We start from the raw sequence: 243793 nt of genomic DNA, 5'->3' as shown, positions 1-243793 counted from the left end.
GTGGCTCAGTGGCTAAGATGCTGAGCTTGTTGATAAGAAAGGTCAGCAGTTTGGTGGTTCAAATCCTTAGTGCCACATAATAGAGAGAACTCCTGTTACTTGTCCCAACTTCTGCCAACCTAGCAGTTCGAAAGCATGTAAAAATGCAAGTAGAAAAATAGGAATCACTTTTGGTGGGAAGGTAACAGCATTCTGTGGGCCTTCAGCATTTAGTCATGCCAGCAACATGACCACCGAGATGTCTTCGGACAGTGCTGGCTCTTCAGCTTTGAAACAGAGATGAGCACCGCCCCCTAGAGTCGGGAAGGATATATGTATGTGCTATTTACCTTTAGTCATTTATATATGTACCTGTTCCCTCGTCTCGGTCTCTGTGTACCTTTCTCTGTCTCTGTGTCTCATAGGCATTACTGCCATCAGAAATTCTAGTACAAAAATATCTAAATATATACCTACAATTTTTTCTGAACAATAATGTTCTAAAGGGTATAAATGCTCATGTAAAACCACTTTTTACAGGCAGAAATTAACTTATGACCAATGGAGTTGTGCTTTTAGCAACTTTTTAACAACTGAATTGCATTCATTATGGCAACAAAAACAAATGCACAGGTACAGTATAGATGGTACCTTGCTCAACAGTAGTAACTGTGAAAGGGATCTTGGAGTCCTAGTGGGCAACCATTTAAATATGAGCCAGCAGTGTGCAGCAGCTGCAAAAAAAAGCCAACACAATTCTAGCTGCATAAACAGAGGGATAGAATCAAGATCACATGAAGTGTTAATACCACTTTTAATGCCTTGGTAAGGCCACACTTGGAATACTGCATTCAGTTTTGGTCGCCACGATGTAGAAAAGATGTGAAGATTCTAGAAAGAGTGCAGAGAAGAGCAACAAAGAGAATAGGGGACTGGAAACTAAAACATATGAAGAACGGTTGCAGGAACTGAGTATGTCTAGTTTAATAGAAAGAACTAGGGGAGACATGATAGCAGTGTTCCAATATCTCAGGGGTTGCCACAAAGAAGAGGGAGTCAAACTATTCTCCAAGGCACCTGAGGGTAGAACAAGAAGCAATGGGTGGAAACTAATCAAGGAGAGAAGCAACTTAGAACTGAGGAGAAATTTCCTGACAGTTAGAACAATTAATCAATGGAACAGCTTGCCTCCAGAAGTTGTGAATGTCACTGGAAGTCTTTAAGAAGATGTTGGATAGCCATTTGTCTGGAACGTATAAGGTTTCCTGCCTAGGCAGTGGGTTGGATTAGAAGACCTCCAAGGTCCCTTCCAACTCTGCTATTGTATTGTATTGTATGGCAATTGCTTTGACTTTTAATGTCCACACATAAAATTCTTTGATTGCTGCTATTAACCCAGAATAAAGACCTCAATTTTCCTACAATGCTTAAATTCAGATAAAGCTGAATTCTTTATTTGGGTATAAATGAGCTTCTAGCAACTATTTCATTTATGTCTATCTATTTAGTTTATAAGTTTGAGACTTCCACATAGATTGCTTGCTGAAGCACACAGCAGGTGTGATAAGTGAATTGGAAGAGACAAATGACTGAAATGCATGTTAAAAATCTATGAGGAAGTGGGTTTGCCTGGAGTAACAGAAATTATCTCTCTGTAGACAGGCCAATTTCAAGGCCTGAATGTAAGCTTCTTTTAATCAGCCTTGTAGGGTAGTGCTTTCACAAAATGAGACGTAATGAGGTTCAAAGCACTTTTTCGGAATCATATCTCAAGAATGTATAACCCTAGTGGTTACCACAGACTTGGATTGATACTGTGCTCTCAATCTTGGAAGCTTTAAGACATATGGACCAGTGGTGGGATTCAAATTTTTTACTAATGGTTCTGTGGGCATAGCTTGGTGGGCGCGGCATAGTTTGGTGGGCATGGCATGGTGGACGTGGCAGGGGAAGGATACTGTAAAATCTCCAAAATCCCCATTTCCTCCCAATTCAGCTAGGACTTGGGAGCCAGAGGATAGATGGGGGCGTGGCCAGTCAGGGTGATATTACCGGTTCTCCGAACTACTCAAAATTTCCACTACCAGTTGCAGAACTGGTCAGAACCTGCTGAATACCACCTCTGATATGGACTTCAACTCCCAGAATTGGGAGCTGATGCCCATACATCTTTAAATTGCCAAGATTGAGAAAACACTGCATTCAGGTATGTTTAAAAAAATCAAAAACAAGTGCCACCGGTATTAGTTCCAGTTATTTAATAAGAGGAAAGGTTTTGTCAAAGTATTTCCATTGGTCAGGCAACACTCATAAACATAATCTCCAAGTAATTTCATTACTTGATGGAAGAACAGCCAGTCCCTGGCAAAAGTTCAATGTCCTCCTTAGGAAAATCAAATTTTCACATGAACCGCCAAATACATCCTTGGAGGAATCAATGCTGTTTGACTGCATATGGTAAAGATGAAAGCAATGGCCATCACTCCCTTGTTGATGGTGTTATACATTGTGCTGACTGAAATACAGGATAAAACCTACAGGCTTCAACATTAAAAGATCAAAACCCTTCCTTGAAAAAAGATCTGTTTGATACTTCTGTTCAAAAGAACAACATTCTGAGAAGCAGCGGTTTTAATCATGGTTTTAATAAAGCACAAAATTGTAATTGCCCAGTAAGCTAAACCAACCAATTGCACAATGATTTAAATGCATGTGGGAGCTCAGCCAATCCAGGTGCGAATGTTTTGAGATCCAAATGGGGTTAAAAGCTGTATATAATCTTTGAACTCCGTAGAGGACAAAGAAATCAATCAATCAATGCTTTGCAAAAACCACTCCCTATAATATTTCCACAACTGGCATGCTACATCCCGTCATGAGATTTTCTTAGCAGTACTGAGTTGTGAAAAAAACAGGTTTATGAAAAGGGCATAAACACCAGTCTTACACAAATATTTTAAAAACATGCTTAGTCACGTACATTGCCCCACTAAGCTGCAACATAGGCTGAATTAGCGTTGGTTTATAGTGTTGAACACTCATATTCTGAGTGCTTGAAATATAAACAGTAGATTAGTGAATAACAATTTGTTGGAGATTTGAACCCGAGGTTGACAGTGATTAATCAGGCGAGGATGAAATAGTGAATGTTTTAAGAGGTTTTAGGGAGGGCTCCACCATTGTTTGTTACCATCTATTTTGCTTTGCTTAATGACTGTCTACAGTGCAACCCCTAATTTTTCTATGTGTATCTTGTGCACAAGGATTGAAAAAGTATTATTCTGAAGCTGAGAATCAGTAAGCCCTTGAGAATCACCAAAACTAGCAGAGATGGATTGATGGTTTAAGAAAGTACTGCTTCCAGAACAGTTTTTATTTAATTATTTAAAGCATTTATATGTCCACCCATCTTGTGTGCAACCCAGGGCAGGTTGTAACCAATAGGTAAAATCACAGCCATGTAGAATAAAAGTATTAAAATCCAATAACCTACCACCATAACCAAACTGAACTCACCCTATCTCAGTGGAATGGAACAACTCGCCATGGTCAATTCACCGTGGGACAACTTACCATAACCAAGTTGCCATGCAGCAGATCACTGTAGGACAATTCAACAATTCAATTTAATTACTTAGAATAATTTTTAAATATTTTATTTTTTGTCATTCACATTTTATTTTATCCCTCCTTTAGCATCCTTTCTTTAACAACACTATTTCATTATTTCTTTAACATTAGTGTAACTCTTGTCCCCCAGCAAGTTGTTCTGTGGTGAGTTGGCCTTAGTGAGTTGGCCAAAACAAGTTGGAACAGTTATTGCCAAGAAGAAGGTGGAAAGCGGGTCATTTGATTTCTTGATGTATGAGACCACATTGGCTATAAATTGTCTTTTAGTAATGCCAGGAAACAAATCCATGGAGAACATTGTCCACTTAAGATCTTTGACTGTATGGAGAACCAGATAGGTACTGAATGGGATAGGCTAGCTGCCATGTCAGCTGTTATATTCATGAAACAATCTTGAGTACAATTTTCACTGCTAAGTCAATAACTTGAGAAATCCACAATGAAACCTAGAACAGTTTTTTTTAATGAGCCATTTCGCGTGACATGTAAAAATGAATCAGAGAGCTCACCGAGTCCACACTTATCAGGAATCTGAATTGGAAAAAAATACATCATGCTCTTTTGATAAATGAAATTCCATTACAAATATCCAGAAAACTTTATCTCTAAGTTCAGTGTGAAAAGAAGGAAGTCTTGGATTCTCCCTGGCAAGAATGGAGGCACTGGAATTTAATTAAAGGGGCATCTTTATTTCAACTTATATAAAAGTACTCCATTCCCTTACTGAGTAACTGAGTGCCCTATTGATAGGGCAATCTATGTTGTCTGTCTGCAGACCCTTGAAAGTTTTATTAAGGTGATCTATCTCAAACTTCTAGAAACTTTGATCATCTTATTAAGCCAACTCAATGCAAAAATAGTTCCAAAGCTCCAATACTTCTCCTGTTGCAAAAGTTATCTTGTGGCCAGTAAGGAAGAGTGGAGTCAAGTCACAGTGCTGGCTGGAAGCTAACACTTCATCCTAAGAATCTGAAAGAAGTCACCTAAGGGAATTTCGCCTCTTATATCAAGGGTAAGCAGATATGGCAAGTTTACAACTTATGGACTTCAAGTCCCAGAATTCCATGCTGTCTCAGGAATTCTGGGAATTGCAGTCCACAGGTCCACAGAAGTTGCCATAGTTGCCCACCTCTGTCCTATATAAACCTTCAGCTCCTAAGGAGTAGCAACATCCACCAAGTATTTTAAAGGAGATTCAGGTTAATGTCAGGGTTCCAAATATCATCCAAAAGTAAATCAGAGTCCAAAGCAAAGTATTGGTCAAAGTTCCAATTTATTAGGAGAGCCATGTTGGCACATCTGGGAAAACCTGAATCTGAAAGCGTCCCAGTTTTCCCCACCTAATTGAAAGTTCAAAATCTTGCCCCCACACCCACAAGTCCATCACATGGTCTAATCTTTCACTGCCATGCTGGCAATTCCACCCATCCAGTTCCAGTCAGGTGCAGAGGTGCGAAGACAAAGGATGACCTTGGCTTTCTAGAAAGAATTTTGTTATGGCTACATAGCATCTCACTCCTTACAATCCCCCCCCCCATTTTCCCACAATAGAAAATGCATAGTAGAATAATAGAAAGTGTGGCAGGCCAAATTTCCAAAAGAAAGATGGCTGCAGGCCTGACACATATACACACACAGAGATAAAGAGGAACCTATAAAAATAATACACCATTTTATTCCTCCTTTTCCCCCTACCAGCCAATCAGCATTTAATAAGCAGTAAATAGAGCCAGGTCTTGTAAACGCCTTTCAAATTCTGACAGATAAATACTTGGCATTTCTAAAAAGTTGGGATTTCCCCTGTTCCTGTTGATATCTCACTTTTCTATCTGGATGATGCATTGATTTGGAGTCACCAGCTGCTCAGTTTCATCATCTCTTGTTCTTCACTGGCAATATTCCCCTTGCAAAGCAATTATTTTGATATGCAAAGTTTATTTATAAGCCAGTTTCTGCCCTAAGAAATATTAGGCTTATTTCTTTCTTCTGCATTTGTTTTCCTTTCCTTTCCCATCATCTGACAGACTGTTCCTAGTTTACATCTTATTAACTATTGACATATAGGCTTTTTTAATTGTGTGAACTTATCTATTATGGCTTTGTCAGGGTCAGCTAATTATGGCTTCTTCAACAAACCTGATTTTTAAAATAGTTGCTTTTATATTATATTTCTGTATCCCTGCTTTTGGAGCTCAAAAAGATCCAGCTACCTAAGGCTTGTTTTCAGCATGAGTGTTGTTGATCTATGAGAAAATTGTTGGAAAGTGTTTCTATAGGACAGGGGAAGAAAGGGGAAAAAATAGAAAGCCAAGGAAGGTTAAGCATGTCCTGCTGATGATCGTTTTTCTATCTCTATCCAACAGCAGAATTTGGAGGGTTAAGAATTCTAGGCTTGTGTTTGAGTATGAAGTTCTGTCCTTAAAAGGTTTGCTAATCAAAGAGTCTGAATACTAAGTGAGTTTATGTTCCAGCTTTTTTTTTTTTAAGAAAAAGCACTTTTGCTTTATCTTTACAACTCAGCTATTATGTTATATCTTCTTTTAACTGACATTCCTACTGCGGGAGAAATAGATGCTTAATCCTATAGACTGCAGACTGGAATAAGGCATTTCTCCACTCTCATCACTAAAAGCTCTCTTCCGTTGGTAGGCTTATTGCTCTTGGGAATTTAGCATTTTCTAAGGTCCTCAACAATGAGACAGCATGGTATTCTGTCACTGTTTTAGTAAAGAGAGGGGGAGGGAGGGAGGGAGGGAGGGAGGGAGGGAGAGGGGGGAGGGAGAGACGGACGACAGTGGTGAAGTCAGTCCAGGCAGAACTAGAAATAGTTGGTATTACAGGTCATGATGTCACTGGCAGTTGGGTGGTATTGTTCTTGTCTTTCATTGCCCTTGATTCCTTCTGAAGTGTCTCATAAAGCAGATAATATATGCTTTCCGGGTGGTTTACACAAGGAGGACTACATAGTAAAATATCTCCATTGGAGTGATTCCAGTTCAAGGATCTATAAAGGCAACCCCAGGTACAAATTGCAATGGAAAGCATAGAAGGTGTTGGTTACATTGCGTGTGCAACTATAGCAGAAATGAGATAATTCGTTGCAAGGACAAGATCTTGTTACAGAAGGGTGATTTCAGATAAGATTATGTGATGCTCCTATCCTGTTTCCATCTTGGATATTATAAAGATGGTGATTTTATGCGGAATCTACTTATTATTATTATTATAAGATTCAATGGTTGTGCAATGCCTTTTGCTTGATAATTGTAGAAACGATCACCTGAGAACATGAGAAATGTTTCTTCTTCTCTTTGTCCTTTGCCATGATTTCTAGCCAAATTTCATTTATGCTTGATACCCTAAAAGGTGCTGTGGGAATTAATGGAAAGATCTCCCTCTACAGCAAACTGGCCCTGCATTTAAGCTGCACTACAAATACATCAAGATGCAGCTTGCATAATGGTGGAACTGCTTATCAGCCTCAGGACTGATGCTGAATATGTTAAAATAAGAAAGGACTAATCAAAGACAGTCTAAATAGCTCCGACTTGCAAATCAATACATATAACCAAAGACAAACAGTTAATCTTTCTTGTCCATTTGAACAGAGCATTAAGGTTCACATGTTGTTGGGTTTTTTTAAAACTTATTTTTAATAAGTCAAGAATCACTTTATACCTTTGGAACAAAGGAAGGAAGTGGAAGGAGCCTGAGAAGATAGGGCAGCAAGGGTTTGCTGAGTTTATGTTGGCAATTAAACAATACAGGAAGTATTTTTGTCTCTTCTTTGGCAGTGTTTTGATTATAAATTAATCTCCTGAGATACTATGACTGCTTACAATGGTTAATGGATACCTTAACACGTGTCCAAAGGACAATCAGTCTCTGATCATATAAAATCTGTGCAGGAGAAGAAGAAATTGTTCAACCAGAGCATGATGAGATTAAGAGCAAGGATGTCCACAAACCTCTTCTCATTTGTCCGTTGTTTGTGCTGTTACTTGGCTTTGTAACTATTTGTTTGGGAGCCTTTTGCATCTCTACAAGCGCCTCTGGGTGTAAGTGCAACAGTTTGCCGCTTGCGTATTTTCTTCTACCAGTAGGATTCTTTTTCTCATTGCTGGGATCTCCTGGAGCACCTATCATGAAGCCAGCAAGCACAACAGCTTGTTCCACAGCATTATACATGGGATTCCTAGACTTCAAGAAAGTCACATCACCACCATCGACAGGTATGTGTTGACTATCAGGCCATCAGCTGGCTCTGGTGTATACTCCTTTTCCATCTTAATTCCATGCTCTGAATTTGCTTCATTTAAGTTCTTCATTTTTTTCTCTCCCTGGTAATGACTCACTAATTATACATGCTATAAACACAGTTATTTCTTAAATGGTATCCCATCAATTTAATTGTCTCAAGATATGTGTGTTTCAATTCTAGCTGCTTTTTGATAACATCCAGTAATTGTTTATTATTTTTCCCCATTCAGTTGTAAAGGGAATTCTCTTTACATATAGTTGTCCAACATCATAGTTTAAATGCCCTCAGTTTCCACTCATTTACTTTTATCTCATAATCTAGTAAAAAAAAAGCTTATCAAATTTTATAACCATACGGAGAGCCAGTTGGTGTCGTATTAAGGCACCACGCTATAAATGTAGAGACCATGAGTTGGAGTGGAATACATATATACGTGAATTGTTGGTTTCCTACCTAACATTTAAGGTTTGCACTTTGTTCTCCCTAAGTACCGAGGCCCATAGCAATCTAGGAAAACTCTCCCCACCCCGTCCTCTAAGGGAGACTCGGAAAATTCGTTTTTGTTAAGTCCTACTGAAATAAACTAAGCTATTTGAAACTTAAATCCCATTGATTTAGTAGGTACTTAGTAGGATAGGTGATTTAGTTTGAATCTAACCAAAAAGGTTCCACAACTTTTTTCCTGTCTGACAAATAGCATTTTCATTTCCTTGGTTCCCTCATTATCTCTTCCTTTTTCTATATTATAAATCTCTACTCTTCCTTCTATATGTGAAAGCAGATGATAGTAATGTACAGCTATCATACTCAAGTTTTCCTCAGCCTTAAATTCTCTAAATTTGTCAGTGCCATGATCCAACCCATCTAGAGAGAACTAGATTAAGAATGGGTGATTTATTCTGCTTTTTATATTTCCTAAAACTAATTTGATCCTTAATGAACTGCTTACTAGACTTTATTGACCATTCTAGATCATGTGCAGTGGTCTGTCATGCAAAAATCCAATTCAGTGCTAGACATGGATGTCACAAAACTAGATTCACTTTTCTGCTTAACCACTAGAGGGCCTCGATTGAATAATCTGTTCTCAACCTAGACCAGTGTTTCTCAACCTTGGCAACTTTAGGATGTGTGGACTTCAACTCCCAGAATTCCTGAGTCAGAATTCTTGGAGTTGAAGTTCACACATCCTAAAGTTGCCAAGGTTGAGAAACATTGACATAAGCTATTCCTTCCAGTGGTTTTGACCATGCTCAGTTATAAACTTTTAGGGAAGAGCAGCATAATAATACTTCTAAAGCAGGTAATTTGTATATTTGTCCATTTTTTTGTGGGGGGTTACTTGAAATCATGTAAGAAACATGCACTGTCATGAATTGATCACTTATCTTGAGAACTCATAACAAGTCTTGGACATTATACATTCTGAATTCAAATAAGAGCCTTTAAGAATACAGAGCATCCCTCAGTTCTATAGGTATTTATGGCTCTACAATATTTTCCCCAAAAGTCAAGAACCCATTCTTTTTTTAAATCAGCTGACAGTTTCAACTACGTTCAGTACGTGTTGAAGTGGTATGCAGTTGCCTGCTTATTTTCAGTTTAAAATCCTCACAGTCATATTCTGGGCCATTCTGCAACAAGACAGAGACATTCACAATATTTCTCTTAAAGTCAGGCCTTCAGACTGGCAAGCCTTGTTAAAGGGCTACAGATACAAAGTCAGTTCTTATTCTGTTATGGTAACAGTGCCATAAACACTCACAATCGGCAAAGCAACAGCTCTATAAATATGACAGAGTGCGAACCTTGCTTAGATAACCAGAAAAATGTCCCACTTTGGAAGACACCATAGCCTCATTAGGAAGTAAACTTAGCAACACTTTTAGACAGAATACACGTATGCAATTTTTATTCACATACCAAGGGAATTAATGGAAGACTGCCACAAACTATTCGGTATTAATCAAGTTCACTTTTCCCTGGAGGTGCCTCATAATATTGCCATTACAGAATACAAGTAGGGTAGTTCTTGACTTACGACCACAATTGAACCCAAAATCTATGTTACTAAATGAAACAGTTAAGGAGTTTTGCTCCATTTTACAACCTTTCTTGCCACAATTGTTAAGTGAATCACTGCAATTTTTAAGTTAGTGACATGGTTGTTAAGTGAGTCTGCGATCCCCCATTAATTTTGCTTGTCAGAAAGGGACTCTGGGACACTGGCACACTGTAACGGTCATAAATACGAGTCAGTTGCCAAGCACATGAATTTTGATCATGGGACTATGAGGATGCTGCAACGGTCATACGTGTGAAAAATGGTCATAAGTCACTTTTTGAAGTGCTGTTGTAACCTTGAACAGTCACTAAATGAATTGCTATATGTTGAGGATGGCACCAGCATCCTGAGAGGAAAAATGTTGTTAAAAAGGAAGAGCTTACCCCACCCCCAATTCCTTACTTTTCATAAGAGCCTTAAGACCTGGCACTTGGGGACCCAATGGGGGAGCTTCTTATTGGAAGGTTGACTAATTAAAACAATCCTACATCTCCACGCCCCCCTCCCAACCCGGTGTGTCTGGCTCCCTCCTTTCCCATCTGGTGTTAATGCTTTTATTTTTAATTGTTTTATTTGTGTGTCTCTATGATTGTTGATTTTAATGTTTTTTTTTAAATTCTTTAAGCCATCTTTAAGCCACTAACTACAAGATGGCTGGCAAATAATAAATAAACAAGCAAACAAATAAATAAAGAGCTATGATGCTTGTAAGGAAAAATAAGCATCCAAAACTTTCTCCCAATTTTCTCAGAACGTCGCTATCTCAAAGCTTTTTTTGTTCTTGAGGTAACAAAATGATTCAGAGGGTCAATTCCCCCCCCCCGAAGTAGAAAGAGAAGGCTCATTGTCAAGAGTTTTTTTTAAAAAGCTCAGGATTGTATAATTTATAAACCAATATAGGATCCTTTTAACACTGCCCTAACTAATGTGTTTCTTGTCTTGGCTGTCTTTTGCAGGCCTGATTTCTACCCACCCGCATACGATGACAGCACTGCTCTTGGAAAGCAGACTTTTTCATTGCCGGACTGCTCACTGGAGCCAAAGAGCTATGCTTACAACATACCTCCACCTTTGTACACAGAAAGCCATTTCGAATTCATTGAAGAAACTGGTGATCAGGAACAGCAACCACCTTCCTATGAAGTCTCTGTGCAGCAACGACACAGGGAACGACCCAACATTTGGAGAGGCTTCTCATGCACCTCAACCATAGAGCAACTGCTAAGAAGATGGGCTGTCCAGGGACTGGAGAAGATAAGCCATATCTGTTCTTCTGAGACACAGACAATGTTTAGCCATAGTATGTAAAGCCTCGGTGAGGAGGTGCAGAAAGGACAGTGCGGTTCCATCACTGGGCACTGGGCACAGATGAGGGACTATTCAGTGGCTGGCAACCACTGGGCACTGGGCACAGATAAGAGAACATTCAGTGGCATTCAGAAAGGTTGTGTCAGAAATAACATGGTCTTTGTGACCAGGAATAAGCCATTGTGTTGCTGGTTTTAGGAATGATGATGAATTCAGCCCAACATTGTTGGTTGATGGATGGAAACAGCTGGGTCTTCTTGAAGATCATAACAGTAGTTGTATTTTGCCTCTATTTAGCAATGCTTGCAATAGCCCGAACTATCTTCTGAATAGCAGCAGGCATGGCAAGAGGCCATCAGTAAATGAAGAAATTTCAAGCTTCAACTTAGTGATAAAAATGGGAAATATAAATAAAGCAAAGCAAGGTCAGTTACATTAGCTTTCGTCAACTCAATGCGTTTCACGTGTGTTTGACTTCAACTTCCATACTCTGTCAGACGTGCACAATCTTTTGGGAACTGAAGTTCAACACATCAGAAGAGCACCAGACTGGAGAAGGTTATGTTACTGTAAATATCCTATTCTTGGCATTCATAAGGGAGATGAAAGGCACTTTCCAAAATTAAACTCCTAAGCTCTTTTAGTGTTCTGCAAGCTTTCCTCTGTAGCAAGAGTTGAACGGGTCCAGCTAAATGACCAAAGACCAGGAGTTGATTTACCAGCTCCTATGCTACAGTTTGAGTTTTTAAAAAAACTCCTTTGATTCAAACTTTTACCATTTCATTGGAATTGGATTTAAACAACTTATCAGAGTTGTAGTTGGCCTTGCTTTGTTTTTTTCCATGTTTGAATAATTGTGGTACTATTGTGCAGTATCTGGGATACAGGAAACTAAGTTACAATGGAGCCCTCAGTCACACCAACATATGAAGACAAAGCATACCCTGGATAAAATAAATTGTGTTCTTAATTCAATATTTATTCTTTCTAAAAAGAGTAATTGTATCAATATTGCAATAAATTATTTTCATTATGTATTTAATCAACTTCCTCTCATTAATGTTGAGGGGAGGGAGTCTCTTAGTACAATACAAATAGCCCATTGAAAAAATAGCCAACTCAATGTTAGGAGCTTTAGACAATTGCAGTAAGATAATTAGCATTGGAATGTCTTCCATACATATATTTTTAAAAAAATATCTTGGAATTTTAGCATCAATTCTTTTTGTTATCCATTAGCATTACAGGTTGAAATCTAATGAATTACTTGATAGTTGACATTTCTTGGTTATAGCAACTTTCTTTTACTGTGTTCTGGGGCTAACCAGTTTACATTGTTTAATGCTGCATTGTAGTTTTCTTGTAATAAAGTTTTGTAATGAAATACATTTTGAGAAACAATTAGCAATTATTGGTGGGGAGAATAAATGTACGTTTCCATCACGCAAAACAAGGAAGGCTCTTGGTAACCTTTTTTCTATCAATTTTTCAGAGTATAAGACACAACTTTTTTCCTCAAAAAGAGGCTGAAAATCTGGGTCCGTCTTATACACCGAATACATTTTTTTTTGCCTCCTGAAGCTCCGCCCCTTCACCAAAATGGCCACGTATACCCTTAGGGAGGCTTTCAGAGAGCTCCTGGGGGCTGGGGAGGGCAGAAATGAGCAAAAAACGGGCCATTTTTTGCCCTCCCAACCCCAGCAACACTCTATAAGCCTCCTTAAGGCTATGCATGAAATTTTTTTTGACACAACCTGCATTTGTGAAAAACGGGCTGTTTTTTGTTCGTTTTGAGCCCCCACCGCCCAGGAGCACTCTGCAAGCCCCCCCATTGCTCTTTTGTACTGTACAACAATCAAGTCTTGAGCTTGTTTTATGACAAGGTGAACCCACTATTCTGTACTGAATTCCAAAATGGGGACATTTCCCCCCCCCCCATTTCTGTAGGTCAGAAAACAAAATCCAAATTTTCATTCATGGTAAATACAAAAGTATCTGCCTATCAAGATGTAAAAGAAAAACCTAATACCCTAGGACACTGTCTTATGTTTAAGGTAATCCACATGAGCAAAGCAATTTGGTGAATCAGTATTCAATATTAATTTAGCTCCTATTTTCATGGCAAGTTTAAGATGGTACAGTACTTCTTTTAATGAAGTGATTTATCACATGTGAAGGATAGTAATCAAATATTATTTCTGCAATAGTGAACTCACTTCCAATTGAAATTTTGTTCTGTGATCTAAACCAGCGGTCTTAACCTTTTTGAAAGAATCGCCCTTGAGGCATGAGGAAGAGTCATTCCGCCACATCGCCCCCTCCCCAACAAAACTGAAGATATATATATATATATATATATATATATATATATATATAATATATATATATACACATACATACATACATACAACATATATACATACATACATATACACAAAAAGTTTACATGAAGAGCACAACAACAAAAATTGACATCATAAAACTGAGAAAATATATCGAACTGGAGTGCACACTAAAAAAGTACAAACGAAGAAACACACAAAATGTTTTACAGAACACAACAAGAATTTGAAAATGAAGCCGAAAACACAAACTGGAACGTGAAATCCAATGCAAGCAAATACAACGATAAAAGCTGAGACATTATTAACAAGAAAATGTAGTACACAAAAAGAAAAAAAGAACATCAATGGCTGCCTTGTGTTTGGTGAGCTGATGCCAATTTCTTGATGTCTGGAACCATTTTGTTAATCTCATTCGCCGCGCAGTGATCTTCAACATGTTCCTTGACTTAGAAAGGATCTGTTGGATGGCGCTGAAGCCCCTCTCCACTAAGTAAGTGGAAGGATAGGCTAAAAGAAGCAACTTAACTTCCTCCACAATATTGGGTAAGTGTTCCTCATTTTCACCCAAAAGCTTTGCAGTCGTAACTCTGAAATGTGATTGGGCTTCACAGTCATATTTCAGATCTGTCAATGGCTTTTGCAGTTTGGGATGAAGTTGTGCAAAGTCTGCTGTGAAAGGATTTAGCACCCAAGTGGGCACTTCCAGATTTATCAGATCACAGACTCTGGTTTTCATATCTTCTTTAGTTGCTTCAAGTGGTAGCAAATACGTCCAAATCTTCTGTTTGGAGTTGACGTTCATATCAAGGCTTGGGAACTGATACAGCTCCTGGCGACTCATATTGCTTGCAAGGAGGTCCAATTTGGAAATAAATGAGCAGATTACTCCTTTGGCCTTAAGAAAATTGATTTTATCTCCTGGCAGCTTTACGTTCACTTCATTCAGCTTGTCAAATACATCAGCGAGATAAGCTACATCCAAACGTCAAAGTTTAAGAGAACTGCTTAGACTTGGATCAATGGATTCAAGAAATTTGACAACTGTGTCAGAAAGTTTGTGGAATTGCCGCAAACACTTTCCTTTTGAAAGCCACTTTACTTCAGTGTGCAAAAGGAGACGTTCAAACTCCTCGTCATTTTCTTCACAAAGCTTATGAAAAGGTCGGTTGTTCAAAGCATTCAACTTAATTTATTCACAGTGTTAATGACATAACATATAGACTCGTGCAAACGGCCACTCAATTTTTTTGAGACAAGGTGCTGTCTATGAACAATGCAATGGACAGTCATAACTCCAGATACAACCGATTTAAGATGAGTTTGAAATCCACAATATCGTCCAACCATGGATGCAGCTCCGTCGGTTGCACATGCCACAACGTTCGTCAAAGAGATGTTTTTCTTATTAAAAAACTCTTCAACCTTTATAAATATGAAGAACCTTTTGTGTCAGTGTTAAATTTCGAGCAAATAACAGTTCTTCCCCGATCTTCATTTCCGTTGATGAAACGGACATAAGCCAATAACAAGGCTTCACAAATCGTTGACTCATCAATCTGCATCACAAATTCTGTACTTTTCAAGGTGTCAATAAGCCTTTCTTCCACATCAGCAGCCATTTCATCCATTCTTTTGATACGGTGTCATTGCTCAAAGAAATTGATTGCGTGACAGTGCTTGCACTGGGCCCCAACATGGTGGCAACAATCTGTTTCACTGCTGGTAAGATCAGTGTTTCTCCGATAGTGTGCCACATTTTGCTGTCAACAAAGATACTTCATAGGAACAAATGAGCCCCTTGTCGGCATTGAGTGATGATTTTCCAAATAAGTTCTCAACAGTGCTGCGACCCTCAAACTTGGCCTTTCAGAATTGGAAAAACGATATCGGTTTGTCGGCTTTATCCGAATGAATTCTTACCAAATTGTATTTCAGTCGGGAAGGCTTCATCGCTTCATTTGAAAATGTTTTCTCACAAAGAAGACAAAACGGAAGCTGTACGTTGGAAGGAGATAGAATGAATCCCAATTTAGGTATTCCGTCGAATATTGGAGACACTCCTCTCTTGGCAATGTTGAGAGGTCTTCTAAATGAAAGGCACTAACTGCAAATTAAATTTTCGACTGTACTGGAACACTATAAAACACACGTGGACGTTGATAAACCTAGTTTCAAGTTACGTTGACATTACAGTTGACATCACAGGGAGCAGCCATTCAGCATGCAATGTTTCAAAAGAAGCGCTCACCCCTCCATCAATGCCCCTTCTGGCCAATGGCCCGCCACTGTATGGGTAGAGTGATAGAGGCTGCTGCGCAACGTGCATGAAGATGAGCGATGTGTATTCACATATGTACGGCGTTCTGTACTGAAGCTAGCTGGAGGAACATTTTAAAACACAGTTCAATTCACTAATAGTGAGCAATCTGATGTTTTTGTATGACAGATATACAGCAGTTCACTGTATGAAAAAAGTCTCAAAAGTGTCCCCAAAAGTCTCGCTCCATCCCCCATATCACCCCCCTTCCGTTCCTTCACCTCCGCATTGTCCCTTTTCGTTCCATCACCCCCCTGAAAAACAAAATTGCCCCCGGGGTTAGGAACCACTGATCTAAACTATCAGTTTGGAACTAATTCAGAGGACAACAAATACAACTAGGGAGCTGGAAATGATGTCGTGGAGAGAGAAACTAAGGAAACTGGATATGGTTAACTTCAGAATGGAAAAGAAACTGAATTGAGCTTAACATAACAATAGAGTTGGAAGGGACCTTGGAGGTCTTCTAATCCAACTTCCTGCTCAAGCAGGAGACCCTATAACATTCTGGACAAATAGCTGTCAATCTTTTTTTTCCAAAAAAACTCCAGTGATGGAGCACCCACAACTTCTGAAGGCACGCTGTTTCACTGATTAATTGTTGTCACTGTCACAAAATGTCTCATTTCTAGATTGGTTCTCATCTTTATTAGTTTCCATCATTTGCTCCTTGCCCTGCCTTCAGGTGGTTTGGAGAATACGTTGACGCCTCCTGCCTTCTTTTTGGCAGCCCCTTAAATATTGAAATGATGCTATCATGTCACTCAATCCTTCTTTTCATGAAACTAGACATTCCCAATTCCTGCAACCGCTCCTAATCATCATTGTTCTCTCTTCTGCACTCTTTCTAGAGTCTCAACACCTTATTTATATCATAGCAACCAAACTTGACTCATGGACAAGTCTTTGTAGCTTTCTTGGCAGCAAATCAGAAGCAGTTTTCTTTTGCCTTCCAGATGTTTTGCAATTTCTCAATCTAGTCCAAGCCTTGCGATTTCCCTGACTGCTGAAACTGCTGCCATCTGCTGATATGGAGACCATGTGTTTGTAACAAAATAAAAATAAAAGTTAACACATCTCCAATCCTTTTCCAAGGATTGGCTCAAATTAGTATCAGTTACTTCAAAACCCAAGACAATATGTATGCATTTTAATTCAGAAGTTGTATTTCAATTTACAAAGATCTCTTAAATTGGGCTCAGCTTTTAGCTCGCTCCATATACAGTAAACCCTCCAGCAAATTTTTAGACCTCTTATGAAAGGCCAGCACGAAATAAACCAAACTAGTGACTTGTTGCTGTAGCCAAAGGATTATATACTGTGCAAAATTATATAAAACAGAACAAAAGTTTTTGACTTACAAAAAAAAAATCTGTTTAATAATATTGCAATAAAACACTGTGCAAAGATAAATCAGTGCCTCATTTACCTACACACAGCTTTTAAAAAAACACCTTTTGCATTGGAGCAAGCTGTGTTCCATCAGCGATTTCATGCAAGGCAAATTGGACATAGCAGTTGATTTAATGTCATAGTAAGTTTTGACAAATATCAAAAGAATCCAAGTCAGCTACTTAAAACACCGCAGCATTCAAGATTGCATTAGAAATGAAAGTTTGCCACTGCAGTGTTACCAGGCTATGAACATTTCAGATTTCACAAAAGCCATTGTAACGATACAGTCACACCTCTGCTTCCCACTAATATTTGAATTAGTGACATTTAGAAGTTTTTTTCAATGGATGGAGCCATGTTCATATTTTATAGCTGGGTTATCCAAACTTGGCAACTTTAAAGACGTTTGGACTTCAACTGAATTCCTCAGTCAGCATTGAGGGAGTTGAAGTCCACAAATCTTAAAGTTGCCATCATCAAAGTTGGACACCCTTATTTTACAAACTCAAAAACATTTTCTATATCCCAGCATTCACTGAGCAAGCCTCCTTCCTCTGACATATTTCCCACTTTCAGTAAGACATTGGGCAAGCTTTCATTAAACGAATTAGGCAAATATTTCTAAAACTTCTATTACAGTTCTGCTAACAATCTAGATGGCGTTTTAGTTGGGAAATTTTGTCTCTTCAGCTCCATACACTTTCATGCACCCCGGAAGCCTTGTGTCTTGGTTAAATTATTTGGAAAATGGAATTGTAATTCCTTTGTTCAGAGTTATGCAAAACAGTACATTTTAATTCTAATGTTTCCACTGTCTTCCTGCTTTCCTTTTTTTAGCTCTCTTCTACCATTTGAGGTTTTAGAGCAGGAGTGCCCAACTTTGGCTACTTCAAGACGTGTGGACTTCAACTCATAGAATTCCCTAGCCAGCATGGGAAATTCTGGGAATTGAAGTCTACAAGGCTTAAAGTTGCCACAGTTGGGCACCCTTGTTTTAGATTTAAAAAACAACAACAACCCAGATTTTCTTCTGCTTTAGCTTGAAAAGATCCAAAATACTATTTTCAAAGTTGAGGAAATCATCTGCTGTAAAGGAGGAATGGTTCTTTAAAAATTGTTTGTGATGTAATGTTTCAGATATATTGATAAGAAGTATATAGAAGCAAGAATCTTAAACTTCCAACATAGCACAACATTTAAATATTTGATGTTATGGGAGGATGGATTGAGTAGCAGAATCCTAGTTGTCGAGTCATATTCTCAAACAAAAGAATTAAACCACTATGGATCCCCAACTATGGTATGTAAGGCATACAGTCCTTAAAAGACAGATTATGTCACCTATGTCACTAAATGTATCACACATTTGCAGTAACCAAAAACTTTTCCAACTTTTGAATTATTATAATCAGTGCATGACAATGAAACACACCACATAGACCCATTCCCTTCACCTTATCCAAATTCATACATTTGTGGAGTTCTTGGTCATCTCTGCTTGCAGACATTTCATTAGCCAAATAGATAACATTATCATCACCATCATCATTAGTGAGTGGGTTTTCTGCCTGTTCATATAGTAACTTGCCCAGCAAGGGTTGGTGGGGATCAGTGGTGGGTTGCCAATTTTTTTACTATCGGTTTGGGCACACTCGCGTGCAATGTTTCTGCGCAGAAGTGTCCAGGTGGGTGGGCAGAGCCTCCCGTCGCCGCTACTACCGATTCTCCCAATGTAGCCCGAACCGGGAACAACCCACCTCTGGTGGGGATGTGGTTTTCTGCTTGGTATTTACTTGATTAGGATATTGTTTTCTGCTGGATTGTTTGTCTGATGTTAATGCCTGCTTATCTGGGTACTGGGTGGGAGAGGAATGGCTTCCTTTTTTGCTTTTTTACTGCCTCTTCCACTGTCTCTAGTGTTTGGTGTTTCTTTTTAAAAATCAGCTGATCATCTGTATAAAAGTTACAATTCTACTATGATTATTAGCCCTTTTCAAAAGTGGAACTTAAATGTATCTTGAAAGCTATTTTTAAAAGATTTTGAATTAAATTAATTTTAATTAAAGTGTTTATGTATGAGAGAGTGGTAGTGAACATGCACAGGAGAGTGAGAGGGAAATAAATTTACTTCTAAAAAAACAAAAGGAGAGAGATCATTGTCAAGAGAGCCCCACAGCAGGAGATAAATACAAAATACAAATCTAACAGCAAAAAGGTATTTTCCTTAAACTGAAGCTGCATAGAGCTGAATCTGAATAGAAGGTGGTTGAGGAAATAAATAGAAAAACACTCCCATTTTTAAGATACAAGCAGAGAGACCACACACAAACCAGTTATGCTGGTGATGGTATTTATGAGTAACAGGAGACATGAACAAAACATGAAAGCTGTTTGCCAAACAGATTGCTGCAAGGTAACTTTTTGTTTTTCCATTTAAATATGTAGGATTTAGTTACATAAAGTGTGATAAATGTAACAGCTGGTGCATACAAATGTAGTCATTAGTCTTAAAACTTGAGCTGAGAAATTAGGAGTGGCAGTTGCCAATATGCTTTGAAAAAGATAATCAGCTAACTAAAATTTCAGGATAAAGCTGCAGAATTAGGCATATTTAACATTTACATTTTTTTTTGGCACTCAGGGGGACCTAATTCCAAATATACCTGCTGGGCTACATATTTGTAACCTCATTGATTAAAATAGCCCCACCTGCAGATTCTGCTGGTGAGCTGCACTGGATTCAATGGCAATGGTCACACAACATGAACCTACTCATCATTAACTCATAGTTTACTTAATAAATCCAAATTTGTAGAAATCACTGAATTAACCACACAGACAAGTGTCACAAAGTCACTAGGCTAAAATGTGATTGCCTAGTTTGTGGTTCATTGTATTACACAAATGCTTTCTAACAGCCCAAAGAAAGGACAAAGTAACTGATATTCTAGTTCACGGATGTCAAACTTGCAGCGTCATGTTGCCGTCACGTGACATTTTTCCCATTCACAGAGCTGAGGTGGACGTGACCTGCGCGTGACATATCCGGCCTGTGGACTGCAAGTTTGACACCCCTGTTCTAGGTTGTTCCACCCTCTGGGACTTCAACTATCTAAAATAAGAGATCTATTACATTTTAATTCAAAATCAATCCATCATAACTCCCAGATGGATTTAGAAAATAAGGCAAAAAAAGAATAATAAATTGGTTTTGGACTCTTAAAAATGTTCTTGACTATCGTAAGAGTGCTTTCTTTTTAAATTATGATGAGAGAGTCATAAAACACTATCATCAAAAATCTATGTTTTGCAGCCAGCTCTAGCCTAAGAAAACATGTAGCCTATTTTTGCCTTGCAAATGCAAAACACAGGAATCTTTTTAAAAAAATCTCTTATAAATAAATCTTGGTATTATTCAGAGAAAGCCCTGGTTTTGCTTATCTGCATCACAAGAAGATGCTGAAGCTATAAGAGACAAGTGCACATTTTTCTTAATAAGGAAACTCAAAATAAATTTTGTCCATTCACTTCCCTCCCAACTGACCCCAAGCCCTTAAACTAAAATAAGGCACAAAGAACTGGTGTATTTGAGCAATGTCTTCATTCTTCCTTGTCCTCCCGGGTTTGGCCCTGAGTCAGCAATTATCCTTCAGGTGATGACAGTAGGACCCTTACGACCTGTCCTCCTCATGAATCTGAGATATTTCAGTGCAATGGCGATGAGTGGACTCAAAACCGCCTAGAGAAAAGAGAAAGAAAAGATGCTTTCAAGAAAATAAATTTAAATATCTAAATCAGTGGTTTATGTATCAAAAAGGAGGAAGTACTTAAGGTCCATCAATATATGCTATGTTAAGTATTCCGACTCCACCAATATGTTCCATACAGTAAACATGTTTCAAAATTCATGTTTAAAGTAGAAAAGGAATTGGATATTAAAAATGCAAAAAAATAGTATATGACTAAAACATGCATGACGTTAATTGGAAAGAAGGTAGCCGAATGATTTGTTCCCGTTGAATATTTTGTCTCCCAGGCTTCACATGGAAGATAACACAAAGATTTGGATAACATTTCAAAATGCCAGTTTGACAGAAAGGGTATGCATGTATGTTAGATATGAAAAAAATTATGTAATTAAGCTAGCAAGGTGGGAGACTAGATGTAAGATACAGCTTGGCTTTATGATGCTTGACTCCTGTTTTTTTTATATATTATGTATTTTATTTGTCTTATGCATTTTATTATAAGTCTTCCAGAAACATCTAAGTCAGATGGGAGGCTATATAAGTATAATAATAATAATAATAATAATAATAACAACAACAACAACAACAACAACAACCACAAACTGCATGAAGGCAAAAATTCAACATGTTACCACCACAGCAAATGTCGCCTCTGTAATGAGAAAGACGAGACAGTCGACCACTTGATCAGTGGGTGCCAGCAAAATTTCACAAACTGACTACCTACAATGCCATGATTGCGTTGCTAAGATGATTCACTGGAAATTGTGCCAAAAGTTTGGATTTGAGTACAGCAAAAACCACTGGGAACATCAGGTTCAGAAGGTTTTAGAGAATGAGAAAGTCAAGATCTTGTGGGACTTCAGAATTCAGACTGACACTTGACCCACAACACACCTGACATAACAATAGTTGAAAAGAAAAAAGTATGGTTCATTTACATTGCAATACCTGGAGATGCACGAACTGAAGATAAACAGCAAGAAAAAAATGACAAAGACTTGCAAATTGAAGTTGAGCGACTGTGAAAAAAGAAATCATGTGTTGTCCCGATTGTAATTGGAACCCTGGGGCAATACCTAAAGGGCTACCTCGCTATTTGGAAATTTTAAATTTATCAGACTTGAACATTCTGATTCTACAAAAAACCACCCTACTTGGAACAGCTTATATCCTCCGACGTTACCTTAACAGTTCCTAGGTCCTTGGTTAGGACTTGAGCTGTTGAGCTACCAACCAGTCCCAAAGGCTGTGCATCTCACCAAAGATTAACCCATAATAGAATAATAATAACAACAACAATAATAATTTAAATAAGTATTTAATTAAACTAGATCCTTCGGAAAGACTCGACAGAGGAACAACAATGCTAAATCCAAACAACTGACTGACTGTGTGACCAACAACAACAACAATAATAATATAGAAATTTGCATTTACTTGGGATCTCATGTTAGCAGTAAGTCTTTATTTGTGTAAATATAGGATACTTTAAGTTTTTTCAGTGAGGAAAAATGGATATTTTCAAGAATAAGGGTAGAAATTTGAACTAATTTTAAACATTTAGAATTATTTACAGATAGAAAATCATTTTGTACATTTATTTATGAGTTGATGGGTTCAGCAACTGCTGGTCAAGAAAAGATCAGAACAGTCAGACCAGATGAAAGCTGCTCAAAATTCTCTTTGCCACAGCCTCCACCCAGGGGTTGGGATTCAGCCGGTTCGGGCAAGCATTAGTTCCAGCGCCCGCCCCTGCACTAGTCTGTCCTATATTCCTTTGTTTGAAGCCCGCTGATAGGCGCGCAGACCGGATTGCCAGCCCTCAGCTTGTTTTACTCACCAGGGCTGCAATAGCAGGTAAGTTTTAGAGCTGTTTTCCACCATGTACTTGCACACGTGCAAAGTGTGTGCTCAGCGAAACGGTTGTTACACCAGTTGAGTCCCACCACTGCCTCCATCCACTGATCCAGAGAGACTCCATATTTGTATTTACTCCTTTAAAGAAGTAAATTTTGTATATGCTCCATATTTGTATTTATTCCTTCAAAGAACACAGGAATCAAGAGCAAATTCAGGTGCTACTTTGCATCTGAAAGCCTAGTAGAAAAATAATTCTTCTTGCTAGGATACAATCTGTTCTATCCCCACCCCTCATTTGTAGATCCATGCACTGTCAAGAAGTCCACTACATCTCCACTGACCTTGGATGAAAGATATGTCCACTGTTATCATCAGTGTATTAAAGTTTTGGGGGGGCCTTGGAGTCAGTGTGACTCTGGCAACTGCATGGACAACTCCTACAATTTTTTTTTTTTTGCAAAGATTTGAGATGCTGATTTGCCATTGCCTCCTTCCAAGAATTGAGAAAAAGAGAAGGATTGGCGCAAAGTCCCCCAGTTGGGTTCACTACCTTAAGGCAGAACTACGATTCCTGGTGTCCTGGCTACCACCCTGATCCTTAACCACTACAACAAATTTACTTTCTAAATTGAATCACCCCAAATCCAGGGTTGTAGATGTAGATGTTAAAGAAACTGAAGTGTCCAAAGGCTCAAACTCTCCCATGAATACCTAATTTAAAAGTTTTACTAACCAGCGAGAATGACTTAAAAATAGAGTACAATTTTTCAGTATTCCTCAGACAACTCAAATACAGTGCCTTTTGCTTCTATAACTTACTTAATGAATATTATCTTGGAAAATTCTGCTTTTATGACTTTGGTGAACCTTAATATGGATGGGGAAATGATATACAGAGGAAGTGTTTACTTAATGTCTAATGTCAAAGGTAATATTTCACTCTTATCCATTAATTTAAAAAAATCAATACTGTACTAATACCAAGTCTAACCCAACAAACAAAGCCACAAATTCTATATCAAAACTTTGATATGATTTTAATGTTCCTGTACTAACTAGCTGAACTTTTTATGTGGGAGAAAATCACATAATGGTTTTTAGAAACGTCCCCCTTAAACTCAAAACCCAGAAAGGTTTTTGGCTGAAATAACATCAGCTATCATAAATAAGACAGGAATCACTTATATTAGCCTAAACAGTGCTCTGTAACACTGTACATTATGAAAAATAGGAACTTGTTTAATTATTGCATTTTTAATAGTATGCAATTCAAGTAATTCCAAGATCTGTTTCACCAAACAGTGACAATCATTTAAGGGTGGAAGACACGTCATTTTAATATATATCTGAAATGTTATTGTCTTCTGTTTCCAGCAAAGCTCTGCATACCTTTTTCTGAAAAATGAAAAACATCTTCTAAAAAACAGACATGTGATGGGCTAGAGAGAAGTTAACTAGATATTTCTTCCAGCCTATCATATATCTGTTTAATAGATAAATATCTATTTATCTTTCTTTCTTTATAACTTGCTTTTTTTCCAATACTCTTATACCTGTAACTTAATATTACAAATACAATGGGCTTTCTAAGGTATCTCAGAACCTCAGGACAGGTAATCTTTCTTATAAGGGATGAAATGGGATTTGATCCTTAAAATAGAGTCGAGTAGAGTAGTTATTATATATTCATTAGGGGAAAAAATAATGCTGAGCACGAATGGGTTGGTCTTCCACTTTTGAGGAATTATTGAGGATTCTATCTTAAAATAACCTGCTTAGTCTCTAAACATCATCTCATGCAAGAAGAAGGGGAAACTGATAATAGATAAGTAGATGATAGATAAGATAGAGGACAGACAGACAGAACTATGTACAATGCAAAATGATGACCATAGCCCAAATGCAATTCTGTTTTTTGCTTCAACAAAGTACTTGTTTAAATGAGTCAGTTAATTTTCTCTAAAATTACTGTTCTTCAGTTGAATCACTTGTAAAAGATCCTGCCCTCAGTATATTTCTGCTAATTTCTCTTCTGCTAATCATCTCGTTCCCTAATTTCTACCCATTAACCTAGGGATACCTCTCCAGTCATTATGCCAGCCATTTCATTCATGTTTCACCTGCTCTCTCCAGTCACCCAATCTTCCTTCTCTCTAATTTACTCAGCACTTTAGAAAAACAAAATTGTCATCCAATTTTACATCTTCCTATAGCTGCTTCAGGTCTGAACAATGCTCAACTAGTGTGCCATCAAAGCTGACAGCAGCCAGTGCATAGGAAAACTCAAAGAAGTAATGCAAGATCTGTAGATGTGGAGAGACCAGGCCCATAGAAGAGTCGGACAACACTGAATGGATTATATCATCAACCATTAGTTAATGTAATGTAAAATAGTGGTTTCTCCTGCATTTATGGAGGTTTCTAGCTAAGATGCGGCAGGAGGACAGCCACTGCCAGAGAACATTTCATTAAAAAGAACCAAACTAAAAACTAAAAAAAACTTTTAAAACATAAAAAGAAAAAGATAGCAAATGCAAAGAATAAAAGTAAAAAAGAAATAATAAGAACACAGTAAAAGAAAAGAAAAGAAAAATATAAAGAAATGACTTCTACCTTCCTTGGAACAAGTATAAACAATTTGTTAACTTATCACCCTCTCTTAAAGTACAACACATTACCTCTTCTTGCCATATCTCATCTTATCTATAAATAAAGGACGGAAATATATGGTGCAGTTTGTAAATATATAATCCAGTAAAGTACAATAAATTATATCTAAAAATAGTTCAGATATTGGTTCAAAATGTGCAATAATTATTTTATTATTCTGTTCACCTTTTCATCTGCAGCTAGTTGGGAACCACACGATACAAATGAATTTAGCACAGTCACAGTTTCACTTGATAAAGAAATAAAATTAAATTATAAGAGTATATGGAAGTTCAAGGTTCAATTTATTATAACTATCTAATAAAAGCCATGCAAAGGTTATGGCTGATGAATAATACTATGAACAAGCAGGGTACTTTTTCAACTAATTATCAAGAATGATACACATGACTTCCTGTTCTGTAGTACTCAAACTGCTTGTTATTCCAGTTAAAAAAGTGAAATAAAGCAACTTCCAGAGTAGCCAATATTTTACTTTGTTTCATCGATATGTTAAACGATGGCCTGATTTGAAGAAACCTTTGTTCCATATTGGATCACATTTTCTGCCTCTCAGGATCAAAAATACCCAGGGGATCAGCCTATCTGGGTTCCACTTAAGATTCCTGAGTTTGTGTAAAAAGGCCAGAAGGAGTATAATTACAAGGCCAAGTTATGTATCTGGAGACAGATATTAACAAGACCGGATGAAATAAGTAAATTAACTTACATGTAACCTTGGGGAAGAACTATGGGCAAAGCATTTTGCCTAAGTGCTTTGAACTATGTTCTTCCTTCAGATGACACATTAATAATCTATTAATATTACTAGTTATATAATAAGCGTGGAGATAAATATATATATTTCTATCTCCACCCTAATTTAGCATGTAATTGGAGAGACATAAAACTCAAGCATGTAGGCCATGATAGATTGGGAGTCTGAAGCCTTTGAAATGATGTTCAGTAACAATTATATTATATAGATAGTCCTCAGTGTACAATTGTAATTGAGTCTGGAATGATAGTCATAAGTTCTTGCAATCATTAAAATGCTCATCTTGTGTTTGTGTCTGATTTTACAACCTTTTTTGCATTGATTGTTAAGTGAGTCCAATGGTTGTTAGGTAAATTCCTTTTATTCAGAGGATTTGGGGAGGGGGGGGGGCAAAACTAGAAGTAAACACTGGAAACTGGTTAAAAAAAACACCATTAAAAATCATAGTCATTTGACCCTGGGATACTGCAAGTAGTTGTAAATGCAACAGCTACCAAGCACCCAAAATGTAATCATATGAGCCAGAGGTGGGTGGGTTTGTAAGCCATTGGAACTTCAAAATCAGATTGTAAGTATTTTGGAGTGGGAGGCCTGTAACTTTGAATGGTCACTAAGCGACCTATCATTAAGCAACAGCTACTGCATAACATGAACATCTAAGAGTTATAGTTCAACAACATCAGAAGACTACAACTCCTAGCATCCTGGAGAGCCCTACCAATGGCCATAGGATTGTCATCCAATATATCACCAAATACCTTAAAGTCATCTAATGTTAAGGTTTTAGCTTATTCTCCATAACATTTCTGTGGTAAAACAGTTGCCTTGTCTACTGCGTCAAACAGTTACTTCTACCAAATCTGTAATTGAAAACTGAGCAAAAATTTCCAAAAAGTAAAATGTATTTTTTGCTTTTGTGATATAAGGCACTTTTAAATCACGTGTTTCAAACTCGCGGCGTCACATGATGTTTCACGTTTTCCCCCTTCGCAGAGCTGGGGCGGGAGTGGCCTACACGTGACACATACGGCCTATGGGCCGCCAGTTTGACACCCCTGCACAGTGACTGTGAATTTCACAAAGACCGTGGATTAAAGAGAAAATAAAACCTTATTAGAATAATATACTCTGTATATTAATGCTTTCCCTTTTAACCATGTTCAAATTGGAGAAGTGAATTTGCTGTTCTGATTAAATTGTTTGATCTTTCACACTGCAAAATCATCTTTTAATTTACATAACGATCCTATATGTTCACCATAAACTTAACTACGGTCACTATAAATCGTGTTAGTTCAAAAGCAGCTGTAGACACCAACCATCCCATGAGGTCAGATGAATTTGGCAGCTAAACTCATTTATTTATGACTCAACTGCGATGTTATCCAAATACTTTTGGCGGGGAAAGCAGAATTTCATTTTGTAGTAGTGAAACTCGGCTGAGGTTGAGAACCATCTGTTTCCCCACTGGAAAGAACGCCCGCCTCGTTTTTCTTCCAGACTTCTGAATGTTAAACGCAGAACTTTTAAGGTAGAGTTTTCAAGCATTTTCAGCTCTGCCTTTTTCAACTTCAGATCCACAGAATAAAAAATGCCATGGCATTTTTTTTTTTTTTTTGCAGGAGACTAAATCAGCCCTACCCTTTTCATTGCATCTTTAAAAAACTAGCATAGTTACGGTCAAATTAATTTGGCTTCTCAGTTTCACCTTCTCTTCTAAGTGTAGGAGATGAACAGTTTCTTGAAGTTCATAAATTTTATTTTATTTTCTTCCTCACTAATTAATTTTACTTCCTTTTTGCGGAGAAAGGTTTTTCGCTCCAGGAGGAAGAATACCTTAGACAAGGTACTGGCTAACCAACAGCTTTTTGAACGAAAGCACTGATTGTCCTCAGCTTTCAAAAATTGGAAGGAATAAAGCACAACGGCTCTAACTGAAGTTGAGAATCAGAATTTGGTGGTGCTTCTTCCTCTTCTTTTAGTTAATCCCCTGTCCAAAATTTCTTCACAATGCAAATCAATCAGAATTTTTTTTACATTACTATAATTAGTCACATGAAAGGTTTTTTTTTTTGTTGAAAAAATATGTTTTAAATTAAAAAGAAGAAGTAATATATGAGCTTGGTTTGTCCATGACAATTAATACTGGTAGTTGTAAAAGAGATTTCTGGGGGGGAAATGTATTATTTGGGATGGTTGAATTATTTGTATTCAGGTAGTAGTGAATCCAGAGAATAAACATCAAACATTTGAAATATTTGTTTTGTACATGTTGCATTCATGATGCTTAAGGTTTCTCATGTAGATGCATTGCGTTTCTGAGTGTAATTCAAAACTAATTTCAGAGACTGTTCTCTATGTAGGTAATATAAATTACCTTTGCATTTTGACCAGGTTTTGTTTATCTCATTGAATATTTCCCCACTCTTGATATAACTGTAGTTGTGTGGACTGCATCGATAATAAAATATACCTAATAACTTTTTTACTATGCTGGAAAGGATCACTGTTCTTGCTCCCATTGATAAAACAGTGCAATTTGTCTTCTTTTTAAATGCTGCTTAAGCAACTAAGAGGGCAATGGAAAATAAAGAGGAAGCAAAAAAAGCTATATTACAAAGGGAAATCGATTAATAATTGTAATTACTATGCTACAATGCTTTCAAATGTCACTGAGATTTTGTTGTATAATTCTATTTTTTAACAGAACACAGAGTTGTAAGGGGCCTTGGAGGTCTTCTAGTTCAACCCCCTGCTCAGGCAGGAAGCCCTATATCATTTCAGACAAATGGTAGTCCAATCTCTTCTTTAAAACTTCCAGGGTTGGAGCACCCACAACTTCTGGAGGCAAGTCATTCCACTGATAAATTGTTCTGTCAGAAAATGTCTCCTTAATTCTAGGTTGGTTTTCTCTCCTTGATTAGTTTCCACCCATTGTTTCTTGTCCTTTTGAAACAAATATTTCTAAAAACACTTATTATTTTTAAAACCTCTCCATTGTAATTTAATTTCGAATCTATATGTACATAGGTGTACCTCAAAGTTACAACACATAGGGACCTATGTAGTCTTTCTTTGGGTTCCCCCCCTCAAAATGATTCTATAGGATCTATCTTTATCAATACTGCTCTGCTGAGTAAAAGTTAAATATCTTGAGATATGAACCATATTTTATGGAAAGCAAATATTCTGTACATTAATTTCAAATTATTCATTGAAAATGGCAACTGAAACACGATTATTGCTCAGTAATCTCTATGACAGAGTTACTACTAACAATACCTGCTCTTACTCTTCATATTTAACAGAAGCTAATTCAAAACTGTCATAGATGAAGCATTTGCTATCAAAGAGGAAATGATAGGGGGAAAACAATTTTTAATAAAGTTCCTGCATAGGCGATGCTGCCAAAATCCTAGACACAGAATTATTTGACAAAGTTGGCAGCTTTAATGGCACAGTGTTTTTGGACACGGTAAAATCATGGTGCTCTCCACTTTTTACCTCATAACTTCTATTTATTCTGGTTTGAGTGATTACAAGTATCCAATCTTTTTTGCAGAAGGGCTTCCCTTTAGTCTGAATAGTGTGGTCAAAATACCTCAAATAATTAGGTATTTTATTGGCAGAACATTCTCTATTGTTTTCCAGGTTATCTCAAAATACTTAGAAAAATAAAACTTGTAAAATACATAGTCTCAGTTGCCAATGTACAGGAAGTATGACTCCTGCATGTGTTTCAGAAGCTGAAAAGGCTATTAGAATTGCACTGCAGGTTCCCTCAGATGTGTCCGGAAAGGAAATCACTACATAAAGCCCTACTTCTTTCCATGATGCATCTCCAACTGACTTATACCCTGCCCACACTGAAAAATAACTCTTTAATATCACAATGTTCAAGTACAAGGTATGGTAATGAATGGTAAATTTACAGAAATATTGATGACAGGGAAATGAAGGAGTAAAGAAGATTAATAATAAATGAAATAAAGTAATAAATTTCATATACAGTCTAAATTCACACATGATGGTAAGCAAAGATTTTTAACTACAGATTGCTGGGGGGGGGACCTAATCTACACAGTTCAGGGATGAGCAACCTCTTTGTGGCTAGGAGATACACGTTGTAAAACACTTTCTCAGCTTTTAAGGGTTGTAGAGCTTGTGATGAGGAAATCAAGACTTTCTACTGGAGGCTAACACAACTCCTGTACTTACTTACTCTTTCTTTCTTTCTTTCTTTCTTTCTTTCTTTCTTTCTTTCTTTCTTTCTTTCTTTCTTTCTTTTCTTTCTTTTTAATGAAAAATGTTCCTGCTACAATTGGCATGCTTCTGCCAACTCAATGTTGGGGGATCCTGGATGCCACGAAAAATGGTCTGCAGATCACTTATGACTCACTGATAACTTTTTTCTGCAACCATTGGTGAATTTGGGTAAAGCAAAAACAATAAATCCCATTATGAATTAATGCAACATTTAAGAATCACTTGTAGTCCGATTGCACTGCCTATTCTAGTAGATTATCTGGGTATCAGCTGGAGATTAATTTTTCTCCAAAGAGTATATCCATTATTGCACTGGCTGGGCACAAAATAATTCAAGTCATTCCACACAAAGGGAAATACTGGTTATTCTAGCAACTCCAGCAAAACATTACATGGGAAAGATTTCCAACCTCACTATTCCTAGTTATGGACCAAAAATTGGAACAGATATCCACAACCTCTATGGGAAGTAGTTGTTACTTGTTTGCTTTTTTTAAAATCTGTTTCAAGATGCTAGATGTAATAGTAAATGAGAATGATCTTGGGGGTCAAGGGAAAGAGATGCTCGCTAGGAAACAATGGGACAAGAGAGTGGGAAGCCCCCAATGGCTTAACTGTCAGAGAAAAGAACTTAGAAAGGACCCACTTCCTAAGTTATCTCCTGATAACTAAGCATCCTAACAGTATTCCTGATATTGAAATATGTTCTTCTTTTCTGTTTTTTATGCACTCGCTGTTTCCCCAATTTATTGTTCCTATGGATAAGAACAGCAGTAAAGGGTTGTTTTTTTTTCCAAATCGAAAAGAGGGAAAAAAGAAAAGAAAACTATTGCCACTTTGCTCTTAATGGATTTCTAGCAAAACATCCCTAAATCTTCTCCCAGATACATTTTTCCTCCGGTAAAAGGCTGTATTGGATAACTTGATAATTTTAACAATCTCAAATATTTTTTCTACTCAGAGGCAAGGTTATTCTGCAACTGTGATAGCCATTCTTAACACAAGGCTGAACCCTAATTTTTAATTTCACATGTTGGTCTCATCCCTCTGATAATTAAGATACTGCACTTCATTCTTCTCTGTTGGGAAAGCCCATCTAGCGAACATTTCCAATCAGCCAAAATTGACAGCAAGTATGAATCTGGAGATGTTGGCTGTATTCTGCTGAAGCACTCCTTTAGCCTTTAACTCCTCTTTAGTACAGAACAGTTTTTGTTTATAAATACAGAACTCTCCAGCAGCTTCGCATTTCTTCCTTACAAGGAATCTAAAAGTTCCTTGGATGTATTTCCCAACTGGAGTATTACTGCAGCAAATTACTGGAATACATTAAGAAAGTAATTCTCCAGACAAATTAGCTTAACAGCAAGCTATGTTAAAAATGTTGAATTTTAATTTAGATGTATGAAAGTAAAGTAAAAGAGAAAGGGAGAAATAAGGTCTCTGATCATAAATCTTCATAGATTTATGTTTCCTTCTTTTCTTCTATGAGGAAATTTTATGTTAAGATCCCATAGCCATGTATGGTACACATAAAAATAGTTTTATAGAAACACACAAACACACACACAAGATACACTCTCATTACAAACAATTTGATCTTGCCTTTTGAGTGGCAATCTTTTTAGGCATGGCAAGACAAGCTTTCTTAACCTCTGCATTAAGGAACAGGAAAAGCAGATGAAATCTATTCTTTTTAAATCAGGATTTCTTAGCCTGATTTATTTATTTGGAAATGCAACTCTTGCACTTCAAATAAATGTGCTTAGACCTGCAATCTTATTTAGGTGATTTAAAGAAATGCATGGATTACTGAATTTCAACCATGGAAAGCTCTGTACTTGCCAATGCTTATCCTTGAACCATGAGATAGATAGCATAATAAGAGTTACAGAGCCTGTAAATATATAAAGACTCAAAATGAAGCCCTAAGAAAGTTTGGAGTCACTTGTTTGTGGGGTGGGTGGTCATAACAATATGATGAAATAAAATAAATAAATAAATTATTAGATTTATGGTTTAAATTCATGGTTTAAAACCTTGGCATAGCATTGGTGATCTCAGCCAAGGAGAGATGTCATGTGAGATGCGATGGTAGTAAACAGGGCATTTTGAAATAAAAAAGAACAAGGGACAGAGGTAAAAGTGGAAGCAGCAACAAAACGTAGAATTCTCAATACAGGTTCTCTTTGTGATCTTCCTGGAATCTCTCTTTCCAATGAGGATTTTTTTGAGGAGGAGGGACAGCACTTTTAGAGTTTTAAAAAAAAAACATTTGAAAAACTTCTCCCACCTTTATCGATTCTGCTTTGCTACCTATGATTAATTCCAAATTTATACACCCTGTAAAGCAGTCTATTACTTAAAACACAATTGCCAAGGGTATATGCATTGTACAGTTTATATCATTACAATATCTGACCATGTGAATCCTCACTATATAGTTAAGAGTGAAACTGTACCAATCTACAAAAGTGTAACTATTCAGGTTTTTCCACCAGTTTGAAGTGATTTCAGTTAATACATGTAAGAGTTAATTCAGGTAATACATGAAAGGCATGATGTCTCTGGTCAGAACTAGCTGTATCCCTGGCCTGTCCCCCTTCCCAAGAACAGAAGTGGTCTCCAGATATAAATGAAGGCCAACCAGTGGGTGAAGTCTTTAGCTCTCCCCACACTCCAAGCAGGGCTGCAAAGCCACAAAAGTTGGGGACCTCTGATATACAGAATATCTTTTTCTTGCAAGTGTAAAAGTAATTTATCTCTGTTTACCTGTGGCTCCCTCTCATGTTTGCTGGGATCTTTTTCATAGCTCTCCGCATAGATTCTAAGGGTGGCTTGCACATGGCTTGAAGCACTTAATCTAAAGATGAGTCTGGAAGCATCAGTGAATATAATCCTCAACCCCTGTAGAGCAAGTAAATATTGTAAAAGCATGGACACAGAATTCTTGAGAACAATAATTTGCTAATGTAAATGTTACTATACTGTAGCATTTAAGAATTGATTTGCAACAATAACTAATTTTATTATTCAACAGAAGAACATAATTTTCATACTTATTCTATATATCTGTACAATTGGAATTGTTTGACTTGTCTGCTAATTAAAATAGAAATGATTCGTGTTATGCTTACTGTTTGGGTCTTGGAGATATTTTCCATTAATAAAATTGTCACATTTATAATTGCAAAAGTTAAAAATAATGCACATTTCTATTTCCCTTCCCATGTTTGGAATCCAAGCAAATCTCCTTGTTGCTGCTGGCAGTGAAGAATAAAGCAAAAGATTATGCAAATTCTCAATTATCTTCCTTAGTGTTGTCCTGGTTTTTACCAATTATTTCTCTTTCAATGATGTCATGTTATGTGGAAAAAAAAATCTTCTGGACATACCTGTCTTTTGGTCACAGTGCCATCTACGGGATCCACATATTCAAAGTTAGTTGCTTTCTGCACAGTGTAAACATGGCTTCCAACAGCAAACTGTTGATTAGTGAAAGATTTGTCAGTGATCAAGGCTTCCAGGTCTCTCATTATGTAGTATGCCATTCTAGGATCCAGTGCTTCATAATCAAATCTTACATTGCAAAAAAGAGAAGAAATATGTGAAAAGTTCATATGTATTATTTATTTATGAACTCTATTACGGCTGCATTTATATGACTTGGCAGCTGACAGTTAATATGGGATAGAAACAGAATAAAAACAAAACCTGTAATTAAACATGAAAACATAAGAAGTATCAACCAGGTTTTCCACAATAGCTGAGAAACAGCTCACCCACACTATCAAGTCTCCAATTTGATGGGGGGAGGGTGGACTAGATGGCCTGCAAGGTCCCTCCCAACTCTTGTTAAATCTGTTAAATTTTGTTGGCAAAGCTAAATTTTAGTATTTTGTGGACAGCCAGAGGTTTGGAGAAATCTTAGGGAGGTGGAAGGATGTTCTGAAGAGTGGGTGCCATGTCAAAAAATTAGAAATGTAATACAAACAAGTCAATTTTATATCTAGCCAAACACTTAGGTCTGAATCTGGTTCTGTGGGACACCTGCTGTAGTCCTTATCTACAGTGGTGGGTTTCAATTTATTTTACTACCAGTTGGTGCATGCTCGTGCGATGTTTCTGCACCGGGTGGCCGGAGCCTCCCACCGCTGCCACTACTGGTTCATCCAATCCGGGGCAAACCGGCAGAAACCCATCTCTGCTTATCTAGCTGGGAACAGATGAATGAAAGTTTTGCTAGTTTGGAAAATAGTGGGAAATCCATAGCTATATATTATATTTATATTGCCAGCTGATGCATCCCACCGATTTTACCAGACCTATGGTTCCAGGTATGATGACATAAACCAGGGATGTCCAATCTTAGCAAGTTTAAGACTTGTGGACTTCATCTCCCAGAATTCCTCAGCCAGCCATATAATTATGGGAGTTGAAGTCCAGTTTTAAAGTTGCCAAAATTGGACACCTTGGTATAAATGACACAACTACAACTTTAATGTCATAATTATGGGACAATTTAGTTTGTTTTTTTTTGGTTTTATTTGTCATTTATAGGCCGCCCTTTTCCCTGAGGGGACTCAGGGCGGCTTACAATTCGTGGGAAGGAGTGCAAGACAAAACATAAAATATGTGAATAAAATAAAATAAAACAGTAAAACACAACATTCATTCAACATTTGGGTGGGGCGGATTAGGATCTTATCCCCAGGCCTGACGGGATAGCCAGATCTTAAGGGCTGTGCGGAAGGTCTGGACGGTGGTGAGGGTACGAATCTCCATGGGGAGATCGTTCCAAAGGGTCGGAGCTGCTACTGAGAAGGCTCTCCTCCGCGTAGTCGCCAGTCGGCACTGACTGGCGGATGGAATTCGGAGGAGGCCTAATCTGTGCGATCTGATGGGTCGAAGGGAGGTAATCGGCAGAAGGCGGTCTCTCAAGTACTCAGATCCACTACCATGGAGGGTTTTATGGATGGTAAGTAGCACCTTGAAGCGCACCCGGAGATCAACAGGTAGCCAGCGCAGCTCACGGAGGATAGGTGTTATGTGGGCGAACCGCGGTGCGCCCACAATCACTCGCGCGGCCGCATTCTGGACTAGCTGAAGTCGCCGGATGCTCTTCAAGGGCAGCCCCATGTAGAGCACATTGCAGTATTCCAGCCTAGAGATCACAAGGGCTCGAGTGACTGTTGTGAGGGCCTCCCGATTCAGGTAGGGCCGCAACTGGCGCACCAGGCGAACCTGGGCAAATGCCCCCCTGGTCACAGCTGACAAATGATGGTCGAAAGTCAGCTGTGGGTCCAGGAGGACTCCCAAGTTGCAAACCCTGTCTGAGGGGTGTAAAATTTGACCCCCCAGCCTGAGTGATGGAACATTGGCCAAATTATTGGGAGGAAAACACAACAGCCACTCGGTCTTGTCTGGGTTGAGTACCAGTTTGTTAGCTCTCATCCAGTTCTTAACGGCCTCAAGACCCCGGCTCATCACGTCCACCGCTTCATTGAGTTGACACGGGGCGGACAGATACAACTGTGTGTCGTCCACGTATTGATGGTATTTTATCCCGTGCCTCCGAATGATCTCGCCCAGCGGTTTCATGTATATGTTAAATAGTAGGGGGGATAAAACCGAGCCCTGCGGCACCCCATAAGTTAGGGGCCTCGGGGACGATCTCTGCCCCCCAACCAACACCGACTGCGACCTGTCCGAGAGGTAGGAGGAGATCCACTGCAAAACAGTGCCTCCCACCCCCACCTCCCGCAGTCGTTGCAGAAGGATACCATGGTCGATGGTATCGAAAGCCGCTGAGAGGTCAAGGAGAACCAGGATGGAGGCGTGGCCTCCATCCCTGGCTCTCCAGAGATCATCGGTCAATGCGACCAAAGCGGTTTCTGTGCTGTAACCAGGTCTGAAGCCGGACTGGAAGGGGTCAAGGTAACTAGCTTCCTCCAAGGACCGTTGAAGCTGGAAGGCCACCACCTTCTCAACAACCTTCCCAACAAAGGGGAGGTTGGAGACTGGACGGTAGTTGTTAAGAACGGCTGGATCCAAGGATGGTTTCTTCAGGAGGGGTCTCACCACCACCGCTTTAAGTGCGGCGGGGAAGTGCCCCTCCCAAAGGGAGGCGGTAACGACCGCCTGGATCCAGCCTCGTGTCACCTCACTGCTGTTGGCAACCAGCCAGGAGGGACACAGGTCCAGTATACAGGTGGAGGCACTCACAGCTCGTATGGCCTTGTCCACATCCCCTGAGGCAACATCCTGGAACTCAACCCAGAGATGGTCTGCCAAGTTATCCCCCTGTGTCTCGGCTGGATCTGCAGAGGTGGAGTCCAAGTCCGACCGAAACCGAGCAACCTTGTCCGCTAAGAACTGGACATACTCCTCAGCCTTACCCTGTAGGGGGTCCCCCGCATCCCTCCTATTTAGGAGGGAGCGGGTTATCCTAAACAGGGCGGCTGGGCGGGACTCAGCGGACGCAACCAAGGTGGCAATATATGTTCTTTTAGCTGTCCTCAATGCACTGATATATTCCTTGGTGCATGTTGTCAAAAGTGCTCAGTTCGATTCGGACTTATCGGACCTCCACAAGTGCTCTAGGCGTCTCCTCTGGCGCTTCTTCTCCCGGCGCTCCTCGGTGAACCAAGGAGGCCTCCGGGATCCGCCGACCCGGAGGGGCCGTAGTGGCACAATCCGGTCAAGAGACTCTGATGCCGCCAAGTGCCAGGCAGCAACCAGAGTCTCTGCCGAACTGTGAGCGAGAGTATCAGGAATAACCCCAAGCTCCGTCTGGAACCTCAAGGGGTCCATAAGTCGCCTGGGGCGGAACCACCTGGTCGGTTCCTCCTCCCTATGGTGGGGGTTTGGCCTCCGGAAGTCAAGCCTCAGTAGGCAGTGGTCTGACCACGACAGTGGTATGATCTCATTACCCCTCAGACCAAGATCACAAGTCCACTGCTCCGAGAGGAATACGAGGTCGAGCATGTGACCCACTGAATGGGTTGGGCCCCGAATTACCTGGGTCAAGCCCATGGCTGTCATGGAAGCCATGAGCTCCTGCGCTCCATCAGAGTGTTCACCGAGCGAAGGCAAATTGAAGTCCCCCAGAACCATAAGCTTGGGGAACTCAATTGCTAGCTCGGCTACCGACTCGAGGAGCGAGGGGAGGGCTGCTGCAACGCAGTTGGGAGGCAGGTACGTTAGCAGCAGACCCGCTTGACCCTTGAGGTCCAACTTCACCAGCAGGGACTCACACCCGACAAGCTCCGGAGCAGGGATCCTACGAGGTGCTAAAGATTCCCGGATAACGATAGCCACACCGCCACCCCTTCCCTGGGCTCTCGGCTGATGAAGCACCTTACATCCGTCTGGGCACATCTCTACGAGGGGGACTCCTCCTTCCGTGCCCAGCCATGTCTCAGTAATACATGCCAGGTCTGCCCTCTCGTCTAAAATTAAGTCCCGGACGAGGGGAGCCTTGTGAACAACAGACCTGGCATTTAGCGACAACAGCCTGAGACCAGGGTCCTGATTACTCACGCCATCTGACCTCGGAGTGGGACTCATAGGGCCGGAAGGAGGGATCAAGATCAACAATGTTTATCTATTTCATGATTTTCCTTTTATAATAAAATGCAAAAAAAAGTTCAATGACATTAAATAATACATGGAAAAAACATCAACATTCTCAATATTTTTTTAGCTTTAGAATCCCAATGTTGTCTGGGTTTGATTTTTTGGGAATATGCTGTTATTCATTTTTAAAATGTCTGAAAGTAAAACTCCATATGTGGGCTATAAATTAATAGCACACAAATTCCATCTGAATGCAGTTCACTTTACAATGATTACCACTTTTCCATGCTGCAGTAGAAACCAATATTGTAGTTTTTGCAAAAATTGAAATGATGGTTTGTGGTTCGACACACCCACACTCATAATTGTAATTACTTTCATCATTATTTCTAAAGGTATAAAATAGACGTTGTAAAAACTTGAATTAAAATAGCTATTATTCTGCTGATAACTCTTCACCTGCAATAATAGTGACGGCCAAATTTTGTCCAGTGATCTCTAACAATTTCCTCCACGCCCTGCTTTCGAGCTGCCATAATTGAGAGCCAAATTAAAACAGCCCAAAGTCCATCTTTCTCTCGGATGTGGTCAGATCCTATGGAAAAAAGAGTAAACATATTAAATGATAAGAGATAATATCATTTGGATTGGAAACAGAGATGCTGCTATTCAGTGAATTGCTCAACTTCCCAAATATGTGAGAATATTTTTACTATATTAAAAGTACAGTAGGATTTGGAAAATTTGAGTTTTTTCTTATGCAGCATACATAAAACAACAAACTCAACTTCTTCAGACTGGTCCCTTTCCTAATCCTTTATTACACTTATTGATTGCATTTTAAAAATTCCATGCATTTTTTTACAAAAAAGAACAGTTTATCAATTAATTAGTATACAACCAGGTATATACCTCGTATGGTATGGAATCCCACAACATCCTCCCCAGGTGAGCTAACCACTTTATTTGCTGTTTTTGTATGTATTTGTATTTGTATGCATAATGTTCTTCCCAACCTCCAAAATGTTTCATATAGAATTTAGCAAGTTTTTATTGTTTGGGGTAAATGCCAATATATTGCTAATATAGAAACAAAATCTTTTTCTGTTGTATCAAAAAAATCTTCTAGACATCTTGTATTTGCTTTTGCTCAAAAAGTTCAGAATTAACAAAGGCTAATCTGATGTGGATATGGTGGCTCAGTGGCTAAGATGCTGAGAAAGATCGGCAGTTTGGCAGTTCGAATCCCTAGTACTGCGTAACGGAGTGAGCTCGCATTACTTGTCCCAGCTTCTGCCAACCTAGCAGTTCAAAACATGTAAAAAATGCAAGTTGAAAAATGGGAACCATTTTTGGTGGGAGGTTAACAGTGTTCGACATTTAGTCATGCCCACATGAACATAGAGAGGTTTTGGACAGTGCTGGCTCTTCGCCTTTGAAACGGAGATGAGCACCGCCTCCTAGAGTCGGGAACGACTAGCACATGTGTGTGAAGGGAACCTTTACCTTTACCTAAACTGATGTACAGAGATTTCATTAACATATGAGACCGGATAAGGGTGAAGGTAGATATTCGCCACTATTGCAAATATGAGACTTGAGTCTATGTTTAATACATTCAACAGAAATTTATTTGATAGTGTTTTTAGAGTTGTGAAATGGAGTAGGTGCTGTAGTTTAACAATGCAGGAAGTCCTCAACTTACAACAGTTCATTTAGTGGTCGTTCAAAGTTAAAATGGCTCTGAAAAAAGTGACATGACCCCTTTTCACAGTTACAACTTTGTAGCATCCCCATGATCAGATGATCAAAATTCAGAATCTTGACAACTGGTTCATATTTATGACCATTGCTGTGTCCCAAGGTCATGTAATCCCCTTTTGCGACCTTCTGACCAGCAAACCCATTGGGGAAGCACGATTCACTTAACAGCCGGGTTACTAACTTATCAATTGCAATGATTCACTTCACAACTGTGGCAAGACAAGTTGTAGAATGGGGCAAAGTTCACTTAACAAATATCTAAATTAGCAATAGAAATTTTGGGCTCAATTGTGGTTGTAAGTCAAGGACTACCTGCATTCAGAAATGCTTTCAGACTATTAATCTTACCAGTGCCAAAACTTTCTTCTCCACAGAGAGAGCATCGACCAGAATCCATCAGATTTGAGAAGAACCTCCAACCTGCCGGTGTTTCATATACAGGTACTTTCATTGATTTTGCAACCCTAAAAAAAAATACAACATATTTTATTGATATACTATAGTTTTTTGAATATATGGATATAGAATTATGTAAATGCATTCATTTTAAGTAAAGCCATGGATTAAAAACTGGATTCAGGTTCTGTACTAAGTGCCACTTAGTACAGTTGTTTAAAAGAAGTATTTCTTAGAAGAACAAAATGCTATATTCCCCTGAAATTTTTTCCCCTTCAAACATTTTTTCCCAAATAATTTGAAGTTTACAAATATTGTAAAGTAGCAGATGTTGTAAAAAGGGACAAGTTAGATTTTCAGTAATTCCCTTTTTAAAATTTTCTGTTCTTTTTTTCTTTTTCAGGTATTTTAATCTTTATTAAATTTTCTTTATTTATCTAATTATTTTCTTTATAATGTCTCTCTGTGTGTGTTGGTGATTTCCAGGCTTTCAATTGCATTAAATGAGAATAATCAAACACAATTAAATTTTACTTAGTTATTCCCCCCTCTCTTCCTTTGTCTCTCTCACACACACAACTTTAACATACAGATACACAGATTAACTGAAATGCCAGTCAGCCTCATGTGCCTTTTTGTTATAATCAATATCTCTAGTATATTTTTCTCATTCTTTCAATGTAAGAATCCTTGAAATAATTTCAGCTATCGTGCTTGACTATACAATTCATTTCCAACTTACACAATTTATGATTTACAATGTTTACAACATCAGCAAACCAGGTTGTGACACTGCCAGTACTAGCATTTCAAAGAGCAAGGTTTTATTTTAAATCATGACCTAGGATTTCAATGGAAAGTAATTGAAAAACGCTGCTCTATTTCCTAGAAATCAGGATATAATAATGTCCACAAAATTAAATTATAGATTACATATATATTAGCTGAGGAATTATTTGGAATAAGTACAAATATTTTAACTTTAAATAAGATACTTTAATTTATGTGTAATTAGCTCTGGTACAAGATTTGTATTGTGAGAGAAAATTATGATCATTGATTTAGTGCAACTTGAAATTCAAAATGTTAGCTAGCTATTTCCATCCAGGAAGCTTGTTTTCAAATTAATCTAAGATGAAGTGTGCAGTCCTTTTTGTACCATTTTTAATGCCAATAATACCCAATAATTGCAACTTTCAGATGTTTTTCATACACCAAAATAGCTATAATTGCTTGTTACTTATGTACATAAAAATGCACATATTTCCAGAAGAATATGTTTTGATCTTGATGAATAAAGCAAATAGTTTTTTGTATCTTTAGAAAATTTAATTTAATTTACTTTGTTATTTTCACAGCGTGTTTACAATATAAAACAAAAACATTAGCATAAATTTCACAAGTGCTACCATATCTGGGTTGCAATAAGCCAGATGACCGCTAAATAGCGCCAAACCAGTTTACAATAACTTTGCTGCCTTAATAATGATTGTTAAAGATTTGCAGCCCTACAGTAATAAGGAAGTCATAAGCCTATCGTAGCCCTACAGTAATAAGGAAAATATTGTAGAATGAATTTGCTTTATTCTCTTCCCACAGACATAAATTTTCAAACTGTTGCAGCTTTCCACAGTCTTGGCATTTAATTCCCTAAATCTGAAATGGAGAAGGCAGTCACAGAGAATCCCCAAGCAAACCAGCTAAAATAAATATCCTCTGCCCCCCCAAAAAAAACAAATTCAAAAAGTCAGTACAAAAGACATTAGGAGTGAAACATGAAAGTAGTATCTATTCAAAATAAATATTATAAACTTGACATACAATGCCTTGCCAGCTTTAAAATCTCTTGTTTGTTGAGTATTACTATATGGTTGACACATTAACAAACAAAATTAACTTAAGGTCAGTGGTGGGTTGCAGGCGGTACGCCCCAGTACGGGTGTACCGGAGCCAGCCCGGAGCACCGGATATCGTTCCAGTATGGTGCTCCGGAAAGCCCACCCAGCCACCCACCCTCACTACTTACCTGTGCTTTAAGCCTTTGCCGCTTCCATGCACGGTGCATATGGCGCCTGCGCGATGTTCCACCCAACAGTTGGAGAGTCGCAGAGGCTTGCAGAAGCATCGCAGGCAAGTACGACGCATGTGTGCGCTGCACGTGTGTGCACGCAAGCCATGTGCGTGCATGTGGGTGACGCCGGGGCAATTCCAACCGTACCAGTTGGAACAGAATCCGGAACCCACCACTGCTTCAGGTAGTCCTCAACCTATGACCACAACTGAGCCCAAAATTTATGTTGCTAAATGAGAAATTTGTTAAGTGAATTTTGCCCATTTTTTATTCTTCTTGCCACAGTGGTTAAATTAGTAACATGGTTGTTATGTGAATCTGGCTTCCCCATTGACTTTGTTTGTTGGAAGGCTGCAAAAGTTGATCACAGGACCTGCAATGGTCATAAATATGACTCAGTTGCCAAGATATGAATTTTGTTCAGGTGACAATGGGGATGCTGCAATGGTTGTAAGTGTGAAAAACAGTCATAAGCCACTTTTTCAGTGCCTTTGTAACTTCAAACAGTCACTAAATGAACTGTTGTAAGTCAAGGACTACCTATACATTATGTTCTAGGGGACCAAGCCAGTGTGGCATTCAAAAATTGTGACAGAAAACATCCAACATTCCTATTCCTTACAATATCATAGATTATCCTTCTGAACAGATGGGAATACATTTTTAATAGATAAGATCTCTGGAACTACAGAGAGAAATATATTGTCTGAGTTTTTTCATAGTTAGAACGTGATGGTTCATCTAATTAACTATGATTTGTTAAACTATTCACCCCAGATAAGTTGCCGTTACAATATAAAATATCAAATTAAAATCATTACAGGATAATATTATTCTCTTTCATGGCATATTAGGCAACCTGTGGCCTATTAGGTCATCCTTTCAGAGATATTTTCTAGATAGAGAAATAAAATGCAGTGGGCATAGAAACAATGTCCAACTTCTTGAAGGCTTCCCCACTGAGGTTCCCAAAAGGAAACTCAGCGAGAAGCCTGCAAGAAGTTGGGCATTGCTTCCATTTCTGATGCTCTTTTGAACCTTCATGGTTATTAGAAATCCTTCTTTAGAAGATCAGCAATCTTCTTCCCTCCCTTCCTTATCCCTCTTATCTTCCTCCCTCCCTCCCTCCCTCTCGCTCTCTTTCTCTTCCTCCTTAGAATTCCTGCCATCTTTTTCCATTTACTTTGTCTATGGTAAGCTTCTAGGGAGAAAATCAATGGGAAAAATCAGCAAAATGTTGCAGGCTGAAGGCCAGCAGTCAGGTAAGTCACTGCTGCTTTGTGGGGAAGGGAGAAAGGAGGTGCATTGGGGTGTGATCCAGCAATTGTACATGGGACTATATAAGGAGTGGTGAGGGTCAGGGAGGATATGCAAGGATGTACAAGGTGTACCACATGGTTGAGGAAGGTGCAGGGGGCGGGAGGAGCATGAATTGGGGAAATGTACAGGGCTGTTATAGGCCAGAAAAGGTACACTGGGTTCCTTTCCCCCTGTTTCTCCTTTCTTCTCTATTCTTCCTTTCCTTTTTTTATTTCTTACCCTTTTCCTCCCTCCCCATTCTGTACATTAGCCCATTTGAGGTACCTTGTTCCCCCTATGATACATTATTTTGCCCTGTTAAATGACATGGCAATGAGAGTTTTAGTAGTATACAGATAAATCAGTGATGGGTTGCTAATTTTTTTACTACCAGTTTGGGCATGCTCGCTCGTGCAAGAAGCATGCGCAGAAGCATCTGGGCCGGGCCTCCCGCCGCCACTACTGCTGGTTCTCCTGATCCAGGCTGAACCAGGAGCCACCCACCTCTGAGATAAATGTGTAAAGAGACCTATGAAATTAAAAAAAAATGATTTGAAAGAAGAAGCCAGCTAATTTTACTGGGCCAAGAAATGGAAAATGTTAAAAACAGTTTAGTCAAAGAAATGTACTTATCTTCAAATGTACTTAACCCTCGAAGTTTCAACTGTTTGATCTTAGGTCAAAAGGAGTGTAATACAGAAGATTTAAGAGAGTTTTATGTGATATGTTCCAGAACAGAATGGGAGTATAACCAAGAACATATGTGAGAGCAGTACAGAACCATGATAAGGCATTTGACAATTTTTGCAGCCTGCATATTTTTTAAATACTTCAAAAGTTACTGACGTTACTATAGAATTCAGTGAAGGTTTTACCTCAAAGTATATGCAAAGACAGCAGTTTATTTTGTCAAACTTTGCAATAATGTGTAAGCCAAGACACAAACCACAAAAATGCTATCTTGTATGAAGAACTTGGATGGTAATTTTCTCTGTTGTTCTGGAGATCTTATCTAAGATTTCTCAACTTAAAAAAAACCCAACTCTTTTCCTTTCTATTTGAAGCATTAATCCCCGGACCTTGTACTTTTCATATGATCCTAACAGTAAAAAAGTGGCAGGTCTATGAAATACATGTTTGGTTTCTGGATATTTTCACTCTGCAGGCACTGACTTCCCTTAAAAGGCATCAAGTATATATACCAAGAGTAGAACCAAGCAACTGCCAATATCCCATATATGGTAAGCACTGCAGCTGCTACTCCCATTATTTTGGATTTATGTGCAAAAAATAAAATAAAATAAAATAAATAAAACTCTGGAACTGCAGCTTTGACCTAGCAAACAGATAAAAAGGATGCTTCAGAAAGATAAGAAACAAAATGACTAAATGGCCTTCTTGGATAAAATATCACAGAACTGGAAGAGAGTTCAGTAAATCAGTGTTTTTCCAATTGCTTTCTTACATGTCTACTGATGGCTCAGCTAATTCAGACTTGTAAACAAAGCCACATGCTAGAAACTAGTTGTTTAAGAGAACCAGATATAGGCTGCAGAAATCTGAATGATTGTTAGAAGACAAGGGAGGGCTCATTTCTTTCTGTATATTTTTGTTGCCATTTAATATTTGGCTGGATTTTCAGAGCCCAGACCAAATAATCTGCACATTTTAAATGCAGCATATCCATTATTTCAATTAAAGAAATCTTACTTTATTTTATAAATTGCATCCACGACACTGCAAATAAATCTATTTGTTCAGTTAAAATATTCACTATTTTGAAAGATTCCCTGACTTCAAATGCAGGGGTCCGCATCCTCCAATCCGTGGACTGGCACAAGTCCAGGGCATGCCAGAAACTGGGCCAAACAAACAAGTGAAGCCCCAGACACAGAATGCAATTGGCACACAAAACTACGTCCCCTCCAGTCCTTAGAAAAACATCTCTCCACAGAACCAGTCCCAGGTGTCCAAAAGGTTGGGGGCCACTGTTCTAGTATATTTCTATAAGCATTTCTCTATTTTATTTCATGCATATGACCCATCTGTCTCACCAAAGCAACTCTGGGTGGCAAAATACTTCAAAATTTAAAACAGTGACATCAACAATTATAAGAACACGCATCACATAATCAAAACTAAAACCTCAGAATAATAACAAATCCCAGGGGCTGCACATACTTTCCAACCTCCATACCAGAGCACTGCCAAGTCCTGAAAGCTTTCTGAAGGCCAGCAGATAAGGGGCCGTTCTGATCTTGGGTGGAAAGGTGTTCCAGAGGGCAGATGTCATAACAGAAAAGAAACACTTCCTGTATCCTGCAATATGTCATTTAATTTAATTGAGGGAACTGAAGCACACCACTGCTGCCAGATATAATAGGGCAGGTAATGGCAATTGGACAGAGACAGTCCTTCAAGTATTTTGGCCCCATGCCTTTATAGGTAACCACCAGTGCCTTTTGTTTGTTTCAACACAAACCCATTATGGTTGAATAAAGTGAACCCCTGCATAGTAAAAAAAAATTGTAACTATTCACAAGCAGTTTGAAACCAATCTATTACAATTTTGCTACCTGCAGATCTTTCTTCACATCTGAGTTTTGTTGATTGCTTGTAAATCTAGTGATCACAAGAGAATTTCATGAGCACATTGATTCTTTCACTTTCTAGATGACCAACCAAGAATGCAACATGGAACATACAAGCAGTGTCCCACATCCTGAGATGTCATCAGTCATGGAAGATGAGAAGAATGAGAAGCTCCTTACTCCTGGGAATTAATAAATCACTTCTCTCTCCCAGTGCTATGCAGAAAAAACGAACAGATCTTTTAGAAAGAAATGATGCACCTTCCTTTTTCCAGGTATTTTTTCCCAGTTGTAAGAAATTTCCAACAGCAGAAGTGAAACAAAAGCATTTGGGGGAAGGGACTGCAAGGAAGTCTATTGCCTCTTCCAAGGCCCATCTACTTTTAAAACTGAATTCAACACCCTTGTGGTTCTTTTTTATAGCCAATTAAATCTGTGTTAACAATGAACTATTACAATTTATACCAGCTTTCCTGGAGATTCCCTGAAGTATTTATTGCTTGTTAATAGTGTATTTTCAGAATACTTCATTTGGCTAGTTCCTGGAATATTTTCAGACATATTTTTCTTCAATTTAGTCCCTGAAGTCACGGAAAATTACAATTGTGCCAAGGCAGCATTCATACAGTGTATTCTCTCTAATTCAAGTCAGATTGTTTTTGTACATGAAATGTTTAAGCAAAAACATATACCCATCACATGACTTTCTTTTGGAATAAATAACATGCAAAGTAAAGTAATGGAGTACAAAATAATAAGCAAAAGAAACTAAAGACATGCAAATACAAAAAAATGCATTGCTGAATCTAGTTATGCCAACATAGTTATTATACCTCTCCATATATTCGTTCTACCCACATTTGCATATATTAATTATAAATTCACTTTTTCATCTTTGGTAGTGGACATTCTAACAAGGTTAGGTTTAGTTTTTTTGCCACTTATGTATAACTCACAATCCTTCATACCATTTTTCCTATCAAATGTAACTACCTTGGTCTTTGTTATATTATTTTTCAAAGGATTAGTCTTTGGCTAAGTCTTTGGCACCACAACCATTCTTATATATTTTCCATAAATATTTTAATAACCAAGGGATGTTATATAACTACTCACTGCTCAAGACTGTTCATTAAACATTTTGTTTAGCATCTTGAGTGCTTTACTTTCATCATATATTGCTCTTACCACATTCAACAAGCACCTTCAATTCTATATTTGTGTGCAACATTCCATAATTCAAGACTATCACCATTTCAAACACTTTCTCTTTAAAAAAAGAGAACTATTCTTCACATTTAAACGTTTTTTAATGACTTGCTGAAGTTCAAAAAAACAGATCTGCACGCTCTCTGCAAAGCATAAAGTTGCACTGTACTTTCCAAATTTTGCTCATATCCATATGTGCACAGCGCACTTCTGGCACTTGCACGAACAGACCATGATCAGCGTACAAGTAGCGACGGTAAGAGCAACTCACCACTGGTTTAATGTAATTATCTGATTCACAAACCACCCAATCAATAAATTCTTCCAACCTGCTGAACACACATAATTTATCCAACCCACCCTATCCTTAGCCTAATTTAGTTTGTTGCATAAACCATACTAAAAAATTATAAACTTAGGCTTAATATAGTGGCCAGGTTTGTATAATCATTAAACTAAAATTAAGCTATTATCCATTATAATATTTGAACTGTGTATCTTTAGGGGATTAAAAACAGTATTTTCAGATCATGGCCCTTCATTAGAATTCCTACCATGGGAAGTGGATTAAAGAAATCCCTTCCTTCCTTCCTTCCTTCCCTCCCTCCCTCCCTCCCTCCCTCCCTCCTTCTGCTTTTCGGTATCAAAGGTTCAGTCTAGGACATGAAGGAAATGAAAAGAGGCCCAGGTCTCAGAGGAAGGCTACTGAATTAAAACTGCTCTAAATTCCCTGGAATTAATAACAAAATGGACCCCGCTGTTTACGAAGCCATTTGATTAGTTTTTGAGAAAAGTCATTAAAAATATTCATTTCACAACAGTCTTGTCATATCCAAACAAAAAGAAAGGATACTGGGAGGAAAAAAGCAGTGCCAAGTTAGACATGTCTGTGTAAATAATGATAACATGGAAACTTTCTTTTTGGTGGTGGAAGGAAAATATTTTACCCTTAGAAGAAAGGAGAAAAATAACTTTGAGTTCCTCAGAAATTCTGACGACTGAGCTCAATAGTACAATTTGTAAATGAGTTTTACCAAAGTCACTTCAGCAGAGCTAGTCATCTCAAAACAAAAGGGGAGGGCCATTTTGAATGTTTTCCTCAACCCCTCTGGCATACAAAAGTCCCAGTTAGTGACACAATTATATAATTGGAGTTAGTGTTTGATTTCTGGATAAGTTTAAAATACAAACTAAGCCCATCAAGCCCATTAGGGAATAAATAGCCCCAGTGTGCATGCTCTTTAAGGAAAAATGCAAAATCCATGCCTCACTGAGGATCAAAAGTTTGGTCAACAAATATTGTTCTGAGCTTATTCTAAGTCTTGAAAAATGGAGGTTGCAGAGAGTTTACTAGCCAGGGATAGTCCATCCCTGCCATAAAGTCAAACAAGCTAAAAGCATCGGGCACTGAAGAAAGGGTTGAATAGACTACAGTGGGCCCTCGACTTACAACCATTCATTTAATGACGATGCAAAGTTACAACTGCATTGAAAAAAGTGACTTAGGATCGTTTTTTAGACATGGCCTTTGCAGCATTCCCCTGTTCACTGGATCAAAAATTGGGGGCTTGGCAACCTGTTTATGACAATTGCAGGGTTCTAGGGGTCATGTAATCACCATTTGTAACCTTCCTTTTTAAAAAAAAGCTTTTTATTTTGTTTATGCAAACTTCACATCTTTGCAACACATTACACTTCTTTTACATATTTGTTGTGATTATTTTATCTGTACATATAGGTCTTGTAGAACTATAACTTTATATATATGTACATTTATATTATTTCATACATCTTTTTTCTTCATTCTATATTAAGGTGACCAGACGTCCCGATTTCAGCGGGACAGTCACACTTTATAATAATTTGTCACGTGTCCCGGGGCGTTTTTAAAAAGTCCCAATTTTTCGGGAGGGCGAGCTCTGATGTGGGCAAAAGAAAAGTCCTTTCCTTTGCCTGCATCCCGCCCGAGCTCTGATGCGGGCAAAAGAAGGCACTTTAATCGGTGGGATGCGTGCAGGGAGGAGAGGAGATATTCCTCCCTGCGCACAGCCCACTGATTAAAGTGCTTGCTTTCGCTCGCCCGAGCTCTGATGCGGGCAAAAGAAAAGTCCTTTCCTTCGCCTGCATCCCACCCGAGCTCTGATGCGGGGAAAAGAAGGCACTTTAATCAGTGGGGTGCATGCAGGGAGGAGAGGATATATTCCTCCCTGTGCGCAGCCCACTGATTAAAATGCTTGCTTTCGCTCGCCCGAGCTCTGATGCGGGCATCAGTGGGGTGCGTGCAGGGAGGAGAGGAGAGATTCCTTTCTGCACAAGCCCCCCCAACCCCCTTCTTTAGAAGAGCCGGAAGCATTAGGGGAGGGGGCTTTGTGCATCCCCCCTCCCCCGAAGCCCCGCGCCTGCTTACAGCAGCCCCAGATCGCCAGTGGCATCAGACTCCAGCTCCCATCCCAGCCCTCTGCACAGGGTGACGCTTGCAAAGGAGAGATGCGAGAGGCACTGGGATTGGTTAGAATCGGATGAAGCTTGGCTTTGGAAAGGTTGGGGGGACAAGCGAAAGTGAAAGCCCCATAGAGTGACGCCACCAAGAAGAGTTTTGCAGTATTCCACGGCCCTCCCCCTTCGGGAAAGGAGGGTTGGGATCACAGGCACCTGACTCTATTCGCTTTGGGTGTGCATCATAATGTTGTAAACCGCCCGGCGTTACCTGTGTGTGAGGTGGGCTGCCCTATGCATTTGCGTGTGTGCGTGGGAGAGAGAGAGAGAGTGAAAAAGAGAGGAAGAAATAATTATATTAATTAAATAGATCAGTGTTTCTCCACCTTGAAGACTTGAAAGTGTGTGGACTTCAACTCCCAGAATTCTGGGAGTTGAAGTCCACATACTTTCAAGTCTTCAAGGTGGAGAAACACTGAGATAGATGATAATGAGATGAGGGAGGGAGAGGGAGAGAGGGAGAGAGAGAGAGAGAGATACCATAATTAGATAGACACATAGGTAGGCAGATAGATGGATGGATAGAGAGAAAGAAAGAGAGATAGGTAGGCAGGCAGATAGACGGACGGAGAGAGAGAGGGAGAGAGGGATACCATAACTAGATAGACAGATAGGCAGGCAGATAGACAGACAGAAGGAGAGAGAGAGACAGAGAGATACCATAACTAGATAGACAGATAGGCAGGCAGATAGACAGACAGACGGATGGATGGATAGAGAGAGAGGATATGTATAATTAAGGTGACCAGACGTCCCTAGCGAGGCCGCAGGCTGGCACTAACCGCCGCGGCCTAGCTTCCTCTCCCCCCCCCCCGGTCAATGGTGTCCCTCTTTACCAATCTGAAAATCTGGTCACCTTATTCTATATATAACATTCTATATATTCTAACAACCTTTATTACATTTGACTTGTTCTGTATCCATTTCCTATTATTTATTTGCTACAGTGTATTTTGTATTTCTATCTTTTAATCATTTTCTGGTTTTGTAGTTGTTTTTTAATTTGTTGATCTTTCTTCCTTTCTTTTTTGCTTTCATGCTTTTCTCCCTCTTTCCTCTAGCCAAGGAGTCGGCAAACTTAAACACTCAAAGAGTCATTTGGACCCGTTTCCCACAGAAAACACCAGGAGCCACAAAGGTCCTAACTGGAAGCCCCCTGATCAATTCTGGAGCTGATCGGAAGTTCAGTTTTCCCACCACCTCCTCCTAACATAGCATACCTTTTCCTCTAGCTGTCATAACGGAAAGCCCTATAAATTGTGGAGACAACTGGAAAACCATCCCCTTGCTGTAGAGTCTTCTCCTGGCACACCGTGCTTCTCTCCACCCACCACCGGAAGCTCCTCTTAAAATTGTGGCACCGACCGGTGATGGAGCCGCAGCAGAGGGAGGAAAGAGCCACATGCGGCTCCAGAGTTTGCCAACCCCTGCTCTAGCCAATTATACCATAAATCCCATTCAGAGTAATATCCAGATTCTTCTTTCTCTTTTAATTCTTTCATGAGCCTATCCATCTCTGCACATTCCAATACTTTTTATTACATTTTCTTCTGTAGGTGTGGAATTATTTGACAGTTTTGTGCAAATGTAATTCTCGCTGCCGTGATTATGTGTAGAATTAAGTATCTAATATTTTTTTCATAATTTCCTTTTATAATTCTTTACAGAAATAATTCCGGTTTTAGTTCAATTTGTTGCGTGGTAATCTCCTCCAGCCAATCTTTTAATTTTTCCAATATTTTTTCGCAGATGCGCATGTCAACCACATATGGTAGTATGTTCCATGTTGTTGGTTGCATTTCCAACAGATAGGTGAGCACTCTGGAAACGTTTTCGCAATTCTCCCTGGTGGGAGATGCCATCTGTAGAACATCTTGTACATGTTCTCTCTATATGCCGTTGCCATTGTTAATTTGTAATTTATTTCCCAAATTTTTTCCCATTTTGCCAATTCTATAGTATACTCAAAATTTGTCGCCTATGTTATCATTGTTTCTTTCACCTTTTCTTCTTCCATTTTAAATTTTAATAATGATATATTTTAATCAATTTTTATTTAGTTCTCTTTGGAATTTTATCCAGTTCTTGTGGCGCAGTGGTTAAATGCAGCACTGCAGGCTACTGCTAGATCAGCAGTTCAGCGGTTCAAATCTCACCGGCTCAGGGTTGACTCAGCCTTCCATCCTTCCGAGGTGGGTAAAATGAGGACCCAGATTGTTGGGGGCAATATGCTGACTCTCTGTAAACCGCTTAGAGAGGGCTGAAAGCCCTATGAAGCGGTATATAAGTCTAACTGCTATTGCTATTGCTCCTTATAAAATCCATCCCTTTCTCTGTCTTTTTTATACCTTGTCTGTATTTGTAAATACAGTCACCAGCCTATGTCTATTCCCTCGTCTTTCAATTCTTGCCTTGTTTTTAGTCTTTCTTGGTTATCTAATATGTCTTCATATCTTATTATCTTGTTTATGTCTAATATATACGGGTATATCAGAACTTCCATGATGGATAGCCAGATTGGGATTTTGTTGTAATGTTTTGTTTTGATTTTTAACCATATTTGAAGTAGAGCTTTTCTAATTAAATGTTTTTGGAAATAGCTATGGGTTTTGTCTTTCCCATCCCAGATAAAGGCATGCCAACCCAGTTCCAAATTGTAACCTTCTATTGTTAGTAATCTTCTGATCCAGTCCCTTATTCAGATGAGACCTGCTGCTTGATAATAAAGGCCCCAATCAGGAAGTCCAAATCCTCCTTTTTCTCAACTGTTCTGTAACAATTTTAATTTAATGTGTGGGTTTTTTCCTGACCAAATAAATTGTGAAATTAATTTGTTTAAATCTATGAAAAAGTTTTTCCCTAAGCTAATAGGGACCACTTGAAATAAAAATAATTTTTGGTAAGATATTCATTTTAACAATGGCAATTCTTCCCATTAATGATACTTGGAGTTTCTTCCAATTTTCCAAATCTTTCTTAATTTCTGAATCATTATGTCATAATTGTCTTCCTTAATTGTTGAGCATTTCCCTGTCAGCCAAATTCCTAAATATTTTACCTTTTTTACTATCTGCATTCCCATGTTTTCCTCTAATTCTTGCTCTTGTTTTTTTGGTGAAATTCTTCGTAATGACCTTTGTTTTGTTCTTGTTAATTTTAAGTCCCGCTACCGAATTCCTACCGAATTCCTCTATTTTTTGGATTAATTTAATTTCTGATTTTAATGGTTCCTCTAATATAAATACCATATCGTCCGCGAATGCCTGTGTTTTATATTCCCCTTTTTTAATTTTTACCATTTGTAACCTTCCTAAATGTCTTCTGACAAGCAAAGTCAGTGGGGAAGCTAGATCCATTTAATGACAGCATGATTCACATAACAATCGCAGTGATTCATTTTACAATCAGGGCAAAAAAGAGTCATAAAATGGGGTTCTGATTTGGTCATAAGTCAAGTACCACCTGTATATAACAAAGAGGATTCTTTAAACACTCATGTTTATCAACAGATCAGATGTTTGTGTCTATTTAGACTTGAGTTCACACATCATGTAGTTATGATTTGGTTTAACTATGCTTTGCTTACAAGAGCCCTGGTGGAGCAGTGGTTAGAATGCAGTACAGATAGTCCTTGACTTACAACAGTTCATTTAATGACCGTTCAAAGTTACAAAGGCACTGAAAAAAGTGACATGAACATTTTTCACATGTTGCAGCATCCCCATGGTCATGTGATCAAAATTAAAATGCTTGGCAACTGACTCATATTTATGAAGGTTACAGTGTCCCAGGGTAATGTGAACACCTTTTGTGACTTTCTGACTAGCAAAGCCAGTGGGGGAACCAGATTCCTTTAACAACCATGTTATTAACTTAAGAACTGCAGGAGTTCAGTGAACAACTGTGGCAAAAAAGTTCATTAAATGGGGCAAGACTCATTTAACAAATGTCTCGCTGAGCAACATAAATTTTGGGCTCAATTGTGATCGTAAGTTGAGGACTACCTACATTATATTGCCAAAAGTATCCGTTCACCCATCCACATAATCAGACTCAGTTGTGAGCGAATACTTTTGGCAATATAGTGTATATTGCAGGGCTAACTTACTGCTCGTTCCCAGGATTTCGATCCTGACTGGCTCAAAGTTGTTTCAGCCTTCTATCCTTCCAAGGTAAGTAAAATGAGGACCCAGGTTGTTGTAGGCAATATGCTGACCCTGTAAACCACTTAGAGAGGGCTGCAAAGCACTATGAAGCAGTATATAAGTCTAAGTGCTATTGCTATTGTTGCCTACTAGTTAAAATTGGTTGGTTTAATGTAATAGGTTAAGCAAATAGTGAAAGCTTATACTGGCTCACACTACATGCTTGGCCAGAAGTGACAATATTTTTCCAGCTGAGAGCTATGCTTGGCCTTTGAATGATCTGTCAAGGACTGCATTCCAAAAAGGTACAGGTAGTCCTCAATTTACAGCAGTTCATTTAGTTAACGTTCAAAGTTACAAAGTGAAAAAGTGACCTACGACCATTTTTCACATGACTATTGCAACATCCCCATGACCACATGATTAAAATTAAGATATTTGGCAACTAACTCACATTTATGACGGTTGCAGTGTCCCAGGGTCATGGGATCCCCTTCTGTGACCTTTGGACAAGCAAAGTCAATGGGGAAGCCAATTTCACTTAAAAACAGTATTACTAACTTAACAACTACAGTGATTCACTGAACAACTGTGACAAGAATGGTCGTAAAGTGGGGCAAAACTCAGTTAACAAATGTCTTGCTTAATAACAGAAAATTTGGGCTCAAATGTGGTTGTAGGTCGAGGGCTATCTGTAGTCAACAATTCAAAGTCACACACTAAATTCAATTTTATTTCATTTATATTAATTACTGGTATTAATATTTTTTTTAAATTAAAGTATCAAAAGCAGTAATCAGTATTTGAAACATCATTCTCTTCAAATCAGGAAGAGTGAGTGATGGGGGAAAACAGCTAGAAAATTCAAGCATTTAAACAAAGATTTGTAATTTGGTAGCAATTTTCCTGAAACAAAGATGTTTTGCTCATAGCTTCTACTTTCTATTATGTGGAAGTGCACACACATGCACTACACAACAACAATAGCTTTGAATTATATAGCTCCTCTGGAAAATATTTTCTGAAATACACAAGGGTTTAATAGAGATTATTCTGGTTCATGAGGTCAGTGTCTCTGTAATTAACTCTATACTTAACTCAGAAATGGTCAATTTGTGGTCCTCCACATATCATGATGAAATATAACACCTAGCAGTCCTGATCAGAAAACTTAATAGTGTGAGAAGCTGAAGCTGAATTTCAGAGATACATATCTGAAAAAATAAAAACATCTAGCAAGCCAGTAACATCCCACCCTAAATGAATGGGGCTATTTTGAGACATACCATAGATTGGAAAAAAATATTTTGCTATATTTTGGTTGCGTTTAGACAACTGTTTTATGAGTGCCCTAAACTAGCGGAAAATAAAACAGGAGAAAAACCATTTCTTGGTGGTTTGCTGATGAAATTTAGTTGCAGAATTTCTGAACTGCAACCAAGGAATTGGGAGTTGAATACAGCAGTAAATTCCTTATGCAGGTCAAGATATAATGATACCAGTGAAATTTGTCTCCTACCTGTCCAAGGCAGTGCTGGTAGGCATACTCCTACCAAACCCTCTCACAGCCATTTGATGAAAATATGGAATGCAATGGAGATTTGCTGCAATAATGGCCAGGGAATCAGAAGGGTTAACAAAAAATCCATTTTGACCCAGAATCATGTAACGATCCTGAAAGAGAAAATAAAATATATTGAGTAGGGAAAGGGGAAATGAATCAGTAAAGAAGAACATCTGAAGTGCTTGTGCAAAAAGAGCTGGATTGTCCCTTTTTTCAATTTGCACTCTAGCAAGAGGGAAACCCAAAATTGCTATTTGGCTTTAGTCTGTTTCATATGGTAGTACTCAGCTACATGGCTTGATCTAAACCCCATGGAGCAGTTTAATTTAGTTGAATAAATTATGAAAAAAAAATAGCTTGTGATTCCAAAGTTTCATATTCTTTTTTCCTGGAAACACACTCTCTTAAAGAATAGTAACATTTCCCCCTTACATTAAGCTTTATTAAAAAGGAAGGACGGAAGAAAGGAGGAGGGAGGACAGAAGGAGGAAGGAGATATCTTTTATCAGTCCTCCTTCATTGGGAACTGCAAAATCAATTTTGAACTTTTAATTCTTATTTGTATCTTATAACAAAGCATAATGTTATCAACTGTTTTCTTTAATTGAACTGTGAAGATTTCCAATAATTATGCTCTATAAATCTTTCATTATTAGGCAGGAATTGTTCTCCAACAATCTTTTCAGCAAATGAAGGATAAACAACTAAAAGTTAGAAAGAGATAAAGAATTGAATTTAACTGGAAATATCAAGTCCAGCATTACATTTGCTAAAATGGTCACACAATACTTGGTAGAAAGTGCTTCATGTCCTAAACAAAGGAGTTAAAAATGTGACTCCAAAGTATCATTTACACTGATTAAATCAGGAAAAAAACGTTTCATTGTTTTACCAAGAACTGGAGATTATTTTGGTAGTAACTATGAATAATGCAAAATGAAAAAAAAAAAAAAAACCCAGAAGTGAGGTGGGATGGAGGTCCCATGGCTAGGTTCAGCTGTATACACAATTTATTTACCTGACACTTCAATCAGTTTTCCAATTCTAACTGCCAAGCATTTCTAATACTATCAAAAAGATGCATGTTTGTCTGGAAAATCCATGAGATACATTACGAACTTGAAATGTACATTCCAATACATGTTATGAACTTGAAAAATCTACAATTGATCCCATGTAAGAAACTAAACGATATATTTTGGAACTTTAAATATTTTAGCACTGAACAACGTTGAGCTACTGAATTGTTCATAATAGTGAGGGAAGTGCATAACTGATCAACTAAATTGTTAATTTCTTCTGTGCTTAAATGAAAGCCTAATAGCTATGTGAAAGATAGAAATCTTTTTGTTGTTAGTTCACTTTGTTGTTAGGTCACTTTCAGCTATGAAGTTAGTTTCCCCAAACCTACCCCATCAGCATCAAATGCAGCTCCAAATCCATACTCTCCTCCTTTCATTGCTTCCAACAAGGAAGTGGCATATGTTAAGTTTGGATCAGGGTACTGGCCACCAAAATCTTCCAGAGGGACACAATCAACTGCAGAATTAGCAGGAGCTCCCAATTCCTCACACAGGATTCTCCGGACATAGGGACCCATCACTGCAAAAGGGATTTGCCTCCAATTTAAAGACCATTTTCAAATAAATATTCAGAATGAACACCTTCATGCATTTAAAAGAATGGAATCGATTTTCATTAAAGAGGGTCCCAAAGGTGCTTTTTCTAGAGGCAACTGAACTTTCTTGGGTTTTTTTTTTTTTGAAGATATTTCACTTCTCATGCAAGAAACCAGAAAGTCCAGTTGCCTCTTGGAAAAAACACTTTTGGGACAACTATAACCTGGATGATTGAGAATCTCTGTAGACATTAAACAGGGTATTACATCAATCTCTGTTAAACAAGGTAACCTGCAATTCTCTACAAAAATTGCCTCTGTATTTATATGCAGTGACCAAGGTAATCTCCTTTAAAAATATGAAGGCTATGAAAGATCTGTTTATTACCAAATAATTTAGGAAACAAATGAAAGTAAAAACAATAGTAAATCCAAACTATAATCAATAAATCAATAAAAATAGAAGAGGTTCAGCATTAAGCACATGGAATGCACCTCTTTTTTTTTCCTCCTACAACTACTGCAGAAGGAATGCAGAAATTTCACTGAGTGTCTGGTTCAGTTTTAGGGCACTTTGGGAAAGTGAAACAAATGTATGAGGTTTCAGTCATTTATTGCACTTATTTTGTTCTTTATGCTGCTATAGAAGTACAGATAGTCGTCAACTTACAATCGTTCATTTAGTGATGGTACTGAAAAAAGTGACTTAGGACCAGTTTTCACAATTACAACTGTCACACATGATTAAAATTTGGGCACTTGGCAAGTATTTATTTATGACAGTTACACTGTCCTGGAATTCATGTGATCATCACTTGTAACTTTTTCAGCTGGGTTCCGACAAGCAAAGTCAATGGAGAAAGCCAGTGTCATTTAACGACATCAAGATTCTGCTTAACAATCCTGGCAAAAAAAGTTGTAAAATGGGGCAAAAGTCACTTAACAATTGCCTTGCTTAGCAACAAATTTTTGACTTGGTTGTATAAGTTGAGGACTACCTGTAGAATATCTAAATTGGCAGTTCAGCTGCTTATGTCATTTGTACAATAAAAAGCTGGTATCAAAACCAAACGTATTAGTGTGGTGATTAATTTAAAGGCAGTTTGATTCTGGATTAATTTGTATTCTGGAAATTCCTAAGTGAAAGTCCAGCTATTTTATAAAAGGCATGAGAACACAGGGCAGCAACATATAACACCTGGTATATATTAATAAATAACAAACTTTATTGGGGGGGGGGAACCCATGAGAGTGCTTAAGAAATAGCTGTATAATACCAGATACAAGTCAAATATTCTACTAGTGGACATTTTGGACACTGAAAGAGTTTTATATATGAGCAGTAGAAAGAATGGCCTCAGGAAATGAAAGGAAACTGCTTTTAAAAAAAGAATGTTGTTCTACTTAAACATCAACATCAGACATAATTAAAGGAAGAGACAGATTTTCTTCACTTCTGCAAAGAATTTTGTGGCTCTTTGAAAATATCTCCTTAGCCAATTGTTGAGGGAAATAGCTGGTATGAGGTCATATATCAAAACTGAATTATAGTATCTGCGGTTTGTGGGAGAAGAAAAATTTAATAGCATTTTTAAAAAAATACAAATGGAAAACAGGCAGTGGTTGAAATGCGATATCACTTTGCGTATAGGAATGTCATAGAAAGATGCATTTCAACAATTTATTTGTGGCATAAACACTCTTGCCATATTTAACTTTTCTAAAGATGATAGTAATTAATTATTATTAATTAACTATTATTGAAGGTTTTAATAAACTGAAGAAACCCGTTTGTGGGCAAAAATATATACACTTACAAAAATATAATCACATATTTTTTTTATCTGTCATCTTTGTCCCAGTTATTTTTGCCACATTTGAAGAACTTCGGTTTCTACGAATTCTTCAACATATAACCCATGTATGTATGTATGTATGTATGTATGTATGTATGTATATGTTTTCGTAGATTTTCACGGGTGTAGGTATGCTGGTCTTGTTGTATTCGGGTCTTTTCCCGTGTAAGATCAATCATACACATATACATATATATATACATATACATACATACATACATACATACATACATACATACATACATATGAATGATGTCCTTTCAATTCAAAAAGAACAATGCTATAAATACTTTTAACTGAAGTTAATTTAAACAAAAAGTGTCCTGTACATTCAAAAACTGCTTTTTCCCAGAGCCAATTACCATATTTTTGGAGTAGAAGACCCACCTGAATATAAGATGCACCAAGGTTTTGAAGAGGCAAATTAAAAAAAAACCTTTGCACTCTGCAAACCTCCCCAAAACAGCCCTTTTTCGCCAAAATGGACCCGTTTTTTTCTTCTTCAAAAAAAGGGCATGAATACCTTTAGAAGGCTTGGGGAGGGGGAAATGAGCAAAAAACGGCCTGTTTTTCCATGAAAACAGCCCTGTTTTTTTGTCAAAAAAAGGCATTAGGAAGCTTATAGAGTGCTTCTGGGGGTTCGGGGGGGGGGGGAATTGAGCAAAAACCAGACTGTTTTTTGCTCATTTCTGCCCTCCCCAACCCCCAGAGAGCTCTCTGAAAGCTTCCTGCAAGCTATGCACGGCCATTTTGGTGAAGGGGCGGGGTTTCAGGAGGCAAAAAATGCTGTATTCAGTGTATAAGATGCACTCAGATTTTCAGCCTCTTTTTTGAGGGAAAGGGGTGCGTCTTATACTTCAAAAATATGGTAATATTTTAGTTTTCAGCTGAAGAATGGGGTTTTTCCCTTTCACTCTCATCTCCAAAATTAAGTCAGTAGGAAATTTAAGGCATCTCTCTGACTCTGTCCCACTCTCACCTTATACATAACTCCCTTAAGAACATGAGATCGGGCAGACATTTTGAATATTATACTTAACAGCAAAATCATGTGCATTCTCTGCATTCATTAAGGATGACTCGCTAGCAAATGTATTTAGAATGATAGCCTGGTATAAAGCAATAATAATTATTGTACGAGTTTTAAATCTTATTTTCGGCATTTTAAAAAATCAGTAGTTTACATACTGCATTAAAAATGGTGCTCTTTACCTCCGTTCATGGCATCAATTCTGATCTTAAGTTGATTTGGCCCTGTTAGCAAGCCTCTAATAGAACTGAAATCAAAGATGGTCCTCAGAAGATTAAGGTAAACCTCCACAGAGTCCACTATCTCAACTGTGCACAAAAGATCAAACAAAGGATGTAAGTCAGGAGAGCGTGCTTAGTTGTAAGTACACAACAAATGAAAATTATTACTACAAAAACTTTTATCACTGAGTTAAGTGAAAATCTTCGCCATAAATGCTTTGGGAACTAACCCAGCACCTTTATCAAAGATCACCTCTCAATTTGGCAATTCAAAGTAGTAGAATTCTTGTCAGGGTTGCCTGAACCATTCGTAAGGGCAAAGTTGCTTAAAACTTCAGCAGCAGAATTGGCAGAAGTATATTCTGTTCATGTACACGTACATGCATATTCAGGCAACCTAGAAAGGTCCTTGTAGTGTTTCACTTTCAAGAATACAGTCCCTCAATCAGCAGTGGGATTCACTTACCTTCCCTACTGCTTCGTAAATGTGAGCACATGTGCACACTTGCTTCGCTCGCACATGCTGCATCTGTGCATGCACACCACCTTCTGTGCATGCGCAGTGCTCGTGCATTACATCGGGGTGGGTGGGCGGAGCCTTCCACAGCCACGGCTACCGATTCGCACAAACTGGAGAGAGCCGGCTGAATATCATCTCTGTCCTCAATGCTTTACTATACCTCAGACGGTTACCTTTTTTCTACTTAAAGGGTTACTTCACAAAATGTCCACTGAATGTTTTTGCTCAGCAATAATTTCTACCTGATCCTGTCAACTATGAATATTCTACTACTGTTAGCTTTTTGGATATTCTATGAATAAGCAAGAGAATAACTTAGGACATGCTTACTTTATTTATTTATATTTCTTATTTCTTAACTGCCTATCTCCCTCAGACAGGGGCTCAGGGCAGTACTAATCATGTCGGACCGATAAAGGCAGAAGCAAAGATAAAGTTATAAGTTCTAAAACTCACTGTATTGCTTCCAGAATTGTGGGCATGCAATGGAATAAAACAGAATATCAACAAGTTATCCAAAAGTCTAGAATAAAACCATGTATTAAAAAAACCTCTATAAAATGACTATGTGGCTTAGTAACACAATGACCACAAAAATCCATAATCAATTTAGTAATGTAATACAAAGGCTGTAGAATGAGAAACTGAAATTTCAACTTGTGCTTTAAGTTTAGAAGTAAAATGCCTGAAGAAAAATATCTAGAATGGGAATGCTAAGCTAACAAGAATCAGGGGAACAGAAAATTAGATATTGGTTTGAATTTTAGTCACAGCCAGAATAAGATTATTATCAATATAGTATTCCCTTTATAGTACTAAAATTTATGTGAAACTTAAACAGTTGGGTAACAAGGGAAAAGACACATTCCCATTGTGGATTTCCTATTTCCGTTCTAAAATACTACCATGCCAATAACTTTTTAAAGGACTAACTTTTCACACTATGGAAAAGAATTCAATACCCCGGAAAGGCTTGAATTTATTCTCCAGATCAAACTCCTGTCTTCCCAACCGAGACAAATCAATTCTCAAATCAGGGCAAATGGCATATTCTTCAAGGGTTTTGCTGATCTGATAAATTTTATCAGAAACAACATCTGGAGCTGGACCTGAAAATATAAGACAAACATAAGCTGTATCAATTCTTGAATATCACCACAAAACAGAGATTAAATGCTCTTAAATACGAAATACATTTTATATATTATTACAAGATACACAATAGTTTAAATTAACATAGTATTTTAGTAGTGCATGCATTTTTATTAGAGCTTTTTATGGTCTCTGAAATCTTCAGATTAAAACTGAGCTGCATGTCTGACGTTGGATCTTCTGAAAAATCAAATTAAACTTCTTGGGTTTAATGTCTCAGCAAATATTAATTAGTAGGATTTTTTTTAAATCTAGTTCAATTATTTATTTTTATTTATTTGACCCAGATTGTTGGGGGTAACTTTGTAAACTGCTTAGAAAGGTCTCTAAAGTACCGTGAAACGATGTATAAGTCTAAGTTGGCAATATGTATAAAATTTTGTAACCAATGGGATATTAGAATTTTGAGAGCTTGCAATGTTCTCACAAAATCGCTACACTGTTCTATGTGGAGAGTAGCATATTTAGTTTACCATAGGAAAAAATGGTGAGAATATTCCTTGTCACTCTGTTTTTTCCCCATACAGGATGCATTCTGCCAGTTATCTTCTATTAACCTTAAGAAGAGAAGATGGGTACATTTCCAAATGGAGCTGCAGTAATAAATCAGATTCCTATTTATTTATAATTAAAATAATATTTTAGATATTCTAAATAATATTTCAGAAATCTAATTGGACAGGATGATGTGGCGATGTCAGCAGAGGTGTCTGTGGCTACTACATCAGACAGACTTCTTGTCACTGATCTTATGCCTGGAACCAAGAGAGATGAAAACATGTCTATTCAAAGATTTCAGTTCCGCAAAAAAACTAATAGTTGGAAAAGTCTACAAGCCTTTTCAATATTTAAATATTCTGTATTTAAATCTAAGATGTATTAAGATAGATAGCTGGCTGGTTGGCTGGTTAGACAGATATAGACAGACATTATTTTTTATTTTTTATATGATTATAGATGGGGAAAGTAAGAGGCAATAGGCAATGTAATAGGCAAATGTCTTTTCGGACCTTAGTTTTTTTCTAAAAACAAAAACAAATCAGAGTTTGTAATAAGTTGCATCACAACAACTCTTACCTCCATTGGCAATGTTAAACTTTACTCCAAATTCTCCTCCAGGTCCTCCAGGACAGTGACTAGCTGTGAGAATAATCCCGCCAGCAGCTTTGACCTTTCTGATAATGCAGGACACAGCAGGAGTGGATAAAATGCCATTCTGCCCAATAATCAATCTTCCAATCTAAATGCCAGAAAAAAACAATGCCAGATATGGTTGATGGTACGTGATGCATTGATTAAAGATGATCTCTATTATTAAAAGGGGAGAGCTTAGTTCCAAACATAATCATACTGGTTGACATCCAAGCTGCACAGCAAATATTTTGAGTCATTGATCACAATAAAATAGCAAGGATTTTCAACTCTGATTGTACTGATGAATAAAGAACACATACAAGTAGATTTTATCCATGAATTCCTGATGTACATCCAGGGGTGGGTTGCTACAGGTTCACCCGTAGCTAATGTTATGGCTAGTTCGGAGAACCTTCAAATCCCACCCCTGGCTTGAGGAAAGCCTCTGGAGCCTGGGGAAGATAAAACACACCCTCCGCCATGGTGCAGGAGGCCAACTAGGCCAAACAAGGCCACTCCCACCCAACAACTGGCAGGGAACCCGTTGCTGAAATTTTTGAAGCCCACCCTTGTGTACATCTGCTTCTATTTTATAGTGTTCACCTGCCTTCTTGCTCCATTATATCTTAGTCTACAGCAAGATTACAGCCAGTGGCCGAAAACTCTACATGCCATCAAATGGTGCCATAAATGAAAATCTAATAAACAAAATTAACTTATAGAAATATGAGAAACCTTTCATTATAACCTATATCCATAATCCACATGAATTATGTCACACATAATACAGAAATATTATACAATATAGATTGCTGTCTAAGAATTTGTCTCTACTAAAAAGAAGTTATCTTAATAAAGACAGTGGTATAACTTCACGAAACTTTGGGAAAAAAAGAATCAGTCTCACTTGAGAATCAAAGCTGTAATTTTGTCAATGGAAGTCATTAGAAATCAACTAGGCTTCATCAATATGCAGGAATCTGAAACATGTGGATTCAACTGTACACTTAGACCTTTAATAGGCATGAGAAAAGACAGCAACTGTCATTCATGGGAGCCTTTAGCAGGATCAAAGAATGATTGATAGCTAGGACCTGTAGCTTTCCCCAGAGTCAGATTTCTGTGTTAAAAATAAAGGCCAAGAATACAGTGCATTTCCGAACACTTTGGCTTGCTGTGTTGTACTTGCCAAAATTAGTGTGAATCAAGAAGTACGGTAAGCCCATTCCATTCTTACAGAATGACATAATTTTGGGTATGCAGTTACTAATAATTTGCTTACTCTCTTTAACATAACAAGCAGCCATTAATTGAACCATATTTTTCCCCTTTTAATTGTGTCCAATTTTCAGAGACCCCCTGGACAAGCCCCTGCACTTTTTTGGCAAGGTTTTTCAGAAGTGGTTTGCCATTGCCTCCTTCCTAGAGCTGACAGAGGCTGACTGGCCCATAGTCATCCAGCCAGCTTTATGCCTAAGGTAGGACTAGAACTCACAGTCTCATGATTTTTAGCCTGATGCCTTCCTGAATACATGAAATTGGCTTTCTGTACTTCCATAGTGTTATTCTAATATTATTTGAGTTTAATATAGGAGTAACTTCAGAGGCAAATAACCTATTTCCCATTTGGAACTATAATATAAATTGATAAGAGCAGAAGTTAGTAGAAGTACTTTATTACAATTAAAGACCAGCTCAAAAGCAGAAGGAAAAGAATTGTGAGACGGGAAATAAAAATGCAGTAAAACCCAATAATTATATTGAAATTGGTTGAAGTGTGCTAACTTAATAAATAGTAAAACCTTGTTAAAAGAAATAAAATTACAGTGATGAGATAATAACAATTGTAAATAAAATAGAGCTAGGTGAATTGGAAGTCTGTTTGAATGTGGTATTATTAGCTTCAGCTAGGCATCTTTACCATGAGAGCAATAATAATTATAAATATAATAAAATGTGGGTTAATAGGTCAAGGTCTCTTTCATCATAGGGACAAAGTTTTTGTTCAAATAGGATACTCCAAATTTTACGCTGGAGAACAACTGTTGGAAGAGCAATAACTCTTGTCACGTTAAAGCTCTTCTGACTTTAGGAACCATATTTGACTTAAGTATTTAGTTGGCTTGAAAATGGAAAACATCTTTGAGAGTCAGTTCCTTGGCACACTGTTTAAAGACTGTCACTCCATATCTCAGGATTGCTTTAAGGGAGAAACCACGGCACTTCGCTTTCATGTGCACTTTCGTAGATGAAACCAAGTAATAACTTAAAGTCAAAATCGAAAATCAGAGGCATCAATTCCTTGATGTAAAATGTGGGGAAAAAAATGTAATTTCAACCAGTAAAAAAGATACATGGCCAAATATTAGCTTCAATTTTGCTCACAACAGCCTCTTGATTTAAGTCCATGTTGGGAACATAAACCCATCAAAGGATCTGTAATATATTTAAAGTTTTATTTTTCATCCTCTCTAAAGGGAATGAAGGACCTATATGGTCCCAACTGGGCTCAGAACAAAAGTGGTGGTGTTGCATACTACCTAAAAATAGGAGTGAATAATGCATTGCTGGAGTAATACAAGGATTGCAGAGTTATTGCTGATTTTTGTTGCTAGAGACAACATACTTCAAGTGTGCCATGCATGAAATATTATTCCATATATGTGAAGGTCTAAACTTCTTAAATTGGGTAAGCATGAATTTTAGGGCGCTTAGCAAATATATGAGTGTGTAACTATATAAAACGTATATTATGTTATTTTTTATTACTATTATATTATATTCTGTATATGCATATACCAATATCTTAGGTTTTCATAATTAATGTTGCGTGCATCTATATTTCAATATGCAACTAAAGTATATAAAGTTTGCTTTAGACCAACTGGCATTTAAGATAATAGCACATCATCCACCTAATTTTTAAATTAGAGTTCTCATAAAGTGTTATACAAGAAAATTCAGGCATCCTTTATTTTTTAAGTTTGCACTATGTGTAGCAATAAGTACAAAAGTGATTCTGAAATTGATAAAATTGCATATTGTGTGGATTGGACTTAAAAGTATATTTTCATTTATTGTAGACGTTGCAAAATAAGAAAGTGATCTAATACTGAACGTCCACCTGTAAAGCCTGTTTGTTCTTCAACAAAAAATATTTTCTGATTTGATCCATTCCAAGGATCAACTTTAAAACAGAACTGCCTAGCAGTCTGAAAATTGAGAAACTTAAATTTAAATCATTTATTTTTTGAAAGAGGAAAGTATATTATTGGGAGATTATTGAAGAATAGAACACGTTTTCATATTGAAGAGACCACCATGGATTTTCTTTTTCAGTTACTAAAATCCAAGTAATCTACTATATTGAATATCAAACCAGCTAAGAAATTCGGCTTACAACTCTCCCTGATTTCCAAAGCCAGCTCCTGGATTCTTTTTGCCCCTAGTTGGTATGTAATCAAGTCTTCCGAGATAATAATTTTGTCATGATACCAGTCTTCGTATGGTATGCAAAACAACAGCATTGCCGTATATGGAGTTCAAGAATGTGGCTTAGTGCCCTTAACATAGTGAGAACTTAGCAGATTTTGATGAGTGATGTGAGCCTGAGGCTTCCTCCCAGCTCTACAGCTGAAAAAGAAGAGTGAACTTTATTCTCTCTACATATCCAAATGTGTATGAAGATGGGGTGCCTATAATTAATTTTAAATTGATGTTAGTTGGGTACAAACTGAGTACGTTTTTTTGAAGGAAGACAGGTGATGCTCATCTCTGTGCTTATGTAATATTTTATCCACCAAAAAATATAGAAAGGAGCCGCTCATCAATTAGAAATTCAAAAGAGGTTTATGAGAGAAATTGTGGTGCATTTCCTTCATGTAGCATGACAAAACACTGAACCATGTTACCTAAAATTCATCAATAAATCCAGGCTATAAAAACTTTCATTTAGACATTAACCTCACTGAGTGATTTTGCATAAATGTTCATCTACTGTACCTCACAAAATTGTTAGATGAAAAAGGGCTTCAAAATTCTTCGGAAAATATTATACCAAAAATATTAGGGAAAGTAAGGTCATCACCAATGGCAGAAACTCCAAAAGCAAAAAGGCAATTTTTCCCGCACCTCCTCTCTCTTTCCTTCTTTTAAAAAATTACCAGAATGCAACGTAAATAGATTGTTTTCAAGCTCACTCAGAAAAAAGGACCAGTCAAACAGTCTTAATATACTGGATAAGAACAGGAGGTTTTCAAGTGATTACCGATAAGAAACATAAAAATAAAAGAAAGAAAAATAATTAGGTAGAAACATTTATATTTAATTGAGAATAAATGTATCACTTATTGGGTAGATTGTTTTTCAAAGCCTGATGCCTCTCAAATGTGTTGAAGCACAATTTCAAATGCAAGGAGGGATGGCTGAGGATATGAATAGCATGTGTGTTTGTGTGTGTGCACACACACACACACACATATATATATATACACAGTTAGTCTTTGACTTTCAAACATTTGTTTAGCAAACGTTCAACGTTACAACAACACTGGAAAACATGAGTTATGACCAGTCCTTGCACTTATGACCAGTGGTGAAATTCAATTTTTTTTACTATTGGTCCTGTGGGCCATGCCTAGGTGGAAGGATACTGCAAAATCTCCAATCCCTCCCCACTCTGGGGCCAGCCAGAGGTGGTATATGCCGGTTCTCCGAATTACTCAAAATTTCCACTACTGGTTCTTCAGAACCTGTCAGAACCTGCTGAATTTCACCCTTGCTTATGACCATCCTAGCATCTTCATGGTCATGTGATCAGAATTTGGTACTTGGCAACCAGCATGTATTTGCGACTGCTGCAGCACCATGAGGTCATGTGATCACCATTTGTGGCCTTCCCAGCTGGTTTCTGACAAGCAGTCAATGGAAAAAGCTGGATTCACTTAATTACCCTCATTCACTTAACAACTGTGCATAAACGTTGCAAAATTGTTTACAACTCCCCTTTAACCTTGATTAGCAATGGAAACTTTGATTCTACTAGTGAACGTAAGTTGAGGAACATCTGTAGTATATATAGGACTACGGTGGGGACACCAGATTGAGGAAGACTACCATAATCAAGCTGAAATGGGTTAAGGAAGTGCTGAGAAACCATAATAAACTGTATGAATATTTTGAAATGAAATACAAAGCAAGCACGGCTCCAGATTCTTTTCTCTGTAAAGTGTATTCATTCCCCCCCCCCTTGCTTAAATGGTCATGCATAAAATGAAAATCATTCATCTCCTTGGGAAAGAGCTAAACTAAAAACAACCATATTTCTTTTTTAAAAGATGGTATTAATGTAACAATAAATATTTATAGGTTTTAGTGAGGGATAAGCCCCTTATGACTTAGCAGCAAGCTTCGCAAATAAGATTTGTTATTTCTACCTTATTAGAAACATCTGAGGTTTTCCAAATTCCCTTTAAGTCACCTTGTTCTTCCAAATTTTCCCTTTTAGAATTTACTTAGTAGAAAATGTGGAACTATTCCAGCTCGACGGAACCGAGAAGCAAAATTCCATTGGGGCTTCCATTACTAGCAATTTAAGGAAGGAAGGAAATTGTATTTCTTGTCTTAATGAGGCTGCCATCACCTCTGCTACCGTTTAAATGGAATTGAAATGGATAAGGAAATGGATTGGGATGATTAACAGAACATTCTTTTACTTTGGCCGAGATTCTAACTCTAACCAGAGAACAGGGAAAAAACTCTTTCTCTGATACAAACATTTTCAAATCTCTAGAAGTCTGCACGAGAAGGCCAGATTAGTAGATCTTTTAAAAGTTTCAAGTTTCAAGTTTATTAGAATTTGTATGCCGCCCACTCCCATAGGGACTCTGGGCGGCTCAAAACAGACAAGAAACATTTAATTTTAAAAAATAGAGATAAAAAAAATAAAAATACAGTATTAAAATTCATGTCACCCATTCCATCTAAGCGGGGCTGGATATCAATCAACAGCCCCAGGCCTGCCAGAACAGCCAGGTCTTGACAGCTTTATGGAAGGCCAGGAGAGTGGTAAGGGTCCGGATCTCTGCAGGTAGATCATTCCACAGGGCCGGCGCAGCAACAGAGAAGGCCCTCCCTCGGGGAGTCGCCAGCCGGCATTGTCTGGCTGACAGCACCTGGAGGAGGCCCAACCTGTGTGATCTTGTTGGTCATTGGGAGGTAAGTGGCAGGAGGCGGTCTCTCAGGTAGCCAGGTCCTAAACCATTAAGGGCTTTAAAAGTAATGACTAGCACCTTGAAGCGCGTCCGGAGACCAATAGGAAGCCAGTGCAGCTCGCGGAGGATTGGTGTAATATGGGTGTATCTAGATGCACTCCATATCGCTCGCGCGGCTGCGTTCTGGACCAACTGTAGTCTTCAAACACTCTTCAGGGGCAGCCCCATGTAGAGCGCGTTACAGTAATCCAGTCTTGAGGTGACAAGGGCATGAGTGACTATTCGAAGTGCCTCCCGGTCCAGGTAGGGCCGCAACTGGTGCACCAGGTGAACCTGGGCGAAAGCCCCCCTGGTCACAGCTGACCAATGGTGCTCTAACGTCAGCTGTGGGTCCAGGAGGACACCCAAATTGCGGGCCCTCTCTGAGGGGTGTATAATTTCACCCCCCAGGCTAAGAGATGGAATGTCTGGATTAACCTTGGGAGGTAGCATTAATAGCCACTCGGTCTTGTCTGGATTGAGTGCAAGCTTGTTCGCTCCCATCCAGTCCCTGACAGCCTCCAGGCATGGCACATCACTTCCACTGCTTCGCTGAGTTGGCACGGGGCAGACAGATACATTTGAGTATCGTCTGCATATTGATGATATTTAATTCCGTGCCGCCGGATGATCTCACCCAGCGGCTTCATTAAATTAAATAGGAGGGGGGACACGACCGAACCCTGTGGCACGCCACACTCAAGGGGCCTAGGGGTAGACCTCTGTCCTCTAACCAACACCGACTGCGACCTGTCCAAGAGGTAGGAGGAGAACCACCTTAAGATGGTGCCTCCCACTCCCACCTCCCGTAACCGTCGCAGAAGGATACCATGGTCGATGGTATCGAAGGCCGCTGAGAGGTCAAGGAGCACTAGGATAGAATGTCCTCTATCCCTGGTCCGCCAGAGATCATCGATCAGCGCGACCAAAGCAGTTTCTGTGCCGTAACCAGGCCTGAAACCCGACTGAAAGGGATCCAGATAATCTGCTTTATCCAAGGTCCGCCGGAGTTGAAAGGCCACCACCTTCTTGACAACCTTCCCTATGAACGGGAGGTTGGAGACTGGGCGATAATTGTTTAAAATGGCTGGATCCAGGAATGGTTTCTTGAGGAGGGGTCTCACCACCGCATCCTTTAGAGAATGTGGGAAGGATCCCTCCAGAAGAGAGGTGTTAACAATCCTCTGGAGCCAGCCACGTGTCATCTCCCTGCTGGTCGAGACCAGCCAGGAGGGACACGGATCCAGTAAACAGGTGGAGGCACTCACTGCTCCCATGGCCTTGTCTGCTTCCTCAGGAGCGACAAGTTGAAACTCGCTTCATAAAATCTGATCAGGACCTTCCCCAGGCGCTTCAGCTGGTACCGTCCAAGTGGAGTCCAGGTCTGTCTGGATCCGAGCAATTTTATCCGACAGAAACCGAACAAATTCCTCAGCTCTACCCTGTAAGGGTTCGTCCGCATCCCTCCCTTTCAAGAGGGAGCGGGCTATCCCAAACAGGCGGCTGGGCGAGATTCTGCGGATGTGATAAGAGCGGAAAAATGCACACATTTTGCCGCCCGTATCGCCACTAGATAAGTCCTAATAAAGGCTCTTAATTGTGTTCGGTCGGATTCGGAGTTACTAGCCCTCCAACGTCGCTCCAGGCATTTCTTTTGGTTTAAAAGTAAACCTTTTCAGGCAATTCTAAGTCTTTTCATATTTGACCTAGAATAAAATAATATCCAGAATCATTTTGGAGTATTTTTCATCCTTTTAAAGACTTCTTTCTGTTTGTGAAAGTGTGCCCCTTATTTCTATATCATACTGTAGACTTGTCTTCACTCAGCTTTTTCTGTCAAGGGGAGGTACCAATGCTAGAAAGATAGCAATAGCACTTAGCACATATATCACTTCATAGTGCTTTTACAGCCTTCTCTAAGTGGTTTACAGAGTCAGCATATTGCCCTCACAATCTGGGTCCTCATTTTACCCACCTTGAGCCTGGTGGGATTTGAACTGCCGAACTGCAGGTAGCAGTCAGCTGAAGTAACCTGCAGTGCTGCACTCTAACCATTGCACCACCTCAGCTCTAAAAAGATGGGAACAGATTATTGCAAACTCTGGGATAATTTTTCCAGTTTTTTGTTTATATACATGTCTTGTAAAACAATGCATATTTAGATTGCACATATTTACAAAGTCAACTTTTGATCCAATCTGCTTAAAAACATTCAAGCAATTCCTAAAATGACAGGTCATATATTTTTGTTAAGTTAATAAAAAAGTAAGACTTGAAAAGAATAGAGAATCAGACAAAGTCAATCATCTTGGCTTCAATTTTGTTAAGGAAGGGTGGAATAAAAATATAAAATAAATATTGAATAACCATTCGAATCAGTCAGTATCACATATTTTTTACTGAAAATTGCAAATACATTTGTAAGTTAGATTTGTTATTTAAAATACACTGTGGCATAGCTTTTGGCATTTATACAAAGCACAGAAAATCATAACATGGCAATGTGTGACATGTTCTACACATAACCACAGTCAACAATCCAGCTCAGACCTTAAAAAACTAGGAAGCAATGCAGATTGTTAAAATTCACACTATAGAGATGTTGCCAAATGATAGGCACAGAAATCATGTAATGGATACATCAACATTTTGTACAGATTTTATGTGGTTTGTTCTTATACCACTTTTCAAATACACTACTGATAATCTATACATAACAAATGAATAACAATCAGCCAGTTTTGTCTAAGGTTAAGGCACTAGGTACAAACGGGCAACCATGAATTCTAGTCTAGCCTTAGCCATGAAAGCCATCTGGATATTCTTTGCACAATCACTTAATCTCAGCACCTGTCACAGAATTGTTGTGGGCAAAATAGGAGGAGAAAGGTATGTTGGCTATTGAGTTATCTGTAAAAATAATGAAGGAAGTATATACTGTATCTGTAAGAGTGTGTGTGTCAGTGGTGGGTTGTAGGCGGTACGCCCCGGTATGGGTGTACCGGTGCCTGCGGGGAGCACCAGCTACCGTTCCAGTACGGTGTTCTGGAGGGCCCACCATCCTTTACTGTATTTGAGCTCTTCAGTGCTTCCGTGTACATGCACGGAGTGTACGGCGCCTGAATGACGCTCCGCTGAGGAGCTGGAGCATTGCAGAGGCATCAAGGAGCATCGCAGGAGGTAAGGACGCATGCGTGCACTGCACATGTGTGCACACGTTCATGTGATGGTCGCCAGCCCCGTTGCACTATACCGGTTGCAACAGGATCCGGAAGTCACCACTGGTGTGTGTGTGTGTGTGTGTGTGTGTGTGTGTGTGTGTGTAATAAATAAATATATAAAATGCCTGGATGAGAATGACAAAACCATAGAAAATGTATCCTTTAATATAAGAATGTATCAACATAATATTAGTGCTGTTTCAAGCTTTGTGCAGCAAATCAAAAGTCATAATCCAAAAGAGAATAGAATCAACATCCAACGGGCATGGAGACATAGTTAATACTTTTATTTTAAATTAAGCTAATAATTTTGTTTTTGTTTTGTTTTGGTAGTGGTGAGTTTGGAATACCAACACTACACTACCAACATTGCAGCTAATAGAATATTATGAGACCAAGACTCGAATCACCTTGATGCCACTGTTTTCGGTCCTGGGCTAGGGTTGTCAGGTGGTGCAGCGAGTCGCTATTATATGATTTTCGGCTAAGATTGAATGGGCGCATGACTATATCTTCGGCTTTCCGTTTGAAGTGACGCAGAGTGGTTAGACGAACACCTCCTTTTGGCCGTTTCCAGGTCGGACCAGGCTCTGCAAGCAGGGAAATTTTTGGGATTCGATTATCTGGCATTCTCAATGTATGGCCTAGCCAGCGCCAGCGTCTAAGTTCTATAATGGCAGATACATTTTCATTGATATCACATCTTCGGCGGATTTCAGCATTGGATATTCTTTCAGAGTACTTGATTTTCGTAAGTCTACGCAAGCAACGGTTTTGAAATAAGTCCAGTTTGTGTTGATGAGCAACTTTTATTGGCCAGGTTTCACAACCGTATAATAACGTTGGTATGATAGCAGCCTTGTATATACGAACTTTGGTTTTCAGGCGAATGTCTTTCCTAGCCCAGAGTTTCTTGAGTGAGCTCCAGGCATTTGTTGCTTTTTGAATTCTAGCACTTATTTCTGAAGAAACATCTCCATTTCCCGTAATGTTGCTGCCAAGGTAGGTGAAATGATCAACAGCTTCAACTGTGGTGCAGTGGTTAGGGTGCAGTACTGCAGGCCACTTCAGCTGACTGTTATCTGCAGTTCAGCGGTTCAAATCTCACTGGCTCAAGGTTGACTCAGCCTTCCATCCTTCCGAGGTGGGTGAAATGAGGACCCAGACTGTGGGGGCGATATGCTGACTCTGTAAACCGCTTAGAGAGGGCTGAAAGCCCTATGAAGCGGTATATAAGTCTAACTGCTATTGCTATTGCTAATTGGTTCATTTTGAATGTGGATGGTTTGGTCGTCTATGTGGTTGCAGCACATCATAAGCTTGGACTTGTTGCCACTAAGGACTAAGCCTAGACTTGCAGCTTCTTTTGCCACTCTATCCACCATGTCTTGTAGTGAATCCAACGAATCTGCGATCAGGGCAATGTCATCGGCGAATGTTAAGTCGGTCAGTATAAAGTTATTTGGGTAGATAATGACTCCTCCCGGTTGATTATCAAGCGCTTTTGACAATATGGCATCCATTCCGATGTATAATAAAGTTGGTGACAAGATACCACCTTGCCTGACTCCAGAGTTTACAGTGAAAGCGTCACTTTCTTCATTATAGGCTTTTACTTTGCAGGATGTATGGCGATAAAGGGCTGTTATTATGCCACACAGCTTGTTTGGAATTCCGTCTTGATGTAATAACTTCCACAGACTTTCTCTATGAATGCTATCAAAAGCAGCAGTAAAGTCGAGAAAGGCAATGTAGGTTGGCTGCCTGTACTCGTGGCGCAGTTCTAGTAGGTGTCATAGGGCACTAATTTGGTCAATACACCCCCTCCCTGACCTAAAACCCGCCTGATTTTCCCGGGTTCTTTGTTGTCATCCATCTTTTATACGATTCAGTATTATGGCCTCAAGAATCTTATATGCCAAATTAATTAGTGAAATTCCTCGGTAGTTTTTGCACTCGGTTTTAGTACCTTTTTTGTATAAAGGTAGTAGCAATGCAGTTTCCCAATCTTTTGGAATTTGTTCTTCCTTCCAGATAAGACTGAAAACACTTTCCATTGCACTAATCACATGGATACCACCGGCTTTAAAAATTTCGGCGCTGAGACAGTCATCTCCAGGGGTCTTGTTATTTTTTAGCTTTTGAATGACTGCCGCAATTTCTAATCCTGATGGCAGCAAATCGTTGATATCATACGGCTGGTGATTTGGAGCATCTGTATTATCTGTTTCAGCCGTAATCGGTTCTGGTCGGTTCAGCAGGTCTTCAAAATATTCACACCACCTAGTCAATCTAGCTTCTACGTCGGTAATCTTGTGGCCAGTTTTATCTGTGATACACTGACTGACTGGGGTTGAATATTTCCCAGCAGTAACTCTGACCAATCTGAAGAACTTTCTGTAATCGCCATGATGTTGAGCTGTTTCCAGTTCTGTGGCTAGCTGATTATAAAAGGTCTCTTTATCCTGCCTAGCACTTCTTTTAACTTCACGGGCAAGTTGGGCAGCTAATGGATGATTATTATTTGCAAGAGCTAGCTTCCTTTGTTGGGAAAGCTGGATGGTGGCATGTGAAATCCAGTCATTTTTCTGATGTTCATATGGTGGAATGCATTGGCTAACCGTAGCTTGCAATTGTTTTCGAAGGAGCGACCATGATTCATCGACTGATTGTGGCATTTTATCCGATTTTGATACTTCTTCCTCAAGAGATTTCATAAAGTGGTCTCTTATCTTGGGATCTTGGAGGCTGTGAATATTCAGTCGTTTTGGAGCTGGTTTATGCATTCTGTTTTGGAATTTAAGATGGAATTTGGCAGCCACTAAGGCATGATCGGTTGCAACATCGAGTCCCCAAAAGGACCTGCAGTCAGTAACTGATTTGCTCCATTTCTGCTTGATTAAAATATAGTCTATTTGGTTTCTAGTTGCTCCGTCAGGGCTTACCCACGTTTGAAGATGCCGCTTCTTATGGCAAAAGAACGTGTTAGTAAGCATGAGCCCGTGGTGACTTGCTAGCTCAATGAGACGTTCGCCATTTTGACAGGTGTTGGTATGTGGAATGTAACAGCCAGTTATTTTACCTTGTCTTCTGCTTCCACCAACTTGGGCGTTAAAGTCACCCACTACGATCAGGAAATCCTTTCTAGGAATTAGTGATAGTTCGTCTTCCAGCTGATGATAGAATTCTTCAATTGTCGCCTGATCATTAGCATTCGTAGGTGCATAGACCGATAATAATGATACATTGAATGGACGGCTTTTGATACGAAGGTAGGCTAATCGTGAATTTATCGGCTTCCAGGCTATGACTGCTTTTGCGGCTTTTTGACTGAGGGCAAAGCCGACACCAGCGAGCCCAGAACCGTTTGTTGGGCCGCTATAGAATAGTTGTATAGATCCCTTTTTGTGTGGGACTGATATTGTAGCAGTTCCATCGTTTGGCAATCTCAATTCTGACACACAACATATATCAACGTCTCTATCGTAAATACTTTTAGCGAGAAGGGCCTGCTTCCCTGTTTGTACCAATGTTTGCACATTGAGGCAACTGATATTGTTTAGCCCTAAAAAGGAATGGATACGGCGATCCATGGAAGATCCGTATACTAATAGATGGAGGAAAAAAATTGGCCAAATCTTGAAGGCTTAACATCCGAGGTGCTATGCTACCACTTCCGACGAACTGGTAGTGGCAGCGGCGCAAGGCTCTGCCCACCCACCCAGATGTCATCAAGGACCTTCTGCGCATGCCCAGACGTGTGCGCTCCCACTACCAAACCAGTAGTGAAGAAAACAGAATACCATCTCTGCTTAGCATGCAGTAGAAGTTAATTAACTGTTCTATCATACTGTACTATTAACTTTACAACTGCTATATAATCAGTTGTTTTATTCTAAAAAAAACCTGTAAGAGTTTATCCCTTGAGAATGTGACTACTCAAATGTTTTGTACTTCCAAGTATTAGAAGCATTTAACTGGTAGCCATGAACGTGTTCCAATTTTCTTCGCACGAATCCCTTTGACTATTAAAATAACTATGCCTTACTTTATGTACTGTATGATCTGGACGGTATTCTCAATTTTAAGAAAAGTGTCTTGCTGATTTATGGGCTTTGAACATAGACAGGATCTATATAGACAGACTAGTCATCTGTTGAAAGACCTGAGAAGAGTGTATATTTGGCTTGGACAATTCTGTAGAATATCATGAAGCACAACCTGTTCTTAGATGTTGTTCTACTAGTTTCAAAATTTGAAACATTCTTAGAATAACAAAAATGTATAGATTTGAAACCAGAGGTGGTATTCAGCAGGTTCTGAACAGTTCTGGAGAACCGGTAGCTGAAATTTTGAGCAGTTCGGAGAACAGGTAAATACCACCTCGGACTGGGCCTGCCCCCATCTATTCTCTGCCTCCCGAGTCCCAACTGATCAGGAGAGAATGGGGATTTTGCAGTAACCTTCTCTTGGAGTGGGGAGGGAATGGAGATTTTACAATATCCTTCCCCTGAAGTGGAGAGGGAATGGAGATTTTACAGTATCCTTCCCTTGGAGTGTGAAGGGAATGAAGATTATACAGTATCCTTCCCCTGCCATGCCCACCAAGCCATGCCCACAAAACTGGTAATAGAAAAATTTGAATCCTACCACTCTTTGAAACATACTGGTGAACAGACATTTACAGTCTAGTTGTGGGGGGGGGGAGGCGTTGTGTGCAAAGGAGCTCTTAATCATGCAACTCCTTTTTGTAAACAGTGGAAGAATATTTCTCAAAAGGCTGTTTTTTTTCTTTTAATAAAAATAAAAACAAGCTGAAGAAACTGGGACACATGGGTGAAATTGTTTAAAGCATACTTGGCCAGAGTGTCTAGAATGTTTGAGCTCGCAAATCCTATACATTCAAAGAATGGATTGTTCTAAATTATCTGTGCCTTGCCTTAAAATTAAAATGACATAGTTTATTTAAAAAAGCTAACTCTTAAAATGCCTTGACTTTTAATACATTTCAGTGGAATGTAAAACTATTTCTGTCTATTTCAGTCAAGGCACTATTATCAGAATTCTAATGTCCCATACATAGTTTGAAAAATATAGAACACTTGGTCACATAAAATTCTATTTGAGTGACTTGTTAAGGAAAAGTCTTAAGAATTGCTACGCCGACCAATCTCTTTCACAATTGTCATACATTTAAAGCAATAAATTAACTTTGAAATATGCATAGACAAAGATTACATCTCAGATGCTGCCAAGTTTTTGTTTTTGTATTCCTTATATGTTCTTTGTAACGGCCAAATTCACATCACTTAAAGTAACTTGTTTGAAGAAGCTTCTTGGATGAGGAGCAAAATGTTTTCAAAGAAAAAAAAAACCAAGAAAGTCCAGTTGCCTTTCAGAAAAGCACTTTTAGGACGACCATGATCTGGATGACTGAGAATCTCCATACTGTCCATTTTGGTTTCTCAACCAGTTTTCATGGCTTAACTTACTGTGTGATACTGGCCAACTGTAATTTAGTCAATAAACCATAATTAATAAAAACACTGCTTAATGCACTGTATGAACCAGCTAATGTTTTCCCATTTTAATCAAACGTAGTAGTGCACTGAAACTGAAAGTAAAGCTGTCTTATAGAAAGTAATACTGCTTTTTAATGCTTCTGGCTCTTAACTGTCATTACTGGCAAACAGTCAAATAAGAGGCATGTTTTTAAGATTCTGGATCAAACATGGAATTTTTTCCCCACACAAAGCATGTTCTTCGGCTCTTTCCCACATTCCATACCGAAGAACAGATTGTTTCCTTCACTTATATTTTTTCCTCAACAAATTTAACAAGATTGGATTAAAAGAAGAAAGTCTTAGCATTCATGACAAGACATATTTTTCAAGAATATAATGAACATTTAACTAATTCTAAACTAATTCTAAATTATGATGGCATTTGATAAGGAAATGGTTGTGAAGCCAAGTCAATACGATATCAAAATAGCAGCACTATTGCCTGCAGTTTTGAGAAAATAATCAGAAATAAATTATTATTGCAATACAGTCGTCTGATCTGTCCTTCTGACATATCTTGTGGGGAAGGTCAAGCCTGATGTGATATAATAGAGAAAAAGGTTAGATTTTTTTTAATGTCAACAATTTGGAATATTTAACCAGGGGGCTCCAAAATGCACAGCAAAGGGGGAAAAATAAAGTGCTGATACTGTACAGTATGGACAAAATATCCAAGTAATGGGAGGGGATAAAGAAAGAATCTACTGGAACAAGTATATACTGTGTGGGTGATCAATTATATCCACGCTAGTTAAACTATTTTCCAGGAACTATTCTAATCAGAATTCATAGGGCTCTTCCTCACTGCTGAATTAATATGCTCTCCAGCAGTTATTTAGTCAGCAAAACAATATGTCAGCACAATGTTGACTGGCCCCATTCAGATCCCCATTCTACCATAAACCAATGTCACCGGATTGCATTATCCTTATTTATTGTGTACCAGGTTAAGGCAAGGGACTGATGGATTCTCTTTCCTTCAGGTCGGTGGTGGGTTCCTACCAGTTCGGCTGAACCGGTAGTGGTATGGAGACCTGGATCACTGGAACCAGCAGCGACCCAGGCCTGCCACACCCCCGAACCAGTTCCCCGATCTCTTCTGCCATCACCGTTTTCAGTCAACTGCGCATGTGCAATGTGCGGCACGTGCGTGCAAAACACCCTCTCAGCGAACCAGTAGCAAACTGGTTAGGAACCCACCACTGCTCCAGGTGTTACCTGTGGGCCATCAATCACTCTAAGTGGGCAAAGTGAGTATTGACAGTAACTTAGACCAATGGGTTTTAACTCTTCTGTGCAACAAGGATTTGTTCTCCATTTACTGTCTGAGGAATCCATGCAAGACCTGAAAAGTCCTATGCAAAGCACGAATCAGGCATTATCAAGCAGATGTCTCTCAAGTCCAAGTCAAATTGGACACAGAGGACCAAACCCAGCAACCAGCCAGAAAGGAGTATAACTACAGCAATCTATAAAATAACAATAATAACTGGGGAAATCCTAAACCTTGACCACACCAGCAACCGAATGTCAGTGAAGGGTAACAAACTTTAGCCATTAAAATTATATCAGAACAAAAAACAAAATATAAAATTTAGACCTGAAAAAGGAAAGGATCCCTTTTAGAGACTGGAGCTGGGAAGGAGGCTGGCGGTGAAAAACTAACATGACAGGAAAAAAAAAACATTACTGGGCCATGTTTATGCTTAAGCAGGAGCAAAAGAAGAAGAGACATTTCCAACTCATCTGATAAAATCCTACAGGTAAAATCGATTTAAGCTTGGAAATCATGCTAATTAGCAGCCTGTTTGGTCTTTCTTATTCTAGCTTTTAATCTCCTTTATCTCCAATTTGTGCTTTGCTCTTTACAATCCTAGCTTCAGATTAGGTCTATTCAAGTTTATAACTGGTTTATATAGGCTATTCATAAACTTTTTTGTGTGTAGTTTTGGAAGTGAACAATCCACCAAGGTGGCAAGAGGTGCGCCATCAAATCCAGTTTCTTAATATCAGTAGAAAATACAAATGGTGGGCACTCCTTTTTAGATTATCTCTCTCTTTGTTAAGAGCATAACAAAGACCATGTCAAAATTCTTCAGTAAAAGTATGAAAGACATTTGTAGAGGATTTGGCTGAATGTTTGAATTTCCTTCCAAGGCAGATTTGTCTCCAATACTTTCCCACAGCAAATCTACTATTGTCTCTTCAGAGGGAGATTCCTTATTCTCTGCAAGCCAATAAAAAGGTCAGGCAGATGTCACTGACTCAGAAATACACTGTATGGCCTTCAAAAGTATAAAAATGTGATACGTATAGCTTGGATATTAAACATATCCTTGTTATATTGAAATTATTATGGATTTTAAATTTGTAAACCGGCCTTAATTATGTCTAAGTGCACATTTTTCTTCCTAAATAGATTTACTGGCGTGATGGAACTACTTTTAAACTAAAGTAATGTAGATAACCATGCTCGAGAAACTGTAACCTTTCACTTCACAGATTTCAAATCCATCTTATTCTATGAAATTATAGAAATATAAATAGATTACAAGAGTGATTACCAGCTGAATTCACACAATACATTTACATGTATTTCACCATATACTCTGCTTAGTTAACACAACTTCCTGGCTTCATACAGCACACTGAACTAACCATACAGACTGAGTTTGCATTATACGGTAGGCTAAATTTTTGATGGTTTATATTGTAGTTCTATTAGGTCATGAAAAGGCAGGAACAGCTGAAAGCATGCCATATGTAAACTATATGATCAGGCAGATTGAGTGAATAACAAAAAGAACGTGACACTATACTAAAAGGGGGGAAATTGACAAAGACTTCAGAACAATTTGGTAGATATGGTGGAAGACAAGAAAGACAACACAATGCAAAATCACTTCATTATTTCCATACACTATTGGAGTAAATATGTCAAACTCAAACTCAGTATGTCAAAAACAGAAATTTAATGAGCTTCCGAAATAGACCCCAGTAAACTGTAAACTATCAATAGCTCTTCTCTAACACTCACAACAAACCAATCAGTACACCAAGTCCTGTAGCACACTTCGATCATTACAACAGTTAGGAACTTACACAGATGGGGCAATGAAGGGCAGGCTAACAAACAGATCTACAAAGGAAAGCATGAGCCGTTATAGATATAAATGAATTGAATGGAAGCCATAGATAACAGAAAGATGGTGCATGACAGAATATATATCCTGCACATTTGTAATAAGATGTGATAAATAAATCATGGGCTGGAGATCCATTACCCTATGGATCCAATCCATTATCCACTAGAATAATGGCAACTTGAATCAAAAGGAGATCGGATCCAATTGACCTTTTATAAATTGGTTTTTACAAGATCAACTGGATCCAAACTTTTTTGGAATCCAGAATTCCCCAAAATGGATAAGGACAAATTGCCCTAATAGCCTCATCCACATTCTTGGTTACAAGTGCTGGGGGATGGGAGAAATCCCCTAATATCCTGCTGGAGAAAGTCCTCCTTCAACGAAGCTCCGGCGGAGCCAAGGGAGGAGGCGCCGCCCTTACCCCGTTAGCTGCCGCCATCTGCACCACCACCTCGGTGGCCGTCCTGCTGAAGTACCTGCCGTCGCTGCCCACCACCATGGTGCAGCCCTGGCGGTCGCGCAGGTCGATGGAGGAGAGCAGGCTCTGGATGAAGTTGGGCAAGTAATTGCGCTGGCCCTCGAAGACCGCGGTGGGCCTCCTGAGCCCGCCGCCGCCCGTCGGCTTCTGGTCCTCGTACGGGACCGTTTGCATGGTCAGCACCGGGATCGGGCTCCCTTCCATGGCGCTCGGCTTCTAACCTGCACAGGATCCCGGCGAGGAGCTTCTTTCGGTCGGCGCGGCGATGCCCCTTGCCTGGGGCGCTCCCGTTAGGAGAAGGATGAGCTCCCAGCGCCGCCCCGCCCTGCCCAGCCACTCCACCGCGCCTCTTTTCCCGCCTTAATCCTCGTTCTGCCTCGGCGTCCCTTGGCTATGCATGATGCCGAAGGCAAGTTCGCTTCAGGAAAGCAAAGAGCAAGAGGTTTCTTCCCGCCCGGGGCGCTCGCAGCCGCTTTGCCCACGCTCTCCCTCTCTGCAGTGTCCTCCGGGACGAGCCAGCTGCCCTTTTCGAAGAAGGACACGAGGGGGCTGCCAAAGCCTCTTTTGCAGGCGGCAGCCTCGGCCAGTAATAACCCTGGTAAGCGAAGCTGAGGATTGTTGTTCGCTGCCAGAGATGTAACTAGAAGCTGGGGCGTCTCTCTCTCTCTCTCTCTCTCTCTCTCTCTCTCTTCTCTCTCTCTCTCTCTCTCTGTGAAAGACATTTGTTCCAGAGGATCACATCCTGTCAGTCCTCCAGCTTTCTATTTTGCACAAAGCCGCCCAGCCCCTTTATAGATCAGCCTGGCCCGCTTCTCGACTTGCTGGTTGGGAATGCTCTTTTGGATCAGCTAAAAGAGAGTTCTGGGCTGGAATCGCAGCCCATAAGGGTGCAAGGCCCACAATGCTAAAAGCATTAGGATAATGTTCTGTTAGGACAATGGGATCAACCAGGATGAAAGGTTATGTATTTCCAAGCAATCCGCATGACACACCAGCATTGACAGTGCAGTTGGGTTCCTTTTATAACTTGGATTTGGTTTAGTAACCTTCCCCCCCACCTCCTGTTACTTTGGGCCTTGGTATCAGGTGAGTTCTCAAGTCACCATTTTTGAAAATGCAAGGTTAAGGTTTCCTTTGTCTAATACCAGAAGCAGCTGGTATGCATTAGAAAACAAAAAAGGCTCCTCCAAATGGTAATTAATTGAACATTATCTGTTTAGTTCTTCAGCTAAATAAAGTTGTTACAACTTTAAATCAGTAATTTTATAGGCCCCACCCTCAGGTTTTCACTCTGTAAGACACAAAGAAAGGAGAGGACATTGGAAGGGAAAAAAAGATTGATAGCGGTGATGCAAAATATACTCAATTTTCACATAATTTTGTGCTGCATCTCTTGTTTTTATGTTTGTCCTGTTCTGTCACCCACACGTCCCCATTCTTATTGTTCTTACTGTCCTTTTTGCCTTTTTTTAATGAATTTCCTCTTTCTCCCCTGGGTCAGAAATCCAGCCAGAGAAAAAAGAAACACAATTGGTGGTTAAATGGAAACCATTCCATAATGGCTTATTTCAGAAGAAGGAATCACTTTTTCCTCTTTCTCCTTTGAGATTAAATCCTAGGTCTCCATCCACCAGATTAACAGGATTGAACTACATTATTATCATATTTTCAAGCCCTTTAATAAGGACTTTTTATTCTATGCCAGCAGACTATAGCCCCAAATTGGGATAGCCCTAGCTAACCTAGAACGTATTCTAATCTTAACACAATTTACCATCCAAAGACCATTAAGTCCAGAATCTAAAGTTACCCAATAAATAATATACTGTTTCCTCACTGTGCTATTTTGGATCCATTACTCTGATGATGCCAGAGATAGTTTGGTACAAGACTGGCTGGAAAAGAATATGGAAGAAAAAATATGTCACAATAAGAACACATTGACTGACATAAAACAATTCAGTTTCTCATCATGTTAAGGGAAGATAAACATATTCTATATTATGTTCCTAAATACTGTATTTTTCCTGTATGTTTAAATGGGATAAATTTATATCTCAGGAATTCCAACCATCAAGCTATTGATTGTAGCTGAAGAAGGAATTCATCAGGCATATTTCATACAAAGTCACAGGCTGGGTGATATTTGCACACCATGCTTACCCACAGTTTAGTCTACCCCAGTTTCATATTATATGCTAGTTTATGGATCAGGGAGTAGGGTGGACACCGTCATTATGAAGTATGTCTTTGGGAAGGTGTCTATTAGGACATGGATGTACACAAAGGAAGAAAATAATGGAAATGTTGTAATCTCCCCACACAAACTACTCCTTTTGTATATATCTCATATTTTGTATGCAACTATGTAAATAAACTTTATGTACCTTGTGATATACATTTAATCACTGATGTAACCTCTCTGGACTCAGTTGGTGGCATTGATTACAGGAAGGGGAATGGATAAAGGACCTTAAAAAACTATGTGCTATAAAGACCAGTTTGAAATTTTTAATTGTTAGTCAAGAAATAGGAAATTTTGATTTCAGCTTTCTTAACAGCTTTGTTTAGCTGAAATACTTGATCTTAAACTCATCTACAAGACTATGCTTATAGGAAGTCCTCATTTAGTGACCACCATTAGATCAGTAAGTCAGAGTTAAGTGAAGCAGCCACTAAGTGAAACTGCAGCTGTGCTTACGATGTTATTTCAGCTTTCCTTTGCTTTACAGACCTGTCAAGGTAGTAAATGATAGTAAAATTACTTTTTCATCACATTTGTAACTGCAGTCACTAAAGGAGGCAGTTCAGTTAATGAGGACCAGCAGTATTTAGAGAAAAACACCGAAGGGAAATTACAAGTAAGTATATGCTATAAGTGTGAGGACAAAATACGAAAAAATGCATTGTCTTCTGGAAACCAGCAATTCATCACTTTCAGATAAATGATGAAATGCTTTAAGCACCAACACTAAATTCAGCAAAGGGTGGGGCGGGGAGGTACCATGTTTATAATGGAAGTCTTGCACATTGGAAAACACTGAAACAAATTCTAGGATATTTAGTCAGTTCATATGGAGCATTGGAACAGCCACAATGCATAAATCATGTTTGAAAAGTAAGGTATCAGATTGCTCAATTTATACTCTTGGCAGGTTTACCAAATGCTTTTAGTTTAAGCTTACTTTTCACTATATTTATGCAAGTGGGGATACACAGCAAAAGATTACTGTGCATTTTCTTCCTTTACGAGGTTGTTGCCAAACCTAATTATTCTGAAGCAAGCTTTGGAAAACTTTGGGATTTACAAAGTGGCAAAAAAAAATCTGGAATAATGCTTCTTCTCCCCCCCCCCTCCCTTTTGCTATGTAAGAAGAAAAGACTTGTTTGTAAGTTCAGAATGCACATTTACCTGCTTCCAGTTTTCTATTTAAACCAAAGGTAAAAAGCACTATTCCTGTAAACATGGATATACAGTAAAGTATTAATAGATAAACTTATTTAGCATCTGCTGGATTTTCTACTTCATCCATCCTCCATTTTTCAGTGAAAAGCTCTACTAATTCTATTACTATATTTTTATTATGAACACTTATCTCTTGTCCTGAGCTGTATTAAAAAATTTTTAATATGTATACTTAATGAAAAATACAACAATTGTAATATACTTCCCTGTTATATATGGATATTTTCTGTTTATTTCACTGCTGTATTGAGTACTTTCTTAACTGCCTGAATGTTCTGCACAGAGTGTTGAATAACTGCCAATAATCTTTGTGAAATGTAACAATAAACTCCTGGGAATTAAAGTTATGGAAAAAGTAAAATAATTTTTGTGAATCATCAGAAAAATTCTATTTTTATGCAGCTCGATGCTTGTAATTACTTTAAAAACATTCACAAATGCTAAGACATGCATATATATTTTAATCTCATAATATTGATATGAGATTGCATTAATTAGACAATATTAAATATGTATAATTCTAAGCTTGTCTTAATATTCAGGGTAAGTATTATTGTTTTAGAGTTAATATATTTGAAAGGGATGGTGATTAACTAAGGATACTGTAGAAATGCAAAGCTTTTCAGCCCAAGATGTTTTTCTGACAAAATCTGCAAAAATTGTAGCAAATATTCCAGATAAAACATATGTTAATCTCACTTATGTTGTATACCTTCTTTCTCTTTCTCCCTGGAAACACTATACTGATTACCAGCAACTGGGTAGCAGGTTCAGAAACTTATTCAGTGCTGCTTTTCTTCTTGGAGAAAACCTTAAATAAAGCATCCACAATAATGCCACCAATCCTAGAATATAGTACTAAAAAAACCAAAATAAGATTTAATAATTTGAAAAGCAAGCAAGAAAAATATTTATTCTGACAATAGAAATCCAAAATAGCAGCTTGGTGCCTGTATTTTAAACTTTTTCAAATACCAGAGAAAGTGATTAAATAGCGCCACCTGGAGTGAAAAATCTACATTGTATACTATTTTTTTCCCAAGATACACATAACCTTAATCAGAACACTCGAGTTCAGCTGTATAAAAATATAAGTTTTGGTAACCTTGAAAAAAAGTTGTTTGTTAACCACTATTAACATAAATTCAGGAGCAGTTTTATTTCTTGTTAATAAAACATATCTCATATCCTTTTTGGTTGCGTTTGTAATATCTATGTATGCTATCAAGACAAATTTCCAAATAAAGTTAAATCATAGGTATATGTGTGCATGCATGTGTATATGTTTAGATGGTGTCGATAGATAGACAGGCAGATAGATAGACAGACACATAGATCTCATTATTAGCCCAAGTCAATCCACTGCAGGATGAAGTGCCATCTTCGGCTACTTTCCAACTGCTTTGACATGTTTTTCCATTTATAGTTAACGCATTGTATAAGTAACAACCTGTGTTGATGTATGGTTATAAGCCTGATGTTGAATGCAAAAGCCGTGCAGAAATTAAAAGTTGCATAAAGAAGCATGGACCTACAAATGCTTAATATAATGCAATCTGACAGGAAAAGATGTGTTTGTTTATCAATTGAAATCATTCCACTGCAGAGTGAAAGCATCTTCATTGAAGGTTATGGACTGTATTTTGACTTACTGGTCCAGTGTGGGCTATTAGATAGATGTTTTTTGATTCCCCAATCTGGGGCTATGATATTATGTTTAGCCTAAACACACACTTAACTAAAATGAGAGCAAATTTTACTCACTGATGTAGTACTATACTATTTTTAAAAATCATTTCCGCATTGGGAAAAAAATCCTATATATAACACACACAAAGAACCACAAAAAATTAGCATGGCACCTTCTCTGATCTACTTTATTGCAAACAGAATTTTTATATGTGCAGAACATTAAAAAGATAACCACCTAAATTTAACAAAAATGTTTTTTACTATCTTAATTTATTGTTTGATTCTGTATAATACAGTTTGCCTTTACATAAGTCTCACAGAAGTAATAATGTGTTTTGATAAAACCCAGATCCCCCAGGATCATGTACAAAACATAGGATGGAAATAAATTAGATATGAAAAAGCAAGCAGATGACATAGGATGCTTAATTCTCTATCTACCCTAGCAGATGAGCTGGGTTACTGGCAATCTTTATCTTAACTTCCCTGCAGTCTGCTCTCTCTGAACTTTTTTTTATTGAAGAAAAATTCCTCCAAAACTATTTTGTTGTCTGAAGCAAATAATAAAATGAGGTTCCCTCCATTCTAGGAATAGAAGTTGATTACATTTATAGCTGGCCCTTGAAATTTTGCTGTGGGATATATTTCTGAACTAAATAAGATATTTTTTGAGGCCTAGAACAGATAGCATAATACATACTGATCTATTCTCCAAGAAGGGCAATCTGTTCACATGAGAACTACCTATATTTGACTTTGGTGCCAAAGACACTCTAACTTATACTATTATAATAATTTGCCATAGTTCAAAATACGTTTTGATGCTTTATGGAAAGAATAAACTAAGGAATGGGATATGTGTATAAAGTAGAAATGCAAACAGAGATCTTTTCAGTTCAAAACTAATTATAGTGGCTGGGAATTAGGAGACATGTTGAACCAAGTAGTTGAAAGTAAAATGTAAGAAATAACAAAAAGAGTTATAATTTTTAGTTGCTCTAAACAACCTGTTGATGTTTGACAAACAAATCTAATGAAAGATTCTTGGACATCTGATCTCTGCATGGAGTCAGTCTCTCTTTGGATAAGTTTCAAACTTGGTTAATTTCTTGAATTTTAGGATATATATAGCTTTAATGTGAGTGATTACAATCATTATTGAGGAATACAGCATTATATAGGTAGGTATGGGAGGACAGATGAAAAGGACCAGACTAATTCTAATAATCCAGAATAACCCACAATATTTGGGGGGGAAAAAAGAATGAATATTCTCAACTGGAAGGAAATACAAACACAAGTTGCTATAAGGAGGTAAATGGAAAACCTGGGATTCAAAGTGCCTCATGCTGTTCATAAAATGGAATATCTTTTATCAATTTAGCCCTTTCATCAGTCGTCTATTTCTGTTTTTTTTTTAAATGTTGACAACCAATTGAGCAGTCAGCTCCAACCCAATTCTGATTAGAAAACAAGGAGTCTGTCAAGTTGCTTTCTTTCTTTCTTTCTTTTTGGTTCAGTCACACTTCACTGTATTAAAGTGGATCTTTAGATGTGGGGCACATGTAAACTTTGCTCAGTCGCTGCCTGAAGAAGGACGACGTTTTCCTTATGTAGGATGCTGTGCTTCACCCCAGGAAGGGAGTCAGGCATCCTCATCGGCGTGGTGCGAAAGAGGGAAACCGGGGAAGTGACTTTCACAATTTAAGGAGCCATCTCTTCAGGGTTTTTTTTTTGGGGGGGGGGGCGTGCTAAAGCAGAGCGATTGGAGGTCAGATGAAAGATCCGACGCGTCCTTGAAACTGTCGCCTGCAAGCAATTTGCAAAGTCCGGTAAGAGAAAGGGAGCGCGGGTCTAAAAGGCAGGAGACGGGCTGAGGGTCAACTCTGAGTGACCCGCGAAGAGCGCTGCGGGACCCTGACCGGTGCCGGGAGCCAGCAAGGTCCTCCACGAGGCCACGAGGCGCTCCGGGCGGGAGAGCAGAGCCGGGCTGCGGTTGCAGGTGGCGGCGGGAGAGGAGGGGATCCAAGCGCTCAGCTGCACCAGGGCGGGCGCCGTCTTCATGATGCTCTCGATGCTGAAGGAGCACCTGCTGCTGCTGCTGTCGCCGCCCTGCAGGCCGATTCCCCCCGGGGGTCTCTTTTCTTCCTGGCGCCCCTTCCCCGCTTGCACGGACCCACGGGCCGCTCCCGCTCTTCTTTCCGTCGACGGCGGCGAGGTGCAGGCGGGCAGAAGCCCGGCGGCCGGAGGCAGCAAAGGCCCAGGGGAAGGTGGGAAGAGCAGGATCCCGGCGGCCGAGGGTCCCGGAGGCCGCTTGAAACGCTGCCGGCGCCTCAGGAAGCTGCCGTTGTGAAACATGCCCTGCGAGGCCGGGTGGAGGCGCCACAAGTGGCCTTTGCCGGGGCTGCCGGGCTGGCGGGGCACTTTGACGAAGCAGTCGTTGAGCGAGAGGTTGTGGCGGATGGAGTTCTGCCAGGCGGGGAAGCGCCGGCCGTAGTAGGCGAAACGCCCGCGGATGAAGGCGCAGATGTCGCTCAGAGGGAGCTGCTGCTGCGGGCTCTGCAGGATGGCCATGGTGATCAGCGCGATGTAGGAGTAAGGAGGCTTGGCCAGCCCCTCGGGCGGCGTCGCAGCTGCAGCAGCCACCGTTGCTCTGGCAGGCTGGTGGTTCCCGCCACCGCCGCTCCGGGTCTCCTTGGGACGGGGCCTTTCGCCCAAGACGCCGGGACTTTCTTCCTCATCTGAACTCCGACCTCCTCGGAGAGGTTCCTGAAAGGCTTCCTCGCCGGATGGGCTCATAGGAAGGGAAGATCCACGCGGCCACGAAGACCTGCAAGCGGTGCGACCGAATGACCCAGCTTCGAAGCTGTGGGGTCTTTTATTGCCCCGTTTCTACCCTCCTTGTCATCTGAAGAGGGAGGGTCTCCTTTTCCATTGGCATGCTCTAATCCCTAGGGAAGGGGGGAGCGCATCAGAGGGGACCCCCCCTCCCTTTCCCTCTGACTGACAGGAGCGTCACATAGGAAGGTGAACTCAGAAATCCTATCCAGGTGTCCCGTGTTAATGGGGTTTTAAAGAGGGGCATGGCATGGCTTGCCAAATGATAAGTTGTAGTCATCAACCGTTGATATCATGGCTAATAGTGACAGGTGATGGTCCAATCAGCCTACTAGACGACTGAAATAAAGGGAACTGGAATATTTATATGGAAGAAGTAGGAACTGTTAAAACTAATTATTGGGCTCAAAATTCTGATAAGTGTTTTGTTTCATTTTTTGGTAAATTAATGTTGGTTAAAAGATGCATGTCTTCTTGAAAGCCTATCCTACTTTCTGGTGGCTTACAGTCCAGAAATCAGAGAGTATTCTGGAAGAGAGCCTCTAGGCAATGGGATTTTTTGGAAAGCAAGGCAAAGTGGACACTCATAGAAAGAAGGCATAGCTTATTCATGAAGTGGGGAAAATGAACTGGAGAGGTATTCTAGGTTATTACAAGGGGTGGAATGGAGGTTGAGAAGAAACGATAGATGAACAAACAAGGATGCTATGTTTACAGTAGTAGAGGTTTCTTTCTTTTCAAATCATGGGACAGTACTTTAAAAATACAGATAAAGAACCTTTTTAATTTTTTTTAATAGAGGAGAAAAACCCCTTATCCGTAGGCAGAAAAAGCACAAAAATTAAAATTCTTGTCAAATTGCCTTTGCAGTAAATAAAGACATAGAAATATTAAATATTGAAATATTAAAATGCTATAATAGGTATGTGGTATGATACAGAGAAATCCAGGAAAAACTTATTTATTTGTACCAGGAAAAACATAGTAATTATCCATGTTTCCTTCCCAGAGTACAAAATAAGGTGAGAAAGAGAAAACTTGGTGCAGAAAATTCAAGAGTTGCTTGCTTAGCTAATCTTCTAACAGTACTCTGGAACTGATTCAACCCACACCCTTGTAAAATCTGCCACGTGTTTCTAATATATTTGTGTTTAAAAAATAAATGAAAACATTCATCCTATCCTGTTTAGAATTAAGTTACTCTGCATTGATTACAATGCATTGACTACAAAGCCTGAAGTGGATGGTAACATTTACAAAATTCTTATTTTTATATTTTTATGTGTACATTAATCAGCCTTAAACTAAATGAAAGAAGTTTATTTATAAGACACCACTGCACTACACTATAAAAGTAATGAATTCTTTTTTTTTAGTGCTTTTTACCCCATTAGTAAATCAGGCAATAAAACATGTACTATCTTGTAACATCCACTTAGAGTAGACTCACATATTTCTGGTCGGATGTATTTAAATTTCAGAATAATCTTTCTGATGTTGAGCTATTGCTTATTGAGATATACTGTTAAATGATTAATTTCAAAACATAGCTTGTTCATCTATAATTGAATTACAAAATTTACCAAGATTATTTAAAGCTTTCTAAAAATAGCAGAACATGTTAAAGCAGTTATCCAATATTTTTATCAAATTCACCAAACTTCATTATTTTCCTATCATGTTAAAAAATAGAAAATAATATCCTTGTTTTGAACTATTTCAAATCCCTGGATTAGAAGAACTGAGCACTTGTTATGTGCAATCTTATTGCAAATACCGGTATATCAGTGGATCTTACTCTTTACTAGAATTTCACTTTAAGAACATGTCTGATTTTAAAGATCACTCAGGGTCAACCAGCCACTTCTATTGACAGAATAATAATTACCTTGAGGATGAGAAAATCAATCAGAAAATTGGTATAGTTGAAAAGTAGATGGAAATCTTTATTAAGATTTATGTGAAATCTGATACATTAGAAGAGTTAATAAAATAGTGGTTTATTACAGGGTGTGATACTTACGTCCATTTATATCTATGGCTTCGAAAGAAGTAACAAGTGCTGTCTTAGAGATTCAGGAAATCAGTGCTTGGGATGGCAGTCCAACCACTATACCCAATTAGGCAACTGAACAGAAATCAGAGTTTATAGCGCAATGGAAAAGGGTGAAAAATGAATGTTTTTCTGCAGTTTGCTTTCAGAGAGAGAGAGAGAGAGAAATCACTGGCCAATATTTTTTTCTTCTCTTTAAAGAACTAGCCATGCTCTCTACCTTTGAGGGATTCAAATTTCCTTTCAAGCAGAAGATTCACACTCCTACCTTTAAAATAAAGTTGTGTCATCCTCATTTCTTTTGATAAGGCATCCTGGTTCTTTAAAAAACAGAAGTGTATCAAAACTAAAGAAATGTATTCACATTTGAGCCGTGATTTCATTAGTTTAGAGCAGGGGTATCCAAGCCTGGCAACTTTAAGATTTGTAGAGTTCAACTCTCAGAACTGGGAGTTCATTATGGTTGGGAAATTCTGGGAGTGGAAGTCTTAAGTTGCCAAGGTTGGATACCCCTGCTCTAAAGAAACAATTTTCAACGTTCATTATAGTACCCTTCCCTAATCTTTATCCTGATATACTCTTGAACAACCGCCATTGTCTGTTGGCCATATTGGCTGAAAATTATGGGTATGCATTCCCATAACTAATGTGTGCGGGGTTTTTTTTTAAATGGAACATCTTGGAACAAAGACTGAGAAATGATATTTCAAAGATATACACATATTTACTTTATTAATTGCTAATTTTAGACAAATTCAGACTTGATATTCTATATATGGGCAATAGTTTTGTAAGGCTCAACTATTAAAAAAGAAAAATAGGCGCAAAATATTTTAATAATTCACTGGTAAAAAATGCAGGGTTAAAAAGCACTTTTCCTCAGAAGCTGGTATCAACTATTTTCCTCTATTTTGGTCACATTTGCTATGAAGAGGTCTTTAAGGATATCATTATCCAGGTTCCTTCCTAGGGACAAATAACATAAAAATGAAAACATTTTTAATATGTGACAATACTCTGTATTAAGGAGAAACATCACTGTTTCCTGAAATACAACCAATGCTTACCAAAAAAATTATTAAAACCAGATGATAAAGAGATAAAGAAAAGCCCCATCAAATCAGTATTATTCTTCTCTAATAAACTTTCTAGAACTACCTCAGTTGCAAACTCTGTGGAAATCCAAGAACTGCAGACCTTAAGCCCCTGGGAATGTTTTATTTCTCTAAAAATTAGTTTACTCTACCCAATCAACAGTGCTACTATGCAGTGAGCATCAACAAATGATTACAGATTAGAAATTTGACTTAACTTTTAGTCCTGAACTACACGTAGACTATGGCAGATGCAAGTGGTACTATTCACTTAAAAAGTGGAGCAGGGTTAACAACAACAGTATCATACAGCTGAGAATACTGTACTATATTCCCTTATCCATCATAGTTTCTTTCTTGTATTTTTATTAATATAATAAAACAAAGTTTTATTTTTAAAAAGATAGCATCAAGAAAGGGATAGCGAATTGCTGACTTTATACAATTAATGCTCAGTTAATAAAGGAAAAACCATGCCAAGCAAAATACGTTTGTCTGCTTTTATGATATAAGGAAGAAGTATGATTATTTTAGCTCAGTGCCAAAATCTCAACTATAACATGATGTATCAATGTTAAAACAAGACAAAAGGTTATTTACTTTTCAACAAAAGTTGGGCTGCTATAAAATGCACGTAGCGCTACTAAAAATCAGCAAAACGAATTACTGGATAAAGGTATATCTATGTTAAGATACAGATAGGAAGGTAACTCAGCATTCCTTCTCTGCATGTTGTTTTTGTTGAGTGGCATTAGAAATCTACATGATAAACAGCTGCATTCTATTCTTGGCTTCATTTATGTACTGCTTACTATTATATTTATATACCACTATAATCCCACGGAACTATCAGGGATAACATCGTAATTGAAACATTGTTGGTTGAAAACCACACCTTTTAAAATATACAAAAGCTTTATATGAGAATGGAAAAAAATCTAAGATATGTTTTTGCTTCCAATTAAACCAGGGGTGGGTTCCTGACTGTTCTAACCTCGTCTATAGAAGAGGTTCCACAAATCTAGTTTAGAACCGGTTCCAGCTCCCTCCCCTCGCCCGTCCGCACATCATCAAGATGAAGAGCAAGAGAAGGAATTCTGGGAGTTGAAGTCCACAAGTCTTAAAGCTGTCAAGTTTGAACACCCCTATGGTTTTATTTTTTAAAGGGTTAGGGGTGCAAGGGTCTTGTAACTTGACAGCTTTAAGACTTCCGTGCTTCAAATGCCAGAGTTTCTGAGCCAACATTTTGGTTGCTAAGCAAGAGCGTTGTTAAAGTAAGTGAGTTTCACCACATTTTACAAGTTGGCCATGCCCACCCAGCCACATGGCTGGCAAGCCACTCCCACAAAGCAGGCCACACCTACAGAAGAGGTTCTAAAAAAATTTGAAACCCACCAATGAATTACACCTAGACTGGGTAAGAACTGTCCAAGACTGTCATATATTATTCAGAAAATGCTTTCAGAACACATTCAAATAACAATAACATGGAAGCAAACCAATTCAGATGCAGAATCAATTGTTTTTTAAAAAGTTCACACGCACAAACATTACAAAGCTACTAAAAAGGAAAATTTATGTCAATGCAATGGAACGTTTAGTACTGTCAAATGTCAGGATATCTCTAGAGATAACTGGTTAAATCATTTTCTGTAGGATTGTATCAAGAACTGATACACGTTTCCATTTTTTTGTAGAATTGATAGTTTTGTACAACTGACATAGGTACTGCCGATATTCTTACCTATTAAGACCAATCGATTAATTCGTTCATCCTCTTTCCAATTCACAGTTGTTTCCTCTAGATCATAGAGCTCATAAACACCCTGAACTATCACCTGATGTGATTTATCTTTGATGGACACCAATCCCTGATTAGAAAATAAAATAAAATAAGTAAAGTGGCTAGTGAAGGCTTCTATAAATTGAATATTAAAGTTTAGAAATACTATACAGAGAATCTATAAATAAAACATATGCTATGATCCTTGGTGTAAAAGGAATTAATTGCTTTCATCTTAACAGTGATAGACAGGAGTTACCTTGAGATAAGATGGGTGGCCTATAAATTTTATAAATAAATAAATAGATGCTATATTAACCTTAAAGGGAGGCCTACATGTATAAATATTCTTCACTGCTTAACATAGGATGGGATAGCATAACATATGTAAGAAAGCAAATGTCTGTTGTGGTCAAAACTATGTAACCTATGTTTTCCTAACATCTATAATATCAACAACATTGTACAGATAATCCTTGATTTCCAACTGCCCATTATGGTTGTAAGTCATGACAGTTGTAAAGTGGGTCACCAATTTTCTAACATTTTTTTGCAGAATTGTTAAGCAAACCAATTGTTTTCTGTGGACCACTATTGCCAAAAACCAGAAATAAATGCTGTTTTGGCAAAAGCATGGTCCTGTGACTACGGGATGTTGCAAACTACGCAGGTCAGTTGTTGAGCACCTGAAACAGCCGTAAACGCAGGTCAGTTGCCATGCCCTGGCATTGTCTGTTGTAACTTCAAATGGGCATTAAGCAATTGGTCATAAGTCAAAGACTATCTGTCGTTCCAAAGATCATGAAAGAGTTCCTGTCATTATCATTAGCTTAATGTCTGTGCATGAAGAAATTGTATCATACATTTCTTCCAAAAGGTACAGAAGTTGCAAGTACATTTTGATATTATTAAAATTTGATGAAAGGGACCACATGTGGCTGTAATATCCAGAGCAAAATTTTAGAATTTTAGTCCTTCAGTGTTTGAGTACCACATCATGACTACAAATTAGCATATGCCCCACTTTCCATATTCAACCACTTTCCGCATCCAAATAAAAACAGTAACGTTTTGGAAAATAAGAATGATAATACTGAGTACTGAACCTTTAGTCTTATTACTTCCATGGGGTTACCTTTCTTGTCTTTTACATTTTTCTCCCATAACAGATTCTAAAAGAGATAAAAAATGATAAGAAGAACTATACATTCATAATAAATAAACTTCTTGGGGAGGGGGGGAGCCAAGGTTTTTTTTTCAAATTGTGTTTCTTTTTTTAAAGTCAAAGACGGCATTAGTCTATAAAGAAAGCATGAAATAATTTGGATCTTTCATGCAAATAATACAGCACTTACTTGAATAAACACATTTAGGTCTTCTTCGGTTGCACTTCCTAGAACTTCAAAAGTGGATGTAACAATACTCTGAAAATTGATAAGATAAAAGTTGCAATATTCTGTTTTTTAGTAAAAGCAAAATATGTTCTAATAATAAAAATTATATATTGGCAATCCATGAAACCTGAAAATTAATGTAATGAGATGCAATACGATACAATGTATGTAATATTGCATAAAAATTACGGATACTTTAAATATTTTTCTTGAACTATATATTTGATGATTATATACATTTATTTCCATAATAACCACTTAGAAACCTAAATGCGATAACTAAATGCACACATACTTTCAGTGCATGCCTGTATATAGCTATAATGAAGCCATCTTCTAATGTGGACTCTCCTTTTCTGGCATTGACAAAACACAATTGTACTGACACAGTTCCAAATCATGATGCTACCAAAGAATCCCACTTAGTAGTATAACATATAGTATACTACACAAGTCTTTTGAAATTAGAATCAACCTTTTTTACACTACTTACCATTTAATCCACTTAAACCTTGCTTTCGTGAGAAAAAAAACATTTCCTTTCAACTATCCTAAATAAGAGGAGCCTCATAAAGCAAGATTCAGATTAATACTATTTAGAAACCTTTAAAAAAAGCTAAATCTTTGAAACCCAGATCAATTAAAAAGGATGTGTATGTATGTATGTGTGTTTGTGTGTGTGTATGTATATGTATATGTGTGTGTATGTATGTATGTATGTATGTATGTAAGTAAGTAATATATATAATTTACAGCACACCCTAAAACATTACCTATTTGTCATAAGACTTTAAAGCAGATTATCAGGAATTTGGCTGGTACAAAGAATATGGCCCTACTCTTCCTTTACAAGGCCAGTTTTAGCTTGTGAAATGACTAAAATTAGAGCAGTGTCCAATCTTGGCCACTTGGAGACTTTGGACTTTATTCCCTTAAAAAAAACAAATACATATCAAGTATCTTCCAGTCTTCCATATGCCTAGGACCATTCCCCAGATTACACATTAGGCCTAATTTAAGTCCATTTCCCAATTCGGTACATTTATTACGGAATTGAGCACAGAGGGGTCAAAATAAGAAAAGCTAATTTTAAGTGGCTAAGTCTATACTGACCTGATCTTTGTCAATACTTAAAGGACAGTTCCCTGGGCCTCCAGAGCAAACACTGACCTTCGTTCCTGCCAGCTACCTGGAGAGAAAGCAATTTTCCGTAGATGTGTTCTCAGAGGGCTCGGAGTAGCATCCCACAACAAAAATTTACATTGACCAATCAATGTCTTCCACATTGACCAATCAATGTTTTCCTACTGTACCTATTTAGCATAGACTGACTCATAAGGGAAGACAATAAAGGATTAGATTAACAGAAGTTTGGCGGTCCAGCTTCTCTGTTCACATTTTATGCTCAACAAGATTATCTAACGAGGAAAGGGAGACTGAATCTATCACAAACTCTTGGAGGCATTCCACGAATGGTTTCAAAGTATGGCTGAACATAGGCTATCTACCTCACACATTCTCCAATGAAGAAGGCAACTAATAGGTAACACCGCCTGTACAGACAAAAACATTCCCTTCAGGCAAAACAGGAAAGGTTGCCCCTCTCTTGCCCAAGAATCACTTATATGAAGAAAATAAAGAAAGCAGAAAGTTAAGACTGGTACCGAGGGCAGAGTTTTTCTTTTTTCTGATCTATCATCCAGTCTATCCAGGCAGATTGGGGGAGGGGGGAGGGGGGTTAATTCTGTTAGAAAGTATTCAAATCCAAAATCTAACCTCTTTTTATTTCCCATCTCATTATTACTTGAGCTATGGTGATGAAGTAGTTAGCAATATTTCAGGCTAATTCTGCCAAGTGCCAGCAGTTCAATTCTGACCAGCTCATTCCCCTGATGAATGATAATGTATAGAGAGGAGTAAAAGCACAGACTTGCAAAATTCTGTTATTATAGACAATGAATACAGTACATTTCTAGTTTTTCATGAGGTTGATTTTTGGATCTAGTTTACCTCATGGAGCTGATATAACGATGAAGGGAAAGGAACATAAAAAGGCACATACATACAATTAGCAAAAGTTTAATCACATACTTAGTGCAGGTTTACTGCTCACCTTATCTAGATGTGGACGAGGTTCTTCTTCAAGCTGAAGTTTCTGCTGCAAACTTATAAGGACAATACATTTAACACCATAGCATTGCAAGCACAAAACATAATTTGGACAATTGTCAATATCATGGTGTAGCAGAAATACAAGTTGAATTCTAAAACAAAGAGCAACATATAATCTTACCTTTTTCCTGATACACCATCAAAAGCATGCAGGTCTAATACATTAGAGAGATCAACTCTAGGGGGAAAAATAAAGTTATGTCTTTTAAAAAGCACTTTATGGATATACCAAGACTGCCTCTTACTCAATGGTATTTTCTGTGACAGCTCCTCTCCAATGTAGCCTTTTATTCTTTCTGGTCAGTCTCTCTGAATGCTTGGAGAATTCTTGAGAAACTTTTGGAAGAAAGTAAATGGTGTGTGTGTATCTTCCCCAGATCTTCCTCCCCTTTACTTCTGGGCTAATTTGGAAAACCAAGCATTCAGTTTCACATGCAACCTCAGTTACATGTGATATCCAAATTTAGGGAACCGTGATGATTTCAGAATAAATTAGGATTCGAAACTACAATTTGATCCTTATAATTTCAGTAATCCTGATTTAATTTAACCAATTTTGTTTGTTTGTTTACTTAAGGCACACCAAGGAAAAGCATTCAGTTTAAAAATTAATGCAGAATACTTTTTTTCCATTGTTGTGCCAGCAGAGTTGGAAGAGTTTACTTATTCTGAATAATATTAGGAATTCTGTAAAGCTCAATTTAATAGATCTGTCTTGGCACTTTTAGATAATAGATGTAAAAATATCCCTCAAGATAATATGTCACTTAAATCTAGGAAGGTTGAATTAATTAAACATGTTCTTTGCAAGTTTTATTCACGTGATCTTGATAGAATCCAGATCACACGAAGTGTTAGTAGCATTTTATAATGCCTTGGTGAGACTACATTTGGAATACTGCCTCCAGTTTTGGTCGCCATGATGTAAAAAAGATGTTGAGACCTTAAAGAGTGCAGATAAGAGCAACAAAGATGATTAGAGGACTGGAAGCTATAATATATAAAGAACAGTTGCTGGAATTGGATGTCTAGTTTAATGAAAAGAAGGACTAAAAAACACATGATAGCAGTGTTCCAAAATCTCAGGGCTGCCACAAAGAAGAGGGAGTCAAGCTATTCTCTAAAGCACCTGAGGGCAGGACAAGAAGCAATGGGTGAAAACTAATCAAGGAGAAAAGCAACCTAGAACTAAGGAGAAATTTCCTGACAGTTAAAATAATTAATCAGTGCAACAACTTGCCTCCAGAAGTTGTGAGTGCTCCAACACTGGAAGTTTTTAAGAAGAGATTGGATAACTATTTGTCAGGGGTTTCTGCCTAGGCAAGGGGTTGGACTAGAAGACTTCCAAGGTCCCTCCAAACTCTGTTATTTTGAATTCAGAGCAGTAGAGACTTGAGACTTGTTATACATATAGTCATTCCCATTGAAAGTTTCTTTATTAATTACTGTTCATAGAAAGTCAATCTTCTTCCAGTTTCTCTAGCATTTCAGGAATGGCTTACTTTAACTCTTAAATTTGTGGGACTGTAAGAAACTTCACAGAGCCCTTGACAATTCTTTGTTGTCAGGAAACTCACGCAGCATAGTTGTTACAACACTGACACTTCTCTTATTCCAAAGTTTGTTCAGAAATATCTAAACCAACTTTTGACTTTAAAAAGCAAAGTCCGGAAAACAATAAATTACAAAGAGTGCTTAATAGTTACCTTCACTGTGGACACTTCAACAATATCTTTAGAACTTAAGAATGGTTCGTCATCCCCAAACAATTTCTAATGCTAGTTTTGAAGGTAGAGACCTTTTTAAAAATCTAAATTTAATACCAATACACTTTACAATTTGTCATGCTGGCAGGATAATTATTATCGATTCACGGGCAATAGGGCACTAAGAAAAGCTATAGTATTGATTCCGAGAGCTTTAAGTTAGAGAATATCAAGTTAGAGCAGTGTTCCTCAACCTTGGTAAGTTGAAGATGGGTGGACTTCAACTCACAGAATTCAATTCAATTCCGAATTCTGGGAATTGAAGTCCACCCATATTCAACTTGCCAAGGTTGAGAAAGACTGAGTTAAAGTATTAGGTTGCTGAAACTATTTCACATATTTTACTCCACCTTCCTAACTCAACAAAAGAAAGAATGACCCCCCCATGAGAATAGCCAAAATATTTAGAAATTTAGCGCCAAATTGTTGGAAATGTGATTATGAGTACTACCATATGTGGTGGTCGTGCCAAAAAACAGAAGAATATTGGCAGAAGGTTCAAAGGTGGCTGATAGAGATAACCAAAGAGTAAATAGAATTGAAACCAGAACTACTTCTTTTGGGAATCATAAATGATAAACATAACAAGGGGTAATCTACTTAACAAAACATATTATTACAGCAGCAAGAATGGTCTTTGCCCAAAACTGGAAAAACAGGGAAATTCCACAAGAAAAGGAAATAATTAAGAAAATTCTGATTTGTGCTGAAATGGATAAATTGATGTGGGAATTGAAGAATAAAGACGAATCAGAATATTATAAGATCTAGGATAAATTTTATCGACAGTTGGAACAAAAAAGGAAAGACCCAAAATAAGCAATAACTAATAGAATGGAGATTAGAATTACGTATGAAACTATAACAGTGAAAATGTATAAGATAAAAACAAAGCATCATGGTTGGAAATACGATATTTTTATATCTGTAAATACTGAATAGACCTATTGTAAATAAGCATGGTGGTTATAATGTATAACTTTATATCTTAGTATGTATGGAAAGGACTTTGCCAGGATAGTTACACTGTGTCCAATGTTTTAATTTGTGTTCAATAAAAAACTTTATAAAAAAGAAAAGAAAGAATGATAAAGACTGTAATCCCTGTAAGCCAACATGACAGTCACTATAGAAAAGAATGTTCGTAAAGCAACTGTTTAGCAGCAGGACATAAATCCTCTGAATTTCTAATGAAATTGTATCAATGGACCTGCTAATGAGATTAAAATGTTTGAAAAAGCAGTATTCGGCTGTTAAGTAACACAAAATTGCATCATAACATTTTGCTCTCAGGCAAAATATAAGTGCATTGCACTTCATAAGTGATATCTACAAGGTTCTTTGCATCCTGTTGTATAATATTATCTCTGTTATAAATTTGCATATACTATTTGGAAAAATATTTTCTAGAACAAGTTAGATAGGAGGAAAATGAGTGTAATAATCCAATAGATCTAAGTCAACACAGGATTAAATATATGCCTTCTAGCATCTTTAGATAAGAAAAATTACACAAGAACTTTATTTGCATTAGACTAAATGAACACCTGGTGTTCTGTGATATTGCCTACATTCTTCTGTTAACATCTGTTGTGCTTTCTTCATTCCTGAATTAGTACTATGTTAAAAAATATGTCAAGTGCAACTTTACAACTTCTATTATTGACTAGCAGTATCTAAAGGACTACATATTCCTATACAGGTAGTCCTTGAATTACAACCATTCATTTTAGTGACTGAATACTAAATTAAAATGGCATTGTAAAAGCGACTTATGATGGTTTTTCACACTTACAACCATTGTAGCATCCCCATTGTTACGTGATCAAAATTTGGGCACTTAGCAATTGGCATGTATTTATGAGAGTTGCACTGTCCCGGGATCATGTGATCACCATAGGCAACCTTCCCAACTGGCTTCAGACATGCAAAGTCAATGGGATAAGCCAGATTTGCTTAACAACTGCATGATTCATTCAACAACTGCAGTGATTCCTTTAAAAACTGTGGCAAAAAGGTTTGAAAATGGGACAAAACTCACTTGCTGTCTTGCTTAGCAGCAGAAATTTTGCACTCAATTGTGGTCATAAGTTGAGGACTACCTATTGTACATTTAAATGTTAGCAAATATTTAAACACTGCATTATAAGAATTCAGAATGTAATGATAATTTCATTAGATCTCATTATCAATTGCATATAATACAATAGCAGAGTTGGAAAGGACCTTGGAGGTCTTCTAGTCCAACCCTCTGCCTAGGCAGGAAACCCTATACCGTTTCAGACAAATGAATATCCAGCATCTTCTTAAAGACTTCCAGTGTTGGGGCATTCACAACTTCTGGAGGCAAGCTGTTCCACTGATTAATTGTTCTAACTGTCAGGAAATTTCTCCTCAGTTCTAAGTTGCTTCTCTCCTTGATTAGTTTCCACCCATTGCTTCTTGTTCTACCCTCAGGTGCCTTGGAGAATAGTTTGACTCCTTTGTGGCACCCCCTGAGATATTGGAACACTGCTATCATGCCTCCACTAGTCCTTCTTTTCATTAAACTAGACATATCCAGTTCCTGCAACCGTTCTTCATATGTTTTAGTCTCCAGTCCCCTAATCATCTTTGTTGCTCTTCTCTGCACTCTTTTTTGTTTCTCTGCACGCATTTTTGTTTTGGGAAATGTTTAAAGCTTTGCTTACATCAATTGTTACTTAGGGGTTGAGAATAAAAAGAAAGGCTGTTAAATGTTTGATAGACTGTTTACTTATTTGATGTACCTTTTCCCAAACAAATTAATAAAATGTATACACTTTAGCTTTAATCAATTTAGTAAAATTAAATTTAAATTAATATAATATAATATAAAAAAACAGTAAGGTTATTAATTACTTGAGATACATTCTATAGTTAATAAAATCCTATTTGCCTTGTTACTGTCTACTCAGTTTAATTATAAATGTACCTGGTTGTCCAAGGGTCCTATAACAATGTTTTGGACAATGTAGTGGGGATTGAATGGCCAGCTAAGGGTTGGACTAGATAATGTATTATATTATATTATATCTTATCATATGTTCTCACTAGGTTAAAAACAGGAGACTGAGTTCTAATCCTGCCTTAGAAACTCAGACAGTTGTGACCTTGGGTCAGCTGCTTTTCTCTGAGTCCTAGGAAGGAAGAAATAAATGGCAAACAATTTCTGTCACTTGTTCAGGAAGTCGCCAGAGATCAACCTGACTTGAAGGCGTTAACACACACACAAACCCATACTAATACGTTCTACCATTCTGATATACTAAAACATCTATTTTTTTCAACCAGATGGGAGTATCTGTATAGACAAACATATATGAAATAAAAAGTATATAATTATATAAAATGATGCAATTTACTAAATTATTCATATCTTGCATAAAGAATATTCTTGAATAAAATGCACTTTTCAGATTAATGTATAATATTCACAATAGTAGGAAAAAGTGGTTAATTTAGCATTGTTTTAATTACCTTGAACGCTGAGTTTCTAAAATGTTGGCAACTCCATTTATTGTGCTAACATTATTGAAGAAGGGAAGAAAAAAGATAGAATACTTATGATCAGAAATAATTTACAATTCACTGGACAAAATTTAGATTCTTATGTTTAATCTGATCCCTGCAAAAACAATAATAATAGACTCTACATATTATAAATTAACAAGGCTTTCTGGAAGTTTAATGAAAATATAAAACCACAACTTCTAGAACATTAAACATTAATTTAAAATGTTCAACAGGAAAACCAAACGCACAGGGCGTGTTTTTAAATGCTCCTCAAATTCAGCAGGGAGGACTTTCCAAAGAACTGAAATAGCTACAGGCAATGCTTGATTTCAAGTTCCTGCAAGAAGAACCCTCAAAGAGGCAGATCAACTGCCTCATATGATAATTTAAAGATTCATAGAGAAATGCCATTGTTGTGCAAATCCTCCAAGATGATTGTTATGTATTGAGCCAGTGTAGTATAATGATTAACTCTTGAACTTTTGCTGAGGAGACTAGGGCTCAAAACTCAACTCATCTATGTTGTTTGGTGGATCCCTTTGGGTTGATCACTCATTGCCAGCCGATCTACTTCACAGGGTTCTTCTTCTGGAGAAAATATATATATAGCTTCCTTTTTCTACAGATTTCTTGCTTCTTTTTATAATTAAATTGGATTCAGAAGAGGATTTATAGATCTGGCGTAGCAGGGAGACTGATTGCCACCAAAAAGTATTTGCAGGTATACTGGTGCTTATAGACACAATGAAGCTTTCCCCAATTTATACGATTTTCTAATTTATTTAACTGTTGGAATTTTGGATGTAAAAGAAATCTGCTGTTTGAAAAGAACATTAGAAATCAGGAATTCTAGTTTCATATAATCCCTCAGCTAAGAGAGGGAGAACTTCTTTTGGACTCAAGAACTATGCTTCATAGTTTATAAAACTGTTTGGCTTCTGAAGGTTGTGGAAGGGCATGGTGATACCACGATAATGTTGAAAACAGTTGAGCCTTTGGTGTTGGTGGGAGTTGTGGGCTTAAGGGCAAAAAAGGGAGGTTGCTCTGAGAGAGAAAAATGGGTACTGGACCTATTGCACAAGAATGCCCACTAAATTTCCAGTCAGGGAACTTCTGAAATCATATTTCTACCCCAAATGTTAAAGTTACCACATTGGTCACACAACTAAGGTACAACTAAGCAGCATGTAGCCTGTCAATTCTATAATCCAGTTTATGCCCTTAACCTGGACATTATTTATTTATTTATTAAATTTATATGCCCATCTCACTGATAAGATCACACTGGGTAGCTTACAAATGAAACAAAGGATTTCAGCTACAGTATGCAGAGTCCTCCACACTGCGGAATCCAACTCTACTGCCAAAGCAGAAATAGCTGGGCATCTTTTTCTTCCAATAAAGGGTTAACATATGATTAATGACAGTGGTTGTAATTCTGCCTTAGTCAAAAGCTTCCTGATTTCATGGAGACTACAACTAATCTTTGTTCTAGCAGTTTCACTTCATATAAAACGTCATGCCTACAGCAAGTAAAAAGCTGTAAATCCAAAGAGAAGGTATTAATTTAAATACCTGACAATAAATCAAATGTACTCTTTTAATCCCATATAATCTACTGTTCCAGTGGCCACAGTCATAGGAAAACAACAATAAATATTTCAACAAATTCCCCAGGAGCCACTTTATCTTGCTGAACTCATTAATGCCTGAAGACAAAAGCAAAACAAAACAAAACCCTTCTCTCAGGTGAAAAGTTGCTTATTTTTCTACTGCTTTTACATGGTTCACCAAAATCAGTGTTTCCCAACCTTGTCCACTTTAAGATATGAAGACTTCAACTCCCAGAATTCTCCAGTCAGCATGTCAGTTGAAATCCACATGTCTTAAAGTGGACGAGGTTAGGAAATACTGACCTAAATGATTAGATAGTTGAAATTCAATGTAAACCTCTAAACTTCTTTTAATTGTACTTGTTTTGATTTCTAAACTAAGGATTTTTTTAAAGTAAAAGACAGCATAAAAATATTTTAAATAGATATTGAAAATAAATGTATGCTTACCAGATAGCTGTTCTTAATTTCATCAGTTCAGCTTGTGAAACCAAGTCTACCTTATTGATAATGATAAGATCTGCTAAGGCCACTTGCCTAGGGAAAATGTGTGAAAAATAAGTAAAATAAGTAAACACAAAGTATTTGGGTGCTTATTAATTCAAGTATCACCTGAAATGTGCATTGAAGATGTCTCCTTGACATCTTGGCAACCAAATTGCCATGTTCGGAGCTCAAACCAACAACATAACTTTTATTATCACTTTTATTTATCTTTCAAGGAGACTACATTAATTGTAATTTGTTAATAAAAAAATATTCAGACTTTAAGATTCTTTGTCATTTTCATTACAATAAAGAGAACCCGTTGTACAAGAGAAGGTAAAATGCTGAACTAAGAAGTCATTTAAAAGTAGCACACACTTACTTATTCTGATGAAATACACCGAGCAGAAATCTAAAAATTGTTTATACACTTCCCATTAAACAAGCTGTTAAGATTTAGAGATAAAACCTGCAATACACCAATACCTAGCAGCTTCATTAATAAGGCCCGTTGGTTTTTCTTCTTTCAGGTGCTGGAAAAGAAGATTCAAAACCACCATTATAAAGAGGAATATTTTGTGTTGTAAACTGAATCACTGATATTTACAGAGTACACATTATGCAGAAAATATCTGGAATATCGTTAATTGTTTTTCATGTTTCAGTCTCAAGCATCAGGTGAAGAAAAGATTAAAGAGAAAAACTCCCAACCAGATGTACAACGTACTTAAAATAGCTGCCTCCGATCTGCTTCTATTTGTCAGTGGCCTTGAGAAATATTATACTCAGATCAAATAAACTGAGACTGATGTTGCTAATTCTCTCTATAATTATAACATTAGTAGAAATTTTAATCTGTCTTTTAATAACTTTTTAAAAATTTTTACAGAAAAATTGAGGTTGCTTTCTGAAAGGAAAAGTTCTGAATGTTCACAGAAAACCTAATAAAGGTATCTATATTTCATTGTTTTATCTGCTTGAGATACATTCTGTTAGACCAGTTTGGCACCCCACGGGCCAGATGCATCACGCCCAGGTCATGCCCACCCTAACTCCGCAAAGGGGAAAAAGTCACATCACGTCATGTGACGCCGTGAGTTTGACACCCGTGTGTTAGACTGTCATCATCCATTCATTTAGCAGCCAATGGTCCTGGATTAATACATCCCCACCAGCACTTCACAATTACAGGTAATCCTCAATCTACAACCACAATTGAATCCAAAATGTCCATTGATAAGGAAGGCAGTTGTTAAGTGAATGGTGTCTCATTTTAGGACCTTGTTTGCCATAATTGCAGTTAAATGAACCACACAATTGTTAAATAAATCTGGCTTTTCCCATTGGATGCTGGCTGGCAATGATGATCACATGACCCCGGGACAGTGCAACTGTCATAAATACATGCCAGTTGCCAAACTGCTCAAATTCTGATCATGTGACCACGGGGATGTTTCAACAGTCATAAGTGCGAAAACTGGTCGTAAGTCACTTTTTTCGTGCTGTTGTAACTGGTCATTAAATAAACTGTTGTTGAGGACTACCTGCATTCATGTTAATCTGCTGTGGTATTTCAACACTTAATTTGAATATTAGTTTGTTAAATTTTTTTTTTTCCTTGAAGAACTCTGAATGACTTATACAGGGATCTCCCTTCACTTCATCTATAAAGAAAGTTGGTGACTCCAAGTCACTCCACGGCTAAGCCTGGTCTTCTTCTGCCCTTAACCCTATACTACCCTGGCAATATAGATCAGGGGTGAAATGCTCGGAAGTCTACCGGCTCGTTTCGTGTGCGTGTGCACTGGATTAAGAAGCCTTTTCTGAGCCTGCAAAGGTAAGTAGAACAGCAGGGGGGGATGATAGCTGTGCCATGCATTATAGATTTGCTAGAAAGCAGGATTTCCTGCTTTTTAGCAAATATAAATCACATGACACAGCTAATTACCGCATAGCTGATTGTCGGAACTACCAGTTCAGCTGAATCGCTAGTAAAAAAAATGCTTTAAAAAGTTTTTTAAAAGTTCCAATGATCAGCTGTCCGACAATTAGCTATGCTGCGTGATTTCTAGCATTTTTTACTACAGGTTCAGGTGAACTGGCAGCATTTTTTACTACCAGTTTGCCTGAACTGGCCTGAACCGGTAGCATTTCACTCCCGATATAGATGCTTCCAGTGTGACATAGTATTTCATGGAAAAGAAGAACATGCAATGGAAAGGTTCTTTTCATAGATTTGATCTTGGCCAAAAGGTTGAGAAGGGATTTAAATGCAGCTGCAAATATTTTTAAACCACGTTGCAAATTTGAAAAAAAAAAGTTTCAAAAGTATTTTCTGATTAAATATTTTGACAAGGATGTACAATAGCACAAGAACTCTCTTTTGACCTTTTATTTCTTTTCACTGATTCTTTTCCATGAAACGCTTTATACATTTAAAAAGAACAGCACCCCTGGTTTAAATCCTCAGTGTTGTGACCTGTCATTGCAAGCTGTCCAATCATTCGTCTTTAGATTAAAACATGAATATTTCAGATTCCTAGGTGACAATCCCATTAGGGTGATAGTCCATGATATCAATTACCATTTCAGTTTCAATTTGGCTTGCTAGCCACAGGGTAAAATTTCTCAGCTTCACATGGACTAGGTTGGATTCTCGAAGCATGACACTTCTAAATTGCTACCTATTATCCCAGTGTCATCACTTGTATGGCCTCCGGACGTTTTTTAATCATATGCCAAGGCAAAGGTCAGGCTTTGAAACCACAGGAATTGGACAAGATCGCAAATTCCCTACACAAAGCGAAAGTTATTTATCTGGCATATGACTGAGAAAATGTAAAGGCTGCCATCTAACTGGCAATGTGTCAGGCTCTTTACATGTCTGCTGATTGAATAACGCATGGCGGATTGCATTCCAAAGATATCAAACAGTATACATTACTTCAAAAACTTTTGGCAAGTTTTTTTTTATGTCAATTATAAAAAATAGTTCCCTATATAGTATATAAAACAATTAATCTAAGTATATTTATTGTCACATAAAAAACCAGGCAATTTATTCATGTTGCATGAACCTTAAAATCCATTGTGGTACGGCAAATCATGATATAAATAAATGTATGTACAGTACTTAACTGCTCAGATTTGTGCAAATTTTTAGTCCTGAGTTAGTGATCATTCAGATCTCCCTAGAACCACTTATGGCTCATTTTCAAAATTCTGGCTGCAACACCACCACCACCACCACCCCGCAACAGCTCACTTTTATATCCATTTGCAGTGACCGGGGATTGTGTGACTGTGATTTTTGCCATTGTTTTTGGTCAGTTTGTGCCATTTACTTCCAATGTCCAATAAAAAGCATCCATTGGAGAAAACAAATTCACTTAATGACTGCAGCAATTGCTGCAAAAAATGTCATAAAATAAGGTGGGATCACACGGTGATCCATTTACCTACAACTTACAACCATAATTCCTGGCTCAATTACAGTGGTAAGTAAAGGACCACCTCTAAGAGGCACACATAGTCAAGCATCCTAGTTTATTAGGCATACAAAAATCATCAGTTTGTTTTCTTTGCTGTGTAACTGATAATAACCATCTTATGTTACCTGTAGTCCATGCTTTGCATCAACAACCGATATTATACCTAAAAAAGAAAGGAAGAATCTTGATTTGAAGAATACCAATAGAATTCACAGTGTCTTACCTATTTACATGGAATTAAGAAAATAAATAAACTAAGATGCAATAACCCTTCAAAACATTTCCTTAGATGCTGAGGTTAATTAAAAAAAATTATTGCAGGCACTTTCAGGAATAGTAAAAATGATTTGAATTCGAAGCTTTTGGAAAGCAGACAAGTCTTGCCTTTTCCTCTTCCTACGGTATATGTCTCATGGCTCCAAAGAAATCCAGAATGCTTTCCAGAAAGAAACAAGAGGAGATGGCAATAAGCTGGGACTTTCCAATCAATCAATTTTCTTCCTTTTCAATCAAAGAACCAAAAATAAAAAACTAAAAAGCTACTGCAAGTAAAGAGGAGAGAGAAGGGAAGGACTGAATATATTTCTATAATGAATGGAGTGGTTAGGTGCATGTCTGAATGTACTGAATTGGGCTGTTCCATAGGAAGAGAGCCAATCCTTGTTTAGAGGAGATAATCCTGAAACAAAGGAAGAGGGAAAATCTGACTCAAACCAATGCTGGCCATGTGGTTTGTGTATATTTTCTTTGTGTGAAAGAAAGCAATCTGGGAACATTTTCTTGCTTATAAAATTAAGTTATAAAAATTTAATAAGAGGTGAATTGCTTTGTCTTCTGAGATGTGAAATAAGTATTTTCTTAGCAAAGAAAATAGTTGGTGGGAAGGTACAAAATCTAAAATTTAAGATTCATCAGTTTAATATCTTCTGACATTTTGTGACAGTATAATATCCCATGCCTCGCAGCCATTTTGTGATAATACGCACAACATTTTCTCAAAAATCCAAATATATCTAAATAGCTTAAAGAACCGCATTAAGCAAAATTGTTTAGAACATAATTGCGTTTCATTTAATATCAGGATCTCTCTTTGTGTACACACACACACACACTAGATATTCAAATATTAATTTTCTTACCATCAAGATAAATGTCACTTCCCAATTCAGCATCAACCCAAAACATGGAGGCCACAGAACCTAGCAAATAAAACATGTAGAATATAGCAACTGAACAAACGTTTCCATTTCTTATATTCCAAACACGGGGGAAGTCAAAGAGCAAGAAAAAATGATAAATGCTTACAAATTATAATTTCTTATAAAATAAAAAATATAAAGTATTTGTTTTGATCATATTTTTAATAAGAAAGAGTACTATGTACAACATTTGATTTTCACTTTATGTATAAAAAAACCTTCAACAGTAGCTTAGGGAGATTTGGGTAGATCAACCTACAACCATTCATTTAATGTCCGTTTGAAGTTATCACAGCACTTTAAAAAGTGACATGACCTTTTTTTACATTTACAACTATTGTAGCATCCCTGTGGACACATGATCAAAATTCCAACATTTGGCAACTGGCATGCATTTGACGGTTGCCAGGTCCCCTGGATCATGTGATCACCTTTTGACAAGCAAGTCAATGAAAATCCAGATTCACTAAACTATTGTGTTATGACCTTAATAACTCCAGTGATTCACTTAACTATTGTGGTAAGAAAGGTTGTAAAAGGGGGCAAAATTCATTTAACAACTGTCTTGCTTAGCAATATAAATTTTGGGCTCAATTGTGGCTGTAAGTCAAGGACTATTGTATCACTGAACTGAAAATATCATTTACAGAAAACTTCTTGATCAACCTACGGTGTTCCATTTTCAAGATACATATTAATAAACATTAATTATATACTATAAAGTTTTCAAAATTTTTTTTTCTTTTTCTCCTTTTCTGTATGTTTAAAATTCATGCTCAGTTTAATTTACAGACATTTTCTTGTATCAACAGAAATCATAATGGGATGTACTCCCAATGAATTACTTAACTCCATTCTAGTTTAGTAGAATTTTAAAGAGTAAGGATTAAACAATAGAATACCAGATATAAATTCTATTTCCTACAATAAAATTCTTACAATCGGTTTTTTCCTTATTTTAGAATTAACATTTCTGCACAGATATACTTCAATCAGTATGAAACAAAGCAATTTTTGGGCTTACTCTATAGCAACATCAGTAATAAAAACATAATTATAATGCTCCAAGCATGCTAGAATCTTTGGTGACTAACAGCTATTTACATAGATTTCATCTGTAAAGAACAATGCATAAAAACTATGAAATGAAATTGAGCAATATTCATTTTGTCTTTGAACACATCTACGAAAACATTACTATTAAAAAGCAACAAAAACAGTCTGCCATTTACAGGGCAATGAAAACTGATGTTGTTGAAAAATGATAGCTTTGGAAAAATAAGAAATCAATTTATTTTGACGTGAGCTAATTCAATACATCCAAATGCCACAAGTGAAAGTTGTGATAATTTGACAACACTTAAAGTATTGTCAAAAGCTCACAAATCTAGCCGATGTCAAGGCTGTCTTAAAAAATGAAGCAGACATGCATAAAACAATGGTATCTGAAGCTGTTTCAATATCTGAAGCTGTCCAACTCAATTGATAAGATGTAGCCTCCCAAGCATCAGTGGTGTCAAAACTGAAGTGCCTGTCAACCGTTTATAGTAATCACTCAGGCAAGACATAGCAAAGGCCTTAACATCTAATAGTTTCCAGGTATCTATTATTTTTCTTCTTTGAATGCCTAATAGTATCCAACTAAACTAAACTAAGATTTGTTTACAACAAAAGCTAAATAAATGGTGTGTGTGTATGTGTGTGTGTGTGTGTTTGAGATGTCAATCAGTGGTGGATTGCTCCTGGTTTGATTGAACTGGTAGTAGTGGCGGCGGGAGTCCCCACCTACCCACCTGTAGGCCTCACCCACCCACTTAGAGGCCCCACTCATCCGCCTGGAGGCCCCACCCACCCATGTGGGAGCGCCCGAACCAGTAGTAGAAATATTTGCAACCCATCACTGATGTCGACTCCTGGCAACTGCAATTTTTGGTAGAGGTATGCTGTTGTCTTCTTCCTAGGGCTGGGAGACAGGGACTGGCCAAGGTTAACCAACTAGCTGTGTGCCTAAGGCAGGATTGGAACTCATTGTCTCTCAGTTTCTAGCCTGGTGTCTCAACCACTTTAACAAACTGGGTATCTTATCATTTATTTTATCATTACAGCGATTTAGCTCTGAACCAGAGAATTTCAATTTCCTTAGTATGAAACAATTGGAATGCCAAAATTATTTTTTTTACTTTAAGCTACAATTAATATTTAATTTTAAAAGGCCCTGGGGTTCTTCTGTTAGCTTTCATTCATTATTTTTTAGTGAAAACTCACGGCAAAGAAAATTTTTATTACAGAGTTGGAAGGGTAGGGTGTTTTTAGTTTATCAAGATAATCCTGCTCCTTGCAAGATTCCAATTTAAAGCATGTCAGGCAGATGGCCCTCTAACCCAGGGGTTCCCAACCCCTGAACCACGGTCCACTATCTGACCATGAGCTGTTCACAACCAGACTGCCTGAAGCAGTGGCCAAGCATGTGTGTGCATCCCCACTTGCACGAGCAGTGGGCAAGAGCATGAACGTGTGCCTGCCGCTTGTGCAAACGGAGTTGTGAACATACATGCGCTTATCCGCCGCACAGAACCATCCCCTATCCTCCTGCTGGTCTGCAAACCAAAAAGGTTGGGAATTCTGTTCTAGCCCATGCATGACAACATCTAGTGATGGAGATCCACTACCATTCCTTGCTTACATCTAAACACTAGCAAAACAAAGGAGGTGGTGCTGGATTTCCGGAAGCACACAGAGGAACCTGTCCCCCTGTATATCAAGGGAGCCATGTGGAGAGGGTTTCCTCTTTTAAATTCTTGGGAGTGCTCATTAGTCAAGACCTCACCTGGAAAAACAACATATCCCTGGGGGTTAGTAAGGCTCAACAGAGACTTCATTCCTTAGAGTCCTGCAGAAAAATCAGGTGGAACAACAGCTGATGACTTCTTTTTATCGGTCCACGATAGAATGTGTCTTCACATACTGTATAACAGTATGGTATGCTGGTTTAACAGCCGCGGAGAGGAAGGCACTACAGAGAGTGATTAATTCGGCACAAGAAACCATTGGTTGCCCCCTAACACCACTGGATGGCATCGCCAGGTCTCACTGTTTCAGCAGAGTAAGGAAGATACTTAGGGATGATTGACACCCTGGCCTTTTCTATGTCTTTTCACTTTTACCATCGGGCAGAAGACACAGAGGTGTCTTAAACCAGCCGGACAAACAGGTTTAAAAACAGCTTTTACCCATGGACTGTCAGACTCCTAAACACAATATAGCACCACAAACAGATGAATATGACAAATTTCACTGGTGCCAGTGTAGTGTGTAATATGTATATACCAGGATATAAGATCATACATCAGAGTAATATACATGTTGCACAAAATATGGCGTACGTATGGAAACGTATGACTAGTTTTTTTCTAACTACTTGTATAAGGATTATTCTTTATATTATTCATGTTGCCTTGTATTTTTGTATGGACGGCACTAGTAGAAGGTAAACCAATTTCGTTGTATACATGATGTACAATGACAATAAAGACTTTGACTTTACCAATGACTTCTACTCTTGAACTGCTCTTATTGTTAGGATTTCCTTTTACAGTACCTTCAACTGCAATCATCCTTCCTGTAATTTAAATCCATTATTCTATGCCCTATTTTCTGGCATAAAAGAGGGTGTTGAAGTCCACATAACTAAAAATGGCTGAGGTTGAGAAATATTAATGTAGACAACAACAGGATCAGAAGACCAGAAAATGCTACACAATGCAACCACTTTTATATTCATGACCTATGCTATTATCTGGTTATATGTGGAAGTAATTTAATTATTTGGGAAATACAATGATGAATCACAAAGTGATTTGTGTGGCTATTTGGTTTAATCAAATTCTTATAACAACAGGTATCTGCTGTTTACCAAAATATCTATGTGCATTAAAAGTAATTATGTTTGTGTGCCTTAAACACAACACGAACATTTTAGAGAATGAATAGGAGAATAAGTTGGATAATTTAGAAAAGGCAGAGATTTGAAAATAGTGAGGTTATAAAGCTGCATGGAAAATGAAACCAGATGGAAGGATGGCAAGTACTTAACAAGTATCCAGCCTGCCAGGACAGAGACAATGGGAACACTATTGGACAACAGCTGGCTGTCTATATGCTAAAAGATTTGCTGAAAGGTACTGAAAGATTTGCTGAAAAGAATTATGATTGCAAGTAGCAAAATAAAGCCTAAGATGACAAACATCACGCTAATACATTTGAGGCCATGTAAAATGTCTCAATTTTGAAAAATCCACCATTTCCAGAACTATGGCCTCCTCTGTTTTATAGGTGATCGTGTATGTATTTCAACTGGGAAAATTACTTATCTTTTAAATAAAACTGAGTTCTGGTGAGGTTCAGTGTTAACCTGATGCCTGAGTTGGTCAATGTCCCTAACAATCTTGAAGTTCTATTCTGAAATTCTCAGGAAGTAAAGGTAAGTAAACAGAATTGTTGAACCCTATTTTGTGCACAACTTTGCTACTGATTTTCCAACAGAAATAAATGATGAAGATTAAGGGGACGCCCCTTACAGCCCTTCTGATAGTGTCGCTCTCCAACTCTCATCAGCTATATAGAAATGGCAAGATATGACAGAAGTTGGCATTATCGATCTCTAAAGAGCCAAAGATTCTCTATTCTGGCTCTAAAGTACTTTTAAATTTTAGTTGCAACAGATTAAAAAGTTGGCTGTCAAAATTATGTTGACTAAGACTTGATCCCAGTAGATGAAACAGGGAAAGTGAACTTTAGTCAGGAGTAATTCATGTACCGGGGTGGAATTCAAACGGTGAAATTTAGCATTCCTTCCCATACCCGTTGGTCAGGAGGCCTCGTACCGGAATGCTCCCTCCCCTTGTTTGCTCTTTCACTCGCCCCGCCCATCCTCACCAGGCTACCGAAAAGTTCTCAGAAGAAGAACCAGAAGAAGAAAGAACTGGTGAGTGGCTGGGGTGGGGGGCGGGGGAAGGATGTTGGGGAAGAGGCAGAGGGGCTGCTAGAAGAGTGTGTGCATGTGCACAAGCTGTGAGTTTTAAAAAGCGTCTTGAGTGAATCCAGGAAGAGGGAAGAGGCAGAGGGACTGGAAGATATTATAGGAACATACACTTCCAGCCCCTCTGCTTCTTCCCTCTTCCTGGATTCACTCAAACGTTTTTAAAACTCACAGCCTGTGCGCGGACACACTCTTCCACTCTTTTAAAAATGTCTGAGTGAATCCGGGAAGAGGCAGAGGGGCTGGAAGTGTGTGTGCTATGCACAGGCTGTGGGTTTTAAAAATGGTGTGTGTGTGCACAGGCTGTGAGTTTTAAAAATGTCTGAGTGAATCCAGGAAGAGGGAAGAGGCAGAGGGGCTGGAAGTGTGTGTGTAAGGTGGTCAGTAATGTTGAAGACTGGCAAAGACAGCCATATTTCCTCTGTAAGTTGCTGTTTTATTGTTTTGTGTACTTATTTTATTGTTATTTAAGTAGTAAGTGCATCAAATAATAAATTTCCTTTTTTTATATCTTCTTTTTGTAGGTCATTCTTTGGGGCAAAGAATTCAGTGACATCGACTTGGCCACACCCACCCAGTCACATAACTGCCAAGCCATTCCCATTCAGTCACATGACTATCAAGCTACTCCCACCTGGTCACCAAGCCATTCCCACTGAGTCACATGACCACCAAGCCCACAAAACAGGCCACACCTACAGAATAGGTTCTAAAAAATTTTGAAACCCACCACTGTCATGTACCATTTACCATATACTATCAGCACTTTCAAGATTAGCTACACAGATAGTGCTGTTTATCAATAGTATTATTGGGTGAAGGTTGAGGTTTTGGTATAGAAGAGAGCCAGTTTGGTGTAGTGGTGAAGGTGCTGGGCTACAAACCAGGATATAGTGAGTTCTAGTTCTGCCTTAGGCCTGAAAGCCGGTTTGGTGACTTTGGGCCAATCATACTCACGCAGCCCAACCTATCTCACAGGGTTGTTGTTGTGACGAATAGGAGGAGGAGGAGGAGGAAGGAGTATTATATATGTTTGAGTTACTTACCAAGTAATAAAGGCAGATTAAAAATCTAATAAGTAAATATAGCACTTATGGCGATTATCTTGATGCTGTTGTGATGGAAACAATGAAGATTAATTGACTCTGCCCATCTTTGTTCTGTGATTATTCTAATTATGAACTATATCCTAGCTAGATTAATAAAACATACAGTATAAAGCAGAAGTGCACTGAAACTTCCTACAATGTATCTTTATCATATGTAATAGATTTTCCAGAAAAAAAGAGTTTCATGTTCATTCCCATTTCCCTGTATACCTGGATCTGCCAATCCGGTTGTCTCTAGCAAAATGTAATCAAACTTCCCTTTCTTCTGCATCAAATTTTCAATTGCTTTCAAACCATTGTCTCTAATGAGAAAATTAAACAAACAGCATTATTTTTTTATGTTACATTTATATCAAATTTTACATGTTGTGTAAACTATTATCTCCCAATCATGTATCTATCCAAAAATATAGATTGTAAGCTTATTTATTAAATAAGTTTACAAACTATTTGCAAATCTCCTTATAATTAATTTGTAAATAATTAATTACAATGAATGTATAGGCCCATGTTAATTTTAAAAGCTTATTTTCAAATTTTCTGCATTCTGTCTGTTCTCTTATATCTTCTCTAAATTATTACTTTAAAAGTGTCAAAAAGGAAGTTACTTATCAATACCCATTCTCTTAAAATAGGTCCAATTTGCAATACAAATGATTCTTTAACCTTAATTTTAATTTTAAGAACTTAATTTTATTATGATTTGCTAAATTTGCTAAAACACATAGATCAGGTAGTTACAACAGTCCAAGGTCATGTGATCACCATTTGTGATCTTCCTATTTGCCTTTTGACAATTAAAGTCAATGAGAGAATTAAAGTCAATTAAAGTCAATGAGAGAATCTAGATTTCCTAACAAATCACTTAACAACTGCAGTCATTTGCTTAACCACCATGGCAAAAATGTCATAAAATTGAATACAACTCACTTAACAACTTTCCTTGCTTAGTCATGGAAATTCTGGGTCCCAATTGTGGTTGTAAGTCAAGGACTACCTGTAGTACAATACTAGATCTTCTCTAGCATAATTGGCTTTCATCAGGAGAAATGTAAACTGTAGCTTTAAATCCTCAATATTAGAACTGGCAATTTTACCAATAAAAAATCCTTACTTTACTGAGCAGCAAAGACAGCCGTTTCTGAGCTCCAGCCATTCTTCATAAAGTTCTCCACCTTGACTTATAGCCAAGGATTTCTCCAACGCACTACCTGAGAAAACAAGGAAAGCTATAATAAAAATAGCACTTTTATTGAAAGAAAATAAAACTATGAAAAAATAATACATTTCAGCTTTTGGATATTCAAAGGTTTTTGAGAAAGTGATGCCAAGGGAGCCAGAAAATTAAGCCACACACTAATTTTCCTGCAACATCAACTTTGTGTAATTTAGTAAATAGAACTAACTTTCTCTGTTACTATACTTCATGTATCCTAATGTCCTTATTCGAAAGGACAAACTTTAAAGCATAGTTTTTAGATTACAGCAAGAGTGCATAATATTACTTAGAAAGCAAATTTTGCATTGCAACTCTTAAAATGTGTGAATATAAATGGAAGAAAACATTATACATTTATGAAAGTACACACTTAGGTTTCAACATGAAACTTTGTTTTCCATTCACACGCATTCTTACATACCTTCACCAAATTCATTTAAAATAACTGCTATTCTCTTGCTATGTTGTTCAGTCAAAATGTAATTAAGAAGAGTAGTTTTTCCAGCACCTAAAGAAAGCAGAAATTTCACTAGACTAAACAAGAAGGAGGCCGCATTCATTATACTAAGGAGATATTTTGAGATACCATGCCAATAATTTAAAAAAATATTTCCAACCCTTCTAAGTTTTTAAGCCAGCAATTGCCTCTATTTGAAAAAGCTGGTCCTGTTTGTAAGTCTATTCTGAGACCATAACAACAACAGAAATGTTTATGGACACTATAATTTAAATGCAGTTATATTTGTAACAGTTTCAACATTTTGTAAGATTTCCTTCCTTTTAACCTACTTGATCAGCCAACTATAACAGAAGATTAAAATAAAACACAGAGACCTTCAGAAACATTAAAATATTGAAATGAATTTTTCATGCTTTATACACTTTAAAACTTCTATTTAACACAGTTTCAAAATGCAATTTTGGATTTATAAATTTTCCTTAGATGCTTATGGTCTGAGCTGGAACCATTATCAGTAGACTCCATGTTCCTTCAACTATTACTTGGAAGTAGACAAAGAAAAATAATTTGAGCACAGAAATAGTCCTGTTGAGAAACTGCCTTCTAACACCCAGCTAGGAATACTAATAGTGAGTTTACACAAACCACTATGCCGGGATTGTCAAAATCTGCAGTGCCACAATTACCTAACTATGATACAAATTAAAAACCTTTTCTTTGGAAGTCATTAAACCTGTATTTTAAAGCAATATTTTAGTTATTTTTCATTTTTAGTTAATTTTACATAATTCTGAGGAATCAGGAATTTCTTGGAATTCTATTTCTATTTTTGAGACAGCTACTCATTTCTCATTTTCTCCATTTATATTTACAGTTTACTGCAAAAACTGTAAAAAATAATTTGTTACTAACTTGCCCAGGCAAAGTAAGAGTAAATCTTATTAGCATTCTTTGCTTTGCATGTGCATGCTCGCCAAAACATGCAAACTGCTTCAAATTTGCTGTAATTTTCTAGAACGTTGCACACCTCACCTTGAAAACCTTTGCATTAAATTATAAAATAAGTTTGTCTTGAATTAGTATATCATGTGATACAATCAGTTATATGTAAATGACACTTAAAAGATTCTGAAACTTAAAAGATTCTGAATCTAAACTTGGCCAAAACAATCAGACCAACAGGCCCATGACAGGAACTACAGTAATCATTATAACCATAGTGAAGAGGACTGCTATAGTGGCCATCTCAGTGTCTTAGGCCTTCAAAATGCTACTCTAACAAAAATCAGCAGTCAAACAACACTATCCACTAGCCAGCCTGATAGGTTCTCAAGGAATATGCTATATCAGTGTTATATCAGTGTTTCCCAAACCTTATCAACTTGAAGATGTATGGATTTCAGCTTCCAGAATTCCCCAGCATGCTGGCTGGAGAATTCTGGGAGTTGAAGTCTATGCATTTTCAGGATGTCAAGGTTAAGAAACACCATACCATATTATAATGTTCTAGAACATGGGAGAAGTCTTGCAGGTCTTCTTACCTGAATATTTGAAATAAATAGGTGGAGCCCACTATGCAAATAAGAAAGATCAGTGGATTTGACAAAATTGGGGTTAGCTTCCTTTCACAGGACTTGAGCATCTGCATAAGGCTTCTGCTTATTCTTTTGTGTTCAGGAGCAGACATAAAGTCTTGATAGTTGGGGTATGCTTGCCATATCATCACATATTATGAAGAAATAAGCTCACAGAAAGGAATATTTCTAAGTTCATTTTAACTCCCAAATTATTCTGTCAATCCTGTTTTATATAGTCTGCCAAGGAGTAGAAGGCACCTGCAGAGATGCAAAAATTTCTGTGTGGCCGTAACATGCATTCCCAAAATTGCTATCCATTTTTTTTATTATTATTATGACAACAAAGTTCAAATAAAGTAATTCTTCAGTAAAAGCCAAGAACTCTGAGAGATCAGAGTGAATCTACCATTCATTACCTAAATATCCTGAGATGATAGTAACAGGAATCTTAAAGTTGTTGCTAGATTGAATGTCCTCTACATTATCCTTTATTGCTGGCTCCTTTATGGGAATCAATTCAGGGCAATCCTCTTCATCATCTATAAATGAACTTTCCATCTCTCACCTGTCAAACCAAATAGAGCGTTTAAGAAATACTATGTAAGAAGTCTCAGGTCTAGATTTCAGTAAAATATTGAACACAAGAACCTAGAGGGATGGAGGAGGAGGATGTCTATGGAGATTCACAGTCATCCAGGTCATGGTTGTCCCAAAGGTGCTTCAAGAGCTAAAGAAGCTTCTTGGATGAAAATGTCTTCAAAGAAAAACCAGAAAGTCCAGTTGCCTCTTGAAAAAGCACCTTTGGAACAAGTAGTATTTGATATACTCCCCCTCCCCTGAACTTTCAAACAGGAGCTTCCTTTGGCTTCTCCCTCTTTCATCATAGAGAATGAGGAATGCAGGTTGAACACTACTTTTAAGCAACCATAAAGATCAAATGCAGCTCACCACAAATAGCTTGGAAGGGGGCTTGACCTCAGCAAAGTCTCTTTTTCAAGGAAAAGGGTTCAGACCATTTTACGCCTTTTCAGAAAGAATGCCAACAGCTGTAGAAAACAGGAGACACACCTTCATCCAGTTTCCCCTTAAGCTACAGAAAGGACAGCCAACTTAGTCATTTTTAGACCTGTGGACTTCAACTCCCACAATTCCCTGGCCACCCATGCTTACGGGGGAATTGTGGGAGTTGAAGTCCCTAGGTCTCAAAGTACCCAAGGCTGGGACGTCCTCGAGCTAGAGACTTTCTGACAGACCGAATGGGACTGTTTCGCACGAAACTGAAGAAATATGACAATAAAGCACCGCGTGAACCAGGAAAACCTATTCAACCCCATCGAGCTGCTCTGTAAGCCCAGATATACCCGCGATAATGCTCACGTTGGGGTTAATTCACCAAGCCAAACAATGAATTTCTAAATTCCTCCGACCCAACGCATTTCTTTTCCAACACCTCCCTCCCACAAACCCCACTTCCGCTTACCGCCGGTGCTTTGGACTCCCGCTGTAGTAACTCCACCTCTCGACTGACAAGTTCCTATCCTGAGTACGCATGCGCTCCTTTGCTTCGTGCGTTGATAGATGCAACCTGTTACCGTAGGAGGGATTTCTCCGCCCTTCCTGCATTCAACCGTATAAACAGTTTTGAGTCGGTAAGGCAACAAAACGGAGAAGCTGAGTAGAAGCTTGAATTTTAAGATCGACCACCCCGCCCGAGCTGCTCAAAAGCTTCCACTGTGATACCTAGAGCGAAGCTTTTAGTATCTCTACTCAACCAGGGAGTAATAAGTATTTTTCTCTGCACTCTGCGACAAAGGCAATAGCGCGGATTATAAATGGATCAGAGTAAGGCGTTTACCTTAACTGCGCATCTATTAAGACAGGGAAAAGTTATGCAACACCAGGCTTAATAGATTCCAAACATTACCAATTTAAGTACAATGACAATAAAGATTATAAAGATCAATTTACATTGTGATTGAACTTTAAGCAATGAAGATTATTTTACAACAATGCAGCAGCCCATACTGGGGCTTAAAATTACACCTGGTTCCAGTAAATTAGGATATCCCAAATTGCTTGATTGTGTTGAAATCAATTTAACGATTGCACCTTGGGAAACTGATTTACTGCCAAGTCTGCAAAGTGTGGATGACAAAATGATTTTTCATATTGAAACAAAGCTCCCCCTGCTGTATTTATTTAAATCAAGCTTTATTGGCGGTCATATGCTTCATTAAAACTATGCTTTGAATTTGCTTCTCTATTTTTTTTTACAATGAATTAATCCTCTATTTCTCATCAATCCTCTATTACACTTGATTGTGACTTTTACTTTTATATCAGTCTTTATCCTAATTTGATAATTCCCCTTTCCCCCAAATGTGTTCAGTATTAGGTGTTTGTTGTAGAACTGTCATATTCATACGGATTTATTAGGCACTTACATGCCATCAATAAATTGTTGCCCTTACATTTTTTGTTTCAAAGTACAGGAAAATTGATTTCTTTATAAAGAATGGGAAAATAATTCAATCACAGAAGTGTGGACTGCTTTTAACATTGATTTCAAAAAGGACACTAAGGTGACTTGCCCTATTCCACATGGTTCTGTCATATTGTAAAAGCACTCAAAGACAGGCAGATGGAAAAAGTGTTTATTTGCTGATGTGTGGCAAGAACAAAGATTATATAGAATTACATTTTTCCAGTTTCATAGTTGCTCTTCAGGGGTTCATATGAGCTGTGCTCAATTCCTGTTCCAGATGAGAAGCAATATTAATAATAAATCATGAGAATGACATACATATTCTCACTGTTCAAAATGTGTGGGCAGAAGCCACAAAATGTATCAAGCTCAAATTTGACATGACAGATTTATAGGATTGCAGTTTCAATATTCTCTTATCAACAAGATCAAACTTTTATTTTCTAACAGCAAAAGCTTTTTTATGTCTTGGCACCTTTACTACATGGAACTTTTTTAGTGTGTGTTCCTCATTTCTTTATGGAACAAAAAGGCCAACCATCTGCCATGCATATATTACAAAAAAGGAAGGAAATCACTGACTTGAGTTTGAGCTCTCGTCACTGTCCAGCCTACTGAAGAAATGTAAAACACTTAAAAGGCCTTGGGTTTCATAAATGGATAAGTGCTCATATTGAGCTGACCTGTTCTATAATTGAGCCAGCTAGAAGAAAAATGCATAGCAGGATCCTTAAGTTATTTATTTTGCAGGGGAGAGAAACCTGTCTGGAGGCCAGAATAGTTTTGAGGGGTTTTTTTCTGCAGTTGCTATTGCCTATGAAGCCCAAGCAGCTGCTCCACTCGAGGGCAGAATCAACAGGTTTCAGGGGACTTTCAAATAATATACTGTATTTTCCCGAAAATAAGACAGGGTCTTATTTTCTTTCAACCCCCAAAATAAGCGCTTGGCCTTAGTTTCAATGAGGTCTTATTATTTTTGAGGTACAGTAGGCGGTGAGTGTGGTCACCTCACGGCTGCTGCTGTGTTGCAATATTTTTGGGAAAGGCTGCCAGAAAAAAAGAAACATTCAACTTGAACCCTTTCTGGGGAAGAACACTCTGTTTCCGGACACAAGAACAAGGACACTGTGCAATTCTGTGCACTATTAGGTGCTGTAAAGTGACATGATGGGTAATTGTTTTGCCACAAGTGAATGCTGCAATCACATCTACATATACATGTATTTTGATTTATTATGGGAAATAATAAATAGACCGCTTGAGACTCAGATATATCTTGTTCAATGCCCAGCAGTTGGAAACCTTGTTGATTTTCTGCCCTTTATGCAGACATCTTCATAGATCTTGATCCATTTCTGCCCACCAAAGAGACATTCCCCTTTTTAGTTGACAGTTATAATCTTGAAAGCATTAGATTATCTTGACTGATTACTGATTATATTTATGAATCCACTAAATGGCACTTCAGATTAATAATTTCCTTCTGTATCATAATCCAGACAAAGCAAGGATGTTTATCTTTATTCACTGGGCATTTGGCTTTACTCAAAGCAGTTATGAAAGGTGAGAAGTGAAGTAGGCTGATGGTATACTGTGTCACTACTAATCCCACTGCAATGAGAGAGGGCAATGACACATGGGTAATATCAGCACTGGGACAAAAAAAGGAGGTTCTTGCTCCCAGTGAAAATTAGATATTAGATATTCTGGATTTTTTAAAAAATGCCCTTTTATTGTAAAATGGACCTAATTCAATGTCATTTTAATTGCCCCTTTTTGTTTCCAGATTCTTTTCCCAGATCCCATGGCAAGCAAAGGGCATGATTGACGTACAACATATCTAGATTTTATAATCTTATAATCTATCATTAATTTGTTTGCATTTGACTGTCTCAGTGCTTAACTCCAGGTGCTCTTAACTCAGGCGTAGGTGGCAAATTCAAGCCATTGGTGTTGATTCGGGGTTCAATAAGTGGTGCAGCTGCTTCCTAACAGCCCATCCCAATAGAAGAGAACATTTGTAACTTGGGGTTGAACTATGGGGTCCTTGGTGCTCCTTGAGCTTGGTTGTTTTCTTGCAGATGTTTCATTGACCAACTAGGTAACATCATCAGAACTAGAAGGGAGTGGGGTTTCTAAACAGACCAAATTACTTTCCCTTCTAGCACCAATGATGCTACTTAGTTGGGTGCAGGGACAAGACGCTGAGCTTGTCGAGCAGAAGAGTAGTTCAACGATTCGAATCCCTAGCAGCTTGTACTTGCCCCAGTTTCTGCCAACCTAGCAGTTGGAAAGCATGTAAAAAAAGCACCGCCCCCTAGAGTCGGGAATGACTAACATATGTGCGAGATGAACCTAGTCTAATTAAATGCCTGCAAGAAAACAACCAAGCTCAGCGAACACCAAGGACCCCGCAGCCTGATCTCAAGTCTCACCTCCAGGAGTCACTACAGAAGCCACCTCTTCTGTTTTGACTGAAACCCGAATCTTGGACTCAGGAGAGAGAACCCCGAATTCTCCTCGATCAGCGTGTAGTCCCTGAGGGACCGTCCACAACTGGGGCTTCCCGTAAGACTCGCTGGCGCTCGATTTAAGTGCAGCAAGAGTGACATCTACCGCACTTTTAACCGACCCGCAAGACGCTGGCACAAGCCTGTCAATAGTTAGAACTTTTGACTGCGAACGACTCTTCCTCGCTTTGCAAATTGTTCTAAGAATACAAAGGAAATAACCGTAGAATCTCAACGGGGTGGAGTTTTGCTGATCGTTTGCAGGCTTGGTCTCAGCGCGGGTTATTTAAAACCATCTTCCTCAACCTGGTCTGTTGGGCTTTATATTCCCGCAGCAACCAGCAGTGCTCATACATAAAGCCTTAGAACAGCTTTCGCCTAAGCGAGGCAAGATTTAAATATTTGTTGAAGCGCCATTCTCTTCTCAACTTCTTGTTCCTGGGCTTCCTCTTGCAAGTTCCAACTCGGGCTGCTAGGCATCGAAGCAAAATTCGGGATTGGCCTCGAAGGTGCTGTTAATCCTCGGCTATTGTGCTAGCCAGAACCACTAAGACGAGGAAGCCTTTCGGTTCAGCGAAATTGGCGCTTGCGGAACTCCCTAAAAAAGGGAACTCAAAGTGGCCTTAGCGTCCAGGGACTCCTCGCGCCTTTCAAGACCGAGAGGAGCGTTGTGCCCATCCTTGCAGAAGCTGCGTCCTCCCCATTGGCTGCTTCCGACGAGGAAGGTGTGAAATGCGGAAGTTTCCCGCGCCGAATTGACAGCAGGCCCGGCTCGGCTGCCTGTTAAGTGAGCAGTAGCCGCCGTTCTTGAAGCCTCCATGGCTACTCTGCCCAGTTCCGATCGGAGGGCCTTTGCCCTGAAAATCAACAGGTAGGCTTGGTTGGTTTCCTTGCGCTTGGAAGGGGCTTTGTTTTCTCCTTGCCCTTCATCGGCTCCGCGAGTCGGGCAGCTTTTGCTGGCGCGCCTGGAGGCTGATTGGGTGGAGTGGGAGGCGGAACGGAGAACCGCGGCTTGAGCAGTGAATAAGGTGTGAGTGAGGATGAGCTGCGGATGTGGTGAGAGAGCCACGCGCCAGTGTGTAGAGACGCGCACATTCAAGGGATTTTATTCTGGCTGTGTACAGAACTCCCCTATGCCAGATTAATTACTACTTTAGAGAAGAGCTTAATGATGGGAAAGACTGAGGGCAAAAGAAGAATGGGACGACAGAGAATGTGGTGGCTGGATGGAGTCACCGAAGCAGTAAGAGTGAGCTTAAATGGACTCCAGAGGATGGTAGAGGACAGGAAAGCCTGGAAGAACGCTGTCCATGGGGTCTCTATTGGTGGGATACGACTTTGCAACTAACACCACTACAGCACAGCAAAAGTATTCAACCTTGGCAACTTTAAAGACTTGCAGACTTTTTAACTCCAAGAAGTCTGGCTGGGGAATTCTGGGAGTTTGAAGTTCACAGCTTGCCAAGGTTTGGACACTTCTGCTCTAGAGACAACAGTTTTCTTCCTTAGAAAAGCACCATCCCTGGTAAATAATTATGCGAAGACGTTATTTGTCTAGGCAGTTATTTGTTGTGTAAAACATCTTTATAGTTCTGGCAAGTAGAAAAGGCCAAGTGTTTGGTCAGAACTTGCTCTGAACCTGTTTATAATGTTATCCGTAAATCTTTTAACAGGATGGTTTACTTCTTTAAGATGACTTAATTTGGAATAATTCAAAAGACTTTTCTGGAGTTTTCCTATGACCTGTGTACATGGTATAATGAGGCTTTTTCAGCAGTTAAACTCTGCAATCCACAAATCAGTCCTTTTGCCCTTTTTTTTACAAAGAATTTCTGTAAATATTACGGGATTAAGCTGGAGGCAAGACAGTGAGGAAATAACATGTAATTTGTGGTTACAGTGCGTCATGTCTTACGGTTTGTGCAATCGCACAGCAGACAGAAATTTAGGGCAGACTTTTATTAAACACCACTAAATAGATTGACTTGCTGAATATGTGGTCACACACACAAAAAAAGACCTGACATTTAGAACTGACCAGACTTTTAGCAAGTGTTAATTTCACGTGAGATACTTTTTTCCAAAAGGAATAATATATGTAAACCTATACTTTTTGCTTTTGCCTTTAGACTGTATTTTTCAGTACCCATTGCAACAATATTATTAGTCAATGAATTCATTTTATACTTCATTGCGCTTATTCAATTTATTTCATAATGTGATTTTATACTTCAGTGAGTCCTTTATGTTTCTTACAGAATTACATTTTAAATCATTATACATTTTGCTTTGCAAATAGTACTGAGTTGTTGCAAAAAGACAGGACAGTTGCAGTTGTTAATCTGTAGTAATGATATTGATACAGTATCATTATTTATCTGTATATTACCAGATTTACAACTGAAATATCTCCCAGGCTATTTTCTTTTAATCCAGTAGGGCACTACAATATTTATTTTAATATTTCAACTCTAATATTAATACTACAGCTATAATCATTCAAATCCTTATGATATTGTAGATTGCACTATGGAGTGTTGTTTTTGGCCATCCGAAGCTGTGATATTACATATTGTGGATAAACAGTATTATGTTTATTTACAGAGTGCAATAGAGATAAAAGCCCGACTATATATTTTAACTCTAGATTCTGTAATCTTGTTAGATCACATGAAAGACAAGAACACATTTTGTAACTACTGTTCTTTATTTTAATTTTAAAATCCTTTCCCAAGATGAAGATAAATTAATTTTGTAAAAAAAAAAGGACTACAGTCTTGAATAATAAATTATTTTCACTATAGAAAACAAAGTGAAACAAAATATCTCTTAGATTTTTGGACTGGAACTATGGCAGTTTGTGAGATCAAGAGGGAACATCAGAGTTGTCGGAGAGGGACCAAAACCTTACATGTACTTTACAACATACTTTACAACTGACTTTTGAACTTTATAATGCACCTTGCCTTGCCTGTTATAATTCTTCTTCTGCATTGCATTTAATTTTACGGTGTTTCCTTTATTTCTTTAAAAAGCAACCATACTTCATATCTAGGGATCACACTTGGAAATCTTTCCAAGATCTTCCTCAGCATGTTATCCAAGTCAGGTCCCTAAATTCATTGTTTTCTTTACAAAATAGAACATAAAGCAAAGATTGTTCTGGGCTATAAACCATGATATCTTTTGGAGTAAAACCCAGAAAATGAATGCAAACAATTCCTGGGTTTTTGGTTTTTTTTAGTTCAATTCATTCTTTCCATTTGTGGAAAGAGCCCAGCTCATGTGATGTGCAGGACCCAACCTATTGTCTGCAGAGCGTCATGGCAGTGACTTTGAGTGAAATATTCAGAGGCTGTTACAAAAACAGAAAGGGCAAAAGCATTCCTTAAACCTGGGGGAAGAAGGTTTTAGGAAGACACTCAGATTGGCCCTTTTCTGATATTGAGTTGTAAGATGAATGAGAGGAAAAACACAAACTTGAAAATTGTGCTAATAGAGTCTATCTCAGCAGTGTCCAATTTGGTAACTTTTAAGACCTGTAGACTTCAACTCCCAGAATCCCCCAGTCAGCCATGAATTTTGGGAGGTGAAGTTTACAGGTCTTAAAGTGAACAAGATTGGACACCCTTGGCTTATCTCAATAAAGCTTCCAGTTCTCTTGTGGAGTCAGTTTCCTTATCATGTCAGCGTTGAAGGACTTATGTTGTCAAACAATAAAACCATTTTCTGTCTTCATTGTCCTTCTTAATGGAAAATGTATCTGTTTTTTAATTTCTGTCAGCTGATGCAAGTTCTTTGCAAACCTGAATTAAAGCTGTAATAGCAATGATCTTATTATACAACATCTACAAATTCCAAATGATCCATTTTGAGGTTGTGCAAAAAGTAGAAAATATGTTTTATTCAAGTCAGTTGTACTCTGGTTGAGTCAAAAACTAAAATATTTGTAATGTTCCGGGGTTCAGCTCAGAAACAAAATTGAAAAGGGTCTGCAAATTTTCTATTTATATATATTTTTCTCATTAAATTGTGGACTGTTAATTATTTTTCTCATGATAAACACTGGTGGTCACTGGATAGACATTTGTGCATAATAAGAGAAAGTCTAATGATAGCAGAATAGCAGTTTAATATAATGCAATATATCCTGCAAATGTTATCTAATGATGATAACATGTGATGAAAGAAATGTCCTTCTGGGTTCGGCTCCAAGTGGGGAAAAAGACACTGGAGACATGGAGGCTGCTTGGAAAGATGGTTTATTGTTGGACAGGGCCACATGGCTTGAGCCCTGAACAGAAAAGGTGATCACATGCTTCAATTTGGTGGAGAAGAAGAGAAGGGCCGTGGGAGGGGCTTGCTAGGCTTTTTATAACCTGTTCAGTCCCACCTCTCTGTTTCCTGTTCCTGTGTAAGAAAAGTATTCTGATTGGTTGTCAGACTCCCCATGGGGGCATGCAGGGGCAACTCTCTAGGCTGTGTTTTGAATCCAGGTATGGATGAGTTCTCAGATGCCATGTGGTCAGTTGAGTAAAGGGCCAATATTATCATGCTTTCCTGTAGCTGATGGAGAAATCTTTATTATGTAAAGTGGACTAGCTTGGCCATCTTAATGGCCCATTAACAGTGAGGATGGGCAGGAAGCTATAGGCAACTATTCTGTCTTTTAAAACATGTTTCTTTCTTTTCATATCCAGAGAAATATTCTGCCTTTTCAATATTTCCTAGGATATTTCATTTTTTCTGGGGGAGGGCTGGATGATAACTTCCCACACATGAGAATGTGTGAATGTTTTGCAGCCAGACATAGATTGTTGGTTTCTTTCATTGTTGCCTGGCAGATTAGCTTGCTTTGGCTTGATTGGGATTTGGGCGCAGATGGGCTTCAAAAATTTCAGCGATGGGTTCTCTGCCCGGTTGCTGAGTGGGCGTAGCCTAGTCAGTCTCCTGCACCACAGTGGGGGTGATGTTTTCACCTTCCCCAGGCTCTGGGGGCTTTCCTCGAGCCTCTGGAAGGGTGAAACCTGCCACCTTCAAGAGGCCGGAAACAGACCCATTCCCGGCTGGTCAGAGTCTGTTTTTCCCTCTCCTCAAGCCTCTGTGCGGGCCCTGTACTTACCTTGCATCCAGAACAGGCCATGTGGAGACTCCTGGGAGGGGAGGGGGTGGGGTGGGTGGGGCCGGCCAGGGGTGGGATTTGGAGCTTCTCTGAACCGTCCATAACGTTAGCTATGGGTGCTCAGGTGAACCTGTAGCAGCCTGCCCCTGGATTTGGGTCACTCTGTCTTTTAGCAATTCACTTGGTATTGTTGCTTTGCCTTTTAAATGTGCCAGGAGAGAATATACATTTCTAAAAGTAGGTGACATGTTTTGCTATGAGAAATAGACCCACTTAGTCTCCTGGTTTCATGTCTGGAGGCCAAAAAGGTTCTTGAGCCATAAGTTAATTCCTCCCTTAGGTCTGTATGAAATGAGGCATTAGGAATTATATATATACTGTATGTAAGGCAGCCAACATAAGTACAGACTGTGAATAGAATAATCCCCTCTACATAATGTAATCAATGGAATCTAGATGGAAACTAAATAGAGTTTTATGTGTCACAAGCCCCATGCCCACGTGTATGTGACATCTGGAAAAAAATGGTGACATTGGATATTCTCTTTAAGTGTGGAAATAGCCAGGCTGCTGTTTGATTTACCTGAAAAACTGGTTACTGAAAAGTCGTAGTAAGTACTTAGTAATCGTAAGTGAAGCTTTGAACAGCAGAAACAGATGCAAATTTCTTTCTACCCATTCTTCAATTCACATTCTTCAGTCGTAGAACTTTAGTTTCTGGTAGCTAAGGCATTAAAACAATAACCCTAAATATTTATTTCTTTTTGTGGTTAATCTCAGACATTTCCAACAATGGGTTGAAGTCTCTTTCTGTTGAAATGTCAAAACAGGGTTGAAAGAATGTATAACTAACTTCAGAACCTGAAAAGTCTGGCTATTGTATGCTATCACCACAGTGAAAAAATGCTGTTTTTCTGTTTGTGTTATAGTTATGGAATACATGAGCTGGGCTTATTCTTTAAAAGAATTGTAAACAATACATGATAGTCTCTACTGTAAGGTGACCAGATTTTCATATTGGTAAAGAGGGACACCATTGACCGGGGGCGGGGGGGGGGGGGCTTGATTAAAATTTTTATATTTTGTCAAAAGGTCACACAAGGTGATTACATGACCCCAGGACACTGAAAGCATCATAAATATGAATCTGTTGCCAAACATCAAAATTTTGATCACGTGACCATGAGGATGTTGCAACGGTTGCTAAGTGTGAAAAATGGTCACTAAGTGTGAAAAATGGTCACTGGTCATTTTTTTCAATGCCATTGTAACTTTGATCACTAAATGAACTGTTTGAAAGCTAAAGCTAGCTTGCATTATAATGCCTTATGCTAGCTTACATTTTCAAGAGAGAGAAGCTAAACTCCTTATTAGAATTGAAATAGAAATGAGTAGAGTAGAGTAGAGTAGAGTAGAGTAGAGTAGAGTAGAGTAGAGTAGAATAGTTTATTAGCCAAATGTGATTGGACACACAAGGAATTTGTCTTCGGTGTACATAAAAAAAATAAAATAGAATACATTCATCAAGAATCATAAGCTACAGCACTTAGTGATAGTCTCTCTTTCTCTCTCTCTCACACACACTCACACACACACACACACACACACACACACACACACACTCCTCCTCTGGATTCAATGGGACTTTTAGAAAATCCCCCCTCCTGTGCATATACTCCCTCTTTCTCTCTCTCTCTCTCTCTCCACCCTCCTCTGGATTCAATGGGACGTTTCCCCCCTCCGTGCACACACTCCTTCTTTCTCTCTCTCTCTCCCCTCCTCTGGATTCAATGGAGTTTAGAAAATCCCCCCTCCTCACACACTCCTTCAGCCTCTTTCTCCCCTCTTTCTGGATTCGCTCCAAAGTTTTTAAAATTACCTCTTCTGTAGAGACCAGGTTATCAGCCATGTGAGACATACGCTGTGTTTCTATGGCACAGTAATCCCCTCCTCAAACAACATGCAATGCCAATTTAGAAGCCGAGGCAAAGCAGCAGTCCAGGGCGGGGGAGGGGCTGAGCTTGGACAGCCTTGGAGGCAGCTGCTAGCTAGCTCCGAGAGAGAGAGAGGGGGGGGGGGAGGGGCTGCTCAAAGCAACAGAAAAAGAAAAAATCCATGACGGAAGTCCGTGGTCTCCACATGGAATAAGTCTTCTCCTCCCTCAGCCATTGGCAACAGCTCCCAGGGACGCGCGGGCGGGAATGCGCTCGTCTCGAAGAAGAATATACGCTCCCAGTTGCTAGGAGAGCCTCGGTGGCTGGAGGCTTTTTCGTAACTTTTAAAAAAATCGGGACTTTTTAAAAAAAACCCGGGACGCGGGAAAAATTGTGAAAAAGCGTGACTATCCCACCAAAAGCGGGACGTCTGGTCACCTTACTCTACTGTGTACCCTTGTAATCAGATTTAACATTTTCTTTTCCAACTATCTTTATATTGGAAAAAAAATTACATTCCTATAAAAGTAGTGTTTTAAGGGAAACTAACCATTTATCACCAATCCTTAATCATGGCCTTTAAGACAGAAAATATAACATACACAAAAATATATTACACATACAAACATAATATCTCCCCATTATTATTTGTACAAACAACTCAAGGGAGCAAACATATTCAACACACCGTCCTCCTCCTATTTTCCCCACAAAAAGTGACCATTTGAGGTGGGTTGTGCTGAAAGAAGGTACTGGCCCAAAGTCACCCAGCTGGCTTTCATGCCTAAGGCAGGACTAGAACTCACAGTCTCCAATTTCTAGCCTGGTGCTTAACCACTAGACCGCACACACACTCTCTCTCCTGTCTCTCTCCACTAAAATATATAGAGATGGATAAAAGAGGCATAAAATTAACAATAAATAATACAAGCAATAGTGATGATTTCCAAACTTAGAGATGGGTTGCTGCGGGTACGGCCCGGTACAGCCGTACCAGTAGTGGCCAGGAGCAGCTGAGAGCATACCAGTATGATGATTTGTTTGGCCCGCCCGCCTGCCCGCACTCTATAGCTGTTTTTATGGCAAACGTCAAAGTGCGCATGCGCACACAGTGTGTGGTGCCTGTGTGAGTCCCAACAAGCAGCTGGTTGTCGCAGGGGCAGTGGATTGCGCATGTGTGCACAGCACAAGTCAGACACGTGCGTGAACAGAATGCGTGAGCACGTGATCAGCATACTGGTAGTGATAGTAAGAGCAACCCACCACTGAAACTTAACAATAATCTTACATCACAAATAGGTCAAATAGAATGAACATAGGTGTAGCATTGGGCAACCTGGAAAAATACATCAGAATCCTGGTTGGATAGAAGTGATGAAATGAGCACCATATTTTGTGCCAGGGTATTTCTTAGAATAGGATCAATGAATGTCATTTTAGATTCCCTGTAAGAGAGCAACAGATGTGGCTCAGGGACTTTATACAACCACCCCAGGGGTGGGTTTCTTGCCCCGTTCCAACCAGTTTGGTTGGAACGGGGCCGGCGGCATCCTCGTGCATGCACGCAGTGCACGCATGCGTACTAGCATCTGTGCGATGCTCCAGCTGCTCCTGGAGGGTCACGCGGGCGCTGTATGCATCCTGCGCATGCATGGAAGCGCAGAACTCGTCAAAACCGGGTAAGAAACGCAGGTGGGCAGGTGGATCCTTCGGCGTTCCCAGAAGTTACTTACTTCCGGGTTCGCCGACCAACCGGTTCGCGGGGACCACCGCGAACCACCTGAAACCCACCCCTAAACCACCCCAACATTGGCATTAATGTAGACTGGTTTTTTTTAATGCTCCCAGGGGAACTCTGAAGGGTAAGGCATCAACCTGGCCAAGGTAAAGGCCTGGTGAATTGTCCATTTTTAGAACAAAGAAGAGGTAGGATGATGGCTCATACCCATTTTTAAAAAAAATCTCCAAATATGGATCATTTGATAACAAATTTAGATTGGGTTGGAACAGGAGTGGGCTGCTGGGGGTTTGCAGAGGTTCAGAAAAACTAGCTAAGATTCTGTGCAGTTTGGAGAACCCTCAAATCCCACTCCTGGCTGGTCTTGTCCCCTTTTGCCCTCCCCCCAGGAGTCCCCATGCGGCCCGTTTTGGATGCAGGTAAGTGCAGAGCACGCGCGGAGGCTCAGGGAGGGCGAAAAACAGGTCTACCGGAGGTTCGGGAAGGCTGGACTTCAGAGGGCTTCCAGAGCCTGGGGAGACCATTTTCACCCTCCCGGAGGCTCAAAAAAAGCCTCTGGAGCCCGGGGAGGGCAAAAATGCCCCCACCCTGCCATGGTGCAGGAGGCTGACTATGCCATGCCCACCATGGCCACACCCACCCAGCAACCAGGCAGAAAGAACCCCTTGCTAAAATTTTTGAAGCCCACCCCTGCTTTGGAAGTACCAGTTTCCCAGTTATAGAGTGAGTCCTGGCATCTTTAAACTGAAATAGACAAAGGCTCTACAAAGAGAGAGCTAAAAGCTGAGGCTTAGCTCTTGTTAGCCAAGTTGATTTAAAATGGCCTTTAATCCTCCATTCTTCTGGTCATTGAAGGAACAGCTGAAGGAAGTTTTTTTAATCTTCCTGCTAACAGTTGCTTCTCAGCTGTCTGTTTTTTTTCCCATAGGGTATCAAAAGAGAAGCACACTCTGACCTCACATTCCTAGGTTAATGCTTACTGGGATTTTATCATCTCCAGATATTAATGTGTTTATTTTATTTTTTATACTTTGGGTTTTATTTTGCATCCTGACCATTTTAGTAATCTATCTAAAGGATTATTTTAGGGTACACATTTTAAGAGAAATAGGGTGCAGAACTACATGTTAACAATAAAAAAGAAACCCACACATTAAGAGCCCAAAAAGATTTAAGTAGGTTGTATTTGAAACTGCCTTTTTTGACTTGCTGTTGATAAAAGACCAAATTCTTCTATCTTGCCCATATATGTGTTCTATTTCTTCCTATAGTTTTATATAGTTTTACACTATAAAGCTCATTTAAAGCAACAAGTTACTTTGTTGTGAATTCTTGTTTGTTTTGAAGTCTAACAAGGTCACCCTTTTCTTTTACCCACATAGCAGTTGGCTTTTGTTTTACATCGTGCTCAGGGAGTGTGCTGATAAATTCATGGCCGTCCTGTTAGCGTATGATAGTATCAACTGTCAGTTGCTTTTGGGGGCCTGTAAAATATGACCTGGATTTATAAATTCTGAGTGAAGAATGTTCAACTAGAGTAAGTTGAGCATTTGTGGTCATACGCAGGCCTTCCTGTTTAGTGGCTTCCAGAAGTTTGTGTTTGAGTGAGTTGACTTGTAGCAACCCTGGCAGATTGTGACATGTTTACTTCCTATTGCTAATTTCCACTTTTGAGCAAAATCTTAAAACAGTGGAAAATATTTGCAGTGTCTCGAGAGCTGGCTCTGGCTGTATATGAAGTTAATAAAATCTTATTTCTCACCAAGCTGTGCATTTTATTTATTTATTAAATTTATATACCCCCTATCTCTCTAATAAGATGACTCTGGGTGGAATCTTATTTTCTATCTAGGGAAAACTTGGAATACTTATCCACTAAACAGAAACACTGTGCAAGAGAGAAAGACGAAGTATTTGCTTAGTCAGAGCTCCCTTATGCAACAAAATGAACATTTTGGAGAGAGAATGATATAAGATTTTAAAGAGAAAGATGTATATATTTGCTGTGACTAATCAGATCCCATTGCTATCAGACTTTTGTTTGGAGTAATTCTGTATGTCACACAGCTCATTATTGTGATAGATGAACTAGAAAAATAAACCAGAGTTCATTTTCATTCTCATCTTTCATTCTTGCTTGATCCTCCTTTGGCCAGTTTACTTAACCAGTTTTCTGTTCTGTTACAGCCACTAGAGGGTGCTCATCTTCTGCAGAGCAAAAATGTAAGCTACCAAGATACTTAAGCTAAATTTGACTTTGTACCATAGCTGGCTCATCTTGACAAGCCTCTTTTTTTTCTGTGTTGTGTCTTTTAACTTGAACATTTAACTCCTGTTTCTAGGCATTTTCTTAGCATTTTGAATTTAGTCTCACACTTTCCTATGGATTATTGTCATATAAATATTTTGGCGAGGCCTTTCTGGTGCCAGCCTTTCTGGCTGCCAGCCAACAAGATATCTAGCTGGCTGGCTGCCTGCTACAGTCCAGAGTTCTGCAAACTCAGAACGTTTTTTTGAAGCAAACAAACAAATGACAAAGGGAAAAGCGGAGAGATGCAGCGAGGTGGAATCCAGAGGTCAAAGCATGGCACCAGAGCTGAGACTTGAAAAGTTATTCTCAGCGTTTTCTCTCAGAAAGGGAAGTTAATAAAGAAGCTGCACTGAGCCACCACCTAAATGCATGGCTAAAGTACATTATTGCTGGACTTTCTTCTCTTGCCAGCCTGTTTCTTGGCTGACCCATCTGATCTGCTCTCTGTAGCTGTATCTTTAATGCAGGCCTCTGTTTGGGACTGGATGGGGTGAAAATCATAGAGTCTGAAAGCTGTTTGTGGTTGCAGGTAGGGAGTCCTGGTTTTTTTCTCTCAACCAAAGGGGAATCATTAACTTCAACATTGCTGGAATCTGCCCTGTCAGTACTATTATTCTTAGAAGCCAGGGGTGGGATTCAGCCAGTTTGCACCACTTCGAGAGAACCGGTTGTTAAATTTTGAACAGTTTGGTGAACTGGTTGTTGGAAGAAATCATTAGGGCAGAGAACTGGTTGTTAAATTATTTGAATTCCACCACTGCTAGAAGCCCTGAGCTCTGCTGCTCCTGCTGCACCTCCTCTTCCTGGTCCATAACAGGATTGACTTATGGCCAATCTGTCACCATTTCAAGAGTAGTTTCTGGGGTTATGTTGTTAATCACAAACATGATTTACTGGCCAGAAAAAAGGGAGGGGAGGGAAACAGCTGCAGCAGAGAGAAAAACTGCAACAAAGTACGGTTGACAGGTTATGCTATGTTATGTATTTGAGATCTCAGTTTATTGTGGTAAGATGCAAGACTAAGAAACAGACGCTCTATGGGCCTGAAACTACTTTTGTTAGAAGGGCTATTGGGACTGAATCTTGAAAATCGGAACGTGCTTCCTTTCTCCCCTGCTTTATCTTCACGGGAATTGGAAGCTTCTTTGAGGCGTTTTCACAAATCTCTGTTTTGGTAATGGCTCATGCCACATTTCTCTGGTTGTTGCCTTGGTAACAAATCTTCCTTCTGTTTGTCAAAGCCGTCGTCTTCTGTGCTGCCTGCCGTACAGGTAGTCCTTGATTTACAACCATTCGTTTAGTCACTGTTTGAAGTTATAACAGCACTGGAAAAGTGACTTACAGCTGTTTCCCACCCTTATGCAGCATCTCCATGGTTACGTGATCAACATTCAGGTGCTTGGCAACTGGCGTGTATTTATGACAGATGGTCTGTCTCAGGGTCATGTGATCATCATCTCTAACCTTCCCAGCTGGCTTCCAACAAGCAAAGTCAATGCGAGAAGCCAGATTCACTTAGTGACCGCGTGATGGTCTTAACAACTGTGGCAAAAAAAGATTGTAAACTGGGGTGCGACTCATTTAACAACCGCCTTGCTTAGCAATAGAAATATTACACTCAATTGTGGATAATAACCCATACCACAGCCCTGTATTTATCCAGAACAGTGTTTATTAAACATTTTTCTTTCAGGATCCTTGCCTATAAAAATTATGGAGGGCCCCAAAATAGTGTTTGGGTGATATCTATTGACAGTCATTAAAAAATAAATGTGACACACTCATAGAATATTTATTTATTGCATCATGTAAAAATAATATTAAATACATTACATATTGACATAACTAAAATATTTTTCAAGAAAAACATGTACTTTTAATAAATAAAAAAATTAATGAGAAGAGTGACATTGTTTTAAATTTTTGCAAATATCTTCAGTATCTGGCTTAATAAAAGATAAAAATAGAAACCAGGAGCAGTCCTCTTTAATTAGCAAGCTCATTAAATTAAGGCTTTTTTAATGTTTAGAACAGTGATTTTCAACCTCCACAACATTAAGAGGTATGAACTTGAACTCCCAGAATTCTCTAGCCAGTGCTGATTAGGAAATTCTGGGAGTTGAAGTCTGCGCTTCCTAATATGGTTGAGGTTGTATGGCCCATAAAACTAGGCACCTGAGTTGGTGTGGAACTGTAGAAAGATCCTACTCCCTGGATTTGACAGAAAAACACTCTCAAATGAAGAGACGTCTGCATATGTCATTTTTATATTGTCGGTAAAAATGCTAACCGGAATAACAGGCAACAGTTTGATTACATGGAATGTGTTCCAATATTAAGAAAATATGCTCAGTTAAATGTGACAGGTATAACAAATTCTGTTGTTTTATATTGAAGGCATTCCTCAGCAGAAATAAGACGGCAGTTTGTGCAGCAACTATCCTTTGGACCCTTCTGTCAGCGAAGTAATAGTACGCCTGGTTTTTCTTCCATTAATCTGGTGAGCGTAAAAACTTATTTTTTAAAGATTTTTTTAAAATTCCACCTTTATTTTTTCATAAATAACTCAAAGTGACAAATGTATCTAATACTCCTTCCTCCTCCTTTCTCCAGAACAATAACTCTGTGTGGTAAATTGAGCTGAAAGTGAATGACTGACCCAAAGTCACTCAGCTGGCTTTCATGGTTAAGACAGAACTAGAACTCAGAGTCTCCTGGTTTCTAGTGCCGTAGTCAGTAGACTAAACTGACCCTTATTAGTGTTTGTGCTTCATTTATCCCAGTTAACATGAGCAAGAACACTATATCTATCAGATAGGAAGAATAGGAGGTTAGAATAGTGTTTGAAGAAAAGGATTATGTCTCTCATGATTCAACTGCGAATTTCCCGCTTATTATTATTTTAAAATGATCCTTAAAGTGTCAACTCGCGAAGCTTTCCTGACCTGCTCCTGAGTTGTCATAGACAGGGGGATGGGAAATCACGCCTCGCAGCTGCACCAAGGAATTCACACTCAGTGAAAACAAAACACATCCCAGATGGCCGAAGTCAAGGCCATCTCCATGGAGACCGCAATGGCTGGTGGAAGTGACTTCTATGATTTGTGAAATTGGTTCCTTGGGGAAAGTGACTGGTGACACTCCTTGGGGGGAGAGGGCAACAGGGTCAGAGGCAAAACACGAACTGGGTGAAGTCAGAGCTGGCTTCACTTAGGTCATGCTGACATGGCGTTCCTAATAAACAACTGGATTTTTTTTGTAAAATAGCTTGACGCTCCTGATTTTATTAGGAGATTGGCTGGAACCCTGACAGAGTTTATGGTTATTAGGTGCCCTGACAGACATTGGCTCCAATAAATGTATGTACATGTAAGTAAGTGGGAATCTGCCTAAATTGGAAAAATGATTATTTAAAAGTGATATTATCTAATCTGAATTGAAAGACAACAGATTAGTCTTTTTAATATAAAACTATAATAACTATGAAGTTGTCTGGGGACAATGCTTTCTCAATGATAGAGAACCACAAAATCAGAAGGCAGTCTGTTCCATTGCTTAATAATCCTCACAATCAAGAAATTCCTTGTTAATTCTAGTTTGTATCTCAATGTAAAGCTTCCACTGATTGGTTCTTGTCTTACCTTCAAGGATAATAAATATACTCTTCAGTATGCCATTCTATCATGTATCAGAAGATTGCTGTCATATGTTCCCTTATTCTTTGGTTCTTTTAGCTAAAAATACCAGGTACCTTTAACCACTCATTGTAGAATTTAGCTTCCAAGCTATTGTCATTCTTCCCTTCATTATTTCCAGTTCCCCAGCATCTTTTGTGTCATGATGAGAACTGGACACAGTATTCCATATTTGGTCCTACCAATGAAACATGGAGCAGTATTATAACTTCCTGTGATCTTGTTGATGTAACCCCAAGTTGCATTCACTTTTTGGCAGCTTCTGCACATTGTTGGCTTATCTTTAATCTGTAGTCTACCAAGACCCCCAAACCTCTCTCACAAGTACTGTTACTCAGCCAGTGTTAGGAGTATTAGCAACCTTCCCCTGCTTTGTGTCATACACAAATATTATATGCATGCCTTTTGTTGTCTTATCTAAGTCATTTAATAGGATGTTGAACAGTATTGGGCCCAGGAAAGAACCCTGATAGCACTGCATACGCTTCTCCATGTGGACATAGATGGACCAAGGATCATGTGCTGGCTCTGGTGTTCAGCCACCTGTGAATCCATCTGATTTCATTATGATGTTCTGATGAATGTTTATGTTATGGGATTCTCCGGAAATGTGCTGTTAAAAAACAGCCCCATACAACTTATTTCTTAACTGATTCAAATCTGTTTGAAACAGAGCACCATCTTTCACAATTAATATTGTACAATGTCTGTGTGGACATTTAACACATGAATATTGTGAAATACATGTATCTTAAGAGAACATTATAGAGGAGTTTTCAAGTTCTGCTGCTTTTATCAAAATGACAAAAGCCTTATCGCACCATCAAACTGCAAACTCTCTTCCTTTTGAAGCCTATTTTGTAGATATTATAATGCTCTATAAAAGGATGAGAAAAAGCCAATTTTTGTCATTTGTACAATCTTTCTGTAGACATCACCGATTACAAATGTTACTATTAAGAGACAACATTTCCTTCTTGATTTTAATATCTGCTAAAGTGAATGGAATTTTGCAGAACTTTATTTTATATATTTATCTTCAAACCTTTTAACTGTATTTTAATAAGAATAAGCAGGTTATTAGGAACCCACAGTTCTGAAAACTGAAACATAGTAAATATATATTTCCTGTCTCTTGAAGACATCTAATTCACTTCCTCAACTTGAGCAGCTGTCGGTTTAACTTTCTTGGAGATTCATTGGATGATAAAAAGTGTGTATTTTGTTCTCAAAAGGCTTTCTGCCAAGTTGCTTACTTTTTGTTTCATCTAGCCACCATTTTGATTGCATCATACTGCTAATTTTACTGCACTAAAAAGGTATGTTAATTGTTTCTCTGTAGGCTGCTTGTTATAGATAAACCTCACTGCCAAAATCTTAATTGCTTCTTTTTACTAATGGTTTTTATCTTTCCATAACAATTCTTTCCCCTACATATTTGTCACCTCTCAATAATTCCTGGTTGGTCTGGGCATGTGCTATGTATCCGACTTTTGGGGAAGTATTATTTATTTAACAAAGAAATTTGCTGTTGTCTGTAGCTAGCTAACAATATGTATATTTAAATATATATTATTTTTTATAATTTTTAGTATAATCTGCTAAATGCACATTAAAAATTACAATGGGATAAATGTGGTTTAGAAGACAATCTCAGTCTCCAGACACTGTCAGTCAAAATTATGACAGAAAAAAAGGTTATTTATAACTCAAAAATTATGTATGCTAATTCTAAATGTACCCAACTTCCTTGTTTTAACGGCTAGAATGGCTGAATAGAGTTCAAGGGCTTTACATATGAATCATAATCAGGCAGGTGGAGATTCTTTACTGATTGAAGATCCTGATTTTTCTAAGTTCTCATTTGTATGCAGAGCTTCTCTAGATGATATTTTCAACTGCAAAATCTTCTAAAGAGTACCATTGTAAGCCATCCAGAGTCACTTATGTGAAATGGGCAATATAAAAATGAGATGAGTTAAAAAACACATAAATAAAATAAAACAGGAGAAGAATAATGATAGTTTACTCAGTGTAGTCTTCCTTGTGGCAAGAACATTTGTACGGCTCTCAAATTTGGTAGCTTGTGACAATATCTTCCTTTGTGACCACATTCTCAATAAGGTAATTCGCATCTTGCCATTTGGCTTAGTTATGCAGCACATGGCACTTCCCTAATGAAACTAGATACAATTTGTTTTTAATTATGAAACTGCTTGTATAATTTTGCCTAACATTACTAAAGAAAGAAAAAAGGTAGAAGAAAGGAGAAGATGTATTATTTGTCTAACAAATTCTCGTCATTTTTCAATAAGTTAAGGTTCAAGTAGCCTGATTTTTTAAAAAAACTGTCGGCTTAAATGTTAGGGTTACGTGTAAGAATTTGTATGTGATTTATGCCCTTTACTCTTGATCCATAAAATGAACTTTTTAGGGTGTTAGTGCATTTGAGGTTAATATTTAATGGAAACCCAGAAATGTGTTGTATATTTCTAAATAAAAAAAATTTCTTTCTTTTCTTTCTTTAGCCTCAGTTTTATGATGCTGTAGAACCAGTGGATTTCGAAGGTCTCTTAATGATGCAGCTGAATAGCCTAGATTCAGATCTCTTGCAAGAATTGGGTGATTTTCCTGAAGATGATTTGGAGGTGGTTTATGCTGCAAAGGAGCATAGAACCTTGGAACCATCATTACCAGAAGAAAAGTGAGGAAACCTTTAAAGCAAGCAGTTGAAACCTGTTTTTAATGTTCCCATTTTGGGTTTTTTTTTTAACCAGAAGTATTTCTCATCAATGTATTCTGGTTATCCAGTGTTTTGACAAATATCTTATTATTTATTTATTTATTTATTTATTTATTTATTTATTTAATCAAGCATGTATTAGATAACATGTATAAGTATAAACATGATTTTGAATACATGAAATGGATACGAATATAAAGAAACATTAGGACAGGGACGGTAGGCATGTTGGTGCGCTTATGCACCCCCCTTACAGACCTCTTAGGAATGGGGTAAGTTGACAGTAGGCTATCTAAGGTTAAAGTTTTGGAGGTTTGGGGAAGAAACCACAGAGTCAGGTAGTGCATTCCAGGCATTGACCACTGTTGCTGAAGTCATATTTTCTGCAATCAAGTTTGGAGTGGTTTACCTTAAGTTTGTATCTTTTGTGTGCTCATGTATTGTTGTGGTTGAAACTGAAGTAATCATTGACAGGTAGGACATTGTAGTAGATAATTTTATGTACTACGCTTAGGTTACATCAAAGGTAGTGTTCTAGGTTGTCTAAGATCAAAATTTCAAATCTGGTGGCATAAGGTATTCTATTGCAAGCAAAAAAGTGGAGGACTCTTGTTGTGAAATATCTCTGGACTTGCTCATTGCTCAATTGTATTAATGTCCGATCTGCAGAGCGGGTTTCAGACAGATGAGATGTATTCAAGAATTGGTCTAGCAAATGTTTTGTATGGTCTGGTTAGCAGTACAATATTTAGAGAAGAAACTACGCAAGATTAGGTTAACAACTCTTAATGCCTTTTTGGCAATGTTATTACAGTGGACTCTGGCACTTAGATCATTAGATATGAGTACTCCAAGGTCCTTGATAGAGAGGGTCATCTACAGGGTCGTGTCTACCCAGCTTGTATTTTGTGTCCTGATTTTTTTTGCCATTGTGTAAGACACAGCATTTGTTGGTTGCGATTTGAAGTTGCCAATTGTTTGACCATTCTGACACATAGCCAAGGTCTTTTTGAAGGGCAGCAGCATTGTCAGTGATGATAAATAGTTTTACATCATCAGCGAAGAGAACATAGTTGCTTATAATATGATTGCAAAGGTCATTTATGTAAAGTATAAAGAGTGTTGGTCCCAAAATGTTGCCTTGGGGGACACCACTGTTAACAGGTGCAGAATTTGATAGGGTGCTCCCTATTTTGACCACTTGTTGTCTATTTGACATGAACGCAGCTATCCAATTATGCAGGGCTCCAGAGATGCCATAAGAATTTAGTTTTAGAAGTAGTTTGTCATGTATCACTGAATCAAAAGCTTTATGGAAGTCTTATGTAAATTGCATCTATTGCTTTGCCCTGATCGAGTTTTGTAGTCCGCATGTTTTTGAAGTGTAGGAGCTGCAGATCACAGCATAAATTTTGTCTGAATATGATCTACATATTCTGGGATATCACTATAATACTTAAAAGAATTTATGGAAAAATAAATTTGTTTTCAAACATTGTATTCATAAATGTATTGACTAAACATTTATTCACCCAGGGCAAACTCCTTGTAAAATGTATGATGATAGAATGATGGTAAATAAAATAAGTACAAAGGTTGATACAGTTTCAGATTTTCAGAGTTTAAAATATGGAGCCAGTACAAACCATTTTGACCTTAACTTTTTACTTACCTTAGGGTTTTGCGTCATTCCTATTGTCACAAGCTCCTCTGATTTCACTTTGTTTTTCTTAACTGTATCTAGTGGCAAGCTAAGGGCAATACATTAGCAATATTTTTTTTCTGGCTTCGCCACATGAACTATTCTTTCTTCCAATACCTATAAGAGCTTACCTTATAAGGATACAAACAAACTATGGAAAAAGAAGGACAGTTTATATTGAGACTATATTGAATGGGAAAAGTTCTTTCTCTTTCTCTTTATGTTCCAAAGAAAATTGCTTCCCTTCTGACCCAGGGTTATAGTTTGCACATATAATTGGACCCCAGACTGTGGTGATTGAGGGTTGATCACCTATGAGTACAATCCAAGGTCTACTGCTGCACAACTGCCACTCAGTGGTCAGGGACACAGTCTTCACATAGATGGAGAAATGTAATAAACCTAAAGTTTCCAGAACAAGAGAAAGATGGAAATTGAGCCTTATGTCTAAAAAGGGTATTGGCTAGCACATGGTATAGTATGGCCAGGACAAAAATTGTAAAAAGACTGAACATTGAGTTCACTATTATATTCAACTGGAATTTCTTTCACCCCACCTTCAGCTTTTCTGCAATTAAAATTCTTCTTTGAAATTTTTGGATTGTAGCAAACCTATTTAATTCCGGTGTAGCCTACCAGAGAAAACGCCAACAATCCCAAACATTAGAACATTTTAATTTTCATCAAAATAATTTTCATAAAAATTTTCATTTTTTCTCTCTCTAAGTATTTTCTATTAATAGATCTGGAGATCCAAGGAGTGAGCATTTTCATGAAAAGCATGTGCTGCATCAATGAATTGCATCTTTTTTGTCAGATAAGATAAACAAAGGGATTATGTTATCTGTGTCCCTTTTTTTCTGGACTGTATTTTAGCAGACCAGTGCTTCCCCAGTCCCTTTCTTTGATATTTGTTTATTTACATTATGTGGTTTGTACTTTAAAATATAGTCATTATACTTCATAATGCTATCAGTATACTTTAATTTTTAAGTTATTTTTTTATAGATGATATTTTCTTATTAATAGCATGTTGAATAAGATGTTCAAAAATTTAACTTGAAAACTAGATTTGGAGACAACAAAAATCACTTCAAAAATATTTTTTTATTACGTGAGAAGAATAGCCATGTTGCTGTTATTATATTGACCATCTTTATGTATGATAACTAATTATGCATAGAAATATTTTTGCGTCTCCCTAGGACTGAATTGGATTTACATGTCCGGGACTGTGTTCAGACTTATATTCGTGACTGGCTGATTGTGAATCGAAAGTAAGTCCTTCATAACTCAATAATTACCCAGGGGAAAGTTGAAATCTACTGTTTTGATTAATTATCTAATTACCCAAGAAGTAAGTGGTAATTACTCTCATTAGGTTTACTAAATGGATTGATTTCAGAAAATGTTACTGGCACTAATAATGGTTTGCTACAGTTGGATTGGGGCATCAATCATACAATATTAGGATCCAACCAAAAATAATTGTTTATTGTTGAGAGGAGAAGGAAACAATAATGGTTGTACTCTTACATTTGTCTAAATGCAGCAGCATTTCCCAGATTAGAGTTATGCTTACTTGGTTCTTTAGCAAACCTCCATCTGGAAGTACCATATTTTTCGGAGTATAAGATGCACCCTTTTTCCTCAAAAGAGGCGGAAAATCTGGGTGTGTCTTATACACCGAATACAGCATTTTTTGCCTCTCGAAGCCCTGCCCCCTTCACCAAAATGGCCGTGCATACCCTTATGGAGGCTTTCAGAGTGCTCCTGGGGGCTGGGGAGGGCAGAAATGAGCAAAAATGGACGTTTTTTTGCCCCCCAACCCCCAGCAACACTCAACCTCCATAAGGCTATGCGTGCAATTTTTTTGACAAAAAATGGGCCCATTTTTGCGAAAAACGGGCTGTTTTTGGGATGTTTGCAGAGTGCAAAAACTTTTTTTCCCTTTCAGAAAGCTTTTTAGTTAGAGTGATTGATGAGAATTAGATTGATCAAGTGCTGTGCCAGCAGAAACAAGTCTTAGGTGCTGCAGAGTGTTAGTGATTTCTTTGTCCAGCACATGGATAAATACATCTGGAAACATCTTCCTACCTACCTACTCTCTCTCTCTTTCCCTACCTATCTACTGTATTTCTCTATCTCTTTCTGTTTCTCTCTCTATCCCTCTACCTACTTACCTATACCCTCTCTCCCTCCCTCCCTACCAACTGTATTTCTCTATTTCTCTCTCTCTCTATTTCTCTCTCTCTATCCCTTTATCTAACTACCTACCTACCTATCTACTCTCTCTCTCTCCCTACCTACCTACTGTATTTCTCTCTCTTTCTTTCCCTCGCTATCCCTCTACCTACCTACCTACCTACTTTTTTTATTTATTTGCCTCAAAACCTTGGTGCGTCTTATACTCTGGTGCGTCTTACACTCTGAAAAATACGGTACTCTGCTTCATTAAAAAGTGACAGGAAAATCTCAAGTGCAGCCATATCAATGGCCACTCTATTTTGGCCTACAAAGCAAAAGGCTCATTGGCACCTCCCTTTTGGCTTGAAGAAGTATCACTGATATATTGGAGAAGAGCAGAATAGTGAAACTAGGTTAGAACCGAAGTACCATGAGCATGTTTCTAGCAACATCTGGGACACAAGGGTTGAATGAGTGTTGGTGGGTGTTAGTATTCTCTTGAAAAAGAATATGCATAAGAATTGCTCTCCATATTATTCTGTAGTGGTAACCCATATCAACAGCATTTAGATTTATATACCGCTTCACAGTGCTTTACAGTCCTTTCTAAGCGGTTTAGAGAATCAGCATATTGCCCGCAATAATCTGGGTTAAGGATGGAAGGCTGAGTCAACCTTGAGCCTGGTGAGATTCGAACTGCCAAACTGCAGGCAGCTGGCAGTCAGCAGAAGTAGAAGTAGCCTGCAGTACTGCATTCCAACCACTGCACCACCAAAGATCTTCTATATAGCAATTTATTATAACTTTGTATTCCGTTTAAGCAGTTCTTAAATCAATTTGGGGTATTGTATATTTTTTTATATAATTTATTTACATGATAACAATTGATCTTTCATTTTGTCTCATTTTCTAAAACTGAAATCTAATTGGCTATTTTACTAAAGAAATCAAGGAAGCAATGAGGCGTATAACTTTATGAAAACAGGATCCAGGACAGATTTCCACAAAAGCCTTCAAAAGCAAACATTTGAGTCTGAAATGTTGGATTTTCACGATTCCAGTTATCAGGTACACTTAGGGAATAGACTTGAAAGAATGCTTTGAAAAGAAAATGGAGCAGTAGGCAGTGGTGGAGCAAAGCGGCCATTGGGAGGAACCTCTTTTTCTAAGAATTCCTTGGGAGCATTTGTGTGTCATGCTATAGGACCACTCAAATGGCACATCTGAACTTCCTTCCCAAATTAGAAGGAATAGCACCAGGTTGATGAGGGAACATGAAAAGTAATGAAGCATTCTTTTTAAATATTGTGGAATAAGAGAAGAAAGTCCTATTTAAATGTTAAGCTGTATAACAGTGGGTTCCAATCTTGTCAACTTTTAAGACTTGTTAATTTCAACTCGAAACCATGGAATTCCAGAAGTTGAAGTCTACAAGTCTTAAAGTTGCCAAATTCTGCACTCTTGCTCTGTAGCAATTCAAGAATTCTTAATCTTCTCCAAAAGTATCTGATATGTTTCTTGTCCTACTGTTTTTTCATATTGAAAAATCTTGAAACTCTAGAAAGTGTGCAGAGAAAAGCAACAAAAATGATTGGGGGACTGGAGGCAAAAAAAAAAAATTGAACTTTTGCAGGAAGTGGGTATGTCTAGTCTAATGAAGAGAAGGAATAAGGGTAACATGATGGCAATAGAATTCCAACCTAGAATTAAGAAGATATTTCCTCACAATTAGAATGATTAATCAGTGGAATGACTTCCCTCCAGAAGTTGTGGGAATTCCAAAACTAGTTTTTAAAGAAGAGATTGGACAGCCATTTGTCTGAAACGGTACAGGGCCATGATGGCGAATTTATGGCACCTGTGCCACAGGTGGCATATGGAGCCACTTGTCAGGGTATGCGAGGCGTTGCCCTGCCAGCTGACCAGCGCACTTGTGCATGCTGGCCAACTGAATTCAGCCTTTTTTAAAGCCATTTTTTACTCTCCCCAGGCTCCAGAGGCTTTATAGGAGCCTGGGAAGGGCAAAAAGAGCCTCCCCTGCTCCCCTAGAGGCCCTCCGGAGGCTTCAGGAGCTTCCCTGAAGCCTCCGGAGTGCAAAAAAACAGCCCTATGGGCAACCCAGAAGTTTGGGAACCGACTTCTGGTTTGCTCGTAGGGTCGGTTTAAGCCCTCCAGAGGCTTCAGGGACCTTCAGGAGACTTCCCTGAACCATCCATATGACTAAAAACGACCCTACTTCCAGTTTTCTCGTAGGGCCAGTTTAAGCCCTCCGGAAGCCTCCTGAAGGTCCTTGAAGTCTCCGGAGGACCTCCAGGGGAGGCGGGGGAGGTTGTTTCACCTCCCTCTGGAGCCTGGGGAGGGCTAAAAAAGCATTTAAAAAATGGGGGGAGCGCCTCTCATGCACACATGTGCACTGGGGGGGTGTCCCACATTTCATTGTGGGTATGGTATGCCCACACATGACCCCCCTGCACTCCCCCCTTATGGCACGCGACCCAAAAAAGGTTCGCCATCACTGGTATAGGGTTTCCTGCTTGAGTAGGAGCTAGAAGACCTCCAAGGTTGTTCCAACTCTGTTATTCCATTATTCTGTGTGAAATAAATGGCTGTGTTAAAAGGAGAGTTGAAAGTTCCATTTAACATTTATTTCATGGCATTGGAAATCTAATATCTGTTATTGCAATGGATAAATATGGAAATATGACACAGAAACATGATAGAAATATTCAGTATTGCAATGGTGTCGAATATCTATAGCTCAGGTGAAGGTTCATTCTCTGAGTTTGTGGGTTGAGTTTCTGAACATTTGGTTACCAGGCTAGGTAACATCTTCAGTGGAGTTTAGGCTCAGAGAACAAACCTTTACTCTCAATATTCAGTATGTTTACTTTGTTCAACTATTCCCTATTTGCTTGAGCAGACAGGTCCCAGGCGCTTAAAAGTCCTCTGTGATGGATCCAATAAAACCACCTTGACATCTGGAGAAATTTGCCTGCGCAGCCTACCGCTTGATCCCCGATTGACCAACCTATTGCAGACTGCTAAAGCAGAAGACATTCAAAGGCAAAATGAAGAGGCACGGAAAACCAACCGGCCTACTGAGTTGTTTGCTCTGTATCCCGGTATAGATGAGGTAAGCCGTATATTTTCTGGCACAACTATACTTCAACCATCTGGGTTTTCAAAGGAACTATAATACAAAGGATGGTATATGTTAGACATTAATTCCACTCAGCCCAGATGGTGTAATTAACTATGGCAATTGTCATTCAAAAACATTTGAAGAAAAAGTAGTAACAAAGATGATAAAGAGTCTGAGGACTAAATCATTAAGGGAAATAGATATGTATAGCCTAACAAAGAGAAAGACTAGGGGTGATATGAAAGAAGGTTTCTAGTTTTGAGGATGTCATATGAAGTTATCATATGTGTAGCCATGTTTTATTGTAGTCATTTCCTATTCTTTTTCTAGGTATTCTGTAAGGGGATCTAACAAGGCTTCAGGTTTGCCACATTCTAGCAGTAGGAAGCGTGGTTGTAGAGATAAGGGGGAATGTTATGGCTAGCTAGCATTCTTTCCCATGGGAACAGAGAATGTGCCTGCAGATGGCTGAAGGTGGAGTTTGAAGTCACTGGGCAGTTGGACTGTGAGCTGATTGGAGAATGTGACTCTGGGAGGAAGTTTCAAACGTTTGCTTCTTGCTGGGTGTAATTCCGGGGTTTCGTCAGAGCCAGAATTACACCAAGACCTTGCCAATTTGATACAGTCCTAATAAATAGACTTTGGAATATGAATGCCTTGGATTATTCATTCAGGGAACTTATTACTTGGAAGCCTGACAGAGGAGCTGTCACAGAAAAAAAAGGCATTGATGTATTCTCCATAGCACCCAAGGGTAGGGCAAGAAGCAGTGTGTGGGTTAAGAGAAATCCAACCTGGAACTGAGGAGAACAATTAACAAATGGAACAACTTGCGTCCCAGAGTTGTGGATGCTCCCTTGCTGGAGTTTTTCAACAAAAGATTGGACAACCATTTGTCCAGGATGGTATAAGGTCTCCTGCTTTACAATTTCTTATAAGGGATTGGACTAGAAGACCTGTAAGGTCCCTTCCAGATGTAGGATTCTATGATTCTATCAGTTATTTGGGGCAAGTCCTAAAGGCTTGATAGAATGCTTTGAATTGCTGATTGCTGAATTGCATACCAGTACCACTGCAGCTCCTGCAGCAATGATGCAAAGTCTTTGTATCATAATTGCCCCTGCGACTGTGCAGACTGCTGCATTCTAAACAAACTTCCCTGGCTTGACTATAATTCTGATTTCTTTCTACATTTTCTGCGTTAATTTTTTGCCTGATTGTAAAGTAAAAAATTAAGGGATGGCAATATATGATGTCTGTCAAAGTACAGGAAGCGAAAATGAATCAAAACAAATAACTATGCTTAATGTTTTTAATAGGAGGATTCTGTACAAATACGACCAATACCTGAATGCCCAAAGGAGTATCTAGGTAATAGGATATTAGTGAAAATACAGACACTGAAGTAAGTGCTACATCATTGGTGCGAATGGAACAGCTTTAGGGGTTTGGGTCAATCAGATGGCATATAGAGCAACCTACACAACAGAATGAAGGAATGAAATCTATAAAATAGAAAGCAAGAAAATGACAGATGTAAAACCAATTTTCTCCATGTGCTAGGTTTTTTTAATTTTTTTAAATTAAACAAAAACACAAAAAAAGAATCATCCTTCATTACATCTTGTAGAAAGCGTGTCGATTGGTTACAGATAACTTTCGTGCATTTCTTCCACAATCATTACTTATAGTTCATATTAGATTATACACTTTAAGTCAAAAATCTTTGTATATCTTACTATCAATGTATCCCAATTCTCATTTGACTACAATTATTTAAACATGCTTTTACCTCAAATCATTCATACTTAGAGACACAACCACGTAATGGCATTCATTAGCTATTTCAAAAAATCCTCCCATAACATTACATCTTTATAGCATCTTTTAAGTAAAAGTCAATAGATAACATTTTAAGCCTTCCCCCTCCTTTCCCCCCCCAACTCTCTGACTAACATTTATATCTAAGTTACTTTAGCCAATACCATAGCATGTATATATTGTTAAACAATGACCATTAACATTTCTTTGTTGTTATTATAATTGGCTAAAAATCATTTACTATTTATGCCCCATCTCCTCTCATTAGGGCCCCCACCCAAAAAAACCCTTTACACCTTTATTACAAGATCTAAATGAAAATTTGTTAATAAAATTTATAGGTCTTTTTCCCAAGTCACAATTTACAATTTATATCCAAATTTCTTTTACTAAATTGTCAATACATGTATATATCATTACGCTGTACCCACTATCATTTCATTATTATTATTATTTATGGTTAATTAATTGTTAATGAGTAAACATTTAATAACAATCTAAAATGATCTAGAAGTTACAAAGTTCCTATTAATTAATCACCAATAATAAAAAAACTAATTTTTTATTACCAACTTTCATTGTCAACCTGTATCTTTCCAGTAACAAAACAGTCTTATCTCTCTTGTCAATTGTGGAGTCAATCTTCTTTTTCTCTTTTGTAAGGTTTTTATAGGCTTCTCTCCGCACTTTGTTGCTTGAAGGGTCTCTCAGATAATCTCCTTGCCCACCAGTTGCTACTAAAGTTAACTTGTCTTTGTCAATCTTGCTTCTGAAAAAAATTCTCTTCTTATGTCTTTCATTAGTATTTTTTTCTCTTCTCTGTCCTGGAATCTAGGGTAGAGCTCCAATTCATCAAATTCCCTTTTCTACATTCCCTTTCCATTTTCACCCACATTTGCTCCATTATTCAATTCATCTATTTTCTTATCTTTATCTTCTATATCTTCATTCTCCCCTTTAATTTTTGGGGCTCCAACCCCATCATCTTTTGCTGTGAGGAAGACTAGTCTTTCCAGCTTCTTCTCAATTCTCCCATATCCTTCCAATAGATTTTGAATTTCAGCCAAGATATTTTGGAATTTTAAGGTTTTCTCATCTAAGTATTGACCCATGTTTCCAAAACAGAAGAGAGAAAGAAAAAGAAAAACCAATAATGACTGCCAGTCTAGTCTTTCCAGGCTTATCTTAGCTTTTTTTTAAATTTAAGTTGACTTAAACAAAAGTTAGCTCTTCAAAGGAGAAGGGTTCTCTTTCTTTCTTTCTTTCTTTCTTTCTTTCTTTCTTTCTTTCTTTCTTTCTTTCTTTCTTTCTTTCTTTCTCTGCCAAAATAGTTCTCAAAGGCACCTGTGAAAACAGATGGTGCCCTTGGTTTTTTATCAGTTTCTGTAAACAAGTTGCAAACCCTTCAGCTGCAGAGTTAGTGAAGTCAAATAAAGAAAGAGATAAGTTGTTTCAAAAAAACCCTCTGACTGGCAGTTAATTTTCACCTTCTGTAGGTTGCTTTTAGTGTGATTTAATAACAAGTAGTAGGAAGAACTGTTAAAATAAAAAGGAAGGTTTTAATCCAGAAGTCAAAAAATAAGCAACAAGAAGCAGAAGAAAAAAAATCAATCCATTCACTTTAAGAGGAGAAATGGAGAATGTGACGGACATTTCAATCCACAAAAAATAGTTACAATGACAAAGGGAAAAAAAACTTTTCACAGTGATCCCATTAGGATTATTTTTGCAGCTCAGTTCTTTTGTTTAAGGATCAATTTGGCTTTAAGGAAACATTTCTTTGGGCAGTCTTTAGCAAAGTAGAAAAAATATCTCACCAGATGGACTCACTTTCTCTTTTTACTTCCTTCCTTCCGGAGCGTCCCGACTACATCAGCCTAGGGGCTGCCTGTTCACCGCAGGCTTGAAGCACTTCCCTTGGGTCTAACAGGGATTTTGCGATATCCCTAAGACCAGCAAAGCTTTGACTTCCTGATCACCATCTCTACGAGACGGTTTAGGTCTCAATGGACCCCCCCCCAAGCGGCAAAAGTGTCAACAGCGGTCTCAGAGTGTCGAGACAGCACATTGTAACATCACGATGTGGCTCCTCCTCTCCATGTGCTAGTTTTTTTCATTCAGAAAACTTTTTTATTTAGGAAAGTACTTAAAAAACTTACCATGTGTAGTAGGCAAAACACTCAAGTTCTCTATTTTTGCTTATTCTTATCTTTATATACACATCCAACTAGTAAGAGTTATCTAGCCATGTTGTCTTCTTTTAAAAATGAGTTTTTATTTTAGGTGTAGTATTTACTATGTTTAACTGAAGCTTAACATGGATTAAACTCATTTAGTCTTCGTTAACATTGCTGCATTTCTTTTAGAATGATAAATGTAAAATGCTGCCCCTGTTGTTCTACCTTATGAAAAAATTATCAAGATGGCTGCAAAAACCTCTATATCGTTATAGATGAAGGTTCTAGATCTAGATGAAAGAGGATCAGCAACCAGCTTTGTAGCATCTTCTTCCCTCAGACTAGTTAGATCCAATTTGCTCTGTTCTCAAAATATTTGGTTTATAAAGAAAAATGGGACCATTTATTTATTTATTTATTATTAATTGATTTTTAAGTGATCATTATTTTGTTATTGGAAACAGCAAACATTCCTCTGCTCATAGGAAATGTTAGATTCCATCCAAAACAATAGAAAAACAAAACAGCCACGGTATATACTTATATCTACGTTTTGAAATTGTTTAGTGTTGGCACTGAGGATTAAGTAGATAAAGCAAGACTAAGTTTTGAGTTAATTTTTCCAGTACATGTATTATTCTAAGTAGCCATTATCTTTAATTTCATGTCACATGAATTACTTTATTAATAGTTAGTGCCTTATTTTCTCCTTTGCAGATTTGAAATTGAAATCGAGCCATTATTTGTAACCTTAGCTCTTTATGATATAAGAGAAAGGAAAAAGGTAAGAGTGTAGCAGCACTACTTTCATTTAAATGCAGTGTTTAATATTTTGCTGAGATCTTTGGTGTTTGCTAAGCTTGGTTTTCTTCTTGCAGAAGTTTCATTGCCAAAGTAGACATCACTGTCATGTTTTGACGCAGGGAGACAGTTTGCTGGTTTTCTATGTGCGATCAGGATTGTTCTGATTTATGTACTGTTTCTCATTAGCCTATCTGAGTTGGTGGGCTGGATTGTTTTCTCTTAAACAGTTCCTGCCTATGGTTAATATTTATTATATTTCACTGTAAAGACTATACACTGGAAGGTTATAGGTAACTTTTAGGCAACAAAATTACCTATAACTTTTTGTTACAGTTAACTTTAGACAAAAGGTTTGGAGTTTTGTTTTCATCTACCCTGGCTGCCAAGATATTGTGCTTCCATTTCCAGGGAAATGGAACAGGATTGAAGCTTCCTTGATAGCCAATGATAATAAAATGTAGATTTATAAATTACACTTTGATCCAAGGGAATGAAAATTCCAGTCTGAATTATTTTATTCCTCCTCATGATTTGAACCAATTATTTTGTTCTACCTCATCTACCGCACATTTTCAACAACTGCCTATAGTTTTGGAAAATATAATTAGCTAATGATTTACGTTATCTGTTTATTCAACACACTTGTAGCCTGTCACAATCAACATGACCCTTAGTAGATTGCAGTGCTGTATATAACACAAAATAAGCAAGGAGTGTAGCAATTTTTAGAATTTGCCTTTTAGTCATTTCTTATTTATTCATCAATTTTTGGATGGTAGGTAAGTGGGAGATTCTATATATTCTTTTATTGGACAGGCAATCTTGCTTATAACTGCCTAATAATCCCTTGAATGGTAAGTTAAGATTAGAAATTGTATCATAATTTTAAAATGCATGGTCCTGCTGTTTCCTAAGCCACAACATTCATGGATTCAAGCAATTAGCTCTGCATTTTAAGGTTTGACCATGGTATATAGTGTAATCATTACAGCTTTTGTTATGACAATATTGTAGAATGCATGCTGTAAATGACATGGAATGCACCTTCTCTTTCATTCTATTTTTTTAAAGATCTCTGAAAGTTTTCATTGTGATTTGAACTCTGAACAATTTAAAGGGTTTTTGCGATCCCATACACCATGTATTGACTCCTCCACTCAGGCAAGGGCTGCTGTATTTTCGGTAACATATCCTTCATCAGATATCTATCTTGTGCTGAAGGTGAGTCACATTATTTGTATTCTTACTTTCTGACTTGAGCCAGACAGAATTGACTGTAATGGAAGCAAGCAAGACAGCATATACCAACATTGACCAGCCTAGTGCACTTTGGTGGTGATAGTCCACAGTTCTTTTTATTTCTAGGCAATGTAGCATTGATTATCCTGGATAAAACTATTATTAAAATTTTATTGTTGTTAATTAGATTCTTTATTTTTTGTAGATTGAAAAAGTCCTTCAGCAAGGAGAAATTGGAGATTGTGCAGAACCCTACATCTTTCTAAAAGAAAGTGAAAGTGGAAAGGTAGATATCATAGTTTTTAACTGGAACTGCAAAACTATTACCCTGATAATAGGGATATTTATGTAGCCATCTTTCTCTATTCTTGACATTTGAAGTGTTATTTCAAGGTATAGTTTTTCTTCCCATGTCTTGAAATGTACATAATCAGAAAGTCCAAGACTGATCTTATCACACAATTTTTATTCTACAAGTATAGCAGTCTTAGAGGATAATATGTGTCCTAGAATGTAAGCTTGTACTCTCCAAAAATTGAAAAATTAGCATAAAGTACAGGTAATCCTTGACTAATGACCACAATTGAGCCCAAAAATTTCATTGCTAAACAAGATAGTTGTTAAATTAATCTCATCTGATGATGTAAAATCTGGGATACCAGATTTAAATTTCGTAAATAAATCTCTGGTTTCTCATTCGATTGTTACTCTCAGTTTCTTTGCACTGATATTTTAAACATAACACCTAACTTCTGCCTACTGTTTATTGAATGAGGCTTTAGTTAACTAGATTTGTTCCTGACTCTGTTGGCTTTTGTTTTAATTCTGCAAAAAAAGTATATTATGACTGCCATGACAGCATGTTAGGTCATGTCTTTTCTGTTTAATCAATTTTTATGATTTTGACCAGCATATATTTTTCTGCCTATTTTTTTAGACTAAAGAAAAGATTGAGAAATTAAAACAACAAGCAGAGAACTTTTGTCAACGTTTAGGAAAGTATCGCATGCCTTTTGCTTGGATACCTATAAATTTAGCAAGTTTCTTTAGTATTCCAACACTTGAGAAAGATATAGCTGAGTTAGAAGTTTTAAATGGTAAGTTTAAATATGATTGTGTATATATCTTGTAATTCATCCTCGATACTGTAATTAACTATTTTCTACGAACTGTATAAACACATAAAATGCCATTGTTTCTATTCTACTTTATAAAGAAAATGTCTACCCTCTCTTAATTATGTAATTTTATAACAGTACTAATGTGGACACATACTGAACAAAAATTGAAGGATATCCTTAACTAGCTAGCTAGTTAAACAAGTTTAATCAGTAGTGTTGTGGCATGGAAGCTAATCCTCATAATTGATGGACAACTAAAAAAATATATCTTCATGGTGTTTTGTTTCTACCATAATATATTATACTCTATATTATTAAAGAATTGGATCCAAAGATTTTCTTTAGCTGATCCAAAGATCCTTGCTCTGGAAATAATAGTTAAATTGCAGGAAGACTCCTACTACTACCTCATCCTGTTGCCTTATTAAAAGAATAATCTTTGAACATGCATTTGTGATAAGAAAAAAGGATGTGTTTATTGGCAATATACTTTATACTGTATTAAGTCATCACAGTAGCATCTTCAACATTCTAGCATACAAACTAATTATTAATCCTGTAAGAGGTTGAGCAAATTACCAGGTTCATCCCTTGTTTTCATTTAAAATAGCAGTATATCCTACAGGTTTGTTGCATAAATGAGATCACAGATAGTCCTCAACCTACGACCAAAATTGAGTCCAAAATTTCTTTGTTAAGTGAGACATTTGTTAAATAAATTTTGCTCCATTTTATGGTTTTTCTTGCCACAGCTGTTAAATGATTCACTGCAGTTGCTAAGTTAGTAACCCAGATGTTAAGTAAATCTGGCTTTCCCCATTGAATTTGCTTATTAGAAGGTAACAAAAGATGTTCACATGACCTTGGGACATAGCAAAGATCATAAATATGAGTCAGTTGCCAAGCATTTGAATTTTGATAACATGATCATGGGTATGCTGCAAAGGTCATAACTGTGAAAAATGGTCATAAGTCACATTTGTCAGTGCTATTGTAACTGAATGGTCATAGAATGAATTGTTGTAAGTTGAAGATTACCTGTAATGAGATTCACTCACACACACACACACACACACACACACACACACACACGTATATGAATATGTATATACCCAGAGTAACTTAACAATGTATGGTAAATTAACACCTGCCATGATTCACTTAACAACTCTAGCAAGAAAAGTCATACACTGGAGCAAAACTCACTTAAGAAATGTCTCACTTAGCAACAACTATTTTGGGCTCAATTGTGACTGTAGGTTGAGGACTACCTATAATTAATTTTTTGAAATAGTACAATGTAGTAATAGGTATGATTGCCTTTTTCATTAAGCCAAATAAAATCCAATTAAATTTTTACATTTGAAGGAAAAGGGTCTTGTGGCGATCGAAAAATGTTGACACTGCCATGTAGAAGATTTTCTGAAAGAAGCCTTGGCTCAGATGACATTCCTGGCCCAGTGAACTTCAGAACCACCACTCTAACTCTCAACACATTTTTTAAACAGGTACAGTACGCTGTTGGGAAGTTCTTCCACATGAGTAATTCCAAGGGCCACTCATTCCTTGTTGTGGTAGTATAAAGGGGTTCTAAGTACTGGTCTGTCCATATTGCTACTATTGTCCTGATTTATAGACTTCTAACTTTTGTAAAAATAGATTGATAAGGTAGAACAGAGGTCCCCTGGGTTCCAGAGATCAATTCTATGGAGAGAGGTTTTTCCATTTCATGGATGGGCTTCGTTTGTTTGCATGGACCGGTTGCTGGCATACCGGGCCCAGTGCTAGTCCACGGACTGGGGTTTGGGGACCCCTGTTCTAGAATGTTGGCTAATCAGAAATTGGGCAAAGTTTTTTGATGAGGATGAGGATGATTCCTAATTGGCAAAAATATATGAGAGTCTATGGTCATCTCTAGATTAGTGGTCCTGCCTTTCACAGAATAAATCGATTACATGGGGAAAAAATAAGCTTTGGTTATACTGTTATAGTCAGCAAGGAATACTGCCCAAATATAGCACAAATTTACCTAACTTTCTAAAAAGTATAATAAAACCTTGATTGATTAATGTTATGATGGACTGCAGAGGCCAGTACTTTGAAAGATTATAATCTGGAATATAAAAGGAGAAAATGATAAAGGATGGAAAGAAGGTGGACTATGTTGTGGAGTTGGTGAATACATTCAGGAAAGGGAAGGGAGGATACAGATTAAATAATCAGAGATGATTGCAAAAATGTGAATTACTGTGGTATCATCTAAATGGTTGTCAGTACATATGAAAGTAGAAATTAGGTTGCATTAGGTTGGCAGAAAGTTGCAAATGGTGATCATGTGACTGTGTGATCCTAACAATGGCAACTGGACTGCTGGAACTGCCATTGTAGTTCAGCACAGTCATGTGATTTCATATATTATGATTGTGTCACTAAGTGATGGAATTCCTGGTACCAATTACCATTGGTAAGCAAGCACTATCTGTACATAAATATCTGGACTGTGGAGCAACCTAATTGGTATTTGTGGGCATCTACTCAGAAAAAAAGACTATTTAAAAACATGGTTTAAACATACTTTTTTTCATCCAAATGTGTAAAAAAGAATGAAATTTAATGTAAAAATGTGATTGAATTGTTCATTATAAATGTTTAAGAAAATTAGTGAAGCACAAAAAGTTAATGAAAAGTTCTGAATTTGGGAAAAATTACTTTTTTAAGCCCTGTCAAGAATAGATTTTGGAAAAAAGGATATAGAAAGAAAGGAAAGAAGTAAAAGAAAGCAGAGTAGAAGTAAAACGAGTTCAGGAAGAGAAAATGCGTGTCCTCTATGAAAAATTATTAAAAGATAAATTTATTTTTCAATACAGTACAATAAATGGAAACCAGAAACAAGGAAAGCGACACTGTCAATAAATTTAAGTCATATGATATGTTTTTATATGTAGTTAATTACAAATAAAGATGCAAATTAGTTTTCAGCAGATCATATTCAATATCTTGCTCTTTCCAGGAAGGAGACAGGCTTAGTGATGAAGACTTATTCAAGTTTTTAGCTGACTACAAAAGGTCTTCGTTGCAGAGAAGAACAAAATCTATACCAGGTATGCTTAATATTAATATTAGATACTCATACTTTATAATGGCCAAATCTCACCTATATTTGAATAACCATTTTCCCCAAGAAAAACAATGGCTTATTTATTAAATTTCCTCTGCTCAAATGCTTAATATGAGCAATGTAAGAAGCCAACAAGCAAAGGTAAGGATGAGCTTTTTGCCTGGCCCAATTGGGTTGTTTCCATTAATAACCTCTGGCCAGGTTTCCTATAAAATATCATTCAAAATTTGCTGTAATATGACTTACCACCACAGAACATTTTATTCTCTGGCCTTGAAAGAGCTAATTACGTTATTGGGAAAATTGAGGACACAGAATTCCAAAATGATTTGAGTCCTGTCACAAACATCTACTGACCTTAAGAAGATACCCAGAGATGCTTTCTTGCAAATAGTTTTAAGTTTACTTATTCTGAATAATATTAGGAATTCTGTAAAGCTCAGTTTAATAGAGCTCTCTTGGCACTTTTAGATAATAGATGTAACGATACCCCTCAAGATAATATGTCATTTAAATCTAGAAAGGTTGAATTGATTAAACATGATGTTTGCATGTTTTATTCACGTGATCTTGATAGAATTCAGATCACATGAAGTGTTAATATCATTTTATAATGCCTTGATAAGACCACACTTGGAATACTGCATCCAGGTTTGATTGCCACGATGTAAAAAAGATGTTGAGACTTTAGAAAGAATGCAGAGCAAAGCAACAAAGTTGACTAGGGGACTGGAGGCTATAACATATAAAGAATGGTTGCTGGAATCAGATGTCTAGTTTAATGAAAAGAAGGACTAGGGGAGACATGATAGCAGTGTTCCAAAATCTGAGGGGTTGCTACAAAGAAGAGGGAGTGAAGCTATTCTCAAAAGGACAAGAAGCAATGGGTGAAAACTAATCAAGGAGAGAAGTAACCTAGAACTAAGAGATTTCCTGACAGATAGAAGAATTAATCAGTGGAACAACTTGCCTCCAGAAGTTGTGAATGCCCCAACACTGGAAGATTTTAAGAAGAGATTGGACAGCTATTTGTCTGAAATGGTATAGAATTTTCTGCCTGAGCAGGAGGTTGGACTAGAAGAGCTCTAAGGTCCCCTCCAACTCTGTTATTCTGTTCTGTTTATTCTGATTTTAAGTCAAGCTTAATTCAGCCCTCAGTGATAATAAAAACACATACCAGGCCATTTCATATATATAAATAACTTTTATATTAAACATTTTCTGCATATGTAGTCACATAATTTTGCGTTTTAGCAAAAGGAACTTGCTGGACTATGGCATTTTTTTAATGACTGAGGTGAAGTAAATTGCAATGTTTTTAAGTTTGGTTTATGTGGTTTGCATTTTTGTGTGACTCTGACTTAAGACCATAATAAACGACTTCTATATCAGCCAAAACCAATATTAGTTCTGCATTTTCTTTCTCAGTGTAGCCAAATGGATGTTTTGGGGATGCTTATACTGTAAGTAGGTGCTGAAGATGTAACCCCCTCCTTATTATCCAGCAACTAGTATTTAGATACACACTGCCTCCATCCTAGAGATAGCACTGAGTGGTCAATGACTTGTTCTTTGTGATTTTATCTAATCTCTTTTAAAGATATCCAGGTGTCTTTGTCTTGTAGTAGTGAAGACATTGGACCCTTATAATGGAGAATTCCCATGAGGAGTCTTGCCTTCCCCAAGGGGCTTCTCTTAGACACATTTCTCTTAGAGTAAACATGCCCTCCTATTACAGATTAACACATCCTGGCCATATTTACCCTGAGATTTTTCTGTTCTTTCCCGCTTAGATGGAAGGGATGAACCTGTTCTCATACACTTGTGCTCATATGAATTTTAATGCAAGCTAAATATTCTGTGAAGGGTCAAATAACAAGCTTTTGTTCTGTCAGATGACTTGGGATATATACTGGTACATTCTAGGCCATATGTGAACCAGGCTTGTTAGATTAGGAATTTTCTTATGGCTTTTGTACTTTTAATGTACCACATCACTTTTACTAATTTTTCTAAGGTTTGCTTAAATTGGAGATATCCCCTGCATCAGAAGGCCTCAACTGTTGTCTCAGCCCAGAACTGTTACAAGTAAAACCATTAACTGAGAATCGCAGCCGTATTCATAAAGAGATTTTGGAGTTTCCAGTACGAGAAGTCTATGTGCCCTATACTGTATATAGGTAAGATATCTTACTGAATTAGGAGACTCGGGTATAAATCAAAACAGATGGAAATAGTTTTGTTATCTGGATTTTCATGAATAAATCAGATTATTGAAAACATGTTTTGTCTGTATTTACCTTGGAAAATAGAAAAAACAGCTGCTAGAGAACTATTGTAACGATACCGGTAATTATTTTGTATTTTTTCTGCAGCTTTCCCTTCATAGGTACCTTTGACATCAATAGCTAACACTATTTTTTCCATGGTAGAAACTAGACTGTGGAACAGCTTGCCTCTAGAACTGAGGCTGGCCTTCCCATGACAGTTTCTGTTTTACCCATTCAGAGTTCTCTAAATTAGAGTTTTTATGATGGTGTGTTTGATGGTTAGTATAAATTTTACTATGTAAGAATTTTTCTAGGTTGCTTCAGCTACAGTAATTGGAGTCTTCTACACTGTACATGTTAAAATAAATACAGAAACAAATATATACATAACAGGAACTGGCAAGGAAGAGCTTTTTATTGGTTCTCTAAATTATTATGCTTCTTTTACCCTACTAATTGGGATATTATGAGAGATTCTTTTCTGTATCTTCCAAGGTATTGAGGAAGGTAACGGAAGAAAGGGAATTCTAAATGGTGGTCTGATTATTATGGAATAATATCACACTGAAGTTTAGTTACTTCTTGTGTTTAAGCAGCAAAGATTGTTGTTTATTTTTCAAATGTTCGAAAAAAGTGTGCCCCTTTTAATCAGTTCAAAATAAAAGTATAATGCTTTTTCACAGAATTGTTTCTGTCGCTTTTACTGTTTGGCTTTCTAGGCTTTCAACTTACGATTTAAGCAGTATTTATAAGTTGAAATTCTTTTGTTCTTTTATTCAGAGCAGCAGCCAATTAGCCATGCTGTTTCCTAGGATTTCCTATTCCTCTTCTCCCCCAGAATTACACAGAACGATTTCTGAATATGCTTAGCCCTGATTGGATTGCTCTCATTAAAATGAAAAGAAAAACCATTCTGCACGAGTACTTCTATAGATTTGTAGTTTTCTTAAATTCACTGATTCTACTGAATCCTGCTCTGACCACTTAGTCATTGTGGTCAAGGCTTGGTTGGAAAGCAGAAAGTACTTTTCCTGAAACATAGATAATGGGAAATGACAAAAATGGTAAATTAGAACTCAGTCTATATTCCCTTTACCAACTTTGGAAATGGCTGTAGTCTCAGTAGCTATGGCATGATTTGGGTCTGTGCCAAGTAGTCCCTCCTGGTCCTTCCTCTTTCTGTTTCCTGCTGAAATTCAGTGGAAAATAAAAATAAAAACCAAGATCTAGTCTGAAGGGATCTTTTTTAAAAATTTATCCTAAGCCATTATTTTTCCTAGCTAGAAAAAACATACAGGGAGTCTTCGGTAGCTATATCCTTCACTACGTCATGAAATGAAAGTTAGCAGAGCAGGAAGAAATGGAAGAACCAGCAATATCAGAATTATACTAGTCTGCTTTAGGAGTTTAGGAAATAATTCAGAAAGTTCTTTAGAAATGCTCTAGAAATAGAGACTTGAATAGGCTTACTCATTTCCTAATAAATATGTATCTGTGCGCGCATGTGCGTGCGTCAGGGGTGGGTTCCTACCAGTTCGCACCAGTTCAGTAGAACCGGTTCGTCAAATCTACTGAACCGGTTAGAAGAGGTTCCACCAGAAAGCAGGCCACACTTACAGAAGAGGTTCCAAAAATTTTGGAAACCCACCACTGACACACACACACACACACACACAGACTCACACAGAAAGAGAAAGAGAAAGAAAGGTAGAAAGAAATAAAGAAAAAAGAAAAAAGAAAGAAAAAGTGAGAGAGAGATGAAAGAAAAAAAGGAAAAAAGGGACAGAGAGACAAAAGGAAGGAAAGAGAGAGAGAGAGAGAGCAATAGCAATAGCAGATAGAGGAAAACACATGGCCAGCAAGCCACTCCCACCAGGTCACATGGCCAGCAAGCCACTCCCACAAAGGAGACCACACCCACAGAGTAGGTTCGAATTTTTTTTGAAACCCACCACTGGTGTGCGTGTATGTATGTATGTATGTATGTATGTATATGTGTGTGTTTGATATACATTTATATATATTACATATAATAAAGAGAAAGTCAAGGTTTTGTTTACTGTAGTTAATAAAATATCATGAATAATTATGTTCAATATTTTATGCATCAAAAACTACCTGCAGGGTTGATGCAAGTTTAAACAGGTAAAAATTCACACAAACACCTTTCTGAAACAGGTTAAGAAATAACCTTGGTTTTAAAAGAAGAGCAAGGAAATGGGGATTTTGGGAGTTTGCTGTCCATTTTAATTGTTTTGAGGCTTATGTTGTGAGAATGACTTGTGAAACAGCAAGCGAGCGATCGAGGATCAGGCAGCCTTTGAATTGTTGTTCTCTCTCTAAATATTCAATTTAACTGTACCTTTCACTGCCACTTTTAACTTAGAACAATCACTTCCAGCTGCATTTGAGACTTTGCACACATATTCCGCAGAATCAGTTTTAGTAACTGCTTGAATTTCTAAGAGAGCTGTTCTATTTGCCAAACTGAAGCTGCATTTATCAGGGGATCTAAGCCAGTGTTTCTCAACCTTGGCAACTTGAAGATGTCTGGACTTCAACTCCCAGAATTCCCCAGCCAGCGAATGCCAAGTTGCCAAGGTTGAGAAACACTGATCTAAGCTCTCTCCCAGCTTTGAACAACTGGATCTTAATGGGCTACATAGCAAGCAAGTTGCAGGATCTTGCAATCATCTATTGTCACTGGTTTAAGAGGTCAATCAAATACTGGAGGCTTTTTAGGTTCTGAAATGTGATAACATTAAGAAGGCAAGAGGAGGAAACTAGTTAGATTATCATTCATCTTAAATTTTTTAAAAAGTACATATCAAGATAAGAACAACATGATGCAATGAATTAATTCCATTTTCTCAGTACAATGTTTTTATAGGAAAAATAATTTTCTGTTTGGTATCATATGGAATTCTGATATTTGAGCATGTTTTAAGATGATATACAAAATGTTTGAGATGCAATATCCACTACCTATCTTTTATGCTAAATGTAACATGAATATTGTCAAGATGAAGGTCATTTTAAATGTGGAAAAAAATCATAGATGGATGAATACTTCTAGCTGGATCATAGATGGGAGACAGTGAAATGAATGTACATTTTATTGGCATACTTTTATCTATAGATGCAGATGCTGGTGAGTCATAAAAAATGCAAATATGTATGTATGTATGTAGGAATTCTGGGAGTTGAAGTCCACAAGTCTTAAAGCTGTCAAGTTTGCACACCCCTGGGTTTTTTTTTTCTAAAGGCTTAGGGTGCAAGGGTCTTGTAACTTGACAGCTTTAAGACTTGCGTGCTTCATATGCCAGAGTTTCTGAGCCAACATTTTGGTTGTTAAGCAAGAACATTGTTAAGTGAGTTTCACCACATTTTGCATGTTGGCCACACCCACCCAGTCACATGGCTGGCAAGCCACTCCCACCCACTCACATGGCCGGCAAGCCACTCCCACAAAACAGACCATTCTAAAATATTTTGAAACCCATCACTGGAGCTTCTGTATGCATGTATTTCAATAATATTTTCTTTCAAATGTGGAGATTATTCAAGAAACCGTCTACCTTCAGAAACAAAACTATAAGCAATGTTGTGCTTGATCTCTTCAAATGGAGGAGTTGCCCTATTTTTTTGCCCTCTCTGCTTCAGAGCAAGAAAGAAGGCATGCAATAAGACCAAATATTTTTGGAAAGGGATTACAAGGAATGGTGGCGAATTAATTCTGTAGTTCCACTTTATATCTCTTTAAACAAATCACTTTACAATTTCATTTTTAAGTAAGAAGATAAAGACAGTACCTCAAAAAATACATTAAATATCTATATGCTCAAGAAATATTTCCTGGTATGCAGCCAGAACTGACTTTGTCTCTTACTCTTTTATTTGTACCTCTAGGAAAAAAAATGTTCTTTATTGAATTGAAATAAAATCTGACCACTTTTTTCTATCATATTCTACTTAACATAATTCACCTCATAAGAAATAAAACATTCATATGTGACCTGCTTGTTTATTGCAGTACTTTCAGCTGAGTCATCATTTCTGACATACTGTAATATATAATAAGGAAGTCATGAGAATTATGGTGTGTTGCAGGGGTGGGTTTCTCGCCCTGTTCCAACCGGTTCGGTTGGAACGGGGCCGGCGGCGTCCTCGTGCACGCGCGCAGCGCACGCATGCGTACTAGCGTCTGTGCGATGCTCCAGCTGCTCCTGGAGGATCGCGCAGGCGCTGTATGCGTCCTGCGCATGCGTGGAAGCGCAGAACTCGTCAAAGCCGGGTAAGGAACGCGGGCGGGCGGGCGGGCCCTTCGCCGTTCCCGGAAGTTACTTACTTCCGGGTTCGCCGACCAACCGGTTCGTGGGGACCATCGCGAACCGGTTGAAACCCACCCCTGGTGTGTTGGTAACTGTGTGAGAACCTGTATACCTAACTGTATTAGAAAATGTTTCCCATTTATCAAGTATAGTTTTAACATATTTATTATTATCATGGCCACCGACCTAAATAAATCCTAATTTAAGAATAGTCTATCCCTGGTTTTTTAAGATTTTTTTGTAAAATGAGAGATGAGGTGGGTGAGATGTAAATGCAAAGTGAATGGCCCTTCTAAGAGCCTTTGTTTTCTCTTGATTTGGTGGAACTGAACTTTAATATTCTGCTCATGAGGAGAAGCGTCAAATTTTTTGGAGTTAAAACAATGGATCTGGTTTCAATCAGATGACTACCTTATTAAAATATTTCATTGCAAATGTCAAAGAATATCCTCTATCACTTGCATACCTACACTCTAAAGTATTTTATGATTTTTTTTCCTTTCTGGAAAGGGGGATTCATTAATTTTTAAAATAAAATTGCTTCAGAATTGCAGTCTTTTCCCCCTCAATTACCAGATACGTTACATGCTTTGAACTTTAGTTTCTTTAGCATCAGTAGCATTTACAGGACAAGGTTTTGTCAAAATTGTCAAGAAGGCGGATACAATGTCCCAGTCTTAACCATGTACTGTATGTATGTATGCGTGTATGTATGTATGTATGTATGTATGTATGTATGTATGTATGTATATCTCTTGCATTCAAAAGAGAATGAGTTTTGCGTTGTGATGCTCTGTCCATCATCTTGTCAATTTTGTGTCCCCCCACAAAATACCTTTTTTCTACATCTTTTTTTTTGCCTTTGATAGTTTGGTTTCTAAAATAATTTGGAGACGAACGTATACTTTCACTTGCTTGATAATCCAGGAACAAACCAAAATTCATTACAAAGGTTTTTTTCATCCTTGTACTTGGAGACAAATGTTTATTTTGGCTTTCTAAAAGGGATAATCTAAAAGAAAATGGTGCATTTCTTTGTCTTAAAAAAAGTGAAATCCACTTTCAGGATTTTTATACATTAGTATTTCTCTGGGGAAAAAAGTATTGCTGATGAGTAAAAGGAAAGTGAAACTAGTATAAACTTAATTAAAATCATCATCATCATCATCATCATCATCATCATCATTATCATCATCCTTCTCTCCCCCCAGAAATCTTCTTTATGTGTATCCACAGCGGTTGAATTTTGTAAATCGCTTGGCTTCAGGACGAAACATTACCATTAAAATTCAATATATGTGTGGAGAAAATCCTTCTTGTGCAATGCCGGTAAGAAAGTCCTTCGTTCTTTTGTCTGTTCAGTTTGTGCAGAATTATTCAGATCTGTTTTTCATACAAATTTCTCATACATTGGCTCTTCTCTGTAACAAATGCTTCCAATTATCTTTGGATAAAACCAAACTTTTCCAGATTGTTGGCACTCTTTCACTTAGATTTTTTTTCAGCCTGGCAAGCATCAGCAAGGCCCTGGAGATTTCTCTCTTGACTGCATGGTGCAATTCTGGAAGCAGACACTTTATTTCCAGAGGCCAAATTGCGTTCTGCTGTCCAGAATTGTAATTGTGCACAATGGGTGATAGGCGTATGGGGAGCAGACCCAAGCATTGCGGGGTCCTGAAGTGGGGAATATGCGGGGGAAATGTTGCAGCAGTCACAACTTCAAAACAGGGTTGTATGTAGCTATTGGAGAGCTTATCGTAACTTTGAATAGCCATTAAGTGACTGGTCATATGTCAAGGATTACCTGTACGATCAAAGAATAAAAATTAGCTATGCTCTGATAATTTATTTGCTAAAGCATTATTTTAATCAATTTTGGTTATAATTTCCATTTAACAGCTAGCTATAGAGTAAAATGCTCAGTTTCACTTGATTGAAACTTTGTTTTACATACACATAAACAAACATACATCCCAGGAGCTATTCACATTTATTTTACAGCCAGGTTGACCAGCTTTTTGCCACTAACAGTTGAGATTTTGTGGCCAACTTTCAGTTATATAATCCTAGCGGATATCTGGGGACTGCAAAACATGGGTTGATGAAACATTGTTGTGTCATCAGCAATTCAGTCATGTCCAACCCTCGACCACTTTATGGATCAGCATTCTCCGTGCCCCTCTGTCTCCTTAAGATGCACCAAGGTCATCTCAGTATCATCTTTTATAGTGTCCAGTAAATGGCTGCTAGACACTATAAAAGATATATAAAACATAAAAGATGTATATAAAAATAAGACACTTGATGAAGCAGGGGCAATACATGCCTATTCCTTTCTAAGAAGATAGATATTGACTGTTTTACAATCTGCCAATTTAAAATACTGTATTTTCATATCACCAGTTAAAGAAATGACAACATAACAAATCTATTTTATGATTTTATATTTTAAAATAATGGTTGCATGACTTCAACATTATCAGAAATAAAAACAATATTGCCAATTTAAAATAATTGATATATTCTCCCCCCCGCCAAAAAATATCTATGGATCATGGTAACTTTTTACTTTGCTTCATTTAATGACTTATATTTTGCTGCCTAGGTCATATTTGGAAAATCTACAGGTCCAGAGTTCATACAGGAGATTTACACTCCTGTAACCTATCATAACAAGTAAGATCATTAATATTACCATCTGTATCCTTAGGTCCAAATATACAGTATTGGCATAACAATGAACAGTTATAAATTCTGGGTGAAAAAAAGAGCTAAACCATTTTCATTAAATGTGTTTATATTCAGTAATTAAAACAATTACTGTGCATTTATTGTCTTGAAACAACAACAAAACCCTGAACAAGGAATTGAAAAAAATAAAACGTGAAAAGTTAAGACATAGTGTTTCATATTACTTAAGAATAGCATTATAATTTGTACAGTATCATCAGGAATTGACCATACTTTCTTTTTGTCTCCCATATAAGTATGAATTTCCTTAAGCAGAGTTTTACTTAACATTGGATGTAATTATGTCAATTGTCGCTAGGGCCAGAACTGTCAATTTTGGATTTTAAAATGTAGGAATAATTACCATGTTAATATCGTCATTAATTCAATATTTAATTACGATTAAACCTAGCAGGACAAAATTTGCTTTCCCATTATTGCAACATAAACCTATGCTGGTTTTGGTCTACACCAGGGGTGTCAAACTCAAGGCCAAGGGGGCCAACCTGGAAATATCAAAGAACTGGTCTGTGGTGCCTTTGCTGGCCAAAATGGGCCACAGGGAGGCCGCATGAATGCACTCACAGCCCGTTTTCAGCCTACCCTGCCTCCTGCAGACCTCTGCCAGCCAAAAATGGACCCTGTGAGGTCCCCGTGCAGCCCATTTTTGGCTGGCAGTGTTGCTGGTGGCTGGGGAAACAAAAAACAGGCCATGTGGGGGCCTCATGGGGCCTCCATGTGGCCTGTTTTTGGCCAGTGGAGTGCTGTTGGAAGACTGGATTGGACTGGATTACAATTATGTGGCCTCAAGTAGATAGATGATCTAGATAGAAAACAATCAACATCTTATGTTAATTAATACTACAGTTTAATGCCAGATTTTACATACTGTAGGTCTATTTAATCTACAATCAACAATCTATAATTGACTGCCAATTCTATTTACTATCCTGGAAATTTACCTCTGCTGTTAGATCTTGTATTATCATGTTATTTATGCTATTGCATTTTTATTATTAGTTGAATAATAAAAATACAATAGTATAAATAGCTTTTCTGCCTAGAAAAGCAATTTACTATAAACAATGGGGTATACATTTAGAAATAAAAAGTTTAGTGGAATATGAAGAATAAGTAATAAATGTTTGCCAATAATATCTGGTAGAAGAGATAGGTAAATGGTTATAGTAAAAAACTTTGGAAAGAAAGAAGGAGAAAAATGCATCTTGAGCCTGTGTCAAATGCCCACCCCAGCTACACCCACCATGACCACACCCACCCCTGGCCACATACCACACACCCACCAGCCCTAGGAGGTCAAACACGACCCTGATGCAGCCCTCAATGAAATTGAACTTGACACCCCTGGTTTACACTGATCAAAGGAATCACATATTGGTAAACAACATATTGGTAAACAATTTTATATTTTGCATATATAAATATAAATTTCATTTTCTTCTGGACTTGTAGCAGCAATTCCTTGGTCTTTTCTTCAAGATCTATAAATTCTATTAGACTTCCTATTTCTTTTCATTATTTATGATCTCTGTGACAGATTCATACTATCACAAATCTTATGATATGCTATACACTAAAACTAATAAATAGGTAAAGAAACTTGCAGTTCTTTAAAGAAGGCTGTATGTTTGCTACTTACATATCAATACAAGTATAGCGATACAGATATAGATATCTTTTTGTTTTAAAAAATACAGGTGTCCCGATTTTTATGAAGAAGTGAAAATTAAACTACCCGCTAAACTGACAGAAAAACACCATCTGTTGTTCACATTTTACCACATCAGCTGTCAGTCAAAACAAGGAGCTTCTGTAGAAACTCTCCTGGGTTATTCAGTAAGTCAGTTTTGGTTCCTTGGAAAAATGATTTTTTTCATTATTTCTGGCAACTGAAAATACTGTAAAATTTCATTTGAGTTTAGATTGATTCCTGGTGAGTTCATGGACACATGCATGTAATTTTTCTTAGCAACAGTGTAAAAATTGTCATTATTTTCTTGGCAAATGTACAAAAATAATTTGCCATTGCCTTTTTTCTAATCTAGCCTACTCCCTGGGGTTTTATGGTGTCGCCCTCCAGGTGGCCCAATCCTGCTTGACTTTTAGAACCAGACATAAACTTGGTGAAGTACTGTCACATGCTGAGGCCCTTCTGTCCACTATACAGAAGCAAAATGTCAAAGAAGCATGCGCGAAACATAAATTGTATTGTACTACTCAATGTGCAACAGAAGCAAGCAATGGTTTGTCACTTGTGTTGCATATTTATTGCACAAATCTGTAATCTATCTATTTGTCAAAGTAAAACTTGACACATTTTGCAAGCATCAGTTTAACATTTATGGGTCTATATTGCACACTTTTCATAAATGTCAGTGAAGTAACCTTTTGCACAAAAAACAACACTGAGCTTTGTATCACCTTAAGGACTAACAAATGTATTATTGTAAATGCTTTAGTGGTTCATAGTTCACTTCATCAAATACCTATATGGGGTTTCTTATATATTGTATGCCTTCTGTGCATTACATTTATTGCATAAGTACATCCATAGCAAAATATTGCATGTGGTGTTTCATGGATGTTTCACATCACAGCAATATTTATATGTAATATCATGTTTTGTGTGTCAGTCAAGGTTTTATGCAGGAATTTTAACTTAAATTCTGTTTGAAGGTATTTATTTTACCACAGATCATCTATATATCTCATAATTTGCACCATATATAACATCCATGGGATGTATATCATATACATTTATTATATGCACGATAATACATCTCTGCCACTTAGGCTAGGATTGGACTAGATGAGGGAAAGTGAAAATTCTGGTACAAAAGCATATAACTGGCCATGGGATCTTCTCCATACATTATGCTGGATTTTTGAAAAGCTTGATTTGGGGTGTGACTGGGTGTTCAGAAAATCAGTAGTTTTATAGAGGGGCAGTTTGGTGGCAGAAATGCCAGTAATTGTATTTGAATGCCAATGATGAAACTGATAGACCTTAAAGGTCTTTGCAAGAACGAATGTGGCAAGAAAAGATTTCAGTTGATTTCTAATCCATTTTCTTGGAATGTGATTAAGCCTTATCAATCGTTCATGCAATAACGATATAACTCTCTTTCTCTCATCATTTGTTTCAGTGGCTGCCAATTCTGTTAAATGATCGGCTCCAAACAGGACATTATTGCCTGCCTGTTGCTTTGGATAAACTGCCTGCCAACTATTCAATGCACTCAGCAGAGGTAATGAGGAAAAGCACCAAGAATCATTTTGCCCAAGGAAAAGGACACAGTTAACATTTTTCTCTTAATATTATAACATTTGCCTTCCTTAAATGGAAGAACATATACAGAGACGTGCAATTTAAAGACACAAAGATATATTGTAGAATAGTGGTTCTCAATTATTTTTTTCTTATAATCTGTGCATATTGAGAACTTTTTAAATGGGTTATAGCTATCAATATTTACTATATTAGAAATTAAAATGGAGAATTTTGAAAATATGTATGTAATTGTTTTTGATTCAACCACCATCCTGGGGTTCCCCAAGACTACACATTTTGAGAACCACTATCTCATAATATTTAAATAACATAGAATTATTGGAATAGAATCTGATTCTATAATGTGAAAGGTGAAGAGTTTTATTTACAGCCATTGTAAATTCCAGTAATGAACTGAGTATTTATTTTGAATAAAATACATAAAAACATTTAGTGGTAATTCTCCATTTGGGTCATTTGATTACATGTTTAGATGTTTTTGAATTATTCATTTGTTCCTTTAGGCTGATGCACTAGCCTCAGATCATTATAGTAAGGAACAATGATGGAAATTGACTTATTTTTTGAGAAAAATATTTTGAAAGGGTGCCATATTGGGAAAGATGCTATAATTGTATGAATTGTATGAATAATAGCCTGGAAGTGTTCTGAGTTGAAGTGGCACTATTGAAATGTTAACTATAAATATTTTGTGTTCAGTACAAAAAGACTCAACACCAAGTAAACATAAATGTGAATTCATTGCCTTTTGTATTGTCATCACATATGTTTTGATCACCAATTTTGTCTTCTATATAGAAAGTTCCTCCACAGTCTCCTCCTATTAAATGGGTAGAAGGACACAAGGGAGTGTTTAATGTGGAAGTGCAAGGTATATCATCAGTTCATACCCAGGTAAGAAATTGGGGGAGGCAGGCAGAGTTTCCATTCATGCAAAAATTAATCTGTTTTCTTTTTAAAATTCATTCTTTAACTTCAATTACTTATCGTTAAAACTTCAAATTTCACAAAGCTGAGGTTATCAAATATAGAAAGCCTGAGTAGATTAACCATTGTCTTTCTAGTTAAACCGCAAAAAAGTTGAGCTGGAAAGATAATACATCTTGTATAAATGTTTAATTTCATGATTCTTTTAGGTTAGGGTGTAATCACACTGCATATCAAATCGAGCAATTAGAGCAACCTTCTAGGTGACTGCGGTTTCATAGCTTTTAATTAAATTCATGTATAAAAAAAGTAGAAGCAAATATCCAGTATGCCTGGTACCTAAGTGGTCTAAACACTCATGTTTATGCCCTCTTTGGCAGCTGCTTCATAGGTTTAAAAATAATTTATTTCAATGACTAAATGACTGGGACTAATATTAGTTATGCCAGAGTTATGTCAAAGGAGGTCCAGGTGTAATTGAAGAACTAAAACATTTTTTTCTAATTTTGTTCAACTTGAAGATGATTTTTTTTTCCTCATGGGCATTTTTTTCCTCTGAAACATTCCTTTCTGTATCTCTTTTAATCTTGCTTAAGAAAAATACTGATATTCACAGAGTTTAATAGACATTATTTCATGTTTCAAAATAAAGCATCTAAGATTATAGTTCTTTTAAAAAAATTACACAAGTTTAGTGAGATGGATCATAATAGTTTTGGCTTTTTAAAATATTGTTACTTAAAAGACATTATTTTTTTAGACTAGCTACCTCAAGATTGGGAAGACTTTAAAACTTGGTTTCTGCTAGACCTGGATTAGTTCTGAAGATTTAAACTGTTTTAACTATGAATTTAACTGAAAAAAATACATATTTCCTTTTTTCTACTGAGGTAAATATGTGACAGGAGCAATTCAAGCTCTATAATAAGCGTTACGCATCATTCATACTTTTGGGGGGTTATATTTATAGGACAATCACCTGGAGAAATTCTTCATCCTGTGTCATGCACTTGAATGCCCAGTTACTTTCCCCATCCGAGTGTTGAATGAGAAAATCGCAGAAGGCAATCTGGAACATGAGCTGAAACTCAGCATTATTTGCTTGAATTCTTCCCGCCTTGAGCCTCTGGTGCACTTTTTACACTTGGTGTTGGATAAACTGTTCCAGTTAACTGTCCAGCCCATGCTTATAGCTGGCCAGACAGGTATGAAACATTGCTATTGAATACAGAACTCATAAATCTTATGTTATTGGGAATGTTCTAAAAAATACTAAAGCGTGTTCTTCTTCAAATCAAGCAAGATTGATATATTAAAAAAACCATTCATCTATCTCATAGAAATCAGAAATTGAAACTTAATAAAAAAATATCCTGGATTGATAGATCTGCACTATCACACCAGAGATAATTTTGCTTTGTTTTATGCAGATTTCATGAATAAAGTCACTGCTTTGAATACAGATTCAGACTGAGTAGACTGATCAGTGGATCTACCTTACGTCTGACTGAATCTGAATTTAATGAATGAGTTATCCATATTGTGTTTTAGTTCTGTTTTCCATCCATTCTTTCTTGAGGAATGTACTATTTACTTCTCTTTTATTTAAGCACGATGTGGCTTTGAACTATAAATGTTTTACGTATTCATTAATTTTAAATATGGATTGGAATACTTTATTCTCAAATCATTTTACATTTCCCGTGCCAAATTGTGATGAAATAAGTTGAAATTCAAAAATGTTCTTAGAAAGTCTACAAAAATGAGTCATGTTTACATATAAACTCAACCAGGAAAATTATTTTGTTGTTTCCAGCAAACTTCTCCCAGTATGCCTTTGAGTCAGTGGTGGGAATAGTAAATAGCCTCCACAACAGTAAAGATCTGAGCCAAGACCAACATGGGCGAAACTGTCTCCTAGCATCATACGTGTACTATGTGTTTCGTCTTCCTGAAGTTCAGAAAGATTTTATCAAACTAGGTATGGTTGCAGCCTCTTATTATTTATACTTACAGGTAGAAAATGGGTGCTTATTTATATTTGTTTACAGGTGGAGTTTATGAATATTTTCTCAGATTTAAGCTGCAGTGGATCCTATGGGCCTTGTACCACGTACTGTAAGATTGTGTAGGTCACTGAGACATTTCAAGTGAAAAGTAGGAAGATAGCAAAACTACAGGATATTCGGCACACCTGGCTTAGCCAGCCTCCCCCTACCAAGTGTATTTTATACTACCCTGACTCTGATTTGAAAAAAAAAACAGTGCAAAGCATCATCTGTTAGGTCTGTGGCTTAGAAAGACACAGAATACCAGAAAGAGTAGAAATGAGTGTCAAGAGAATGTGGATCTCCATCTACCTTTAGCTTTACCTCCAAACATTCAAGGCAACAGTCAAGCTTGCAATAGAGGATATAGTATCGCATAGTTGTTGTTTTTTTAAAAAAAACTTGCTAATTATCTTGTAGTGACCAGGCAAAGAAACATTATGACAAATATGTTGCATGGTATCATTTTTAACCAAGGAATTTAAATAATTTTTAAATTCAGATTATTTAATTTGTCACATGCTTAGATTATTTATTTAATTTGTCACGTGCTTAGCGTAGTGTTTACTATTTGGGTAGAGGAAAACATCACAAGTACAAATTTGTGAAAGACTATATTTTAGGCCAGGGGTCTTCAAAGTACAGCCCACAGGCCGTATATTGCCCACCAAAGCCATTAATCCACCCCACATGGAACCACAAGGCTGCCCACCCAAATCGCCCCACACACCCGCTGGCCCCCACCTTTCAGCCGAGCACAGGACTGACCTTCGCGAGCCCTGTGGCCTGGAACTGGAGGGTAAGGCCAACATTTTTGCCTGACAGAGTGTTACTGGAAGCGGGAGAGGCCAAAAACATGGTGCACAGAGGTCCCAGGTGGTCTTCGTGTGCCCCGTTTTTGGCTTCCCCTGCCTCCAGAAGCACTCTGCCGGCCGAAAACGGGACACACAGAGGCTGGAAGAGTGCTGCAACAGGACTGAATTTGAGGAGGAAGGCTGCCCGCTCATCCACTCGCCAGACGGACAAGTCTTCAAGTTGCAAGTGACAAGGATTGTGAATTGACCCCCTGTTTAAAAAGTTTGAGGACCCCTGTTCTAGGTCAAGGATTCATTTCCTTTTGGATGAACTACAATTGACAGTCTCCTTTTAAAGTACTTTATCTTGCAGGGAATAGTTCTCATAATGTCAAAAATAAAATCCTTAAACCTGACTAGATTCCTCCAAACAAGAATCAGGTAAAAATGGTTCCTTCTCACCATAGATAGTGACTTCAAGCAGAGCCATAAATGGGGATAAGCAGGGCCAGAATGGGAGGCAGAACTGCAGATTAATTTTCTTCATGTGCATTTGCTCAGGAGCAGAAACCTATTAGCTTAGAGCAGCGGTTCTCAACCTTCCTAATGCTGCGACTCTTTAATACATTTCCTCATGTTGTGGTGACCCCCAACCATAAAATTATTTTCGTTGCTACTCTATAAATGTAAAAATCTTGAAGATACACACACAAAAACCCACTAAAAAAATGAAAAGGCCCATGTCGCCAAGCGAAACTGGTAATAATAATTTAAAAAATATCTTCGTCCAAATAACTCATAATTAGAGGGATCAAGAGTTTTTTCTATGATTGTTCAGCGGCTGCCAGGGAATTAGCTGGGGGTAAAAAGCCCCGCTTGTGCAACCGAGTAGCATTAATAACCAGGTGTCTTCCCAATAGGAAAACCAGTGACTGGTGCAGTAAATGTATAGAGTCCCGTCTTACTCGCCTGTAGATACACAGCCCCCCAAAAAGGAAAGAGACATGTACAAACCGGGATTACAGACTTGGCCTCTTCCCCTGCCCGACTACACACACTTTCTCTTGCTGCAGCTTAGAGCGGCGCTCAATTCTGCCTTGTGCAGCTTTATCCTTCCTCAGCTCTTTTCTAAGCCAATCACAGGCTGTATTCTGGGATAGGATGGAACATTTCCTTGTACAAAAAAGGGCAAAACTATCATTTTTGGGACTCAGTGATGTCATGTATGTTTTTTTTTAAAAATACCAATGGGCAGCATAATGTTGTTTTTTTCTTGGCAGGTACAAGTGGAAGCACAAATCTTCCTGAATCTCGTTATTACACATATGGCCGTACGGCTGCTGTCTCAGTGGGATCTCGACTCTTGCAGAGTCGGACAACAAGCTGTAGCAATCCAGATATTGCTGGGATCCAGCATGCTTCTGATGAAGAAGTGAAAAGCATCATGTCCTCAAAGGTAAGAGAATAGCATACAATTCTACAATGCTAAAACTACTGTAAGGTTGTTTATGCAATAAAACCTCAAATGTTTGGACTTCTATTTGGTGGGGCTTGGAAGCAATGGACAAAATCTTGTGTTGGATTTTATCCCGAATAATAGAAAAGCCACTTGTTTGGTGTCTTGGTCTGAATTCTTTTCACAAAGGTATGGCATTTATGTAAATTCCATATACATTTTATATCAAATATATTCATACATGTATGTAAGTTAAATATGGTGCATATAAATTCATATTCAGTGGACAGTGGGCTTTAAGAGCAATAGCACTTAGACTTATATAAAGCTTCATAGTGCTTTAGAGCAGTTTACAATGGCAGTATATTACTTCCAGCACTCTGGGTTCCAATTTTACCCTCTTTGGAAGATGGAAGGCTGAGACAACCTTGAACTGGTTAGGATCCAAACTCCTGATTGTGGGCAGAGTTAGCCTGCAATAGTGCATTCTAATCACTGTACTACCATGGCTCATTTAATGGCAACCTCTTTCTCCATTTCTGTTAAGTTCACATTTTATGCCAATATTTTTCTTTCTTGCATATAGATGAAGATTGTCTGACCAGTATATGGCAAGCACCAGAACTCATCCATGAGCTAAACATGTAACATAAATGGTTTTGAGTAGCCAAGGGGCTAGAATCATTCCTATATGTGGTGGTCAGATCATTTTTAAAAGTGTTGGTAATATTTTTATCTTGTAGAAGATTTAAAAAAATGAAGATAAGGAGCAGAAATGGAGAGTAAATCTAAAGTTTAGCCATCTTACAAAATAACGAGAAAGAAAAGAATGCAGTTAGTCTCATCCTGCATACTGTTATGAAAGTTTATGTGGTTTTATTGTAATTTTTTTTCAGTATTTTTATGCCATTATTTAGGATAAAAGTTAATAAACAACCACCACATAAGGTTGTAATATTGAATCTGAATGTTAGCTTTCAACTACTGCACTGTTAAAATTATTTTAATCCAATAAGTGCAAATTACATATAGTGAAATATACATAGTTGCCCTTCAAGTGCATAATGGTTCTGATTCTCATTTAACATTCTTGATATAAAAAGAGCTTTTCTCTATCCTTACTAGAGAAGACATTTTTGTTTTTCTTCCATTTTTTATTGCAATGTAAAAGTTTGAATAGGTATAATACAATATACATATATATATATATATATGTATATAGTACTAAATATGGAATTAGTCATGTGTTTAATTTAGTGGGGAAAAAATGTAACAACATATTCATTGCATACTTCATGCATAGCCTGCCTTCCTTCCTTCCTTCCTTCCTTCCTTCCTTCCTTCCTTCCTTCCTTCCTTAGCTGTTCTAGTAATTCTTTTTCTGTATGGCTTCTGGTCATTTTCTCCAGGTTGCAGAGCGGAACTACAGCCGTGTGTCTTTCTATAGTGAATCCAACAGTGATATGTCAAATCCCCGCACAAGCGCTCGCCTACCCAAACAAAAGGTAGACTGCCACATAATGCCAAATTGCTTATTGACAGACACTCTACACTCGGTTACAAAAATGCCATTTTTCAATTCTCACTCTGAAATGCCTAGGCTCCAAATTTGTTTTAAATTTTTCAGGAAAAAAACAAAGGGCCTATTAGTAATAACACCTGGTGATCTAAAATATTTGTCAGCTGTAGGACTAGAGCTAGGTTGCTTCAAGACCCCTTTTGCATTGGATTAAAATGTGAAACTGAAAAATCAACCCTAATTGCAAGCTAATGTTTCAGACGTATGTACTGAAATTTAAACCTCAGTGATTATAAAGGAATTTTATCTGAGAAGATAGAAACAGGATAATTGAATTCAGGTAGTCCTCATCTTACAACCACAATTGAGCCCAAAATTTCTGTTTTTAAGTGAGACATTTGTTAAGTGAATTTTGCCTCATTTTACAAATTTTCTTGCCACAGTTGTTAAGTGAATTACTGCAGTTGATAAGTTAGTAACATGGTTGTTAAATGAATCTGGCTTCCCCTTTGACTTTGCTTGTCAGAAAGTCACAAAAAGTGATCACATGACTATGGGACACTGCAACCATCAGAAATATGAACCAGTTGCCAAGCATCAGAATTTTGATCACATGATCATGGGGATGCTGAAAAGGTTGTAACTGTGAAAAATGGTCATAAGTCACTTTTTTTCAGTACTGTTGTAACTTTGAACTTTGTAAATGAACTGTTGTAAGTCGATGACTACTTGTATTTTAGTGACTGTTCTCTATAGATCATAATAAATTACCTTTCTCTACTGCAGCAAAAAAAAAAAAAGGAAAAGCACACGACAAGGGAGATTCTCTTTATTGGATAAATGTTTGATGTATTCTGGAATTTAGGAATAACAGAAAGCCAAACGGCAAGGAAAATCCCAGCTAAGTCATCCTAAATCATCAATGCATTCAGCCCAATTTAAGTTATATTTGAATAATCTTTAAATAAATAGATATCGCACTTAGACGCTGCGGCTTTGAGCTCAGTAGAGTTAGGCAAAAACTAGTCTATACCTGCAGGGAATTATTAAAGATTGGATCTTCTAGTTTTAAACCAATTTCATTGTATTTAAGTATAATTACAATAAAGATTATACTTATAACTGCAAAGTGTCTAATTTCAGTCTTACTAAAGCTAAAGGCTTCCATGTTGCTTTATGTGACAGTCTCCTTTTGCACATATTATTGTAGACTTCATCTTCATTAACTTAAAATGAATTAAAATATAACTGCATGCTACAGAAGATTTAGACCTTCATTCTGGACCACCTATGTGTTGGTCATACATGCAATTATCACTAATTATTTCTAATTTTTCTTGGAAAAATGACTACTGATACAGTGCTGTAAGGTTTATTTATCTACTAATTCATTCTTTTCTAAGGTTGCCTTTTGGTCCTAATTCTGCCATTGCAAAATGTATGACAGTTAGAATAGTCAATCTTTTTTTTACCACTTCTTCAGCTATTATTTTTGGGCAATTTTATTTTGCTGCCAACAATTCATTGTGTGCTTTCTTAACGTTTAGCTTCCTATGTGTGTTCAGGGGCTAATATGAAAAGATTCCCTTTTGGATCTCCTCCTTTCAGAGTTCTGCTTTGAAATCTAACCTTGAAAGTCAATTGGTAATCACATTTGGGTTTTAATATCCTGTATAGCATTTTCATGAAGAGATCGCACTTCAGATGGTGGTCAGCACAAGCATGGTGAGAGAAGCAGTCTTCAAATATTCTTGGTTCTTCTTTGAATTGCTGGTAAGATTTTGTATGGTCCTTTAATTTTCAGTAAAAGAAATTGGAGTATATGATTTGATGTTCAACCCAAATAAAATAGAACAAATATCTTTTAGTTCCTTTCCATCACTAGCATTTCAATAAGCATTTAGTTCCTTTCCGTCACTAGGTAATAAGGAAATATGACTCCTGAGCAAACAATAAATGTCTACAGCATGTTAGGAGAGAAGTTATCAAATGGGAATAGCTTTCAAGGAAGTAATAGTATTCTTTTAGTCAATTAAAATAAAATTTTTATTCTATATTATTAATCTAATTGATATCTCCATCAAATCCATCAAATATGCAAAAATATAAACTGGCTGAAAGGAACTTTTTTTTAGTAAGTGAAAAATTATTCTTAAAATAAATATACATACATATACATATGTATGTTAAAAGAATTAAACTGTTTAGAGTTATCCAGTGTCACATCAAACACATTAATCTTATGTGATTGTGCAGAACACTGGAAGAATTTTATTGATATTCTAGTCATAAGCAGCAGAGAAGACAACCCCTAATGTTGGGTCCCTGAGGGTCCCAGTGGTTAAATAGCATTTTTAAAAAAAATCATGTATGAGTAAAAGTAGGAAATGTATATACTATTAATTGTAATAGTTGAGCAATACATCTAAAACAGATTATATTATACACCTAAGAATTTTAGAATGGAATCCCACATTTAGGTTTAACAGGTACATTGCAAGTTTTTATTTTAGCTGCAGAATTTTTGGAACAGAATATAGAAATGTTATCACTCCATGAAATATAGAGAAAGAATTCTTCACAATGTGGGAATTCTTTCAACTCTACTATTTGTCATTGTTTACAAACTCACATTTGATAAACAATGTTGATGTTTTTTTGAGGTAAAAAGCATGGCTCAGTATGTTGACAATGTACAGAAGCAGGATGTTCCCCGCAGAGCTCGATTTTCCAACCGCTTCAAAGATGACATCACCACAGTTGTCAGTGTTGTTACCTCAGAGATTGCTGCACTTTCAATGAAGACCCAGAAGGTAATTTTACAATCTAAAATAAACAGAAGCTCAAAGAAATCTCACAATTGTATAATTTTATTCCAGAGAGATTGTTCATGTTAGAATTCTAGATCATTGCCTTTTTTCTGATTACCAGAGAGAGACTGAAAGGCTTTGAGTTTTGAGGCCACCTGGATCTAGGAATTTACTATCTTTGATTCTGGATAGAGGTGCACTTCTTCAGATAGACCGGATATACAATATGAGGATACTTCTGGAATCATAACTTTTGTTTGAAGAGCAGATGGCAATCGTGACTAAGAGGGTCTTTGTAAATTATGTTTTAAGTTATAATATAGCAGAGTATAAATCATAAGGCTGTACAATATCAATAAGCTTTGATAGTAACACTACAAAATTGTCTGATTAATGCAATGACCATACCGTGTTTCCCCGAAAATACAACATGTCCTCATAATATAGCCATGCCACATTTTTCTGGTGGGCAAAAATATAAGCCGCCCTCCGCATATAAGCCCCCTGGACAACCCCCCACCTCTGGCCAGGCAGAGTGCCACTCACCAACCTAGTAGTATCCCAAAAGTGCCAAGATGCGGGAACCTGGGGGGAGGCAAAGGTGATCGCGTTGCTTGGCGCCTTCGGGATATGGTCTGCAAGGAGCAGGCCCACAATCATAGAGTGTATGCGTAGAGCGGCCACTGCCAAAAGACTTGGGTTGGAAGCCACAGAAAAAGCCAGGCTGGGATGGCAGCAGTGGAGGAGGTGCCCTGGCTCCGTAATGAGAGCTGGGCCATGAATTGTGAGGCTGGGAGGTGGGTGAGCGCGAGTGGAACAGCCGCTCGTGCAACCCCCCTCTCCAGCCATGCAGAGCGCTATTCACTGGCATTTGGAAAGTGCCAAGCCGCGGGAGCCGGGGCGGCAGCAAACAGGCGCTCACGCGACTTGACGATACCCTAGATCAGTGAATGGCACTGTGCCCGGCTGCAAAGGGCGTTTGCCGGGTGGCTGCTCATGAGCGTGGTTGCTTCATGGCTGTTGTGTTGCACTGCTGCGACAGCGTAACACAGCCATTCGCCCATAAGGCTGTGTCCGGCTCTTTGGAAGCCCACTTGCAAGAGAGCAGCCGCCCAGCAACCTCAAAACAATAAACCCTCCCCTCCTAATAAAGCCCAAACTATATTTTGTAGGTAAAAAGAAAATAAGACTCTGTCGTATTTTCAGGGAAACACGGTATTATTTTCTGAAAAGATGCAATACCAAGTGCTACCATACCATTAATATCTTTAAACTATTTACCAAAAAAAGCTAAGATTTCAAAAACCAAATTAAAAGTTCAAGGAGACAGAGTGCATCCTTCTCAGGTTGATATTAATATTTCAAGCTCACACACATACACACACTATGTTAGGTGAGAATACACATGAGCAATAAACCAGAGCAGATCAGACAGTTCTTTCCAACAGAGAAGCATGAGTCAGGACTATTTCTTAAGTCAGGTTGCATCTAGCTATCTATAATTAAGATAGTTACTTGGCAAGGAGCCTGACTGAATATATTTGCTCTGCTCTCTGCTCTACTTATAAGACTAGGGCTTGGGTGCAGATCTCAACATATGACCACTCACTGTTCTGATGATACCTATGTTTGATCAATCTCAGTAATCCCTGGCCTGGTGTCTCCTGAGGTTGACATTTCACTGGTTCATCTGGAACAGTTTCTTCAGATTCAGACTCTGAGTCCTGGGCCATGATGGTATTCTAAAATAACTTGATAAGTTAAATATATATTTGTAATGACTCTAAGTATAGGGTGAAAATACCAAATTATAATCTAAAAGACAAAGCAATAACAATAGCACTTAGACTTACATATGGCTCCATAGCACTTTACAGCAGTCTCTGAGCAGTTTACAATGTTAACATATTGGCCCCAACAATCTGGCTCCACATTTTACTGATCTCAGAAGGATGGAAAGCTGAGTCAATCTTGAACCCTATTAAAATCGAACTCCAGGCAGTGGGCAGAGTTAACCTGCAGTGCTGCATTCTAACCACTGCACCACCAAGTTTCCAAAGAAGGCATTTCATACTTTCTTACATACTTCATAAATTTAATCTGAATAGTATCAACATCCAGTCAGATTAGAATATTTTATTCTAATTATTTGTTGCAATATCCAAAATGTCAGTTGACAAATGGATATTATCAGATGTCTGGTCTATGTTTTATAAAGCCATTTGTTACAATTAGTTAACCAAACAAGCCTGAAATCTACAGATTTTCCCAAATCATTATTACATTTTTGACATCTACATTCTTTTATTAAACTCACTCAGGCTTTATATTGCCAAACATGTGTCAAGTATTCATGCTGTCTGTGATGCATAGGAATCCTAGAATGAATCTAGAATGAATTGCACATGATAAGCCAGTTACATTTACCTAACTAACTTTAGTCTAAGTAAGTCAGAATACTGGTCTTTGGGCCACTAACTGCATTTAATGTACATTTGTATTCTGGGTATTGATGAACTTGTTTGTGTGGTCCATTATGGTGTGGTACATCTAAACCCAGTGGGCAAAAGTTTACGTGTGAGAGTTTTCCTCACGTGTCATTTTAATTCATGAATAATTAAATTAATCTATAATTATTATGCAATAATTAATCTATAATTATTTTACCTCAGAGTACATAGTACATTTGTTTTTGGGGCAAAAATCTTTCTTTCTTTCTTTTTTTAAGGAAAGTGAACAGGCAGAAAAGATCAACATTAGCTTGGCATTTTTCCTGTATGATCTTCTTTCTTTAATGGATCGTGGATTTGTGTTTAACCTCATCAAACACTACTGCAATCAGGTAGGCCTTGTCATAAAAATCCCTCAAATAAAGGGCATGCAATAGTACATCCCAATCTATAACTTTCAAGTGTGGAGAGATTTGATTTTAGATTACTGTCTTAAGTGTAAAACAGAGAGAGGTCCATTGCCCATAAGAAAAATTCAAATATCCTATTATAGAAATATCTTACTTAGCTGGCTGAAAATCAGATAATAGCATTCGATATTTCACATTCCTAAAAACTCTTCATTGGGCAGTGTAGTAACCAAAGCAAAAAATGGAAGCTTTTAAAGTGAGACTTTAAAAATGGGCTTTTCCCAGTTATTCTGTCATGGTTCTCTTAAATCTAGTAACAAATGTAAGGAGAGAAAGGTTAAAATATCCTGCAGATTCAGTAGCTTGTTTCTTTTTGTCTACAACTCTTGGGTAAACTCCTGAGTATAATTTCACACTAATAGGATTTAAGCTGCCCATTTGGGGAATAGTCCAATACTCCTAAGACCAGCAGCATGGAGGTAGGGCTAGTATAGATTTTTGTTTCTCAGGCCTACTCCTACCAAGTTGTTGGTTTTTTGTGTTTTTTTTGGCTGATGGAAAGTGTTTAAGAATTCACAAGTTAGCAGTCTATTTTGTGACTTTGAAATGGCCTCAGTCTAGAATTCATAAGCATGAAATCCTCAGTTCCCCAATTTATCATCACTTTCATGAACTCTGACTCAATCATACTAATATTGATGGGGACTGAAGGTTGTCAAAATATGAGTGGAGACAAACATCCCATCTCCATAAAAGTTATTGATTAAATCATTCAAATCAGCTTGGTAATTAATTGGTGAATATCTCATTCAAAAAAATCCCTACCTTAGCCTTCTTATACATGGAAAACAGACTTGTCAGGGCAAACAATTAACTCAAATTCTAGACTAGAACCTATATGTCAGAAGAACATTTGTATTATCCCCTAGATCAGGGGTGTCAAACTCAATGCCCGGGACCAGATCCAGCCCATGGGGTGCTTAGATCTGGCCTGTGAAAGACTGACCCGTAGTCCCTTTTCTGCCAGTGAAAATGGAGGGGCTCTGTTTTGGGTCGTGAAGGCGTCCTGCAACCCTCTGCTAGTGAAAATGGAGCTCAGTGAGGCCACATACGGCCCTCCCAAGCTCTGTTTCCACTGGCAGAGGGCTGCAGGAGGCCGTCGTGGCCCAAAATGGAGCCTCGATGAGTGACATTGAGCTGGCCATGCCCCCCTGGCCACACACCCCTGCTCCCCCCCCGAAGTCAAACACAGCCCTAATGCAGCCATCAATGAAATCAAGTTTGACACCCTGCTCTAGATGCTCCCTCAATTGGCACAGACCAACATATGTGCAATCATAGGGTCTTCCTGAATAAGTGAACTAATTTTGAGTTGGGTACAACAATTCTGACACTCAACATTTATCAATTTTGGACATATAAAAATCCTCCCAACTTTTTCAGATATTTCCTTTAACATTCTTTACAGAGGTTTCAAACAAGTACCATGGAATTTTGCTTTTCTCCTAAGGCTTGTTTGGAATTAAAAGATCCGTTTTGCGTCAATAGATTTTACTCAGGTAATTCAATTGTACTAAGATATTGCTAGTAACAATTGCCATGTATTGAAAACACAATATTTTTAAATTGCACAGATGAAGGAAGTATATTACAGAATTACTTTGTAATGAGAATTATGACATTAACAGAAAACAATCCATTTTATTAAATGTTGTTACTAGGAGAAAGGTCTAATAGGTGTAAACTTAATATGATGCAAGTATTAAATGGAACAGTTGAAAATGTGTATTGCTTATTTATTATTTTTATTGATCTATTTCAAGATCAAAGTATTTCTCTCTTTATGGAAATATTCATCATGCTTTTCTTTGCAATTATTCCTTTCTAGCTGTCAAATAAAATGAGTAATATCCCAGTGTTGTTGTCCATGAGGCTGGAGTTCCTACAAATTCTCTGCAGTCATGAACATTACCTCAATTTGAATTTCTTCTTTCTGACTTCAGGATGTGCTCCAACATCACCCTCTCCTTCTATATCATCCCAGGTACTTACCCTATTTTTTTAAATAAAAATACAATTTAATAATATTGGGAGTACCTTCTTTAGCAGATGCAGAATATATCGATGTTCAGGTCTTCATATTTCTTCTCATTGATTATACATTAATATTTTATGTCATAATGACATAAATCATTATCCTTTGATTTTCCCCATTGTCATCCTTTGCTCCATACATCTGTATAGATGGGAAAGTTTGCTGGCATCACCTCTTAATTTTGTCATATTCAGTAATAAATGAATGCATGTATGCTTGAATGCAATTGTGTATACATTTATTCCATTAAACATGCAGAACACAGGAATAAATCCACAAACCACAATTCCTTTCTTCTCATATACATTCAGTATACACAGAGAAAGGGCATCTTGAGTTATTTGTAAGCACTAATGTTTTCTAGGACGATATCTATTAGGAGGAATTGGAGAACTTGATTCCAATTTTTTTTAAAAAGCAGAATCTAGTCTGTCTGAGAAGGTAGCTATTCAAATCAATCTTCTGCCATATAAGAATGGAAAAGGAATCCGATCCAATCAGTTCTGTCTGTTAAGTTAAAAAAAACTTTATTATATATTCAACTGAAGGTGTTTGTGCACAAACATATTCATACCCTTATACGTTCAGGAATAACCTACAAAGTGGCTGAAGTCAACAGCAATTTCTCCTTCTTTGGCATGATTTAATATTATCAGTTGAACCTTTGCCAACTAAGAGCACATCTGTATATGATGATCAGTTTTTGCCTTACTTGTGTATATACAGGTATAAATTCATTCCATTAATTTTCTGAATTTTTCTTCACACACAAACACACACAGGTCTTGTATGTAAGATTAAAATCTTCCACGGGAAAAGACCCGAATACAACAAGATCAGCATACCTACACCCATGAAAATCTACAAAAGCTGACATATATATATATATATATATATATATATATATATATATATATATATATATATATATATATATATATATATATATATAATTCTTCCTTTGATTTAATAAATGATTTTTAATTCAATTTTCATATAAAATGCTTTAGAGATGAAATTAAGGAGATTTTGTTTTGTTATAAAGCAGTGATATTTAAGAAAACTTTATGTCAAGTCATTCTATTATTATTATTTAAATGCAATTAACAATGCTGTGTCATTAAATCTATGCTTTGGATTTCAATATAAGCCTACCATTTGCCACTTACTTTCATTTATTATAGAATTCAAGTTCCTGCTCAAGTTTCCAGGATCAAAAACTTGCCAGCATGTTTGAGCTTACAGCAGAATATCGGCAGCAGCATTTCATCACAGGGTTACTTTTCACAGAGTTGTCCGCTACCTTGGATGCAGAAGGGGAAGGGTAGGTCTCATTCTCTCCCCCCCCCCCCGAGGTTTGCATGTGTAAGCAATACTCGTGAATTATGGGTACGGAATTGGGTTTCAGTCACGTATTCTTGAAATACTTTAACCACTCAGTTCTTCTTTTCATATAGCTAGGATCAGGCAGCTTGATCTATTGGTTAAGACACCAAGCTAGAGACCAGGAGACTGTGAGTTCTAGTCCCATCTTAGCCATCATGAAAGTCTCCAAGGCGAACTTGGCCAGTCACTGTCTGTCAGTCCAACCATCTCATAGGGTTGTTGTTGTGGGATAAATAGGAAGAAGAAGGAGTATTATGTATGTTCACCACCTTGAGTTGCTTATGAAGTAATAAAGGTGGGATATAAATTTAATAAATAAATAAAATAAATAAAAATCAGTGTCAAGGGCAGTTAACCCTGAATTGTTGCAAAACAGTTTAGGTCCCGCAGTAGTATTAGAGTTTAAATAAACAGAAAGTGAATTGACTGCTGTGTTGACAAGATCAAAACCCATAGGCAGGTTTGTAGAAAAGTTTACAGCTTCATCTATCTAGGGATTTAGGATTAAGCCAAGCCATAATACTATGAAATGATTAAATGATAGAAAATATGTAAATTGAGAATCATTTAATGGATAGACCAAAGTTGGGTATGTTCATACAATGTTCAGTCAGGTTTTTCCATAAGTTTGGTTCATGCAGTACAGGTAGTCCTTAACTTATGACCACAATTGAGCCCTAATTTTCCATTGATAAGTAAGACAGTTAAATCAGTTTTGCCCCTTACTTGCCACAATTGTTAAGTGAATTACCGCAGCTGTTAAAATAGTAACACAGTTATTAAAGGAATCTGACTTCCCAATTGAGTTTGCTTGTCAGAAGATCTCAAAAGATGATCACATGAACCCGTCATAAATATATGCAGTTGCCAAGAATCCAAATTTTGATCATGTGACCATTGGGAGGATGCAATTGTCATAAGTGTGAAAAATTGCTGTAAGTCAGTTTTTTCAGTGCCATTGTAACTTCAGTCACTACAGAAATGGTTATAAGTCAAGGACTATCTGTACTCTAAATATCAAAGCAAATTAATAAGCATTTTACTTTAACATATTGTATGAATTCAGCCACTTCTAACATTTGGACTAATGTTATAGCCTAATCCCAATATACCAAAAGGATAAACAACTGGGTCTATATTATTTTACTAGGCCAGGATGCTCCCATATGCATAATGTAACTTGCAAATATTTTGTTACTCCTCAAGCAGTGTGAGAATAGTATTTTTAATTTTAAAAAAGCATGTGCAATTTATGGCTTAAATTCTTTTCCTAAAGGGGACATATTTGATTTGTCTCTCAAATATTCCCATATGCATTATGTTTATCCTGTTATTTCTTGGACTATTCTATGATTAACTGATTAAAAAGGGTCCTTGTCTTTTTTTGTCTTGGCAGAATAAGCAAGGTGCAGAGGAAAGCTGTCAGCGCTGTCCACAGCTTGATGAGTTCACATGACTTGGATAAATCCTGTTTGAAGCCAGAAATGAAAGTGAAAATTGCTGCACTTTATCTGCCTCTGGTTGGCATAATTCTGGATGCCCTTCCTCAATTACATGATTTTACAGGCAAGAGATGATGATGTTGATGATGATATACTTAATGTCTTCTAGATGGTATATAAAAAGTTGACTGTTTTCCCCTACTATCTGGTAGATATGAGTTGTTCTGACCTCTGTGGAATTCAGTATGCTCACAAAATAGAGCAGAAATTTAGGAATTTGTCATTACAGTGTAAGGTAATGAATTTCCACCACAAAATATATTTGCCTAAATACAGGTATTTAGGTATGATAGGTAAGTATATTTACCTAAGGGATAATGGAAAATGTGAGGACAGAATTTATTAGCTGTCTTTATGCAAAATGCTGCCATGAGGTGTGACTTGCAAATCAACATTCACAAATATCTTAAGCCCAAACAAGCAAACTTTATGAGGGCATAGCATTTTTCTCTGAAGCAAGCGACAGTGTTTCCTTAGGTGCAAAGCTCATGCAGGAGATAAGAAAAGTTATCTGATTTCCGCTCGTTGCAGGAAAACGGAAGAAAAGAAAAAAATGGCAATTTCAGCTTTTGCATACATACACGCCCCATTCTGCATTTAAAACTAAATGAACATCCTCCTAGTATTTTGAAATGAAAATGTTCCTAGTACTTAAAATTCCTCTTGCCTCAGCTGAACCAGCTCAGCATATTCCCAGCTCCCTGGACAGATTTTTTTTCTGAGTTTTGTAATTCATTCTCTGTCCCTTGGAGTCCTGTAGATGGCACTCCATCCCCAACGCTTCTTACATTGCTTAGGACTGTCAAAAGATGGGCTAATTCTTTCCTTAAATAATGAAAATTCTCAGCATCTGTACCAATCTGGTGGTAGAACTGGAAGTACTGACATTAGTATGAAATTTTAAAAGGTTTCACAAACTTAATGGGACATGTTCAGTGTTGCTTATGTGTACTTTTGCCCTTATTGGATTTGCTAGGTTCCTCAAACAACATAACTTCCTGTGAATAAGCTAAAACATAGTTTAACCTAGCATGTTATACAGACCTTCTCATCTGGTTAATTGATCATTACTTAAGCCCAGAAAGTTTAGTTTAGTGAACCATGGTTCAATTAACAATGGGTAACAATGTCATGAACCAATATCTTTTCATCAACATTATTGGACTTGTGAATGGTGTGTAGCGGCTAAACAAACATGAAAAACAGCTCCACAAAGAATTGTTTAATCTAAGTGACCATAGCAAAGTGAGAGAGAGATATTAGGATGACACAGTACTTTGGATCTGATTTTTACAAAACACTTAGTATGTTCAAATGTGCAAATCACCTGCCTGCCATTTTCCAATGCTGATGTGTCTTTTCAAAATCCTTATAAAACTGCACAGGAGCCCACAATTTTTACTCACAGATCATCTTCTAAGGATCTGGTTTTAATAACTTTTAATAAGAAGGGGGGGGAACCCCTTGTTATCTGTGAGGCAAGAGAATTTCCATTTCTTTCCTAGCTTACTGGCCATGCACCAGACAATATAATCTGTGTTCAGTTTTCAACTTTCTTCCTGTGTAATTGTGATAAAGATGTGATTCAATCAGTTACATATTTTCAAGAACCAGTAATTTTAACACTTTTGAGTGGTAATGGTGTTTGCACCAACAATTTGTATAAATGCAGCAAATATCTCTCTGTTTTTGTTTTCTCAACTTTTTCTTGGGTAATGACTTTTTTAGTGTTGTATACTGCTGTCTAAATAGCTTTCTTAATGCCTAGAGGCTTTTGAGAGCGCATTTGTTGTGTTTTCTCCCATCTGTTGTTTCGGTGTCAGGCAGGATTGAATGGAGAAATTTATGCCATGGCTGTTCCTGCTCTGAGCTCATATAATGCAGGACAAGCAAAGGGAACACCATAAAATATTGGGAAAAGAGCAAACGGAGGGGGCAGGTTTAATCAATTATAGTCAGAGAGAAAAGAAGAGCTGAAAAGAAAAACGAGAAGGAAGCAGATAGACAAGACTGAAAACAAAGGTCACATAATAAGCTATAAAGTATGACTTGGTTTTAAAACACTTGTGAACATTACTAGAGATATATTATCTGTTGTACAATTTGCCAAGTAAAGAAATTAATTAATTCTAGAGTGAAAACAAATCTATCTTTTTGTTATCTAGCTCTGAGAACTAGGTAATTTTAGATGTCATAAGCTGTTGTTGTTAGTTGAGAAGTCATGTCCTACCCATCGCGATCCCATGGACAATGCTCCTCCAGGCCTTCCTGTCCTCTACCATCCTCTGGAGTCCATTTAAGATCACACCTATTGCTTCAGTGACTCCATCCTCATTCTCTGTCGTCTCTTTCTTCTTTTGCCCTCAATCTTTCTCAGCATTAGGCTTTTCTCCTGTGAATCCTTCCTTCTCACTAGGTGGCCAAAGTATTTGAGTTTCATCTTCAGGATCTGGCCTTCTAAAGAGTAGTCACAAGCGGTAGTTTTATACTAAATATTCTGTTTTGTTGTTCAAATACAGAAAACCAGTCTGACAGATTGGTTAAAATGCTATAGTAGAAATCAGGACTCTGAGTTGCAATCTTCCATTAGGCATGTAAGTTGCTTAAGTCACCCTCTTTCAACCCAGCAAACCTCACGGGGCTATTGTGGAGAAAATAGGAAGAGGAAGACTTAGGTAGCTACCTTGAATTGTAAAAATAAAGGCCGGAGGCATATCGGATGCATTCATACATAGGATCATAATGTAACGGCACACAAAACTCTTTTAAATAGCGGGAATATTAATACCCTGTTTTCCTGAAAATAAGTCCTCCCCAGATAATAAGCCCAATCGGGCTTTTGAGCGCATGCGCTAAAATAAGCCCTCCCTGAAAATATTGCAACACAGCAGCAGCCATTAGGTGAGCACACTCGTCGCACCTCAAAAATAATAAGCCCTCCATGAAAATAAGGCCAAGTGCTTATTTCGGGGGTCAAAAAAAAATTAGAGCCTGTCTTATTTTCGGGAAAACATGGTAGACAAAGTCTAGTTCACCCTAATCAAAGGACTGGACAAATTTCAAAAATCCACAAGAAATGTATAATATAAGATACATTGTTTTCAGGGCTGGACTTTTTCACATGGAAAGTAGGCTTTATGCTAGAATTCACAGGCTGCCATCCCACTCCAGCTGATATGCAATAGCCTTGTTGTTCCTTAAATTTCTGCACTGCCCATCTCATTTAATATTGTTCAGGATGCAGATTATTCAGAAATGTAGAAGTATTTTCAAATATGTCATTGTTGCTTGGAACTTTAACCTGGCATTTCTGTGCTTTTCAGCCTGGTTATATTTTAATATTCTGTTGCTCTTGCTTCCATGGGGTTAGCACTTGTGTCAGAAAAACAGACAGATTGGAAGAAGCAGGTCTGCAGCTGATTGATTTGGAGTGCTGCAACTCAGTTTTGCAGATTCAGAAGTTTTTAGCTACATATTTATACTATGTTTACTATGACCATTGACCAGAATATCAAAATCCACAGCAGATAGAACAAAATAAATGCATTTCAGTGGTTACAAGATACACTCTTGATACATCTTCCTCTGAGAATGAACTATTCAAAAGGTCTTTGACTGGAGAAATATGGAAGATGCTTTGGACCATGCCAAAAACCCTTTTCAGAGAACCTGCTCTTTCCAATTTAGTTCCAGATGTTCACAATGGGAAAGGCCGTGCTGCATGGCCAGATGAAGAACAAGAATCAGCAAACCAGATTAGCCACAATGTTGCTCTGGCTATTGCTGGGAATCAGTTTAATTTACGGTCTTCTGGCTCCTCTACGCTTGCAATGGTAAGGCTTTTTAGAGAAATTTACAGGAGTCCCTTCCCGAATAATGTTCCTATGATTTTATCTTGTAATGTTATTTACTATTATTAGCCCTGCTATCAAAACTTCTCTCATTCTCTGATTTGCACTAGATTGGTAGTTACATATGTTCTAGGTATACTTTATTTTTTCCAAGTGGGAAAACTTCTTTCTCTACCTAAAATGAGGGTGGGCAGCAGAATGCTTCTAGACCAGTGGTTCCCAACGTGGGGCCCACGCCCCACAGAGGGGCAATTTGATTTTTAATGGGGCAATTTGAACCTTGTTTAAACCAAGTTAATGGCCTTTTAGGCTTCCTCTGCATGTGTAGAGCTCACTTTTTGAGTAAAGTTAGAATTATATGTCACAGGTGGGGCATCAGGATTTTTGCTTAGGTGGAGCATGGCCAAAAAAAGGTTGGGAACCATTGCTCTAGACGTTTTGAACTACAGCTGCAGTTATCCCTCCCAGTGTTAACTGTGGCCAAGGATTATGGATGTTGTGATTCAAACTATCTTGAAGACCCTATCATATCTCCTGGACTAAGGGGATTAACTGCACGTGATTAAGCAAATGAACTTAATCCGTTGTGTAAAGCAGCAGTGTAAACTAATCTGGTAGCGGGATGTTTGAAGTAGAGCTGCTTTCAATTGACAAATGACATCAGCCCTATAGAAAACCTATCTGAAAGGGTTTCTTATTGAGTTCCATTTAAGAAGGTGTATCTTCATCTCAGGGGTCTAGGATATTTATCCAAATCTTTTTCCTTATCCGTTTATCATAACCTCATGTTGGAAAGTTTTCATTTCCTACATGAATTCAGAAGTCACTCCATTGAGACGTTTAGTGACGGCCATTTGAAGTTTTACTTCAGTCAAATAAAGAGATGGCTTCTGCTGAGTAAAAAACTATGGATGGAGGATCCTTGCTCACCATCTGAAATAAAGATATTCTTTGCTCAATAATAATAGGAATACCAATAATACTTAGACTTATATGCCACTTCACAGTGCTTTATAGCCCTCTTTAAGTGATTTAGCTTAGTCAGCATATTGCCCCCAACAATCTGGGTCCTCATTTTATCTCATTTTACTGGAAGGATGGAAGGCTGAGTCAACCTTCAGCTGATGAGAATCAAACTGCTAAACTGCAGGCAGCCGGCAGTCAGCAGAAATAGCCTGCAGTACTGCATTCTAACCACTGCACTACCACTGAAAATGAGCTAGGATTGTAAAAATATTGGGATTAGCAACAGGGAGGTCCAGGTTCCAGTCAGTTTCAACCATGGAAGCTGAAAGGCACAGATTTTGGACATTATGTAATCAAATACACTCTTTCGCAGCCTAATTTATAGAATGATTGTTGTAGGGAAAAATTGGAAGAGGAAGTGCTCTGTATGCTGTCTTGAGCTGGAAGAAAGTCAGGATATAAATATAACTAGTAAAAATATTTTTAAAAAACCTAATAAAAATGGCTCTTGGCTATTAATTAGAAAAAACATTCTAAGATGACAGTAAGAAGCTCTCACAATTTGAAGATGTGATATTGCAATGTTTTGTTCCTGCGGTAAAATTTGCTATATTGGAAGGCTTCTGATACATTTTCTTTTTTCTACTTTACCATCTTTTCATGTCATCTCTTTCTAGTCCTACAAATCATACAACACATTAAGTCCTGAGACAACCCGTCATCTTTTGATCTGCTTCCTGTGGATCATGAAAAATGCCGATCAGAACCTTATTCAGAAATGGATTGCAGATCTTTCCTTTCAACAGCTGAACCGGATCTTAGACCTTCTTTTCATCTGTGTCTCAGGCTTTGAATACAAGGTAGAAGAAATTACCATATTTTTCAGAATATAAGACGCACACCCCCCCAAAAAAAGAGGTGAAAATCTGGGTGCTCTTATACACTGAATACAGCATTTTTGGCCTCCCAAAAACCCCACCCTGGCATCCCGTTTTTCATAGAAATGGATGCCCAGAGGGTTTGGGAGACCTGCAAAGTGCTCCTGGGGACTGGACAAGGCAAAAATGAGCAGAAAAAGGCCCATCTTTCACAAATTTGGGTATATTTTGGCCCTCCTAAGCCCCCAGGAGCACTCTTCAGGCCTTCCAAACTCTCTGCACGCCCCATTTTTTTTCAAAAAACAGACCATTTTTTGTTCGATTTTGCCCTCCCCAGCCCCCGAGAGCACTCTACAGGCCTCCCAAACCGTTGCGTTTTTGCCCTCCCTGGTCCCCAGGAACACTTTGCAAGCCTCTCAAACTCTCTGCATGCCCCGTTTTTCACAAAAAAACGGGGCGTGCAGCAGGTTTGGGAGGCCTGCAGAGTGCTCCTAGAGACCGGGGAGGACAAAAACTTTTTTTAAAATTTACCTTTTCGAGATTTTGGTGCGTCTTATACTCCGGTGCATCTTATAATCCAAAAAATACAGTATGTCCAAATCAAAAGGTTACTGCACTGCAAAAGATTATTTCTCAGATGGATGTTTACCGGCATCCTTGGGCAAAATTCCGAGTTGGGCTCTTAAAAGGCTTCAGTAACGTGGCTGTTGTTATTATTATGTCCTGATGTTTGCTTGTCTAGAGATGTAAATTTATTCATCTGTTTGGACAGGGCAAGCAAAGCTCAGACAAAGTCAGCACTCAGGCCCTCAAGAAATCACGAGATGCCAAAGCTCGTCTGGAAGAGGCATTGCTGAGGGGAGAGGGGGCCAGAGGTGAAATGGTGAAGCGGAGCAAGCTCCTTGCTGGTATGTATTTCTTTGCTGTTGTTTTTTGACTGTTTGTTTTTCTCATTGTAAGTGCAAAGAAATGGTGTCTGCACCTCCCACTGTTTTCGGTAAGGAACAAAAATAAAGCCTCAAAGCAAAACAGCATTTGTGCTTGATGTTACTTGGCAGAGATGCAACTGAATTTGAGACGAGCTGTTATTGTTGGATATTACTATCAAAATCAAAACCAGGACTCTTGTTGGCAGCTGCTATTTACCAGATATCCATTAATTGATTACCCTGTATTTATTACATTGTGAATGCAGGTAGTCTGTGACTTATGACCACAATTGAGCACAGAACTTCTGTTGCTTAGTGAGACAGTTGTTAAGTGAGTTTTGCTTCATTTTGGGACTTTTCTTGTTAAGTGAATCACTGCAGTTGCTAAGTTAATAATATGGTTGTTAAGTGAACCTGACTTCCCCTTTGACTGGGCTTGTTAGAAGGTCACAAAAGGTAATCACCTGACCCTGGGATAGTGCAACTGTCATACACATGAGCCAGTTTCCAAGTATCTGAATTGTGACCGTGTGATTATGGGGATGCTGCAAAGGTCATTGGTGTGAAAAACAGTCATAAGTCATTTTTGTTGCCATTGTAACTTCGAACTGTCTTTAGATGAATGGTTGTAAGTTGAGGACTACCTGTAACTAAAGGTGGCACTCCTGCATATTACGCTGCCTCTTCCTACTTTCCCTACAGAAACAGCAAGCCTGTGAGACTGCCCAAAGTCACCCAGCTTGCTTTTATGCTTACAGCAAGACTACGGTGTATATGTTTATTATACATACAGTATAAGGATAACATTTTATGGGATCAGGATTGTTTTTCCAGTTGGGTGACACAATATGAACCTAATTTAATTGTAGGTTGAAACAGGTAAAGTATCAGTGATCTGAACATGGTGAATTGGTTCAGTAGAATGTGGTTCTTAAAAATTGTTATAGTGCAAATTAAAAAGAGCTGTGTGGCCTTTCTCCCCTCTTCTTTCTTCTCCCTTAAGAACAGTCAGAGATAGAATACAAACAAGAGTTGTATTCTGGGTCATCCAACCTGGTCAAAACAAAATCTTTACAGAAAACAAGAATTTCAAGCACAGAGTGAAGGGGATGCAAGCCAGACATATATGAATAGATGAGGGAATGGAGATAAATGGGGTTAATAACACAGTAATTTTGTACAATTTCTCCAACTTCCCATTTTTAAATTGAACACCAAAATATTTTCTCTGCAAGGAATCTGTGGCAGTTCGAAAGCATTCCAGATCACTGTGATTTGGCTAAGTTCAAGTGTGTCGCCAATTTGTATTTTAGTAGTGGTTGCAAACATTTACTTGCTACATGGCTCAGCCATGGTCATTGTTTGAATTTGCAGAAATTGTTGCCTGCTGAGGCCTTCCCGTTGCTGAGCCTCATATCTTTCAATGGAAAAGATGACCAAATGCCTTTTAATTCCCTTCAAAGGAGTTGGTGCAATGTGTACATCACATGAAGTTAAGGATGTAGATGGTGGAGATGTGATGTGTCAAAGTAATCCTTTTTCTTTTGTGATGAGGGTATTTTTAAAACTGTTGGACCTTCAACAGTTTAGAGGAAAGGAAAGTTTTTGCAGACTATTAGCATTCCTAGGTTGTTGGATTTAAAAACGATTGTGGATGGTTTTCATGCTGCTTTTGAGAAATTGGGAAGAGGAATGGTAACATTGTAGAAGTTCATGAACCCTGGAGGGAAAATGCTGAATTTGTATTACTAATCTAGGATTGTCCAGGCATTTTATTTCTTTCTAAGATCAAAAAGCATTACTCACTAATCTTAATAAGGTATAAATGGTAGTAAATGCTAGATCAGTTGAAATGATTGATGTTTGTGCCTCTTATCCACCTTCTTTAAATCTACAAATGAACTCAGTCATTATTCAGTTTGTTCTTGACCTTCAGTTGTATAATGTAATGTTTTTAAGGAGCTAGTTCTGAATGGCTACTTAGTACAAAATACACGATGGACTCAAGCTAGCTGCTGGATTGATAGTTGTTGTCATTGTCCAAAAGAGGCTGCAGCTTGTTTTCATCTGGTAACTTGCAGGTTCGATCTGGCAGAAATAATATTCAGAGTCATAGCTACTCACAAAGGATTTGTGAGGGTTATGTGTGTCTATTGCAACCTTTCTACTTGTTTGAAGAAAAGCAGCAGCAGAGGTTGTTTCCACCTATTTTTTCATTAAGAGGATGGACCATGAATGACTCTTGCACCTCGCTCACAGCTGGATTCTGAATGTCATTCCTTTCTTCACATCTTGTCTTTTGTTTGCTTTATAATTGTCTTGAATCTGTGATCAGTGCTTTCTTTGTCTTGGGAACACATTGTTCCCATCTGTCACATTTTAATAATTTCATATCAAACCTACTCACTGCCTCTGCGGGCAAAAAGATACATTTCTCCTGGCTGCAATCATGGTGGATGTAGCCTCTTGCAGAAGCTCCTATTGCCTGAGAAATGTTGATATCAAAGTTTCGGTGTGATTTGTGAATGTTGCCCTTTGCAGGGAATGATAGATTCCCAGGGTCGAATGAGAACTTACGATGGAGAAAAGAGCAGACACAGTGGCGGCAACCAAGCGAAATGCAAGATAAGTGAGTAATTTAATGAATGTATATCACCTTTACCAGAAATGCTTCTTTCAAGGGCCATCTAGGTTCACTCCCTGTTCCAAGGCAGGAAATTCTATCTTCAAAGCATCCTGAACAGATACATGTGTAGCTTTCTGTAAAACTCCATAGAGAGAATTTTCTGAAATCCCTTTGTTCTCCTGTCACCAGCAGGAAAAGCTCTCTGTATTTAAGGAGGGTAGTTCTAAACACACCAGAATTCCTTTGGGTGATACACTAAATAAAATGGGAATTACTAGAGAATCCTGTTCAAATAAATACACACATTTTTGTTTGTTTCTCTTGGAGTTTGCAAGAGCCAAGAACAAATAGAATAGAAAACATGGCACGGTCTCTCTCCATTTTCAGTTTCACGTGGATTTGGAGCTGCCAACAAAGACTAACTATATTATGGAGTTTTTCTCCCAAGCTCTTACAGCTGAGGAAAAGGAAGGCATTTCTCCTCCCAGTTTAGAATCTTTAGTATAAAACAATAAACCAAGTAAAATAGTCATTGAAGCCACATTATTTTCTTTATTTTAACAGTGACGGCTTGCAGAATGCACTGTGATACGTCTGTCCTAATAAGGACTATCTTATTATAAAAGGAGTGAAAGTCAAAATGTATTTGACTTCAGATTAATTTGAATTATCTTACTGTATATAGCAAGTTATGAAGCTCAGTGGTTCATTGCACAGATAAAGTAATTTAAACCATTCCTTGGAACTATAACATTAGTGACTTGGTGTTTTGTAAAAATCATTTTGGGCTGGGTTTTCATTTTAGGTCGCAATTGTGCTTGCCAGGCATATGCATTTGTAGCAATAAACATTATAGCTAAGGAGAAACCCACACTCTCATTCATATGCATTGGAAGCCAAAAACTGACAAACAAATAGGAGCTCTGCAGTATATTCTCACTTAGTCTGTGTCCACACAGTTCCATAAATACGTATTAGCATCATATATGTATTATTATTTTTATTATAAATATTTACAGCCAATTCTTTGTGTATAATATCTTGCATTAAGTTACTAGACTAAATTGCTTACTTGTTTCATTGCTGGAACTTTAAAAAAATATTTTTTATTTTTACTAATTTTGTAAAAAGCATTTCTGTATGTCAGTTTACATTTAGAACATGATAAAGATATGTTAACTCTGATTTGTAGTCTTTGGGTTGCAAGATTACGTGCTCTTCATCAAAGTTTGAAATACTAATTTCAAAGTGGCTTCCATTCCTTTTATAAATTTTACTACTACTCCCTGTCTGTAAAACTGGGGTTGTAATCTAGTGAAAAATGAAAAAAAAAACCTCATTGTTTTAGTCATTTGGTCCATGCAGGTGAAAGTTACTTTCTATGTGATTGCTATACATTTATTTTATTTGTCTATTTATTACATTTCTATGCCATCTATCTCCCCTATAAGATGATTCTGGGTGGATGAGTCATATTACATCTTAAAAGGGGACCTTTTTAAAAACGATCTCTAAACAAAGAGATAAAACTTGTATTTTTATAGGTATTTAATCACAAACAGAAATGTAATAATAGTTGGATTATAACTCTCAGTGTGGCAAGTGCCACTTTCAGATGATAGTTTAAAATGGTAAGTTTTTAATGAGATATTTGAGGCAGAACAGTGAAAGACATATTAGTGGCACTCTGGCCATTTTGACTAAAAAAATCCTTTTAAAAAACGTGACAGACGTTCAGATGTGGCATCAAAGCATAGTTTATGGTGATTTACAAACAGTAGTTTAAATTTCTAAGCTGATATGCTAACAATGATTTAGGGAGTCAGTCTTGTCAAACTTAAAACTGTGATGTTCATCGAAGTTATTTCTCTAATGTGCATTCATTGGTTTGTGAATGTTTAATAACATTTGTTGTTCTTACAGAACAAAAACTGAGATTGATCAAGAATCTCTGATTAGTGGAAACTTGGCTACAGAAGCTAATCTGATCATCTTAGATATGCAAGAGAATATCATCCAGGTGAGACACTTAAAAAAGGCTGACAGATAATACTTACAGCTAAAGAAATGAAGAACAATTTAGTTAGTCTTTTTGTCATTGGATTGAACAACAGCACTTTAAAACACATTTTACAGAAACAGCCTCAACAACCAATGTTATTCTAGAAATGCTAGGGAACAAAGCTAAATTGTTTTACAGTTCCCACCCATTGTGGTGTAGAGAATGAGTTCTAATATTTTGAGATGTTGTGATAATACTTCAAGCACATTAGAATAAATCAACTTTAGTGCACTTTGGTAAAAGGCTGGGTTTTTATTTTATTATTGAAATCTAGGTGGTATTTGTCCAATAAGACTTTGAAGTGTGAAAAGAAGAGGCACAACTGCATTATGCACCAATTGCTTAAACAGCCTATTCTTAAACTTTTGTTCTAGTTTTGTGTGGAGCCCAACAATATATATTATAATTATTAGAAACTTCACAAAACTACTGGCATTGCTGTAGGGAATTGTCTTAATTAAAAACAGGTAGAAATGTAAATTGTTTATAGAATCTCATATTTTGTTCTCAGCAGCATAAATAGCATCAAAGAGAAAAGAGAATGAGAACATATTGAGGCATAAACTGTGTTTACTAGATGTCTTACATACCTTTTTCCATTTAAAATTATTTTCACTGTCCCTCATCTAAAAGATTTCAGGTGAGATCATAGCATAAAACAAATACAGAAATAAAATAAACTTCAAAACAGAAAAAAAGTGTCATTAACAGTTCTGCCTTATTCCTAAATGAATAAACGTAACCCCAAAGTATGTAGGATTGCAAGTCATGCCACAATAAACAACATTGGATCAATTTTGTATGCCATAAATCCCCTAAGAAGTCTCCCTTTCCTTTCAACAGGCAACATTAGCTATGGATTGCAAGGTGAACATATTTGGAGGTGTGTTGAAGGTCTTCATAAATTCTCTGAGCTATGATCAGAGCACAACCTATTTGACCCATTGCTTTGCAACCCTCCGAGCATTAATTGTCAAGGTAAGCGTTGGCTTTATTTTGTCTTCACATTCTTCTCACTCTGTTTGGAAGCTCAGCTCCATTCCCACATAATGTTACATTGTCATTGGAATGAAAGAGCCCTCAGCTTGGCTTTTTTCAGAGAATAGGTCACACACATCATGAATAGTTAAGTGGAATTGATGAGCTCCAATTTCCAAGGTATGGAAGAAACATCAAGTAGAAAAAAATATATTTGTTTTATAGCAAGAGCCTTTAAACTTATATACCGCTTCAGGGTGCTTTACAGCCCTCTCTAAGCAGTTTACAGAGCTAGCATATTGCCCGCAACAATCTGGGTCCTCATTTTACTGACCTCAGAAGAATGGAAGGCTGGGTCAACCTTGAGCTGATGAGAATCGAACTCCAGGAGTGAGCAGTGAATTAGCCTGCAGTACTGCATTCAATCTACTGTGCCACCACGGCTCGTACAGAAGAAAATTGTAGACTCGAATTAGAGAAGAAAAGGATCTGTCAACTTTAAGACCGAAAATAAATCAGTGAAAAAAAATAGGTGCATTGGAGAGTTCAAACTGGTGAAACCAAGCATGAGACCCTTATCTGCTGTAGTACCCACCCTCTGGAATATCATCTCCCTTGAGATTAGCCATCTAACCTTGGGCCCTGGGAGTATGGGTAAGCCCAATTCATTCTTGATCTCATTGTGAGATATTGTGAACATTCCTGGCAGCTACTCTGTACTGTTGTTTTTAAATTTTTGATTATTTTATCTTGTTTTTATTTTATTTTTAGCTGCCTAGAGTTATATATATGCAATGGGTATTGTATTTGATAGGTATTCAATAAATAAACAAGCAATTGGAAAAAAATTGGGACAATGCTTTCTAAAGTGGCTTCATGTAAATCTCTACAGGTTTCTAACTATAGTTTAGCTGAGGTGTATAAGAGACGTATCATTTATTGTTCACATTCTTACAGTAACATTTTTACTCTGCTGTTCAGTGCATAAATATTGCCAATTCTATTATATGTACTTAGTGGGGAAAGTGCCTACCTACAAGAATATGATCTAAAAGATATTGTATGCCACAGAAAAGATGGGGGATATGGAAATAAGAGCAGAAATGTAGATCACGTAATGCTTTTTAAATGCTAAGTCTTAATTAATGAACAATCAGACATTTTTCAAGGAGAGGGGGAAAAAACTGATCTCTCATTGATTGCTCCTCTCCTTTTCACATTTCCCTCTGCTGCAACTCAAAGAAATACTGCTTCAGATGGATTTTAATTGCATAAGAAAGTTATAAAGGTCAAGAACAGTGGTGGGTTTCCATCTTTTTTAATACTGGTTCACTCATGCACACACATGTGCAATGGGTGGGTGGGCAGAGCCTCCCACTGCCGCCATTACTGGCAGAAACCCACCTCTGATCAAGAAGCAAAAAAGAAATCCCAAAGTGATATAGAAAAGTCCAATCAAAGTTGTCATGGGAATGGAGCCAGTTTACACTTGGAGGTTTTCAGTTTAAGGAAATGCATGTATATGATATATTTCTCTCTGTCATAGCCCAAGGATCCAGAATCAATCATTGAAGCTGAGTGTTGGGAGATCCAGGGTAAACATCCATAAGCACCCCTTCATACTGCATTTAGTTTAAACAGTGGACTTTGTCATTGCAAGAAATGATGATGGCCACCAGCTTACATGGCTTTCAAAGAGATGGAGGCAAATGTATACACCAAGTTTATTAGTCAGGGATGCCTACATGCTATCTCCAGGACTAAAAACAGCATGTCTCAATATATTAGCAACTGAAGAACAGGAAACAATAGAAGGACTGTGATTCTCCTGCTCTATGCTTATCCATTAAGGATAACAGAATGGCAGACTAGATTGGTATCTGCTGAATCATGGAATTATAAAAATGGAAGCAACCAGAAGGATTATGTAACACAGTCCACTGCAACGGGCAGGATAACCAGTTAAACTGCCCATAAGAGGGGTCTTCTATATGCTTTATTAAAACTTCCATAGGCAGACTGCTCCTTATTCTGTAGATCTTATTGTATCTTACTGTATTTATATTTGTCTTGTGACATACCATATAAAGTAGCTTGCAATAGCCTTATTATAAAAGAACTTAATGAGTCTTTATGAAATGTCATTTTAAAATCATTTTCCAAATTTTAATAACTTCCTGAAGGCATCAGAACTACAGGTAGTCCTCAATGTATGGCCACAACTGAGACCAACATTTCTGTTGCTAAGCAAAATATTCGTTAAGTGAGTTTTGCTCACATTTTGTGACCTTTCTTGCCACATTTGTTAAGTACGTCACTGCAGTTAAGTTAGTAAAACGGCTTTCCCATTGACTTTGCATGTCAGAAGGTCACAAAAAGTGACCCCAAGACACCGCAATTGTCAGAAATATGAGCCAGTTGCCAAGCGTCTGAATTTTGATTGTATGTCCATGGGGAAGCTGCAATGATTGTAAGTATGAAAAATGGTAATGTTGCTTTTTTCAGTGCCATTGTAACTTTGAATGGTCACTAAATGAACCGTTGTAAGTCAAGGACTACCTGTATAATGGAAATCTGTCTTCCTTATAAAATATTTTGATTGGGTATTTTATTTTTACTATTGCTGTACATCCTTTCCTGGTGACCACAGCTTCCCTGTGGCCTACAGCTCTGCAGTCATAAAAGTGGAGGATTTTAAAGGAGATGTAATGGTTCTTTTTATAATTACCTGTCATTAATTGGTCCAATCGAAGAGCCCAATATTGTTTAGTTTGACAGTCTTTTCTCTTGCAGTTTGGAGAGTGGCTCTTTGAAGAAGAAGTGGAGCAATGTGCTGATCTCTGCCAGAAGGTCCTGCAGCACTGCAGTAGCAGTATTGACATTACTCGCGTTCAAGCTTGCGCCACGCTTTACTTCTTGATGAGATACAGCTTCAGCTCCATCAGTGTAAGAATAGAGATGGTGTTCTTTTTTCTAGTCATGGTCTAAAGCACAGTTTGTGTTTCCACTTCCCTCACTTTTTACAGAATAATTAACATCTAATTCTCCTTCTTTTGTTCTTTTTTTATGGCCATTCGCCAAATGTTATTCGCTGTTTGCAAAGGGATTCATTTTCTGTATTCCATGCAATGCTTTGGGGGATTTGGGGAAATTGATACTGCGTAGGATGAAGATCATATTTTTAATAATTATGTTTTTAATCAGTGTTGTAATTCTGAAATTCAGAATTTAGAATGATGGCATATTTAAAATAATCTTGTAAACCATCATGGATTACTTAATTTCAAATCTATAACTGGAATAGAAAGAAACAAATAACAGCATAAATTGGATTTGTGAAGATCATACATTTCAATGTTCAATTGTATCTCAACCTCATTACAGGAATTCATCTTGGACTTAGAAAAACTTAAGGAAATACCATTATGCAAAATAAACAAACATAACTTCCATAAAGATTGATTATGTTGTTGCTTTCAATAGGACTGTCTCAGAAATAAGGACTTTGTTCCATTCACTCAAGAGGAAATTCTAAGAAATTCTATGTATAAGAACTAGAAAGTTGTGAATGTTTTAAATCTCATACACAGGAACTTTCTACTAATGAAAAAATCTGTGCACCTGCTTTGCATAAGCAAGGATTTGTTTATTTCTCTTTTATAAAAGAACTTTGCAAGAGTGAAAATGCAAGTGACAATGTCCCTGGCATCTCTGGTTGGTAAGACTTCAGAATTTAATGAAGAATATCTCAGAAGGTCATTACGGACCATTTTGGCATATGCAGAGGAAGATTTAGAAATGCAATCAACTTTGTTCCCAGGACAGGTAAGGCATTATGTGGCCTTTAATTCTTTTGCATCAATTTACCCTTTCTATATTTAGGTAAATTTATTGGGCAAAACCCATATTGCTCACTCATAGGTAAAAACAGCAGCAAAGGCACTTACTTCAGCAATCAAAGCTGTATCTAATCTCGCCAATAATTTTTAGTAAAGCTTCAGGGAAAATACCATGGGATTATTTATTACTAGTTCCTAGAGTGCTCTTTTTTCTTGTTATTGCTCAAAGCAAGGAAGAAGCATCTAACCTCTACAAAACTGTGCTTTGCAAATTACCCAAGAGCAGGAGTGTCCAACCCCAGTAAAGTCCCAGAATTCCCCCATGGCTGGCTGGGAAATTCTGGGAGTTGAAATCCAGATGTCTTAGAATTCTTAAGGTTGGGAAACCCTGGCCCTAGAGGAGGAGGATGTAATTGGTAATAAAAAATGGTGGCAAAAGAGAAAACCATAAGACTGCTGTATTTAGTTAAGGAACGGTTGGCATGAATGTCCAAAAATAGTGCCATTGATGCCTGACATGAATGGAACTGGAAGACTATAAGAGTAATATATCAACTAAATAAATATGTCTTTTGTCCCTGTCTTCTTTTGTTCTTGGCTTATGTGAGCCAGCAAACAAAACCAAAAAGCCTTAGTGTTTTAGGAACAAGCTGTAATAATCTTGACTCCCCCTCCCCCAATCTATCAGTCCTATTGTATCAGGTTGGCGGAAGTAGGAAACTGTTGTTAATGGAAAAATTCTTGATCTGATTCCCAGTTTGTCAAAAAGCAAAAATACAAAAGCTGAGTCCTCAGGCAAAGGATGAATTCCTATCATAATTGGTTATGGTGATATATTCTAATTCAAATAAGATTACTTTGATCTGGAACGGAAACGCTGCTAATTGTGCTCACTTTGCAATGCCTTGAGGAACATTGTTACATGATATAGTAAAAAAGAAATGTAATATTTTAGAAGTTATATTATGTGATTCTAATTGTGTTGGGTGTTGTTGAAAAACGGAAGCTCCGTTTTCAATATTCTTCATTGTAGGGGGGTTTTCTTTTCCTTATCAGTGATTGTTTTTTGAAATCTGTGGGGAAAAAATTGAAAATGTGTTTGAATTTATTTAGGTGGAAGAATTGTTGCACAATCTGAATTGCATATTATCAGACACAGTAAAAATGCGACAGTTTCAAGAAGACCCAGAGATGCTTATGGATCTTATGTACAGGTTGAAAACTCTAGCATTTTTCTAACCTTCAGATCACTTACAGTTTAGATTCCAGTTTAGAGACTTTTGATGTCTTGTATTAAATATCTATTTTTCCAAAGGGGATTATTGCATTTTCCTTGGAGAAGAGGGTTTTTTATTACTAACTTTTTAATCTAGAATTTCATTTTTTAATTCCTTTTACCAGTATAAATAGTCAACAAAAGTACATTGATTTTATAGTATAGTTTTTCATAAAGTTATAACTGACCTACCTGGGGTACTAATGACCCAGATTTGAATGCTCCTCCCCCACATTCATGTGCTCAACAACCGGGCTTCCTTTATAGTAATTTGCAGCATCCGGTGGTCACATGACTAGGTTTTAAAATGATTTTGTCAAAAGCTGGCCTTTACTTCCATTTCTCGGCAAAAGCAACCCATAATGAAACATGGATGTGCTTAACAACCCTGGCATTAACTTAACAATCACCACCCTAAAAAGATTGTAAAATCAGGGTGGCCCAATTTACAATCCTCACAAGTTATAACGGTGATGGGCATTATGATCCTAATTTGAGGATTATCTGATAATTTGAGGATTATTCTTTTTTAGCAACATGATAAAAAGCTCATTAAAATTACCTTTGGGATGTAGCCTATTGATAAATGTATCATTAAAAAACTCTATATAAGGGCTCATTAGAAATGTGGCAGAACATAAGGAAAGAGATGTTATGATGCAGTTCTGTTGTAACCTTCTTGTTAGTAGTAAAAGAGATTGATTGAGCCATTCTATGGAATATTATTATTTTCTAGTTACTTGCCATTTTAAAGCCAGTTGCTATGCTTCAAGATCAAATAATATGATATTGTTCATCATTCAATCAAAAAGCCAAACAAAACATTCTTTTTATCCTGTTATTTTCTTAGGATTGCCAAAGGGTATCAGACTTCACCTGACTTAAGGCTTACCTGGCTTCAGAACATGGCAGAGAAGCACACCAAGAAGAAATGCTATACTGAGGCTGCCATGTGCCTCATTCATGCTGCTGCTCTTGTGGCAGAATATTTGAGCATGTTAGAGGACCATAGCTATCTGCCGGTTGGAAGTGTCACTTTCCAGGTAGGAGCAAATTACTTCATTTCACGCAAGTCTTTTTCTGGGTAACCAGGGTGATGTCCTGGGTTAAGCTAGATTGATCCCACAAATGCTAAGCATATTCACTGAAGCTTAGCAAGGGTGACAGGACGAAAACCAGTAGTCAAAGCAGATTGCAGAAATAAAGCAGGGAGAAATAGAGCCTACTTCTCATTATTGGTACTGCATGACTCTTTCTAGGCAGATAAGAAGCTTGTAAGATTTAAATCCTTTCTATGTACTCAGCATACCTGCACACTGAAAACTACATATTCAATATAGTTTGGTTTGGTTTATTAGATTTATATGCCGCCCTTCTCCCAAGGACTCAGGGCGGCGTACAACATTAAAAGAAACACATAATACAAAAGTTAAAAAAATTAAATAGAATATCCCAAACAAATCCAATTAGAATTGACAATAACATTTTTTTTAAAAAATTCGAATTAAAATTAACAATGATCAATAATTTATTTTGTTTTGTTCAGGCCAGGCTGGCTTGCTGGAAAAGCCAACTTTTTAGGGCGCATTGGAAGGACCGGAGGTCGGGGATTATATGAAGCTCTGGGGGCAGCTCATTCCAGAGGGAAGGCGCTCCCACAGAGAAGGCTCTCCCCCTGGGGGTCGCTAACCGACACTGTCTGGCTAATGGCATCCTGAGGAGGCCAACTCTGTGGGATTGCACTGGACGGTGGGAGGCTACCGGTGGCAGTAGGTGGTCTCGCAGGTACCCTGGGCCTAAGCCATGGAGCGCTTTAAAGGTCATAATTAGTACCTTGAATCATACCCGGAAGACAACCGGCAACCAGTGCAGGCCGCCTAAAAGGGGTGTAACATGGGAGCACCTAAGTGCCCCCATGATAACCCACGCAGCCGCATTCTGGACCAGTTGAAGCCTCTGGGTGCTCTTCAAGGGATGCCCCATGTAGAGAGCGTCACAGTAGTCCAGGTGAGGAAGGACGAGGGCATGAGTGACTGTGCACCGAGCATCCCGATCCAGGAAGGGGCGCAACTGACGTACCAGGTGAATTAATTAGTTTAGAAATACAAAAGGTTATTGTTCCATCCTAGTATAGCTCTATGCCACATATAGAGCCTATGCCACATATAGAGCCTATGCCACACAAAAATAAATAGGCAACGTATCAATTTAAAAGTTACCTAATTAGGAGTAGAGAGCCAGTTTGCTGTAATGGTTAAGACATCAGGCTAGAAACCAGGAGGCCATAAATTTTAGTCCTGCCTTGGATTAGAAGGCAGTTGGGTGACATTGGACCAGTCACTTCCTCTTGACATGAGGAAGGAGGCAAACATTTCTGAAAAACCTTGCCAAGAAAACTGAAAGGGTTTGTCCAGGCAGTCTCTGAGACTTGGACACGACTGAACAGGAAAAAAAAGTTAGAGTCCTAACTTATTCACTTTTTGTTAAGAGTGAATCTTAACAAAGCAGAATGCAAATCAGGAGAAGCATGCTACTGAAGCAGTGGACTTGTGAAGAGAAAGCACCTCACAGATATTTGTGAAAAAAATAATAATCCTATTTATCCTATCTTCTTCTTATTTATTATAGGGATATAGATCTCTGGGCAGAGATGTGGTCCCTTGTCCAAATCTGAAATTATGGAAAATATAAAAATGTGAATATCCAAGGTCCACACATGCCAAGTTTGACAAACCTAAACTCTCTTATATTCATTGCTTTTCATCCTTACCTTAAGTTCAGTCTTCCTTCTAGTGTGTTGTAGTGTTCCTTATGCAGTGAAACATGTTCTTCAGTTTTGAAAGCCATCCTGGTATACTTTAAAATTGGCACATGTCAATCTTATTAAACATGCTTTTTTATGTATATGTTTTCAAATGAAATTCTGAAGCTATATAGCATGTTATATAACAGATGAATTAATAAGCAAATCATTATACATAGGATATTTAGTTGCAAAAGATCCTCCCCTTAACACCAAGTCCGGTTAAAATAAATGATTTATTTCAGAAATAAGACTTGGTGGGCAAATTATATTTTCCTATACAAACCGAAAATGAGCATTCAGATATATTACTGCTTGAGTTATAACAAATGAAGAAAAAATTGAATATTTGTCGGTCAATTTTGGTGGTTTTTTTCTTTTTGCCAGATTATATTTTAATAATATAAAACAAAAAGTAAAAGGAATATAGAAAGATTTCCAATAGATACAATATGTAGAGTTGTTTGTTCTCTAACTTCTTGTTCTCCTTTTCAGAATATTTCCTCCAATGTCCTAGAAGAGTCTGCTGTTTCAGATGATATTCTGTCTCCAGATGAAGATGGGGTTTGCTCAGGAAGATATTTCTCAGAGCACGGGTTGGTGGGACTGCTGGAAAATGCTGCTGAGCTTTTTAACACTGTGAGTAGCAGTACGCCGTCTTTTATTCATTCTGTTTATTTATTATGTCTTTAATTGGATTTACAGCTGCTGCAACTTTAGGCGGCTTACATCTCTAAAAGTAGGATCAATAAAATGAAAGTAAAAGACATGCACATTCAGAACAAACAATCTAATGCATCAAAAGAAAACATGAAGCTCTGTAAATTTAAGCACATTTCTTTTTCTTTTTTTTTGTTTAATCCAGGGGTGTCTAACCTTAGCAACTTTAAAACTTGTGGACTGGGAAATTCTGGGAATTGAAGTCCGCAGGTCTTAAAATTTCCAAGGTTGGACACCCCTGGTTTAGTCACTTAGGAGGACAATTTCATTTCAATACCACTTTGTAGTGAAGTAATATAGTCACCATTCATATTCCAGGGCATATCATTTTAGTTCAAACTATAGCCAAACCAATATCAAAAAGATTTTGTTTGAACTGAGTACAGCCTTAATGAGACTTTACACATTAGCAGTGATCTGATTTATATAGTGCATTAAGCAGTGGTGCACTTTGCTTGGTTTTGTTTGGCAATGTTTATGAGCATGCGAGCCTTGTCACTATGGCTTCACTGGGGGAAAATAGTGTACAACAGAGCAAATATTTCTTAGGCATGACGCTCTAAATGTGGTAATTTTCTGATGAATGATTGAAAGTCTTAAAAAATGTTTCTTCTTTCTACAAGGGAGGATTGTATGAAACCGTCAATGAGGTCTATAAGATTGTCATCCCCATTTTGGAAACAAATCGAGACTTTAGGAAACTTTCTTCTGTTCACAGTAAACTCCAAAAGGCTTTTGAGAGCATAATAAATAAGGTACTTTTTCGGTTGTTGGGCTACAGTAGTTGTATATTGATTAGAACGATAAGGATATTTGCAATACAGGTAGTTCTTGACTTACAATCATTTATTTAGTGACCATTCAATGGCAGTAAAAAGAGTGACTGTTTTTCACACTTATGACTGTAGCAACATCCCAATGGTCATGTGATCAAAATTTGGATGCTTGCCACCTGGCTCATATTTATGATGGTTGCAGTGTCCCAGGGCCATGTAATCACCTTTTGTGACCTTCTGACAAGCAAAATCAATGGGGAAGTCAGATTCATTTAACAACCGTGTTACTCTCTTAATAACTACAATCATTCACTTAACAATTGTTGTAAGCAAAGTCATAAAAAGGGGCAAAAGTCACTTACCAAATGTCTCATTTAGCAACAGAATATTTGGTTTCAATTGTGGCCATAAATTGAGGATTACCTGTACAATCCTTTTTTCCCCTGCTTAAAATTTCACTTTTTTGAGGATGTGCTATTCAATAAATACCTGTCTGCTATGTTATTTCTATTAGCATAAGATTCCACTCCAATGTTTTCCCCAAGTAGCTAAAAAGCTTTGTAAGGTTATAAATGCTCTGTAAATATTTACCTTCAACTATGTTTTTTTTCAAACTAGGTAATTCTTTATGTAAATTGCTTCAAATTTTTGTTTGATTGATTGAGATACAGACAGACACATTTTTGATCAGATAAAACAAGTAGCTAACTTTGATAGTGTTGTGAATGGGAGCAGAATAGCCAAATTCACCTTCAATAAAATTCTAGGAAATAATTTTCAAACAGAAAGTACTCCAAATTTGCAACTTTAAAAGTTGTAGACTTTACTTCTCAGAATTCCTCAGCCAGCTGTTCTGCAGGGGAATTCTGGGAGTTGTAGTCCACAAGTCTTAAAATTGCCAAGTTTAGAGACCTCTGACCTAGTCAGTTCTTCTAGGATGCACTTAAAAGTAAAATACAACTGCTCTTTGGAAAAGTGCTGCAAAAAAAGACAGATTTATTTCTGTGATTTTGTAATCATCAATCAGGGTCAAAAGAGAATGTTTGGGACCTATTTCCGTGTTGGTTTCTATGGAGCCATCTTTGGAGATCTGGATGAACAGGAATTTGTTTATAAAGAGCCTGCCATAACCAAACTTCCTGAGATATCTGACCGATTGGAGGTAGGTAGTTACACCTATAATTTTAAAAAATGTACCAAAAGAGTATTCAGAAAGATACGGTTTTATGTACTGAATGGAAATGGTAAAGGAACAATTTTGTTTATAGTGTCCTAAACTAATCTTATCTAATGTCATGCTCCCCAATCGTAATGAGACAACAGTCCCTACAATGGCTTCCGGGATTTATAATCCAGGCAGATCTGGATATTTTATTTCACTTAATATTATTTTGAACCCAGGAGTTTAGCTCAATTTAAACATTGAAGGGTCTTTATAAATTGGAAAGCATTTAGTCTTATAGTTTCCATTGCTTTCTAGTTACCTCTTGTTACCATTTGTCATTTAAATAAGGAGTTGTCATATAAATAAGGGGAACTATAGCAGTAGAAAAGTTTAGAATGCAATAAAAAAGGGAAATATGAAAGAGGATACAGTGGGATTTTTTTTTTTTAATATGAAAACATTTCCCTGTAAAATTAGTGAGCCTTTCAAGGGAAACTGGATACATTAACTTTTTATATCAGGTGAATTAGTCCTCACTCCTTTACCCCCTTACTCCTTGACTTCTTTACCTTATGAGACTAAAGGAACAATTTCTACCAAAACAAAACCAATAAAACCTCATGGATTTTGTTCAGAGCTTCAGGATTTAAAATGAAAGTTAGGAACTTATAATTAATGAATGGCAGAAATGTGTGTTTGAATTGTGAGAATGAGGATCACTTTATATGGGAAAACCAAGCACTTTGACAAAACATTGCAGTATTCTAGCATTTAAGATTTACAAATTTGTTTGACAGAGTTATTGTTCTCCCAAATTGGTCTTTTGGTTGTGCCTGCTTGATTGTGATTCTGCAGAGGAATTCTGACCTTTTGGGGGGATTTGTAGCAGAGGATTGAGAGGACGCTTGAGTGATAGGAGGTGAGAAAAATGGTGTATTAAGAGACGGTGACTGACAAGCAGATGGAAATGGATAGTATGAAAAGAGAAAGTGGATGATTTAGATCACTGCTAAGAAAAGGAGGTTCAGTTTGTTAGAAAGTTCCTGGAAACTTATACTTGGACAATATGCAGCAATGATAAAATTAGCAGCCTAATTTCACAACAGAAATTTAACCAGCCAATGAATGATCATCTTGTTGCTACAGAATCCCCAGCCTGATGAAAAAAAAACATGTTTGAGAGCTTTTCAAAAAGCCATAAGGATTGGGGCTAACTTCACCTCAGTAGCAATAGCACAGACTTATATACTGCTTCATAATGCTTTACAGTCCTCTCTAAATGGTTTGCAGAGTCAGCACATTGCTCCCCAAAATCTGAGCCCTCATTTTACCCACCTCCGAAGGATGGAAAGTTGAGTCAACCTTGAGCCAATGAGAATCAAACTGTCAAACTGCTGGCAGCTGGCAGTCAGCAGTATACTGCAGTATTGCATTCTAGCCATTATGCCACCACAGGTCTCTGAAGTTCTAAAGGAGAGATGCTACAGCAGACAAGATTCATCTCCTAGGTATCATTCGTCTCTCCTACTGGATATAATGAGATGTGTTCAGGCAATCGGAGAGTAGAGGTCCCTCAAATAGTCTGGCTCCATGTCATGTAGGACGTTAAAGGTCAAATAACACCTTAAATTGCACTTGACTTATCACTTGTCACTCCTATCACTTGACTTATTTTGTAGATGTGTGTGTGTAAGTATTACCTATACTCATGATTTTGTTTCCTTCTCAGGGATTTTATGGTCAATGCTTTGGAGAAGATCGTATTGTTGTGATCAAAGACTCTATTCCTGTCGAAAAAAAGAAGTTAGATCCCAGAAAGGTATGGTAACACTACTTCTAATTTTACAGTTAAAAATCTTTTTAAAAGCCCCTTAAATCTGAACCTAAATTAAGACAAGAAGTTTGTCCAAATGAAAAGCCAGCAGAGTCTGGGAAGGCACCAGCACAGTCTTGCAGGATCCAAATGCCTGCGGTGAACCTCCCAGGATTGTATGGCAGAGAGAGGCTGGAGTTCAGTCTTGCAAGTGGTTTTGCAAGATCCAGTCTTGCACGGTGGGTGCTGGATTGCTAATGTATGTCAACTAAATAAGAATAGGATCCAGAACAAGTACAACAAATACCTTCTCTTCTCCATGTGTGATTCTCTTTAGCTTAAACTTGATATTAATTAATCTACAAGGCCCTACTTAGTGCAGCAGTTAAGGCATCACAATGGAAAACAAGAGACTGTGAGTTGTAGTCCCACCTTGGGCATGAAGCCAAGAGAGTTATCTTGGGCCATCTCTCTCTCTCTCCACCACCACCACCCCGCCCAGGAAGCAAACTACTTCTGAAAAACCTTGCTAAAATTAAGCAGGGACAACTCCAGGCAGTAACCAGGCAGCAATACTGAGGTGAAGACCCCAAATAATAATAGCTTCAGCACAAAGGTGAAATCCTCCCAGTTCAGCCCGGTTCAGCCGAACCAGTAGGGACAATTGTCCCTGGTTCTACGAACCAATAGTTAAAAAAAAGGGTTCCAAGGATTGCGCAGCTCAGCTGTTAACCGCGCAATCGTCGGAAGCTTTCCTCCACATTTTTTAAAGCATTTTTTCCCTGCCTATTCGCCCAAACCGGCAGGAAAAAAATGCTTTAAAAAGTGAAAAAAAGTTGGCCACACCCACCCAGTCACTTGACCCACCACCACCAAGCCATGGCCACAGAATCAGTGGGCAAAAAAAATAGATTTCATCATTGCTTCAGCACCATCAAACAACACCTGCCAGTCTCTGATCCTTCGGAAGGACTCCAAAGATGGATAAAAATCTCAAATCCAGTCTAAATATCTAGCTGACTGTGTGATGAATCATAGTAATAATTAACACATAAGACTTACTGACTTTACCTTTTCCCCAGGCCTATATACAGATTACTTTTGTGGAACCATACTTTGATGACTATGAGATGAAAGACAGAGTAACCCACTTTGAGAAAAACTTTGATCTTCGACGTTTTATGTACACCACCCCTTTTACGCAGGATGGAAGTCCACGGGGAGAACTGAGTGAACAATATACGAGGAAGACCATTTTGACCACAATGCATGCTTTTCCTTATATCAAAACTCGAATCAATGTAATTCAAAAGGAAGAGGTAATGCATGTATCTTAAGAAGGAGCAGTGAATCTGTAGCTTCAGAGTTGTATTGGGCTGTTCAGTCCCCTTTTCCTCATTTTTTTAGTTATCTCTGTTCGCAATTGCTGAAGGTACAGTTTTCAGACCAGGAAAAACTATTAAAACTATAAAGTGTTTCACCTTCATGGCGTATAGCAGTGATGGGTTTCAAAAATTTTTGGAACCTCTTCTGTAGGTTTGGCCTGCTTTCCGGGTCCACTGGTGGAACCTCTTCTAACCGGTTTGGTAGATTTGACGAACTGGTTCTACCGAATAGGTGCGAACTGGTAGGAACCCACCTCTGGCGTATAGGCTACAATACCTAGACTGCAAAAATGCTAAGGATCCCTAAATGGCAAAAGAGACATACAGAAAATGCTGGATCACTGTTGCCATTTACTAAGTAATCTTTGCAGACAAGATATTGTACTCAAGTCCTTAAAATGGTATTAGAGATAACACAAAGTAAATCTCTCATATTCTTGGTGGGAAACCCACCCACCAACCCACCCACCCGGCTCCAGGGTACATGTGTGATATGACCTTCCCCACTCTGTGGCCCTATGCTTGTCTTCCAGACTTTTATTTTATTAATGTTTGCCTTTTTTTTTAAATGAATGGGCTATCTTTGATTTCAGTATGTGTTGACGCCAATTGAAGTAGCAATTGAAGACATGCAAAAGAAAACCCTTGAGCTAGCAGTTGCCACCAACCAAGTGCCTCCAGATGCCAAAATGCTCCAGATGGTCCTTCAAGGTTCTGTAGGAGCTACTGTTAACCAGGTACATAAGGATAAATAATGAAATACCTATGCTTTGCAGAGTACTTTTTGTTCAGCCTTACTGGCATATTGGAAAAACAATAATGACAAAAATGTCATAATTATATGTGCACATGCTCATTCTGGAAATAAACTTAGGTTTTTCATTGTTGCTCACATCATGCAATGATTCCTGAGTCTCTACGAGCTGTATAATCTATTGGCATTCACTTTCTGATCTAGGTTACCAGTTTTACAATTTTGCTACCATTCAGTAGATTCTTGATGCTTATTATCTTTTTATTTTGCCCCATTCTGTTGCACCTGAAATTCCCTGAAAGTTCATTTTGGTTCTTCTACTGGATGTTACATGCTAATATTTCTATAGTTAACAATAAAATGTAGTTCCCTAATACAGTAAAATGTTATTTTAATAAGGGACCACTAGAGGTAGCCCAAGTGTTTCTGGCGGAGATTCCAGATGATCCAAAACTTTACCGACATCACAACAAACTGAGATTATGCTTCAAAGAGTTTATAATGAGGTAAGTAAAGAGGACAGAGAAATGAGTTAATCTTGTAATTACCCTGAGTGGGTCTGTACTAGCAGATCTGGGTGTGAGAGGGCTTCCAAATGAGTGCTAATCATTCAATCCAATGAACCTCCTGGCTTATTGTTATGGAGATGAAATGAAGAAATAGCCTCATATTGGTGGCCTTAAGCTTCTACAGAAAAGGTGGGAGGGCATACATCTAACAAATAAAAAGTCACAGGATCTCCACTGCATTATAGAATAATAATTGATAAAGCATATTTCTACATATATAGAAGGAAAAGTAATAATGAGATTGTCTCTGTGACATAAGAAGTAGGCTACTTCATAATATTCATCTTTCCCCATCCTACTTTTTCAGAACAAGGTCACTAATATACATAACCTGGTCAAGGGTTTGATATTACTACACATGGCTTAAGTGTAACCCATCAACAAGTAATGTTTTTTTCCATTATTTGATCAACAGGTGTGGAGAAGCACTGGAAAAAAACCGGCACCTGATTACCCCTGAGCAAAAAGAATATCATAAGGAACTGAAAAAGAACTATGAGAAATTAGCGAACAGCCTCAGACCAATGATTAGGAGGAAAATCCCAGAGCTATATAAACCTCTTGTGAAATGTAACAGTATTTCAAGGTATTAAAACAATACTGTATTTCAGATGCTGACTACATCAAAAATGTGTTACATGAGAGTGAGGAGCATCCAGTCAGGATCAAGTCATCAGAATTGTTATATAGTGCCTTAATAAAATTAGATTTGCACAATAAACTGAGATAATCCTTATAATGCAGAAAAGAAACTTTAACCTGTTCCTGATTTAAATTACAATTGCTACACAGAGAATATATCCTGTCTCCATCCAAGCCGAAATGTATCTTTGAGATACAGCCAATATAATTCAATTATTTCTAAATTGAAAAGAAGTTGTGCTTTTAAAGAATTAGCTTAGACTTTAAAAAATGCAAAAAGCCAAAGCCTTATTGATGTTTTTCCCAAATTATTTTTTTGCCTGGTTTGTGTTTCTATTTTTACATTTCTATAGAGGCAAAAATCATCTGGATTTTGAGGATATGAACATAGAATTCAATATTTGAATAGATCATGTCTTTTCTTCCAGTTGTTTCTATATGGTGCACTATATAAATATGGTGCACTATATAAATATGTCACAGTAATATATAGCTTTGTAATCAGCCATAATAATAAAACAAGGAGTATATTGAATAATAAGTACTTCTCAGAAGTATATTAATTCTGCTTCAAGGGAATAGCATATTTTTTTCTCCATCTACTGTCACCAAGGAAGTACTGACTTTATATGCAGTATGAATGTTCTTTCATTGTCTTTTTAAAATCTCTGTCCACACATTTCCATTTTCACATTTTAAAATTATTTTATAATTGTTATTCATTTCAGAGATTCTTTCAAGAATTCTAGTATAAGGAAGTATGAACTGCCCACACAGAATTCTTAAGAATAGTCTAATGAAAACAAGCAATCCTTTGGCAAACAGAATCAAATGAAGGAAGATATTGGTTGGTGTGCCATGCAGGAAGCTCTTCTCACCATTCCTAAGGACCACATTTTGTAAATATCATGCTACATATGAGTCAAAATGGCAATTATCTGCAAGAGGGCAGATTGCTGTGATTTTTTTTTCAGTTTAATATTTGTACCTCCAAAGAAAATATTCCTGCATTTTCTCCAAAGATATAAAGGCCAGTTAACAGATATTGCAGATATTGTCTTCCATCTTTGTATGTTTGAATATCTCTGAAGACTACTTTGTGGATCTTTGATCACAGCAGTCCTATGAAAATGATCAGAATTAATATAAAGAGCATTTGACTTAATCATGGATGGCATTCAAATTATATGGACAGATTCTCTGGGGAGTTCAAATTTCAACAGTAACAAGGTTTAGTTAAACAAGATTTAGCTCAAGTAAAATCTGATTGAGTTTAATAGGTAAATTATGAATATGTACAATTCCAATTTGTTGCATAAAATCAACAATCTTAAATGCTTGACATGTAGCATTGCAATGGGCCTATTAAGCAATTATGTCATAAAACCTGAGGTTTTATTTTATCTAAAAGGATAAAAAAGCAAGTTTAATAAATTTGGGGAAATAGGATTTGATAACAATGGAGAGCCCATCTTAATTACATTTTTTCTTACTGTTATAGTTACATTATAATATACATAACAGTTTTATGTACATAACAATGTGAACTCACAGTTACCAGTTCTTTAGCTGGTGCTGGCCTTCATATACATTGAGTTACTACTACTATTATTTTTATTATTATTATTATTATTATAAAACTACTAGTAGATTTATTATAATTTGGATAAGTGCTTATTGCAATTATCAAGTGCTTCTTGATAATTGCATATTTCTGAATATTTGATTAAAAAAAAAATCTGTTACATACCTGTGTATATGTATATAGTGTTGTGAAATGTCCAAGTCTGTGACGGCAACTAATTATTTTGGCACTTTTATACTTAAAGATCTAAATCAGTATATACATTTTTTAAATCAAATAAAATATTATTTTAGTACGAAAAATCCTTGTCTGATTTTTGATTCAAATACGGTGGCACTATACTATCCTCTTTAATCTTCCCAACTCTATGTATGAAAAAGAAGGCAGTATAACAAAACCTTGACAAGTTATCTATTCTAAGCAATGTATGTTCATTAACAATAGGCAGCCATATGCTATATGTACATAGCAGTCCTTGATATTACTTTAGTGTATGTATGAACCTAACACTGGTGCTCTTGTTTGGTGCAGGTAGTTCTTGACTTAAGACATTCATTTAGCAACTGTTTGAAATTATAACAGTGCTGGAAGAGTCTATGACAATTCACTGTGGCCAACTCACCGTGGCCAACTTGCCACCGCCAATTCGCTGTGGATCAACTCACTATGGCCAACTCATTGGGACAGTGGGACAACTCACTGTGGTACAAAAGTTACACTAATATCAAAGAAATGGTGGAATTGAATCATTAAAGGATGAAAAAAGAGGGATAGAATAAAATGTAAATGACAAAAATTAAAATATTTTTTTATTTATTTTAAATTGAATAGTTAAATTATCCTATAGCAAGTTGTCCTGTAATGAGTTGGCCATGGTGTGTTGTCCCGCAGCAAGTTGGCCATAGCAAGTTGACTGTGATGAGTTGTCCCATTTCGGTGCTGGAAATAGTGACTTAATTCCTTGCACTTATAATCATTGCAGCATCCTCACTGTCACATGTTCATAATTTGGGTGTTAGGCAACCGGCATGTATTTACAATGGTTGCAGGGTCCTGTGGTCACATGATTACCATTTGTGTCCTTCCCAGCCAGCTTCTGACAAGCAAAGTCCTTCAGAGAAACTGAATTTGTTTAATTAATGCATGGTTTGCTAAAAGAGCACAGCAAAAAAGGTTATAAAATTGGGCACAGTCTTTTAAGAACCACATCACTTAGCAACAAAAGTTCTGGTCCCAATTAACATAAGTTGAGGACTATCTGTATCACTTTACACTTGCATTCCCCCCCTCCCAGATCAACTACCGGTAAATGTGAGCATGGAATGGGTCTACAGCTGAACAACAGTTTAGGACAATGGACAGGGTAATCAATCTGTCCTGGTTTCCATGGCTTCATTAAACTCAGGATTCTATGTCGCCAATATGCAATTCTCTCAACCATAGCATTATATCTCAGAAATGCTGATTGGGCATCAGTATTCAGCTAGCTTATTCTTCTGTTACAAATTGCTCTCTTTAACTTGAAACGACAGTAGCTGAATTGAATTTAAAAAAAAGCAAGTAGCCTTGTTTACTACTATTCAAAATAATACATGAAAGGCCCACAGAAGCTTCTTTAAAGTAGCATTCTATATTAATCATGTTGTAGTGTCAGTTGGGTAAAGCAAATAGTGAGATCATTTCCTAAAAACTAATAATTTAAGAGCCCTGGCATGTATCAGCAAAATGCCTTTTTTTAAAGCACTCTCTCTTGAAGTATTTTGGAATATCTTCAAAAATACAAAATCAACACTGAATGGAGAAAGGGACCTAACTCATTCCATTTACTCACTCCTGTGTTCAGCTTTGCCATTTGTTTGTTTTTTATAAATAGCTGTGGAAAGTCTCAAGGCAGAGAAAAAAGAAAGCAAACCAGTTACCTGTCTTAACTAGCCTGTGTTATATTAAAATACACATACAGGGTGACGAACCAGTGGGACAGATTCTTCACATGACATCTGACACACTTGAATCGGGTTGCAACTTTTTAAATTTTAACTTTTAGGCACTGTTCGACATCATCATATTTTATTTGTACACTGCCCAGAGTTTTTCTGTGAGGGAGATGGGTGGTTTCAAAATTTGATAAATAAAAATAGATTTGTACATTCTCAAGTTGATAAAAATACTAGCAATTGTTGGATCGTGCCTTTATTAGCACTAAGACTTTACAGCCTACAAAGTCTTGTATATAACTTTCGTTGAGCCTGTTGTCTACAAACAGAAGCAGCTGGCTGACCTTATTTGAGTTCAGAAGATAAGCAGGGTTAAGTCGTTTAAGACATGGATTGGTGTCTAAACTGGCTAGAAGGAGACTTTGTACTGATGTATAAAAAGGCATTTTCTGGTTGCAGATTCTATTTTCCCCTTGCTCCAGTCTGAACTCTTGATTCATTTTTATATAGGTAAAATTATGCTTTTTGTACAGTTAAAGTTGATGCCAATTAGTACATCCAGCAGGTGTCATTAGATGTGGGCAAGAACCACTTATTTATTTCAAAAATTATTTGTTTCTCTTAATAAAGTTACAGTTGAGTGGTGATGCTCAATTTACCTCTTCTGTAATCCTAACCCTATTGCTAGTTCCTTAATAGAAAACATCTGGAGAAGATGCAAATAGCAGATGTCAAAAGAAAGGCTAAGGCAGGGTACCATCAAAAATAGGCAAGAAGCATTCATTTAACAGATAGGACATGAATTAGGTCTCATAGATGACAGTTAGATGTTTGGCATATACGTAAAACTCCCACTAGAGTTTTAGGTGTTTTTACTAACTGAATAACTGAAATGTTGTGCCTTTCCAGTCCCTATTCTTGTTTTTAAAAAGAAAAACTCTTTTACCAAAGGTGGACAACAATGGCAACAATGGCAACTTTATGACCTGTGGACTTTAACTCCCAGAATTCAACCTATGGATTTTGGTGTGTACCAAGGACCTGTGGGTAGCCAGAAGAACTGAGGCGGAGACAGGAATAAAAGGCTAACAAGTTTATTCCCTTAAAGTACAGGTTAACGTTTCAGAACCGGATTAGATAGGAACGCGCGCTGCTCGTTTGGACAGCTCCCTATTTATACAGGAGCTGTCAAACGATCAGCCAATCAGCTGTCGAGCGCTTCCCGCTTAAACTCTAACTCAGCGCAAGCTCAGAACACAACACTCCTCCCCCCTAAGTTTGCGCAGGCGTAGTCTTGTAAGTAGGCTGGACGCCTCCTGATCCGGCCGGATGCCCTAGGCCCTTCTGCACCGCTTGGAGGCTCTGGTTGTTTGGCCGAGGATTCTGCATCGGAGGACTGAGATCGCCCTGGCCGGGGAAGAGCGGATAACGGAGCTGGCCCACCAAGTAAGTCGCCGCTTTGGGTTTGGGCTCCTGCTGCTTGTCCTTCGTTGGCCTCCTCGTTTCTGGCCCCTTCGTTGTCCGTCTGAGCTGTCAGACTGGGTAGGTCGGTTGACGGCTGCTGGCTTGTCTGTGGTTGGCGCCTGCCCCGCAACTGGTCGCAGTGTCGTTTCCAGACTCTGCCGTCGAGAAGCCTGACCCTGTAGGAGCAGGGCCCGGTCTGGTCAGTTATTACGCCCGGTAGCCACAAGGGATACCCCCCATAATTCCGGGCGTACACTGCCTCCCCCTGGCCGAAGGAGCGAGACCCACCCAGGGAATCCAGAGGTTTTGGGGTTGAATAGGCAGGGTGCAGACGGTCAAGAGTAGTTCGCAACCGGCGTCCCATTAGGAGCTCGGCGGGGCTCGTATTGGATTCCGGGGAAGGTGTGGAGTGATGGGCCAGCAAGAAGGCGTCAATGCGTTCTTGCCAGGGAAGGTGGTCCATTTTAGAAAGGGCTTCTTTCACTGACCGCACGGCGCGCTCCGCCAGGCCATTGCTAGAGGGGTGGAACGGGGAGGTGAGGGCATGTCGAATGCCTAGGGAAGCTAGGAAGGCCTCAAACTTTGCGGCTGTCAGCTGTGGGCCGTTATCCGAGACTACCACATCGGGCAGGCCGTGGGTGGCAAACAGGTGGCGCAGGGACGCGATGAGCGCGTCTGCCATTGTGGAGGACATGTGGACGACCTCGACGCATTTCGAGAAGGCGTCCACAACAATGAGCAGCATCCGGCCCTGAATGGGGCCTGCGAAATCAACATGAACCCAGGACCAGGGAGTGGATGGGGGATCCCATGAACGCGGCTCGGCTTTTGGCGGCAACGCTTGGGCGCTCTGACATTTCGAGCACCCAGCGACATGGTCGGCTATGTCTTGGTCGAGCTTGGGCCACCAGACGTAGCTTCTGCCTAGGGCTTTCATCCGGACAATTCCGGGATGTGCAGAATGCAGCTGCCGCAAGACAGTAGTCCTCAGTGAGGGAGGTACGACTACTCTATGGCCCCAAAGTAAGCAGCCGTGCTGGACGGAGAGCTCCGCCAGGCGTGCTTTGAAGGGCAGGAATATGGGGTCTACGGGGTCTTTCGGCCACCCTCGCCTAACCCAATCTAGCACCCGGGATATTACCTGATCCCTTGCTGACGACCGGGCGATGTCGGCGGCAGAGATTGGAAGGTTGAGGTCGTCGATAAGGAACACTGGGGCCACAGCAGCAGGATCTTCATCAGCTTCGGGCAGGGGGCAGCGGCTGAGTGCGTCGGCATGAGCAATCTGCTTCCCTGGGCGGTGGTGCAATTGATAGTCATAGGCAGCCAGGAACACGAACCAACGAGTCATGCGTGGAGATAGGACCTGAGGGGCAGGCCGATCTCCTGCCAGCAAACCCAGTAGGGGCTTATGGTCAGTGACAATTTGGAAAGGCCGGCCATACAAATAGTGATGGAACCGGCGCACCCCGGCCACAATGGCTAGAGCCTCTTTGTCAATTTGCGCGTAGTTGCGTTCAGAGGCAGAGAGCGTGCGGGAAAAATAGGCGACTGGCACCTCTGCCCCACTGGGTAGCTGGTGACAGAGAACGGCGCCCACCCCATAGGGTGAAGCGTCACAAGCGAGCACAAGGGGCAAGTGTTCGCTGTACTGCACTAGGACATCGTTTGAGATGAGCAGGTGTTTGACAGCGAGGAAGGCGGAAGCCTCCCGGCGGCCCCACACCCAGGGGGCGCCCGAGTCGAGGAGGCGATGAAGTGGCTCAGCGACCGTAGCCTTGTGGGGAAGGAATACAGCATAAAAATTAAGGAGGCCTAAAAAGGCCTGTAATTCAGCTCTGTTAGTTGGAGCAGGGGCCTCTACGATGGCTTTGGTTTTGGCAGCCGTGGGGTTGGTGCCACTGCCATCGATGAGGAACCCGAGGAACTCTATCTGGGATACCGCAACCTGGCACTTGTCTCTCTTAACCTTCAGTCCCACTTTTTGGAATCTTTGGAGAACCATGCGCAAGCGGGCCATGAGTTCTTCCATAGAGGTGGCTGACACGAGGACGTCGTCAAAATAGGGGACGACGCCTCGGAGTCCTTGGAGCAACCGCTCCATCAAGCTCTGGAACAGTCCTGGGGCAATGCTGACCCCAAACTGCAGTCTGCGGCAACGGAAAGCGCCCCGGTGTGTGATAATCGTTTGTGCTTCAGCTGCTTCATCGTCCACAACCAGCTGTTGATAGGCTTGGGCGAGGTCGAGCTTCGCGAACACAGTCCCCTCGCCCAAGGTGTGCAGTAAATGCTGAACCACTGGTACCGGGTACGCGTTGGACGGCAAGGCACGGTTGATTGAGCAGCGATAGTCAGCGCAAATCCTCACGCTGCCATCTGGCTTGATGGGTAGCACAATGGGTGTTTCCCATCTGGCATGGTCCACTGGCTCCAGAACGCCTTGAGCCACTAGCCTGTCCAACTCAGCGTCCACTTTTGGTTTGAGTGTGATGGGCACTCGGCGAGGCTTCATCCGCACCGGCTGTACGGACGGGTCGAGGTTAAAGGAAACTGGCGTGCCCGTATACTTGCCGAGGTTGCCATCAAAGACTTCTGGGAACTCGTTGACCAGGCAGTCGAGTGCATTTGCGCTGAGGTGGTGGATTCCGCTGATCTGCAGACCCAGGGACTGGAACCAGTCGAGACCAAGAAGACTGGGCAGCCGTCCGTCGACTATGATGAGGGGTAGGCGGCCGTCAAACCCCTTGAACTGCACTCTGACCTTTCGGGTACCAATTATTGGAATCAGGTTGCCCTGATAGTCTCTCAATGTGAGATTGCAGTCATGTAGCTGGCGTTTGGAAAGCTGCGGCACGATGCGTTTGATTGTGCTCCACGACACGATAGACGTTGCGGAACCGGTGTCGAGCTCCATCGCGCAGGGCTTCCCTTCTATCAAGACCGTCAGTTGAATTTTCCTTTGCAGTTGGTGGCAAGAGAGGCCATGGTGAGAGTTCCGGAGAATGGCATGGCAGTCCATTTTTGCTTTCTTGGGGCCCTCAGCCCTGGTACGATATGGCCGCGACCGCTCGGTTTGTGACTCGGAAGAGGACATGGGCTGTGCTGCTCGGCACACTCAAGCCATGTGACCCTTTCTGCCACAACGCTGGCAGAGGGCTTGCCTGAATCTGCACTCAGCTCTTTCGTGGTTACCTCCGCAACCACTACATGCAGATTTAGGTTTGCCCTTCTGCCGTTGCCAGCTCTTTCTGTTCGCCTCATCAAGGCGGTTAATGTCCTCATTATAGGTTTCAGCATCGGAATCTTCACTTTCCGAGTCTGGCTGACTGGTCACTGTGTTAAAGGCATTGGCAGACTGCGCGGCATTGGCGGCCCGGGCCTTCGCGATGGTGGCTAGGGAAACAGCAGCCATTTCGGATGCCCGAACTTCGTCAAAGGCTGCCTGGAATGACAAATCTGGTTTAGTTAGTAGCCGCTTCTGTAGCTTGAGGTCGCGGAGGCCACACACCAGGCGGTCGAGAAGAGCTTCATCCAAATCCCGGAACTCGCAGTGTAGGGCGGCGGATCGTAGGGCAGCAACGTATGCACTCACGGACTCTCCCTCAGCTTGGCTGCGCTGATGGAACGCGTGCCGGCGGGCTATTTTGGACGGGGACGGAGCATAATGGCTCGTCAACTTTGCCATTAGCTCAGGCCACGGAACGGCCTTGATGGGGTCAGGGGCTGTCAGAGCCCTGGCTGTGTGGAAAACGTCTGAGCCACACACGGACAAGAAAAACGCACATTTCCTCTCATCTGTCAGCTCAGTGAGGTCGTGTGCGACCAGGAAACATTCAAATCGAGCCGTGTAAGACTCCCATGTCTCAGCTCCATAGTTGAATGGCGCGAAATTTAACGTGGCCATTCCTGTCAGAACCAACGACGTCTCGTCGCGGTAGAATTAAGCGCAGTTCTAGTGACTCAGCGAGTGACTTCAGCTGTAAGTGACTTCAGCTTCTCGCACCTCAGTTTGGCGATCCCACCTTCGTCGCCAGTGGTGTGTACCAAGGACCTGTGGGTAGCCAGAAGAACTGAGGCGGAGACGGGAATAAAAGGCTAACAAGTTTATTCCCTTAAAGTACAGGTTAACGTTTCAGAACCGGCTTAGATAGGAATGCGCGCTGCTCGTTTGGACAGCTCCCTATTTATACAGGAGCTGTCAAACGATCAGCCAATCAGCTGTCGAGCGCTTCCCGCTTAAACTCTAACTCAGCGCAAGCTCAGAACACAACAGATTTCAACTCCCAGAATTCAATTTTCAAACTTCAACTCTCAGAATTCACAAGCCACTCTGCTGCTTCAGGAATTCTGGGAGCTGAAGTCTACAGCCATAACATTACCATAGTTGCCCACACCCCTGTTATAGAGTGATAGTACCAGTAGCAAAGCTGTAGATCTCACATACCATGTTCTCCTGGCCTTCCAGATTTGCAATTAAGTTTTATAGTTAGTGGGAAGATACATAATTAGATTCTTGTTTTCTATTCAGTTGTGTCTGCTTTGAGATTTGCTGGATAAGTTCTTGCAATTTTCTTGACAAGGTTTTTCAGAAATTGTTTGTCATTGCCTTCTTTCTGGGACTGGGAGAAAGTGATTGATTTAGTTACCCAACTTGCTTTGTGCCTAAGGCCGGACTAAAAGTCACAGTCCTCTGGTTATTACCCTGAAACTTAATCGCCACACCAAGCTTACTCTCTCATTGTTATTTGGCACTTAGCTATGTGGGGTATTTTTATGGGGCATACTTTTGGAATCTCTTCTTTTCCCCCTTGAGGACTGTTGAGTAAAATTGGAATGGAAATGAGACGGAGTCCAAGCCATTTCAAATTTGGCCCAACTCAAAGTTGCAAACCCCAAAGCCCCATAACTTTAACCTTAAACTGTGTACTGTTGACTTCTCCCCATTCCTAAGAGGTCTGAAGGGGCTGTGCATAAGCGCACCAACGTGTCTACTGTCCTTGTCCTACTGTCCCCACTTATTCCTATCCATGTCCTGTATTCATAATCATGCTTATACTTATATTTGTTATCTTATACATGCTTGACAAAATAAATAAAATAAAAACATAGGAAAAAGAAGAAGAAAAAAGATGAAATGGAGGACTCTGAAGAAAAATGAGATAGCGAGAAGGAAGCTATTTTGATACAACCCCAGAAAAACACACACCCCTCCTGGTTCAAGAATCTACCCTCTGGAATAAGATACCCTTTGAGATCTGTGTGGCTCTCTGCCTAATGCCATTCCAGAAGGCCTTGGAGACATGTTTATTCTTGTCAGTTAAGTTTTTGCAAATGTTCTGTTTTGAGTTCCATTTCAGTTATTTATAGTTTATTGTGTTCTTCTTTATTTCTGTTTGATAATGTGAGTCACCCAGAGTAATTTTGAGTCAAGCACTTAACATCTAACAACAGAAATAAACAAATAAGCTTTTATGCCAACTATCTGTCTCCACCTGATTCTGAGGGCATCATTACCAAACCTGCACCAAGGCAAAATGACATGGAGCAATGATTTTCAACATTGGTTAGCAGGCCTATCAAACACAAGCGATTTCCCAGGGGGAAAAGAGTTAAACCATCAAGGCTAAGGCAGAAGCCATTTAAAAAGCCACCATAGTTGTGTACACACACGCAACATGCTAAGTTGAAGCCAAACAGATCGCTGTATACTTTAATGGACCTCTATAATCTTTTAGCTCCCATTTCCAGTTAAGCTAAAACTAGACAAACCACATTATAGCTTTGTGCATGGCTTCCCAAACTGCAGGTCACAACCACTCTCCGGGAAAGTTTTTTTTAATAGGCAAAATGTGTACTGTTAAAACTCAGGCCTACTTTGCCTGGACAACTTGCAGTGATTTGCACAAAGTACAGAGCAAAACGTGGAGGAGGTTTTGAGGGAGGATTAAACCAGTAGGTCTAATCACTTGTCATAACTCTTTATCATCTGATTCTATTATTTCTTTATGATTTATATCTATCATCTATCTATCAATTTATTATCTATCTCTCTAGCCAATTTCATAGTATTTATTTTGTACAATGATAATAAAGACTATACTACTATCTAATCCATCTATCATAGCTCTCTCTATATATTTACATCCATCCATCCATCCATCCATCCATCCATCCATCCATCCATCCATATCTATCTATCTATCTATCTATCTATCTATCTATCTATCTATCTCTATATCTATCTATCTATCTATGTATCTATTTATCTATCTATCATCTATCTATCTCATCATTTATCATCTCTTTCTCCTTATCAATCAATCATAGATCCATCCAAACTATAAAATGGTATGATTGTGTATTAAAAGCCATATCCTTTGGGCTGGCGTATCAAGCTCCATGCAATCACTAAGTGCTGCCCAGAACCTGCATTGTGATAAAGTAGCATAATCTGCCTTTGAATGTTTCGTGAAGAAGTGTACATGCTAGTGAAGTCCAGTATTTTCAGCCATTATTTTACGATACTAGTCTAAACTAGGAGGTAAATGAAAAACTGTCTACTAGTAGTGCTGATAAATGTTAAGCCTCTGTCAAGAAAATGTGATGAAAGTTACACTTCTTTTAGAAAGTTGGATATTACTTGTCCAACTTCAACCCCAGAGAATTTGTCAGCTTTATTTATGGGAAGGGAAGCACACAAATTCATTTATAATTTGTATGTGCATGGGGAGGGGGAATAATCTGATAAATGGATCCTAGTTCAGTGTCTTGTGTAAACTAATTGTACATAATCTCTCAGCTTCAGACAGCTGCTTTTAGTCAAGGTGGTCTAGTCTGGACTTCTGTTTCATCTGTTTCTTTTCAGAGGTCTTCAAAGTCCTATACTTTGCTTAAAACCTTGCTCTTCCTTTCTAGGATCTGATGACTCAGTGACCAGGTAGGTGTGGCTGGCCACACCTATATAGTCAGTCACCACCCAGCTATGTCCCCTAGCTGCCGTGAGTCATCCCATTCTGTCCTTTCTATCCCATGTAAACTCATAGTAATGGTAACAAACCATTTGAATAGTTTGCTTGTATTTTGTCTGTCTTCCCTACCTTAGATTGCACACATGAGGAAGAATTCCAGGGAAACATCAGCAGAAAACAGAAAGCTGGATCAGTGTATGTTTGAGTTCTTATGGTTGTCCCAGGAATTATAAGATTTTAAAATATATTCTACATTTCCGGATATTCTGTTGTTACATTAACAGTGTAACAATGTACAAATATGAATATACAATAAGGAGGATTTTGGGGTGGAGTGGGGGGTTGGAAAGCCAGCTCAGTGAAGTGGTGGACGTGATGTGCCGATGCCTGGAGGCTGTTAGGATCTGGATGGGGGCCAACAAACTTGTGCTCAATCCCAATAAGACTGAGTGGCTTTGGATGTTGCCCCCGAAGGACTGCTTGGACAGTCCATCCTTAACCCTGGGGTGTGAAAATCTACGCCCCTCAGAGAGGGATCGCAATTTGGGAGTCCTCCTGGATTCGCAGCTGAAATTGGAACATCATCTGTCAGCTATGACCAGGGGGGCCTTTGCCCAAGTTTGTCTGGTGCACCAATTGTGGCCCTATTTGGACTGGGATGCACTTCTAACGGTCACTCATGCCCTTGTCACCTCGAGGCTGGATTATTGTAACGCACTCTTCATGGGGCTACCCTTGAAAAGCGTTCAGAGACTGCAGTTAGTTCAGAATTCGGCCGCGCGGGAGATATTGGGTGTGCCGAGGTACACCCACGTTACACCTATCCTCCATGAGCTGCACTGGCTACCAATTGGTCTCCGGACTCAATTCAAGGTGTTGGTTATTACCTTTAAAGCCCTGTATGGCTTAGGGCCAGGATACCTCCAAGACCGCCTGCTGACATATACCTCCCAGCGGCCAGTAAGATCCCACAGATTGGGCCTCCTTCAGATGCCGTCGACCAAACAATATCGGCTGGTGGGCCCTCGGAGGAGAGCCTTCTCTGTGGCTGCTCCGACTCTTTGGAACCAGCTCCCCCCAGAAATCCGGACCATACCCACTCTCATGGCCTTCAGGAAAGCCGTAAAAACTTGGCTGTTCCGGCAGGCCTGGGGCTGTTGACCTCACAGTTGAGGTCCAGCCCTGACTAGAATGAATGTATGAGGGGTGTCTGTTGTTTTTAAATTGTTTTGTCGTTATGAGTTTTTTATATTTCTTGTAAGCCGCCCAGAGTCCTTTGGGATTGGGCGGCATATAAAAACTCCAGATAAATAAATAAATAAATAAATAAGACAACAGCCACCTAATTTCTCCATCCCATCTAATCTTCTTTAGGTTTGTTGAGTACATATACTTTATTTATCAGAATTATTAATAATCAGACACAGTTATTTATGTTTGAGTAAACATCACAAAAGCTCTTAATGTACAAATGAGATAATTTAATCAATCAAACTGATAATCAAGACTATTTGGGGTTATAAATAAGACAGGATCTTATTTTCTTTTGACGCCCCAAATAAACGTTTGGCCTTATTTTGGGGGGTCTTTTTTTTTTTTTTTTTCATAAAATATTTTATTCAATTTTCACATTCCATTTGCAATCATTTATATACAGGGTATTTACTATAAAAAAAAAGGGAAAAAAAGAAAAAAAAAGAAAAAGGGAATAAAACGAACAAGTAAAGAGAAAACACAACTCATCATTCACAACCCCACCTAACCCTTGCATCCTCCATACACCCCATCTACCCCCTCCAACTTTCCTTTCTCCCTCTAACACTCCCCTCCTACTTCCCTTTCCCCTCAATCCTTCCTTCTCCCCTTACTCCCCGGACACCCTCCTTACCTTCCCCTTACTCCTTCCTTACTCCTCCCTCTTCTTTCCCTCTACCTCCCTCCTTGGTGTATGCCTTTATTCGAGTGTTGTTTGATCTGATAAAAGTAAAATGAACCAAGGAAAAAATAATAATAATAATGATAAAAAAAAAAGAACCACCGTATATAAATACATTCTTGTTCTTATTAAAACTATGTTAACACCCCCCCACCCCACCCCCCACAATCCCCATCCCTAATCCTCCCGACTTCCCAGGGCCCACACCTGGCACTACCTTCTGTCTAAAATATCTTGTATACATATGAATTAAAAAATAAAAGTATATATCAAAAGAAAAGAAAAGCAGAGAAAGAAAAAAAAAAAAAAAAGGAAAAAAAGAAAAGAGAAAAGAGAAAAAAGAAAAAAAAAAAAGAAACCACTCTTGTATTGATCTCAGCCCCCCATCTTTATCTATGCTTAAATAGTATAAATCATTCTATCTATATTTTATTCTCGTCTCTTACTTCTTTGCTATTTACCCCAACCTTCTGTAGACTCTCCCGTTCCCTTCCTAAACCTCATGATCCCTTCCAATAAAATTTAAGCAGCGTGGTTCATGCCATATATTCAAATATAACTTTACAGACAAGTAATCAAACTTTCCCTTCTAGTAAAATTTAAACAACGTAAATAATCTTTCTTTACCCCTTTTTCAAACAGTAATTCAAAATAATAAATAACTTAGTTCATTCCACATTCATTTTACCTTCACCCCTCACTTGTCTGATATTTACCACTATCAAATTTATACTAGCATTTGTTTAAAATATAACTCAGAATGATTTGTAGCATGAATCATTCCACATATTCCAATAATACTTTCAGCAAGAGTCAGTTAACCTTCTATTTTAAGGTAGTCCCTTCTAACAGAGTTTAAACAACATAAGTCATTCTGCATTCTTTTTACAGTTATCTTCCCAAGCGGCTTCCTGTTCTAATAAGCTTTAAACAACGTAGATTTTGCCCTCTTCCCTTGCTTGTCTGATATTTACCACAAATAACGTAGTTCATTCCACATGCATTTTACCCTCATCTCTTGCTTGTCTGATATTTACCACTATCAAATTTATACTAGCGTTTATTTAAAAAGTGACTCAGAACTATTACAACCAACTTTCCCTTCAAATAAAAGTTAAATAGCATGGATCATATTCAAATAATACTTTCAGCAAGAGTCAGTTAACCTTCTATTTTAGAATAATCCCATCTAACAAAGTTTAAACAACATAAATCATTCCGCATTCTTTTAACCACTATCAAATTTATGCTAACGTTACTTTAGAATCTAGCTCAAAGTAGTTTCACCCAGCTTTCCCTTCTGATAAAAATTAGTCCACTTTTTCTACCGGAGAGAGGTCTCAAACCCCCATTCAGTCCTCAACTTTAGGAAGTCTTTTGAAGTATCTAAATTCTCGATCTGCGTTCTTCTGCTTCTCTGAGGGAGGAGGGGCTGCCCCCTCCATCTTGCAGCCGCATGGCCAGCCGTTTGCTTTCTCCTTCCGCTTGTCTCTCCTCTCTTCCAAGCGCGTCAGGAAGTCCCGCCTTCAGAATCCTACAATAGAAATCTTGAGCCTCCGAAACAGAGTTAAGACGAAATCTTTGATTCTCAAATGTAACTGTAATACCGGCAGGGGCCTCCCATCTGTATCGAATCTGTTGACTCCTAAGCTCCTTAGTTAAAAAGGTGTAATTCCTTCTTGCCTTCAACATCTGAAAAGGAATATCTTTGAAAACAATCAGGTCCTGGCCTTCAACTCGAAAACTGTTATTATGAAACTTTTGCACAATCGCATTTCTAGATTCTTTTGTGGAAAAATGTATAATTATGTCCCTCGGGAGTTGTCGCTGTTCCGCTATCAATGAGTTCTGGCGATAGATTTTCCGAATCTGCCAATCAAAGTTAAGTCCCGGGCTTCCCAGCGCATGGCTGAAGGCTTCAGCAAAGGTCTGTTTCAAATCCTCTTGCTCCTTTTCACGGAATCCTCTGACTCTAATTGCAAATGCCTTCCTATTAAAATTTAACATCATAAGCTGATCTTCGTTATTTCTAATTTTTTCTTGTAAAATTTGAATATTGGTAGTCAAATTAAAATTAGCCTTCTCCAGACTTTCCAATTTGTTCTCTATTTCAGCAGAGTAATCTGAGAGGGCAGAGACGGCTGCAAACGTATTCGCCTTCATTTGATTAACTTTAGATTTTAGATCATCATAAAGTTGCAATACAAATTCCTGAATTTCTTGTTTAAAGGCATTAAACATTTTAAAGAGATATTCCTGTGTTAAAACTTCTCCAGTAGAGGGCGTAGGAGACAAAGGCTGTGTTTCCAGAAAAGATTCTTTAAATTCTTTAGATACATTTGTAGCAAGACGCTTCTTTGATCTGGGTGCCATAATAAATAAACAAGTAAGCAGCGCTTCACTCCCCTCTATTTCCAAAGAAAAAGAGTTTATTTTGTTAAGGAGCAGTCTGCAGGAAGATAAACCCGGCTAAGTACATCCAGTAATCATCCACGGAGAGAAATCGCCATTTTGAAGTCTATTTAAACAAAGAAGTCTTTAAGACGAATGGAGCTGGTATTTAAGATAGTAATAAAAGCATAAATCTCACAGGGGTGGTACCCTCCCGTATCAATTCTAGCTTGAAAAAACTTTGTTTTGTCCTGGGGGGGGCTAGCCTGTCTGGGGCTGCCAAAAAAAAAAAAAAGGCAGCTGAGAAGAACTGGCCGGAGATAAAAGCTCCGCTTCGGCTGGATCTAATCTCTTCCACAGCCCAAAAAAAAAAAAAAAAGGCTGTGGCGTACGAATAGACCCTAGTCTACGGAGCTATCCTCCCTGCCCCTTTCTTAGCCAAAAAGGGGTGCTATCTATGATCTTATTTAGATATACAGACCAGATCTCTGAGGAGCTCGGTGGAGCCCTCCTCGGCAACAGGCCACGCCCCCAGGAAGTCCGGGGGGTCTTATTTTTGATGTGCAGGAGGTGGCGAGCGTGGTCACCTCATGGCTGCTGCTGTGTTGCAATATTTTCAGGGAGGGCTTATTTTCAGGGGAGGGCTTATTTTAGTGCATGCGTTTAAAAGTCCAACTGGGCTTATTATCCGTGAAGGTCTTATTTTCAGGGAAAGAGGGTAGTTGCAGTTGCAACTTTTCATCTGCCAAGATCAATTCACGAAGATTTGCAATACTGTAATCAAAGTTGTAATAAGAATAAAAAATGTGAATGACCCATCCATTATATTAATTTAAAATCCATTTATGAGCAAAATTTAAAATTATTCAACAGTCATTTTAGAAAATGAGAAAAAAAAGTTCAAAAGCAATATGGAAAAGATGAAAAGAATTTGTTTTTTAATTTCTTTATTCCAAGCTTACAAAACAGAGTAATTATGTTTAGAGTTATACTGAACAGGGGCTGAATAAAAAAAGAAAGAACTCTTGTTGAAAGCTAGATCTTATAATGGTACGATTTTTATTTTAAAAAAAACAGTAAACAAAAATAAGGATTAACGAAAGTGGTTGGCCTTAGGAAAAATGGAAAGGGTGAAACAAGGACTTAAATCATGTTTAATTGCAAACGGAGTGGATAAAAGAGAAAGCCTCTACTGTGTCCTCAAGCAGGGGATGAAGAAACAAGAGGCTTTGAAAATGCAGATGAGGAACATTTCAAATGTTGACAGATCTACACTTTGAAAGACACTTGAGGCAAGCTATGGATGACACATTCACTAGAATTCCAAAATTATGAAGGTTGATATGTGACAAATTGGAAGCTGATCACTAAGTTGTGGATTTTAGTTACAGACTCTTTAGGATCTCTTTCAAATAGCCTTGGAAAAAATGTAAGAAAATCTTGTTTTATATTGATAATCTATAACACTAATCAGGCAAATGGCTTCTCCATAACAGCTTCCCTGTGGGTGGGTTTAACTGAGAGTGATTGGTTCAAGGTTACCCAACGAGCTTCCATGGCTGGGAACAGCCTAGAACCTGCATCTCCCCACTCTTTAACAATGATGCTACATTGAGTCTCATAGCATTGGCTTGTATGTTGGAAGCTGGTATGGCTTCGGCTTAATGTTGTGTGAATCTAGCCATTGTACTGTATAAACGGTGATTTGTGTTGCCATGCATTTTTTGTCTCAGTCATTGTAAACTAGTGTGTGGAGAGATACCGGACAGAAGAACCGGCTACAAGCAAAAATAAAATTGAAGAAGCACCAGACGAAATCGAAATATAAAACACTCTTCTATCTGTGGCCCATAATTTGTGAGATTTATCAGGCTGGGTGTTATGAGAATATAAATCCAATATATAGGGCTGCCATACTAAATAAATATATAATCTTTTGCCATGAACTTGAAAATGTCCTGATCATTTAGTATCTGCCAAAATTTTAGTGGAGGTGGTTGAGCTACTAAATGATGAATATTATGGTACTTTCAGTGTAATAATTGGCTCAGACTGATAACCCAATCACTTAGAAGGGGGGGAAATTAAGAGCTTTGTAATAATTGGCTCAGACTGATAACCCAATCAGAGAGAAAAAAACCACAGCAGTATAATAGAATGTAAAAAGTGATCTTGTGCTCATTTCTATATTAGCTATAAACAAGTAAGATATTCAAAAGAAAAATAAAACCATGCAGCTATTTACAAGAGCTCAGAGGTCTTGACAAGAGTTGCGATGGCTACAGCAAAGCACCGAATGAAAAAGTATCTACCATTAACTTCAAGAACATTTCTTCGGAAAATAAACCAAGATCATATGGATGTGTATTACAAGAGAATATAGTCAAATGTACCATATTTAACCCGGGCTCGTTAAACAACTCATAGCATAACATTATGCGTTAGCTTTATGTAAGTATTTCATCAAATTTGTTTGCATATGAGATATTCCTGATTATTTTATAAAGTACTTAGGAAGCTTATTACTTGTGGTACCCTGTCTCATAATCCTTATTTGGGTCTATATATCCATAAGTCTTCTTTGTGGTTCCAAATGATAAGATCCTTTTGTGTCAGTTTTTTTTAAAAAAGATCTGCCTGGGCAAATTACCAGTTTAACAGTTTGCTTTTCTCTCTAATGCATCAGGCACAGGTTCAAACACTTAGAAGGGAGGTATTTGCTCTCATTTCACATATTGATGCAACAGGTAACAATTCTGGAGAGGGAACAAAATAAGTATGAAATGAACATAGAAGAAATTGAGAAATCCACAATTCAAAGAAGCAATAGCAATAGCACTTAGACTTATATTTACAGCTCTCTCTAAGTGGTTTACAGAGTCAGCATATTGTCCCCAACAATCTGGGTCCTCATTTTACCGATCTCGGAAGGATGGAAGGCCGAGTCAACCTTTACACATTCATTTAGAAGACAGGAATGGAAAAGCTGTCACTATTTGAAACAGAGAGGATCTAATGGTAGGCGGCAGCTCCTTCGGCAAACAAATGGAAAGGGCCTTTGTCTTATCTAAAAATTGGCTAAAACTACCCGAAATAATGCTTTGCACAGGCACAGAATCCATTTAAGGCAGGGGTATCAAACTCAATGTCATCAGGGCTGTGGTTGACCTCGGGGGGCCAGGTAGGCACAGCCGACTGGATTGGCGTGGCCAGCTTTACACCACTAATTGGATGTGGTCACCTGGGTGGGTGTGCTAGCTGAGTGAGTGTGCTAGCTGGGTGGGCATGGCCAGCTTGATGCCATTCCCCAAACTGCTGCCATCTTTCCTCTTCGCATTGGGTAGACCGGGCTGAAGCGATGCGAGTAGACCGGGCTGAAGCAATGCAGGCTGGCCCCCATGGGCCTGATTCGACTACATCACAAGCTGCATCTAGCCCACAGGACTTGAGTTTGACACCCCTGATTTAAGGGAATATGTGGATGATCTTTGGAAGAAACCAGTTTATACATAAGTAAGCTGCTTCATGGAAAGGCTTACTTAAACTGGGATAACATGACACACTGAAACACACAGAAACCACATATGCACAACAGACTGGTGATCTGCTTGATGGTTCAATCGGCTCTGCAGATTTAGCATTTGAGCAAAAGCTAGACTGTTAGAAGACTTGAAGGACTAAACTAAAGACATATCCTCTTAGAGAAAAATCTATCTACATGGCTGACACAGACTTGACAGCACTTAATCTATCAATTAATCGCAGTTAATGAACTGTAGCCTTAAGTGTAATAAAATAGTGCTTAAGGGTAATGTTTTAAATGTAAAAATCACTCCTTGAAAAAATAAACTTTTACAAATTGTATTAGTTGACCAAAAAATAAAATATGAAGAAAAATGATAATAATGGGAAAATAGGGGAGGAAAAAGGGAGGGGGAAAAGTGTAGAGTAAAAGGGGAAAGAAAAAGAAAAGAATTTCTTTTTAACGCAGTAGAGTAAGATAATAACATACAACCTAAAGTTTTTATTTTTATATAGTTATATACAACTTTGTTTTTACTTGGAAACCACTTCTGGACTTTGTGCTTGGGATGGGGAAAAATGAAATGGTGATTTTGGGTTTTGCCAATAAGATATGTTTATTATTATAGAAATGGCTAGCATATATTTCTATGTAAAAGTAGAAAGTTTAGCTTATATATTACTACTTTATTCTAGTGCTTCTGAAACTACTAAAAATATTTTTTTCACATTTCCTGGAAGCTACAGCCAAATATTTGAAGTTTTTTTTTAAAGTTCTTTTTCAGTTTCAGGTATTAAGAACACTGAAGAAGATAAATTATAGGTTGCAGAGGACTCTCCATCGGGTGTCTTTAAAGTGTTTTAGGCTTTGAGTGCTTGTGAAAATAAACATAAAGGTTTGTTTTAGATTCTTCCCCCTTTACTTTGGCACACATCAGGGGTTCTTAAAGAAAAAAAAACATGCTTGAGAAAAGGAATATATTTCCCTCTGTACTTTTTAAGAAAAGGAATATATTCCTCTTAGATAACTCCACTATCCAGTTTGCCTTAAAGCAAATTCTCTTAAAGAATTTAGTTTCCTGAGTTCCTACCTTGGATACTGGAATGTACACCTGGAAGAGGGGAAAAAATAGAAAAGAAGTTATTGTGTTCTTTGTTTTCTGCAATACACACACAGAAAATAAACTTGTAAGTTGGCCTTTATGATTCCAAATACGATTCTTAAAAGCTCATAGATGAAATTGCCCTCATGACATTGCCCCAGGGGTGGGTTCCTGCCAGTTCTAACTTCTTCTATAGAAGAGGCTCCACAAATCTACAGTGCCTTTAGAAACAGTTCCAGCTCACTCCCCCCACCCTTCCGCACATCATCAAGATGAAGAGCGAGTGGAGGAATTCTGGGAGTTGAAGTCCACAAGTCTTAAAGTTGTCAAGTTTGAACACCCCTGGGGGAAGTTTTCTAAAGGGATAGGGGTGCAAGGGTCTGGTAACTTGACAGCTTTAAGACTTGCGTGCTTCAAATGCCAGAGTTTCTGAGCCAGCATTTTGGTTGCTAAGCAAGAGTGTTGTTAAGTGAGTTTCACCACATTTTACAAGTTGGCCATGCCCACCCAGTCACATGACTGCTAAGCCACTCCCACCCAGTCACATGGCCAGCAAGCCACTCCCACCCAGTCATATGGCCAGCAAGCCACTCCCACAAAGCAGGTCACACCTACAGAAGAGGTTCTAAAATTTTTTGAAACCCACCACTACATTGCCCTCATACTGTATTAAACCTAATATTTTCATTTCATTCTCCTTCAGTTTCCTTAGCAAGAACAATTTTTATTAAACAGAAAAATCATGTGGTTGCAAGACTACGAATTCCCACATTGCTTATTTTTAGGAACACACTCCCTTTCATGTTTTTAGTGTGAATATTTTCTTGCAGTGGTCCTTTAATCTAGATTTTCCACCTTGACTCTTTCATCCTGGTTTGATGCTATGAAGCTAATTTCATTCTGATGTGTCTAGTGAAGTGAGAAACCTCTGGACAAGTTAGAACTCCTTGCAATTAATAAGTGCATCTCAAGATGAGAGGTGCTTCTGGATCTTATATGTGAGGATATTTATGTTTCTGTATTAATTATGAACAAGCAGGATTCTCACGGGGAGTGGAAGTATGAAATCTAACACACCGTAAAGAAGTTGTCAAAGTGATTAGCTTTCAAACATTACCATATTTTTCGGAGTATAAGATGCACCGGAGTATAAGACACACCAAGGTTTTGAGGAGGCAATTAAAAAAAACACGTTTTTGCACTCTGCAAACCTCCCAAAAAACGGTCCGTTTTTTGAAAAAATGGGCCCGTTTTTTTTTCTTCAAAAAAACGGCATGAATAGCCTGTTGTCATATAACTCCTTGTGAAGGTGTGGCGGTCACCCATGGCCCAGTGCATAACAGGGCATGCACAGCCATGCTGAACCACACAGGAAAAAACAAACTCCTAAAAGACATAACATCCTGATAGTTCACTCTAGATGTGCCTTACCCAACGACGCCCAGGATTTGACCATATATAGACAGAACTTCCCTGAGCAGTAGATTAGCAATTGTAGTTTGACAGGCTGTCTTAAATCACATGCTGATTGCTCCTCCTGCCTTTGTCCTATCTCAATAAAAGGGGCTCCCAGACCCCAATCTGGGTCGTCTCATCCCGAGAAAGCTCGTGTCCGTGTCTTTTTTTTTTAACAATTCCTCTAACACAGCTTTTCTTTTTATTTCTTTTAAAAAACACAAATATTTCATCATTCGTCAATCATTAAAACATTGAAGTACAATTTTTTTGTATGCCCCTCCCTCCCTCCACCTCCCAAACCCCCCTCCTCCTTCCCCCCCCCCGACTTCCCAGAACCCGTACACGGTATGGATTTTTAACTAACACAGTCCAAAATCTATTGAGAAAAAAGAAATAAAGAAATTAATGACATTCTACATTGACCTTAGCTTCTTCTTACTGAACTAACTTTTAACAGTTTAAATCATTTCTGATCTTAAGCATAGGCTAACTTGAATTTCTTGGTCCCGTATTTATTTTGTATATAGTCAATCCATTTTTTCCAGTCTCGTTTATATCTCTCATTTGAGTGATCTTTAAGATATGCCGAAATTTTAGCCATCTCGGCTATGTGTCTTTTCTCAACATTGGCCTCATGGGCGAACCACGGGTACTTCACAATAGCCCTTAGAAGGCTTGTAGAGTGTTCCTGGGGGGGGAGGGGGAATGAGCAAAAAATGGCCTCTTTTTCACAAAAACAGGTAAAAAAAAGGGCATTATGAAGTTTATAGTGCTCCTGGGGGCTGGGGTGGGGGGCAAAATTGAGCAAAAAAGGCCCATTTTTTGCTCATTTCTACCCTCCTTTGCCCCCAGAAGCTCTCTGAAAGCTTCCTACAAGCTATGCACGGCCATTTTGGTGAAGAGGACGGAGTCTCAGGAGGCAAAAGAATGCTGTATTAAGTGTATAAGACGCACCCAGATTTTCAGCCTCTTTTTTGAGGAAAAAAGGTTTGTCTTATTTTCTGAAAAATACAGTATGTTGAAAGTGTAAAGTAGGTGAATGACCTCAGATGTGATGGCCTTGTCTTACGATCTTGGGATATAATCCTCTGCTCAGGCAGGAAACCCTATACCTGTTCAGGCAAGTGGTTGTCCAATCTCTTCTTAAAAACCTCCAATGTTGGAGCATCCACAACTTCTGGAGGCAAATCATTCAAACTGTCAGTAAATTTCTCCTTAGTTCTAGCTTGCTTCTCTCCTTGGAGAATAGGTTGACTCCCTCTTCTTTGTGACAGCCCCTCAGATATTGTTACACTGCTATGGAACCCTGAGCAAGGGGTTTGGACTAGAAGATCTCCAAGATCCCTTCCAATTCTGTTATTCTGTATTCCTTTCTCTGTAATACTTTATAGCTCAGTAATATTATGTACATTCCATCACTTATGCCAAGTTGCACTCTGGCTGTAGAAAGTTCTAATTTTAACTATTGCAAGACAGACTCATATCCCAGGGGACAGAAAGTCTTGATAAGATTCTGTTAAGTAGAGTAAGAAAGGAGTTGCACTCTGTTAAGTAAATTATTTCTGGAATGGCATTCTTGTGCATTCATGCACATATCAAGGATATTGTTGAGGCACAGACCCAGTGGGGAGGCCTTGGATAAGATCTAGCCTGTAGCAGCAACTCCACAGCACCCACCGCCTGCAAGCTGTGAAAAACAAATAGTGAAAAGTCAGATGTCTGGTGCTTCATTCCACTTCATTATACCTGATGGCAGGCAGACCCTTTCTGCCTTCTTAAATCAAATGCTGAAAATGAAATAGTGAACTGGAATGCAGCGTGATGGTTAGTGTTTGTGAAATACCATATAGTCTATTCCATTTCTATACAGTAACACAAACCCTAAGAATAATTTACCAGTTGGCCCTGCATGGTGCTGTTTAGATAGTTAATGGTTTTCTCAGCTACCTCCTTGTCTCCAAAGGAAGACAGAAATAGATACGGCAAAACCCGCAAAGGAATGGGAAAGTTAACATAGAAAAATTCTCAGGCTTTCCATTTCTGGAAAATGTAACTAGGCATTCTAGAAAAGGCTGTGGCTCACCCTCCTCTGTCAAATACAAGAATAGGATTGGATCATTTTCCTATGGCCTAATTAAAAGCACAATCTTCATTTTGGTGGCCCAATTAAGAGCCTCAGTGTCCAGTCAAGGCATGCCCCAACTCACCATGATCTGCAGGGGCCTCTGATGATGATGCTTCTTCAGTCTGCGGACTCACCCTAAGATGCTGATATCATTGGTTCTGCTGTTGCAGCATTTGCATGCACCTCTGTTGCTTTAGATCAGGGATGTCCAACCTTGGCCACTTTTAAGACTTGTGGATTTCAACTCTCAGCTATGCTGATTGGGGAATTCTGGGAGTTGAAGCCCACAAGTCTTAACGTGGCCAAGTTTGGACACCCCTGCTTTAAGATAATGGAGAACTAGATCTTTTGCAATAAGGCAACCAGCAATAAAAAATCAAGCTAGATAGATAATAAAAGGGATAATAATCAGGATATCTGCCTGTTGATGCTAGAGAAAACTGGCTCATCTTTAGATGGAGTATTAGCACTAATGCTTCCCTTGATGTCTTTCCATTTCACGCTGCATCTAATTGTACCAGATATTCAGGGCAAGTTGTTTTTGCTAAAAACAGCTATGGATTTTGAAATGAGATGGAATTCGGTGGCTTCAAAGTGCATAAGAAGAATAACCGTATCACAATTACCCTGTTGCAGCACAGGGGTGTTACCAGGAATAAATTGTCTGAAAATAAGAGGCAATGTTTAGCAGCCAGTTTCAGACTAAGTTGCAGCCAGGCCTATTAAAATAGTGAAGTATTATTTCTATTTACACACTGATTTCCAGAGAATTAAAAACTTGTGCTTAGTAACATGTTGAGCAATAAAGCTGGGCAGGCATTAATTAATTAATTGTTGTCTCTTCCCCCACCCATCAAGGATGTGTTTACAACTTCACCTATGTTAGAGAGTGGGACACTGGATGATAACTTTTCTCCTATTCTATAGGTCAGCTGATGAAACAGTACAAGACGTTGGGAGACAGGGCGCAGAGATGCTGCCCAGGGAATGGTCAAATAAAGGACACCATAACACACAGCTGCATATTGGGCGGAGCATCAGAAGGAACCCTCCCCAAGTTCTTGGACTGTAAAGGCGATGGCAGGAGAATTGTAGTTTCTGACTTGCAAGAGTCTGTTAATGTAGCTTTACAATAAAGTAGAATTAGCTCATCTGGTCATGTTTCCTGTCTAGTCTACCTGATAAGGCTGACAGCTGGACAATGAGGACTGATTAGCTATCTTTGTACATTTTGAATGCTGGGGGAGAGAAATGTTGGACTTGGGTTGGGGAAACACCTTCTGTAACATTGAATAGTCTTACTGCTCATTTGGACTACACAGACATGGAAACATTATTACAAAACTCACATCCTATTGACCAGCCATCAGGGCAAAATGAACAGGAGAGAAATTCGCACCCATCTGTCAACACAGAAGCTGATTTAACAGTACCTTCTCCTGTAGATGTGGCAAGGATTTTGGAAGGCTGGCTGGGATCACTAACCTCA

The 243793-nt window shown here is 38.2% G+C and overlaps 5 protein-coding genes and 1 pseudogene across 15 annotated transcripts; 2 read left to right on the top strand and 4 right to left on the bottom strand.

Annotated features, from left to right (window-relative positions):
• The first annotated feature begins 7547 nt into the window (after positions 1–7547).
• Positions 7548–11243, top strand: TMEM252 (transmembrane protein 252). The gene is given in 4 exon segments (XM_032213836.1): positions 7548–7593; positions 7596–7718; positions 7721–7841; positions 10892–11243. Coding segments are annotated over 4 exon segments (642 nt in total).
• A 2646-nt stretch (positions 11244–13889) lies between these two features.
• On the bottom strand, positions 13890–18808 carry LOC116506188 (annotated as a pseudogene).
• PGM5 (phosphoglucomutase 5) lies at positions 18280–82547 on the bottom strand. Its single transcript, XM_032214596.1, has 11 exons — positions 81856–82547; positions 63193–63355; positions 61926–62072; positions 60405–60530; positions 57130–57320; positions 55674–55828; positions 40296–40411; positions 38643–38778; positions 34001–34184; positions 33378–33512; positions 18280–21039 (listed from the first exon to the last, which is right to left on the bottom strand). Exons 1-11 carry the CDS (start codon positions 82114–82116, stop codon positions 20950–20952), a joined length of 1704 nt encoding a protein of 567 aa, XP_032070487.1. The 5' UTR covers positions 82117–82547; the 3' UTR covers positions 18280–20949.
• A 9318-nt stretch (positions 82548–91865) lies between these two features.
• On the bottom strand, positions 91866–121458 carry CBWD3 (COBW domain containing 3). Of its 7 annotated transcripts, none has more exons than XM_032212919.1 (17): positions 121274–121357; positions 120845–120942; positions 120313–120461; positions 118281–118367; positions 117755–117851; positions 116851–116942; positions 110434–110493; positions 109420–109457; positions 106290–106336; positions 105768–105854; positions 103669–103713; positions 98526–98582; positions 98346–98397; positions 96194–96262; positions 95945–96010; positions 94800–94926; positions 91867–92927 (listed from the first exon to the last, which is right to left on the bottom strand). In XM_032212919.1, exons 3-17 carry the CDS (start codon positions 120452–120454, stop codon positions 92854–92856), a joined length of 1140 nt encoding a protein of 379 aa, XP_032068810.1. In that variant the 5' UTR covers positions 120455–120461; positions 120845–120942; positions 121274–121357; the 3' UTR covers positions 91867–92853. The 7 variants fall into 7 exon arrangements, with proteins under 7 accessions (XP_032068814.1, XP_032068812.1, XP_032068815.1 ...); XM_032212920.1 differs by having other exon boundaries at positions 121258–121350; XM_032212923.1 differs by lacking the exons at positions 120845–120942; positions 121274–121357 and adding an exon at positions 121377–121458 and having other exon boundaries at positions 91866–92927.
• A 7-nt stretch (positions 121459–121465) lies between these two features.
• Positions 121466–219690, top strand: DOCK8 (dedicator of cytokinesis 8). Of its 5 annotated transcripts, none has more exons than XM_032212915.1 (48): positions 121466–121545; positions 138394–138496; positions 142220–142395; positions 145342–145413; positions 147268–147391; positions 149244–149456; positions 150785–150870; positions 154181–154247; positions 155339–155488; positions 155712–155792; positions 156444–156603; positions 157996–158135; positions 159638–159728; positions 161763–161925; positions 167558–167675; positions 168952–169022; positions 170795–170933; positions 172244–172345; positions 173188–173283; positions 174287–174521; positions 175133–175297; positions 177439–177614; positions 179024–179119; positions 180811–180906; positions 181797–181946; positions 184672–184785; positions 186692–186847; positions 188083–188222; positions 189681–189850; positions 193474–193619; positions 195281–195463; positions 196254–196389; positions 198952–199039; positions 200960–201056; positions 201942–202076; positions 204870–205022; positions 205743–205901; positions 207029–207129; positions 208042–208234; positions 210490–210633; positions 211338–211469; positions 212518–212652; positions 214385–214474; positions 215551–215787; positions 216447–216590; positions 217007–217113; positions 217592–217762; positions 218547–219690. In XM_032212915.1, exons 3-48 carry the CDS (start codon positions 142268–142270, stop codon positions 218602–218604), a joined length of 6108 nt encoding a protein of 2035 aa, XP_032068806.1. In that variant the 5' UTR covers positions 121466–121545; positions 138394–138496; positions 142220–142267; the 3' UTR covers positions 218605–219690. The 5 variants fall into 5 exon arrangements, with proteins under 5 accessions (XP_032068806.1, XP_032068804.1, XP_032068805.1 ...); XM_032212913.1 differs by lacking the exon at positions 121466–121545 and adding an exon at positions 125623–125762; XM_032212917.1 differs by lacking the exon at positions 121466–121545 and adding an exon at positions 136289–136374.
• Positions 219691–222586: 2896 nt separating this feature from the next.
• LOC116506187 (uncharacterized protein K02A2.6-like) lies at positions 222587–226486 on the bottom strand. The gene is made up of 2 exons (XM_032213835.1): positions 226361–226486; positions 222587–225829 (listed from the first exon to the last, which is right to left on the bottom strand). The coding sequence occupies exons 1-2, from the start codon at positions 226484–226486 to the stop codon at positions 222587–222589; spliced, it is 3369 nt and encodes a 1122-aa protein (XP_032069726.1).
• Positions 226487–243793: the final 17307 nt, after the last annotated feature.

Source organism: Thamnophis elegans, chromosome 3, assembly GCF_009769535.1.
Source record: "Thamnophis elegans isolate rThaEle1 chromosome 3, rThaEle1.pri, whole genome shotgun sequence".
Taxonomy (NCBI): Eukaryota; Metazoa; Chordata; class Lepidosauria; order Squamata; family Colubridae; genus Thamnophis; species Thamnophis elegans.
This window is presented reverse-complemented; position numbering and strand designations above follow the sequence as displayed.

What these genes read in the sequence shown, in the direction of transcription:
- PGM5 (XM_032214596.1), bottom strand. Translation starts at nt 82,116, where the DNA reads ATGGAAGGGAGCCCGATCCCGGTGCTGACCATGCAAACGGTCCCGTAC. An exon ending in TAAATTCAAGCCTTTCCGGG is followed by an intron (nt 60,531 to 61,925) that starts GTATTGAATTCT and finishes TTTTGTGCACAG; the next exon opens with TTGAGATAGTGGACTCTGTG. An exon ending in AGAAGAAAGTTTTGGCACTG is followed by an intron (nt 38,779 to 40,295) that starts GTAAGATTAATA and finishes TTTTTTCCATAG; the next exon opens with GATCTGACCACATCCGAGAG.
- CBWD3 (XM_032212923.1), bottom strand. Translation starts at nt 120,454, where the DNA reads ATGGAAAGTTCATTTATAGATGATGAAGAGGATTGCCCTGAATTGATT. An exon ending in AAGTGACATTTATCTTGATG is followed by an intron (nt 109,458 to 110,433) that starts GTAAGAAAATTA and finishes TTTCTTTTTTAG; the next exon opens with GTATAATATCGGTTGTTGAT. An exon ending in CTTATTAATGAAGCTGCTAG is followed by an intron (nt 105,855 to 106,289) that starts GTATTGGTGTAT and finishes CATTTTCCCTAG; the next exon opens with GCAAGTGGCCTTAGCAGATC.
- DOCK8 (XM_032212913.1), top strand. Translation starts at nt 125,710, where the DNA reads ATGGCTACTCTGCCCAGTTCCGATCGGAGGGCCTTTGCCCTGAAAATC. An exon ending in AAACTCTCCTGGGTTATTCA is followed by an intron (nt 170,934 to 172,243) that starts GTAAGTCAGTTT and finishes CATTTGTTTCAG; the next exon opens with TGGCTGCCAATTCTGTTAAA. An exon ending in TTGAGAGCATAATAAATAAG is followed by an intron (nt 211,470 to 212,517) that starts GTACTTTTTCGG and finishes ATCATCAATCAG; the next exon opens with GGTCAAAAGAGAATGTTTGG.
- LOC116506187 (XM_032213835.1), bottom strand. Translation starts at nt 226,486, where the DNA reads ATGGCAAAGTTGACGAGCCATTATGCTCCGTCCCCGTCCAAAATAGCC. An exon ending in TTGCTGCCCTACGATCCGCC is followed by an intron (nt 225,830 to 226,360) that starts GCCCTACACTGC and finishes GAGGGCCCCAAG; the next exon opens with AAAGCAAAAATGGACTGCCA.